Source organism: Ochlerotatus camptorhynchus, unplaced genomic scaffold (genome assembly GCF_037179485.1).
Source record: "Ochlerotatus camptorhynchus isolate MF236.1 unplaced genomic scaffold, CSIRO-AGI_Acam_v1.1 ptg000361l, whole genome shotgun sequence".
Classification (NCBI taxonomy): Eukaryota; Metazoa; Arthropoda; class Insecta; order Diptera; family Culicidae; genus Ochlerotatus; species Ochlerotatus camptorhynchus.
In genome coordinates, this window is record NW_027040849.1 from 12,766,330 (window position 1) to 13,035,091 (window position 268,762).

The window sequence follows — 268,762 nt, forward strand, 5'->3', positions numbered from 1 at the left end:
TTGAGCTGCTGAATGGCATCCCGTGCCTACGTTCTCCTCGCCATTCAGGTGCGCCTCGAAGTGCTGCTTCCACCTTTCAATCACCTCACGTCCGTCCGTCAAGAGGCTCCCGTCCTTATCCTTGCACATTACGGCTCGCGGCACGAAGCCGTTGCGGGATGCGTTGAGCTTCTGGTAGAACTTCCGTGTTTCTTGAGAACGGCACAGCAGTTCCATTTCCTCGCACTCCGCTTCTTCCAGGCGGCGTTTTTTTTCTCCCGAAAGATGCGGGTCTGCTGTTTCCGCTTCTGTTTATACCGTTCCACGCTGCAGCATTACCGCCTGCGCTGCGTTCTTCTCCTCCAAAATCGCTCTGCACTCCTCGTCGAACCATTCATTCCGTCGACTTCTTTCCACGTACCCGGTGGTGCTCTCGGCTGCATCGGTGATGGCTGCTTTTACTGTACTCCAGCAGAGGGGGCACATGGAGCTCGCCCTCCTCTGGCAACGTTGCCTCGAGATTCTGCTTCAGTCGCTCTAGGTTGTACCGTGGCGGGCATCGGTACCGTACATTGTTGATGACGGAAAGTTTTGGGCGCAGTTTGACCATCACCAGGTAGTGGTCAGAGTCGATGTTAGCGCCACGATAGGTCCTGACGTCGATAATGTCGGAGACGTGCCGTCCATCAATCAGAACGTGGTCGATTTGCGATTCCGTCTGCTGTGGTGCTCTCCAGGTGTAACGATGAGGGAGGCTGTGTTGGAAAAAGGTGCTACGTATGGCCATGTTCTTGGAGGCGGCGAAATCGATGAGTCGTAGGCCGTTCCCGTTCGTCAGCTTGGGGGCGCTGAACTTTCCAATCGTCGGTCTGAATTCCTCCTCCTGGCCTACCTGAGCGTTTAGGTCTCCTATGATGATCTTGGAGCGATCGTACTCGCGGTCGAGTTGCGCGTAAAATGCGTTCTTGTCATCATCAGTGCTTCCGGAGTGAGGGCTGTGCACGTTGATTATGCTAAAGTTGAAAAATCGGCCCTGGATCCTCAACCTGCACATTCTTTCGTCGATCGGCCACCAACCGATCACGCGCTTCTGCATTTCGCCCATCACGATGAAAGCTGTGCCCAGCTCGCGTGTGTTGCCGCAACTCTGGTAGATGGTATGATTACCTCTAAACGTTCGCACCATGGATCCTGTCCAACACACCTCCTGCAGCGCTACGATGCCGAATCCACGGTCCTTCAGTAGATTGGCGAGTATTCGGGTGCTCCCGATGAAATTGAGAGATCGACAGTTCCACGTGCCGAGTTTCCGATCGCAAGTCCTATTTCGTCGCTGGGGTCGTTGCCGTTGGTCTCGGTTCGTATTCCTTTGTTGCTGATTTTCCGTTGCAATGCTTCAGATCATCATGGAAACCGAAATTTCTGGAGAAGGCTGGTCTGTTTTTATTCAAAACACGACGAAATATTTTAAGAGTCTAATTTGACGACTTTCAGTGCTCCATGGGCCGCAGTCACTTCATTCGTCTCAGTTGGCTGCTCTCTTGTTGTTTATCGGTTCAGTCGGAGCTGCTGTTCCTCCCTGGAAGTTTTGGAATTGGATTCATATTCCCTTCCGTCGTCGGAATTGCTAGAATTATTCCTCCTAGTCTGACCATCCTTCGGCATTTACTTATGGTCCCTTGACAGCCAAACCCGATAAAAAATTTCACTGTTTGTCTCTATGCGGATTCATCTTATTAGTTTATTTTGTAAACAGTAGAAGTTTTGTTGATACCTTTTATTGTCATTAAAAGTCAACAATGCATGCTTTTTGTTCTCGTTTGAAAATGAATGGTGTCATAATTGCTTTTGTCATGATAAGATCCCTTTATGGAGTATTTTGTCGGGACATTTTTCAACAAATACGAAGGAGGTTTATTGATTGATTTACAGAACAGTTTTATGAAGGGATAGAGTGCTGGATTTATTTCGTTTTAAAAGCCAGGCACGTTTTGACTTTATCGTCAGAAATTTTTTAGTTTTTTTTAGAACAGAGAAATGCTGAACTACTAACCAAGAATGCTTCGCATTAGTAAATGCTGCATTTAAACTAAAAATATTGTTTATTGCCGTTATAAAACCACGATAAATCAGAGTGAAAGCCAAAAGGCCGTTGCATTGTTACACCTCCAGGGCTGGGTTCGATTCCCGGTCCGGTCTAGGAATTTATTGTTTTGGAAAATTTCTCGACTTCGCGGGGAATAGATTATGATTGTACTTGCCACATAATTATACTGATGCAAAAATGGGACAAGCATCAAAAGCTCTCAAATAATAACTGTGGAAGTGCATCTAGAACACTAAGTTGAGAGCACGCAATAAGCTAATATGCGACAACCAATAAGCTTGAAATGCAAATAAGAAGAAGGAAGATGAATCTCCAAGAAATTTAAGCTGAACATCTTTAAACTGATGTTCGTGTACTGGTTCATTTTATCGATTCTATTCTGAACCACGCTACATGTAATGTATTCATTATTCAAAATCAATTTGCTGCTATGTTATCACTTCACAACCAAATTTCTTGAAACTGGAAATTTCATAACAGCAGGTGGTCCGCCCGCAACCCGGAACCATTCTGAAGATATTCCGACATTCAAACAGCAAGATTTTGATGAAAGATATTTTAACATAACTAAATATAGCCAGGTAAGTCATGCTTCGATCAAGGGACCACTTCGGAATACCGAAACAGGTTCCACCAGGGTATCTTTGGGGACAATTCTTTTTTATCACCAATAAATAGATTGATTTTAGGTACAAACTGATGTGGCAACTCCGAACCGTCTGATAAAAGTGATATCAGTTCTATTCGACTTCACAGATATACTTTACAATATAGCTCAATAAAGTGACACACTGCTTAATTTCTTGAGGATATTTTTTTTCGAAAAAGGGTAAAATCGGGCAAAATGGTCCTAAAGTCAGCCTTGAATGGGACCACCACCATTCGATTCTTCACATTTTTTCGCATTATATGAGCTATTTTTCAGAAACTTCTACTCTACGCCGTCTAATTAAGTAGAATGTTGGGTCCTCAGTGTGCATTACATTGATCACAATCTGCAAGTTATCTTCGACCTAGGTATTCCAAACAATAATTTTCTCAGCAGTGGAGCAAAATAGATGACATTACGCAGCTAATGCCCGGTCACACGCTGTGCCAATTGCAGTGACATGCCAGAAAGACTGCATCCAATATCTCTACTACGTTCATCAAACGTGCAGAACCCATCCTGTGCAGGGGAAGGGTACGAACTCACAAATCAACTCTCCATCTCATCAACGTCCAATCACCATTCCATGCATCGTGTGCTCGGACGCATGCATATTTAGATGGACACTGGACGTCCGTTCGTCGGAGTGAGGAGGCTGACGGAACGAGCGCTGTCAGCTTTTAACAGGCTAAACATCACCCCGTCGTCGTCGTCGTCGTCGTCCTCGTTATTCGTATGATCTCCGTGAATTGAATCAAAAGCAATCTGGTCTCGTCATCGTCATCGTCGTCGTCCATCAACCAGCATAGTTCCGATTGGCACTTCTGCTCACGCTCACCCGATGATTATAATTATCATACTGATGCTACTGCCGTTTTTGCCTATTAATATGCCGACGCGACGGTTTGTTTATTGTTGCCATTTTTATTTTTAGCTGCGCTGCACGACCGCATCCGTTTTGTCTATGCAATGGGTTTACTTTAGTGTGGTCCTAGCAAACCGGAGAAGTATGCAGCTCGGTTGAAGATTTCAATGTTGGTTCTGGTGGGTCACAAATCAAGACCAGCAATTGAAATGGCCTCAACTCCATTTTGTAAACAAACATTGTAAGGCCATTTTCTCACGAACCAACGTCCGCCAACGCAAACTAACAACATGAACAGGTAGGGGAAATTCTCCTCTACCCGTTTGTGTGTTAGGATTGCGAATGTAGGTTTCGGTTCACTAGAAAATGGCCTTAAAAGGTTTGGTTACAAAATGGAGTTGAGGCCTTTTCAATTGTTGGTCTTGAAATATTGACTTGACATTTTATTTTATTTTTGTATTGAGGGCCCCTACAACTGTGCGAAATATGAAGGAATTTGAATGCTTTCTGGATTTGGACCAGCATTGATCGCAGTGTGCCTTGGTCGCGATTAAATAGACGTGTTTGTTTTCTATTGTCGGCATTTTTCGCGATCCTCTTCTGTCAACGTTTTGGCTGGTAGCGCTTCGCCATCCGGCAGAATTTTTGTATGATTTATTTCCAAATTAATAATGCGGTTAAAAAGATAATTTCGAATAAGGCTACGGTTGTTTCGGTAGGAGGTTAAGGTTTTAATTTAAAATGAAAATTCTGTATAAATTTAACCTGTACAGTTGAGTGTTAAAATACACGTATGTGCCTTGATATTAAATTTTATATTTTGAATAGTTTACCGATTAATATGAAACATTTGAAATTTGATTTCTGGAATGAAATATTTAACATAACTCACACTCACTACACTCAAATTTTTGACGTAGGACTACGTCTTTGATTTCTATATGGGGATACACTTTGTGAAAACCGAAAATGGAACATGTAACAAATTAAGAATGATTTTGAACGTTAATAACTCAGCTGCCCCTGGTCCAATTTAAATAATTTCATCACCAATCGATCAGAAATATGGCTACGCATCGATAACAATGCTTCCAAATGTTGATTTTCAACAAGAAACTATTGAAAAACTAGTAAATGTCCAGCATTGTCCAAAAGCGTCGGATTAACTAACAAATCCACCAATTACCTACATGCATATGGTGCTTCCCCAGCACAGTCGTCAGAGAGTAGTAAGTAGACAAACAAGTCGAAGTGGCATTCGCCTCCGATCCTCGGGCGCGTGCGAATAGGGAGGATGGAATTGCGTAATATGTTGCACACTCATCGCCATACTCAGAACCACACGCTCGCAACGACCACACCACTGTGTGGTGGTGTTCGGTCGTCAAAATTAGTAGCAGCAGTAGCAGTGCTTTCGGCGTGTGGCGTTGAAAATGGTTCTCCAGTAACAATGAAAGGCTGCCTGCAAGCAGCGAGCTGCAGAGCCCACATAAGCAACCATCAAAGGAGGAAGAAGCTGCACCGCTATGCTATGGATCGGAATCAGTAGCTCTTCGTGAGTCGCTGCGAGTCGGTCATATATGCCAAGCGTGTCACTCTCGCTCCAAACGACATACAGCTCGACAGCCTCATTTGTGTTGAACATAAAACTCAGAATTACTCAACCATCACTACAAAACGGTCCTTTTCAGGGCCACCAAAAATTTGTTAAAGAGTATTATTTGGACATTGGTCATGGTCATCAGTTCCCGCAAGCAGCTAGCTATCAAGGCTCAACCTGTCTATAGAAGGTGTGGAATTGTAGGCCTGAATATATTGGTGCAATTAGTTTTTCCTCGGCTTTCATTCCGCACTATTCGTTTCTTTTGTTTAATCAATCACCCTTATAGTGACGTCGAAAAGATTGCTTCAATCGGCACTTACATATGAAATTTAATGTGGATTATAGAATGTTTTGTATGTTACCAATGGTTTGCCACTAAATGTTGAGATAATTTATTGATTATTGAATTATCACACTGTATACCATGAAAAAGCAGCCTGTTTGTGAGTTTGTGCCTGTTTTCAAGTAAGGAGTAATCATAAAAAAAAAACAAATCGCCAGCTGGTATTTCCCGGCGAATTTACAAATAAATAAAATCAAACAAAATCATCATGCAGAACTAGCTAGGATTTGTTTTATTTCATATTTCACAAAATTGCTTTCGAGTATTAAGACATCGTCTCCCGCAAAGTTTAAATTTTTCCCTCTACCAACACATACATCAGGGCTAGATAGATCTCCACAGGATCTATAGAATCCACGCAATTTCAAAAAACCAAAATGCACAGCATTACGAAAAGAGGTCAGGTTTCGACCAATAGCAGAGCAATTTTAATTCTAAACAAACCAAACGATTGAAAATTTATCTACCAATCTGCTAAAATGAACACTTAGTTAATTTTCAATGGTTCACTATTGAAAAATACTAAATGTCCAACTGTTGCAATGGTGATCAAAATTATCACCGAATGTCTGAAAACAGCGCATTCCCTAACACAGACTTAAAAATCGAATTTGATGCGGTCCAACTGAACGATGCTCATTCAATCACCGTAAGTGGTGGTGTCCAGTCCAGCAGCAGCAGCAGTAGCAGCAGCAGCAGGGGTGCTTTCAACAACAATCACAACGAAAGGTTGCCTGCAAGTAGCGATCTGCAGAGCTCATATGAGCAACCATAGAGAAGGAGGAAGAAGTCCCACCGCTAGGCTAGGATCGGAATCAGTAGCTCGTCGTGCTCAGCTCAGCATTACTCAACCATCACTACAAAACGGTCCTTTTCAGGACCACCATAAATTTGTTAAGAGTATTATTTGGACATTTGTCAAGGTCATCAGTTCCCGCAAGCAGCTAGTTATCAAGGCTCAACCTGGTCTGTATAGAAGGTGTGGAATTGTAGGCCCCAATCTATTGGTGAGATTAATCATCGTCCGACCATTTTCCAGAACACGCTGGTAGGAAATGCAAAAAATCCATATAGAATTTGAGAGAAGTGGGAATAATTAGCTTTGGGTGTATATTCAGTCTCCAGAAAAATCAAATTTGTGAGAAAATTAGCTCTCACGAGTTCAATCACTCGAAGTCCCTCCTTTTTTACATATTCTGCACAAACGATACTTTCCGCCCGCCCCATTCATATAATTCGGAAGGAAATCCTGTGAATACACTTTAATACCAAAATGCACAAAACTTAAAAATTCATAAGTAACAAAAAATTCAAAATGCACCTTTTAAAGTCGGGTAGATGAATCGAAAATACTCAAGTTGACAGTCCCTTGGATTCTCTTCATCAACTTTCTCTTTGAAATAAATACTACAAATTTGATACGCTTCAAAACAAAAAAACGGAAAGAGTTAAGATAATTGATGATTGATCAATTGAAAGAACTAAATGTTCACATTTGTTCCGTCCACTAGCGGTCCTACGTCAAGCTTCCGTTCGTGCCCCTAGGCACAGACCCTTCTACTTTTTTTTACATGGAGGATACCTTTTTTTTCCTTTGGTTTGTTTTTTTCGTCGATCTTGTTTTCCGTGCTGAGCACCAATGCTACCGACGTGCCAGGAAGGCAGCTCCCACACCTGGACCCTACCTATCGACCTATCAACTCATGAACCGGGGACCAACGGCTTTACTTCCCATCCGAAGGAAGGCGTGATCAGAGATGTTATGCCTCAGAACATCCCAGCGGCGCCGACTGGGATTGAACCCAGGCCTGCTGGGGTGAGAGGTAATCACGCTTACCACTACACCACCGGCGCCGTTGCATGAAGGATACATTCCGTGTAAAAAAAAAGTGAAAGGTTGTATCCACGACACGACCGTAGATTTGACGTAGGATCACCAAAGGTAGTTTAGCAAAAGTATAGTTAATATTAAAGTGATTTTTTAACTCGTTTTCAGTGAAAAGTTCGATAGGTTGAAATTCGGAAGCAGTTTGAGAGTTCTGTTTTTGAGCTGCTCTGTCGGTGTTCATGTAGCCAATCCTGGACGATATGTCTTGGATACAAGCTCTTACTCTTTAGCTAACTCTTTTATCAGTCATTTGTGGTCCTGAAAAAGACCAGGATAGGTTGAAAGCTTGGAATCCAGTTTAGAACAATGCTGGTGACACACTGGAAATGGTATTTAGAAATGAAATCTGTGTTAGGGAAAACACATCAATCACAGAATCTGAGCATACCGGACGGTACCTACGTTTATGCTTTTTATGCAAATTTTACCCCTCTTATTAAGAAAATTTGGGAAGAAAAGGTATTAGGAACTAAAATCCATCATCTCTGGATCAAAATCAGACCACTTTTATGTCGCGACAGACTTTGGTTTTTGAAATTTCACCCCCAATGTTGCCTTAAATATACAATATCATGGTATGTTAATTTTATACTTATGGGAACTGAAATCCGATCGCGTCACTTTTCAAATAGACCAATCTACTACCTAGAGCAATTCTCTACATCGACTCTGTCTTTCGTTGATAACTTGGCTGCGATCATACTTCGGGCTAATTATTCTACATAGTCTATTAAATGAAACTATTATTAAGCGTATTAGATGGTAATAACAGCTGAACATGTTTTTGGAGCCAAGTTATTCACAAAAGAGGGAGAGTCGGTGAAGAGAATCAATCAATGTAGATTGGTTTATTTGAAAAGTAACGCGAGAAGTGTCCAGAAAATACTCTTTAACAAATTTATGGTGGTCCTGAAAAGGACCGCTTTGTCGTGATGGTGGAGTAATGCTGAGCTATTAAAGTTGTCTAGACAGATAACCCACAGTGGCTCATGACGAGCAACTGAAACCCGATCAGTAGCGGTATAACTTCTTCCTCCTTCTTCAGCAAATGGACCGCTCAGTGGGCTGCAGCTCGCGCTTGCGAGCAGTCTATCGTCGTGTACTGGAGAACAATCTACAACTACGCACCGAAAGCACTGCTGCTGCTCCTGATCATGACCACTGGACATCACCACTCACCACACGCGGTGATTGAATAAACACCGTTCGGTGAGACCGGAGTGAACTCGATTTTTAAATCTGTGTTAGGGAAAGCGCTTTACGCAGGTGATTTTTTCGGTGATCATTTTCATTTTTATAGCAGCAGTTGCACATTCGTGCAATTTTCAAATGTGACCTTTTGAAAATTGGCAAAATGTTCATTTTAGCAGATTCGTAGATGACATTCCAATCGATTGGCTTGTTTAGAATTAATATTCATCCGCTATTGACAGAGTTATAAGTGGTCAAAACCTGACCACTTTTTGTAACGCGGCCGATTTTGGTTTTTTTAAATTGCACATATTGAAGGGTATTCGAAATTTCATAATAAACCTTAAGTTGCCATCTTGAATGGTGTCAATAAATGATTTCCATCCTCTACACGACGTCCCCGTTTAAAAAAAACCCCATATTGTAGGTTATTCGAATGTATTTAACAAACTGAAAGTCACCATCTTTGGATTCAAAAATGACGTAATCCATAATTTAACGTTTAACGTTTATCATCTTTTCACATTTACACTTAAAATTTAAATTTTACTATTCAATATTTATCAATTCATATTAAAAATTAATAAGAAATATTAAACTTTTTATATAAAATATTACATTTGAGTTTAATATAAATATTTTACATTAATAATTTGAAAAAAAAATTAATTAATATTGAACATTTATACTATCAAGTTTAAAAATATTTATTTAAAATTTAAATTTTTGAAACATTTTTTAATTAATATTCTAATTTAAAACAACATTTAAAATCTACATGTAACACCCTGCGCTTCGGCCAGAGAGCGTATAGGGCGTCGTTGTGCCAATTTGGTCGTGGCACATTTCGAGTATGAGAAAGTAATTGCAGTTAAATCAAAAGTGCCTGAGAAAAATGCAAATACTTTCGCAGATTACCCGAAGTTGCGATAGTGAAGGTATGATCACAGACAAGCAGACATAACATTCTTAAAACCTTCATCGAAATCGTTTTTAACGGTCAATTTAAATGTTTATTAGTTGGTAGTACCGCAACCTGTGGTGCACATAATCAATTCCCTAGCGTTTGACGTTTACACATTACAACCATCTGTTGATTGTATTGCCCATCAAAGTATATACGACAGATGGCAGTAGGGTTTACAATGATAAATGTTCAATGTGTTGTGTCTGCTTGTCTGTGATATAACATGGAGGTAACGTTAGGATAAAATCAAAACATTGAGAAATATAACGTGAAATATTCACTTCGCAACCGATGAACCATTCTGACGGCCATATGAGTACCCAAGTAACCATATAGTCGCAATATAGCTTGTATATTCTTACTTTGCTTGACTATGGTTAGTTGGGGAATCTGATGAAACTGTCACTTCTTGAAACTGATCCCTTTCGTATTTCTTTCATTCTTTTTTTCGCACACGGAGCGCTTGGTGGAACAGCGACTTTGGACGTGAGCCTCGTCCCAGATCACCATATGGCAATTCAATTCAATTCAATGAAGCCGACCAAAAAAGGCGGAATCATTTAAGAACCAACCAAGGACGATCTACGGAAGGAAATTGCCGGTGAAGCACGGAATGAAATACGAAGCGTTAGAGAAAAAGTCCAAGGGATTCCAAAAGAAGTAATCAACGACGGTGGAAGAGCAGAATATGGTGAGAGCTTTCCAATTATTAAAAAATAAATAAATATCAAAAATAAACTAAATACATGCCAGGTTTGAAAAAATATATTTTCAAACCTGGAAGCGTGTATGTAATACCAATATCCATTTGATAACGGTGATGCATACATGCGGGGTTTATTGTAAGTGAAAGTAACCTCGGAATGGGCGTGACTCTCCAGACATTCTGAAATGGGTTGCTGGATTTGCAATAGAGCTATCACCTTCTAACTCCCGGACCAAATCTGTCTACAATGACCATAAATGCGACATTGTAGAGAGAGTTCTTCCATAATAACACTGCCGGCCAGTGGGGGTTAGATTGAATACACACACACACACACACACACATTTAAAATCTACATGTAACATTAATTGAAATTTGTGTTCGATTTTACGTTAAAATTTTTTTTTTATTGTCCGCAGTATTGAAACGCGAGAATTTTAACAACAGGGAATCTATTTTCTTGTATTTTGACAGTCGACTGCGTCGCCCATAATGAAATTGTTTTTGCACGGTCGTTTCCGCGAGAGAAGAACAACACGTCAAAGACAAAAAAAAAGCCAGCTGTCTCCTCTTCCTCTTAGGTTTTGACGTATTTAGTAACCGTGTTGTGACAGTATTTGTGAATAAGACTGCTAAATAAAAAAAAAAAAAACGAGTCCCATGGACTTCTCTGACGTTAGTGCATTTCACAAGTATAAGTACTTTGGGTAAATTCAAAGGTTTTCTTGCATTAATACTATTATAATTTACCTTAAGTTCTGCACTTACACTTGTGTATTTAACAAACGTCAGAGAAGTCTATTTATTTATTAATTTATTTATTTTTTGTTTAGTAAATCATTTGACAAACAGTCTTGTTTAATATCAAAATTATGTTCAATCTTCTTACTACGTTATTCCGAGAGTCGAAGTGACTTTTGTCACTAGTGAAGTGAGAAAGGTCACGTCGTGGTGACATGACTCTCTGTGCAAATCAAATGGAGAGTCACGTCATCACGACGTGACTTTTCTCACTTCACTAGTGACAATAGTCACTTCGACTCTCGGAATAACCCACGTAATATTCTACCTGAAGCACGGAAGTCAAGGAGCGATAGAAGATAGGAGCAATCGACGTTACCGACAAACGTAGCTTGTTGAAATTTCCGTCTTCGATCAAGCGTTTCAAGACCAAGCAGACGGCATCTAGCGGGATACGCTGGAAGGTTAGACGGATCACGCCATGGTAGATACCTGAGGGCAAGCCGTAAGAACCTTTTTTGGACTCGCTCGATTCTTGGGTTTCATGTAACGTCGTTTGGAGCCCATATGAGTAAAGTGTTTTCAAGAATCGGTCGCACGATGTAACAATATAGCGCTTTTGGACAGTGTGGATCCGAGAAGTCCTTGGCAATTTTGTAGATAAAGCCAAGTTGACGGTTTGCCTTGGAAATAATCGATGCGTAATGGGAATGGAAGGAGAGCTTCGAATCCAACACAACACCAAGATCGGTCTCATGGTCCACCCTATCATGCACAGTATCATCGATGTGGTATTCATTAATTATCGGGTCTTTGGAACCATGGAAGGTCATCACGTGGCATTTTGCGATGCTGATCACAAGTTTATTCAAGCGGCACCAGTGAACAAACATGTTGAGCAACATGTGCAGGTGAAGACAATCCTCGATGCAGCGTACCACCACATATATCTTTAAATCATCAGCATATATGAGTTTGCATCTATAGCCAAGTGAAGATGCAACGTCATTGAAAAATATGACAAATAGTAACGGCCCCAAATTACTTCCTTGTGGGACGCCGGACGTGCTAGCAAATGGTGATGAAACGCAAGATCCGCGCTTAGTATGCAGCACTCTGCCAGCCAGATACGATGAAAACCATGACACTAGTCTATTCAAGGCTCCCAATCGTGATAATTTCCTGAGTAACATTTTGTGAACGATTTTGTGAAAGCCGCCTTCAGATCCGTATAGATTACGTTTACCTGCGCTTTTTCTTCTATAGCCGTAAAACAGGTGGTAGTTAGATCCAACAAATTAGTAGCTACAGATCTGTCGGGAATGAATCCGTGTTGATCGGTCGAGATGTGCGTCTTTGTAGCACGCAGAATATGATCGCTGACGATGATCTCGAATAGCTTCGAAGCGGCAGAAAGGATGACTATCCCATGGTAGTTTCGCAGGTCACCGCTTTTGTGCACAGGAAACATCAGCTCATGGGAAATTCTCCTTGTTCGAACGAGTGGTTAAAAATGAAGGCTAACGGCTCAGCTACTGTGTTTGCACAGCGACGGAGAACAACAGCAGGAATTCCATCCGGGCCAAGAGCAAATGAACTCTTCAACTTTTTTGAAGCACGGATAATCATTGCAGGCAATATTTCGAACGTGTCCAGATCAACTGCGTCCAGCGATATAGTTGACGCAGCCAGTTCGGCCTCGGCGTCAGACGATGACTCTGAGTGGAAGACGGTTGCAAAAAGAGTCGCGAAGAAATCGCACGCTTCTGCTTCACTCTTGGACTTCCTGCCGTCATAGACCACATTGGGTGGAATTGACGGATTTTTCCTCTTGCTATTTACGAGGCCCCAAAAGGATTTTGGATCCCGGCGTGAACCAAACTAAACCAACAGACCGTGTGATTTGTAGAGTGCTGCACTCAACTTTCGGTAGTCATCACTCGCTCGTTTGAAGTTAGCTTTTGAAAATGAGGATTTATGGGCCCGCAAACGACGCTTCCATCAATTGCGTTCAAGTTTTGATTTTCGAAGCAGAAGCGTACTCCAAGAAGGCGAGACAGATTTTCTTTTTATAGGTCTATTGGTTAAGCCACCAAATTGAATACAGTTTGTTTCATAATATCACAAAAAATAGGTGGTATTAAAAATGCCGTACTCATCTTGCTTGAGGCAAATCTAAAAAATTAAAATGGCGTGAAACAGAAATGATTTGTCGTCTTTAACCTAATAAGCGGTTCACTGAAGCATCAGGAGCAGCCAATTTTCACTTCAACATAAACCGGCTATGTTCTACACCATTTGTTGTTCACATTGATTTTCTGCTATACTTAGTTAAGACCGCAACTTGGGTTCCATAGATCATAGCAAGGGCTCGACTCTACTGCCTACTGGATTCTATCTAAGTAGGAAATCCATTAATGCTCTAGAATGTGCTCTGCATTCCGGCATCGGGTCCTCACAGTCGTAGAACGCTCTGACTTGGGTGTTAGGTATTCGCCCAAATAACGCATTGGTTCAGTTGTCTTTTAACAACGCCCACCAAAACCTTGCACTTTTCCTCATTCAGGTTGAGGCCGACGTACGCCAAGTATTTCTTAAGTTCAGCTAGAATTAGCTATAAATCTTCCCTTCTAGTATTAGGAAAGACGTATTGATCGGAAATGTATAACAAATCCCTCTCAAAAGTACTTGTTATCGTCGTTGGTGACGTCGACACCCTTGATTTGTTTTCTATCGATCTTGTTTTCCGTGCTGAGCACCAATGCTACCAACGCCAGGGAGGCAGCTCCCACACCTGGACCCTACCTATCGATCCATCAACTCATGAACCGAAGACCAACAGCTTTACTTCCCTTCCGAAGGAAGGCGTGATCAGAGATGTTATACCTCAGAAAATCCCGGTGGCAACGACTTTGGAAAGCAACCGTTTCGTCGACTTAGGAAAGCAACCGTTTCATGATGAGTGTGCTGACAACGTTTTGCGCCCATTGCTGCAATGCAAGCGCTTTGCCCCCCGTTGGCGAAACTGCCGTACAATGAAACCACTGGAGGCCTATTGGATAGTGTAAGATAAAGTGTTTATTGTGTTGTACCTTTTGACTATAGTTTTAAGATATATTGTATAGTGAACAAGATTCCTCGACTCTGTAAAGTTAATTCGATTGAGGCTTATCAAATAAGTTTTTAAAAAAGTTGTTATCGTTGTCGGTGAGGTCACCACTTGAATCGATATCTAGTAACAGCAAGCTGAACGGGAACTTGGTCGTTATTGTTTTGTGATATAAGGAGCTCGGTGGCCTAGTAGCAACCAACTTTGCTTACTGAGCAAAAGACCGTGGGTTCAAACCCAATCTCTTTCGCACTATTGAATCGTTAGGAAATCACTTCAGCATATCGTTTAGCAAAACGAATCCTGGCGCCGGTGGTGTAGTGGTAAGCGTGATTACCTCTCACCCCAGCAGGCCTGGGTTCAATCCCAGTCGGTGCCGCCGGGATGTTCTGAAGCATAACATCTCTGATCACGATCACGATCTTCCTTCGGGAAGTAAAGCCGTTGGTCCCCGGTTCATGAGTTGATGAGTCGATAGGTAGGGTCCAGGTGTGGGAGCTGCCTCCCTGACGCCGGTAGCATTGGTGCTCACCACGGAAAACAAGATTGGCAGAAAACAAATCAAGGAAACAAAAAACAAAGAATCCTGCTGCAGTCCCAACTCTTTTATCCAAAATCCCAGTGATTTCTCGTAGAAGTGCAGAGGTGTTCTCGGTTTTCATTAAAGCGAGTATGACGTCAAAATATTCCTACCCATTCCTTTTTTGAGCTGCAATTGGACGTGGCCGGCGCTGGTATTGCCTAGGCTTAGATCATCAATATTTACACATTGAGGATGATTGCTAGTCTCAAGCAACGTCTATTGTTTCTCTGTGTGATTACAGCTGATCTGTCAATAGCGGAGTTGAATCCGCCAGCGGTCAATCATGCTCATTTGAATTTTGGATTCTACACGCAATCTAAAAATGTATTACATTGAATGTTAGTTGCATTTCCTATCATTCTTCGCAGCGAATACCGCACAGATTGATATAAGTTGACCTTGCAGACGATGCAATGATTTTTTTCTCTTTTTTATTTCGTGTTCTGTCTACGGTTTCGAGTATTCAAGCAAGCATTTGCCATGCGTTTTATTTATAACATTGTAGAACGATGCACACAATAGCCACGATTCTCTCCAATTCCCGTTCAGACGAAAAAAAAGCACACAAAATAGAGTATGAGAGGAAATAGGCGCCAATCCATATTCCGAAGCAGTGTAGAAAGCACAGGTATGATAATCGCATCGTTTGTGGTTCCAGTCTCAGTCGGCAACCTTTTTTTCTATTTTTTTTTCTGCATGACTGGTTTCACTCACTAATATACAAAAAAATTCTTGCATTCGACCTTAGCTTGGTATGTCTCGTCTTCCGTTCATGCGGTCTCCACTAGCATCCTGCACTGCTAAATCCCTCATAATTGTTAGCAAATCTTACATCCTTCGGTTGGATGTAGCTTAATTATTGATTCCTTTTTCATTTTCTGTTTTTTATGGTCTTCATTTACATTTTGAATTTAACATCTGATTTCCCTAGCAGTAATTGATTTAATTTTTCATTTTCATTAAACCTTTGACTTGTTTTAAGTTTTGTTTTGTTAATTTTAAAATGTTTTGATGTCTTTCTTAAACATTAACTTTCATCCGAAAAAGTAGGATTTATTCTGAGCAAAGTTGTTACACTTGTGCTGAGTGATTTGCTCCCCCTTCGCTTCCAAAACCATCGACGAAGCACTCTCTAGGGGTCGACCAGTATATTACGATGAAATTTACGATGACGCCACGTTGATGCTGCTGCTAGAGGACGACAGACGATGGGATGCTGCGAAGCCAAACTAACTCATTCATTGCTTGATGTACAGAGTCACGGGGAAGAGACCTCATCCCACAGAGTGTCATCCCTCGCCATTCTTCTGTTCACTAGGCCGACTTATTCATACACAAGCCAACATGGGGGAAAACAAATCTTGCCAACCATATGTAGGGGAGGACAGCCCAAAATGCACCCGGAGCAAAACGCCCGGTGAAGTTTTTCATAGCATTCCCGTTTTCAATTGCCAGTTCAGTTCTCAAACTAAAAATCCTTGAATTAGTAATGGAAAAGCTTTGAAAACCCACATCAGGCGTTTTTCCACGGGGTGCATTTTGGCCTGTTATACCCTACCCACCCAGGCCCAACCATCAATGAGCAAATCCCAACGACAGGCGGCACTGGAATAGGGAGAATGGAGCGATAAGTAGCGACGAAACGCGGTCGGTGGTTGATAAGTGGATTATTAAATTATTTGTTATTATTGCTATTACTTCGTCTTTCATTCTCCCTCTCCATCCCTGTTCCTGGCTGCTATGATTACTTCGTGAATCGGATTGTTTTGGCTGTGCACAGAGTCTTGTTCCTCATTTCGGTCCGATAATTTACGGAGCATCATCCTCATCTCGTTTTCCTGACACTTGAGATGGCTTCACGTCGAGTCAAGCACCCAGCGCGCGCGGTCTGATGAGGTTATCGAGACGAGGTTTCTTTTCTTTTTGTATTGTTTCGAGGAGAATGAAGGAGTCTGAAGGGGGAACCGATATTGATTTCACATTGGCGAATTATAGTGTTGGGAAAATATTCATTTATGGCTGCGCGATTGAGGGTACCGATAGAGCTGCCGGTGGTTGTTTTTTATTCGATTATGGAAAATTGAACGGTACGGCTTTCTTGTTCTTTAATGATAGGCATTTGAAGGGCCTACAAAGTTGCGCGGCAATCATCGATCGAACGAGGTTGGTGAGTGCAGTTTTGAGATCAAAACAGGGTTCCGCTTGGTGTAAACATGGTTATCATTTTTCTCGAGCATTTTAATGTCTACTATTCTTCTTCCTTTTTGGCTTTATTACATTCCCACCGGAACTTCACGCCGGCTCTCAACTTAGTGTTCTTTGAGCACTTTCACAGTTGATTATTGGAATCTGTCTCGGTCTGTTCCATTTTTGCATTAGAGCAGATTCAGGCAAAATAGCGACCAAATGAATTTTTGGATGAACCTTACCAGGTAACAATTTGATGCTTAACAAGTGTTGTTCAATCGATTTTAATTTAGCCTTAGTTTGAATAATTGTTGTACATAGACCACTTTAACCTTTGTTCAGCTTTTAAACATCTAAATCTGGTGATTTTAATCATCCAAAAGCTTAACAGATAAAAAAGTTATAAGCTTTTTTAGGCATTAAATAACAGTATTTTCCAATCTTCCTTTTATTTTGAAAGAAATAATCGAAGACCGCTTCATATCTTATATATTTTTATGGGACTGCTACAAGGTGCTGACTAGCTAATTGGATTTACATATTTATATTGTTATTATATGTCTAAATATTACCTTTGCATTTCGGGATTCGAACCGGCAGTCGCTGATTCACATTCATCAATCATACCTACTGGACCACTTAAGCATATGTGTGGCAAAAGGTATGATCATTGACTTGAAACACGTCAAATTTAAGTTGAATAACAGCAACCGGAAGAGTATTATTTGTTTTCTTCGCTTTGTGCTTTGGGTCATTATCTTGTTGGAAAATGTAATTGGATTCCAGGCCAGTTTTCAGCAGCGAAACTTCCAGATTTTCACTTAACAAGTCAATGTACACATCTGCAGTCATTATTCCCTTTATATGAGCCAAGCTTCTAACACCAGATCACGCAAATGCTCCCCATAACATGTTTAACCGTGTTTTGAATGTATGGTTCCTTAAGGGGGTATTCCCGATCTTTTTTTTTTTCAAAAAATCAAATTTTTTTTTTCACGTTTTTTTGTACTTTAGACTATATACTTTCATCCCCGCAAGCCGTTTTCCGATCAGCGAATTCGGTGTCCAGGCATAGCTGACTAATGGTAAGAACCCCCAAATGGTTTTAACTAAAGTCAAAACTTTAAACGCGTTTTCCTCGAAACCACATTTTTTTTATCGGGCGAAGATTTTTCTCAGAAACTATAAGAGATATTGACTTGAATCTTTGCGCATTTTATTCCTTATTAAATTCTTTGGAGCTTCTTCCACTTTCAGCCAAAAATATTAACATTTAAAATTGTTTGAATCACCTTAAAGTTGCAAAAAAGCGGGCTAAAAATCGCCTGTTTTTTTCATATGGCCGCCATTTTGTTAATTTGCAAGATTTTTTGCTGCCAACGGGAGAAGCTCCAGAGAATCTTATGCAGATTATTAATTTCATCACGAAATCTGTTTCAGATGAAGCCGTTCCAGAGAAAAGTCTTCGCCCGTCCAGGCGTTTGCGGCGAACAGGGGTCTGTTTGTCGCCATTTTGTGACGTCAATAATGTCTTTTTTTATGTCGAAAAAATTTTATTTGTAAACTTTAATGTTCAATAAACAAGAATCCCAAAGAGTTAGGCGCATTACTATTCATTTTCCTTGAAAAAAAATTAATTGAAAAACAGGCCGAAAAAAGGCAAAAGATTGGGAATACCCCCTTAAGAGCGTCACCGGAAACTCGCCAAACCCTTGATCGCCTTTTCTGTCCAAATAACTCAAATTTGCTCTCATCCGTCCACAGAACTCGTTTCCAGAAGTCCACAGTCATTCCGGCGTACTTTTTAGCAAATTCCAGTCGCTTCCGTTGGTTCCGCTTGTTGATAAAAGGACGCTTCGATGCCAAACAGCTTTTCAAACCGCTCTCATTAAGTCGCCGGTGAACAGTACGTCGACTTACATTGAGATCCATCGATTCCTCGACGAATACTTCGGATTCTGCTTAGCCATTCAAACAATTCTGATGTCATCACGATTACTTGTCGCACGACGACGTCCTTGTCCGGATAAATTCCTCACAATTCCTCGTGTTTCGTACTTTTTCCATATGTGCTGAACAGCTCCAACTGAGATCGAGTACTTTTCGGCAATTTTCCGAAAAGAAATTCTTTTCCACGATCGTGAATCACCAAATTTCTAACATCGAGCGAATTCTGCTTTCCCGACATTTTTCACTTTTCAAATGACGCAAACAAAACACAATGGTGCGATGCGCACGCTTCCCGGAACAAGAACTGTCAAATATTACGCCGTGATGCCAAATCTTCAGATTTTGTTTTTATTCGATGGCTAAAAAATAAAATCTTAGGAGTGCATGATTTATTCTTTCCAAGCAAAAAAGTTAGCAAATATTTATTTAAAATTGTAACAAAAATAGCAGAATATGATAACAATTTTCACTCAGCTAATTGAATGCATCATGAGAAATACTTGAACTTTTCTGAATATACTGCTGAAATTGTGTGCAAAATAGCAAAAATATGATGTAATGTCCTTTTTTGGGTTGAGCGTATGATTTATTTTGTCCAGTACTGTATATATTCTGTTTATCTTGCATACAATATTGTTTGCGACTTTATGACGAAGTTTGTTTTCCACGAGAAGCCCAAAAGATGTCATTGCTGAGGTCCCATGTTTTGAGGTACTATGTTTTCAAGAAAAACTTATTCAAAGAGTTACGTCTGTTTGTCTGTGATTAAAGATTCCAGCTCTCTGAACATCTCTGATGTTCTGCAAATGTCAGTAATTTCGGCAAAGATAACTAATAGGAGACCCCTCAAGCAGAGTGTAGATTGAAATAAGCAGACACGTAACTTCGATATAAACCAATTTGATAACGCTAATGGTGGTTTCGACTGAGAAATCCATTCCCCATAATGGTGGAAAACACTGAGAAGGCCACCCCATAAAGGAATTCCAATTTGATAACAGTATGTAAAACGCTTGCAACCGAAAGCGGTGCTTACAACTTTCAACTGGTCCTAAAATGGTGATTGCCATGGAATAAAAATGGAAAATTCCAGCAAGATTACCAAAGCAACCATTTCAGTAACATTAGTCACCTGCGGTGACTTGCAGCTGTTCCGATCGAGCGGCGATGCCTGTCTGAAGTTCATCGACGAACTGACGGCAGCGTTTACCGAGCCGGAAGAAACTCACGGCAGGATCAAGGTTACGAAACGTGACGAAGGCATCACCAAGGTGAACATCAAGCACGAAAGCACCGAGGTCGTCTTCATCTACCGAAATCGAGATTTGAACGTTATTGGATTCGTCACTGGATTGATGTTCTACATCGATGAGGAAGTGTACAAGGAATTGAGCGAAGAGATCCCAGCTACGTGGACGAATGTGATCGATACCAACAACGTTAACACTTTCGAAACACTAATCTACAAGAACGTTTTGCCGGAGGCCGTGAATACTGAGCTAAAGATTGGCCAACTCGGTGAGTCGTTGATCGAAAAGACGCTAGTAAAGAGCGCTTTGTCATCATAAGGGAGCTATACGATTTTCCGTTCTTGCTTGGGAGGTTCAGAGTGTGATAGGGGAAATACCCGGTTTGATCATACTAGCGACGAATGTTGTTACAAAACTCAGCTTGGATCATCCAGACGCGAGAGACGATCCATTCACCATTTATTCGATGCTGCAAAACTGGGGAAATCTCTCGAAACGAGTCGGTTTCCTCTACTATGATGGAAAACATGCTCCTCCCATTCAGAGCAACCAACACACTCTCCACTTTGATAAGACCCAGCTCGACGCGCTGCTGGGAGTAACCAATTCCTCGAAAATACCAGCCCCAAAGAAGGGTGACGAATGTGCTTGATAACGCGATTGCAAGGGCAATTTGCAGCAATCACCACTTCCAAAGTTGCCATCGTCTGAAATAAAAAATCGCTTGGGAAGTGTGAAACGAAGAAAATGTAATCATGCATCATAAAAAGGTAAATCAAAAACAGACCATTACTTCATCTTCTTCGATAGTCCCTGTTCGATTGAGGCCATTCGGTCGATGAAACAACGTAGACACTCATATTATTTCTTTTCAAAGGTAAGGGAGCAGATGAGTGTGCTGGTCGAAAGATCATATATGAGGGAGTTAGAAGGAAAGGGGTGTAAGTGACTTTGATCGATTCTCCTCATCGACTTTCTCTTTTGAAAGCCACAACTCTATAAAAAGATTTCGCGCTGTTTCTGCCACATAGTGTGATAAAGGAGGTTCTCATCTAGCATCCAGAATGGCACACAAATCAAGGAATGTGTTTGAAGCTGAATTATTAACGAAAGAGAAAGTCGATGCAGAGAACCGATCAAAGTCACTTACACCCCTTTCCTTCTAGCCCCCTCATATGATTACCTTTTTATGGGTCCCCTCACATTGCTCAATCCTAGGTAATGAGAAGGCAGACTCTCTCGCAAAGGTGGGTGCACAACAAGGTGAGATTTATGATAGAAGAATTTCACATGATGAATTTTTCCCATTAGTACGTCAGAGTTCTCTTCTCAGTTGGCAAACGATTGGACAAGTCATTCTCTTGGGCGGTGGTTACATTCCATTACTCCAAATGTTTCTTCTAGAGGGTGGTTCAAATGTCTGGATTTCACTGCTGCCCGCCCTTCCCTCTCAGTCACTTTAATTAGCATTAATTTACTTTTCAGAGCCAATGATTCTTGTTCACCATACAAAACATCTTAAAGCTATAGTCAAAAGATACAACACAATGAACATTTTATTATTCCACTATCCAAAAACCCTCCTTCATCAGGCCGCTTCCAGTGGTTTGATTGTATGGCAGTGCCGCCAACCCCCCGTTTTTGGAAAGCAACCGTTTCGTGATGAGTGTGTGAGTGCTGACCACGTTTTGCGTCCATTGCTGCAATAGAAATCGCTTTCCAAAATCGACGACGCATCGACCGAAAGAACTGCTGATGAAGAACAATGCGAAGAACCACACAATGGCTGCTGCCGAGTTAACAGACGATCGCGTGACACACCTCGAGAGCGGCCTGCTTCTGTCGACAGCCGAATGAACACTATAATTATTTTGAAGTTTGTATGGCAATTTTAAAGATTATTTTACCAAAATATGATCTCTTATTCATTGCAGAATAAATTTTAGGAAAAGTTGTTTAAATTATGTAAATAAAAGTATGTATTTTTGTGGAAAACTTCACAACTGGATTTATACTATGCCTGTAGACAACTATGCTTGGAGAGTTGAACTCATCCAGCGATTTTAAGAGCTGATATTAATTTTAGGATGTCAGATATTGCAGGGTGACCAGTGAATCGAGAAATCGGAATTAACCGGAAAATGGCCAGAAATTCGGAATCACCCCTAAAATCCCGAGAATTTTGGATTTTGGACCTTGAAATAATATTAAGATCATTTAAATGAAGATATCACATTGAATTCAAGAGGTAGTCAGAAGATAATTTCCAAGGGAGTTTTTGGAAGAACTTAAAGAGAGTTGTTTAAACTAGAACTGCTGCTGAGAGTAGCTGAGAGTAGAATTGTTAAGAAATCTCTGGAAAATTTCATAGCGATTGTGAAGAGGATTTCAGGGTCATCAAAAATTAGTTTTTAGATAATTTATTACGTAGTCGAGCTGTCTTGGAACATCGTGCTACCGGATATTATATTAAAATTAGGCAACTCAAAGCTGATATTTTAGGGACAGCTGAAGTAAGACCATAATTGCTTGAGATTTTCGAAGACAACATCTGAAAACATCATTTAAAACTGCTCGAACGATGTGATTCATTCCAAGGGCATCTCGAGAATAATTTCAAGATTGTTCTAAGGAGAAACTCTTACCTCTCACCCCAGCCGGCCTCGGTTCAATCCCAGTCGGTGCCGCCGGAATGTTCTGAGGCATAACATCTCTGATCACGCCTTCCTTTGGAAGGGAAGTAAAGCCGTTGGTCCCCGGTTCATGAGTTGATGAGTCGATAGGTAGGGTCCAGGTGTGGAAGCTGCCTTCCTGGCGTCGGAAGAATTGGTGCTCAGCACGGAAAACAAGATCGACGGAAAACAAATCAAGGAAGAAAAAACGAAGGATCCTTTGTGAATTTTCTGAAGAATTAAGAGGAAAGATACTTCTGAGACAAATTTCAATAAAATTCGGAGGTGAACTGCTTGAGAATTCTAAGGTGAGTTTAAGTGGATTTTAAATATAATTATTAAATGAAGTTTCAGTGAACTTCTGGTATAGTCTTAAAAAACTCGAATAGAATCTTAGGAGGAATTCTAGGTACCCGGTTCAAGCTTCAGTTGGATGATGTGGTTCTTCTTTTCCTTCTACCCGTGAATAGAAAGTGCAAATAAGGGCCTGTTGACAATCATCCACGGCCCATACAATTTAAAAAAATTTTAATGGACAATTGTCTACGCAGGAGAGGGGGAGGGTCCAGAACCCTAAAAAAAACGTCTTCGTAGTTAATGAACAGCCCCTAAGGGAATTTACGAGGGATATTTTGACAAAATGATCGGGACAGGCAAAATTTTGTAAAAATTCAAATGGCATTAACTTTTTGAAAAATAAACCAATTTTGATGTAGCCGGATGCATTTGAAGGGAAATTAAAAGCATTCTCAATAATTTTTTTGAAAATATGCGGTGGCTAGCGGTCAACGGAGACGTTCCGGATTTTCAGGAGGAATGTCAAAAACTTATTTGTTTTCCATCGCTTGTATTTTTTGTTGATACTAGAATCATCTTGGAATTCAATGCTGGCCACAGATACAAGATCTGTTGAGAAACAACCGAGATCTAGCCATGTCCTTGAAATCAGTTCCACTATTGTAAATCTTTTGAATCACGTCAACGTGGGTGTCAATCCTCATGATTTTTCAGCGCGATGTCTCCAGAATCGATTTTAGCATCACAAGTTGCAATGGCCATCCTGGAGCAGGTTCTGGGTTTCCCATAGGAAGTGGCCAATTTGGGACATAACCGAGACCATATCAGCATGGAAGTCAAACTTCAAGATTTTTCAAGCCTTTAGTAGCTTTTTCAGGTCCACAGCTTGCCCCGGTTTCCTTATAGTAGGTTCTGGAGTTTTTCAATGAAAGTATTACCTAATCAGCCATAGTTTCAGAAAACTGAATAAACTCATCAACTTTGTTCTTGAAAAGTTTGGAAAAACAGCCAAACGGGTTGTACCATTGCATAAGAAGCAATGCTACGAAGCTAACGCGTTTTTCTCGGCTTGCTGATTTGCGCTATGGGACGGACTTGCCATGAGCGGCAGTATAGGGCACTTTCCTCGGTACATCTAAAACTTGCTACGGGTTACCATAGCAAGCTTTGGACACGGAAAATCTACCAATGACAATGGTTTGAACAATCCTGAAGTGCGACACCCAGATTGATATGTTTAATCCCAAATTGGCCACTTCCGCCAGGGTACACAAAACCTGCTCCAAGGAAACCGGGGCAAGTTGTGGACTTGAAAAACATACCATTAGAATTGGCATACAAAATCTTGAAGTTTGGCACCCATATTAATATGGTTCCGGACATGTCTCAAATTGGTCACTTCTCCCGGGGAACCCAAAACTTGGTACAGGATGGCCATATTGCGCTGAAAAATCACGAGGATTGATAACCATACTGACATGATTCAAAAGATTAACATTACTGGTCACTTTATCGGAACCGATTTCAAGGAAACTACCAAATCAAGAATTGTTTCTCAACTATCTATCTTGGATCTATGGCCAGCATTAAATTCAAAATTCTTCTTGTATCAGGAAAAAAATATGAATTCAAATGAATTTTCATACCAGAAATATAAAATCGATGAAAAAAAATCAGTTTTTGACATACCCCCAAAAAAATTCAGAACATCTGGTTACTGGCCACAAACAAATTTCAAATGATTTATTAAAACTGGTATACATTTCTCGTCAAATGCATCCAGTTATATCAAAATTGGTTTATTTTTCGTTAATGCTGTTTGAATTTTAACAAAATTTTGTGTGTCCCGATCATTTTGTCTATCCCCTGTATGTTTTGCATTTCTGTACCTGTTGTGGGCATTAGAACATCCTTTTCTTTAATCTTGCTGAAAGCGCTTTGTCTTACCTCAAAACTTATCCTTTTTAAAGTACTGATCTTCACAACATAAAGAACACCACTACGAATATTTGATCGAATTATTCGCAGTTCTATTTAAGCAACGCTTCCAACTGAGTGAGGGCTATAGGATGACATACACACACTTCAGTGAACTCCTGGAATAATCATAAATGAATCGGAGATAATCTTAGGATTAATTCCATGATTTTTTGGAGGGTAGTGAAGATAATTTCTGGACTATTATAACGGGTGATAACTAAAAAATTAGAATAGCTTCAACTCTCTCATAACAAACAACAAATGCCGGCTCATAACAAACAACAAATTTCAGTACGGCTTTCGGGAAGGCTGTGGAACAATTACTGCTATTACCGAGCTTATTGATGCGTTGATCTGTGATGTTGACCGAAAAAAGATTGTTGGGGGCTTATTCATCGATCTGAAAAAAGCATTTGATACCATTAACCACGAAATTCTTCTGAAGAAACTTGATCGATACGGGATTAGAGGAGTTGCCAACGATTTGATAAAAAGCTATCTCTCGGATCTAAAACAATTTGTAGCAATAAATGGTGTTTGTAGTAGCTTACGCCCGGTTAATATTGGTGTTCCTCAAGGAAGTAACATAGGTCGTTTGCTGTTTTTGATATATATCAACTATTTGGGAAATTTAAAACTTCTTGGAACACCAAGACTTTTTGCAGACGACACGGCTTTTTTTCTATCCTCGTTCTTGTATACAATCCATTGTTAATGACATCGAATCAGATCTGGTGAGTCTTATAGAATATTTTAACGGCAATCGTCTTTCTCTGAATCTGACGAAAACAAAGTACATGGTTTTCCACTCGTCACGGAAAAAAATCTCGCAATACCCCGATCCATGAGTCGGAAATTTGTGCATTGAAAAAGTTGAATCATTTAAATACTTAGGGTTGCACTTAGATTCTTGTCTTTTATGGGACACTCACTTATAGCATGTATCTAGCAAAGTTTCATCTTTATGTGGCCTCATGAAAAGAGTACGCTGTTTAGTGCCCAATGAATCATTGCTGCGATTTTATTACGCGTGTATTCATTCCATACTTCAATACCTAATCAGCGTTTGAGGTCATGCTGCTAAATCAAAACTTAAAAAAAAATTCAAACGTTGCAGAATAGATGTGTGAAAGTAATCTTTAATTTACCTCCCTTATTCTCAACAGTTTTGCTTTATACTAGTTCATGCCACAGAATTATCCCCATTCAAGGCTTACGCGATTCTCAAACAATTTTGTATGTGCACAATACGTTACATAACCGTAATTTCTATCACAACATTGTTTTTTTCGACTAGAGTTAACCTTCAGAGAACTAGACATGCAAATGAGTTACTGAGAAGTAGAGCATGCACGAACTTGGGTCTAGGTCGCATCACAAACTACGGTCCATTAAAGTTCAATATACTTCCCATCGACTTGAAAGCAATGATGAACAAAATTCTCTTTAAAAGCAAGCTGAAGCAGTATATAATTATGAACGTAAATGAATATATTCTCTAAAAGTGTCTACCATTTGCATATGTAGGTTTTTTCTAGCTCCTGCTATTTTTTTTTTCTGCATCAGTAATTATAGTATAGTTTAATAAGTTCAATTTTTTATGTTAAGCCACAAACGTTATCACTCTTTAAATTATTTAGAATTTTCTGTTGAGTAAGTGAATCCCTTCAAAGGAACTATGTTCCACTGGGATTTACAGTGTTTTTAATTGTAGTTTTTTCTCCGCGTTCTCTTTGTTTTTTTTTTTTAGTAAGTGTCCATTACCAGGGGGCTCTGTGCGAGCTCCTTGGTGTGGGGGTTAGTGGATGGTATTAAAAAAAAAAGAAAATGCCCTTAAAAAAGAGACAGCTTATGGAAATCAATGCTCTCTCTCTCTTTCTCTCTCTCTCTCTCTCCACATAACTAATATTTTTCCTCTGTTCTGGACCTAACACCACTGCGACCAGTATTTTGATGTATTGTAGTATATCCCGTGTCCTTAGTTTACTGCATGTCGTATTACTCCATCACTATTGTGAAATGATGAAGTATTCGATTTTTTTTACAGTTGTCATTTTTCCCTTTATCGCAAAGATCCGACTCTAATTGAAAGGCCCCACTATTTATACCCTTCGGAGTGTTGAAACACCCTCCAAAGGCGCGCCCCTTGGTCAGTCAAAATTGGATTCCTTAGCAACCAAATTAAGGAATGACACCGATAATGACCATGCAACAGAACCTTAGTCTTAACCACTTCAAACTAGGAAACAAAGAATAGAAGATTAGGAATCACATAGATGAAAACTAACTAACTCATTTTTTCCTTGTTTCAAGATCATCCTCGGTGGACAAAGCCGAGTCTTGTCACTATCAACAAGACATAAAAGGTAACAATGACTAAGATGTGTTCCTTGGATTACTGAAAAATCTTGTTCCCCTAGTTTGAAGTAGTCAGGACTAGGAATCGGCGGTAGATCTTACATAACTATAGAATTTTTGATTTTGTTTTTACTGCTGGTCCGATACCAATTACATTTGCCAATCCTCCCAATCAAACGACAAACCTGTTGAACTCCACTTCAATTGCACCTCAACAACAAACTACAAACTACAGGTTAACCTGGACCATTATCAGTTGATACGGTTTTGATTCACTCAAGGTTGCTCGAAAAGAACATCAGCTGAAAATGGATGAACACCAAGTAGCATACTACGTGACACCTTTTGCACCAGTTCAAACTGAAGTGGCTATTCGGAATCAAATCTGTCTTATTACCAGCATCGACCCATCCTGGGTGAAAGTAATAAAACCTGAAAAACACAGTCGCCAAATTGAAAAAAAAAACCATCATCCAAAATGGCCGATGTTTAGTAAAAATGTGAATGATTGCCCATAACACACAAAGTTTTATGAAAATCGGCGAAGGTCGAGTATTTCCGATTTATCATTTGGCGTGAAACTGCTCATGTAGTACTTCCGATGAAGCATTTGCTCAAATCATCATATTAAATGTCACCGGCAATTAACCCAGTCGAGGATTTCCATTAAGTTAATGTCTCTCCCGAAAAAAAATAATCCCACTCAAATCAACCAGCTCAGCAGCACCAGCTCCAACCAAACAACAAAGACGTCGGATAATTTATTACCCACTGCACGTACCGAACCTCCATCTGCCAAAGGTCAGCCTTTCCTAAACAATCGACGAGAAGGGGAAAATCAATTATCAGCCATCGCGTCATCGAGAGCTCGCTTGTCGGTCCCATATTTATATCGAAACAAATGTGTTTCATCATACGTACGTAAACGTGCGTGTGTGTGTGTGAATCGCTGGAACCACCCATTTGCCCATCAACAACGTTCGATTATAACTGAGTCATAAATTTGTAATTGCTAGATCAGCTGTCGATTTATAATAGGAACGAAACGAAACGACATTTCCACCCTGCGTCGCTTCCTCCTCCTCACGGATTCGGTCGTTGCATTATTATCGAACCGATTCGTTGATTAAAACGTATAAAAATTTATGATGGGGCATAACACGGGCTCTCCAACCCAGCGTCGTTTGATTGGGCCGGGGGTCAATCGAAGCGAAACGAAGCAAGCTCAAATTGAACCCGAAACGAACCAAATTGGAAACTGCACGGAGTTTCTCTATTATTCCACGGGAGATGGTTTCCATCAATAAACGGCCTACTCGACCGACGCCTATGACGATTACGACGTCGTAGTGGTAGGTAGTTATGGTTACCGAGTAGCAAAGTGCTTCACGCGGAGTGATTCAATGGCTATTAACTTTATGACTACTGAGTTGAGAGAGTTACGATCTCCACGAGACGCTAGAGTGGTTCGAAAATAGTTTCAAGTTCCAAACTGGAATTAGACGATGAGTTTCATCCGTGTCAAGGTTTGCAAAGGAAATAAACTGACTGGATCGAGCAAACGAACCGGACCAGTTCAGTGCTCATTTACGCTTGTTTTCCACCTCGTTTCGCGAGAAATGCACAGTTTAGGCGCGCTTTTCCTGAACCGCATGATCTTTTTTTTCGGTCCAATTACAAAGGCCCAAACACTCACACGACCACTGGCTGTGTGCTGTCCATACGTACAAATCGGTTGAAATTCATCAAAGCAAAAAACCTCATTAATTTCATCAGAAAAACGCCCCTTTCACCCCGCTCCAGTTTCCGATTGGGCACCGGTTGCCACCACCATCCATCGTTTGAGCACATTGCGGCGTGCCACCGCTCTCCACAGCTATTTCCCGTTCCGAAAATCGTTTCACCTGAAGAAAATATAACGACTTGATTGTCATTAATCACGCGAAAGGCAATTTTTCCCCCGCCTCACTTTCCCACCCAAATCCCAAACACAATGGGCGCAGAAAAACCCCTTACACAGCCAACCGAGCAGCTTCAATCTGGCCGGCACTCTGCGGCGGCTCCGAGCTGATTGAGACCCCACAGAAGAAAGAAAGCAACTCAACAACGGCAAAAAAAACTCAATTTGCGGCATGGTCCCTCTAACCTTTCTTCGTAAGCCCAACAACCACTGCGAGCTCGCCAGACTCAACGGAGGAGGGTATGATGAAGCGGCCAAACTGAATCGAACCAAACACCAGCATACACCTATCTACCGGAATGAGAGCGCACCAGTTGGTGGGGGTGGGGTGGAGGCGGGGGCCAGCGCCGCGGCAGTCAGTGTGTGCCGGAGCGCGCGAATGCGCATAATTTTCCATTTCGTTTCGCGTGATTATCATAATTTCACAATTATCATGTTGTTTGATTGCGCTTAATGAATGCGCGAAGAATCGCGAACGTGTGGCGGCAACGGTTGTTGATGGAGCGAGGCCGCCTGCCTGCCTTGCGATCATCGAGGTGTACGGCCAGTACAGTACGGGAATAGCTCCACTCGTATAGGTTCAGTCCGTCATGATGTTCGCTCTTGCTGGCTTTCTTCGGTGCAATATATGGATGATGCCTCCGCCGACATTGCTCCTCGTTGATTGGGATGATGGCGGGTCATTCGGTGCACCATCCGTTGTATATGGAATGAGTCGTGGAGAAATGTTGAACGCACGGATGGCTTTAGAATGTCGGGTGCTCACAATCAAATTTAGGAATTCCCTCGATAATTCGAACAGATTTTTCTGTTACTTACCTTTAGGTTTAAGGATGAGAAAAAATTCATGCATTGTAACTAACCAAAAATCCTAGATCATTGGAAGTACCACACGTTTATGTGAATATGTGTTATGGTCATAGAAATGAATGTAACTGCAATTTCTTCTAGAATTCAATATATGTAGTCCAAGATGCTCATTGAATATATTAGAGTGTTATTGGAAATTTACACGATCCAAGACTTGTTTTACAAAATGGTGAGTCGACAACCTAGCTCCTAACAAGTTCTTGATTCACGTCCGCTCTAATCATATGATAACAATGGTTGAGCAATATTGTCAATCTTACCATAGCTAATGTGAGGAGGTGCAAAACGAACCATGGGACGCTACTAACATAACATGACGATAGAAGAAACACTCGTCAACCCGAAAGTTCGTTATCAATGTTAGGGGTGGTTTAAATTGCCATCTGTTCTCTATATTGGGAGTGGCTGATCATTATACGGGTGCCAGAGAGGAACTCTAAACAGTGATGTACTCGTTAGTGCTCCAGCGAGCAGTGATGCCACGTGTTCAGATTTAGCTGTAATCATTCAGATTTTTCCTAAATATTTTGATACAGAATTTAAGAAAAACATAAAGATTTTACACTCTTTGCTCGACTGTTGAGCTGTTCAGTTCGTTTTCTTTTTCGCTTGAGTTCTCGCTTCGATTCGGTTTGTGCTGTCGCGTTGCGCCGTGGAAGCGTCGCCACCTTCGCGCGTTCTGGCAAGTTTACTGCAACTTGCCAACACGAAACAAATGGTGCGTAAACGTACCAATGATTCAGCAGCGGGCCCTTCAAAGAAGGTGGTAATCCAGCACAGCGCGTTGCAGGATGACGCCGGGAAACGGGTATTGCAAGCCAACCAGTTTGCGGTGCTCCCCGAAGAAAATGGCGATGGTGACGTCGTTCCCATCGCTGCAAGAGAGCGGATTCCCCCCGGCGGATTCACGCCGGAGAAGGATGTTGCCAAGCTGCGTGCCGAACTGGCAAAACACAAGCTACTGCCTTGCTTCAAGCTTTGCAGCATCGGCACCAAAATCATGTGCTCCAGCCTGGAGGAGTACAATCAAACAGGATGTTTCCTAAAGGAAAACAACGTTGACTTCTTCACGCACGATCTGCCATCGAGCAAGCCACTGAAGCTGGTATTGAGTGGATTACCGTCGTTCGAGGCGGCTGTGGTTAAATCCGAGCTGGAGCGGCTTGGGCTCAAACCTGAGGCGGTGTTCCCAATAAACCGGCGTTCCAACCACAACACCAGCTTCCGTGACCAGTTTTTCCTGGTGCACTTCACGAAGGGATCCACCAGTCTAGCGGCTCTGAGATCCAAAATCCGGGACCTGTTTCAGGTCATCATCAGTTGGGAGCATTACAAATCCCAACATCGTGATGTTACGCAGTGTATGAACGGCCTCTCCTACGGCCATGGCACCAAAAACTGCCATATGAAGACTATCTGCGGCAAGTGTGCTGGAACTCACTCGACTGCGTCCTGTGAGCAAGATGATGACATCGAGCCAACGTGTGTCAACTGCGGTGGAAACCACCAAGCCTCCAATCGCGGATGTCCCAAGCGAGTGGAGTTCATCAATATCCGTCGGAAGGCTACGATCAATAATCAGCCCGGTCGCCTCCGTAATCATCGTTCGCCTCCTGCACGCACGGAAGTCCAGTACCCAGCTCTCCAGCCCCGTCGACATGTTCCGAACTTAGAACCACTTCCGCTCAACAACCAACAAGTCAAGCATGTGAGTATTCCTAACAATCGAACAGTCCAGCATCGTCTCGCTGCTGCTGCTGCCCAGCCAATGCCAGGTCCCTCCACCGCCCCTGGTTTATCATACGCTGGTGCTGTCTCAGGTGAGCCTGTCGACGATTCTCCGTTCACCTCGGAGGAACTTGTGACGCTCGTGGCCGAGGTCATCATCATCTTGCGCACCTGCAAGACTCGATCTGAACAGCTACATGCTGCCCTGTCCCTTGTTACTAACTATGGACCGTGAAGCCATCAAGATCGTAAATTGGAACGCTTGCTCCTTGAAGAGCAAAAACATCGAGTTTGTTGAGTTTCTCAATGAACGAAACATCGACATTGCCATCATAACTGAAACCCACCTAAAGCCTGAAACAAACGTCTACCTTCCCAATTTTCGGCTCGTGAGGCTAGATCGAACCAACTCAGGAGGAGGAGGAGTGGCTATTGCGATAAGGAGAAACATCTGCTATCGACTGATGCCCAGCTTTCAGCTGAAGATCATCGAAGCCGTAGGGGTGGAAGTTTCTAACACGACGACGGGAAAACTTTATCATCGCTGGCGACCTGAACGCCAAACATCAAGCTTGGGGCAACAATCGGCGCAATCAAAACGGCACCATCCTGAACAACGACCTGCAGGAAGCGCAGTACAACATATTGAGTCCGGAAACTCCCACCCGGTTGAGTCGGTCCGGTGTTCACGCTACCATCGATATCTTCATCAGCAACATGGGCAACAACATCGCTCAACCTATCACCTATCAGGAACTCAGCTCGGACCACTACCCGGTGGTGACTGAGGTGGGATCCTCCGTAAATCGATTTGAAGCTTTCCGGCGCAACTATCATCGTGTTGACTGGGGTCAGTTCCAACATTGCGTCGGCACCGCTGTAGACTACGATGTCCAACCGGAATCGTCCGAAGATGTTGACCGGTGTCTGCGCTCCATCGATCAAGCAATTTCCCGGGCCAGGGAGCTACATGTGCCAGTATCCAGACAGGTGCGTAATACTCTGAACCTTGACAGGACTACTAAAGACCTCATTAGACTCCGCAACACGATTCGTAGGCAGTACCAGCGTACTGGGCTGCCTAACCTAAAGACCAATTGCAATCATCCAAGCCAGGATGGTGGATCTCAGATCTATCGATTTTGCAAACAAGATTCGCTCTCTCTCAGATTGTGCTAAGCCATTCTGGAAAATGGCAAAGATTTTGAAAAATAAGCCGAGGCCCATTCCTCCCCTTTCCTCTCCTAACCAAAATTCGGACCCATCTTTACTAATAACCCCATTTGAAAAGGCCAATGCTCTTGGACAACACTTTGTAAATTCACATAACCTTGGCCACGCCATGGTGAATCCCCACGAGCCTGCAGTATCACAGGCAATGGCTAGAGTCGCTGCCACCCCCGTAGTTGTCCCTGACGAAAGTAGAATATCGGCTGATGAGGTGATAGCAGCGATTAAATCAACAAAGAACATGAAGGCCGCTGGTGTCGAAAGAGTGGTCAACCTCGAGCTGAAAAACTTAAGTGTTGACTTCTTCAAGCACCTTGCAGTGGTCTTCAACAAGTGTTTAATGCTTGGCTACTTCCCTGCATGCTGGAAGTTAGCCAAAGTTATTCCAATTCACAAACCTGGCAAAGACCCTACCAGTGCCAAAAGCTATCGCCCCATCAGCCTCTTGTCCTCCATCTCGGAGCTATTCGAACAATTGATACTCAGTCGTCTGCTGGTGTTTTCAAATGATAATAACATCTTTCTCAAAGAGCAATTCGGGTTTAGGAAACGCCACTCTACCATCCACCAACTCGCACGGGTTAGTAACATCATCAAGCGGAACAAGTCCGTTTCCAATACATCTGCCATGGCATTGTTGGACGTCGAGAAGGCATTCGACAATGTCTGGCATGATGGCCTAGTGTACAAGCTGCATCGATACAACTTTCCGATCTACCTCGTGAAGATCATCAAAAACTACTTGTCGGGCAGATCATTCCAGGTCTACTTGAACAATGTCTCCTCTGATACGTTCAACGTTGATGCAGGGGTCCCTCAAGGTAGCCTGCTTGGGCCTATCCTATTCAACATTTTCACGTCAGACGTTCCTCCCCTGCCGGGTGGTGGTATCCTGTCAATGTTCGCAGATGACACCTCCATCATCTATAAGGGTCGAGTGATCCGTGCTCTGGCGAATAAACTACAATCAGGCCTGGATGTTTTGTCCGACTATTTTAAGAGCTGGAAGATTTGTATCAATGCAGCTAAAACACAAACCATTCTGTTTCCACATTCGTATTCACCTCGGCTTGTTCCGCCTGCTAACGTCAAGATCCATCTTGATAGCACTCCCATTGAATGGTCGAGTGAAGTAGTCTACCTTGGTCTCACCCTCGATAGCAAATTGCTATTCCGATCCCATGTGGACAAGACATCCACCAAGTGTAACATCTTGATCAGGACGCTCTACCCTCTGATAAACAGGAAGTCCACCCTGTCACTCAAAAACAAGCTTGCTGTCCACAAGCAAATCATTCTGCCGGCTATTGAGTATGGTATGCCAATCTGGGAGAGTTGTGCGAAGTGCCACCACCTAAAGCTTCAGAGGATCCAAAACAAGATCCTCAAAATGATCCTTAACAGTCCACCACGAACTCGTAATTCTTAGATTCATCACCTGGCCGGTCTTCAAACACTCGAGGAGCGAAAGACTCCCACGCTGGAAAGGTTCAGAGTCGCCTGTCTGCGATCAAACCACCAGATCATTCGTGATTTGGAAACCTAGTTTAAGGTGCTCAAGTAGGCAGGTTATCAAATTTTTAAATTCAAACCAAAACAATCCCACAAAGGGGATTGCGGTAAACGCAATCATCACATTAGAATAACCAATTAACTAGAACAAAGATGAAGAGCCAAAGGCTAACCAATTGAAATGTTAAATCAAATGTTGAAACATAAAAACCCAGAAAATAAACGTAAATTTTACTACTACTAAAGATTTTACAGATTCTACAGATCTACAGATTATCTTCAGTAATTATGAACGGACTTCTGATGTTCTGATGTTCTGAATCCTCGTTGGAAGGGATATTAGTTTCCCTTTCGTAATGTGTAATTCATCATATCGCATTCTGATAGGAACGATGGTTAATTCGAATCGGTAAACAAGCCGTTTTAGTTCAGTCCGCATCGTGTTCTCTTGCAGTGCGGATCTATTTGCTTTTTGCTGAAGGAAGTGTTACTGCTATCTGAAACTACAACAAATTTAAACAGCACTTTTCAGTGTTCAACCTTGTTTGAATCTTATTCCTCTTCGATCCTTGTTTGGACCCTACCTGAGGTAATCCTGCTTGGCCATCGACGTGGGAAATTTATCTTTGATCCTTCGGATTCTTATAGTAATCTGCTTGGAAGTCGATTTATAGAAACTTCGTTCTGTCGCGATGGTGCCTCAGCTATTGCTCTGCATACCTTAGTTAAAGAAATTGAAAAATCTCTTTCAGTTAAAGAAATTGCACTCTGCTCTTTCTTGGATATTGAAGGAGCTTTTGATAACGCATCCTATTCCTCTATGGTTTACGCCATGAAGGCAAGGAACTTCGATAGGCGCATCGTCAACTGGATTCAGACTATGCTTGCAAAAAGGGAAATCACTTCTGGGCTGGGTAGCTCATCTATAACAGTAAAGGTTGTCCTCAAGGAAGAGTTCTCTCACCACTTCTGTGGTCTTTAGTTGTAAATGATCTTCTAGGAAGCCTGGAAGCAAAAGGTTTCGAATTTGTGGGCTTTGCGGATGACATAGTCATTATAGTAAGAGGAAAGATTGACGTTATCATTTCTGAAAGAATGCAAGAGGCCCTAAAGTTTATCCAGTTTTGGAGCATTAAAGAGGGCTTAAGTATTAATCCATCAAAAGTCGTAATCATCCCCTTTACTAGAAAAAAATTAAAGGGTTGTATCCTAGACACGACCGCAGTATGACGTAGAACTACGCAAAATTGATGTATGTCATGCAGTTTTGACTATTATACTTCATCTTAAATTTTTCAAGTATTTCAATGTTTCGATTATGGTTCAATACTGGTCCAAGTATTTTTCCTAGAATGTGATGAATTATGAAAATTTAAATGTGGGGTCCTAAACAAGCCGTCTTATATTTTGAAGTAGCACCCCAGTATAATCAACATTTTAAAATCTCTCTAATAAAGCAAAAAAATGTATAGTCCACAAAGACGCCATGCATGTTGTAAGATAAAACAATTGCCAAAAAATACGTTAATTTTTTTCAGTAGCTCCATTATTAGTTTTAAATAATAGGCAGTTTTGTTTTCCTTATCAGAAGACGGAGTTTTCAATATTGAACAAAATATTAGTTCATATGTCAGCGAAGTAGGGGAGGAAGGGATATAACGATCATACGGGACTTAAGCACCTCTTTGTTCTCTTATTTGGAGGACAACCTTAACATAACATTATCATGTATCATCATTATGTAGTGTACAGTGTGTTCGTAGAATGATGCAAAATAGAATACTGTGACTTTTATTCTCAAATCCAATGTCTGGTTTCCAATTAGAAGGTGCTTAGTACAAGATTAATTGAAAATTAGATTAACATCCGAAGTCCAACCTGTTTTACATATTCTGCTCAAAAAATACTTTCTAAGCTCCGCCTCTGACAGGATTTCAGGCGTTTTTTTTATGAATGGGGTGGGGCAGAAAGTATCTTTTGTGCAGAATATGTAAAAAAGGATGAACTTCGGATGTTAATAGAATTAGACTCTAGAGTAGACTCTGATGCCTTGCTTACATTATGCTGGCTACTTTTTTACATAGTGTTAATACACTAGCGCTAGCAAATCTGCAAAGATGTAAACACCACATTAACCGTTGACTTTCTCCTGTTTGCTACAGGACCCAATGCCACGCCATCCGAAGCGGTAATGAGCAGAGGCACGACAGCAGCATTGTTTTATATCTTTTTAGGCTCAAACAGAACGATGTGCAGCCAAATGGTACTCGATTATGATGACTGGGTTTGGGGAAAACGTTTATTTCAGAAAGCATTGATAAAATTATCATTTGTACATTTTTCAAAAGTTTTTTATGGAAAATTTTAAAACTATTTATTGCAGTAGATTCGTAAAGTAATATCCTATCGATTGGCGTTTTTGAATTTTTATTTCATCTATAAACGACAAGGTTATAAACATTCAAAACCTAACACTATACCACCATACATATTTTTTGATTTGCACCCCAGTATAGTCGACAAAGACGTAGTTCTACGTCAAAAAGGAAGATTAACCTAAAATAATTCAATCTTCGAGGAGAGCAGATCCATCTTAGTGAACAGGTCAAATACCTAGGAGTTATTTTGGACGTCAAGTTGAATTGGAATGCTCAGCTTGATTCTGTGATTAACAAAGCAACCAGTGCCCTGGGAGCATGCTACAAAACTATTGGAAGAAAGTGGGGTTTGAAACCAAAAATGACAATGTGGATTTACACACTAATAATCCGTCCGAAAGTAGCGTATGCTTCGTTAGTGTGGTGGCCACTGCACAGAGGAAACTAGCAAAACTTCAACGTCTATTTATTTAATTAAATCTTCAACATAATACAGTAATGCCCCGTTTTTGTCAGCCCCGTTTTTGTCAGCCCCTTGATGAATTTAGGGCTGACAAAAACGGGACACTGACAAAATCGGGACATTTTTTTTTCGCTTAATTTTTTTAACATAATATCTTTAAATGCTGTTTGATAATGCAAGATTTATGTTTTAGGAATCATTCAATATATACGAGCCCATTTAGGGGGGCGGGGAGAGCTGGAATTTCAAACCTTTCGTAAGTATCATATAAGGAAAGACATTCTTACAATGATGGTGTGGAGGGGGGGGGGTGGCTAAATGGACTTAGGTAAGAATGGAATGGCCACTCAATGCATATGTGGTTAAGCATTTTCTGTAAGAACAACAATAATAATACATAGTGCATAATAAAGACTTGCACTAGGGGTATCCCACTCTAAACTTTTTATATCTCGCGTTATACTTAGAAAGTTCTTACAAATACCTAAGATACCTGGAAATACTTAAAAATACGTAACCTTTATTTTGCATTAGGTTGCTACCATCGTTGCTAAACACATTTTAGTTGTTTATTTATCGGATGTCGTCAAGGATTTTGTGTGAATATTTGAAAACTGCAGTGTTAATATTTTAAGCTATTTTAAATGTTTCGTTTTGTTTTTTAGGCATCAAGATATAGTCTTCGAATAAGAGAAGATCATTGCAAAAATGATTCACCTATAAATTAAAGGGCGGAAGAATCGTCAACATTGGAAAAAACAGCCGCTGATTATTTCTCCAATTTAGAAACGAATTGCATCATTTTCACATTATACCTCACTATTAAATATGTCACACTTTGAGGCGCATTTAGCATGATCCGCTCGACATGTTACAGGAAGAAGTCAGGTTTTATATACTTTTTTAAAGTTATGATCCGGCCATGTATCACTATGTAAGTCTTAAATTAAGGGCCACCCACATTAGATCCGTTTGCGTTGCGTTGACGCAAATTTGACAGTTAGACAATAGATTTAGCTGTCACTTCGCCGCAACGCGTCCGATCCGGATCTAATGTGCGTGGGCCTTTAGGACTATCGAATCTGAATAAGAAGTTGAGGAGGTTTTCCACACCATTCGCCTTCTACTTGTTGCCGAGCTTGTGGTATCTGGACAGTCGCATCTTGTAGCTTCCCAGCGAACGTGTTTATTCTGCCGTAAAGTACCATAATTCTGCGCAGGCTTAATTCCGGGCTCTTTTGAAAATTTCTAAAATAATTGGAAATTGCATATAATTTGAATTGAATTGAACATGATGGTAGGTTGGTTAGTTGTCTTTATTAAGGAGATTTTCAGCCAGACGCTGGTTAATCTCCGGCGATGATTTTTTTTTTTTTTTTTTATAATGCGTTTATTTTTCCAGGCTCATTTGCCGTAGCTTTGCGGAGCCGATATTCATCGTTTGGGTACAAAATTACTTAAAACTAACGTTAGTAAAGCGGGGGCCGATTACTCGCGGCTATCTCGAGGTTAGGGGTAACAAATTGTAACAAACGGGTGGCAGGGTAGGGATTGAGAACACAAGGTTTTTTAGAGCAATGTGCTCTTGATCTAGAACTAAGCGACATACTGGAGAAAAAGACAAACATGGGGGTACACCGATGGAGACCTAGCAACTTGAGAGAACACAAGATGACACTAACTACTAAATCCTCAGATCGATCCGTTTTAAAAACACATAAATTAAATTAAAATAATCGAGATCTCGGCTCGCCAAGATGTCTCTAACGGGCCGCATAGGTTGTTTTCCTCGGGCCCTGAGGGATGCGGATAACTCGGATCTAGCAACACAATGTAGGGTGCATGACCAAAGCACGTGGTCGATATCGTGATAGCCACTACCACAAGCGCACAAATTGCTGCCTGCGAGCCCGATTCGGAAGAAATGCGAGTCTAACGAGTAGTGATTGGACATGAGCCTTGATATGACACGTATAAAGTCACGGCTCATGTCCAATCCTTTGAACCATGGCTTGTTCGATACCTGTGGGAGAATAGAATGTAACCATCTTCCCAGATCACTCTCATTCCATTTTTGTTGCCAGTTGGTGAGGACGTGCTGACGGGTAATTGAGAAAAATTCCGCAAAGGCGATTTGTCGATCAAAAATATCGCCTTCCATAGCGCCCACCTTAGCTAGCGAGTCCGCTTTCTCATTGCCCGGAATTGAGCAATGAGATGGGACCCAAACTAAGGTGATAGTATAGGAGCAGTTAGATAAAGTACTCAATTTAGCTCGGATTTCGGTCAGGAAATACGAGGAGTGCTTCATTGGCCTCATTGATCGAATAGCCTCCAACGAGCTAAGGCTATCAGTAAAAATAAAATAGTGATCAGATGGTAGTGAGGCAATTTGCTCTACTGCGTAAAATATGGCTGCTAGTTCCGCAACGTATACGGAACAGGGTTTTTGCAGTTGATATGAGGCGCTATGAAATTCGTTGAATACTCCAAATCCAGTGGAAGCGTTTATAGTTGACCCATCTGTGAAAAAACTCTTATTGTTACTAACATGGTGGTACTTGTTTGCAAAGATTAAGGGAACAACCATCGACCGATGGTGATCTGGTATTCCACGGATTTCTTGCAACATGGTCAGATCAAAATTTACAGAGGAACTATAAAAGTCTTGGAGGCAAACACGAGAGGAATTGAATGAAGAAGGGCCAATCTCCAGCGTCATGTAATCGTAATAGAGACTCATGAATCTTGTTTGAGGATTTCTGTCGAGCAGCTTCTCAAAGTTTTCTATTACCAATGGGTTCATTACTTCACAACGGATAAGAAACCGAAAGGACAGCTCCGCGAAACGATCTGTCAGTGGAAGAACACCCGCGAGTACTTCGAGGCTCATCGTATGCGTCGAGTGCATACAGCCAAGCGCGATTCGGAGGCAACGGTATTGAACTCGTTGCAGCTTCAAGATATGTGTTTTCGCCGCGGATTGAAAGCAGAAGCTACCGTACTCTAGAACCGACAAGATGGTTGTTCGATACAACCTGATCAGATCTTCCGGGTGTGCTCCCCACCAAGTTCCGGTAATTGTACGAAGAAAATTGATTCTTTGTTGGCATTTTTGTTTCACATACGCAATATGTTTTCCCCATGTGCTTTTGGAATCGAACCAGACACCTAAATACTTGAAAGATATACTTTGAGTGATTGTTCTACCCTTTAGTTGAAGCTGTAACTGTGCAGGATGATGCTTCCTAGAAAAAACAACCAACTCAGTTTTCTCCGGAGAGAACTCGATACCCAGCTTCATAGCCCAAGTAGACAAATTGTCTAAGGTATCTTGCAATGGTCCTTGCAGGTCCGGTGCACTTGGCCCTATAACGGACACAACGCCGTCATCTGCAAGCTGCCTTAGCGAGCAATTTTCATCAAGACAACCATCAATGTCTTTTACGTAAAAATTATAAAGAAGAGGGCTTAAACATGAGCCCTGGGGGAGACCCATATAACTAATTCGTGAAGTTGTCGAGTTTCCATGAGAAAAGCTCATATATTTCTCAGACAACAAGTTGCTCAAATAGTTGTTCATAATTGGTGAAAGCCCACAATCGTGGAGTTTATCCGAAAGGACATCGATACAAACAGAATCAAAAGCCCCCTTAATGTCCAAGAAAACTGAACCCATTTGCTGTTTTTGCGCATAGGCCAGTTGAATTTCAGTTGAAAGCAACGCAAGACAGTCGCTCGTTCCTTTGCCTCTCCGAAATCCAAATTGCGTATCTGAAAGTAAACCATTCGACTCGACCCATTTGTCTAGACGAAAAAGAATCATTTTCTCCAACAATTTCCGTATACAGGACAGCATCGCGATGGGACGGTACGAGTTATAATCCGACGCGGGTTTACCGGGTTTTCGAATGGCGATAACTCTTACTTCCCTCCAATCATCCGGAACAATGTTGTGCTCCAGAAATTGATTGAATAAGTTCAACAAGCGTCTCTTCGTGACGTCTGGGAGATTTTTGAGCAAGTTGAACTTGATTCTATCCATTCCTGGAGCTGAGTTGTTACATGAAAGGAGAGCAAGTGAGAATTCCACCATCGAAAACGGGGAATCTATTTCGTTATTACCCGACGGACGATCACGAACGTTGGTTTGAACCGGTACCGAATCCGGGCAAACTTTCCGCGCGAAGCTGAAAATCCATCTGTCCGAGTACTCCTTGTCTTCATTAATCGGTGATGACGCGTTTCGCATTCTCCTGCCGACATTCCAGAGTGTTCTCATGGAAGTCTCTCGCGACAAACCATCGACGAACCGACGCCAGTATCCGCGTTTTTTTGCTTTAATTAAGTCTTTAAAGGTTTTCTCGAGGTCGGTGTACCGCTCGAAATCCCCGACCTTACCGTGTTTGCGGAAGCGTTTAAACGCGGCGGACTTCTCGCTGTTCGCGTCGGTGCAATCCTTATCCCACCACGGGGTGGGAGGTCGCTTGCGGACGGAAACACCCGGAACACGTTTCGTCTGTGCTCGCAGCGCAGAATCGATGATGACACGCGCGAGAAAGGAGTACTCGTCCAGCGGAGGAAGTACGTCAACCGATTGACTGGCATCAAGAACCGCGGACGCGAATTTTCGCCAGTCAATGTTTTTCGTAAGATCGTACGCGATGTCGACCGAGCGAGTAGAAGATGAACCATTGGTAATAGAAATTTTGATTGGCAAATGGTCACTACCGTAGGGATCTTGAATTACTTTCCACGAGCAATCCAACGATAGTGAACTCGAACAAAGTGAGAGGTCTAATCTGCTTATTTTTGCTGGAGGTTTGGCTACTCGTGTTGCTTCCCCGGTGTTTAGAATTGTCATTTTGAAGAAGTCGCACATGTCGTATATCAAGGTTGAGCGGTTGTCGTCGTACAGTTCCCCCCAGCCTGTACCGTGAGAGTTAAAATCTCCCAAGATCAACCGTGGCTCCGGCATAGCCGTGCAGATATCCGCGAAACTTTGACGAGAGATCGCGGTTTTCGGTGGAAGATATACTGAGGCAATACTGAGGCATTTACCTCGAATATTAACCTGACATGCAACTACTTCAATGCCTGTCACTGAAGGCAGATCGATTCTATAGAAGGAATGGAGCTTGTTGATCCCCAGAAGCACCCCTCCATACGAATCTGCGCGGTCAAGGCGTATAATGTTGAAATCGTGGAAAGCAAGATCGTTGTCTGAAGAGAGCCATGTTTCACAAAGGGCAAATGCATCAGAAAGTGAGTTGTTAACTAAAAATTTAAATGTGTCAAGTTTTGGCATAAGACTTCTACAGTTCCACTGAAGAACAGAGATCATATCCCCGACCTCATTCGGAGAATTATCCATCAAAGGATATGATCGATGCAAGGAAGGACCACCTAGAAGCTAGTTGCTTCAAAAGAGTTTTCACCATTGGCAGCACTAAATTAATAATGCTCCTCGTTGAGTCAGAGACATTGAATATACTGAAGAAGCTATCCACAATACCAGAAAACGTGAACATGGGAGCATGTTCTTGCTGATTATTCAGCTGATTTTCTGGCCGAAAAACTGGAACATCTGGGGTTTTAGATGATCCTGGAAGTGACGGAAAGTTCTTGTCATAATTACAAGGTTTATAACCCGGTGGAATGGGTTTCGGTGAATTTCCGTTACTTCTTGATTTTTCCAAGGTGGAAGGGTGGTCCGTACGAGTGGCCTTACGAGGCTTTTCGGTGGTGTGTTTTTTTGCTCGTTTTCTCGTATTGCCTTTAAAGACAAACGGACTATCCTCACCGACCTCTGAGTCAGAGTCTAGATCATCAACTGGCAAAATGGAGAACGTGTTACTGCTTTTTGGTGTGGTCTGAGAAGATGAAGCGGTATTCTTTAAGAGTTCTGCTAGAGTTCTCTTGGAGCGAGCTTGCAGAGACCGCTTAAGTTTTTCTCCCTGCTGTTTATACCTCGGGCAGTCAGTCAGGGTATGTAGGCTTTCCTTGCAGTACACGCATTTTGGAGGAGCACCGCAAGGGCCCTCTTGATGTTGCTCGCCACACTGATCGCAGCGTGGTTTGTTCGAGCAGTAGTCCGATGTATGACCAAGTTGTTTACATTTCGAGCAGTTCATTACCCGAGGTACAAACAGACGTACAGGCAGCCGAACCTTGCCAATAGCGACGTAGTGAGGTAACGCTGAACCCGAAAAGGTCACACGAAACGAGTTTGACAAGGAATACGTTTTTTTGGAGCCTACTACGGATACTGACTGCATTTGAAGGCAGTCCAATATCTTCACCTTCGGCAGGGCACGGTTTTTAAAGATTCCGAAGGAATCGGGACCCAAGAAATCATCACTAGTCAAACTCGCTTCGGTGACCACTCCTTCAATTTCTACCTCACTACTGGGTATGTAGACTCGGTATTCCAATGAAAAAAGCTCGCACGCAACAATTTGGTTAGCCTGCTTCCGGTCATCAACGGTAACGCGCAGTTTTATTGGTGTTACCTTGAAAATATCGGTAACGGCCGAAAAATGTGTTGTTAGATCCTTAGAGATCCTCGGAATGTTCAAAGGTTTTTGTTTGGGCCGGAAAAAAACAACCCATGGGCCTTTCGAGGCTTCTGGGTAAGCCTTTAGGCGGGGGAGCGCAGAGGTTTTCGGGGGCAATGGTGTGGGGGGTGCAGGTGGACGAGGAGGAGATGGTGGGGGAGAGGGTTGTGGGCGATATCTTTTCTTGGGATATGCTCCAGTATTTTTGCTGGAGATCGAGTCAACTGGAACGTCAAGGGTTTCCATTTCCACAACTTCCTCGAGACTTTCGTGTGAGGTGGAATTAAGAGTTTCGTCGTCTGAGATGGCAAGCGACCATCCCCCGCCTTTATCATTTTCATCCATTGCGGTTAAATATCGCCGCAATGGTGTTTTTGGTAAATATTTTACAAATAATTACAGTAATTTCAAATAATATCAAAAATAGAAAAACAAAAATGCAAAAATAAAAAAAAAATGATATAGTTTTACTCTACTCTTTAGTATGAGTAATATGAAAGAAACAAAAAAAAAAACCAAGAAAAAAAAATAGAAAAAAAAAAAATATATATATATACTGAAAAAAAAAATTTGGATCACCCTAACTATACTCTACTTAAAAATAGTACGAGAAAAAAAAATCAAGAAAAAAAAAAAATTATAGATATATACTATTTACAAGATTTTGGATCACCCTAATTATGACCCAGCCTAATCTAATACTGGACCATGCGGGAAGATGCGATACTGGTGAAAACAAAGCGACACGGTATACCTATTGCACTGAGGCGGCAGATGACTGGTGCGATGCTATTGTATTCCCCAACGGCTGTTGGGTCGATAGCCTTGCAGCTGGTATGCCTCTTTCGCCTCGGTAGGCAATTTAACGTGCTTTCGTTGTTGCTATCAATGGGCCGATAGTGGTGATGATTTTACAGATGTTGATGTTAAAGCTGGACCGTAATCAAAGCGCTCGGCGTATGATTAACGGCTTCCTCACTCGCGCACTAGTTGTCTTAACACTATGCCAACTAACTTTGGCGAGAAAAAACCCTCGCGTGGGGAAAAACTCAAAAACTCAAAAACTAGTGTCGTACAACGAGACCGATGCGACTTGACCGGCTCAGCGTGCGAGACGGAAATGTATCTCCGGCGATGATGGTAGGTATTAACTACTTGTGCATGGTAAAAATATAAATTTAGATAAAACTGTAAAATACTGCAAAATTTTAGCGAAATGCACGGAATTAAGTGCTGCGCAGAATTATGCCACTTTGCCATAAATATTAAAAATGTTGTAAATATGAACTACGTTTCCTCGGATTTGGAACCGTCAATTCTCATCTGTTAAACCATTATTAGAGCTGGACATGATTGATAAGTCATATCTACTGTGTTGATGTCGAATGCCTTTTTTAATTGACTCTATCAGCTAACAGCAAAGATTGTAAAACTTAAATTTAATAAATTTATTGTAACACATGACATGCGAATAAATAAGTATCGATTGTTCAAACTTTTAAATAAAAACAACCAACCTATCAACTTCTTTTACGTGTCGCGTTCTGGAACGATCGAGCTGTATAAGTCTCGCATGAAACGCTTCGATTAAACCGGGATAATCTATTTGCCACTACGGATTAGAATGATAACGATGCTAGTGTTTTTGAAATCCTCAATCACCAGCACCTTGTCGTTGGTAGTTACAATTAATAAAACTGGAAAATTTATTTTCAAATGAAAACATCGACTTCTAGCAAAATTCTAATTAAACTACTTTACCAGATGTATGTATGTTCTCCGAAAAGCGTATTGCAATCAGTACAATTTCCTTTTCCTACTGTAAAAGGTTCGTTTCATCGTCGTAGTTCGACAGGCAAATGCGCAGCGTAACCCTGGTATCCTTGACCTGTATAAGCATAGCCAAGAACTTATACTTCTCCATACTTGCACAGCTTGTGCTAACACTTTTGGTTACATTCTTGGGTCTCCCATGTCAATCAAGGGTTCCTTATTTTCTTAAGAATCTGGAACAGCTCTGTAAAGGAGTCCAAATTCATGATAGCGCACTGGAAAGTCGGCTCAAAACTAAAGAGGTTCTAGAACCTCTCTACTCTAAATCATCAGTAATTCGAATAACACACGATTTTTTACACTATTAGATAAGCATAATTGAAATACATAAACCAATTATCATGATTTTATGGCAATTATAAGAATTAATTTCATTTCATAAGTGACAAAAACTATAAAAATGACGGGGCTTATAACAACAAACATTTGATAACGGTGTCTGTCTGGTCATGGCTGCTTCAGGAAGTACCTGCATCGCTTTGGACACACAACGTCACCCCTCTGTCCGGAGTGTGGCAACGTAGACGAAACGCCGGAGCACGTGGTTTGAGGCAGTGCGAGTGGAGATGCCGGCCCTTAGCGCGAGAAATGTCGTCAGTGAAATGTGCCGGGATGAGAGGACGTGGAGCGTCGTCAGCAGGGCAGTGACGCAAATTTTTGTCGGAGCTGCAGCGAAAATGGAGAGATGATCAGCGAGTTAGCAACGCCGGCTAGCTGAGCTGAAGAGAAGTGCTTGAGCACAAGACCCCCCCCCCCCCCCCGACGAAATACTCTTGGGGAGTTCCGGGGGGATAGTGGCTAGAGGCGAGTAAGGTTTTAGTGGTTAAGAGTCCCACACTGCTCCAGAAGGAGAACAAACACGCAACACAGTGACAGGCCGGGCTTTTGAAGCTTTCCTTACTATAAAAAAAAAAACATACATAACGTACATAATTTTCAACTAGCCCCTCAACCCCCCTCCCCCCTGCTTTGATCTTGCCACCACTGCACATTTAATTCTCGAAAAATGTCATTATTGAGCTCGACAATCAATAAAATACGAATACGACTGTACAAAACAGTCCACCTCAACCAAAACTAATTGAATCATATAGGCTGAAAAAATCGGGTCAAAAAGCTGACAAAATCGGGGGTAGACAAAATCGGGGGTAGACAAAATCGGGGGTAGACAAAATCGGGGGCTGACAAAATCGGGTCACCACTGTAATATTTTCTAGGCTAGGTTTCGAATTCTATGTCTCCCAAGCAACAATTTTTGTTTTATTTAAGTTTTATAGCAGTTGATATAACCAAATTAGCCTTCACTGACGACCACATTGCTTTAACAATCTCCTGAGAACCGCAATACAGCCATGTCATGGCCAATTGGCCCAGTTTTAATGCAGTCATTAAAACTTGATATGCGAACTTCTTTAGGAGCATAGGATTTATGTCAGTTTTATCACACTCTAGACGTGATTGTTAAAAATGAAAACATAAAACCTCCTCCAGGTCAGAAAGTTTTAACAGCCTTCTAATGACTACCATAAAACTATATTACAACCGCATAAATCGCTCCTGAAGAAGTTGATAAAACATGATACGCAAAACATTTTGACAACCTTGAAGGTTTTAAGTTGGGGTTTTTGGATGATAGTTAATATTGAGAAATATTTTATTGTGGTTTTATTCTTTCGATGTTTGATGTGAAATCATGATCCTTGTCAGTTGGTAATAATGGCTGATATTATTGTACATTGAAAATAAGACGACTTTATTATAATTTTAAACCAATCTGTATATGCTTCACAGCATGCCGTGCAATATTTATGGTGATTATTATACCAAATAGGAGCATAAATTTAGTGCGCCATATGAATACTAAAATATAGGGATATTTTTAATTTGTCTGCATTAGCACCATGCATTAAAGAGTCATTCAAAGATTATCTATTAAGTACAAAACTGTTACTACTGTTGAGCAATAACCAGTCACATATTATTTAATTATACATAGATGTATGAAAGTGTTTTATTGCCTATCAATTAAAGCGTAATTATTCATACTGTGTGAAATTTGTTCATACGGCGACATTTTTTTTTTCGTTATAACTTGCTACTCCTTAAAAATACCTCAATATAACATATTCTCCTAGATTGGAATTCTATAGCATAACATAAACCTAATGGTTGTATCTTAGCATTTCGTAGTCCAAATTGAGAGCGTTAAGTTATATTTAAGCTACATAACTAGTTTGCTGGTTTTATTCGGTACAGCGAATCAAAACAAAACAAAAACCATGACCACCTGTCAAAAAGTCAACATTCCAAGCGATCCTCCTATTTTCACTTGTAATCAAGATGTAAGAAATGCTTATTGGATCCACTAAAAGCTTTTTCAATACAAGGTTTAAAGCCGTGATGTCAATACTGGCCATCTCCAAACGGATTTAGTGAAACTGTCGGTGTTGCTTTAAGAAGGGTTCGTGGATCTTTCGGAAGTGTATCGGAAAGCCGCTTGTTCAATATTTTTAAGAGCTCCTTCACCGCACTGTGCCTTATGTAGGGATCGTATAACTGTAGTTCCTCCAGGAGTTTCATATTGTCGATCGTCTCATCTTCATCGTGTTCAGAAGCACTGAAGGTGTTTTCATTTCATATATCTGAATAGATTTGTTTTTTTATAATGACAAAAAATTTCAGAGTATTTTTTGTTGTAGCAGTATATTTCTTATCTGTGAATCTTAGGCCTCTGATAAAGATGATAGTTGTAATGAAGCTTTAATGAAGGTCTAAGACTGCTTCAAGTTTTATATCGGTCATAAAAAGTGTACCATAAAACATAATTGTATGTTTTGTTTTGGTTTTATTCTTCAGTTATAAGTAGTGATGCAGAACCACCTTACAGCTACCGTTAAAACTATGAAGTCTGAGTTTTAATTTAGTAGTCATAAAACAGTTTTATAGACGACTTGACGGCCTGATTTTATGACAAGCACACAAAACCGTAATACAACCACAGGCTGGAAGGGATGCTATGATAAAACAATGATAAAATAAGAATAAATCTTCCAAGCATTTAGATTGTTACTTGGGCTGTAAGTAGACTTACTAATGGTAAAATCATATGCATCAAATGTTTCATTAAACACACGACAGCACAAAGTCCACGGTTCGTTGAATCCATAGTTGGTCCGTTGGGTAGGTTGCTACAGAAGCGTGTAACTACGTAGAACTCTTTGAGGGGCATTGATGTAGATTTGGCTCACCAGATAGTTGCAATCCTCGTCTTTGTTAAGCAATCCAAACACGAAGAGTCGCTGAAGTAGTTTCCTCCTTGCTGCCAACGTGTCCAGGTCAATCAGCCTGCACCGTTCTTCGTAAGGCGGCAAATTTACCGAATCGTTCCAGGGCAGAACACGTAAAGCGTATCTTACGAAGTTTCGCTGAATGGCTTCGATTCTGTATGCTTGAATAGCGTGAAAGGGTGCCCACACAACAACAGCATACTCTAGAAGACTGCGGACGAGAGCACAGTATAGTGATTTCAGCGCGTAGATGTCCTGGAATGCGTTTGTGTTTCGTTTCAAGAAACCTAATGTGGCGAATGCTTTAGCAGTTATCATGGAGATGTGCTCATTGAATCTGACTTTAGAGTCGATGATAACACCCAAATCCTTAACTGAAGAAACGAAGAGCAAACAACTGAGTCCTATCCTATAGTCATGTCGTAAAGGCTCGCGTGAACGGCTAAAAGATATTGCGCAGATATCACGACGATCATCCGGAGGATGAGCGGGAGGGGTAGTCGAAAAAACATCCTTGAAGAATTTTGCGAAGAGATCAGAAGCTTCTTCCGCGGAGTCAGCACGAGCTTCTTTATAGGACACATCCAGTGGTATACCGCCATTCCGCCTAAGTTTCTTCACGTAGGTCCAAAAAGACGATGGATCCCGCTTTGCCTCCGACTCAATGCGCAATACATATTCATGGAAAACTGTTTTCCTCAGTCCGTTGTTTGAAAAGACGTTTCCTTGCTTTCCGTAACCTGTTTCGGAGGTTCTAGCATGCATTGCAATAACGGGTGCGGTGCGTAGCACCCCATCAAAGGCAAAAAGGAAAAGCAATCCTCAATCTGCTGCCCTTGCATGAACATGTGCAACTAGAAGGGGAAAGAAGTGCTCTAAGGCCCAAAAGATCTAAAAAAAAGTCATGCCAGGTGATATTGTTGGCCGTCTAAGCATCTTACAATACTTCCAAAGAGGACCAGTGATGAGTGTGAATGAAGACTGGATGAAACCAGAGGATAACTATGAAATTCCCTTCAACGTATGTGAAACGGCACGTTCGGATTGGGAAACTGGTGGTCCTAACGTTCTTCAAGGCTCAATCATATTTTTCACAGATGGCTCAAAAATTAGAATACGAACAGGTGCAGGAATCTTTGGCCCCGGGACAAATATTTCAGTTGCGATGGGACATTCTCCAACAGTGATTCTTATATTTGGTACCAGTACACTGTGGCATTGAAGGGAATCCCTCCCTTGGCTAGTTTTTTAACCTGGACGTTGGTGGGCGGGCCTAATCTTATGCTTCATAGTGGAGCGTTGGAGACGGTTGGTTTAGGTCCGGCATCGTTGGCTCATGCCGTGACAGAATAGCGTCAGGAGCATGCGATGAGGATTACTGAGCTTCCCCTCTCTGATGAACCATTGCATAAGAGAACCAAAGTTCTAGCCTGAAGTGATAGTATCACACTTGTAACTCCTTTATTTGAAAGCCGCATTGTAGTACGCTTACGTATAGGCACTGACGTTGGGTGCGATACTGGCTGGTTTGGCCGCAAATCACTCTTATTTTATTTATTTTTACGCAGATAGATTTATTTGGATTTGCAAGGGAATTATACTATTGAAATATTTCAGAAAGTGCTCAACAGTGCTCCTTCTACTTGCGTGACAAGCTTTCGTTGTTGTTTTCATTGAGGTATTACTCAGGGAACAATGTTAAACACCATTTTTGTACATGGTATTGCAATTAATCTTATATGTGCTTCATTTTGATTTGGGATAAGTGTTTGAACTATGGCTCGGGATTTCCACTGTGGCGTGCTTCTATTTTGACATAATCATACGTATTTTTGTGGTGCGACATAGAGGAAACGTGTGAGCGTAGTTGAAGCATATACCCTATATAATTTAAAAATCAGCTAGGAAACTAACTTCAAAGTGAAGCATTTTAGTCACTTGAAGGTGTCACCTGGGACGAACTAATATATATTAAATATAGGTCAAAGTCAAAAACAACTTGAAACACGTTAAATTTTAGATTACATTCACAAGTGCAGGGTTGCTTCCACACACTTGCTATAGAGGGGTGATTTTCGGAATTGTGCAGTCATTATTTGATATAGTGATTTGTTGGACTTGTGGGTAGCGGGAGGAGGGTGTAGATTATGGGTTTGATTCATGGAATCTGTCAATTTTGCTTTCGGGGCGTCACGGTCGGCGATCTTATGATTCGTCAGCGTTCACTCAGAGTGAGCGCTCACGAGTCGTAGAAGCGCTGGTTGTGGCGTGCTGGGGGCGATGTTGACGGATTTGGTGTGTGGGACGCATGCTTCTCGACCACTTCTTGTGGCTTACAAGTTCTAATTATTTTTGTTCCATCTCATGATTTCATGGTTCCGAGAAGCATTTTTTTTGTGGCGAGTGAGTGGAGGTAACCCTGCTTAATATGGCATGGTAGGTAGATTAGAGATTTCAATTATTTATTAAATTAGACTAGAGATATCATAATCATCAAACGAACTTAAATAAGAAAATTTAGATAGCCTAGTAGCATTAAGTGGATTAACAGAAGAGTTATGATGCGGAGGGTCCACTTAGGGAGGCAACTAGCCTTTAAAGCAATTGGCAACTAGCCTTTTCATTAATTGTATCTTTATTTTGATGGTTGCTTTAAAATATCAATTTGGTATATATGTAAAAGGATGAATCAGTGGGAGATGGATTTTCGGTTTCTTTACATTTAGCATCAATATGTGTCATTTCCTCAAAACCCCCCAATAACCGGCCTCTTCAATCCCTTCCTTTTCCCATGGCGTTCAAGTGGTCCGCATAGACTATTCAGCCATTACCCGTCCTTTATCCTCGGCTTTGGATTGACTTGCGCTCCCATTGCCCCACCAAACGCTGCAAAATGAAAATGAAATACACTGTGGCATTGAAGGGAATAAAAGGGCAGACGACCTAGCAAAGTTAGGTTCCGATACACAGTTTTTTTGGCCCAGAACTGTGGTATATCATACTGTACGGTAAAAATGGAACTCAAATTTATAACTCCTAATATAACATACACCAAAAAGCTCTTAAAGCTCTTAGTATATACACTGGCGTAGTAACTGGGCACTGTCCTAGTAGATATCACATGAAGAACACTGGTCGGGTTCAGAGTGATATCTGTCGTTTCTGTAATTTGGAACGTGAAACCTCGGAACATCTGCTTTGCAGTTGCGGTGCATTACACAGGCGTAGATCTAAATTTCTTGGAAGTATCAGCTTACATCCTAGTGAAATTTGGTCTGCAAATCCAGGAAAGGTAATTGGTTTCATAAACCATATTATACCGGACTGGGAAAAGATGTTTCCAGGCAATTAGCCGTCTACTCGTTACATAGTGGTCGGTTTGCATGATACAAACTGCAAACAGGGGTACCGTAAAACGGGGTATTTTTATGATCGTGTGATATGGCGAACAAAGTAGTGTTTTTGTTGAGTTGTGCTGTGGAAATAAATACATAATTTCGTGTGAAATAGTGCCGTGTGCCGCGAAAGGATCATCCCAACGCGTGCCCGTTGTGTTGTTTTTAACAGGATAAGTAGAGAACGGTTGCCTAGCAACTCGTTTTGGATTTAATTTTGATTTTCCCCCCAGCGCGCTATTGATTTTGTATAGTGAGCTGCGGCGGTAAAATTTTATTTTGTGTTCTCTTCCCCTGTATATGTCTACTGCTAACAGTGTGCGCGTTTAATTTGGCGTGGTAATATGGATGTGTGTAATGTCTGCAAGGAGTCTATTACTATTAGTGGGCTCCCAGTCACATGTGTAGGTCCGTGCAATGGAATGTTCCACTTCAATTGTGCGGCACTCACTAAGACTGCGGCGCGCCTAATAGCAGATAATGCAAATGTTGTTTTCAAATGTGGTAACTGTCTATCAGGTCAGTGTTGTGGCGAGCAGAATGATCTGATCTCGCGCGTCAATAGGATAGAAGAAGAGATGAAGAAAGTTTTTCAACTCTCGGACTCTATCACTGGCATACGAGATCACATTGCTGCTCAGATAGACATCGCGGTTAAAAGCGGGATGGCAGATATAAGCCGAAATGTAAATGGTGTTGAAAATTTAATTTGTGAGAAATTGGATAATATGAAAAGTTCATTTTTTAAAATTGATGCGAAAAACAAATTAGCGGTAATGAATGATCAGTGCAGTGTATCTAGGACGATTCAGTCGGAATCGGACCAAAATACCAGACGCAAAAAACGTAAATTAGTAATCAGTAATAGTGATAATGATGATGTTTTTCAAGAAAATGCGAGTTTTGCGGATGTTGTAAAAAGAGACAGTCGTGCTAGTAAAAGTAAACATGTTAGTAACAGTAACAGTAAAAATAACAGTAACAGTAACAAACAAGATAATCGTAAGACTCGTCCGGTCATTGTGATTAAACCGAAAGAGTCCAAACAAGCTTGCGAAGACACTCGTAAGTTTTTGAAAACTCAGTTGGATCCAAAAACACACAAAATCAGTAATTTTAGAAATGGTAAAGATGGCTCCATTATTGTTGAGTGTGCAACAGGAGCAAATGTAAGTGATGTCAAAAATGGTATTGAAAGCAATCTGGGTGAAAACTATAGTGCTGTTGTTCCCACTTCGGTGCCGAGATTGAAAATAGTGGGCATGAGCGATCAGTATTCCTCCGATGTCTTCATTGACTATTTAAAAAGTCAAAATGAAGACATCGCTATAAATGATGTAAAAGTAGTTAACATGTTTGAAAATCCACGCTTCACGTACAACAAGTTCAGTGTTGTGATTGAAGTCGATTTCGATACGTATAAATGTTTGTTATGCGCGAAAAAAGTAAATGTAGGGTTTGATCGGTGCTCTATAGTTCCCGCGATTAATGTATTGAGGTGTTTCAAATGTGGAGAATTTGGGCACAAGAGCATGGATTGCAAAAATTGTGATGGACTGGCGGCACTGGCGCATCAAGTGGTAGTGGAAAAAATAGCCGACCCAGTTATATCATAATTCCAATGTTTTTTGGTGGAATTTATTAAATAAGATATGAGTAAGGCTTAAATAAGTACGGTGGAAAGTGATTTGATGCAAAACATTAGTGTTAGAAGTCTCAGAAAGGTCTAAAAGTGTGAAAAAGAGTTCGCGCAGATTGTGAAAATAAAAATAAAAATAAAAAGGAAAATGGCGAGAAGCAGAATGAACCGGATGGCTGAACGACGGTGCAATACGAGAAAAAAAAACAAACGGTTGCGTCCTCTGCGTAAGATGGCCGAAAGACGAAAAAGAAGGAATGGATGGTTTGTCCTTCAAAAAAAGCTAAGTACAATAGTTTTGTGTTGCGTTAAATGTAGAGGGTGGGTTTACTCGGGAATGGGATGCAGTTTTCCCGGAAAAGCTGCAGCAATGTGGGTGACGTTTCCTCGAATTTGGGTGGAATTTTGCTCATTTGTATGTGGATACACTTTTTGCGCTTTTTGAGTGAACTGATATGAGCACACTGATAAAATTTCAAAGATTATTTTTATGTGTCCCACACATGAATTTTTGAAATGTGATCAACGAATTATATCTATTTGTCAGACGCATACTTACTATGTGTACACATAAAATCCATGTGTAACCAAACATACAATTCTTTTGACAAATAAATTTTATGTGTGCTTCTGGGTGGATTCTGTTTATGTGTGGTCACATAAAAAAATCATGTGGAAATTCGTCAATAAAAATGTGTGGAATTGTATTAGTGTAGCATTTTTTGTCCGAGTATAGAATGGTAGAGATAGGCGAGACAACAACCAATTGAAGCGTTTGTTGTAATGCCATCTAGTGTCAATTTAAAAAAAAAAGTATAGATGTAATGATAGTACACGACTAGAAAATGGTTCCCAGCGACCAGTTCACTTTTCCTTACTTTTGATAGTTTGTCTCCTTTTCTCCTTCTAATGTTGCCAAAAACAATGAAAATTAATGAGATAAGATTAAATTTGTTCGTTTGTGGTTGTGTATGAAAAAACTTGCTTGTTCCAGTTATGCCGCTTTCGTTATTGCGGTGTAGCACCTGTGTAGTGTAAACAGGAATAAGCGCGAGTCTTTGACAGCTTAACATCATTAGTTTTTAAACAAAGGTGCATCCTATATCAACACCCTAAATTATTTCGGTGTACGGCAGTGTAGCACCGCAAAAACGAAAACGAAATAAATTTCGTATAATTTGAGTGCATCACATGAATTTAAGTTTACTTTAATTGATTATAATTCAAATTGAAAAGACATAGAGGTTTTGGGCCTACGGGAGAAGAGGTAGTAAAATTATTTTCACTCCCGCGAGTTTTCCTCTCAATCAATAGAAGAAAAAAAAGATAAAACACAACATATTTCCTTCCTTTTAATTAGCTACGGGTGTGACAACGATGGCGAGTTCACTATGTTATATTTTCATTTTATTTCAGCAACCTTATCTTCCAGCAGATGATGCGGGCAGCAATTTCAACATTAATTAAAAAAAACTACATATGCCAGCAACACTGACTGGGTGTATCCTATGGCTTACCTTCCCTACTAACATAATTCCTAAATTCCCGAGACATTTATGAGGGGTCGTAGAGTTCTCTGCATCTCTCTTAAGTAAATGTTGGACTAACATACCTTTCCTATCCCTACCAGTTGTAAGGACGTGGCCAGGACAATCCTTAACTGTTGGAGCGGGATGTCTTTATCTGGGAGATAGTAATTACTTCCTACTTACTATCTGTCCAGTAATAGATATCCGTCTTGCTCTTAATAGTTTTGAATTCGTACCACCTACGATATTGTGCAACTTGTTCGATGCTAATGCTAATGCTAAAAGAGCATGGATTGCAAAAATTGTGAGAGATGCTCTAGGTGCAGCCAACAACACAAAACATCGGAGTGTACGTCAACTGTATTGAAATGTGTTAATTGTTTGAAAATGAATAAAGAACGTAAAATGAACTTGGACGTCAACCATGCCGCATTTAGTCCTGAATGTTTGCTCTATAAAAGACTTTTTGAACAGAAGAAAAGCAGCTTGCGTTTCAATAAATAGCAGCCAAGTTCCAGGAATGTGAATCAATTTGATTTTTTATATTTGAATATTGCGGGGTTGTCAACAAACTACGTAGCATTACGTCAGATTGTTGAGGAAAAACGTCCTCTTTTAGTTTTATTATCTGAAACTCATATTGTAGAAACTGAAGCTTTTGATCAGTATAGTATTCCGGGATATATTGTTGCTGCTTGTTTATCACATTCTAGACACACTGGCGGTGTTGCTATTTATGTCAAAGAATCAATTCAATTCGACCTTCGAATCAACGAAGTTATCGATGGTAACTGGTTCTTGGGCATTACAGTTGTGCGTGGCATGAAGATGGGTAATTATGGTGTTTTGTATCATTCTCCCAGTTCTAGTGACCAGCGTTTTGTTGATGTTTTAGAGAACTGGCTAGAGACATTCCTTGATTCAAGTAAATTAAATATATTAGCTGGTGATTTTAATATTAATTGGCGTGACAACCATAATTCGAATCATTTGAAGCGTTTAGCTGATTTTTTCAATTTAAAACAAACGGTAGATGAGTATACGCGTATTTCCAGGCACAGTAGAACTTTAATTGACCACGTTTATTCCAATTTTGATTCCATTTGTTCAGTTCCGGATGCTGATTTGAAAATAACCGATCATGAGACCTTAGTGATTAATGTATTAGATAATATCAATAATAACGATGACTTAGTCAAATTGAAGTGCTGGAGGAAATATTCGAAACAGGCTGTTTCAAATCTTGTTGAGAGAAGCGTGGATTTTCCATTCGCGGCCGGTAATTTAGATGAATCTGCAGCTGTTCTAACTAACACTTTGAAAACGTGTACCAATCAATTAGTTGAGCAAAAGTTTGTTTCTTTGAAAAACTCGAACAGCTGGTACAATTTGGAACTTTTGCGTCTTAAACGTAAGAGGGACAAATGGTACAAAAAGTTTTGCAGATCAAATAATGATAATCATTGGAATAGGTACACAATCGCGCGTAATAAATATTCACAATCGATAAAACAAACTCGTTGTGAATATGTCCAGAGGAAGATTGATCAGCATCAAAACAACAGCAAAGAGTTATGGAAAATTTTGAAATCTTTATTAAAACCTAGTAATTGCAAACCGCGGTCCATAACTTTTAATGGCACATTAGAACAGTCAGAACCAGTAATTGCATCTATGTTTAATGATTATTTTGTCGAAAGTGTTTCATTGATTAATCAATCCATTGAATTGGTCGATGAACCTGACGAAATAAAACAGCCAGTTAATAGTAGTTGTAGATTTGAAGGTTTTCACCAAATTACTTTAGATGAACTTAGAGTTATTTGCTTTTCATTAGGAAAATCGGCTGGAGTAGATAATGTTAATTCTAGAGTTATTCAAGATTGCTTTCATGTCATTGGCCACATCTTGCTGGACCTTATTAATGAATCTTTGCAGACTGGACATGTGCCACAAATTTGGAAGGAATCCTTAGTGGTTCCTATTCAAAAAGTTGCTGGAACGATTAAAGCCGAAGAGTTTCGTCCCATCAACATGTTGCACACATTAGAGAAAATTTTAGAACTTGTTGTTAAAGGCCAGCTGTTGGAGTATTTGAATAGCAACTCTTTGTTGATACCAGAACAATCAGGATATCGGGAAGGTCATTCCTGTGAAACTGCGTTGAATTTGGTGTTAGCAAAGTGGAAAGACAACTTGGAGCGTAAAGATACGACTGTTGCTGTTTTTTTTGGATCTGAAACGCGCTTTTGAAACAATTTCTAGGCCCTTACTGTTAAGTACAATCAAGCGCTTTGGAATTACGAGTACTGCTTATAAATGGTTTGAAAGCTATTTATCTGACAGAACTCAACGGACTGTTTTTAATGATTCTGTTTCCAGTCCCGTGGGGAATAACCTTGGAGTGCCCCAGGGAAGTGTATTAGGGCCTCTTTTATTTATTATGTATATTAATGATTTGCGACGCGTTTTACGATTTTGCGACATTAATCTTTTTGCAGATGATACTGTGTTATTCATTGCAGCTAAGGATTTAGAAGTTGCCGTCTCACATTTGAATGAAGATTTGCGTTCTCTAAGTAGATGGTTGAAGTGTAAGCAGTTGAAATTAAATACAAGTAAAACTAAATTCATGGTAATTTCGCGGAACCGAGTAAATGATAATGTCTCTGTTGTAATTGATGATGAGACTATTGATCGCGTTCGGGAGATTAAATATCTTGGCGTGATTATTGATGACAAACTTAAGTTCAACTCTCACATTGACAATGTCATCAAGAAAATTGCCAAGAAGTATGGAATTCTATGTCGACTGAAAAACGATTTAACTATTGCCAGTAAAATACAGCTATACAAATCAATCATCTCTCCTCATCTAGACTTTTGCCCATCCATTTTATTTCTAGCCAATGAAACACAAATATCGAGATTACAGCGTTTGCAGAATAAAATAATGCGTTTGATTTTGCGATGTAATAGATTCACTTCCTCAACTTTGATGCTGGACGCTTTAAAATGGCTGCCAGTGAAGCAAAGAATAGTTTATTTGACTATGGTGTTCATTTTTAAAGTAGTAAATGGTTTGCTGCCTCGATATTTGTGTGATCGAATTGAAAGAGGAAGTGATTTTCATAGATATAATACTAGAAACGCGGATGAAATAAGAACACCACATTTCTTGACTTGCGCTTCACAGAATTCATTGTATTTTAAAGGAGTAAATGTTTTCAATTCGATGCCTAGACATATTAAACGTGCAACAACATTAGCAGAATTCAAGAGACATTGTATTTCACACGTTAAAACTGTCTTTTGAACAGTTATCCAGTGATTTTAATTTTTTTTTTATGAATGGACGAAGTATGTATCTTGACGAAGTTATTTATAACGGATTATTTTGTATGGATAGCTGTCATAACGACTTTTTAATAATTATTGTAGCACTGCAAAAACTATTTTGTTCGCCACGATGGTGATGATGGATTTTTTTTTATATTTGAATTAAAGTAGTAGTTAAAAAAAAAAAGTAGTAGTCTACAAAGGTTTGAGCCTCGCGCGCGTATTACGGATATAGAGGACTGAATTTAACATTTGATAAAAAAAATGCAACTTTGAAGCTTATTTGGAAGATACTTTGAGTTAGTATTAAGTTTTCTGGCTGAATGTCGGGGGTTCGTGAGCATTCCTGACATTGCTGAAAATTATAATAGCATCATTGCGGGGTTGCTAGTGTATAGGATGCTTTTTTGATTGTTCATTAACTCTTGATTGCTTGTAATACTTATGAATATTCTAGGTGGACAAAAAGGCGAACTAAGAGGTGGACGCCTAAGCTTTTTCACATTTATGTATATTGCTGTGAAGCAACTGTAAAGTCTAGAGGGAATTTATATCTGTAACTGTAACCAGCTCGTTTTTGTTTGCTAACCTGGTTAAAATGTTTATATTTAATTATCTTAAAGATAAATCGTCCAGCTCAAACCTTTGTAGGGGTAAGAGGTGGGACCATCATCATCATCATAATGCGGGTAACTATGATAGTATAACATAAAGATTAAATTTACTCGCTGCGCTTTTTATAAATTAGAAATATTGGTTCCATATTGTAGCTTAGAGTGTTTCCGTTGAAATCGTATGTAATAGTATGTGTTACATATTTTACAAACATATTAAAAAACAATTTTTGTATTTTTCGCCTGATTGAAAAAGCACTCAAATCATCACTTATGAAATAAATTTCCGATATAGCCATCACAAATTCAATGTTGTAATCTTATTGCCTATGATGTTTTCTGATTATATACTCATTCAAAGTTTCATATTTAAAGAACTAAAATGTTTGAGTTTCACGAATTTTTTTCTACATTCATTGGGCATTATCAAAGTAACCCCAAATCAAACTACTGATGTTCGGTAAAAAAAACTAAAAAATAGTGCAAATGCTTTAATTTCCGTTAAACAAATTACTAACGAATTAACTCTTGGATCCTCTGTACTTGATTTAATATATAAAATTTAAAAAATATTCATTGCTGCAAAAAGTATTTAGAATATTCGTTATAAAATTAACAATGTTGCCCCGTTTTATGGTACCACAATAGTTTAAATAATGAACGCAGTTGCTTTACTCCCCTCTACAAAAAAGGTGCCTAAGCCCAAAAGAAAAGGGCAATCTCTTGATCTCCCTTCTGATGAAATTTATCTGATAATGAGAATGATCCATCACCCAGGCAAAATTCCACTCAACCCCTATTGTAATAACTACTTCCGATGTCCATGCTCTTCGCACGAAACTTTTGAACTTCGTGAAATTCAAGTTTTCACTGCAAATTGGCCATTGGGGTGAATGCCGTGTATTGGCTGAAACCTTGGACGGATTCAAATGTCTTCTCAAGTATCTTACTGAGAAGCAGCACAATTTTTTTACTTACGACACCAACACTGAAAGTCTGTTCAAGTTTGTCTTGAAAGGTCTGCCCAGTGGTGAATCCCTGGAACAGATCAAAGAAGAATTGAACAAAAATACTTGGAGTTGTGCCACTCGAAGTAATCAAAATGAAAATGAAATCCCGTCCCGGCGATTCGCGCAACGGGATTTCTAGTGATTTTTATTTAGTTCACTTCAAGTTAGTGAACTAAACACTCTTAAGGCCTTATAACAAGCTAGCCTTATGCTCCATGTCCAAGTGACGTGGGAACACTGCCAAGTCCAAGTGCCAGGAATGGGGTCACGGAACAAAAAAATCCACAAATCCAATTTTTGGGAATGTAAGACTCGCAAAGCGATCCTACAATCTCGGTCTAAGCGACAGGTAGGAATCGCTCCACGTTCCCGACCAGGTACTTATTTATCTGCTGTTAACAACGGTCAGTGAGGAAAAAATTCTACATTCGTACCCGTTGGTACAAACAGCTCCCTTGCTTCAAATTCTTCATCTATACCCGCTGCTAACAATGTTCAGCAAGTAAATAGAGAAATCAAAATTCTAGCCAATATAATTCTATAGGAAATTTTGATAACTTTGGCTGAGGTAGTATTACTGCTTCTAAAATGGAATTTTTACACAAATCATTAATCGACATGATTACTGATATACTAAAAACTAACTTCATGTTAGATGCTATTCAAACTGGAGTAAAATTTGGGAACAATGTCGTCATGACTTTGAAATTCAGTAATAGATATTAAATCATTCAATATTTTGGATTGGAAATGCTCGATAGTGAAGACGAGCACTTTTTAAGAGTTCATAACGTACATATTGCCATTATAATTGAAACGTTCCATAAACCTGACCATAAGGTTGATCAAAATGATCATCTTAATGGAGCCTGTGGTGGCGTTGCCATCATTGCTCATAGACGAATCAAACATAAAATTCTTTCTTCATTTGATACCAAAGTTTTTGAACCTTTGGGATTTTCTGTTGAAACAAAATTTGGACAACTTACGTTTATAGCTGCCTATTTGCCAATCCAATGCGTATGCCAGTAAAAGAATTTTATCAAGGGTGACCTTCAGAAACTTACCCGTCGTAGGTCTAAGTTCTTCATCATTGGTGATTTTATTGCAAAACATCGCTCATGGAATAATGCTCACAGCAATTCCAATGGCAATGTTCTGTTTGATGATTGTTCTACAGGTTATTACACTATTTAATATCCAAACAGCCCAACATGGTTTTCTTCAGCAAGAAATCGCTCAACTATTGATTCGGTCTTAACTGATTCATGCCAACTTTGTAGCCAATTGGATACCCATGCTTACTTCAGTTCTGATCACCTTCCAGTAAATATCCCAAGAAATAATTTCTAATCCCAAAAGCTCTACTTTCAATTACCATAGAACTGATTGAAAGCAATATCGAGCATTTATGGAACATAACTTCGATCCAAATATTCCTTTGCAAACCAAATATGAAATTAATTATGGAAAGCTGGCCAATTGAAACATTGAAATGATTGCTAACCTGGGCACTATGAATCAGGATTTTATGCACCGAAGCTGACATGTAATACCACGGGTATAAGTGAACCAGATTCCTCACTGTTTCAGAACAATAATCGGAAAATCGTTCTGTGTTGATTTTTGATCCACATGCTAAGACCTAATAACATATTAATAATAAATCGCTCTAGTGCTGTTACATCCAGTCCAATTATTGCAGATATTTTATTAGCATTAGAAAAGAAACGAAAATTTAAATTAGATTAAACCCTATTGCACTTAAGTCAAACAAATCTCACCGAATTCAGGCATGCAATGTAGAAAAGATTCACTTTTCTCCTCCGTTGCTTCACATAATCAAGATCATTCATTTGCTTCGGTGTTGCCTTGCAAATGTAGCAGATCTTTGATGATTTATTACCCAAGACAGAATTGCAAACTTCCATCTACCATCGTCAAAACCATTTTATAACATACAATAATGGTTCTGTCATCTACCGTGATCTCTGTTGGAGTGAGCTGGTCAATTTGATTCGCTATATATTTCTTCTCGTTTATCGACACTTCCGTTGTTTCACTGACAAACTGAATCCTCACAGGCCTACAGAATCGTGTTGATGATGGTGCCGGATTTTGGAACAGAGATTTTCTGTTGGCTTCTCCGTCATCGTTTTCAAATTTTTGTTTGTACTCCGAGCGTCCACTGCTACCATCAAATCCCCATTTTATCAAAAGTTCAACCTGAAGAAGATAAATCTTATTTTTAAGTCGCTTCAACGAAAAAAAAGTACAACCTTCTCAAACAAAATCATCAAGACGCTCTTTGTTCACTAAGACAATCCTACTGAAGGTATGGTCCAAAGCTTTTTGAAGATTTACTTCGGCTTTTTTTTTTGTCGTAAGATTACGTGTTTCGGTAACATATTGAGGGTGCAATTTCAAAAACTCAAATTGACGGCATTACGAAAAGTGGTAAGATTTTGATCACATATAATTCTGTCAATAGCGGATGGACCTATATTTATGTCAAGTAGGATGGACAACTTTTGGAAATTTAAGCACTAAGAACTTTTTTGTTGTAAATTCAATGTGTTTTAATATTAACACTATTTCAAAGATATTCGATCGATAACTGTAGGTAGTATTTTGGAAAATAGTATTTTTTTCAATAATTCACTTTTTTGTTTTTGGATTGCACAGCAAATACACATTGTCAGTGAGTAGCACTTTATCTAAACTACAATATAAATATAAAAATATAATTAAAAATATAAAAATACAGTTTGAGTAATTTTATTTTCTTTTTTATAATTTTGATTTTTTTTTTGTAAACAATAAAATAATTTTAAACAGTGTATGTTTTTTTTTAAAGGCACAATACTTGTCCGTAACTTCGCCGGTAACACCATCTCGATCAAACAAATCGTTCGCGAGATATATGTTTTTTTTTTTTTTTTTTTCTATTGAGGCGTATCATTTTTTCATAAACCCTTTTCAAGTGTTAATCGTATACAAAACTAGGGAACCAAATATTTAAAATGGCATGTTGGACAATAACAAACAACTGTGCAAAGTTTCAACATAATCGTAGAAGGTGGATCAAAAAATAAAAAAAATAAATCGTCATTTGAAATGGAACTGCTGTGTACTGAATTTCTTTGAATGTTCTCAAGGATTAAATCAGCAGAACAGATCTTAATAAGTTAAATAACAGTTAAAAGTGTTAAACTCTGTCCTACATATGTATTCTAGTTTCAAACTCTCTCAAAGTAATATTATTTTCGCACACATCATCAAAATTTATTCATTTTTACGTGTCTATTACTTGCTTCGCCTTCAAGAAGGCGCTCCCTTCCAGAAAAAAACTAAACATATAATTACGGGCAGTGCTGTTCGCCGCCTTCCAGAATCTGCCTTTTCACAAGCCTTGAATCCGAACGACGAAGCTGGTAGGGTGTGTTATGTTGATGATGTTGATGAGACGGAACCCGGAATCTTTTGATGTTGAGGCGCCATCTCTCGTCTTTGCCATCGTCGTGGCCCGACCGGTTCCTGTTTTGCCCCATGGGCCCATTCTCTGACGAAAGATGATGATACATATAATTTCCTGTTCTCAGAGGTCCTTTAATGGACCCAGAAAAGCAGCTAAAAAATACTCCAATTTTTTGAGTAGATAATCACGAAGAAAGTCGATTTTACAATTCGTTACCCGATGGAGAATGCAAAAAAAAATGTTTAGCGATAAAATAACCGTACGGCCAGGAGCAAAGTGGAGCAAAAAACTCATAAACTAAAGATCGAAAAATTGCAACCAGTGATACATCGAACGGCAATGCTCAAAAGAGACCGGTTAGAGTAGACGCATTCAGGAGCGAGCGGCTCCCGATCTGATTACATATGCATTAAATATCAATATGCACATGCATTCGTGCCGTGTAGAGGAATGCTACTGCAGTCACCAGTGAACTGGGTGGGGCTGACGGTGTGGGCAGAGGGAGTGGGCTTACTCACATGCATCACTGATGTTGCTTCTGCCGGCCGTCGCCGTAAAATTGCAACAGCGCGAAAAATACGCGAACAGCATAAATAAATGTTTTTATTATGTGCATCAGGCTGCATCATCAAGTCGGGCATTGTGAGCGAGTGCACGCCGCCGGCCTGTGGGATCCGTTATGGTAGGATGCAGATTGCACAATTTGGGGTTCTCGCGAGGACTTCGACACGGTATATTTTTTTTTTACCGGCAGGTTCTACTTAGGTGATGGATTTCCTGTACGGCTAGACTAGATTGTGATTTGATGATGGTTATGTGGTGCTGAGGCGACTTCCCGAACAAAAACCGATAACTAACCGATAACATATGATTATCTTAATGAGGAATAGTACCTTATTTTTGAATGCTTTCTGGTTGGGTATCAAGCTGGAGCTGCGTGACAGCTTAGTTTTCAAGACTTGACCCATTTGAATCAATTTTGCTTCTATCTTTGACAATACAGCAGAAGGACTAGCCTATGTTGGCCGCTTGAACACTGGATTCCGTGTGTATTGTTTCAAGATAGTTATAGAAAAAATGCTGTGGCGTGTGCGCGTAGATACTTCCGCGTAGTAAACCGATTGAATAAGTAAATCTATGTCAAACGATATATCTAAATTATGTAAGTTACGAAAACCGCGGGAATTCCAAAAGCCGTGCGAGACAACTGAAGCGAGAAACAAGGCTTATTATCATTTAAAGAGTGCCACCAAAATAAATGTGATAGCCTATGTTGGCAAGTTGATGAATTTTGGTTTCCTCCCTAGATATTCTACTTATTTACTACTGAGCTTTGTATCAAATTAATTAATTTAAAGAACGTATCAATCATTTCAAGATTTCGCGACCGCACCGAACCAATTCTATACTGCATAAGCTCAAAAGCGTTTGACAAGCTCTACCGAATTGCGTATCACTTCTGCGTAAGCTCCGTAGACGTAGGCGCGTTGGATCCGACAGTCGGCAAAGGTTTAACCTGTACCAACACCGCTTAAGGAACGACCTCGAGTCAGTAAAACAGTTTCGAGCTAAACATCTAAATTACGTAAGATACGAAAATCGCGCAAATTGTGAACGCCTCGCGAAACAACTGTAAAGAAAAAAAACAGCTTATTATCACTTAAAGAGTGCCACCAATATAAATGTGATAGCCTATGTTGACAAGTTGATTCATTTTGGTTTCCTCCCTAAATATTCTACTTATTTTACTGTTGAGCTTTGTTTCAATTTAGTTATTTTACCGCACGTATAAATCATTTCAAGATTTCGCGATCGTACCGCTCAAATTCTGTACTACAGAAGCTCAAAAAAACTATTGGTGAGCTCTACCGCATTGCGAATCACTCCTGCGTAAGCTCCGTAGACTTAGGCGCGTTGATTCCGATAGCCGCGAAAAGTTAAACATGCATCAATACCACATAAGGAAAGATCGATTTTACGTAGGGTTTAGTTCATAGATTAACATTGATCGCTATTTACAAATGTAAGTACTTGAACACTAAGAAATAAGTTAACTCAAATGCTTTAACCGCATATATCAGAAATTTATTGAAATCGCGTATTGATAGAATAATATAGTTATCGAGTACAACAAACTCAGGGGAATACAAAACCTCCAAAAGTTTAAAAGTTATTAATTGTCACATACCTCTACTTTTACCTTTTTTTTTAACTCTTTATTTGTTCCAATAAATTACATTTCATTTTAACCTAGGTGCTCCAGTTACTACAGTAACTTACCAGCCTTAATTGCTATGATATATATCTAAGTATTTTTACATTGTTCCTGTCTTGGCAATTCAGTATTTTAAACAGGTTTTTTAAACCTGCATGTCAGTATAACAATTGATATCTTAAAACTAAAAACTAAAACTAAATCTTATCTAAGTATAAAGGGAATTAATCGTTGCAATTGAGGATTGCAATGATTTTTGCCTGAAATTATTAATTGTTTTGTTGGACATTTGCTCTAAAGTCTCGACATTCGAAATGATATGTACCTCAGCAATACTGTACCAGGGAGGCAACTTCAGAATCATCTTCAGAACTTTGTTCTGAATCCTTTGAAGTGCTTTTTTCCTGGTAGTGCAACAACAAGACCATATTGGCACAGCGTAAAGCATGGCCCGTCTAAAAACTTGTTTAAATATTAGAAGTTTATTCGTCAGGCAAAGTTTGGATTTTCTGTTTATAAGAGGATACAAACATTTTATATATTTGTTACATTTGGCTTGAATGCCCTCAATGTGATCTTTAAAAGTTTATTTTTGGTCTAGTATTAATCCAAGATATTTCACTTGGTTTGACCAGGAAATTGGAACTCCGTTCATAGTGACTATGTGACTATTACTAGGTTTCAAAAAGGAAGCTCTAGGCTTGTGTGGAAATATTATAAGTTGAGTTTTGGAAGCGTTGGGAGAAATCTTCAATTTTTGTAAATAAGAAGAGAAAATATCTAAACTTTTCTGCAGTCTGCTGCAAATAACACGAAGACTTCTTCCTTTAGCGGAAATGCCTGTGTCATCAGCGAACAAAGATTTGTGGCAACCCTGAGGCAAATCAGGGAGGTCCGAAGTGAAAATGTTATACAATATAGGCCCAAGAATGCTACCCTGAGGAACTCCTGCTCTAACAGGTAGTCGATTAGATTTGGAATTTTGATAATTTACCTGCAGAGTTCTGTCAGTTAAATAATTTTGAACTAATTTCATAATATAAAGTGGAAAATTAACCTTTTTCAATTAAGCAATCAAACCATCATGCCAAACACTGTCGAATGCTTTTTCTATGTCTAGAAGAGCAACTCCAGTTGAGTGGCCTTCCGATTTGTTTGAACGAATTAAATTGGTAATTCTTAAGAGTTGATGAGTAGTTGAATGCCCATGGCGAAATCCAAACTGCTCATCTGCAAAAATTGAGTTCGTATTGATGTGAAGCATCATTCCATTCAAAATTATCTTTTCAAAAAGTTTACTTATTGAAGAAAGCAAACTTATTGGGCGGTAGCTAGAAGCTTCAGCTGGATTTTTGTCCGGCTTCAAAATTGGAACAACTTTTGCATTTTTCCATTTATCAGGAAAGTATGCCAAATGGAAACATCTGTTAAATAATTTTTACCAAGAAAGACAAGGTACTCTCTGGGAGTTTTTTGATGAGGATATAGAAAATTCCATCATCACCTGGAGCTTTCATATTATGAAACTTTTTAGTTATAGACCTTACTTCGTCCAAATCAGTCCCCCAGGAATCATCAAAAATATTTTCCCGAGAGAAAATATTCAGATAATCCCGAGCAACCTGATTCTCAATAGGACTAGTAAGACCCAAACTAAAATTATGGGAACTCTCGAATTGCTTAGCAAGTTTCTGAGCTTTTTCCAAATTTGTGATAAAAATTTTACCACCTTCTTTAAGCGCTGGAATTGGCTTTTGAGGTTTTTTCAAAATTTTTGTGAGTTTCCAAAAGGGTTTGGAACTCGGGTCTAATTTAGAAACATTATTTTCAAAAGTTTTGTTCCTCAGGGCAGAGAATCGTTTTTTAATTTGTTTTTGTAAATCCCGCCAGATAACTTTCATGGCAGGATCACGTGTTCTTTGATATTGTCTCCTACGGACATTTTTAAGACGGATCAAGAGCTGAAGATCGTCGTCTTTTATAATTGAATCGAATTGAATTCGCATTTTGGTACTGAGGCAGCTCTTGCTTCAACAAAGAGATTCAAGAGCATAATTAATTTCATCTTTGGTTTGCAAAGGAATGTTTGGATCGAAGTTATATTCCATAAATGTTCGATACTGCTCCCAATCAGCTCTATGGTAATTGAAAGTAGAGCTGTTGGGATTACAAATTATTTCTTGGGATATTTCAAAAGTTACTGGAAGGTGATCAGAACCGAAGTCAGCATGGGTAACCAATTGGCTACAAAGTTGACATGAATCAGTTAAGACCAAATCAATAGTGGAGGGATTTCTTGCAGAAGAAATGCATGTTGGGCTGTTTGGATATTGAATAGTGTAATAACCTGCAGAACAATCATCAAACAGAATATTACCATTGGAATTGCTTTGAGCATTATTCCATGAGCGGTGTTTTGCATTAAAATCACCAATAATGAAGAATTTAGACCTATGACGGGTAAGTTTCTGGAGGTCACCCTTGAGAAAATTCTTTTGCTGGCCTACGCATTGGAATGGCAAATAGGCAGCTATAAACGTAAGTTGTCCAAATTTTGTTTCAACAGAAACTCCCAAAGTTTCAAAAACTTTGGTTTCAAATGAAGAAAGAATTTTATGTTTTATTCGTCTATGAACAATGATGGCAACGCCACCACAGGGTCCATCAAGACGATCATTTCTATAAATCAAGTAATTTGCGTCCTTCTTAACCTTATGGTCAGGTTTAAGGAACGTTTCAGTTATAACGGCAATATGCACGTTTTGAACTCTCAAAAAGTTAAATAGCTCGTCTTCATTATCTTTAAGAGATCGAGCATTCCAATTTACAATATTTAATGCTTTAAAATCCATTACTGAATTTTAAAGTCATGACAATATTATTTGCAAATTTTAGTCCAGTTTGAATAGCTTAAAACATGGAGTTAGATTTAAGCATATCAGAAATCATGTCAATTAATGAATTCTGTAAATGCTTCCTAAGTCAAAATTGTCAAAATTTTCGTTAGAACGTTGGTTAGTATTTTGATTTCTACCCGCTGCAATAGCAGCATAGGTAGCTCCATTAACTCGCTGAACATTGTTAGCAGCGAAGGGAGTAGGTACAGATGAAACATATGAAGCAGGGGGGATATTTGTACCTACGGGTACGAATGTAGAATTTGTTCCTCGCTGACCGTTGTTAACAGCAGAGGAATTTGTACCTGTTCGGAAACGTGGAGCGTTTCCTACCTGTCGCTTAGAACGAGATTGTAGGATCTCTTTGCGAGTCTTACATTCCCAAAAATTGGATTTGTGGTTTTCACCACAATTGGAACATTTAAATTTCTTAGGATCTTCCTTCACAGGACAGTCGTCCTTTGCGTGAGAGGAATCACCACAATTCATGCATTTAGCTGGCATGTAGCAATTTTTAGTTCCGTGACCCCATCCCTGGCACTTACGGCACTGGGTGAGGTTTTGGAAATTTCCTCCAGTCTTCCTGAAGTGTTCCCACTTCACTCGGACATGGAGCATAAGGCTAGCTTTTTCTAAGGCCTTAAGGTTGTTTAGTTCACTAGACTTGAAGTGAACTAAATAAAAAATCATTAGAAATCCCGTTGCGCGAATCGCCAGGACGGGATTTCATTTTCATTTTGATTACTTGGAGTGGCACAACTCCAAGTAATTTTGCCAGTTCATCTTTGATCTGATCCAGGGATTCACCACTGGGCAGTCCTTTCATGACAACCTTGAACACACGTTCAGTTTTGGTGTCGTAAGTAAAAAAATTGTGCTTCTTCTCAGTAAGATACTTGAGAAGACATTTAAATCCGTCCAAGGTTTCAGCCAATACACGGCATTCACCCCGACGTCCAATTTGTAGTGAAAACTTAACTTTCACGAAATTCAAAAGTTCCATGCGAAGAGCATGGAAATCGGAAGTGGTTATCACAATAGGGGGAATCTTTTCCTTCTTGGCATTAATCCGGGAAAGTTTACTAGAATATTTCTTGGATGATGGATCATTCTCATCATCCGTGAGCAAATCAAATTGATTACTCAAATTAATTTCATCAGAAGGGGGGTCAAGAGTTTGCCCCTTTCTTTTGCGTTTAGTCGCCATGACGGCAGTAAATTTTTATCCAAATTGACTTCCAAGCAGATTACTATAAGAATCTGAAGGATCGAAGAGGAATCTTCCAAATCGATATCCAAGAAGGATTACCTCGGGTAGGGTCCAAACAAGGATCGAAGAGGAATAAGAGTTGAACAAGGTAGAAAAATTTTTATAGACTGAGCACTGAAAAGTGCTGTTTAAATTTGTTGTAGCTTTAGGTAGTAGTAACACTTCCTTAACCGAAAAGCAAATAGATTCGCACGGCAAGAGAGCACGATGCGGACTGCTCTCTACTTTTACTTATTTCCTAAACTATTCCTCTCCTTGTTAATCTGCTTAATGCTATTGGTCTGCTTGCATTTTCTTATTAAAGTTCAAGACTAAATAAGAAGATTTATTCTATAACTTTAAAGGTAACTTGCCTCCCTAAGCGGACCCCCCTAGCCCAATTCTTTTGTTAATCTACTTAATGTCATTACACTTTCTGAAGTTTCTTATTTAAGTTCATTTGATGATTATGATATCTCATTAGTCTAATTTAATAAATTATTAAACGCTCTAATTCACCTAATCAATCATAACCCATGTTTTATTAAGTACCTGCACTTGTGCTTGTAATCTAAAATTAAACGTGTTTCAAGTACTTTTGATTTTTACCTATAACTATTTATTATATCTTAGTTTGACCCAGGTAACACCTTCATGTTACTAAACTGATTCATTTTGAAGTTAGTTTCTTAGCTGATTTTTAAATTATATAGGGTATTTGCTCCAAATATGCTCGCACGCTTCCACTATGTCGCACCACAAAAATACGTATGGGTATGTCACAATTAGGGTGGCCAGTGAATTTTCATTTTGAAATTCCCGGTTTTTTTCCCGGTTTTCCCGGTTTGAATCTTAAAAAATTCCCGGTTGTTAATATTCAACAAAAAAAAAAACGAAATTGAACGCATTTTTAAGAACGTGCTGTAAGGAATTTACTGAAGGGATAAATGCGATTTAAGAAGATTCCCAAGATTGTGGGACTTTTAAATTTGTGTAGAGTCTGAAACTAGAACTTTTTTTCAAAATCTGTGATTAATAATAACTTTCGTGATGCAAGATTTGGAGAAAAATAATGAAAATGTGAGACTTTGAAAAAAATTCAAGATCACAGATTTGAAGGGGCATTTTAAGGGTTATAAAAAATTACAGAACAATCTATAGAATCTAGTGGACAAAACCTGGAGTTTTTAGTAAAATTTGAAAGAATTCAAAGTGTTGATTTCAAGCAAATATTGAGAAGGATTCCCACACAGCTTTCGAATGAGAATACCAGAATTATTCTGACATGAAGTCCTTAGAAACTTTTAGATGAATTTGGAGGGATTTCTGTGGAGAAGAATGTATGTGCTAAATTAAATTGTTAGGTAATTTTAGAAGATTTAAAAAGGAGTTTAGAAAAAAAAAATGGAGGGGGGGTAGCTCATCGATTCTTCCGGTTCGCCTCCCAGCATCGTGCTATAAGGTACCAGGCGATAACCAGGGTAGTTGATCGATAGCTCGATGACGTCATTTCGTTGGCGTCTGCAATGGGAAATTCTCATAGCAGGCGTTGACGATGGGACGTTGTCGAGTTGTTGAATAGCAACTATCGTGGTAACTCACCGATTACCTGTCGATCTGCCAAATTTGGAAATACGTCTGCATTGAATTGTCTCATATAATAATATTCCGCCCACTATATCACAAGAAATTGCGAGTAGCTGAGCGGAATGGACCAAGTTTCCCTGGGTGGTGCCAAAATATGAGCGCAATAGAATCATCAAGTTGCCATAAGGCACGGAATGAGACTATTGCATGGCTGGGTGGTCAAAGTCTTCCATTCGTTAGTCATTTCAGGTGGATTAGAACAGGTTTAGGTTTAGGGTGGGCGTTGGCCAGATTTGGATTTTTTAGATATAATCCTAAATAGGACCTAGATTATTTAATACACTAGTAACCTCAACTTCTGTCACAATGTTTCATTGTGACTAATCAACACTCAATGGGTAAAATATCAAATTTGCGGTAAATTTGAAAAAAAGGTACCTTGGAGTGTACAGCGCACTGCCCACTGGACGATTATGAAGCCTGACCAAGTGAGTGGGTTACGGGTTTATTTGATTGTACGTCATTTCCAAATTATATATAGATACATTCATACCATTGGCATTTTGTATTTGAGATGAGACAGAGACAGGATGCGGAGGGCCCGTTTAGGGGGAGCGTAACCCATGTTATGGCTTCCATTTATTAAATAGCTCAGATAGGCTGGAAATGATAAGTTTATGGTGAGAAAATGTCACTGATCAAAATTAGATTCAAATCGTCAGGCCCTGCCCTGGAATAAGGGGATTGACGATGATTTGTCAAGTTTCATTTTGCATTTGCAGATAATTGTAAGTTTAGGTTTGCTTTTGTAATTGTAAGATAGATAGTTTGCCTCAATTGAAACATTGAGTTGTATAAACTTGACGAATCATACCTCTAAAATAGTAGTAGTTACAGTGCCGCATTATCTAACAACCACTGCCTGCAACTAATGTTGGAGGGGCCGGCAGGGCTGATTACGGATCAAAACTAACATAACTCTAACACTGAAATGATACCGAAACTAACGCTCATTCATTGCACTTTGAGTCATAAACTGGTTTAATTTATTTTCCTACTAATCTATCTACACACTTAGTTTTTTCTACCGAGCTCGGTTGTGCGGGTCTCGGCGGGGAGGGTTTCGCTGAAATCTCGGCGGGAGTGACATTTGATTACTGAGTCTCGGATAATGCCTTTTCTAATAATCTGCCTACGTTTCTTTTCTTTGTTATCTACTTTATCCCCTTTTTATTTTTCTGCTCTTCTTTTGTTTTGTTTGTTTACATGTAACTAATACTAATACCTCCTTGTTTTCTCTCTAATTTGTCTACTATGTCCCACCATCATGATGAGAGATGAGCTACCGTACATGGTACACGCTCATATACACTCCCAAAATAGTATGCCGCAACAGGTGTAATTTCGTATAGTTCTGTTTCTCTCTTTTCAGCAAAACAACAACAAAAAAACCTCTATAACTCTTCTCCATTATTTTAATCTCCTACTATCCCCTATAAATGTATCGGAAACTAGTGGGACTGTCTGTGCAAACAGAAACAGGCCTGCTAGTGGAAGAAGGTCGTTATGCTATACGGTCTAGCATAGGCCTACGGCCAGGTTTCAGTAGGTGCTTATGTCTTTGTTGTCGTTTGGAACCAGTTTTGCGAGGTAGGCGACGATTGTGCGTATTTCTCGCGTAACTTTTGAAAAGGGCCTATTTATAGTCTGAACAATACGTAAAGAGCAAATTGAAACATTGAACGTCGCGTGAAAGTGGAACTTAATGAAGGCCCAAGTACTTTTTCGTAGTTTTTAGTTTTCGGATTTGAAAGATTGTCGGTTACAGTGGCCTGCTTACTGAGCAGAAAAACGCGGTTCCAGGTCCTTTTTTTTCCTTGTCGGGTATTTTCATCACTGCGACCATTTTTCTGATCTATTGTGATATATTCCCCATGTTTTTTTCTTTAGCTATATCAAGATGCCGTATCACTATTATTAGGAGTGATCGCCATCGTTTGACTAATAGCATTATCCCAGCACGGCATTATACTTCGAATAAAGTGCACTGCCGTACTGGGAGTTGTTCTCCAAATGTCAAAGGGTTCTATCAGCCCCTTGTCGAAGAACTTACGCCTTTTATTGAAAATTGTTGGACAGTGGCATAGCAAATGTTCCGAGTTTTCTTTTTCTATGCCACAGAAGCGACATACGTCATCTTGAAGTTTTCCAATCAGCTTCAAGTGATAACGGCTCGGACAATGACCTGTTATAAGACCTGCATATATACTAAGATCTTTCTTAGAAAATTCCAGGATTTTGTGGGTCACAGAAATGTTTGGATTAATAAATCGCTTCGACTGCCTAGCAATGGAAGTGTTCTTCCAGTTTTCCTCCACTTTTGAAGATTCCCACGCTTTTAGCTCCATTCTAAGAGATGCACCCGATAAGCCACTTATGAGAAGATCCGAGTCTTGCTAGTGCATCAGCTCTTTCATTTCCCTTATCCCGCAATGACCAGGAACCCAATATAAGTTGACTTCAGTATGACAAGACATTCCAGGTCCTTACATATCAAAGAGATTTATGGTAAAATCGCTCGTGTATCGTGTATTTTGCGAAACTCGTTGTTGTCGTTGGTTCCGGGTTTAAATGGATACAAAAATTTGAGCAACTGTATTATGTGATATGAGGGGCTCGGTGGCCTTAGAGCAACCGTTTTTGCTTACTGAGTAGAACATCATGAGTCTAATCTCAGGCCCATCCACATTCAAGATTCGTCAATCGTTTTATTTGTTAATATGACTACATGGTAATAACAGAAACTCGGTGATTAAAAAGGTGCTCGTCTGCCTAGTGGCAAACGTTTTTGCTTACTGATCAGAAGACCATGGGTTTAGTCCCAAGCTCCTTCGCGTTATATGATCGTTAGGACATCAATTCAGCTTATCGTTTACCAAAAAGAACCCTGCTGCAAACCCAACCCTCTTATCCAACATCCCAGGGATTCCTCGTGGAAGTGCAGAGGTGTTCTCGGCTTCCATCAAAGCGAGTGTCATATCAACACAATCCTTCCCATTCCTTTCTTGACCTGTGTTCGGGCGCGGCCGGCGCTGGTATTGCCTAATTTAAGATCACCAGTTTTTACACATTGAGGATGATTGCTAGTCCCAAGCATCGTCTATTGGTTCTCTGTGTAATTACAGCTGATCTGGCAATAACAGAGTAGCAACCGTGGGCGGTCAATCAAGCTCAAGCTCAAGCTTTAAAAAGGAGTTTAGAAAAACAAAACTTTGCGGAAAATTCCTACGTGATTCTGAGGAGATTTGTATGGGGATCGTGAGGAAAATGACAGATGAATTTTAAGAAGTATTCCAAGAGAATTATGATCAGAATTCAACAAGAAACAGAGTTCTAAGAGTGTTCTGGCACTAATTTCAACCCTAGTGTGAAAGATTCGTCACAGAACTCCAACAAAATTGATTGCAAAAATTTTGCTGATAGTTAGAAATAAATTCTTTAAAATACTCCCAAGGGTTTGATTTCAAAATAAAATTTAGAAAGATTTCCGCTGTTTTGAATGAAGTTAAAAGATTTGCAAAGGAATCGAAATCTCCAGATAGGCTCAAGAGAATAGGCCTTTTTAATGCACTACCAATGTAGAGTGCGCCAAGCGAATTCGAGAGGAAACGTCAGACAAACCATTTGTTTACATCATAATGAGGATTTTTCACAACGCCAATTAGAGCTTTTTTCATTCAACATCTTGCCAATTTCCATCAGTAATTGCCATATTTTACGATTTTTCACAGATCTGAACTGATTTGCACTGAACTATTCAAATACAAGTAATCCAGAAAATAATAACCACTAAGGCACTTTTATAATTTTCCATTTTTCTCACCAAAAATATTCCTGGACACTAGCAGGATTCATGCAAAAACGATACAGAATTAAATTTTTCAACTGTAAATCAAGTTTTGGAGCATCTCAGATGAATCAATTTATCTGGAAAAATAAAAAAGTGTTCTGCTTCCTATGTCTCACGACAAACATTTCTGCTCACAACACTCTTTTTGACGTTCTCCTATTTACCACTAGAGGTTGAATCGATCGTTTAGTTTCTATTAAAAAGGCGTATTTTAAGAAGGATTCCAATTAAATTATTAGAAGGAGTTGTAAGGAAATTCAAAAAAGAAATCACTGGTAATTATTACGCGGGGTGTTTTCTGGCTTATTTCAGAACAATTCTGGATTTCAAATCGTGAGAATTTAGAACAACGAAAAATTAAAATATTTTCTTTTAAGAACCAAGCACTTTACATCTGAAATTGAAACGACAAAAATCAATTTACAATATTGCTGAGTGATTAAATTATACAAACAATAAGACGGGAAACTGAAGAAAATTATTCAGCAAATAGAGCAAAAAATTTATTTGGTAAAGGATTACTCTGTTTTAATGGTATATTCTGAAATTCTGGTGTAAAAATTTGTTCCTATGGTATGGTTAATTATTTTTTCCCAGTTATCTCACCGAATTCCCGGGTTTTTTTCCCGGTTTTCCCGGTTACTTTTCAAATTCCCGGATATTTTCCGGTATTCCCGGTTTTCCCAGTTTGCTGGCCACCCTGCACAATAGAAGCACGCTACAGTGGAAATCTCGAGCAATAGTTCAAACACTTATCGCAAATCAAAATCAAGCACATATAAGATTAGTTACAATACCATGTTCAAAAATGATGTTTTACATTGTTTCCTGAGTAATACTTCAATGAAAACAACAATGAAAGCTTGTCACGCAAATAGAAGGAGCACCGTTGGGGACTTTCTGAAATATTTCAATAGTATAATTCCCTTGCAAACCCAAAAAATCTATCTGCGTGAAAATAAATTAAATAAGAGTGATTTGTGGTAAAACCCGCAAGTATCGCACCCAACCTCAGTGGCTATACGTAAGCATTAGAGTGATGCAAATTTTGAAATTTTCGCTCCACAATACTTAAACGATTTCAAATCGGATCCTGACTAACCTCTCAAAATTTGAACCCATTTGGTGAGAAACTGAGATGGCACAAACCATTTGAAGTTTGTATGGGAATTACTATGGTAAAACCAAGATTTTTGTTCATGTCCATCTAATAATTCACCATATCTGTCTGCTTCAAAAACTTTCAACTGTACTTGTAGGAAATTCCAGCTACATTTTTGCTGAATACCACATTTTGATTAAATGCAAGGATCGAAAGTTATCAATGGTTCAATACGCTGATGTCTTATGATCATGCTCAATCAACTGCTCAGCAGGCAACATTGGTGTTTCTGGGGCGTTGAATAGGACACCAAAATCATGGCTACTATGTCACACTGCAAAATACAGTGTTGCCTACAGAGCAGCTGCTTGATCATATCATAAGTTTACCAAACTCTTAAATAATTAATAACTTTTTCCTGTCTCGTTTTACATAGAAACGAATATATAGAATATGGAAAAAGACTAGAAGGCAATGAACAAAAAGTTGAGATTTCCCATAGTAATTTACAAGTAAACTTCAAATGGCTTGTGCGAAGTCTGTTTCTAACCAAATGAGTTGTAACTTTGGGAGGCTAATCAGGACCCGATTTGAAACCATTTTAGCACTGTGGAGCGAAAAAGACAAATTTTGCATCAGTCTAGTAAGCATACTACGACGCAGCTCTCAATTAAAGGAGTAACAAGTGTGATATTATCAACGCCGACCATGAACCTACTGTCTCCAACACTCCACTATAAAGCATAAAATTAAGCCCGCCCACCAACAGCAAGGTGCAAAAACTAGCCAAGGGGAGGGTTTCTGGTACTAACCCTTGTTATGATATTATTCAGTTATCGAAATATTTTGTAAAATAACAGATAAATACCAAAATAACAGAACACGGTGCGTCAAATTTTAGATAATAACACCTTAAAGAGTTATTGGATAGGTATCAAATGACCTTTTCAATAACAAATTATGGTATCCTGCCATCAAAAATTAATTATTAAATTATATATTAGACGTGACCAGAGATTTTTATAGCTCAGAAAAATCCCACCGACCTCGGCTTGGATTGAACCCAGACTTATTGAATAAATCGTAGTATTAAAACGTCACTTCTAATCGAAATGACGTCTGAGACAAGGTAGTAAGCAAAAATAAATGTCTTGAAGTTATAGTTACTCGACTTTTTAATGGATTTGGAAGGTAAAATTGGTCATGAGCTAATTGTTGACAGGTACAGTCCTTATATGTGACAAGATACAAGGCTAAATAAAAGTTACCTTTCGGAGCTTACTGTTTACTAAGGTTGAGTGAGTTTACCAAGCCCTGGCCATCCACCCCAATTCCAAAAGATCTTTCTCTATGCACAATCTCTTTTTTTTCATCAACGAATACTAACAGTTTACTTACCTCTTTGTTTACCTTCTTTTGAACTTCCTGACTGCATTCGACTCGTCTGTGAAAGCAAATCGTCATTACGTTCGGCTTGGGCAAGTCCACAGCCAAGCAACCATTGAGGAAGACTCCATGTTCAAACCGTAACGTACCTACCTAGGCCGGTGCCGAGATGATGACGATGAGGAAAGGTTGCATCTTTTTCCCAAACGGTAAAGTCATCCTATGAAGCAATCCAGACAGCTCAGAATGCGTGTATTTCTTCCCCCCGCTGAGGATAGAATCTGCTCTGTGGGGCTGGATGATGATGTGATTTCTTTTGAAAAGGGAATTGTACACGGATTACGTAACAATTTAAGATTCTACTGTTTAAATTAAATTAATTTACATCAAGGGATTTTCTTAATTCCACAACTAGCAATTTCTGTAACCGACACGTGAGACATTTTATTAAACACTGTCAATTAGTGATGAAAAAAGGTGTTTCAAACAATCAGGTGCTTTCTTTGAAATTTCCACTGATTTGTTTAAACATAACGTAATTCGTGCAAGCCCCTCCTTCCGGGCCACGCCGGATCATCCAGACCGTGAATGTAGCTAGTATGATTATTGTTGTACCGAGCTCTCTGTTTGGCTTGTGTATACACACATGCGATGACTTAAATATTTATGTTAATATTTAACTTACATAAAGTTATTTACCATTCTGTTTAATCAATGAAATCTGTTCAAACAGGCAGAGAAACGACGACTACGGTCGACAGTGATGACGACGATGGCTACACGCTGGTTTGGGTGCTTGCTTGCTGAAGGAATCCAAGCGAAGACGATGGCAATGAAAAACGACCACGATTCATGAGTTGATGGTCCTAGGCAGGGGGGATGGGGAGAAGAGACTGCACTGCCATTCCATACATGTCAGTATATTAGACGAACATTTGTATTACGCGAAATGGCATGTGTATATTTTTTTAACGTTCTTCTTTCTCGCTGAGTTGGATTTGTTTGCAGAAACTGAAGTTGGTCCGTGTGTGGGATGGAAAAGGAGCGCTCTTTCTGGAAGAAACGACCCATCGCATCACTGCCGACTGGTGCTCCATCAAGCCTCAAAGGGGTGGTCTGCTGAAATAAACAAATCGGAAAACAGTTCCGGATGAAATAGGACCGTTCGGCTGGGTTGGCGGTGAATGCAAATCAAATCCATCTCCGGGAATACCGTTACAATGTCAACTGTCGCCGTTGAAGGTGACGATGTGTCAACTGCGTTGTTGTTGACACATCTGTCAGGCGGTTATGCCTCGAACGACGGGAAGGGAAAGGCGATTCTACTTAGCCTCCAGTATAAAAATAAACAGAACCTAGTTTTAGCTCGATGACGGATACTCATGTACCTTCTTAGGTATGAAGAAAGGTGATGAGTGATTAATGTATTCGATTAAAATGGCACACCGAAAATCTTCTGTAACTTTTGAGTAAATCTTATGCATAGTGTATTGTTTACATCTGTCATGTTTCATAGTTATTCATACAGTAGTTCCAGTCATGTCGTCGAAACAAGAAATTGTCTATGAAAAAATAAAAAATCTTAAAATCCAGAGGCGTTCCACCGATGAATCGCTGAAAAGCTTGGAATTGCAAACACAACTGTGTCTCGTGCGATAAAAACCTTCAAGAAGCGTCATAAAAGTGAAGTAATGAAATTGGGTTGTTAGCGGAATGCTTAAATGAAACAGCAAAAAAGGTTATCTTCCATTTAATTCCTATGACTGTGATCTTGACTTTTTTACCTAGGGATGAGTACTTAAGGGGGGTAGATTTTGATAAGTTCTTTAGTGGAAATGACACTGATGAAGACTGCACATTGTAGTTGAAATACGTATCTGTTATGGATACCAAATTAATTAAGTGGAATTAAATTGAAGATAACCTTTTTTGCTGTTTTATTGTCATAAAAGTGGTCCAATGGACAGTAAAATGGCCAGGAAAGTGGTGCAACAGTTCAAGAACCGTCCGAACATGTCAATTCAAGATGTCGCTAAAAAGTCCAAGGTGTAAGTCGGTTTTATGCAGACAACTGTGAAACGTGCTGGGTTACATGTTTACAAGGTGTAAAAAGCCCCAAACCAGAATAAAAAAGCAAAACATCACTGCGAAAACCCGCACCCGGATACACGAAGTTGCTCACCAAATCGTGTTGCATCATGATGGATGACGAAACTTACGTCAAGGCCGACTTCCGTCAACTTCCTGGGCAAGCATATTTAGTTGCCAAGTCTAAATTCGATGTTACAGAGATCGAGAGAAGAAATTATCGAAATTTGCAAAGAAGTTCCTGATCAGGCAGGCCATTTGCGGATGTGGTAAAATAAGCGCTCTCTTCATCACTTCCGGAACAATCAATTTACACGCAATTCATAAGAAATCACAAAGGATCAACCCTGTTTTGGTCTGATACAGCATCCTGCCGCTACGCTCGAAACGTGTTGGAGTGGTACCGAGCCAACGGAGTCAATGTTGTGCCAAAATATATGAACCCTCCAAATTCACCGGAACTTCGCCCAATTGAAAAATTCTGAGCAATCATGAAGACGAAACTTCGCAAAAATCCCAAAATTATTAAAACAGAGCTGGTGCTGAAGAAAATTTGCGTAAAAACAACAAAAAACAGTGGAAAAATCGGTTGCACAAAATTTGATGGGTGGAGTGAAAAGGAAGGTGCGAGCATTCGGGATGGGAGACGAAATTGAATAAAACAAATTTTGTTAGTCATAACTCATTAGTAGTTTTTCATTTACTGAAAATTTCAAGAAAATCCGATAATCGGTTTAATTTTGGTGAGTAAATATGGTGCCATTTTTATCGAATACACCCTTTACATTGGTAGTTATAACAATGGCGCATATTGAGATGAAAAGTATATGAAATAGGTGAAATGGTGTCGTGACCGGACCAATGTTTCCAGCCTCGGCCACGGCTACACGAATTAATGATGCAGCTCCCACGGCTGCGGCTGCTTCCAATCATGATGCTGTTCCTTCTCAACGTCTGCCTTCTCCAAAATTCGTTAGAAGAATGCCGTCAACGAGTTTTTTTTAGTTTAAATAAAATGATTTAATTGCTTTCTTCATCTTTAGGTATGGGCAAAATTCAAAATTTGTTGTACAGAATTAGTCCTAGACTTAGTACACGGTCGACCACCTTGGTGGGATTGGTTTGTTTTGTTTTTAGAATTTGAAGAGAAACTACTTAATACTACTATTTACAGCTTAAAACTAACCTACTCTACTATATAAACTTAACCTACTATGTACAAATTGCTTATTAAAGCATGTTCAGAAAGATTGCATTTTTGGATAAATTTGGTTGTCATATCCTCAATTTTGGAATCTACTTTGGGAATTTCTGCCTCTTGATGGAGGTCTGCTATTCTTGTGTCGAATGGACGATCTAGGATCATCCTCAACACTCTATTCTGTGCAACCTGGATTTTGTTCCTGTGGGTCTGAGCGCACGATTCCCACACCGGTGCGGCATAGAAGATCGCGGGGGCTATGATCTGTTTGTAGACAGCCAGTTTGTTTTGCCTTGAGAGGCGGGATCTGCGGCAAATGAGCGGATACAAACACCTAACCAAGGCGGAGCACTTAACTAGGGTTTTCTCTATGTGCGAGCGGAACAGGAGCATCTCATCGAACAACATCCCGAGATAAGTAACATCAGCGGACCACTCGACCCTTGTACCATCCATTATTACGGTACAGGAGGGAGACGGTTTAAGTTTTGGCGATTGTCTGTGAAGGAACATGATCGCTTGGGTTTTCGAGGCGTTGATTTTGATTTTCCACGTGGTGGCATAATCAGTAAAGGTGTCAAGGCATCGTTGGAGCTTGTTCGTAATTTCACGAGGCATCCTACCCTTGACGGCTATCGCGGTGTCATCTGCAAACAGAAAGAACACGCAACCGTCTCCTAGAGGAGGGATGTCCGACGTGTAGATGCTGTAAAGCAGTGGTCCCAGCAGACTCCCTTGCGGAACACCTGCTGGGATCGGAAATTGTCCCGAAAGGGAACTATTCAACGACACCCTGAACGACCTTTGCTGGAGATAGTTACGGGTGATTTTCATATGGTGGAACGTTGGAGTTACAAAGCTTGTATATAAGTCCGTCGTGCCAGACATTGTCAAACGCCTTTTCGACGTCTAACAAGGCTATGGCTGTGGACTTGGATACAGCTTTGTTACTTCGGATGTTATTCATCACCCGCACTAGCTGATGATTGGTGGAATGCCCCTTACGAAACCCGAACTGTTCCGGAAGAAGAATGTCATGTTCCTCCACAAACTTGTTCAGTCGGCTGAGGATCAATTTTTCGAACAGCTTGCTCAGCGCTGAGAGCAGGCTAATCGGTCTGTAGCTTGACGGTAGTGAAGGGTCTTTCCAAGGTTTGCGGATCGGGATGATTTTTGCCACCTTCCAGATGCTTGGAAAATAGTGCAGCTCCAAGCATCTGTGGAGGATGGCAGCCAGCAGCGAGTGGACCCTCGGGCTGAGATTTTTCAACGCTAGGTTGAATATTCCGTCAAACCCGGGAGCCTTCATGTTTTTACTATATTTCAGCGCTGAGCAAATTTGTTCCTCTGTAATCCGTTCTTCTGGAGGGACGGCACAAGGGGAGGTATCTAACGTCTGGACGCACTGCGCAACCTGGTTCTCGAGTGGACTTGGGATTGTAGAGCCAAGCAAATGCGACTGGGCAATGTGCTCCCCAATCGCATTGGCCTTCTCTTCGTTGGTGATAAGCCGTTCGTCATTGACTCTAAGTGGTGGAATGGGCTTGGGGTGAGACTTCAGCACCTTGGCAACCTTCCAGAATGGTCTGGAACGGTCGTCCAGGTTCTGAACGAGCCGCCCGCAACTCTCGTTCCGGATTGAGACCATTCTGGAAGCGATCTGCCGATTCAGATCGACCATTTCGTATATACGCTGCAGATCCCCAGTCCGCTGAAACTGACGTCTACGAACATTTCTGAGCCGAATCAAGAGTTTGGTGTGGGAATCAATTGCTTGAAACTTACCCCTCACAGGAACTCGTCGAACGCACTCTTCGTCAGCCACGGATATGGCTTGATGGAGACCCTCCAGGGCCCGGTCGATGTCCTCCACTGTGTCGAGCGGTGGGTTGTCGCCGATGTGGCGGTCGACCACGCGTCGAAACTGGACCCAGTTGACTCGATGGTAGTCCTTCCGCAGGCACGCTGCAGGGGCCACGTTGCAGCCCAGCTCGGTCAGCACCGGTTGGTGGTCCGAACTCAGGTCGTTGACGGCAACAACCGGCTTGGCTAATCCGGTGTTTTCTAAAAACAGGTCCAGCGTCGATGGGTTGCCCGTCGGTGATGTGAAGGTTGGTTCGTCCGGAAACCAGACGGAATAGAGACCATGCTGGGAATGGTCGAATAGTAGGCGGCCGTTCTGGTTCTGCTGGTAGTTTTGCCAGGCCTCGTGCCGGGCGTTCAGGTCCCCTCCGATTACGAAGCGAGCATTGGTGCGGATTATGATGGCAAGGTCGTTCTTGAACTGATGTGCTGTACCATTGCTAATGGTACATTGCCGGGGGCAGTAGGCGGCGATGAACCGGATGTTTCCGGTCGATGTTTCCACCTCTACGCCGACGGCCTCGATGATGGAAGTGCGGTAGTGGGGTAGGGTGCGGTACTTGATGCCTTTCTTGATGATGACCGCGACACCCCCCGCCCCTCCCCTGGAGCTGGTGCGATCAAGCCGGACAATGCTGTGGTCGGGCAGCCAGAAGCTGTCACCGGTCTTGAGGTGGGTCTCGGTGAGAAGGCCCACGTCGATGTCGTGCTTGCGGAGGAAGTCTGCAAGCTCAATGTTTTTCGCCCCTACGGAGCGAGCGTTCCAGTTTGCGATCTTTATGGCTTCACGGTCCATAATTACCGACGAAGGAGATGATAGCTTGGAGCTGTTTTGTTCTTGTTGCGCAGGTGCGCTTGATGATGATGGCCTGGGCCAACAGTGTGACGATCTCATCCGTTGACAGCGGAGAATCGTCTGTAGCTTCGCCGGTTGTACCAGCCAATCCCGGAGCAGGGGGATCCGTCGATGGCCCGGAGGCTTGACCGGGTACTGCAGCGGCAGCCGACTGGGCAGCAGCCAACTGTATGCCGTCAACGAGCTTAGGTACCTCACATTTATACCTGCTAACTTATCAAAATTCTCGAACCAATGATACTTATTCAGTTTACATACGGTCTATCACGCTTCACGCTCATTCAATTACAATGGGTGAGTGCTTCCGCTTCCAGGCTTCCTGGCGGTCGACAGACGCTCCTCGAACACTTTTAAAACGTTTGTCATGGTCGATTTGGCCACATCCAGCAATTTTGCCAACTTGGCGTGTGAGAACGTCGGATTCTCTTGCTGCGTTGAGTTTTGACACGCTGCCCCTCTTGTTTGGACGTCATTTTGAAAACTGGAGAGCAAACGGTGAAAACTCATCATAGCAACCAGGTTTGCATTTCGGGCTTTTTATGCATTTTTAACAGAAATTCACGAATTTGAAGTTGACCAATTTTTGCGCGTTCCAGACTTTACCCTATTGCGCCATATTTTCGCATTTGTATCATTTCTTGAATTACTACCAAACTGACCGTAGCCAAGTAATCGAAAGATCTAATAAAAGGATATTTGAAACTTACGCAGCTTGGTTGAAGGTGGTCTATAGAATTATAAGCAGTCTCATTTTTAAGTCGTTATAAGAACTTGAAAGTACCGGTATTTTAATTGAAGAGCTTCTGGCGGCATTTTTAGAAAAAAAAGTTTAAAAAATGTTTTTGTCCTCGACACCAATTTTATTTATTTTATTTTATTAAAAACATATTGCGCCCTCTGTCTACAAAACATGATAACAAAAAAAAATCAATCAAATCAATCAATCAATATAGTTATTACCTTTCATTTGGTATTTTGATCTTTGATATTGGCTCAGTGGTTCAAATGATATGAATTTTTGCAAAAAGTCTGTTTATAAAAATATGTTTGGACCACCCTAACATGGAAATGGTCCCCCTAATGACTACATAAAAATACGGGTCTAATATTTTGCGATAAGGAACAAAATTATCATTTTTTTTTACGAAATTCTGAGAACCACTATATCGTTTTGCTGTATAGAGTTTATTCTGGAGAACCTGGAATAATAAAGGGTGTCCCGCATCAAATTGCATCACGGAAAAAACACGCTGTAGAAAATTAACTAGTTGACCGATCCTTTTCAAAGTTTTAGACAATAAAATACAACTCAATAGTAAGCTTTTGGCATATTTATTTCATTCAACTTCAATACCATAACCGTACGCTTGCACCTTACGCTTAACTCATTAGGTTCTGTACAACATCTGGCTGCAGCTTCTTCTTTACGAAAACTCACTTTTTCTTCATATCTTCGTCAGATTTGACCTTCTTGGGATGTTTCCGTAGTGCCTGCTTTATAATAGCCCAGTATTTTTCCGATGGGCCTTATTTCCGGTGGGGGGGGGGGGTGGTTCATGTCCTTGGGTACGAAAGTGACCCCGTTGGCTTCGTACCACGCCAGGACAACATTTTAATAGTGGCACGAAGCTAGATCCGGCCAGAAGATCGTAGGGCCCTCGTGTTGCTTCAAGAGAGGAATCAGACGCTTCTGTAGACACTCCTTGGGGTAGATCTCCCTGTTTACAGTCCCGGTAGTCACAAACGGCGCACTCCGTTTACCACATTAGCAGATCGCTTGCCAAATTATGTATTTCTTGGCAAACTTTGAAAGTTTCTGCTTTCTTACTTCGTTCGGAAAATCAAACTTGTGCTGGGCGGTGAAGAACAGTAGCTCCGGAAGCTGCCGATAGTCCCTTTTGACGTAAGTCTCATCATCCATCATGAGTCAATAAGGCTGTGTCAGCATCTGGGTTTACAGTTTCCGGGCCCGTGACTTTCCCGTTCGTCACGATTTGGAACCTTCTGCCACATAACATATGTGGAACTTCATGCTAATTAACTGACTAAAGAAAACCCCTTTTGTGTTGTTGTTGTTGTGGTATAACTGGTATATTTGGCCATCGATCTGTCAAAATACAATTTTCATGATAACGACACTGAGCGTTCATAAGGACCAATGTCGAAAACGTAAACAACTGCTTTTTTCGTGAATTTCTCGTAGTTCAAACCCAATCAATGTAAGCCACCAATTCTATCGGGAAGGGGGAATCTCCCTCTACACAATCATCGTGGTGGTTGTAACCAGTTGGTTACAATCCGTGGATTTTCGTTTGTATGAGTTGTTGTTATTTGAAAAATTCAGGTATTTTAATATCAAAGACAGAAGGCAACGCACAGCAGCGAGAGGGTAAGTACCGCTGCAAAAACACTCGAACTATACTAAAGGGAGGAAAACGAAGCCATTAGCTAAAAATGGATGCGCATATGCTGAAAAGAGTATTGGCAAAATGGATTGAGGAGAGCCATCTTAGATATGGAAAATTAGGCATACCCAGTAAAATGCCGGCACTGCGACACAGTTCAGGGGTCTCATGCTACTGAGTTAGTTACCCGGGAGTGTCTGGTCATGCCACAGTCACATGGTTTAACTGACTGGTTTGTCATTCTCGAGAAATTCGTGGAGAAAGTAATTGTTAAACGTTTGTGACATTGGCTCTTATGAAAGAAAAGCAGATATATGGTTGCATACTCAGTAAGCATTGACCACCATTACTCCTATGCAGTGATGCAAAATATCATGACACACACGTGACACTCGTCTTCGCATCAACCGACTATCGCTAACATATCGTTTTGTCACGCAGTGAGAGTTAGAGCCATGACAAACAACAATCACCAGTAATGGTCGCTGCTCACAAGCAAAACGATACACTCGCTGCTGATAATGAAAAGCACAACGAAAACAGTAAAGACGTCTGTAGTACGATCATGAGATAAAGCGAAACGACAGAAGAAAATGAAAACAATGCCTACGCATTCCAAGTTCGTCTCGGCAGGCGCGAGTGTGTGAGTTAAAAACAAAGCAGGCAACATGAAACGGAAGCTGCTGGGCTCACTCACCAACACACTCAAATAAGCAAGCAAAGCAGTCACTGCTTCAAAACGAGCACAGATGAGTGTCGTGATTGTCAGGAATGACCAGATCGGTGATGGATCACAACAGAAGACGACATTCACCAGTTGCTTTTTACTTCTTTCGTAAACTTGATGGATGGTCATGGAGAGAGCTTCGACGAGCACATTGATAGGAATGTACAAAGCGTTACTACCATCAGCTGCTTGGCGATCGTGATTGTGATAGGTCGCAACTCTGCTCCTATGGTAAAATCCCATAAGCATCGGACAATCTGTAGATGAAGTCTAGCGGACTTTGTCTTATCTTTTAACTCCACCATGTGACCGGCGAGCCGCCGTCTTTTCACGCATAGATTGACAGTATCTTATGGGATTTTCATAGGAGTGGAAGGGTAAGGAAATGTCCACCATGTTTCACGCATAGACTGACGTTTATGGGATTTTACCATAGGAGTAAAGAGTTACAGAGTGGCGGCAAAGGTGAATTATAAATTGTTATGGTAATGCGGCCATTCTTTTTTCGACTAGCTCTACGGGGGGCTTATCAAAGGATTTTTTTTTAACTAGTATTTTCAAGTTGGCCAAAAGCCAATCAAGAGAGCTATTGACCAGTAATATCAACAATCAAGACGAAACTAACGATTTTAAATTGGCTCACTACTTGACTAGCCTATTGGTCCCAAGCAAACGATTAACGTACTCCATTCTAGTCGAAATTCTAGTACTACACAATGTTTGTTTAGATTCGCTATGAAAGTTTGACAGATAAAATGAGGGGTTAGTCGATTTTCCAATGTTTCGAGGGGTGCATCGATTAGCTTGGGACCGAAGATAGTACCAGAGCTGAGCCAAAAAATTGAGCTTGTTTCTTCGGGACCTTCTGGTCTTAGAGTTACCTCTATGGTAATATTGCCTATTTACAGATGTAATATTTCTTTGTCTCTTCGACCTGGTTGAATTGCATTGCATTACGGAAATTACGTTAATTGAATGTAACTTACTGCAACCAATTTGAAGATTCAATGATTATTCCCTCCCCATGGACATGGAGGTTGACAGTACTGAAGCAAAGGGTTATGTTTAATTTCTTTATATTTGCAACGATGATGATGATGATGTTGATTGTGACTGCAAGTGGATTTGGCGGATTTTGTGTGTCAGGCGCTTGTTTTTTGGCCTCTTCTTGTGTCTAACATGTGCAGAGTATCATTAGAGCGTCTAATGGTTTTGAGATTCCTGGTTGCGTGAAATTTATAATTGAGAATATCTTTTTGAGATTTTAGTAGTCACGTTTTGTTTATAGTTTATATTTTATTTATTTCATGTAATTATCGTCAATAATAGTTATTCAATAATAGATAGTTCATCCATATATTCGTACTTTGACGCGAAGCGCTGTGGATTATGAGATGCTCGATGACCTTGGAGGGATCGATTTTGCTTACAGAGCAGAAAATCATGGATTTAACCCCAAGCTCTTCCACAGCACAATAAATTGCCATCATCATTTGTATATTTGATATTGAACATTAACCTTGGAAACTATTTGCATATCAAGCGAAAACGTAGTCCTGTATTGTCGCGAAGCGTTATGGCTCTGAGATGCTCGATGACCCTGGAGGGATCGTTTTTGCTTACCGAGAAGAAAATCATGGGTTTAATCCCAAGCTCTCCATCATGAATCTTAAAATTCATGATCACTAAACAAAATGAATGTGTTCTTTCGATAGTCGGCTATCGAGAGATTAAATAAACAACACATAAACTATACATACTTTTGGTTGCATTGCCAACTTGAGGCGAATCCTAACCGAATACCCTACCCAACCCTCCAACTCCGTTGCACTTATGAGGGTGTCGTTAAGTAAGTACTACATCGAAATTTCCTTCCCTATCCCTAGCTATGGTAAAGATGGGCGTGGCCGGGAATAGCGACAGTCATGCTTCTGTTACTCTTGTTTAGATTAGATCCAATGTTTACTCCGCAGCATTATTCCTGAAAGTAGTCTAACTGAGAATTTCAGAAGAGACGTGAGTGTCGCTAGTATCCAATCTACGAAGTATATCATAACAACGCTAACGCTAACGCTAACGCTAACGCTAACGCCAATTTGAAGATTCAATGATTATTGTATGTTGGAAAATTGTTCACTGTTCTTTTAGTAAGTTAACTTGTGAATGTTATGATTTCATTAGGAAATATTTAGTTGATGGATGTTAACGTTTGTATTAAAAAAAGATGATTTTTTTTCTAAAAAGGCTAGAAATAAAACTAGGTTAAATCTTCCAGTTGATGGTCCTTTAGCCGTTCCTGGTATCTTGGAGACTGCTAGCTGGAAGTCCCAGACTGGAACCTTACACATAGTGGTCGAAAAAAGGTTGTTAGGATAGCCTTTTGGCTTTCGATCAATTTTTCCACGTTTTTTAGTACAAAGTAATTGAAGTAGATCTTTGTGTTAGGATTTGAACAAAAAAATTCATTTGGGCGCAGTTGAGAAACATATCGAGGGTTGGATCCTTGGGTATAACAGGTCAAAATTCTTGTGAATGGAACGATGGTCAGCATATGTTCCGCATAAACCGCAAAATTTTGCTGCTTTTTGTGCAGTCAACTCCTAATTTGTGCGGTCGATTTTTCTCCCCTACGAATACAAATTAGATTAAAGGTTGATGCAATTGGTAGCAAACAATGAGAAAAGTTTAGGAAAAAAAAAATACATACATTTTTCTTCTAAGTTTACCGAAAGAAAATTGAAAAATATACCCACTCAAACTTAGAACTAGAAGACTGTATACAGTTAACATATGGTAACTTACAATGACATTTCAGGATTAATCGTTGGGTGGCAGGTCATTGCATAAAAAATCGGCAAAAATTGTCTACTTTTGTATGCAAACGTTAATTTTTTTTGCTGTGCAGCAACGTGATGTTAAAGCTAATTATATAGTTAAAAATAAAGTACATAAATAGTTAAGGAAAAATAAGTTCAGAAGTGCTAAGAAAAATTAAAATTATAAGCCAAGTTTATTATAATTTAAATAGAATCGGCTACCCCCTTGATCCCCTTCTCGTTTTACAGCTTTTGTTGATCGAGTTCCACATATGTTATATGCTTCTGCACATTGTACGTATGCAATCCGTCCCGGTCCTTGGCTCTCTGAACGAAAGACTTGGACAGATTCGACTTTTTGCCACATTCCTAACCGAAGCATTGGGATTCCGCCTAAACGCTTTCACGACACGCTTGTGATTCTGATCACTAATAGAACATCCATTCTGACCGCATTTCTCCTTCCGTTCGGTGCTCAGAGTTTCGTAGTAACGTTTAATCATACGACTCCTCACCGTTGACTGCACGATTCCAAGTTGTTTTCCGATGTCTCGATGAGAGAGTTGAGGACTTTCCAGCTGCTTGCGCAAAATCAATTCGTGCCGTTGCTTTTCGGGTGACGCCATTTTTTCAACTTTCGAAAAAAATGACAGTGATAAAAATACAGTGTAAACAATACACTCTAAACTACTTCTACCCAAATTTTCTAGAGAAAATACCCAATGGGTAATTTTCTACAGCATTTTTTTTCTGTGATGCAATTTGATGTGGGACACCCTTTATCAGTGCAATGCAAAAATTGATTGATCGACGAGGCTTGGTAGCTCAGTGGTTACCGTTTCTGCTTACTGAGCAGAAGGTCGGGAGTTCAATCCCAGGCCCGTCCCCTTCCTTGCAGTTTCTCACTTTGCCTTATTCTATACCCACTAGATTTTAATGAAAACAAATTCTTCTTTAACACCGATCGCATCACTTACCACAGTGTGGGTCCTGATCTAAAAATAGAAATTGGATGAGTGCACGCGCGTGTGTGTGTGTGTGTGTGTGTTTGTGTATTATAATCGCTCTACCAAAAACGATCCCTGCGTGTGCGTGCAACCTTTCCCCACATCCAACATCCCAGTGATTTCTCGTGGAAGCGCAGAGGATTTCTCGGTTTCCTTCACAGGGAGAGTACCACGTCAACACATTCCTTCCCATTCCCTAGTTGACCTGCATTCGGACACGGCCGGCGCTGGTATTGCTAAATATTAGATCTCCAGTTCTTACACATTGAGGATGAATGTTAGTCCCAAACATCATCTGTTGGTTCTCTGTGTAATTGCAGCTGATCTGGTAATAACAGAGCAGCAACCGTGGGCGGTCAATCATGCTCATGCTCATGCTCATGCAATGCAAAAATTGATTGATCCCATTCTTATTTCTGTTATGCTCTGGGGGGGGGGGGGTTAACCCTAGGTCTGGAGGGGAGCAGCCCTTCCCCCTCTCTCAGCCAACTCGTTTTTACACCAATGTGTATTGCAGATTTCACATCTCATTTGACTCCTGCGCTAAAAATAAGCATACAGTCATATTTACGCACTGGTCATAAAACTTAAATATTTAACTTCTTAAAGTATTCTAAAGCTTCAATTTATAAGTATATCTTGCTAATGCCAATGTAACTGCTTTAAAAAAAGTCGTTTTAAATCTTCTGGCCTGTGCAGCTACATAGCAAGACCATGCTGGAGGTGACTGGGTTCGATTCCCGATCCGGTTTGTGAATTGTTCTGTTGGAAAATTTCTTGACTTAGGGTTGATGCATATATTATGTTTAGCTTTAGGGGGGGTCTAAGATTTTGTGACAAGCAATGCATTAGGAATAGGAAAAACGTCAAGATAGGGGGCGGGGTAAATTTCTCCTCGATTTAGCGTGACATAATTAATGCATGGGCCCTTACCTGGGCATCGAGTATATGATTGTACTTGCCACACAATTATACTAATGCAAAAATGGTAAAGGCACCGAAAGCTCTCAATCAATAACTGTGGAAGAACACTAAGTTGAGAGCACGCAATAAGCTATTATGCGATAAACAATAAGCTTGAAATGCGAAGAAAAATAAAGAAGACCACGTGGAGGGCAAGAATCGTAATAATCCATAGATAAAGGGACAAAGAAGAAGACCATTTTTCAATGTACTGGTCATTGAAATGAATTGAAAAGTTGTGAAATTCTGCATTAGTCAGCTTCGGAAGGCAAACACAGGGTAAGGTTCACTAGAACAAACAACACTTGGGTGTGAATGAGTCAACTTCCAAAAAGTTAACACTTCTTTCAAACACATCCAGTTTATTTTTTTCAATCTCCTGACACTCTAAACGGAAATTACACAAACAACATCGAGCGGATTGTTGTAGAGTAGAGGAAGAAGATATACGAGGGGTAGAACAACAACAGCGCTCTGTCGAGTAAACACCGAGAACAAGTTCAGTTCGCTGCACCACCAACAACAGCCAAGTCAGGGCCAATGATGGAAAGGGGCGGACGACGGCGCGCGAGGAGAGACAACATTCGTAAAAATAAAACAAACAAATTAGTCGATGGATAAAGTAAATAAATCAATGTTAAATATAAAGACAAATAAAGCGCACCGTGTACTCTCACTCACAAAATTGATGGCCATGTGTTTGTGTAGGTATGTGTATTGATGAGCGAATGAGTGCACGAGAAAGTGTTTACTATTGCTCCGGAAACTATAGTATAGTGTATCATAATTTGAAAATGCTTTGAAACAACGATGACAAATAGGTTCCGTACGCTGGATTTCGCAAATGGGCACAGGAGATTCGATCAACCGAAGTGGGTGATAATTTGCAGGACAAATGCTTATTTAAATGTTTGCGGAAAATTTATAATTACCGAATATGTTTAAATCGATGATATTAGTTTGGGCGGACTCATAGCCAAACATGGCTGATTGAAGGGGCAAACATTGATTCAATCAAAATAGAGAACCTTCAGCTATTTTCGAATACAGTTTGCTGCTGCGTGTTTGCTCGCACAATAGGATCTGTGTACCGTATTAACATTTTGTTCAACTCTAGTAGAATTCCACTACCTTAGCCACAACTTCCATCACCGACAGATCGAATTCACCTTCCATGGCTTTAACTCCTCGCAAACAGACACGGAAAAGTAAAGAAGAAAACAAAAAAACTACCCAAAGATGATGTTTACCTACAACAACAGCAAGTTGGATTGTTTACACTGGAATTAACATTTGAACATTATATGAAGTGCAGAAATGCCCGACGACCGACTCTCCTGCCTACATCCATCTGCGCCTTTGTATCCAACCGTATAGAGATGATTCGTTTTGTCTGACTCGCTTCACCGGATTGCGGTAGGCCCCAACGAACTGATTGTCCGGCAGGGGTAGGGCAGAGAGGAGAATTCGAGCGAAGCTGAAAAGTTCCAACCGGCGCGGCACGACTGGCGGTTGGTGGCGTGAATAGCAATAATAGCTCTAATAACATAACACCATCGTGTCGAGTTTTTTTTTCCTCCGGTTGTATTATTCTTGAAAACCATGGCACGCATTGGCTCACATCCCGTCCCGTCCCCCCGCAGCACTCTCCGTTAGCTCGGATTTTGTTTGAAAACATGGATGCTCGAATCATTCTTCGACGTTTTCTTACTTAATTTGCAATGTTTTGTGCACTCAAAAGCAGCCAATGTTGCAGTAATTATCGGTATAATACTAGAGTGAACTGCTAAAGGTAAGGATTGTAAAATATCGAGTTGAATAAACATGAAGAACGTGCAAACAAGTGCAGTCCTTAATTTGAAAAAAAAAGTCTACAAAAGGTTCCAAAACAGACGCTCCGAAAATGTAAATAGTAATTATTATTCTGTTTAGCGCTTGGGCGATGCATTCAATTTGTAGAAAGAAGCCATTATTGTTTCGCTTCTCCGTGACTGGATCGTGGACCGGGCTTACTGAAACGATTCTGTTATTAATATTTCCGCACACACCAACTAGAAAGACATTCATTGTTCTCCGGAGCTATTCAAATACTTCTCTTCCTTTTCTTTTGCCAGCCCCAGCCATTTGTTCCAACAATCGGTATAGATAGTTCGTACAACTCGATAATCCGAAGCCACGTTCCGCCACCTACTACTTCATTTATTTTGTATCTATGTTTCCCTCAAACTGTTTTCATTCACCTTGTTTTACGACCACCACCAACCGCTGCTGATGCTACTGCTACAATGTTGTTTTGTTTTTATGACCGTCCGTTTTTTGCCTACTTTTCTTCAACTCCACCCATCACATCACGCGGTTTTGATTTGATTGTCTTTAAAACTGTTTTCGTTTTTTTTTTTCTATCGTTCCGACATTCCTTCCGCTTTGTTTCACAACTTCTTCGACTTCTTTTTGTTTTGTTTTTCTGTAACTTTTTCTTTATCATTTCCCATTTGCTTATTGTTGTAATTATAGACGCAAGTGTATTTTTATGTTCCTTTCAGCTTCAAATCAGTCACTCTTCTCTCTTATTACCTACCTTCTGTTTGCAGCGCACAAACACTTTTATCGCGCTATTCCGGCCGTGACTGACTGGGTGCCGTTTTGTGTGCATTATTTAAATCACGGCAGGATTTTTTTTTATTTGTATTTTAATGTCTTTGTTTCTTCATTTCAATTCTGCTTTTTTATATATATTGGCGTTCATTGCCACCGAGCGAGCGCCGATGGTTAGTAAGCAGTAGCGGATCGTAGCACCTTTGTTTAGATTGAAAAGCGTTGATACGATTGAGCATTTGTAATGGAATAATAGCTGTCTCTTGGGTGCGTTAGCCTTTTCCAAGTGGATTGAGCATCTTGCAGAGTGTGTACAGAGCGCATGGTTTTTGAAAGCATGATCCTATATATATTTAGAGTAAATGAGCCAGTTTTGGCACCAATTAGTCGATGGAAGCTCGTTATTGAATGTATGGACCCCACGACGTATTTGATAGAATAACATTAAAACAAACAAGCGGAGGGGACTTTTACCGCCATTTTGGCATTATTACTTAAATATTTCATCTGGAGCAAACACATTTTCTCGATATTTTCCGCCCAAAAACACTGCGTGAAAAGAGCAGTTCAATGCCAAATGATGAACCGATTATATTAGATCTCCGATTTGTATGACTTTTTTCATAATTGATTGTTATGGACAATCACTTACATTTGAGCTAAAATGCAGTGAATTTGAATCTAGCAAAATAATATTAAAAATTGTGTAATCGATATTTTTTAACAAATTATAATCTAAATAAGTTAAATCAAAAACGTAAAAATGACGCCTGAAACAAAGATGTCGGAAATTAAAATGTGTTTTTTCCTTGATTGGTTTTCCGTCAATCTTGTTTTCCATGCTGAGCAAAGATGCCAGATTTACAGACATGTCTGTGAATTTACAGACCTTTTTTTTCACAGACATTTTTTTCGTTACAGACATTTACAGACTTAATGCTTTTTTCACAGATATTTACAGAGGTAGAGGTCCTCGCGAACTATTGCCAGCAGCACAACAAATGCCGACAGGAGCTCTGGACGGCGAAGCAAAATTGCTGGTCGGACTTCCTGGAGACTATCAACGCCGAACAATCGTCAGCGGAGCTATGGAGTCGCATTAACGCCCTTAGGCGCAAGTGACGATCATCTCCGCTCCAGATTTGAACAGACACCGTCACCATCACTGATCCAACCGACGTAGCAGACGAACTGGGCAAATAAGGTAAAGTGCTACTTCGTCGTAATCTCCCATTTCCGTTCTATCGATCAGAAAAGACCAATAATATCAATGGTTTTACCACGTACAAATCAATAATAGGTTTGTTCCGATGCGTTACTTCATTAGCTACAACATAAATCCTGTTATAATCCTGTATGAATATTTACGCTCATTTTTCTCAAAACAAAAGAAGCGCTTCTAACGAATCCCCTTTTTCTACGTATATCCGTAGGACGAAAAAAAAATCCAATGGCATTTCAATGCGTTAGGACGGAATTGAAACTCGTTGAACGAATTTAGAATCAAGAAGTAGTATTAGATTTAAACAATATCTCAACAATTTGTGACTTTTGACGTAGGACTACGTCTGTGGTTTCTATATGGGGGTATCTTTTGTGAAAACCCGAAAATGGAACATGTAACAAAATTCTGAAAGATTTTGAACATCAATAACTCAGCTTCCCCTGATTCAATTTCAACAATTTTATCACCAATCGATCAAATATATGTCTACGCATCTGTTAAATCATTTGATAATTTTAGAAAATTTCATTATAAAAAATTGCACGCATATGCAACTGTTGCTATGATAATTAAAATTATCACCGATTGCCTGCGAAAAGCGATTTCCCCAACACAGATTTCAAAGTTGAATTCCATCCGGTGTCACCAAACGATGTTTATTCAATCACCGCGTGGTGAGTATAGTCGCTATATTCATTGTCTGGCGGATAGAATTTCGATCTATCAAAAAGCGGAACCAATTCAATATATTGTAGACCAACAATTGAAAAGGCACTACCAATTGTTATAAACAAAACGTTGATTATTCTTTCCTCACCAATCGAACGCAAATTACCGGCATCATCGGATAGGGGAAACTTTCCTCAACCCAAAGATGGCGTTAGTTTGCGTAGGCAAGCCTTGAGTCACGAGAAAAGGGTTTCCGAAGTTTTGTTCGCAATAGCTGATGTGCTCTTTTCAGTTGTTGGTCATGATTTGCTCGATTGGTTCCGCTTTTTGACAGCTCAATTGGTTCCCGAGATTCTATCCGCCAGACTATGAATATAGCGACTATAGTGGTGAGTGGTGATGTTCTCCAGTACACAACGAAAGGCTCCCCGCAAGCAGCTAGCTACCAAGGCTGGCCTCAACCACTGATCGGGTTCAGTTCCAATCACCGTGTGTGGTGGTGTCCGGTCGTCAGCATCAGGGCGTCACAATATCAGCTTCAATCGACCAAATCGATGCGACGAAGAGACTGCTGGCTTTCTTTTTCTGTTAAAGTCGAACAGCTTCGCAGCATTCTAGAACCTTAGTCGGCGTGCACAAACAAATGTTCAATCGCTTGTCTCTCTTTCTCCCGTCGCTCCATTGGTCTTCCTTTCAAGCTTCGTCGAAATGGATGAGCGAAAGAGCGCTCGACTTTGATAGTTTTCTCTTTCATGAAACACATCAACAGAGGTTTCATGACGTATATGGCGGAAAATGAAATAACACATTTAAAGCATTTCTCACGTCAAAACACTTGAAGATTACACGTCATATTTCTAATTTATCTTCCATCCATATATTTATTTAAAAAAATGATCGAAAACGGGACATAACGCATTTTAAACAAATTGAAAGAGCGGCGATAGAGTGTTCGTGAAAGGCGATTGAAAGCCATAATGAAGTTCGTTTAACTAGAAAATCGACGTTATTTACATTGAAAGCGATGAGCAAAGCAACGACGAGAAGTTCCACAGCCAGCCTTTCCTTCCAAGCGTCCTTCTTTTTTATTTTCGTTTCTTGCTGATAGTCTAGCTAGGCGTTATAGAAATGAAGCGTCGAACACGTATGTATGAGAGAAACAAAACACGAGTTCATTTTAGAGCTTCGAAATTGTAGAGCCCTGGTCAGCATCAACAGCAACGCACTGCTGGCGCGTGGCGTTAAATATTGTTCTCCAGTACACAACGTACACAACGAAAGACAAGCAGCGAGCTGCAGCCCACATGAGCATCCATCGAAGGAAGAAGAAGCCACACCGCTATTGATCGGAATCAGTAGCTCTTCGTGAGTCGCTGTGGGCCATCTATGCCAAGCGCGTCATCCTCATTCCAAGCAACATACAGCTCACCAGCCTCATCTGTGTTTAACACCCTAATAGCTCAGCATTACTCAACCATCACGACACAACGGTCCTTTTCAGGACCACAATTCATTTGTAAAAGAGTATTTTTTGGACATTTGTTAAGGCCATCAATCGGATGTCAGTTCTCATATCAAGATAGAGCTGGAATTAGGGCGTAACAACTATTGTAAACAATGACTTCTTTTGATGATGTTTTGAAAGTCAAGCCTCGCCCACGCAAATCAACATCACTATCAAGTAGGGTAAGACTTCCTCTACCCGACGGTAATGTTGATGCGGGCCTTGAATTCCTGAACATCATCCAGAGAAGCCATGGTGTACAAAAGCTGGCGGTCTGATTTTGATCCAGAGATGATGGATTTTAATTCTTAATACGACAATCGATAGGAATTTTTTCAACGACTCTGTTAAAATTAAGACTTTATCATTTTTCAAAATGTCACTATTGCAAATTGCACGACTGTGCAACTGTTGCTATGATTATTAAAATTATCACCGATTGCCTGCGAAAAGCATTTTCCCTAACACAGATTTCAATGTTGAATTCTATCCGGTTTCACCATACGGTGTTTATTCAATCACCGCGTGGAGGTGGTGGTGTTCTCCAGTACACAACGAAAGGCTGCCTGCAAGCAGCGAGCTGCAGCCCTAATGAGCATCCATATAAGGAGAATCAGCAGCTCTTCGTGAGTTGATGTGGGCCATCTCTGTCATGCACGTCTCACTAAACCCCGCTCAAATTCCTATTCCTACACAAAACACAAGCTCCTGCTGCAGTTTACAAATAAGACCACGTAGTCCTACGTCACCATTGCATACAACTCCATAGGGCTGAACCTTGTAGTTTTTATCAAATCCAACGTACGTATGGAAAGGTGAATAGATTTAGAAGCCATTTTTGACAGAAATATTCTATTTTTTTTTTCAAACCCGTTCAAAAAAGAGAGGTAAAGTGCTGGTTGTGCTTAGTAGGACGGAAATTAGATCAAAAACCCTAGGTACTTCGCCAAACTATACGGCATCTCGGAGTACAGTGAATGCTTCCCTCTCTTTCCTCTGTGTCTGCCTTCGGAATTCCTCTCGAAAACGATGACCTACCGATCAACAGCCCACTCTTCTGGGAAGAACTTGTGTTTGCTCTCAGTCGGAGCAACGGGAACTCGGCCGGACCGGACGAAATCGGCTACCCGCTGCTAAAGCACCTTCCACCCGAAGGCAAAACGAAACTTCTCGACCTTTACAACCAACTCTGCACCGCTGAAGGATACCCGGAAAACTGAAGAGAAAGCCTCGTTATACCGTTACCGAAAACCAATGTCAGGACCAAGGACATCACTGGGTTCCATCCCATGGCACTGGTCAACAGGAGGCTGAAGCAATATCTTGAGGCCAAACGGCTGCTTGACCATCGGCAGCACGCCTTCAGGCAAGGGTATGGCACCTCTACCTACTTCGCCACTCTTGGGGAAGTCCTGAAGGAGGCACAGGACCAAGGTCATCACGCGGAGATCGTCCCGCTGGACATCTCCAAAGCGTTCAACCGAACATGGACACCAGCTGTATTGAAGAAGCTTGCTGATTGGGGCCTGAAAGGACACATCTTTCACTTCGTCCGGAACTTTCTGACCGATCGATCTTTTCGGGTTTCGGTCGGAAACGTGCAGTCCGGAAGTTTCAGTGAGGAAACCGGAGTGCCACAGAGTTCGGTGATCGCGGTCACCCTCTTCCTGGTGGCCATTGACCATCTACCCAAGAACGTTTACATTTTCGTCTACGCGGATGACGTCCTCATTGTAACGGTGGTTCCCACCCTGCAGGGGACGAAACTGTGAGCGCAAGCGGACAGCCCATCATGCTTAACAACAAGCAATACCGACCAAAAACACCGTGAGGGTCTTGCTCCTCGATCGGAATTTATCCTTTGAGCCGCACTTCCAAGAAGTAAAGAAGGACTGTCGCAGTCGGTCCAACCTGATTAAGACCATCTCCCGCCCCCACCGATCCAACAATCGCGAAATCCGCTTCCGCGTAGCTCGAGCCATCATCGACAGTCGCCTACTGTACGGTCAGAGTTACATTTTCCTCGTGCGTGCAAAAATGTGCTGCCGAGACTCTCAACAAACTGTCTCCCGTCGCAACGAAAACAATATGTGACGAGAGAGAAAGAGACACGCGAGAATAAGATATGAGCGAGAAACAAATGCGACACCGAAAAATCCTGGCGTGCGCGAGGCTCGCGCTGATCTCATGTGCCTCATCTCATGTGCTACGATTAATGCTAGAACAGCAGAGCTCTAAGTTCTGGAAGGTATAGTTAACGAAATACAGGCTGATTTAACTTGGTTGCTTTGACCGACATTTCATATGCGTTACCGCAAACCATTCCTATTTTAGAGGAAAGGTAGCATATATTTGCAGTGCTGGAATTCTTGAAATCCTCTAGCAGCCAAAGCCATTAATTTGCCGGTCAATTAGAATATTCTTTGTTTATTTTTTCCGATTCAACACTTAAATGCACTTGCATGACTAACATCTTTTGACACGTTATTTTCAAAATATGTAATGGACAAAAATTCTACAAAAAGTGTATCGGTATTGTTTAGTACGGAGATTTACCCGTTGCAAGACGTTCACACATTTTCAACGTAATTTAACCATTCATCGGCAACACAACTGGTATATATTGTTAGATGGGATGTTACGTATTTTGAATAGATTAAATCGGAATGCTACGAATGCAGCAATGTTATGATAAGTCAATGCATGGGTCGAAGAATTTTATGCAGAACATTTTTTTTCTTGGCGTATTACCTTTACGCTTTCACTTTTACTTTGTTATCATTACGTTAATTTTTTTTAAACGTGCCTCATGTGATCGAGTATTCAGATAGTTATATTACCTTCGCATACCAACAGTGAGTATCGGTACCAATTCCACAAAGCGACCATAAAGCGCTACCATCTACAACAAACGGTTGACCCGAAAGTCGTACAGCCATCGCTACAACCTGCATCAGATAAACCAATCAAATCCAAGGGGGGGGGGAGAGGTGGCTGTCAAATACGAACAATCGTCGCTTACCTTGCATAACTGATTCTAAACGTAAACAAGCCATAAGAAACCTACAGGGTTTATTTACGTTTGGAATCAATTTCATACAAGAATGATCAGTAAGTTGATTTGACAGCACGTCTCCCCCCAAATCAAATCATCATGTTTCCACCAGCATCGGCGCAGCACCGGAATATGATTCAAAATCTCGTCGCATCCGCTCGCTGGATTTCCAGATTGTATAGTTTAAATTTGGAAAATACCGTGTTGAAAGTTGATCTATCCATTTGAAACAATATGATATTCAAAAACTTAAGCACATTCTTAAGTCATCCTTTTTTTTTTAGCAACTCTCTAATTCAGATCAGAAGAACATCAGCCAATGCTGGTATGTTTATACTTCCTGGCTGTCTAGGGAGCATATCTGAAAGAATATCTTGTTACTTATGCATCAATAAATCAGCAAAAAAAGGTTATCTTCCATTTAATTCCACTTTATTAATTTTAGTATCGATGACAGATACGTATTTTGACTACAATGTGCAGTCTTCATCAGTGTCATTCCCACTAAAGAACTTGTCAAAATCTAAACCCTTAAGTACTCATCCCATAGGTAAAAAAGTTATACCTGTGATCTTGACTTTTTTACCTATGGGATGAGTACTTAGGGGTTAGATTTTGAAAAGTTTTTTAGTGGGAATGAAACCGATGAAGACTGCACATTGTAGTCGAAATACGTATCTGTCATGGATACTAAAATTAATAAAGTGGAATTTAATGGAAGATAACCTTTTTTTGCTGTTTTATTTAAGCATTCCGCTAACAACCCAATTTCATTACATCATTACTTATGCATAATTTCCTGAACATCTACAAAATTTCCATAGGTTTTAGAAAATTTACTCAAATTTGAAAGTTCCTTGAAATAAAACGATGGTCCAAAATCTTCATCTTCAGGAAAACTTCATCAAAGTTTGCTGCACGCAGTGATGGAAAAGTTCATCAAAGTTCCCTATGACTCGTGAACTTTTCCCTTGGTGAACTTCGTGAAATATCGCGAACTTTTCCAACACTGGCTGCACGTCTACGTTTTTCGTTGATTTTTCGCAAAGTTCGACGCACGAAATTTCCTGAATTTGTGCGGAATTCTCTGAACTATTTCAAGTCCATGAGATTTCATCAAAGTGCTCCGAAGTTATAAAAAAGGTCCCTGAAAAATAAAGAGGTTCTCTGACATTAAACAATTAACTTCAACGGAGATCCATAAACTTGTATAAAGTTCCCACTTCTACGAAGTTTTCGGAACTTTTCCATACATCAATCTTGGTATTAATGCATAAAACAAAATATAATAATAATACCAAAGAAACATTCGAAATCAGGACAGTGTTCTAGTGAAAACAGTTAACGAAACATTAGTGTCAAACGAAGCATAAGAGTTATTAATCACATTAGCGACAGTATGACAGTATTCAGCCCATACTGTCAATTACGAGCTGCGAGGTGTATGAGATGTAGTTGTCATATAACTTTTTCAGGTGCGTAGAAAAAAAGTTACCGAAGTAGTTCGATGAAACTCTACACGGGAAAAAATCCGATTCTATTTTCATGAATAAAAAATCATGAAATCTAAAAATTTGCTATCCCATGAAATCATAACAATGATTCATGATTTTGTTATGGAAATTCATGATTTCATAATGCAGCGGAATCATGACCGCTTTAAGTGTTACCTAGAAAACCGTGTTCACCGCACTACATAGATATCTCTTATACGCCTTTTGCCTTCCATTTTATACTGATAGTCTAGTGATCAAAGTGTGAGTTTAATGATGGTAAGGTTCTTGGTTTGAATCCAGTCTAATGCTTTATTTTATTTTTATATGTTTCGGTTTAAAAACTATAAGTTAAAATCATGAATTTAGTTCATGATTTTAACTCGGTTAATTCTTGATTTCGGGAATCTTGGTTGCGTTACGCAAAAATAGCTCATGATATCATAAATATTATTCATGGTGTATGTTCATAACATGAAAATACGCTATCTTCATGAAATCATGAGATTTTTTTTTTTCATTTCGGATTTTTGATTTGTTCACTGAAGTTCGGTGAGCTTCTACAAAGTTTGGTGAACTTAAAAAAAAAATCTGCACTTCAAGAAAGCTTCCTGAACTTTAAAAAAGTTCCCTTGAGTCCCGCGAAGTTTCTTGAAGAACTACAAAATTCCTTGCAACTAGGACAGCACTTCGTACCCTGCACAGCAAAAAATTATTTTTGGTTTCACATCAAAGTGGATGCACTTCAATTGTGTTAAAGGTATGGTGTAATATTACTTGCCAGAACGAAAAAAAAATCATTCATGCAGTGCACTGCATTACTGCATTTGTCTATTTTTGTGGCCATAAAAATTACATGAGATTTTTGACAAGATTGAAGTGCATCCTCTGTGGATGTAATATGAAAATTTATTTTTTGCTGTGTGGTGTAGTGGCTGTAGATGCATTGGCAGACAGCACCAGTAAATCAACAGAGAAAGTGGTAGAGGTCCAGCATGAAGAGGTGGTGATAATGGACGTGCACTCAGGAGGCCGATAAAGCGAAAACGAAGCCCAGCATCCTCGACAGAAACGGTTTGCGGATCTGTCGAGATTCGATGCGTGGTGAACAAAAAAAGAAGGAAATTGATTTAGATCTCCATTTAAATATTTGTTTAGTCCTTCGGCTCCGCAGAGCTTCCAAAGATATTGAGCCTATTAAAAAAACATTTTGGAAAGCATGGTTTTCAATTCAGAGTGTGACAAATATGTTGGATTCATCCTAAAATTTACAATCCAGTTTTCTTATTTCTCATCATATTTTCAGGTTGACTACTACTTGGGATGAACACACCATGCTTTTTTCTAAATATATTAGAAATATTATTAGATATATATTAGATAAATATTAGATTAGACATATATTTGAACAGTTATCAAATTTAAGTACATGTTGAAATAACTAGTGATGTTATCGGCTACAGCTTGAAAGGCTGAAATTACAGCTGGATGAAGTCACACGAATCAATTTCAACAGTGAAGACATTTTTTAAAGGGCTTTCTGAACTATTGGTTCTCTGCCAGCTGGAAAATACCTATTATATTATGATGGTTTCAATTTCATCAACCAAGCTCAATTGGTTCCAAATCAGGCTGATCAATCTCCCAAAAATTGAGCTAATTTGATGGCGAACTCATTCTGCACTGGCTCTTTGAAGTTTATATGAGAATTGCTATAAGAAGTGTACTTTTTGTCCTCATCGTTCTAGCCCTATACTATAATGATTTATGTAACAAGTTGTTCATCGAAGCCCCCTCCCATACGTGAAATTTTCCCAGCAACAACTTTGTTGAAAACCACGTTTTAATTGAATGTCTAGAAAATTAGTTATTAATTTATTTCTAAGTTGATAACTTTCTGGTAGGATTAATAGGCTGATTTCAGGGCAACACTGCATCTTGCCCTTATGACATAATAGCCTGGATTGTTTTTCCTATTATTCCAACGTTGTCTGCTGAGTAGTAAATGGAGCATGTCAGAAGAGCATCATCTTCCTAATCAATTAATAACTAATTATCCTAACGTTCAATTTTTCAATTCCCACATAAACTTCAAAGGGCCAAGTGTAGTATGAGCTCACATCTTATTGAGATCAAATTTTGTGAGAATGACCAGGATTTTGAATCGTTTGAACTTGGTCGAGCAAAATCATGAACCATGAAAATTCCATGCGCATGGATCGGTAACAAATAACCCCGCCGGTAATTGATTTGTAATCGATTAACCCATCTACCGCTTGAAATACTTCTATAAAACCACAATCTCTCAACCCTCAAAAACTGAATACCATCTGGTTCAAATAAATCAGCTGTACAAGCAACACTATAGTGTGACAGCACTACTCGATCAACAGTTCTCCTGTTTTCTTTATCACCAACCAGCCACTTTTAGCATGCACGCAGGACGTAGGTACCCTGCCGATCTCCCTGGAGCTCGCCGAGCTTAGCTCATGAGACACAGCACATGTGACACGAATGAGGCACGTAGGAATAAAAAAGAGACGCGAAATAATTCGTCTCGAAATGTACCAGGCACCTACGATCTGATTGAAAGCGTGTCTCTATCACGCGGGGTGGTTGCACGTGTACATTAACTCTGTGTACGGTGTAGAGATTACATGCTTTGCCGCTGAGAAAGCCGTCCAGATTCTGGAACCGGTGTACAACAGCTACGTTTGAACAGTCTCCGGTATCCTGCCCTCTACCCCGGCCGACGCTGCATGCGTTGTTGCCGGTATCCTACCTTTTCGGCTCGTTTTCACCGCAACTACTGCTACCAAAGCCGCCGCCTTTCTCGCTAAAACGTCGGATCGTTCTCCTCGACGAGGCGAACCGACTCCTCCACACGGCCGCCGATGTAGATCTCCCTCCAGTGGGCAGGGTCCACTGGCACGGAGACAAAAGTTGGCAATCGCACAAGAACAAAATTGACAGCCGAATCAAGGACCGCTTCGCTGGGCAGGAGACAACTCGCTGGCTTTACGCTGGACAGTTATCGAAACTCTCGGGGCGCACTACCAAGGTTATGAAGTTAGGTACATCGACGGCTCTCCCTCCAGAAGCGGAGTGGGAATGGGGGTCTCCGGAGATGGTCTGCTTGTGAGCAGATCGCTTCGGACCCAATGCTCGGTGTTCTCAGCTGAGGCAGCGGCCATTCTCCACGCGGTTAAGTTACCGGCCAACCGGCCGATATTAGTCGTAACTGACTCACACAGCGTGATATTGGTCCTAACAACAGAAACACCGAAGCACCGTGGATCCAAGGGACGGAAAGGCGTGCGCCACCCAACACTGCATTCATGTGGGTACCCGGTCACTGCGGGATCCAAGGGAACGGAACACTGGACCCAAGTCCACCGGCAATGTAGCGCTCCAAGATGTCAAAAAAATAGATCAAGTGGACGGTTTGGAGAGCCTGGGACACCGAGTGGAGGAACAACAGGACACACCACCTTCGGAAAATTAAGGCGACCACCGGAACCTGGAAGGATCGACCTAAGAGAACAACGGGTACCATAACCACCAACTCCGATACACCGACGGATCGAAGGCTAGGGGTCGAGTAGGTTTTGGAGTAACTGATGGCCGAACATCCCATTTCTGGAAACTCCCGGACCAATGCTCGGTCTTCTCAGCAGAAGCAGCAGCCCTACATTACGCGGCCTCCCTACCATCCTCCTCCCCTCTATGCATACTCACGGACTCCGCCAGCCCTCTGGCTGCATTGGAATCTTCCACTGCACGCCACCCGTGGATTCAGGCCATCCAGAAGCACACACAACCCGGCACCACCTTCATGTGGATACCGGGCCACTGCGGAATCGCCGGTAACATTGAAGCCGACCACCTCGCGGCCACCGGACGAAGCGGCCGTCTTGCCCACAAGTCGGTCCCCAGACAAGACCTGAAAGTCTGGATAAAATCTACCATCAGGTCAGCATGGGGCAACGAATGGAACAGCAACCAAGAGCTTTTCATTAGAAAGGTCAAAGGGGAAACGGCCCCATGGACGGACACCAAAAGTTACGCGGAACAGAGAATACTCTGCAGACTTCGAACCGGTCACACCCGGATTACTCACAACATGGGAAGCAGCAGCGGTGGAGGCTTCCGGAGGAGATGCGACGCGTGCCGAACAACGATGACGGTTGAGCACATCCTTATCAACTGCCCGTGTTTCCACGGATCACGGGAGTTGTACGGTCTGGCCGACAACATTCGGGACGTCCTCCAAAACGACCCGGTAGCGGAAATCCAACTCATCTGCTTTACGAAGGAAGCAGGAATCTACAAAAATATTTAAAATACGATATTGATAGCAGGCCCGGCAACCCTGCCGGCAGCGGCTGCCAGGGTCACCTGGCAGTTTCTGCCGGTGGGGCTCTACCGGGGTCCTGAATTTAGTCACTATAACACGAAAAATACTATTTTGATAGCAGGCCCGGCAACCCCTGCCGGTAGCAGCTGCCAGGTTCACCTGGCAGCCTCTGCCGGTGGGGCTCTACCGGGGTCCTTTAGACAGCCTTTGAAATGAAAATTTGACAGCTAGCTGAGACAGGAAACATAAGTTTCAAAAACCAAAACTCTGTACATTCTAAAAACTCTGTAAACCCCCTTTTCCCCTAGGAATACCCCCCTCTTTATTTAAGAGATTTTTAACCATAGGCTAGTTTCTCTCTTAGAGATCAGAAGAGTGACCGAACAGCTAATCAGTGAGTGCTAATGGTGGGTGGATGGAATCCACTGAACCTGAATGAAGTTGGGGCGGAAACTCTCTCAGGGGAGAGCCAGTGAGCGCATGATCGGGAGCAGAGAACGACAATGGTGCGAAGGCAGTCGGGATCGAGCCACAGAAAGGAGATCACGGAGTGAACCTTGTTCGTGTAGTTTACGGACGAAGAGTCTAAGTGACCAGTTTCTGCCACCTCGACGTCGTGGCTTCGCCTTACCGCGAACGGTCTTGGAAAAAGCCGTGTTGGATGACCTTCCGTGCCTGCTCCGCCAAGCGACATCTATCGCGTCGGTCACGCAAACGAGCACCTACGCTGCCGGGGATCCGACCCAATTCTGGCCTCAGGCGACCAGTCATCCGCGTACACGTCAGCCTCCATCGCCGCCGCCATTGTCTTAGCACACCTTGATCGGAGCTACCGCCTTTGTGTGGGTTGCTACCGAGCTACGGACGAGAAATACCACTGGTCACTGCGTCACCGAGTACCCCGCGAAGTCCTACTAGCTTCGCCGGCACCAAGAGATCACCCTGGTCGTGGTCATTGGCTCGGCCCATGTAGTGGCCGCCATCACGTTCATCTCCACTTCCGAAGCCACTACCAGCAGGGACAGCGTCCTCTAGACCACCGTCAACCCCAAAGTCTCACCTGCACCGTTGCCATCGGCGCCCACCGCCCGCACTGTACCGGCGTCCTCTGGACCAGCGCCACCTCCGAACTATCGCCATCGCCGCCCACCGCCCGCAATGTACCGTAAAATCTAATAAACAGGTATTTAACCGTTTACATAGTGTTGGTTAGGTTCTCCCGTGTCCGAAAAGTCTCCCGTCTATACGCCCTGAGACCCGGAACCTACAGAGGTCTTGAGTGCCAACCCTGGAAGCTGCCGTTGGTCAAGACCAGCAGCTTGGGGTTTAAGGGGTTCCCTTCAGAACTCAGTGGCTCCGGGGCATATAAAGTAGTCTTAAATTTGTGTTTGCATATGTTTAGTACATGGGATATAGCTATATTTATATTAGGGAGATTATTTAACCGGCAACGGTCAATTTGAATTCGTTGTCGGGTGGCATAAGTGGTCAGACGATCGAACAGCTAAACAATGAGTGCAGGTGGGAGGTGGTGATATCCACTGAACTCGAAGAGAGTGTGGGCGGAAACTTTCCTTGGAGAGAGTGACGGAGCCCACGATGGAGGAGAGTGAGCAGATAACGGAGGCTGGAGAAGTATAGAGCCAACCACAAAAGTCGCAAGACGTGCGCTCGTGTGTCGTTCCGCGGGCAGACTGCTAGTGCTTGAGAGAAATCGCGAACTGTGGGAAAGTGACGATCACCCGGCTATCAGTGACCACGTGCATAGTGATAAGCCGTACCATTGCGGGATCTCCACACCTACCGTACGTTCGAACCCCGGTCATAATCCGTCCACCGACGGGATGCAACTCAGCCACCACCCGACCACCGCCCGGACGCCTTCCAGCTGCTCTAAGTAACCGCCAATCCGGCCGCAACTAGGTCTTCATCTGGCCGCACTCAGCCGCCCCCTCCGACCGTACTCGCCTTCATCCGGCCGTCGTACGAGCGCCATCCGGCTGCTACCAGCGACCATCCGGTCACTACCCGGACACCACCCGGCCACCACCTGGTCGCCTACCGGACGCCATCCTGCTGCCACCCGACAATCACCCGATCGCTACCCGTCACCACCAAAGCCCAGTCAGGTTTGTTTGCCATCAATTAATAAACCGTTGACCGTAGCGTTTGATAGGATCGCTTGTCCGAAAACTCTCCCACGCCCGTATGCCTTGAGACCCGGAACTATCAGAGGCCGTGAGTGCCCACCCCGGGGAGCTGTCGTAGGCTTAGACTGGCAGCTTGGGGCTTTGCAGGTCCTTCTCCAGATCCTAGCGGTTCCGGGGCCTAAAAGTGTCTTATACCGTTTCGGAGGACCTGCGAAACCTGCGAAGTGCCAGCCATCGTGGCGCACATCCTCGAGAACTGCGCGGAGCTGGAGGACCTTCGAGCTGCCTTCGGATTGGAGTCAAATCAGCATTCGGAACCTGTTGGGCGACGAGTCCCCGGCAGCAGCCACCTTCCTAAAGGAGGCGGACCTTTACAACAATATCTGAGTGTTCCTTGTTTGTATTTCCAGTTTGTTGGCCCTTTTGGCAGTTTTCTACACCTTTTAATTCTGGCAAAATAAATGTTCCACAGTCAAGATTGGAAATCTCCTTCGGAGAACCCTTTTTTCTCTTTATTTTACTTTTTTGTACTATCTTAAGAGATGAACTAGCCGACTAAAAATCTCTATAATAAAGAAAAAAAAAAACACATATATTTACAGACTTTTGTGACCAAGGGAAAATTTTAAAATTTATTTGGTGACACTGTTGTTTGATGATGTCTTGAACCTTAAAATCCTTTTCATGCAAAAAAAAAAAGCGCAACATCTTTATAATTATACGGCTATTGAACCTTTTATTAAATTAGGGATACTAAAGATGTTTGATCATTTTGATTTGCTCAGTCACAAAATATTGTAATTTTTTTAAATGCTAATCGTTTAAAGTTGATTATGTGGGCAACATTGAAAGAACTATTATTGCAAGGCTTACTTTTTTTTTTAACCAGTATGTTTATTTGGAAGGCTCAATCGCGTTAGCTTTACGGAGCCGATAGTTCATTGTTCTTTGTTTGTAACAAAATTCACTTAATTCTATGTCTAGTAGGAGTTGGGCCGAATACTCGCGGCTTACTCGAGGTTAGAGAGGTACATTTTCGAAGGATAGGATCAGGGGAGGAGCTTGGGGGTAAGGTTTCGTTGTCTCATCAGAGCGTTGTCGCCAGTATGAATGGTAGTGTGGTTCTAGTTTCGTCTGGAGTTCGACCGGCTATGGTGGGTGACCAGTGGGCGACGATGAGACTCATCGAGACGGGGGGACAAGACAAACAAAAACGCAGACAACTACAGAGTTACTTACTTGATACTTGATGGGCTACGAATCGCCAGGTTGATTCAACGCCGAACGAAGTACTCTTCTCCATTGGACTCGGTCCTGAGCCAATCGCTTCCAGTCGCCATGAACGTTTAGCGACCTGATGTCCTCCTCAACTGCAAATAGCCAACGTGTCCGAGGTCTACCCCGGAGTTGACGACCTCTACCGGGTTCTCTGCTGAATATAATATTTGCTTGTCGTTCTTCCGGCATCCGCACTACATGCCCAGCCCACCGTAGTCTGCCGTGTTTTATAAGCTTCACTATATCCGTACCGTTATACACTTGGTACAACTCGTGATTCATGCGACGCCGCCAGATGCCATTCTCCTGTTTACCGCCGAGTATTGTTCGCAGCACCTTACGCTCGAAGACACCAAATGCTCTCCGGTCAGACTCTTTTAACGTCCACGATTCGTGGCCGTAGAGGGCTACCGGAAGTATCAGCGTCTTATACAGAGCGAATTTCGTTTTCGTTTGCAGGCTACGGGACTTCAGCTGGCTACGTAATCCGTAAAAGGCCCTGTTTGCAGCTGCAATACGTCTCTTCACCTCGCGGATAACATCATTATCGCATGTCACTAGTGTTCCAAGGTACACAAATTCTTCCACTACCTCACATTGTTCACCATCTAACAACACTACACTACCAACACCACTATTGCTCCCACGCTGTCTACCGGCTACCATGTACTTCGTTTTGGTAGAACTTATCGTGAGCCCAATCCTCGCCGTCTCCCTCTTAAAAGGCACAAACGCCTCTTCCACTGCTCTACGGTCAATTCCAATGATATCGATGTCGTCCGCAAAGGCAAGGAGCATGTACCATCGTGTGATGATGGTACCGTTCCTCTGCACACCAGCTCTCCTAATCGCTCCTTCAAGAGCAATGTTGAACAGTAAGTTTGAAAGTGCATCACCCTGCTTCAATCCATCTAAGGTCACGAACGAGGTCGAAATCTCATCTGCAACCCTTACACTTGATTTCGATCCATCTAGCGTTGCGCGAATCAGTCTAATTAGTTTCGCCGGAAAACCATGTTCTAGCATAATCTGCCAAAGCTCATTTCTCTTCACTGAATCGTATGCTGCTTTGAAATCAATAAACAGATGGTGAGTCTGCAAGTTGTACTCCCGGAATTTATCAAGGATTTGACGCAGGGTAAACATTTGATCCGTCGTTGATCGGCCCTCACGAAAACCAGCCTGGTATTCACCGACGAAGGACTCCTCAAACGGTCTCAATCTGTTAAACAGAACGCGTGACAGTATTTTGTACGCCGAATTCAGAAGAGTTATTCCTCGATAATTGGCGCACTCGAGTCTGTGCCCTTTTTTGAATAATGGGCAAATGAGGCCATCCAACCAGCTAGCAGGCAGTTCTTCGTCCTCCCATATCTTCGTTAGAATACGGTGGATTGCTTGATGCAGCTGCTCACTTCCGTGTTTGAAAAGTTCGGCCGGGAGCTCGTCCTTCCCAGCAGCCTTATTGTTTTTCAGCTCACGTATTGCCTTTTTAACCTCGTCTAGCGTTGGAGGCTCCACAGCTTGATCGTCGTCTGCGATGTTTACTCTGTTCCTCGATACTCCCTCACTCTCTCCATTCAACAATGTCTCAAAATGTTCTTTCCACCTGGCAGCCACCATTGTTTTATCTGTCAGCAAATTCCCCTCAAGGTCATTGCACATGGCGGGAGATGGCGCTGTTTTACTCCGCACACCATTGACAGTCGCGTAGAACCTTCGCATATCGTTCTGTTCCATACTTTCTTGCGCCTCAGCAATCACGCGTTCTTCGTATTGCCTTTTCTTTCTGCGGTGGGTTCGTTTCTCAGCTGCCCTTGCTACCTTGTACCGCTCTCTGTTCAGCCGGGTACCAGACACTAACATCCGGCTTCTGGCAACGTTCTTCTCATCCGTCAACCTCTGGCACTCCTCATCAAACCAGCCATTACGTGGTCGTCTTTGAGCTGTACCTATCACTTCTTGTGCTGTTGTGTTCACCGCTCCGTGGATTGTGTTCCACAGATTGTTGAGGTCCTCGTTCACGTTGATTTCGCTAATCCACTCATCAAGCTTCTGGCGGTACTCTGCAGCAACACCTTCTACTGACAAGCGATGGATATTGAAACGCATCGATCTCCGGTTCGTTGAATTCGTAACGGTCGATAGACGCGCCCGAATTTTGCAGACAACAAGATAATGATCTGAGTCAATGTTAGGCCCCCTAAAAGTCCTTACATCAATGACATCTGAGAAGTGCCGGCCATCCACCAACATGTGATCGATCTGGGTGCAAGTTTCGCCATTTGGGTGTCTCCAGGTGTGCTTTCGGATATTCTTGCGTGCAAAGTAGGTGCTACTGATGGCCATACCTCTAGCAGCGGCGAAGTTTATCAGTTTCAGGCCGTTATCATTGGTTACTGTATGTAGGCTCTCTGTACCAATGATTGGACGAAAGAAATCTTCCCTCCCGACCTGCCCATTTGCATCTCCGATTACAATCTTCACGTCGTGTTTTGGGCACTCATCATAAGTTTTATCGAGACTGTCATAAAACGCGTCCTTCACGTCATCGGATTTATCGTTGGTTGGCGCATAGCTGTTGATCAGGCTGTAGTTGAAGAATTTGCCCCAAATCCTTAATACACAGATGCGGTCGCTTACCGGTCTCCACCGCATAACACGCTTCATCTGCTTCCAGATCACTATGAACCCTACTCCATGTTCTGCCCTATCGCCACCGCTGTGATAGATATGATACTTGAAGGAAGTGTTGGCGATGGGATCCACAGCCCGGAATTCACGTTCTCCGGATCTAGGCCACCGTACTTCCTGAATAGCAGCTACGCTCACATTCACTTTTTGCAGTTCACGAGCCAAAAGGCCCGCTCGTCCAGGTTCATTTAAGGTTCTGACATTCCAAGTACCGAGTTTCCATTCATTGTCCTTATTTCGTTGCCGGGTCGGTTGCCGAAAATTCCGTTCGTTGTTTTCTCTTTCTTCGTTTTTCTGAGTAATGTTGGGGGTTTCAGTATGCTACCTTACCGGGGTCGCGATACCTACATCATGTTGGTGGGGCTGCCACCTTAGGTGTAGCTGACGTGATACAGCATTTCTTATTCAGCCGCTCGCTCCGAGACAGACGCTGTTTGAGCCGCACCTCCATGGTGAACAGACGCTCGAGGGTCGCACCTCCTCACTTTGCTATCACCACGATCCGGATCCATGTTTTTATCGTGGTGACATTGCCCAGGTTACGCTACCAGCATCTTTTGCTGGCGGTCTTTGTCATCGGCTGACCCGTGGAAGCGTGAGGTAGGAACTTGTGAGGACCAGAGCTGTTGGGACAACACTCCTTCCAGTTTGTCGACTCACCATTTGTAGCCCATTGCAAGGCTATGACTCTTTTATAAAACATGGATTATTTTAAAAATCTGTGACTGTCTGGTGAAAATAAAATTCAAATATCGAGCAAAACATGAGTTCGTAGCCTTAAAAAATTGTTAATGTTATTGAGCATGATTCCCGTCAATTTGTCAATACACCCCTCAATAGCGCCTAAGGTATGAGACAGCCCATATTGGTTGGCTGGCCCCCCTAATAAGGAGGTCTGCGCATGCCTATCTAAGTGATCAAAGTTCTCGAATGATAAAATCGATTCTATTTTTATAGATCGATAGATTAGTAATCGATTATTTAGTATTAGGAATGCTACAACTTCTTAGGTCAGAATGTATCTAAAGACTATCGGCACCGTAAAGTTTTTTTTTTATTATGTTGAGCCTTGCAAAAGAAAATCGTGAATAGTTAAAAAATTTGCATGTTTGCATGAAAACTATTGGCAACCCTGGCTGCATGCATGGAAGAACGTACATTTTAGCAACGGCAGGCGTCAAACTGGTCGACGGCAACGGAACTTCACACATTTCGAATTCAATTGCAATCAAAGCTTCACCAACTTACCTCCGTAGTTCATCAAAGCTCCTCCGTCATCAGTCGGCCCACCCGTAGGAAATCTTCCATGTTTCTTCAATGAAAATCCATTCGCTTTCCCACAACAGTAGCAAGGCCCGGTGAGCAGGCAGCATGGTCGCCGTCGCCATCGTCGCACCAACACCCCAAACGGTACCTCTTGCACGTGTATTGGTGCCATCGATGCCAACAAACTACCGTTTGTTCGGCCATCGCCACAGCCAGCAGCAACCATGCCACCATGCGCTCACCCAGTCAGTAGTAGTGCAGCGTTGGTCTCGGTTAGATCGTTCTATCATATCGTCGTCGACGTCGTCGTTTTCAAAACCCGCGCGCCGTATATTCGTTGATTTACCGCGCTCATTGCCGGATACCAACCAACAACAACAACAACCGTCGTCGGTTCGGGGGCATTCATTCGAGCGTGTGAGCGAGAGAGAGAAAGTGAAACCGCGTTGTTCCGCCGCCTGGTCGCGTATTCTGGTTTTGTGTGTTGAATCCGTTGAGCGGGACGCGCGCCGCCACCGCCGCCGTACCCTTGTGTGTGTATTGGTACCTCTGAGCGGGGCTTCTGCGGTGTGTAACCGCACACTGCCACCCACCAACCGCCCGTGCCAAAGAGCTGGGTCTAGAAGAGAGTGGTGGAGCAGCGGAGGAGATCTTCCGTTTCACCACAGCTTTTAATTCATTCAAACCGGCAAACCGCCACCGCCGTCGTCGTTTTCGTCTTCGTCGCCGCCACCGTTGTCGTTTGAGCCGCCGAAAATCCCACATGGTGCGCTGTGCTATAGAGCGCGAGTGGGATTATAAATAGTTTGACTAATCAAGTTGTAGGAGACGGTGGAAAGCAGGAGGAGGAGGAGGAAGAAGAAAAAGAAGGCAAACGTCGAACAGAGAAAGCGTGCGTTGGTGTGCTTTAATTTTTCCTAAACGATTCGACGCGTGTTTGACATTTTGGGTCACCGTTGTCGTCGTCGTCGTCGGCTCCGTCGGCTCATGTGCGCTCTCAGTGATTGTGTGAGCAGCAGTGCCCGGGAATTAAACGTTGATTAATGCTTGAAAGTTGAGTGAACCGTTTGACGGGGAAGCAATTGTGGATGCTAGAAGAAGCAGTAATCAAGTGCTTCAGATTGGCGACGAGTTGAGCAGCTGAACGTGTTCGATGATTGCTGAGCAGAGTCGGCTTACATTGGATTACCTGTAGCTGTTTAGAAGTGAAACGTGAGTTTTGTTTTTGGTCCGTTTTGTTCTTAGGTAAAGATTATGGGTTTAACATTCTGGGAAATGATAATGAGTTACAACACGCTTACCAAAGCATTTCTTTTAAATAGTGCTTCGTTTACTCTTCACTTTTTGAAGCGTAATTTATGTGGTATTGACAGCATTATATAAAAAAAAAGATGCTAAGCTAAGAAGTATTTGCTTCAACGTGTTTATCAACTAATTCTGTAACCTTTTCGTACAGAAGATGTTGAATTTCCTCAATGGAAAACCTCTGGCAATTGGATTGAAATTATTACCTTTCAATGCTTGATTATTTTTTGAATAGGTCCTATATCCATCTGTGGATAAAGAAATTGATTAACTTGATTCGCTTTCTACCACGACCACTGCGGTATTTGAGTAATGATGATACGTGTAGTATTTAATGTAATCTTTGAACTTTTGATTGTATGCAGAAATATTGCAAATCCTTATCAAATTAAAGGACTCCAGAAAGCAGACCGGATTATATAAGGTGTTCAAAAAGGACTCTGGAAAGCGAATGTATTGTATTTTGATACTTTTATGCACTTTGCTTATCCTTGACAGATACGCGTATTTCGTCTACAATGTGAAGACGTCTTCAGTGTCTTGTGCTAATACTCGAGTATCAGTACAAGACACTGAACAAGTCTGTTAATTGTAGACGAAATACGCGTATCTGTCAAGGATAAGCAAATATGTTAGTGAAATTATATGGAAGTTACTAATCCTTTTCTCTTTCTTTATACTTTAATGAATTTCATGCAGAAGAATGTTATTAATTCTAGCCGAACAATGGATCCTAAGTAACATTGAACGATTATCTTCATCGACTTTTTCTTTCATTCATAACTTGTCGTGTTTGCCGTAATAATTGCTAGATAATAGCTTCTTTTACTGACCACTGTGTGTTGAGGAAAAATTTAAGAAGAGAATCTGTCAATAATACTTAAGTTCTAATCCATCATTCAGCTTGAATAGACAACAATTCTAGATGAACATTTCAAAAGCTCCTATCTGCATTGTTCGATTCTTGTTGAATTATTCTTGTGTCATTCGATTAGTTCATAAAACATTTTCCAAATAGCTTAATTCATCGCACGAAGTACCAATTTTAAATTGGAAAACCGTCAATCCAATCGATAAACAATAGACCCATTCTGCCCAGCAGAATTTAATATCAACTCATATCTTTCAAATACATAGTCAAAATCCTGCTACAATAATGTACGACTGGCTGGTATTTGCATTGTTTGTCATTTCCAAGAGCCGAATCTCTTGTGTTCTTTTTTGTTGCTCCAGCCATGTTTAGACAAATCTGCTTCTGCTACTAGAGCTTGGCCGGTGTGACACGGTTGAGTGATAAATAAACAGAAGCTGACGCCGGTATGCCGTCGTCCTCGTTGTTTTTGTTGTCGTCGTCGTCGACGGTACAAAAAGCCGTCGGCTCAGTTTCACAAACTGAGTGCTTTTGTTATTTTTCTCCGTCGCTACTCTACTGTTTGGGCTGCCTGCACAGAGCAACCATCAGCGTAGCAAATTTGAATAAGACTGAACAAATAGAACCCAATTTTTCGATCGGTCCGTCGGCATGCATATGTGTGTAAGCGCGCGCAAAAACACATTCTTCGGAGGCAAGCAAATGTAGGAAAATACGATTGGATAAGTATTTTTTGGTTGGTGTTTAAAAGTAGAAAAAAGGGAATACCTTTGGACCAGGCCGACGGCACCGGCGATAGAGTAGCGGATGCGATCTTAAACAAGCAGTCAATTACCGGATTTTAATTTATTTATTACTGCTTCTCTTTACAGATTTTCCGTGGAGAAAAATCAATTCCCTCGTTGATTTGGATGAGGAACAAGCGGAGATCAGCGCCGGAGGATAATAAACCTAGCGGAAGTGTTTGGTTGAGTTGAGAAACAAGAAAAGCAGTTTTCTTTTCGTTCAGTGTAATAAATTTTAAAGAGAAGAAAAAAGTGGAAATAATTTGTGGCTCTTTGTTGCTCGTTCATCAGTAGCGCGAAGAAATAGAAAAATTGTTCCAATAGTCGAAGCTGTTCATTACCGGGCGGTAATTTCGTTCCGTACAAAAGGAGGGGAAAAAATCAAAGGAAAAAAAGGAATGAGAGTGTGGAAAAGTGTGGATAATTAAACGTGTGGAAGTTTTCGGGAAATTATTGGCCTCCATCTCTTCCATCAGCATCACCATCATCGGAGCAGGCGCTACTTCGTGGTGCGTGGTTAAACATAATTGTAAAGTGTGGTGAGAAAAAGCACGGAAAAACCGAATCTAATTCGATTAAATATGCCGTTCTCGGCGCTGGGAGCCGTCAATCAGAAACCAAGCCGAAATCTGTTTGCCGCCGCCGTCGGTAGCCGTCGCCGCAGCCTCCTCTGTCAGCGCTAGCGCCAAGCGGCTTTCGCTACACTTGCTTGTGGATTACCAGTGCGCTCTATTGTGAAGTTGTGTGCCGTTTGTTATTGTTGTGATTGAAACAGTGAAATCAGTGCAAACAAACCCCCGTTCGGTTGAGTAACCGAAAACAAGAAACAAGTACCTTCGTCGGAAATTGCCAAGTGAAAATCCTCCGCCACAATGTATCCCAATGCAGGAATCAACGCAGCGGCCGTCGCCGCCCGGCATCCGGTAAGTGGCTTTCTAATCAAGAACTTTTATAAACCGACGACTTCTATTGACTGAGTGAGACAGACCGCTCCCACAACGACGCCATTGGCATTCCGTTTCGAGAGGCGACTGCTGATAGAAAAGTGTTTGTTTTAACCTCTTAAGTCACCGAAGACTTGTTTGACTGCGGGCCATGTTATTTGCTGATATTTTCAATTAGCGCAATCAAGTGAGGTGGACTCAAGCAGTTCGGGCTGTGAATGTGATTAGAGATTGACTGTCTCTTTTGCGTCATGCTGTCTGAAGAGGCTTTACGAGGTGCTTCAGGTTAGGAAATGAACCCACTTGAACCGGGCGACCGGGAGCACTTGGCGCATCTTGGTATTACGAATTCAGTACTTATTCGCTAACTGGGTGTTCGTTAACTGGGCTGCAGCCCTGTTTTAATAAACGTCACATTTAGTTTGACATTTCGTTGTCATAATGAATCATATCGTCAGGCCATTTTCCACAAAGATGGCGTTGTTCCCCTTATAAAAATTGATAGAAGTGGGATTAATTCGCTTTCAATTCATATTCAGGTCAAATAAAGTGAACGAGAACCTAAATAAATTAGATAGGGACTTTGTCGTTCAGTTTTTTCCCGGGCATTATGGTTAAACTAGCTACAATCAAATAATAACAGAATTTTCCCATACATTTTTATCCGCTTTACTACCAGTCCTAAGAGAGCCAAAAATTCATATCCAATGACGAAAATTGTCTCCCACGAGCTCAATCTCTCAACATGCCATATGTATTGATGCAACAAAATATGTGATTTCGCTTTCACAGACTACAAAATATAGTACCTACCCCTGAAAAGTAGAAGGGTCTGTGCCTAGGGGCACGAACGGAAGCTTGACGTAGGACCGCTAGTGGACGGAATAAATATGTTGAGCCTTTAGTTCTTTTAATTGATCGATACTCTATTATCTTAACTCTTCGCGTTTTAGAATTGGTGGGCCAGTTATTTTTTGAATGGTGGCCCTGAGAAGGGCCGTTATTTGTTTTTTTGTCCTTTTGATCGTTTGGAACGGCTGACCTTGTAGCTAATGAAAAAAAGCCTGAAATGATACCTGCAATTTTGAAAGTTTGTTTGTGACATTAAATTCTGAATGATGATATTACTACTAACCTATATCAGTAAGTATAGACTGATGGTAAGAGAAATAGATGATGAATACTTTACTTTAAAGATCTGGGATATGTAGCGCAAAGACCGTGAGTGGTCGGAGCAAAATTGTTTGCTCTTGGTTCTTTTAATTATTTGAAAATCTATTATTTTAACTCCTTCTGTACACCGTTCGAAAAATTCATGTAAATTTCTGCGATGTATAGCGCACATAAAATTAACGCTAGATTTGGCATAAATTTACGCGATATTTCGTGTAAATTTAAGCGAAAAATCGCATAAATTAGCAATATTATATGCAAGCTTGTAAACGATTTCGCTGTTTATGCCAAGTATAGCTCAAAATTAAACGAAGGGATTGAATTGGTGGCCCTGAGAAAAGGGACGTTTGTTTGTTGGTTGTTGGCCCTGAAAAGGGCCTTTTGTTGTTCCTGGTGTCCATCGAAAGGGTTGTTGGAGTTGGAGGGTACGGAACGAATAGTCACTAATCGCTGTTGCCTTTCGGCGCTATTTGTTGATATTGCTGTTGTATTTGCTTCATAGTTGATGGAAAACTAACACGAAATGTATAAACGTGCTACTAATTGACGTCTGCGGGAAGGCTTAGAGCTGGATGATTTACGCAAGTTTATTCTGTCACAGAGACTCAATGACCCAAAGATGATAGTGATTTTCCGAACACTGCTATTGGCACTGATTGATGATTTTTTGCTGTTATTATCTTATCTTTTATCTTTCTTATGCTGATGTTATTTCTCTCCATGGTTCAAGAACGTTCCAATTTTGTGAACCTGTTTTAGCCACCATCTAGAGATCTTAAAATAAAGTGATTTTCATGCTGGTATTTTCATGCTGATACAGTGATTTTCATGCTGGTACTTTCGGGATGGCGTGCTTACACATTCATCGACACTCGATTGAGGTCCCTAGGACCGGTGTCATTGGCCACGAGTAAGATGAATAAGGCCTAGAACTTGAAAAAAAAATAGTATGGAATGTTTTCGGCACCATGGACATTATTCGAGATTTTAGAGGAGACGAACCAACCCACGGCTTGAAGTCTTCTTAACAAAGATATATAAAAAAGATTTTAGAACTTAAGAAAACCTCAGACTTAGGTATTTTTTCAAGACTCAAGACAAAACAAAACGAAATTCTGGGAATTTGCGAGATCTCTGATTTAGATATTTGTACACAAGACACTAAGAACGTTTTTAAATAATCTGGCATTTGAAATATTTCACTATGGCACTTAGATTTTGTTTCTCATTGACACAGAAAGATGGTCAAGATTATCAAAGAATTACTCGAGGTATGTATTGAATTTCAAAAACGAACTACGATATCAGACATGAGAAGAAAAAAACTGCTCGTGGGTATAAATTGTTTTCATTATTCTGGAACTTTGGAAAGTATTCGAATGCTATATTCATTTCATGGTTTTTAAATTAAAAGAACAGCTTAAGATGGTGGAGCCGGGAAAAACCGGGAATTCGGATTTGCCGGTGAAAAAACCCGGGAGAAATGCGGGAAAACCCAAATCCAGTGCTGTTACAACAGGCACGGATTTCGCGATTTTCGCGGATTTGAACTTTCAGTCGCGAAAATCGCGGAAACGTTAAATGATGTCGTGAAAAACGCGAAGGGACTGATGTGCTGTCACAAAAATGTAGGGATTCATTGTAACCTTTCCATCCCGGATTATTTTGCTGTCATCAATTTTGTTGTTAATTTGTGTCTCAATTTTTTACCGGTTCAAACCAAACACCCTGCAAATAATCGAGAAATGATCTCAATTCCATAAGCCACACCGGATTTACACGGAAATTCCCTGAGGTCTGTTCAATGTGAGAAATTTTCCTTGTTTTTTCAATATGAATCTGGCATTTTTCGTTGTCAAATCATAAACGAATCGTATATATGCGAGTAATTGCCATGTATATCAGATATTCTAGGCTCTCCAAATCGTCCTAGAGTTCAGTTGACTTGTTTTACTATATCAACCAAGACTCCAATAATATCTGTAGTATCGAAATATGTCCAAACAGATTCAAACTGTCTATGTGGATTGCACCCGACCTACTGCTACGTATACCAGATGTTATAGGTTCTGAAATCATTCTGGAGATCAGATTATTTTTCTCCTAGATCACCCAAGATTTATTCAATATCTGTAGTATCGACATTTGCCCAAACAAATTTGCAGTGTCTATGTGGATCATGCCAACCTATTTTTGCGTATGCCAAATGTTCTAGGATTTCCAAATCGATATTTCGATACTATAGATATTATCCCAGTCTTTGTTGATCTAGTAAAACAAATCATCTGAACTGCAGGATGATTTGAAGAACCTACCGGAAACGAAGAAGCAGACAACCGTGCAATACAAGGAAGAAATGAAGCTGAACTCGACATCCCAATACCATCTCAAGACGTCATACATGCTATCAAAAGGAACATTTGGGCTGCCTGGGAATCCGAATGGCACCACAGCCAAGCTCAACTGAGGCAAATCAAACCTACATCAGGGAAGTATCCGGATCGCAAATATGCTTCCGAACAATGCATTTTAACACGGATTCGAATAGGACACACTCGACTCACCCACTCGCATTTGCTGCACAACAACCCTCCACCAATATGCAGATGTTGCGGAGTGCAACTATCAATACCGCATATATTAGTCGACTGCAGGGAAAAGGCTCAAACACGAATCGCTTGAGGGATCAATGGATGATTAGCTGAAATATTGCCGTACAACCCAAGGAAAGAGGCAGCAGTTCTACAATTTTTCAAAGATAGCAACCTATATAATGAAATCTAATCTTAATAATTACCATGAGGAATTTGTTATGTAATATCTTTTTACCCGACACGAATGCCACGATGATGGTAAAGTGCCGTTAATAAATAATAATAATAATAATAATAATAGATCATCCGGTATACGTGGAAATAATTAAACATTATCCATATAGACACTATGAATCTGTTTGGACATATTTCGATACTAAAGGAATTGTCCCAATCTCGGTTGATCTGGTAGATCAAATTATCTGAACTCCAGGACGATTTAAAGAACCTAAAACATCTGGGTTACTCGGAAATAGATCATGCATGATCCACATAGACACTTAGAATCTGATTGGACATTTTTCGATACTACAGACATTATTGCAGTCTTGGTTGATCTAGTAGAACAACTAAACTTATGTCCTGGACGATTTGGAAACCCTATAATACATAGTAATAAGTCGTACATGATCCACAAAGTCACATATATACGATTCGGTTATGATTTGACAACGAATAGTGCTAGGTTCATATTAGAAATTAAAAAAAAATAAAGAAAATTGTTCACCATTGGACAGAACCCAAGGAATATCCGTGTAAATACACAACCGTGACGTGACCAAAAAGTGTGACTTATAAAACTATGGTAATTTCTCGATTATGTGCAGGGTGTTTGGTTTGAATCGGTAAAAAATTGAGAAAACTAGAGCCAAATTAACTACAACATTAAGGACAGCAAAATACGTCAGACACGCAAAGGTAATTTTCAAGAAAATTTGCATTTCAAATGAAAATGCATATATTTTTTAAAATTATGTTTCATCAAATCTAGGCCGGTATTATTCAGTAGAATCTCATAATGTAAGGGTGTTTTATTATGTTCACTAATTACTCAGAATTTATACTATACATAAATAGGTGAAGATGATACATTGTTATTTTTAATTTTTTTTTGTTCAAAGGCTACAAACGATACTCCTTTAGTTCAGTCGGTAAAGGCGCAGCTACAAAGCAAGTTCATGCTGGAGGCGACTGAGTTCAATTCCCGTCCAGTCTATTAATTGTTCGGGTTGGAACATTTCTCTACTTCCTTGGGCTTAGGATGGTACAGGCATAGAAAGCTCTCAATTAAAATGTGAAGGTACTTCAAAGAACACTAAGTTGAGAGGAGGCAAAAATCTAATAAGCAATAAGCTTGAAATGCCATGTAGTAGTATACAAATGGTATTTTTAGGCAATGAAAACAGTTTTTTTTTTGTCGCGGATTAGTATTTGAAGTCGCGCATTTCTTTTGAGAAATCGTGGATTTCGTGGATCAAATTTAGAAAATCTAGTAACAGCCCTGGAACTGAGATCCTCAGGGTTGATAAAAATCCACTTTCGTAGACGCTAGATGTTGTTAGTCGTTGCTAAATTTAACCTCAAAATAGGTATGTGCGTCTCTTAATAGATGGTACACCTAATTGCGTCTGACAAAATGAAACCTTCGAGTAGATTGGAGCGTCTGCTCAAGTCAGCTTTGTTCAACAAAAATCAATCCTTTGAGCGCATTGGAGTGACTTTGAATAAATGCAAGAATGGTTAAGAGATAGGAGAAGAAGATTATCTATTTTCTGAATACTTGTAGTTCCTGTCCCTTACTGTGTTCTTAACAGTCTGATTAGCTCAGATAATTAACTAAATGAGAATTTTGGATGATGGATGGATATTTTTTGATTGCTTGGAGTAGCACTTTTAGAATTTAATAATGATTCAAATATGCGCAGGAGCATTGCCTTGACAGCATAGAGTGGCTTGAGGTTTTCTAGGTCTTCATTGTAAACCTAGTTAGCTCGGAAAATTAGGTTCCCAGTGAACTTTTAATGTTGTGATGTTGCGGATCAACGTACAGAATTTTAGAGGGAATGCTCAACTAACAGTTTTGGTTTTATCATGGTTTTGAAGAGGGTTTTTTTCTTAATTTGTTTTCCGTCGATGGTGTTTTCCGTGCTGAGCACCTGCTACATACGCCAGCGAGACTGCTACCAAACCTGGATTCTACCAACGTCTTTGCTTCCCTTCCGAAGAAAGGCGTGATCAAAGATGTTATGCCTCAGAACATCCCGGTGGCGCCGACTGGGATTGAACCCAGGCCTGCTGGGTGTTTTGAAGAGGTTTATAAAGCTTAGTATAGACTTGAAGGCCATAACAAAACCGGAAATGCTGCTTTGGTGTGTTGTTTTTACGATTCCCCACCAGAGGAATCCGGTCGCGAATTAGCGTTTGGTTAAGCGTATTATTTGGAATAATTTTCCTGTGGAGCTGGGTAGCAAACGCAAAAAAATATATGATGACATTAAAGACAAGTGTTTCATATGTAAGATGTAAGGTAATTTATCCCTTGCATTGAGTTTGGAAACAGTCAAAAAAGAACTTCCAAGGGTGAGAAAATTTCCATACCAACGACCTCTTCTCGTATCATGAATTTTTTAACTAGTTCGTTTATTTGGAAGGCTCAATCGCGTTAGCTTTACGGAGCCGATAGTTCATTGTTCTGTATTTGTAACAAAATTCACTTAATTCTATGTCTAGTAGGAGTTGGGCCGAATACTCACGGTTTACTCGAGGTTAGGAAGGAACACTGTCGTCGTTTCATGAATTAAATCGAGGTAAGGAACGGATCATGAACTTGCTGATATCATTATGTGGTTAAACAAGCCGTTTTGAAGATTTATATCGAAATGGCTGCAGTTTCCTTCACATAAATCTATCAATCACAGTAAATGCCTTGTTTGAAATTACTTCCAGTTTTTGGAAACACGTGATTTCTGTCTCTTTTGCATTCTATAAAATGTACTGTACCACTCTTCAGTAGACTGGCCCACATTTATATGGTAGACATTTAGAATCATTTTTTTCAACGGGCATTGGATTGCACATTTTATCTTACTCTCAATATGTTCTTGCACGGGACAGTTGGTGATTTTCCCGTTATTCCTACCACGATAGCATACAGAGTATTTTTTTAGAATTTCGTTTGGTGTGACTATAAAAAAAAAAATAAGGATCTAAACTCTAGGCATTATGGAAAACCTAATAAACATAATCAATGATATTAAGGGGTTTCACGAAGGTTTAACCATTCTATAATCTAGTCGAATCATCGTAGACCTTATTGAGTCTGCAGCACTTCAAGATGAGATATCCGGCAAGGTGTCGACTACCTGAAACAAATTTGTAATTTCTGTGCATTCCATTTCAGTCCTAGAAAACCAGGAAATCATAGTTCTTAAAAAAATCATTGAAATATTTCTTAATCCTCTTTGAACAGTATTACTGATCTCGCTAGTCTCATACAATTTAATTACTCGGTGTAGTTTTAGGATGTTTGTAAATTAATAAAATCTAAATAAAGAATTGTCAGTTTGTGGGTGCTTGAATGAATTATTTTAACTGGTTAAATAAGGAACATAGTCTTCTCCAGCAGCATTTGTATAGTATCAAAGAGATGCATTACTGTAAGAACTGTTAAATCTTATGATTTTTCACGCTAGTGTTCGTGAAATTCTGCTTGGTGAATAGAATTGTGACGCATTTTGGGCCATCCCTGAGTTGAAGCGGGATTTAGAGGGTCGGTAAAAATCTATTTACATCTTTGAGTAGAGCTATACATTATTGGCTGTGACAAAATTCATGCTCCAAGTTGATTAGCGCGCTTCTGGGTGGCGCTGTTTAGTTCGATCCAACATTTTGTTTTCTAATGTGTTTATTTTTCCAGGCTCATATGGTGTAGCTTTGCGGAGCCGATATTCATTGTTTAGATAACAAAATTACTTAAAACTAACGTTAGTAAGGCGGGGGCCGATTACTCGTGGCTATCTCGAGGTTAGGGATAACAAATTGTAACAAATGGATGGCAAATTAGGGATTGAGAACACAAGGTTTCGAGAGCAATGTGCTCTTGATCTTGAACTATGCGACATACTGATGAAAAAGACAAACATGGGGGTACACCGATAAGCAGCTGACAACTAGGGAGATCATAAGATGACGTTTTAGAAATACATAAATTAAATTCAAATAGTCGCGATCTCGGCTAGTCAAGACATCTCTAACACATATCGCGGGTTGTTTTCTTCGGGCCTTGAGGGATGTGGATAGCTCAGATCTGACAACACGGTGTAGGGTACATGACCAAACAACATGCTCGATATCATGATAACCACTGCCACGCGCACATAATTTGCTGCCTGAGAGCCCAATTCGATAGAAGTGCGAGTCTAACGAGCAGTGATTGGACAAAGCCTTGATATAACACGTATAAAGTCACGGCTCATGTCCAACCTTTTGAACCATGGTTTGTTCGACACCTGTGGGAGAACAAAATGTAACCATCTTCCTAAATCACCATCATTCCATTTGTTGCCAGACAATTTGTCGCTCAAAAATATCGCCTTCCATAGCGCCCACCTTATCTAATGAGTCCACTTTCTCATTACCCGGAGCAGTTGGATAAAGCACTCAGTTTAGATCGTATTTCAGGCAGGAAATACGAGGGATGCTTCATCAGCCTCATTGAACGAATAGCCTCCAATGAGCTAAGAGTGCAACAAAAAGTAAACCTCCGAAAATGGGTTGGAGCGTCTTTTCGGAAATGCAAGAATGGAAAAAAAGTTAAGAGATATATTTCTGAATTTAGAGATGAACTAGCCTAAGGCTAAAAATCTCTTTAATAAAGAATTAAAAACAAAATATTTCTGAATACTTGTAGTTCTAGTTCCTCATTGAAGAGCCGGTTAAATTCAGACATTAAGCTATTCAATGAAATTTTAGAATTATGATCCTTCTTGGATGGACGGATGTTTTGATTACTTGAAGTAGCAGATTATGATTAAATATTGAGCTCAGGGTAACGTGGAACAAAATTTCAAATTTTGTGAAAGCACAACTCTGAATATCAAATTTTCGATTATGTTGATGGAAAAAAGGTGGGGGGGCAATCCCAAGTAATTAACAAGCCTAGATAATAATAATGCGACTAATAATTTGCCGAAGCCCTTTATTAGACGTATGCAAGGTTGCAAATACTCATTTCAGCTAAAGTAATGTTTTTCGGAATAATAAAACCAAAAGATGGTATGATGACATGTTTTACTTGTAACTTACAAGAAGAGGTTACACAGTATGCGTTTGAAACATAAAACCTGTAAATTTTGCTTTCTATGAGTCACAATCAGCGATTTGCTGATCGCTGAGTGAGTGAGTGAGTGAGTGAGTGAGTGAGTGAGTGAGTGAGTGAGTGAGTGAGTGAGTGAGTGAGTGAGTGAGTGAGTGAGTGTGTGAAAAATCGCTGTTGTGAATCTCATGAAGTGAAATAAACAGGTTTAATATGTCAAACACATTCTTTGCAACCGCTTATTGTATCTTTCCAATTCAAGATATGATCATAGCATATAATTATGTCATAATTAAAAAAAAAAACATTGTTTTAGCTCGAATGAGTATTTGCAACCAAAGTCGTTTGTTAGCTTTACATAGCAAAATTAATCTAAATTAGCGGAATTATTGGTTGCCTCCAAAGTAATAATTTGGATTTTACGAGGATTCTGTAAACCATGACTTATACTTGTAGAGTGCTTTAAAGCCTCAACAAAATTTGCAATGTTACTTGGGCTGGGATGTGTAATACATGCTTGTGAACGATTTCCCACCGGAGGTATCCGGCTGCCATCAAGCGTTTGATAAAAAGTGTTAACCATATGTTACCATGGAGATAAGATGGGCATTGAATTGTACACGAGGAATATATTTTATAACGGGGGATTAAAGACAAGTGTTTCATATGCAGAGCAACATTCCTAACGGAAAGTCAAGAAACAGTCAAAAAATAGCTAATAAGGTTGAGGAAATTGACATCTCAAGGAGAGGGAATGGAGCAAATTGAGGAAATAAGGGGAGCATGAACTTGTTGAACACATTCTGGCAATCAAGCTAGTGATGATAACTTTATCTTTAATTTCTTGTAGATTGAAAGATAGCAAGCTGATTGATATAAAAATGATTGCAGTGTCATTCACACATCATTATCAGTCAAAGTAACGCCACGGTTACTGCTTAAATTCATTTCCTGGCTCATAACATGTCTTAAATCTGCAAATTTAGAAAAATGTGACTGATTTTGTACACCCGGTTTATTTTCTAAAAATAAGGAATATCAAAGAATTTAGTTTTCTTCGTTGAGTCAACGCCCTGTCCGGAATGATTTGTATAATTCAATAATGTTATTTTTGAACACAATTAATAATTTTAAATGATGCTATGAGACTCTGTTTGGCTATGTTTATCTCTAATCGGTTATTTTTGGACGCCTTTTTTGCAAAGCAGGAGTGATGTTTGAGTTGGGTTTATTATTAAATAACCCTAACCCATCCTGGATTGATTACTTCGTATGTTTCTCCGAACAACGTTGCTCAAATATCATAAGAATACTCAGCGGTTATTAACATATAACACACTGAAATCTTTAACGAAGCTTGAGAATAACATCAAAGAATATCAAATCTCCCCGTTTCTGGCTTTAGCTACGAGAACCTCAATGAGCAAGTCTATTAAACCCAGAACCAGAAAAAAATCTACCATTTCATACCGGAAGTCGGTGCAGTTCCAACCAGCCGACCGTTGTTTATAAATTCAGTGGTTGCAAACTTTTCCGCCCTGATGAGGACGATAATGATGCCGACGACGACGACGACGACGACGACGGCAGCTCCGGGTCTTCTCCTCCCCACGGTACCAAAATCAACAGGAACGAGAAACGATCTCACCAAGTTGAGATTATGCATATTTGAAATTCCGCCCTCCGCCCCGGGGCCCCGGGGCCCCAGGCCTGCCAACCGAGACCAACAACAACAACAACGACGACGACGACGAGGACGAAGGCACTCTAGAGTACACAAAACGCGTGTGTGAGTAAATATTGAGGCTATATAAACAAACTCCGTCCTCGCCTCTCTGTGTGTGCCTTTCATCACGATTTCTGCTTCCTGTGTGCCGTGGAAAACCAAGCTGTCTGACGGTTTTCGAAGAAAATGCGGTCCCCTGCCTTCTAATCTTTTCTTTATTGCCTCCTACGCTCAGCCCAACACCGCACCGCCCCCACCGTCACACTGCAGCCGCCTGGGCATGTTTGTTTATAAAATTTCAACTTTTCATCCCAACTTTTATAGCTCCACTGTCGTCGTCGTCGTACTCTGTAGTCGTCATGGAGGAGAACTCGCAAATACTCATTCCGGCAGGGCCGCAATGGAGGTGGTTGAAAGAGGGTTAGGAACCACCTCCGAGCACACATCGTCTTGGTGCGAGTTTTCGAACACGACGAGGAAAAGGAGGAGGAGGGCGGGCAACATCCGAGACGGGAGGACTTTGTGTAGCCAAAAGTGCTACAGTTTTTCAAACAATCTTCTCCGGTCGGAACGGAAGCGAAGCAAATGGCTCTAGGGGGTGCCGACAGAGAACCGAAGAAGCCACAACCGGAGATTGTGCCGGTGTTTCTGTGTGTGTGCGTATATTTGTATGAGCACGTGAGTGAGTGGAAAGTTTTGCACGAGTTTGCAAAAAGAAAAATTCTCAATTGGCATTTCTCTTTTCGGAAGAAATTGTTTCTGGAAGAAAGATCCTGCGGTGTGCGTGTTGACAGTATGTTTCAAGGGATTTGCTGAACGATTCGACGAATTGTTTGACTGGAAACTTGAATTCTATCACGTTTTACATGTTCTTTAGAAGCCATCAAACCGATTTCTGCCAAGTCAACGGTAAATTTTCCCGACGGCCACCACTCAATTCCAACATACTTCATCACCAATAAATCTTCCACAGCATCCCTCATCCAACGAAAAAAATAACATCACTCTTGCCATTCCGGTCGGGTTCGCCCTTCAATCCGTTCCACCACTTCAACCCGTCCGAAACTCACTTTATCGAATTAAATTATTCCAATTTAACGAGCCCAGACGTCAGTCGTAGCACAAACGATCCGACAACAGCCTACGGCCGTCGACGCCGCAATCCCGTTCCCCATCATCTCCCTGAGTCGATCGATTTGATTTTTATCGCTGACTGCTATGCGAATGGAAATATAAAAAAAATATTAATATATGTGCAAATCGAGATTCCATCGATCCGATTCGAGCTCACGGGTGGCGCGGTATTAATTTCTTCTATTTACCATGAGCCTCGTTCAGGATGAAAGTACATAGTGCTCCTGTCCCACTGTTGAACATCCGGTACTTCAATTTCCGTTCCTTTTGCCATCTTCGAAGCGACGACGACGAAGGGCAGAACTAGGAATGTCAAGAATGACGACAACGACGTCCCTTCAAGTCAATCAAAAGCACAAGATTGCTCTTACCACCGGGAATGTCTTTCAATTTCCGACGAAGACGTAAGTACTTATGTAAGACGAACGAGATGCTTTCGATTGTGTGTGTACGTTTGTATGTACGTATCGAGTGAGTGAAGTGCGTATAGCCATTATCGTCTCTTCCTGTTGCCTCATCTGTTGGTCCCTGCGCTTCATGGTTGAATGAGGATGAGAAGATACTTACCGACAGGGGGACTCCTCTCTTGATGGCACCGAGAAGAAGGACTCACTTGTAAATGAGCTTGTTCTAGAGGGGTGCTAGTTTCTCCCTCGAAGATTTGTCGTGAATCATTTCGACGGTGGCGAGGGAACGCGATAATCAAGGTCTTGATTGTGTGAGAATAATTTATTAGTTTTTAAATTGGTGCTGGGAAACAGTTACCCGAGGGGAAGTCAGGGCTGATGGTTTGGTTTTTTGTCGGTTAGGGAGAATTTGAGGAATGTTTGGAAGTAAGAAATGACGGTGAATTGTAAGGCATTTGACAACTCAAATTCTTTCAGTTTCGTTTGATCAATTTAAAAAAAACTACATCTTCTGCTAAAAGTATTTGAGAAGTTACGCATAAGTTGCTAAAGTAGAAATTTTCATATGCATTTATTTGTTTACTTCAGTGGCGTCGCCTTAACATCAACCTACCTGTGCATCAACTCTGAAAACATAAACAATTATCAAAATATTGCTTGCAATGGATAGGTATCGAGTAAACAAGAAGAGATTAAGTGTATTTTTCAACCGATTCTAGTATAAATATGGCATTATACCTGGTTTTGAAAGTTGGAACACAGGTGAAAAATAAGTAAACTTATACATACAAAAAAAATCTTATAATCTAAGTGACGATATTTTAAGGATTATTGATTATCTTCTTATAAAATTCCCGGTTATTTCCCGATTTTCCCGCATCGATGGCCACCCTGTTTCCATGTGAATTTTGGAAGATTACTTAGGAGGGTTCTTAGGGAGTTTACAGGAGCATTATGGGAAGGAAAGCTCTGAGGATAAATCTCTGGATATTCTTAGAAGAATTCTTTGTTTTGCGTTGCATTGCGTTTGTAAAGAAGTAATTCGTAGATTGCACACTGGCAACTATCATGTATCTACTTTTACGTTCCTATTCTAATTGCTTAAGGAAAACTATTTGGGAGTGAATAGTTCTCCAATCAAAATACAGAAGGGAGTTGCATAGTTGGGTAGGAGAAGGGTCAAGATTCGCTGAAGCAGGCTATGCGACCATTTTTTGACGTAGGACTACGTCTTTAATTTCTATACTGGGGGTCACATTAAAAAAAAAAAAAATCAGACATGTAACGAAAAATCCCAAACACGGACGTAACGATAGAGCGCAAATCGAACAAACGAAACATTGCGCATGCTCACATGCTCGGTTGATCGCTCACCATTTCATCAATGAAAGGAAGGGAGGAGAAAAAAATTCAAACGGTATTTTCACCGTAAAAAATCTTTTAAAATATGTTTCTGGCTGACAAAAATCTGTATAAATTCTATTTCATGATCTTATTGCGGATCGCCGTAAATATACTTTGAGTTCATTTGAAGTTCAGAAATAGTTTGTTCATAGTTTAGAATCTTGAAGAATGACTTAAGCTTGCTTTTTAAAGAATTAATCTATTTAAAAGACATCGTAATCCTGAATGGACGAGGCTCGGTAGCTCAGTGGTTACCGTTTCTGCTTACTGAACCGGGAGTTCAATCCCAGGCCCGTCCCCTTCCTTGCAATTTTTCACTTTGCCTTATTCTATACCCACTAGATTTTAATGAAAACAAATTCTTCTTTAACACCGATCGCATCACTTACCACAGTGTGGGTCCTGATCTAAAAATAGAAATTGGATGAGTGCGCGCGCGTGTGTGTGTGTGTGTGTGTGTGTGTGTTTGTGTATTATAATCGCTATACCAAAAAACGATCCCTGCGTGTGCGTGCAACCTTTCCCCACATCCAACATCCCAGTGATTTCTCGTGGAAGCGCAGAGGATTTCTCGGTTTCCTTCACAGCGAGTACCACGTCAACACATTCCTTCCCATTCCCTAGTTTACCTGCATTCGGACACAGCCGGCGCTGGTATTGCTAAATATTAGATCTCCAGTTCTTACACATTGAGGATGAATGTTAGTCCCAAACATCATCTGTTGGTTCTCTGTGTAATTGCAGCTGATCTGGTAATAACAGAGCAGCAACCGTGGGCGGTCAATCTGATTTGATTTGATTTGATTTGATAAAAGACCTCGTAATTCTGAATGTTGATTTTTTTTGTGTGATTTTTATCTGTTCTAAAAGTCTAAAAATACAAAAAATCAAGTCCCAGTAATGAGATAAATCTGTATATGTGGCATCACTGAGTCGACGACGAAAGCACCCACATCCAGTGATGCCACGTATACAGATTCATCTGTTATCATACCGATTTTTCTGAAAAATTTTGATACATATATCTGTATACACAGATTACAGATTTTAAAAGAAATATACAGATTTTACAGATTTTTGAAATAAGTGGAATATGTTCATTCTTTATTATAATTATGAATTCCGATAAATAATCGTTTCTTCCTTTTGAGCAGCTTTAATTAACTCTCCATATCGAATTTTTCACTGAATAAATTATGATTATATTAGCTATCTTCGATAATGTTGATGTTCAGATGTTGTTGTTGTTGTTGTTGAAACCCAAAAACTAATTGATAACAATATATGTAATTCGACTAGCTTCCATCCACAAACTTTGTGTTGTGACGAACTGCAAGACAATTGACAACAGATAGCTCACATTGAGGAATACACATGGAACTCTCCCAACGTGTTTACAGGTATTTTATGACAACAAATACTGAGTAGAATAAGTATATTGGATCGAGCAACAACAAGCTATCTCGATATCCTTTTAATCTGCTAAATTCTTAAATAAAATTTCAATCTGGTTTGATTAGAAGAGAGATTGAGAAAATTAAAAGTTAATGAAGAATCACGGGTTTAAAAAAACATACTTAGATAAAGATTTTTATAATCTCGGTCAAAACAAATTTTAGGGAAATTGTGATATTGAAACTTCATTGAAGAAATTTTTAACCGAAAGCAGGATTGTCTCTCGCTAGAATTAAATTTGTTATATTTTTAGACATCAAATCAAGCACTTTTAAAATCATGATTCTAGTAATTCGAGATCTTTTAAATCAATTAATTTATTAGAAAGTAAACTTCATTTTTGAAAATTCTAAACTTTTAACAAACTCTTTATGAACTTTGAATAAACTCAAGCAGGATTAACAGAAATCCGTGCAAAGACCATAATAAAGAAATTATAAAGATTTTTTTTTACAGATTTCTGACAGCCAGATACAGATTAAAAAGATTTTTTTATGATGGAAATGCACATTGAAATTAGAAAAAAAAATGTGGCAACACTGCCCACAGCGACCGGAGGAAAGGTTTTCCGCAATAGAAAGCATGAATAGGCCGCCGTCATCTGTTCGGCATCGACTTGCACTGGTGTGGCCATCATTTGAAAAACAACCGGCCCTTTTCAGGGCCACCAATTCGGAAAGAGTTAAGAACTAAATGATCAACATAGTTGTTCCGTCCACTAGCGGTCCTACGTCAAGCTTCCGTTCGTGCCCCTAGGCATAGACCCTTCTACTTTTTTTCCGTGTTGGGTATTTTGATCACTGCGACCAGTACTTACATCTATTGTGATATATTCCCCGTTTTAATATGGCTTTATCAGCATGTCGTATCACCATTTTATGGAGCGACCGGCATAGACTAACCGAAAGCATTTTCCAGGGTGTCCATCCAACCGGGAAAACAGGGAAATCCGGGAAAAAACCGGGAATTCGGATTTGCCGGGAAAAAAACGGGAAAAAATCGGGAAAACCCAAATCGCACCGGAAAAATAATGTATACTTATCCTAAGTAACAATTATGGTTTTATCATAGTCTTGTAGGTCTTCAACAATCATTTAAACCCTTATTAAACTTGCAATTTCACATGGAATCAATCAATTTTATATCATATACATAATTATATTCATTTGTTTACACTTCTGTTTACAATTTTCATATTATGCTTTCTCTAGAGATGAACTAGCCTAAGGCTAAAAATCTCTTTAATAAAGCTTTAAAAAAAATATGCTTTCTATGCTTTCACTGTGTATCGAATTCCTCAAAATTACAAATCAAATTTATTCTTTTCTATCACTCTTTGCTCTTACCAAGATAGCTAACAGCGTAGTTTTTTAGAATTTCTTTTGGTTGTCATTGGATGAACATTTTTTGAATTATTTTGCTACAGTTTTCCGATTAAAGTAGTGTTAACATAAAGCTTAACCGAGACATATCTTGTCACGAAGCTACTTGAAGATAGAGAAGCAAATTCATGCCAATTAAAAAAAAAATGTCTGATCTCACACTCCTTGTATACCTGATCATGCTTGGCCTGCAAATGTTTGACACCGTACACAATCAACGAACTTAAAAAAAATCATGAGATGATTGGTCCAGAGATAAATTAAAAATAATTTCTGCCCTTTGTGCTAATCAGATACACAAGATTAGTCAGGATATCGTAGAATACCTTGGTTGGCCTGTAAAATATAAAGATCTGAATCCATACCTCTCACGCTGAAGCTTGATTATCTTAAAGATAAACCATCCAGCTCAAACCTAGGGGTAATCATCATTATCATGAACTTCATGATCATGCATCTAACTGGGATAAGTCACGAATGATCCATTAGTGCTAAAGTTGCTTGCTATTATATATAGTATGATATATTATTATATTATATATAATAATATAATATATAAAAAAATAAAAAAGAATAAAGATCTGAACTCCTGGAATTTTGGAAAACCTAATATTCCAAACCACACAAGCAACATTTCCGATTTTAATTTGGTCTTTAAGTCCATTCTAAGCCTATAAGGCCTCTTCAAAACCATGATAAAACCAAAATTGTTACTTGGGCAATTATATTATGGGATTTCCCGAAGGTTGAGGTGGAAATCGAATAAGATATGTATTAACCTGTAAAATATCTCCAATACAATTTAAATATTTTGGTAACACATCATTGTATCCCACAAAATGTTTTAAGGCATATAGAACTTCAAGATCTGAACTTCTGGAAGATTTAAAAAAGTTTTAATGCTGCGTATTGATTTATGCTTTTTTCAACATACCAAAACAACATTTCGGCTAAATTTTTGCAGAGACCCTTTGATTTTATACGAATTCATGCTTCCATGAGATTTTGGAGATCTAGATCAAGAACATATTAATGCAATACTTAGCTCATGTTTTTCTGCAAAATTGACGTATTGCAGAGCAATTTTGCTGAAAAAATATGATTATCTATAAACATTTATTTTTGAATGCCTTTTTAGTTTAAGGCAGCGGTAATTTGTTGGTTGTTTTTTTTTTTCAATAACCGGGAAAAAACCGGGAATTGGGAAATTGGAGTTGAATGGACACCCTGATTTTCCCAGTCAGGTATTACATTTTGAATGAATTGCACTACTTGGCTGGGAACTGAATTCCAAATATCAAAGGGTTCTGACAGCCCCTTATCCAGAAAAATACGCCTCTTATTGAAGATTGCTGTACAAGAGCATGGCAGGCGTTCAGAGTCTTCTTTTTCTATGCCACATAATCGATGCATGTCCTCTTGAAGTTTTCCTATTAGCTTCAAGTGATATTTACATAGACTGTGTCCTGTTATTAAACCAGTGTACATACTTAAAAACCTTTCTTTGATAGTTCAAGAATTTTGCTAGTCATTGAAATGCTCGGATTAATAAACCGTTTCGACTGCCTAGCAATGAGAGTGTTGTTCCAATTGGTCTCCACTTTCATTTTTTCCCCAGTTCTTGAACGCCGTTCTAAGAGAGCAAGTAGAAATTCCACAGAATGGTTCTGGTCCTATCAATTGTTGAGATGATCCAAGCCTAGCTAGTGTGTCGGCTTTCTCATTCCCTTGTGTTCCGCAGTGACCAGGAACCCACAATAAGTTCACTTGTTTTTGGCAGGCCAATTTTTGGAGCAACATTGCACATTCCCATACGAGTTTAGAATTACGTGTTGCTGATTTCAAAGCATTTAGTGCTGCTTGGCTATCAGACATAATGCAGCTATTCGAATGTCTTTCAAGAATTTCTCGGACTTCTGCTTGGAACACGGTAGGCCAGTAGCCCATAGATATTGAGATATTTATTCCTGGACAAGTTACCCCTGCTCCTACACGATTATACAAAACGTCATTTCCAATCAAAATGACGTCTGAGGCAAAGTTGAAGCAACTGAGCGATTTTCGTAGAAGTTCACGGAAGTTCGTAGAAGCTAAGGGAGTATCGTAAAAGTTCTGCAAACATCTTAGAACTATGTACAGAGTTTGATATAGGAACTTACTGGAAGTTTTGGGAACTATGCTTCGCTCGCTTCGTAGAAAAGTTTCAGGGTTTTTCCTGAAGTTTAGAGAACGTCATGAATATTCAAATGAGAGCACTTGTAAAACAAATAGTTATGGAACTTGGAAGAAATTCATGAAGCTTCGTAGAAGTTGAGGAAAATTTCTAGAAGTAAACGTTTGGGAACTTCGTAGATGCTCATTGAACATGGTATGAGTTATTGGAAATTCATACTGGTTTAGCAAACTTGGTTGAAATTCAAATCTTATGTACTCAGGGATCAATAGAAAACTTTGTAGTAACACAGGATCCTTCGTAAAATATCAAGAAACTTCGTAGATTTTTAGAGAACTACGTTCATATTTACGGATTTTTTACTCTCAAACCCCCAACGTAAAAAAAAACTACCTCAACTGGAGCTCCTCAAATTCCAAATATTTTCAGATTAAAAAGATTTTTCGAAATCATTTAGAGCTCATCAAAACTTGAGGAGATTGTAGTTTTTCTTAGATGGAAGATACATAATCTATTCAGAAATGAAGGATTTGTGATAGTTTAAGCATTTTTCAGTATCAAACTTTGGGGGTTTGAGAGTTAAATAAGATATCATTGAAATCTTGTGCATATCTTTTTGGTTCATCAAGTATTATTGTGAAGACTTTCAACTGTTCAAACATTCAAATGTTGTCCCGCAAGCATTCTCCCAAAACGGCTCGCTGATGAACAAGTATTCTACAGATCTCCAGTTCTCAAGCTCCAGAGGTTTCAGTTAAGTCCTGTGGATATTCAGCTTGACAAAGTATTGTACTGTAAATAACTTATGTTATTTAACTAATTATGTTTGTTTTAGTTCATGCGTGAAGTTAACGAGGGGAGATACCCCTCACCATCCCTATCCAACAATTTTCACACTGCCGTACTCTAACGGTACTATCATCCCTATACTTTCATATCCTCATCTATCGTACAAAATGACCACTTCAAGTCTGATATTTGACGTAAAGCATCTCCAACTATGTAACTTATGTTAGTTATATTATTCATAATCAAAAATTTCAAGAAGGAGCCTAAACCACAGGGTGGCCATACCTACCGATTTATCGGTAGTCCTACCGATTTATCGGTAGTTCTACCGATTCACATACGAAAGGTTCAAAACTACCGATTTTTCACTTTTTCTATCGAGAATCACAGATTTTAAGTAGTCTTTAAAAATGTTCAATACCTATGTTTTGTTTTCCGTGTAGTCAGTCAATTTGATCGAACGCGATGCGTTTTGCAACTTCAATCCAAACGAATGAGTTGTTTTTTTAACGTTTAATCAACTTTCTCTGTCTGTCTGTATTCCGTTCGTCCTACTCACACTTACTTGTTATGATTAGACTAGAGTCGGTGTTTAATGAGTCACGTCAAGTGAAAAAAAAAGTTGGACTCGCATCACGGTTTTCGAAACATTCTCTTTATTTTCACTTGGCAACACTACATCAACTTAAAATGACTTCTAGCGAGAAAAAAAAATAGTAGCTGTAGTAAAAAAGTGGGGGGGGGGGGGGGAAGGAGGTGACTGTCAAATACGAACAATCGTCGCCTACCTAGCCTAACTGGTTCCAAACGACAACAAGCCATAAGCAACGACGGTTTGTTGATTTTTTAAAATTAATTTAATTTATTTGATAAGGCTCAAACGAATTAACTTTACAGAGCCGAGGATTCTTGGTAACTATACAATACATCTTTTTTTTTTCCTCTGTTCGGGACCTAACACTACTGCGACCAGTAAATTGATCTATTGTAGTATATCCCGTGTCCTTAGTTTAGTGCATGTCGTATTACTCCATCACTATTGAGAAATGATGAAGTATTCGATTTTTTTTACAGTTGCCACTCTTGCATTTATCGCAAGGATCCGACTCTAATTGAAAGGTCCCGCTATTTATACCCTTCGGAGTGTTGAAACACCTTCCAAAGGCGCGCCCCTTTGTCAGTCAAAATTGGATTCCTTAGCAACAAAATTAAGGTATGACACCGATAATGACCATGCATCAGAACCCTAGTCTTAACCACTTCAAACTAGGGAACAATGATTAAAAGATTAGGAATCACATAGATGAAGACAACTAACTCACTTTTTCTTGTTTCAAGATCATCCTCGGTAGACAAAGCCGAGTCTTGTCACTATCAACAAGGCATAAAAAGTAACAAGGACTAAGATGTGTTCCTTGGATTACTGGAAAATCCTGTTCCCTTAGTTTGAAGTAGTCAGGACTAGGAATCGGTGGTAGATCTTACATCCCGTAACGTACCACGAAAAGGTGATCTACCCACGTTACGGGGAATACAATACATCTTAAAAATATAGTCAAAAGATACAACACAATAAACACTTCGCCTCGTTCATCAGAACTGGAGTCGCTTCCAGTGGTTTCATTGTATGGCAGTTACGCCATCGAGGGGCAAAGCGCTTCCATTGCAGCAATGGACGCAAAACGTGGTCAGCGCTCACACACTCATCACGAAACGGTTGCTTTCCAAATTCGACGACGCATCGACCGAAAGAACTGCTGACGAAGAACAATGAGGAGGACCACACAATGGTTGCTGCCGAGAAAACAGACGATCGCGTGGCACACATCGAGAGTGGCCTGCTTTTGTCGACAGCCGAGTGAACACTGACGGTTTGTTGGTGTTTGGAACCAAATTCACATATGGAAAATCAATGAGCGTACACAGGTGAGGCGCAGTGAATTTGTCGTCTTTTTCGTTCTTGGGCTGCTTAAATGAATGGCGGTGTTGCACGTCACACTCGTATAACCATTTTACAAACGGGAGAATGAAAGAGATTGCAAATTCACTGCGCGTTACCTTTTTACGTGGATGGATAATCAGTAGGCAGATTTCACAGCGCATCCCGCCCCTGGTAGTAAATCATTATATCAGTGATTTTGTAAAGAGGTAGGTCACTCCGCACACCAATCTTGGGTCATCTTTTTTGACAGTGTACCGCATGTGTGCCAATTATGCCGGTCATGACACCTGGAGTTTTTTGGTTTGAAATCGCAAGGATAAATCGGATTGAGGATGACGCGGGAAGTGGCGGGTATGCGAAATTTGTTTTTGTTGTGTTCATAGGATAATAAAAGTCCTGTGTTTTAGGGTATTATAATGTCCTCACAGGTACACCAGAAACCTAGCCTGTCGTGATGTGAAAAGCAACGGTCTATCAGCGGCTGGAACAAGTGGGGAACATTGTTGGAGACCGTCTATAGAGGATGATGAATAGACTTCTGTAGTTTGCTTTGTGTGAGTTGCAGCATTATTAACTGCCCCTTCCTCTTGAGCTCACTCTAGAACCTACATTTTGTATTTAGATCTATAAGTGAGCTGCTGGTCTGAGTTCCTCTGGTATATTAAATGTTCCTGAATATGCAGTCAAACAGCACGTAATGTTGTGAACAACTTCAATGATAGTTGTCCAGCAGTGCTCCTATTTTATTTACAACAATCCAAATGCGAAAAAGAATGTGCCCAAGCTGTGCCGAATATAATTTCGGCACAATGTGCTGAGTGACTTACCCCTTGGATTTTGTCAAATTATCTTAACAAATTCTCATTACTGATCGTTACCAAACGTATCCCATGACAATTTGATGCTCACTGCGTGTTAGTGATCATTTTTTCGATTATAGTTTGTATTTTATTGCAATACTTTAACAGCAAAAAAAGTAAGAGGTTGTATGCAAGACACGACCGTAGATTTGGCGTAGGATTACGTGCTCGGTATCGATATTCGGCGAATGTGTTAGGGAAACCACTTTTCCCCATCACGTAAACGCCTCGTTTTCTGATGACAAAATTTCGCATTTTCGTGCCCAAAACGCATGGAATTTTTGGTTTATTCAATAGATAATAAAACCAGCGAAAATTTAATGGTTTAAATTAATTCATCAACAACAAGAATTTATGGAGGTCCTGAAAAGAACCGTGTTGTCGTGATGGTTAAGTAATGCTGAGCTATTAAGGTGTTCAACACGGATGAGATTGGCGACCTGTATGTTGTTTGAAACGAAGGTGACGCGCTTGGCCTGGATTATCCACAGCGACTCACGAAGAGCTACTGAATCCGATCAGTAGCTTCCTCCGTCTTCGGTGAATCGAGGGCTCTTGAGGGCAGTCTTTCGTTGTGTACTGCAGAACAATGTACAATACCACGCATCGAAAGCACTACTGCTGCTGCTGTTGATGACGACCGACCAGACACCAACACACAAGATGATTGAATAAGCATTGTTCGGCGAGACCGGATGGAATTCGATTTTGAAATCTGTGTTAGGGAAAGCGCTTTTTGCATGTATTCGGTGATTATTTGGATCATCATTGCAACAGTTGATCATTTGTGTCATTTTTAATAGTGACCTATTGAAAATTGATAGAGTGTTTGTTTTAGCAGATTCGTAGGAAAATTTCCAATCGATTGATTTGTTTAGAATTAAAATCCATCCGCTATTGACAGAGTTATAAGTGATCAAAACCTGACGACTTTTCGTAACGTGGTCGCTCAGTATGTTGCCGAAAGACGTAATCCTACGTCAAAATAAATTTCAATATTACATCCAAGAGGATGCACTTCAATCATGTCAAAAATCTCATGTAATTTTTAAACAAAAATAAACAAATGCAGTAAAAGCAGCGTAATGTCAGTTCATGCATTGTGCTAATGATAATTTTAGCCTTTTTGGCAAGTAATAATACACCATATTTTTGACACGATTGAAGTTCATCCACTTCGATGTGATATAAAAATTAATTTTTTGCTGTTTTTCGTGGACTTTTCATAGCATCGTAATGTTTGTTTACTTTGCACGATTGGTAGCCGGTTTGACAGTTTAATAGGTAGACTTGACTTCTCTCTTGGCGTGACTCAGTATACACCGGCTCTAGATTAGACAATCCAATGTGTGAAGTTGAAGGTCTGATAGCTCGGTTCGAAAGTTCAAAATTGCGCGTATTTTGTTTTCATCCTTCCCCCACTCACAAAGGTTTTAAGTTTCGGGACGTCTTCTTAAGACGGCCTACCGATAACTACCTAAAAAAGTTTTGTGAAGCTATCTATAGTGAAAAAAAATAATTTGGCCATCCTGCTAAACATGTCTGCTTACAATTTAAAAAAAAAACTCTCAGAAGACTTCTTCAAGATCCACATTTCATCAAACATCTTCACAAAGCATAAAATCTCTTCAAAATGCCTGCGGAAAAAAAAAACAATTCTCTAAGGGGCTGTTCATTAACTACGTAGACAGTTTTTTTTTGGGATTCTTGAACCCCACCCCTCCTTCCCCTGCGTAGACAAAGTTTAAATTGAAATTCGAACATTGGCTTCAAAATTTAGTTTCGGTCATGCTGTTAGATAAGACAAAACTTTATTTAGCTTAGCAATTTTTCCGCCCCTCAGGATTTTTTTACTGGAATAGCTGATGATAATGTATCCTCTGGCTACGCCCATGTAATTTGAGATGGAAACAACCGGCTGGATCACGAGTTAACCATTTCTTGGGTTTTCGAATACCCGATAATCAGAAGATTTTCCAACTCCCAACATGTGCCGATGGATTAGTAGGGTAGGTTCAAAATTTCGTTGTAGATGCGCGATTTAAGGCTTGTAGAATGCTATAGAACCTCGATAAAACTTGCAATGCTACTTGAGTGTTATACTCATTTGTCAGTGGTCCAACTTGAACACCCCTTAACAATATTCCGCAGTCCAAAAACAATGCATTCTGCTTGAATTTTGGCATGGATCCATACCTCAATTCCCAAACTCATCAACCCACACACCGATCAGAACACGACGAGTAGGGCATTTGCATGCGCCGTGTGCCATCGTCGGCGACTGGTGCGCCATGAGCACACGTCACAGGTCACACCGGGTGCAAATTTTTGCATCCATTCCTGAACAACAACAACAACCACCACCGGATCCGTACCGACACAAATAACCACATTCATCCTCACATTGACACACACACACACTCACACTTGTGCACACTGATAATGGTGGCGGCGTGATGGTTTTTACAACGCTCGTCCCTCTGCTTCAGCCAAGAGGAAAATATGATGGGAGGAAAACCAGTTGGTTTTTGCTCCGGTTTAATGCTCTGGCAAACAATTCTGGCTTCGATCCGGGCCCGTGCCATTTCCACTATGGTGTGTGTGTGTGTGTATGTGAATAGGGTTTATGTATTTATTATGATGCCTATTATATTGTGCTTCGATTTGCCTCCCTATGGTCGTCGCTTGGGACATCCGAGCAAAGGGTAAACATTGCCTACATTCACACACACACACCGCGCCTTCCTTCCCTTTCGGATCAGTTTAGGCGACCATCGCCAACGACGTCGACGACGTCGGACGGTCCGAGCAAACAGAGCCGTTTATTTATATAGTGTTATTGTTTACATTATCAGTAACAATAATAATATTGATTTAAGCCCGCTGCTGCCGCGAGCTGCATTCGCGCGACCACTTCAACACCCCTCCCCATTGGGCGGTTTCGAAACCGTTTCAACAAAATAAATATAAATCATATTTGCTTCTGGCTAGCCTCTGACACACAGATCGACAATGTTGGAGCCGTCACGTTTGCCAGTTGATTTGATTCCATTTTCTTTTTTCTGCAAGCCTTGGATGAATGGGCGTTGGAGGCGGTTAGACAGCGCTCGCCCTTTTGCCGCCAGCGATTAATGGAGTTCGAAGCCGCCGGTGGTTGCGGGGCGCGGTGCCAGCGGCTAATTCGATGGCAACCGCCGGTTAGTCGGTTTGGGGTGGATGCGGTTTTGGCGGTTTGGGATTTTGCGATATTTTAACCGCTACCGATACTCGCTTGTAGATTTGTCCGGCTGGGATCGGCCGCGCCTGGTACTATGGATTTAAATTGAAATGACCGCAGCTCGTTAATGTTCGGATCGAATCGAACATGCGGTTTTCGGTGAAGCGGTTCGGGCGTAATTTTCGATGAAGTTTTGACGTCTGAGTACCATCTTAAAGCGTAAATAAATATTCTCCACTGAAGTGCCCCTAGCTCTTTTCAGGTTCTTTTTCAATGTATTTCAAGCTCTTCCGTCCCGCCGAATGTTCTTTATACAGCCTTTCCCGATTCAACCAAAGTGGTATAGCATGTGTACGGATTCGAGAGGTACTTGTACACACGAGGGGAGCCTGCCCCTTGAACATACGAACCTGTAACGAAGCACCCACTTGAAGAAACGCAGTTGGATGGGATCTTTTGTTCCAACTGGGACGAGAAAAACTCGACTGGAGAGCCACACGAGCAAGGGGCGCCCTCTTCCTGCCAGACACCGACGGCGAAGTCGGAAAGACCATTTAACACATTTTTCATTAGAAAACCTAGAAACCACTCAGACATTTGCTGTGTCTCGCTCCCACACTCGCTCTCACTCGCGCAAGGATCCAAGAGCTTTATCGCACTTACTCTCACTCTCGGCTCCGAAACTGGCAACCAGACGGAACCCGACCCGAGAGACCGAAACTGAAACGAGGTCTTCTGTGGCAAAATCCTCAAGCCATTAACAGGAAGGCAAGCAAGACGGAAGTGGAAATTGAAACCGCACTTTTGGCCGTGTGGTTTTATAATTTACGTGCCACCTCGTCCGGTCACATATCCCTTACGATTGGCGGTGGCGGCGGCGACGGCAGCAGCAGCAGCAGTGTTCCTTCCTTCCGGAGTTAAATATCATCCTGGGACCACTTGGACCAAACTGCTGTGCCAGCGGAATTGAATTTTTTGTGTGTGCATGTCCTCCGCTTCCTTGGCGGTGTGGTTTTGTTCAGCAAACGAACCGAAGAGGGTGGCCATTTAGCGAAGGGGTTGCTTGAAATTGTTCGCAAGAGCAAGTGCGCCCGATGGTGGGTTGCTATTCAGACTGATGACTGTTTTCTAAGGTTGTTAATTAACGTTTTTGACATTCACAATGGCAGTTGTATAGAATATTGTATACGCATGGTTCATATGTATATTTTTGACGTAGGATTATGTCTTTCGGCAACATACTGAGAGTGCAATTTCAAAAAACAAAAATCGACCGCGTTACGAAAAGTCGCCAGGCTTTGACCACTTATAACTCTGTCAATAACGGATGGATTTTAATTCTAAACAAGTCAATCGATTGAAAATTTTCATACGAATCTGCTAAAACGAACACTCCATTAATTTTCAATAGATCACCAACTATTGCAATGGTGATCCAAATTATCCCCGATTGCATACAAAAAGCGCTTTCCCTAACCCATATTTCAAAATCGAATTCCATCCGGTCTCACCGAACGGTGCTTATTCAATCATCTTGTGTGTTCGTGTCCGGTCGGTCGTCATCAACAGCAGCAGCAGTAGTGCTTTCGATGCGTGGCATTGAACATTGTTCTCGAGTACACAACGAAAGACTGCCCTCAAGAGCCCTCGATTCACCGAAGACAGAGGAAGCTACTGATCGGATTCAGTAGCTCTTCGTAAGTCGCTGTGGGTCATCTATGCCAAGTGCAACATACAGCTCGCCAGCCTCATCCGTGTTGAACACCTTAATAGCTCAGCATTACTTAACCATCAGAACAACTCGGCTATTTTCAGAGCAACCATAAATTATTGTTGTTTATGACTTAATTTTCATTGAACGTTCGCTTGCGTTGCTACCAGCTTCATCACCCCCAAAACTCTTTGATAATGTACCCAGCAACCAAACGTTTGTGGTCAAATGCGTAACAGTATTGAAAAGTTCATAAAAATTCTCGCGATGACCCAATACCACATGACCTTGTCAATTAACCAGAAACACTTCGAATTAAAATTAGGTTTTCTCCGGGACACTTAAAAAAAATCGAATTTACTTAATTGATCGCGAATATCTCAGGATTAAAAAATTTTAGCAAAGAAATTTCACCATTAAATTTTTGCTTGTTTTTCTATTGAATAAACCAAAAATTTCATGCGTTTTGTGCACGAACATACAAAATTTTGTCATCAGAAAACGAGGCGCTTCCGTGCTGGGAAAAAGTGGTTTCCCTAACACAGTCGCCGAATATTCCTACCGAGCACGTAATCCTACGCCAAATCTACGGTCGTGTTTTACATACAACATCTTACTTTTTTTTTAAATTTGTAAGGGGACACAGGGGGACGGAGGTGTCTAAAACCCCTAAAAAAATGTGGAATGTGAATATCTTAAAAAAAAAATACTTCATAGGGTCTTCAGAAGAAGTTCAAACGTGCTTAAGGTGCATGCGGACACGCAAAATTTATCAGAAAATTCAACAGCAGTTTTTTCAATCAAATCCGCAATTCTGTTCATGGAAACGTATTCACAAGTATCCACTTGCCATACGAAACAAGGTGAATACAATTTTATTAACAGAATTTTTGGTTTGAAAAAACTGCTTCCAAGGTTTTAAAAATGCCCCCTTTTTCCTTAAAGCCCATGTTAAAAGAACTATACATAAAGGATATACTCTAGACCCAAAACAACACCTATAATTTGTTAAGGCTGTGTCATGAGGATAACTTGATTCAAGTTTTGAAAATCAAATCATACTTAAATTCTAAAGCGACATCGGAAGCTTTCAAAGGTCTTGCAGGGTAAGTTCAATGTATCTGTAACACTCCTAAGGATGCTCAGTACAGATCTACACGGCCTTCACAGTAAGTTTTTATGACTTACAGGGATACGCAAAAAGGTCGCCAGGGCTAATTCTAACTTCCTGATTGCTCAAATTTAGATTAGTAAGTTCTGAACAGTCCTATGAACTAATAAGCATTGTTGTTAAAGAGCTTCATGTTAAGTTCATGTAACCTTGAGGGCAAGTCCTCCAAGCATCCTATAAAAGTTTACGGGATCTCCCTAGCAAGGCAGGTGTTTCCTAGATAAGCTTTCAAGGCTTCCAGAATAAAAAAAAAACAGAAGTTTTACAAAGTAACTTCAAAGAGTTTTCTAAGAATGTCTACTGGGTAAGTCATGAGGACTCTCAAGGCTGCACAAAAAAGCCTTCAAAGCAAATCTTAACAGTTGATTCAGAAATTTGAGATTAAGAGACTAGAAATATCTGAAAAGTGTAATAGTGAGATGTGTGAAATATGAAAAAAGACTTAATCTTAGACATGGATACATTTTCAAAATTCTGTGACATGATAAGTTTTTAAGGTTTTAAAACTAATAGCGCATTTTTGTACTATCCGGGTTGGAACCAGTGCGAAACCGAACTGTTTGTTAGTGCGAATCTCAAACTGAGATAGGTTTTAAAAACAAACGAGCAGGGATAGGGATAGTTGGATAGTGTAGCAACATTGAATTCTATTCATTTGCTAACGCTATAAACAAACACAAAACAAACTTTGTTTTTGAGCAGTACTAAGCTCAACACCACCAATTTCTTCTGAACCTTTAATCAACTTCATGAACCTCTCACGTTTCCGCTCGCAATTCCTCACCCCACCGCAAAACAAGGCTCACATAAAAAAAGCATCACCATTTAGACAGGACGAGGTATTCCCCGGAACACACGATGCCATTGTTTGCCTAATGGCCCTGGCTGGCCTAATGGCACCAGAGCTCTGCGGGAAAACAAATGGCCCTTCGGTCGGCTTTTGACGTGGAATAAGTATCCCTCATTCTTCGTTGTCGTCGTCGTCGTCGTCATCCTCTTGAACCGCGATCCGGACAGCAACAGCAGCAAAGTGATTAAAATTGAATTTAAGTAATTTGAAGACCCTTCTCGACGCACCGCGGTCAAATCGGCAACCGAGGGTGAGGGTGCAAAGTAAATGAAAATATTCCAATAAAAACCTTTTCTATTTTCGTTTTGTTCAGGGCCCTCGAGGGTATTCCTTTCAATTTCTGCCATCCGGTGCGTGTGTGTGTGCATATGATAGAGCATATGGCGTGAAAAAAGTGTCAATTTCTCGAATTCCGTTCCGTTGTCGTCTGCCCGAAGCGCCGACGGCATAGGGGAGGAAAGCGATCGTAAATCATAAATACGGAGGAAGGGGCCCGCGGAATGGCATCGAGGGTGATTCGGTACCAGCATTAAATCAGGCAAAACATTTCACAGATAATAATTTCCGGATTAATTTAAGTCTCTTCAGACCAGCGGAGCGATACGTGAGCCGGGAACGGAAGCGCTGGGATGAGGCAGTTGGGTGTGGAATACTGATGAATCTACTAAGAGGGGGATAACATATTTGTGATGGCAGAAGGATGGGGTGCACAAGCTATTAATATTTACTCGAGGGGAGAAAAGTGTAACGGTTTGTACGATGCGTGCAACCTTCTTAATTAACAATTACTGCTTCTTGTCGAGGGGTTCGCGTTCCGGAGAGATGATTTATACGGACGGACACGTTTCGTTGGTTGAATTTGTCGTTACGTTGATTTCGGGGGTACGCGGAGATGATGAGTGAGTGTGTAGATAATGGTACTCCCATGTATAAATTTCCACGATTTTCACCGAATTCGCTACCAATTAGTCCCGCTCGGTAAGTATTTCGCAAATATTTACCAAATGATTTATTTATTTGACCAATCAATTGAGGATCCACTCATTTCGTTTTCCAAGCCCCCACCAACCCACACTCGAAAATCCTCAACCGACCACAGCGCGAAAAAATATACGTGCAAAATACAAACGAGGCTTTTACACTTAATTATCTTATAAATGTTTATAAATAAATTTGTTTCCCCCCTCTTCTTGCTCACCCACCTTACAGCTCGGTTCGGATTGTGCACGGCAAAAGTGATATATCCGGCCACCGCCGCCGCCACCAACAGCACCCCAGTCCGCGGGGATCCCCAACCGACGATGCGCGTTGGATGATGATGATGAGCCAAGCATTTCGATTTCGAAGTCTGCGGCACGAAGCGTGAAACGAAAACGAGCGAAGCGCGCAAAGATAGCAAAAACCCACACCTCATTACGATTGGCAATTATTCAGTTTATGATTTGCGCGCAATTTGTTGGTTTAATGGGGTTTTCGGCAATTTCCCATAGCTTACCTTCCCCCACGATCCTCTCTCTCTCAATCGCTGGCCTCCTGAGCTGCTGCAATCGGATCGTAGCGAAATGATACATACAAGCCGCAAACCAATAATGTACGACGATGAGGTAAACCGTAGTAGGCGTAAATGTTTTCGGATCGGAGGATTCGAAAGTAAAGTTAATCGCAAAATGAGTCGAAACCATTACGCGAGTGAATTTACGCGAGTCGAGCGTTAATGGTCCGGATGTTTACGTCTCTGGGCTACCGCAAACGGCTGGCAACGCGGCGGAAAATTAGTTTCGTATGCTAAGGCTGGTTTTCGGTCGGACCTGGTGAGATCAGCAGCGTCACAGACTTGAAGGAAATCATTAACAAATGCCTGTCGATTCCAGCTTTTCTAATGTTTAGCAGAAAACCTTCCAGAACCTTCATGAATTTGTAAAACCGATTCTTCAGAACTTATCTTACGATATCTTTGGATCTTTCTCAAGGATTTCTTAGGATCATCTCAAAATGTGTTTACAGTTACTTTCAAGATGCGCCTCAATAATCTTATGATTCTTCCCGGTATTCCCTTGACATTTTCTGAATTTCAATCTCGATATTTTGTGTAGAAACTTCAGGATATCCTCAAGAAAATAATCAAAGTCCACTTTAAATTAATCTGTGTTTAAAAAAAAAATCTCGTTCAAATTTGCTGAAATTTCTCCCCATATAGGGTAGAGCGCTACTTCGTCGTAATCGCCCATTTCCGTTCTATCGATCAGAAAAGATCAATAATATCAATGATTTCACCGTGCACAAATCAATAATAGTTTTGTTCCGGTACGTTAGTTCATTAGCTTCAACATAAATCCTGTTAGAGCGCTTTGTATGAATATTTACGTTCATTGTTCTCAAAACAAAAGAAGCGCTCCTAGCGAATCCCCTTTTTCTACGTTTATCCGTAGGACGAAGAAAATCTAATGGCGTTTCAATGCGTTTGAACGGAATTGAAACTCGTATAACGAATTTAGAATAAAGAAGCAGTATTAGTTTTTAAACAATATCTCAACAATTTGTGGCTCTTTATCAAATCCAAGGGCACGTATGGAAAGGTGAATACATTTAGAAGTTATCTTTGACAGAAATATTTCATTTTTAGTTTAAACTCGTTCAGAAAAGAGAGGTAAAGCGTGCGTTGTGCTTAGTAGGACGGAAATTAGATCGAAAACCCTATGTTTTTTAATTTCCATGGAATGTTCCTCAGAAATCTCTTGGTATGCCCTTTGCAATTTTGAAACTCTTGAATTCTCCTCAGAATTCACATAAAAAGTTTACCTCACAATTTTCTTGAAATTATTATCAGCATTCTCAAAACTCTCCTGCCCTTGGAATTCAATCCAGGTTTTTCCCAAAATGTTGTCACAAAATAAACTTGGAACTCACATCAAAATTTCATACGACTGCTTCTCAGAATTCCATGAACTTGTTTTAAAAATGCCCTTGAGAGAATTTCATGAAATTCTTGAGAAACTTGCCTTAGAATTCCCTGAAAACTTTTCACTTGTATTCTTTTGAAAATTCTCTTGGAGCTTTCTTCTGAATCTGCCTCAATTTCTCTCCAAAATCCCCATAAAAATCTCTTCAGAACCATCTTAGAATTCACCTTTAGTTCTCCTTACAATTTTCTTGACATACTTCTCAATCGTTTTTGAAACTTCTAGTGGAATTATATACCTAGGAATGCTCCCCAAAATTCATTAAGAATTATATTTAGAATTCTTCTACAATTCTCCAAAACACTGGTGGATTTGAGGAAAAACCTCAAGTCCCCTCATCCATTAATGTATGAGCTAGGTAAATGAGTGTGCGTTTGACTAGTGCAAAGCTTCATCCGAATCGGAAAAGGTCGAGTCATTTTTTTTTAAACTTCTATCCTATTTGGCTTGGAACTGGTCCTTTGAAACATTAATGTTCTGGCAACACGAACCGTTCCGCCTCGCGATCGGCCGATGAGGCGAAAAGCTGTTTGGCCGATGAGGCGTGACAAGGTGACAGGTGAAGTAGAAGTGACAGGTGAGAAAGAGAGAGAAATGATAGTTAGCATAGTCTGGCGGATAGAATCTCGGGAACCAATTGAGCTGTCAAATAGCGGAACCAATCGAGCAAATCACGACCAACAACAGAAAAGAGCACATTAGCTATTGCGAACAAAACTTCAGAAACGCTTTTCTCGTGACTCAAGGCTCGTCTACGCAAACTAACACCAAACTTAGGTTGAGGAAAGTTTCCCCTATCCGATGATGCCGATAATTTGCGTTCGAAAGAATAATCAATGTTTTGTTTATTAAAGTTGATAGTACCTTTTCAATTGTTGATCTAAAATATATTGAATTGGTTCCACTTTTTGATAGATCGGAATTCTATCTGCCAGACTATGAATATAGTGACTATAATAGTTAGAGGTTGCTCTGACAGAAGTCGTGCAGAGGAGAAATAAACAAATTGAAAATAAAGGCTGAAGTTTAGTTCTTTGTCGATTGAGATTTAGAGCGCGTTTTGTTGGAAAAGGTGAAATTTCGATGCGTTTTTTTTTGAAGTTAGAATAATTAAACGACCGCAGTTTAATACACCAGGTTAGTTCAACATACAAAGATTGAAACACGTTTAGAACGAAATAAATAAATTACAGTTTTTCACGACACAAAGAGGAGGTTTGTCGATGATATACGGATCGACAAGATAGATTGGTGGACAGGTAAAACATGCAGAAAACGTTGAAAATAAATAAAATTGATGCACTTAATTGTGTCAGGCATAGTATTGGAAGCGAGATTGGAAAGACAAGAAAAGTTTAGAGGAGAAAAACAAACTAAAATTGTGAGTAATCTTCTTCTTATTCTTCTTCTTCTTCTTCTTCTTCGCATTTCAAGCTTATTGCATATCGAATATTAGCTTATTGCGTGATCTCAACTTAGTGTTCTAGATGCACTTCCACAGTTATTAATTGAGAGCTTGAGAGAGCGTATTGGTATAATGTGGCAAGTCCAATCATACTTCTATACCCAGGGAAGTCGAGAAATTTTCCATTCCGAAAAATTCCTAGACCGGACCGGGAATTAAACCCAGCCACCTACAGCATGGTCTTGCTTTGTAGCTGCGCCTTTACCGACTGAGCTAAGGGAGGCCCCATCTGCAATTGTGAGAAATACTTATACTAAAACTAATGAAAACACTGTACTAATTTCAATGACTTTCTCATAAAAATTGCAGTTTGATCTACCTACAAGAAAAGGTTGATTCAAGAACGGTTTGTTTTATTCGATCCGAACAATGACTTAATCCAAGATCCCACCGTGGATCTAATTGTTTTCTATATAAATTTCGATGTTCAATATACCATAATGCACTGCATACCGGTTCATTCATTCGGTCGTTTATTTTTCAATATTTAATCAAGCTGATCATTCCATGATGTGCTGTAATAAAATCGAGAACCCTTAAGATGTTCCGAGCGATTCAGTACAGAGACCTTCAGAATATTTATGAAAACTTCAGAAATATTTCAGGAACTCACAGAAATCCAGAGAGTTCCAGGGAAGTTTAAAGATGTTTACGATCATTCTTTTGACGTTGGATAACGTCTTTCGGCAACATACGGGGGTACAAAATTGAAAACAGTCATTTTGGATGCGTTACGAAAAATTAAAAGATTTTGAACGATAATAACTCAACTGTCTCTCGATAGATTTACGAGATAATGGCATCAATCGATTGGAAATATTTCTAGCAATTTGCTGAATGTTTCAAAACTATTGATTTCATTCTGTAAACTATTGAAAAATGGTTAAAAGTAAACCATTGTCTAAAGATGGTGAAAATCGATTGATTTTTTTATATTCTTATACTTTCTCGAACCGAGACATCAGATGCGAGTATCTGACACCTCTAATATTTTCTGTTCTACTATATAAGCGTCCAACAAGGTCGCCCGTTCCATCATTGTCAACAACATCAGCTCAACAAAACGACCCTTTTCAGGGCCACCAAACTTTCGCAAAAGAGTAATTAAGGAATATTCCTAAAATATAATATACACAATTAAGTACAACACATAACAGACGTTATCCAACGCCAACCCTGCGGTCGTATCTAGTATACAACCCTTCCAACTTTTTTTTAAAGCAGAACTGAGATCTTCTTGAGGGAAGCTCCGAGAACATCAAGACATATCATAACATTAACGGGCAGTTTAAAAAATTTCAAGGAAATTGCAGAAACCTTAAAAAAGTTTCAAGAAAATTTAAGGGAATTTCCGGAAACTTCGGTTTAATATTATTTTTTTCTGGAACACAATAAAAATTATATGGACATCCGGATAATGTGAGAGTATTTCAAGGGTGTTATATCATGGAAATTTCAAGATCTAAAATCTAAGTTAATTAGACAATATCAACGAAGTTAAATTTATTAAGAAAATGCGAGAACTTTGAGCGAGCACTGATATTTTCAAGAAATTCAAGAGAACTTCTAAGAAATTTAGATATATTTGGATTGATTCGTTGTATTTAGTTGCAGCTCCGAGTACTTCAAAGACGATCAGATAACATCACAAAAATCCCAATAACTTGAAGAAATTTGAAGCGACGAACAAGGAGTTCCTTGGAATTATGGGATATTCCAAGAATTTTATGATTGATCTGAAAACATGAGAAGATTCAGGGAATTATAAATATACATCAGAAAATTTACTGGAACATTTGATTAATTTAGAGAAATTAAGGTAAGCATAGAAAACTTCAGAGTTGGACTTTTCAGGGAACATTACTGATTTTTAAGGCAAAGTTTGGTGAGCGTTTATAAACTTTTTAAATCTTAGGAAAAGTTGTAGAACTTAAAGGCAATCCAAAAAATTCCTGTAAAATTGTGGGTTCTTTTAAAAAAATACTAAGATATTCAGGGCAGTCTAGAGAATTTTAAGGAAATTCAAAAATATTTTTGGGCAGACTATTGAAGAAGCTACGAATTAGTTTCGAAAATTGACAAATCTTGAGAACTTCAGTGAAAATCATAAACCTATATTAATTATTTCATTGCGGGAGCTTAAAGAAGTTAATGAAATTTAAGAACAACTTCGAAATCGTCAAAGAAGTACAGAGATCTTCTGAAACATTTTGAGAACTTCATAAAAGTCTATGGTGGAACTTAAAGGAAGATCCGAGAACTTCATGAACTTATATGGACATTTCGGGAACATTTCAAATAAGTTTAGTAAAGCTCCAAAAACAAGGGGAATTTCAGGGGAGTTCCCAGATTTCCAGAAAACTTTAGAGATGTTAAGAAAATTATGGAGGTGGTGACATAAGTCCAGAAGTTCACGGAAGCATAAACATTTTTAGAATTAAGTTCAATTAAATTCAGGGTAGTACATCAAGCTTCATGAGAACTGCAAACACTTTAGAGAAGTTTCGAGAACTTCAAGAAAGATATTGATCTCGCAAAAAAACCTCAACAAAAAAAAATCACTTTTTCAGAATTCAGAATCACTTTTTATGACAGCGTTGATCGCTACCGGCCCTGATGCTCATTTTATAAAATATCAAATTTTGTTTGAAATTTATTTTTTTTAGAAATATAAAATAATAAAAAAATATGAATTCAAACGAAATTAAAAAAAAATTGCATATCAAAATACGTTATCAACATGATTTCAAAAACATAATTTGATATCATTTTGATAGTATTTTGATATCCGATTTTGCTCGGGAAACTCTTTTTTTATGCTAGAATACCATAATTTGTGATTTAACAGGTCTTTTAATACCAATCCAATAACTTTTTTAGGTGTTATCCCAGGTAACATTGCAAGCTTTATAGAGGTTTAATAGCATTCTACAAGTCTAAATCATGGTCTACAGAACCCAGATAAAACCAGAGTTGTTACTTGGGATTGTCTCAAAAATGAAAGATCACGTTTTGTTATATTGGTATTTATTTGATATTTAAAAAAAATATTTCGATAAGTGACTAATAGCAAAAGATGCCTGTGCATTTTGCAATCGATTTGAATATCATTATTGCAAGATATCGCGTTAACGTAGGTACGTATGTAGAAAGTGAGGTTACGAGATGGCACAGAGTATTGTGTCTTATCTAGATGTGGGAATATAGTAGTTTTATATAAGACAGATGAGATACACTGATAGGCAAAATAAAGTGCCCACCCCATCATTTTTTGAATTTCTCTCATTTATTTGGTTCAAATTAAAGTAAATACACTGTAGTATTTTTTATATCTTATTCTTTATATTCTTTTTAAGTTTCACTTATAGAATACCAGATAAAAAGAAGAGACTGACTCGAAGAAAAAAAAATCAAAATGGGTGTAAAAAAGAACAGTGACAAAAAAAAGTGCCCACTGCATTTTAACTCCAGAAAACATAAAATAAAGTAAAAGAATACCAGCCTAATAGTTAATGTGTCCTCCTTTGGCCTTCAGGACCAGCTGCAGGCGCTTCGGCATGCTCTCCACTAGATTCTTCAGGTGCTGTGGATCTAGTTCTTCCCAGGCGCGCTCCAGGGCTTCAAAATAGTTATTTTTATTGGTAACACCAGTTTTGTCAACCCTGGCATCGAGAATCGCCCACAAATTCTCGATGGGGTTGAGGTCCGGGCTTTGTGGAGGCCATTCCAGTGGTTTAATTCGACATGACCGGAAGAAAGACTTAGTCTTCTTGGCAGTATGCTTCGGATCGTTGTCCTGCTGGAATACGAATTTCTCCTCAAGGCCCGTCTGGATCAGCGAAACTTCCAGATTTTCCCGCAGGATGTCGATGTAGGAATCTGCCGTCATTATCCCGTCGATTTTCACCAGGCTTCCCACTCCACCCCACGAAAAGCACCCCCAGACCATCACATTTCCTCCTCCATGCTTCACCGTGCCTTGTATGTGGCGCTCCTGAAGCTCCTCACCCGATCTACACCACACACGAACCCGTCGCTTCCGATTGAACAGTTCGAATTTTGATTCGTCCGTCCAGAGAACCGTTTTCCAGAACTCTAGGGGCTTATCAGCATGCTCCTTAGCAAACTTAAGCCGTTTGACTTTGTTTGCCTTGCTGATAAATGGGCGCTTCCGAGCAACTTTGCTGTTCAACCCCTGTGCTACGAGACGGCGACGAACAGTTCGACTGGAAACTGTTAGCTGAAGAGCCTCCTGGATCTCGCGGACAGTTACCTTCGGGTTCTTCTTCACTTCACGCATGATCTTGGTGTCCGTTCTCGCATCCGTTTTGCGCATCCTGCCTCTGCCAGGGCGATCCACCACTGATCCGAACGATTTCATTTTCTGCAGAATTTTCCCGACCGCTGTTTTGCTGATATTGTACTTCCTAGCGACAGACCGGTGCGATTCACCGTTTTGCACATCACGAACAACCAATTTTCGGATACACACGGGAATTGCTTTCGAAATCACTACGTCCTCCATTTTTTTCAACTGATTCAAATGCGATCACGTGTACAAATGCACCAGTTCCACCCGTTTGCTTCAATACATGTCAAACTTTCAAAACAAAAACAATCGAGGGGTTTTCCGATGGAAACTTATCGAAAACATACCGATTTTTGAAGTGGGCACTTTTTTTTGTCACTGTTTTCTTTTTCAATCCAAATTGATTTTCTTTTACTTCAAGTAAAACTTTATATTTTCAGTATTCCATAGGTGTAACTTTAAAAGAATAATAAAGGTAAGACATCGAAACAGACTACGGTGTGTTTATTTGAATTTGAACCAAATAAATGAGAGAAATTTCAAAAATGATGGGGTGGGCACTTTATTTTGCCTATCAGTGTACATGTTGTATGTGTAGACTAGACAGATGAGATACATGTAAGCAATTAGATACATCAAAAACCGGAGATCTTTTGGTTTTTAATGATGTCAGTTTTTTTAAATAAAGAATTAAAAAAAAAAATCTACTATCCTACATTGACTCCTTTTCAGTGCCGCTGCAAACAAAATTTAGTAAAATTTTAAAAACAGAGCTGGTAGCAGGTCACTTTTTAGTGACTTGGTCTTTATTTTGAAGCCAGTCACTAAAAAGTCACTTTTTACACCAAAACGTCACTAAAGTCACTATTTTCCTAAAAATAGTCACCAAAGTCACTTTTTCACTACTAAAATAGATTGAAAATAAAAAAATGGGTACTTGGAAAGTCTACAGTAGTTTTAACAATGTATACATATATGTTAGAACACCAGGAAAACTATTGGGAAATGCCTTCATTTTCGATTAAAAATCGGGGAAAATATACCTCCTTTCCCAGAAAATAAATGGTAAACCTTGGAAACTTTCCACAGGTGTCTGTGGTCTGTGGTTCCACAATTTTTCTGTGATAGATTTTCAAAAGTCTTTCGAGGATGATTAAGTACTTTAAAAAAATCCAGAGTAAATTTAAAAGAATTTTGAAGGATTCTAGGGATGCCACCAAGACATATCAGAGAAGAATACCAAAGCACAGACTACAAAAGTCTCATGTAAAATTAAGCGCTCTGAGGATCGATTTCTTCATCTCTGGTTAAATCTTAAGCCAGGTTTACCTACATAGCTACACATACAAGCGTCGCTTTTGATTATTGTTTAAATTATAAGAGACGCAAGATTCAACTCCGAAACAATTTTGAAAATAATTCCAATATAATTGAGAGTGAATTTTAACGAGAGTTCTGAGAAGAATGATTGGATGAGGATTCTAGGTCCAATTGTAATAAGAACAAAAATGGTCTCTGCGGATTGTTTTAAAATACTGGGTGATTTCTGAAGATACTTCCAAGAGAATTCTTAAGAGTTTGAAATAAATTCCGAGAAGAATTCCAATGGAATCGAATTCTGAGGGGTAACGGTGCCGGTGGTGTAGTGGTAAGCGTGATTACCTCTCACCCCAGCAGGCCTGGGTTCAGTCCCAGTCGGCGCTGCCGGGATGTTCTGAGGCATAACATCTCTGATCACGCCTTCCTTCGGATGGGAAGTAAAGCCGTTGGTCCCCGGTTCATGAGTTGATGGGTCGATAGGTAAGGTCCAGGTGTGGAAGCTGCCTTCCTGGCACGTCGGTAGCATTGGTGCTCAGCACGGAAAACAAGATCGACGGAAAAAAACAAACCAAAAGGAATTCTGAGGGTTCAATTTCAAAGGAATTCTGAGAAGATTTTCATAGTTATTCAGTGATGAATTTTTGTTTTGAGAATTCTGCATTCTATGGGAATTCTAAGAAGAATACGAACTGAATTTCCAATTAAATGCAGGGTAGAAGTCCAAGATTATTCTAAGCAGAAATTTATGAAATTTCTGAAGTCAATTGCATGGAAATTCTAAAGAGAATTCAAATAAATTTAAAATGGATTTATGGGAGGAGCCTTCAGGGAGTTCCTAGAAGAATCAATAAAAAACGAAAATATTCTATAATCATGTGTTATTACTTCATGCGTGAATTTAACGATTTACATAGTCGGAGATGCTTAACGTCAAATATAAGACTTAAAGTGGAGATTTTATACCATAGACAGGGTGGCAAGTGAACATGAAAAACCAGGAAAACCGGGAAAAAGTCAGGAATTTATTTTCACCAGGAAAAAGCGGGAAAAAACCAGGAATTTCTTTCGTCCACTAGCAAAATAATCTTGTTTTTATTATTAAAATAGGTTTTAAATTTGATGTATGTCAAAGTATCTTTTTATTATCAGGTCAAAACTAACCATTTTATGATGAACAAAATTTACCCTGAGAATTTAGTAAATATATTGTGTATTTATTATTAATTTTATTTTTTTTCTCGAATAAATTGCATGTATGATTTGTGCTTAATTGATAGCAGACTTAAGCAGTGCTGACGCGTAACTACTTTGAAGTACCTGTTCAACATGTTCAATAAAAAAGATCTATTTCTAAAAACTTCAGATAAGGCCTTCGAACTTCATGCAAGTTCTACAAAATACGGGAAAGTTTTAGGGGCTGTTCTTTAACTACGTAGAAAGTTTTTTTTTGATTCCCCACTCCCTGCGTAGAAAATTGTCCATACCAAAATAATTAAATTTGTATGGGCCTTGGATGAATGCCTAACCCCTCTCCCCCTAAACTGTGTACGTAGTTTTTGAACAGCCCCTTACAAGTTTCAAAAAAATCCTGTGAACTACTGTGATGACCTACGACGGTCAGGAAATCTCTCCGAACCTTCAGAGAAGTTCTACAAATTTCAGAGAAGTCTTACGAACTTCAGGGAAGTCCTTTAATCTTTGGGGAATAACTAAGAATTTTACAGAATTTTCTACAGATTTAATGTAACTTTTACGACATTTAGGCATTGCTTAAAACTTAAGGATAATCCTATGACACTTGTGGATTTTTACCGAGCTTCAGAGAAGTCTTCAATACTCTTGGGAAGTCCTCTGAACATAACATTGTTCTCTAAACTCAAAAAAGATCCTACAACTTCCGAGAAGTCGATTGAACTACAGGTAGTCCTATGAAATTCATGGGAGCTCTCCAAACTGCAGGGAATTTCCAAGAAATTAAGGAAACACCCACAAACTTTTGGAAAACCCTTCGATATTCAAAACCTTATGAACTTCAGGGAAGCTCTTTTAGAAAGTTCTTCGAACTTGAAGGAAGTCTTACGAACTTCGTGGTACTTCTACGATATTAAAGAAATTCTTATGAATTTCAAAAAACTCCGAACTTCAGGGAAGTCCTAAGATGTTAAAAAAAAAGTCCTTCGAACTTCGGGAAAGTCCCATGAAATTCAGGCAATACAAACTTCAATGAGAACCCTTCATGAAAGACCTTAACGCTTCAGGGCAGTTCTACGAACTTTAGGGAGTTTCTATGAACTTCAGCAGTCAGTCTTTCTAATAATAAGAGTTATTCAACCAGCGTTTTTTTATGAAATCTTTTAATCATATGATTTTGAAATCATGTTGTAATCAAAATTTCGCTAAATAAGATCCTTGATCGTTGACCATTTGTGGAAAATTTAAACAAAGTGGAAATCCGTTTAATTGTTAGAAGCATAGGTTTGTTTAAAGAGTCCTCATTCATATCACATTTCGCAATTTCACCTTGAGATAAACCCGTTGGCTAAAAATCTCAATAATAAAGTTAAAAAAAATCGCAGTTTCAAAAACAGAAATCTTAAGATTTAGGGGTTTATAGATCTCTAAATTTCAGACATAAGATAGGGCTCCGCGCTAGTCCGTCGTATCTCAGCTTTTCTTCGTCATACACCCCTAAAATCGCTCATTTTACGGGTTATCGCAGATGTTTCAGTGTCAATCGTAATTAATCTAGTAAGCAGAGATGTTTTTTCAAAACCATGAGTGAAAATGCTTTGCTATTTAAGTTTTAGCACATAGAACGGAAATAGGCGCCATGATACGACGAAGTAGCGTGGCTCCCTACTAGCTTCTTTACAGCAAACAATCAGATAAAGATTTCACGAGCATTCACAAGAACCTTAATACCTATTTTGGTTTGTAAAATTTCGCATTGCGCGAAGAATGATGGTACAAGGATTCACATGGTTTTTAAAAACAGGAAATTTTTAAATTATTGACCAGGAAAACCAGGAAAAAACCAGGAATTTCAAAATGGGAATTCATTTATATATACAAAGTAGAAAGCGAGCAAAGGATAATTTTGAGGAAGGTACGAATCGGGTAAATAGTTGTTTACGTTAGATGGCGAGTTGAATGTGAAAGAATCGAAAGAACTGTTTCCACACAACGGAGGTACGTGAGCCAATCGGCGATCATCCCTTTTGTCAGTGGTGGCAGGGGGAAATACCTCTCACCATCCGTCATTAATGGATGAGCTTGGTAAAGGAGATGCTCTACCCGTTTCGTACCTTCCTCGAAATTGTCTTTTGTTCGCTTTCTACTTTCTGTATACAAATTTCACACTGTCGTACTATAACGGAACTATCAACTTTTTACTTTCATCTGCTCATCTATCGTATAAAATGTCCACGTTAATTCTGATATTTGATTTTAAGCATTTCCAACTACGAAAATAATCTATTTTCAAGAATTTGGTTGATTGTTCTGCAAAAAATTTCAAGAATGCAATATTATTTTTGTAAAATCTTTTTTGCCTCTTAGTTTAAGAGAAGGAGAGTTATTCTAAAAAAGTTCTTGAGATCGTTCTGAAGAAATTCAGTGAAAAGTTTTTAGCGAATTATCAAAGTTATCTACCTAGATATTTCAAAATTTTAAAGACTTCGAACGCAGAATCAAATTCAAGATCATAAAAAAAATTAGAATTACTATTTGCTAGTTATCATGTATAACATAAGCAAAAGTAAATTATTCAAATCACTTCAAATGCTCTTCACAGGAGATTCCGTTGTGAGATTCGATTAAATTAGAGGAATTTATGAAATTTGATTTTAAGTTCCAGGACATAAAAAGTTTACTTCAATATCAAACCGTATTTGAATTTCAAAGTTACCATATACCCCTGGTCACTTATTTAGTATTTACAAGTCACTGTTTGGTCACTATTTCCGTAATTTTAGTCACTGCTATTATATCGCATCAGCACTACTAGCCCTGTAAATATGAAAGCCGCATTGGTACTTGACTTAGAATAATAAAAAAAGAGGTGCTCAGCTGTTCAGGGATTTCCTGCAACATCTCTCATAGTTCTATGTATCAGAAACCATCCAGCCAATTTTAATAGTAGCATTGTTTTCTGCTACACAATAAAACCTTCCAGCCAGTTTTTTTGCTTTTCTGTGCACAGTTTGGTCTAGGGATAAATCAGACAATAAATAGAGGGTAAACTTCCTGCTTGCATGCACCGTATCCTGCAAATCAAGCGTCCCATAAAAAAAAAGCTGAAGGCACCTACCCTTCCCTAGAATTATAAAATTAAAACGCAGAGTGGAATAACACAAATTCAGATTATGCTGTTTTTCCTCATGCACAAGGGAGGTTTTTTTTTTCGGCTCTATTATTGTTTGAGCAGTGCGAGTGTGACTCCGAAATGACGCTCGAGGGGATGGAATGAAAAATCCTTCGCGTTTTCTCCCCCTCCAGTGGGTTGCTGTAGTGACAGGATTTTTTTTTTCGAGTGCAGGCACAGGACAAGTACAAAAAGCGGTAAACAGTTGCCGTCGATTGTCCTGTTTTGCTCGTCTGCACGTATGTGTGCCAGGCAGGGGAATTTGGCTGAACGCGAGGGGTGGTTTTGTTTATTTGGATATTCATGGCTGATGGATTTTTGTTGGAACGGGGTTGATCAGCCGAAAAAGGGGGTGCACTTGAAAATATATCGCTTTCGTTTGCTGCCTAACCATACCGCCGAGGGTGATTGGTTTCGGTGTAAAATTCGATCGGTGATGGCAACGTGATGGGATGTGGTTCGATTAGTCAACGAGGGTAATAATTTTCGATCCGACGACGGTCGGTTGCTACATGTGCAGTTGATTTGGGAATCAGAATTGGGGGAGCGATGGATTGATGGATTAAAACACATTCTGACTGAATTATGAATGACGTAGCAAAAGTATTATTTGATATTTCTTTCCTGTCATAGTGAAAAATTTATTATGCGTCAAAACATGATAATCTGAGTTTTGGATTTAAGAGTTTGTTTACAGTGGCATGGCACGTGGTATTCAATTTGGTTACAGCGGCACCATTATTGGTTATAAGATACCTTTAGAAAACCACTACCAAAAACGAGTAAACGAGGACAACCTAATGATTTAAACATTTTCCCCCGCACTTCTAAAGATCGTAAAGCCATATCCGTGCTGGAATTCGGTTGTGGGTTACCGAAAAGGAGGATCCAAAAAATATCAATTTCACACCACTTGAAGCTGCCTACCACTCTTCATCAACCCTCTCCGAATCGATTATAATTACGCCTGCTGCTGCTGCTGCTAGCTACTGTCATCCAACCATGTTGAGTACATAAACATCGCACTCATACGGGAGGGACGAGTGAGTGGGCCGTTTGATGGCCACCGGAATCTGTACAGTTATGGTGGTATTAATGAACAGTTTTTTTTTTCTGGTGGAGTTTCATCCGGGTCAAGCGAAGCGAGGGGGAACGAGTGGATGAGGCTGTAATTGAAAATTGAAACCAAATTGGTTTTCATGAGAGGAGGTAGGGGATGGGGATCGAATATCGGACGGCCAAATTGACTGCCACCGGTGCAGGTTGATGTTAATTCGTTTGTGTGTGGGATGGAGTTTGGTCCCATGCTACATTGTAGGATACCAATTTGGGTTTTGTTTGAACATTTCGCTTAATTTGTACAGCTGGGGAAAAAGTTCGATTCGAGCTAACTCAATTTACTGCAATCGTCGATGTGATCATTTGGTAATTTGGTTTACTTAAAGCGGCACCAATAATAGGCAGCGAATTGGAGTGTGCCATTTTGGATTTGTATGACTGATTTATATTGAATCAAAATGATTCATGGTTTTTGGTATGGTTTAGTAGAAAATGATGCAAATCCAGTGGCGTCGCCCAAACCTAGAACTGGTTCAATAACTCTGAAAATGTAAGCAAATAAATCAATATTGGTCAAATGAATACAAATCAGTGAAACTAGAAGACACTGTGCCTTTTGAAACTGATTTGAATGTAAAAATGACCCTAAATCACGTTTTCAAAGTTGTTAATCAGCTAAAAACTACAAGGGACAGCCCTATGGAGTTGTACGTAATGGTGACGTGGGACCACGTGATCTTATATAATAAATCTTATTTGTTAACTGCAGCAGGAGCTTGTGTTTTATGAAGGAATAGGAATTTTAGCAGGGTATGACTAGGATTGCCCTGAAAAGAATCTTTTGATATGAATTTTAGTTGGGGCATGTTAAGAAATTTAACTGTTTTGGAAAATCTTGGTGGGGCTTAAACTGCCGTTCTACGCATCTAGGGTAGCTGGATCAGCAAATCGGACCGGACAATCCCATATTCTTCGGTTCACTCGCAAGAGTCTTGGCCCGTCTGCTGCTGGACAGGGGTTGAACTGGTGTCTGCGACAGGTTGGAAGGCCACGGAATATCAGTATCCACCGAGCTAAAGCTCCTCCCCTTTTTAGTTTTCTCGTTAAACTCCTTCTCCCAACAAGTTGGTAGTCTTAGCCTTTATCAGAAAGACGCTTAACACTTTTTTCGGTGAATTTATGATCCTGTTTCACGTAATGGGTATTCAGATAAATGAATACTTTTATTTATTTTCTCTACTACGCTTAATCAAATTAGTAGAAATAAGAAGAGATGTCGTTTAGGCGCTCGAATAATTGAAAATTCGATAAATATTTAATCGAATAGCGGGCAAAATCTTAACGATTAATCGTTAATCGAACAATTGAACTTTTAGGCATCCCTAGAAAATAGTGCAATTTCATGTTTTTTGGTGGTCCTTCGAAAATGTCGAACAGCAGAATTGCAACCAGCATGTGTAACCCAAGAACCCAAAGCGGTTCGATGCTAGTTTTCATTGCTATGACGACGACTGAATCAAGAGGCTTAGGAGCAAAGGGATGAAAGTCAATTCTCTTCATCGATTTCCTCTTTTGATGACCATAGTTTCACTAACCTATTCCGCACTATTTCTGCTATGCTCTTCTATCATCTAGAACAACAAACGTATCAATAAATGTGTTTGCCGTCGAATTATCAACGAAACAGAAAGTCGATCGATGAGAATCGATCAAAATCACGCCCTCCAAGATTGGTTACACGATTACAACTCTGGAGAGCATTTTGTGTGGTCGTTGGGGGCGTGTGGTCCTGAATATGGCAATGAGTGCGCAAAATGTTTCCTGTTCGCACCCACCCGAAGATCGACTTGTTTCGTCTACTAACGACTCACTGATGACAGTGTTGGGGAAGCAGCATATCTTCTTCTTCTTATTCGCATTTCAAGCTTATTGCTTAGTGCATATTAGCTTATTGTGTGCTCTCAACTAAGTGTTCTAAATGCACTTCCACAGTTATTAATTGAGAGCTTTCGATGCCAATACCAATGCATGAATTTGTATATTGTGTGGCAAGCGCAATGATACTCTATGCCCAGGGAAGTCGAGAAAATTTCCAACCCGAAAGATTCCCTTGACCGGACCGGGAATCGAACCCGCCACCTCCGGCTTGGTAATACCGTGCTTTTACTGACTAGGCTATGAGGCCCCTAGCAGCATATGCATGTACGTAATTGGTGGATTTGTTAGTTATTTCGACGCTTTTGGACAATGCTTGACATTTACCACTTTTTCAATAGTTTCTTGTTAAAAAATCACCAGTCGAAAGCATTGCGTAGAAATATTTCCGATCGATTGGTGATAACATTATTAAAATTGATCCAGGGGCAGCTGAGTTACTAACGTTTAAAATCTTTCATAATTTCGTTACATGTTCCATTTTCGGTTTTCACAAAGTGTACCCCCATATATAAATCACAGACGTTTTCCTACGTCAAAAGTGAGGCTACTCACCGCTGTTGTGCAAATCTGAAAGTATTTTACCGCTTCCGATTGGTTTAGGGTGCTTTGCGATAAAAGCTAAACGGGAATTTCAATACCATTTCACGAAAACTTCTTTCATATAACTTCTACAAAAAATTGATGGAATCAGGGAGACTTTCAAATGAAACATTAGGTAACTTTTCTTGCAAGTTCTGAGAATGGATATTTGGAGGAATTTGGTGAATTTCAAGAAGTATGTAAGTAAATTCAACGATTTTGAGAGAAAGTTGGAAAATCTAGACGAGAAGTTCAAGGAGCTAATTTCTTAAAGAACAGTCTTGTAAGCGGTCACCGTAGTCGACACATTTTCTGTGATAATCGACTGCCTTTGCTTCAGACACTTGCCAAACAAGCTATTAAACTACAGTACCAAACTAAAATGTCATATGCATGCTCTTTCATACGAAGACACTGTCTCCGAAGACCGTTACAAATGTATGTTATTTAGTTTTTCTCATAATAACAGCTGCTGATGTTGTGCTTGTGTGAATTCTGAAAATATTAAGCAACGATGTCCTAGTAATAACATTTCTGATCAGAAATGGCTTAATTTACACCAAATTGAGGAATTAGATCGAAATCACTCATGTCATATGATAGTTATTTGATAATTTTCTTTTTGCTCGATTTTTTTTTTTTTTTTTTTTTTCCTTTGGTTCGTTTTTTTCGTCGATCTTGTTTTCCGTGCTGAGCACCAATGCTACCGACGTGCCAGGAAGGCAGCTCCCACACCTGGACCCTACCTATCGACCCATCAACTCATGAACCGGGGACCAACGGCTTTACTTCCCATCCGAAGGAAGGCGTGATCAGAGATGTTATGCCTCAGAACATCCCGGCGGCGCCGACTGGGATTGAACCCAGGCCTGCTGGGGTGAGAGGTAATCACGCTTACCACTACACCACCGGCGCCGTTTTTTTTTGCTCGAATGTTGTTCTACTGTTTGCGTTGAGTAAGAGAAACGACGGTAGAGCATGAGAGTACGAATACGAACAGACTGTCGCGCACGCAACGAAGCGAGTGTAGTAAGAAACGTCAACAGTTTTAACCCCTGGTCCTGAACCACGATGTAGCAAACCTTAAGCGTCTACGTTAGCTCATCAGCTGACCGCAGCTTCCTCGATGGTCGTCCCAATCTGCCTCAATTGTAACTTTTTTCATCAGTCATCCCGATCCTCTTTTAAGCAATATCATTCTGCTAATTGTTTATCAACAGCAAGTCTTAGTAGTCATTCCAATCCTACTTAACCAAAGTTTGTTCCAACCGTCGCGCCGGCTCAATTTCACGTTACGCAACGCACAAAAAATTGCAATGAATTTAATTTAATCCCTAATCAAATTACTGCAGTCTTTCTTCCACTATCACCTTTCAGCGATCAAAACAAAAAAAAAAGCTTAAACAAGCCAACACAAATCGAGCAATCACCAGACAAATTCGCTACAGCAAAATCCTCAACGCCGTTCATATTTTCCACCGTTCATGCCTGAATGCTCCCACCTCCCCATGCCTGTCCGTCCGTCCCGCCAGGGCAGTGCGTGAATTCCACCAATTGGACACGTCTGATTCCACCGCAGCACCGGTCTATGCTGCCGCACCTTACTGCCAACTGCCGCTCAAAAAAAAAAAAAAAAAAAAACAAGGTGTAAGGAAATTAAATTACTACTGCACCACCACCGTTAGCGAGCAATTCGCTGCATTTGCTCCGTCTCGCCGCGCGCTTTTTGTCGGTTTTAATTTTCCTACACGCCAGGTCCTTAACTTAACGATGCACTAACCACTCTCTTGGGTCGGGGTTTTTTTTGTCTCAACTCGCCGCAAGCTTCTCTGTGTGCGGTTACATTTTCGCTGGTTGCAATCTCTTCGAGGCAGGGCAATTGGCGGCAGCAGGTGCACCTACTTCTACCGAGCGCGAACGGGTTCAAATTATGTAATGAAGGTTTATGGAAGTCTGTGTGTCTCGGGGGGATGGGGAAGGTTGCTTGGGTGTCGGACGGGAGCCAAGTGGGCAGCAGGTTTTAACCTTTCGGCTTGCAGAAATTAGAGTGTCATTAGCGAAGAACTGCTTATTGGGATTGTTTTGCATTTCGAGCTACTCTTATTCAGAATAAAATTGACAGATAACAAAATTGCATTCCTATCACAACTCATTTCACATACAAAGCAGGGTTCGACTGAACGAAAGTTTTTTTTTTTAAAGAAGAATGCCCGAATAAAAATGTTTATAAATTATTGAAATTTATTACTCTTACGCTTTTGTTGATCCAAAATTCGCATAAATTGTTTTTGAATAATTTGACCCACTCGTTAAACAATGTAGCGAAAAGTAAGATTTGCAGTTGAGTTTGATTATTTTCTTGTCGGGCATACCCCCGTGAAACGACGCCGACCGAGCTGCCACAAAAGTCAAACAGTCCCATCATCAGTGACGCCAACGCGGATTGTCGCCTTTGGGTTCCAACCGTGTCGTTGATGTTGGCTGATGGTGATGGTGGGCCGTCGAAAATATGTGCCGCGTCGCAGTGTCTGAATTAATTAAGCGTGGGTCGCTGCGATGGCAAGTATTTCAAGTGTGCTAAGCTACTTCTCTCTTTGCCTGCCGCTGAACCTTCTCGGAATCAGAGCAAATCTGAAGGCGTTGACATGATAAATTTACCTTTCCACCATACCGACGCCATTCCACCATCGCGTTGTGTGACGACTGTGAACCAAAACGACCGACGATGACGGACCCCCATTTGAAATTAATCAACTCTGAACGGCCGTCGTCGGTTGTGCCGCAGGGTATGCGATTGAATTTGACGGAATCTATCTGCGATTGACGTTCTGAAAATTGCTGAATGCATGGATTTTTTCAACCGTACTAACTCACTTTTTTCTGTTTTCTCTTTACAGGGCCCACCGCAATCGGCACAGCCGTTCAAATTCACCATAACCGAAAACTGTGATAGGATAAAGGAGGAGTTCAACTTTCTACAGGCACAATATCACAAGTAATGATCGGATTGTTTTCGTCGTTTTCTATATCTGTGTATTCCCTTCCGAGTCCCGTTCCTCATTTCCTCGAAAATGGATAAAGTGGTTTATTGGAGATCTAGCAATTTTAGGTTTCTTTTTGAGCATTAGAGCAACTATGAAAAATGTCATAGCAGTGTTTAAAAAAATGTGTAGATTTTGCCGAAAGCTAATTGGCCAAACCGGTCATTAGACCCTTTTTTGAAGAAAGAAAGATTCAACTTTGTGCATTCTTTAAAACAATTATCAACACCTAGCGACATTGGATAACACATCTGAGTAGAGAAATTGGAAAAATACAAAGTTTTTTTTTCAAATTCACATAGTTTTGTGCCTTTAAAAAAAATTAAAGGGTTGTGTTGTAGAACTACGCAAAATTGATGTATGTCATGCATTTTTGATTATTATACTTTATCTTAAATTTTTCAAGAATTTCCATGTTTCGACTAGCGACAATTCATGTTAGCATAATCAGACCACGGTTCATCTTACGCATGAGATAATGTATTTAAATTTAATGTAATGGTTAAGAATTGACCCTCTTGGGTTGATCAATGTTGAGTTATTTATCAATGTGCACTAAATTTGACATCGACATCGACTACAATAGGAACTGACACTATTTCGTCACACATGTTTTGTTGATTTGCACCTCAGTATAGTACACAAAAACGCCATGCATATTGTGGGATAAAACAATTGCCAAAAAATACATTAATTTTTTTCAGTAGCTCCATCATAAGTTTTAAGTTAGGTTTCTGAAGCAGAGAAGAAAGTGAAGATTGCATTTTATGATAACGCAACAGGCAGTTGTTTTACCTGTCAGGAGACTGTACTTTAAATATTGAACAAAATGATGGTTCATATGTCAACGAAGTAGGGGAGGAAGGGGAATAACGATCATACGGGGTTTAAGCACCTCTTTGTTCTCCAATTTGGAGGACAATCCTAACATAAAATTACCATGCATCATCATTATGTACTTTACAGCTCGTTCGTAGAATGATTGCAAAATAGAATACTGTGACTTAAACGTTTGGTTGCCAATAAGTATGTGCTTAGTACAACATTAATTGAACATTAGGGGATTCAGCTATTGAATTTCAAAGTAAGAGCAAAAGCTCGTATACAGGTTCTCCACCTGTTTAATGTTTTGATAGTAAACATCATAGTTAAGGTACACCGGTGCAAGTTGAAACAGTACGTGTTTCTCTTAGTGGAAGTGAATATTCACTGTAATTATTTTTGAGAGGCATTGTGTACTACCGCAAACTATTTTAGAAATAATCTCAGTGATTATTCACTTCCGCTAAGAGTTTCAACTTCCCCACGCGTTTCTACTTGCCCCGGTGTAGGGTAATGGATTTTGGTTGGACCTATTCATGTTATTTTTGCACTGCTTCTAAATGTATGCCGTGTTTATTCTACGAATATTAGATATGGACATGAAAAATGTCTAACTTTCTAACTTTCTAGTTTCTAATAATACTAAAGAATGAACAATGTTTTCAAAATAGAATTTCACTGAAACGCGGGTTCGTAATCACACAAGCATTCCTGAGTAATTGCGCTGATTGGAAACAGTAGTTAGAGCTTTTTTCTCTATGATGCATGGTATATGCATTTGGGTTAACATCCGACGTCCCTCCTTCATTACATATTCTGGGCAAAAAATACTTTCTAAGCCCCGCCTCTGGCAGGATTTCCCACCGTTTTTTTTATGAATCGGGCGGGGCAGAAAGTATCTTTTGTGCAGAATATGTAAAAAAGGATGAACTTCAGATGTTTATCTAATTGCATATATAGAGGTACCAGATATGTTTTACAGTCAGTGGGTTGGTAAATCACCCACAGAATAACATAAAAATATTTTCTCAAATTTGAAGCAATCTGGGTAAAAAAATAACGGAATTAAACTTTTTTTTTACTACATTGTAGTTAGCTTAGCAATTATTTATTTTCAAATAATTTCAAGGAAATATTAGAAACCTTAAAGAAGTTTCGAGGAACTCAGTGAATTTCCGAAAACTTCGGAAAACGTGTGAATATTTTAAGGGTGTTATATTATGGAGATTTAGAGAACTTAAAAAATACGAAAATTTAGCTAAGTTGATTAGAGAACATCAACGAAGTTTCATTAATAAAAAGTGAGAACTTTAAGCAAGCAGCGATATCTTCAAGAAATTCCGGAGATCTAAATTTAGATATGTTTAGATAGTTTAATGATATTCAGCGAACTTCCGAGTACTTCGAGGACGTTCAGATAGCTTCAGAATAATCCCATTAACTTAAGCAAATTAGCAGCACAGAGTTCCGTGGAAATATAGGGTATTCCAAGAATTCTATGATTGATCCTAAAACGTCAGAAGCGTCAGGGAATTATGAATATATATCAGAAAATTTGCTTTATAATTAAACAAATTTAGAGAACTTCAGGTAAGCATTGATAAGTTCAGGGAAAAGCGAGTATTAATAATGGTTATAATACTCAAGGAACATTTTCGAAACTTCAAGGCAAATTAATCAATTTCAGTAAAGTTGCGGGTTCTTAAAAATTCTGATAAATTCAGGGCAGTCTAGAGAACTTTAAAGAAATTTAGTAATCGTTTAGGCACCAGGAAAGTCTGGACTATTGAAAAAGTTTTAAACTATTGTCGACAATTTAAGAGAAGTTTTATGAACTTCAGAAAAATCTTGAGAACTTCAGTAAAAATCGTTAAACTATATTAATTATTTCACAACAATTCACATCAAGCAACTGAAAAGTGTTCGTCCTAGCAAGAAGTACGGTCGACTTGTTTCGCGCTCCGTTGTTTTGGAAGTTTTTTCGGTATTCGCTTGATATAATTTATCAGTTTTTTTCTCACTAAGTGACTCCTGGCATAGTTCCCGGTAATTTGATCGAAAAGTGAGTTTTTTTTAGTAGAAAGTGTCATTTTCGGAAAGATTAATCCGTGCTATTGGAAATTCGCAAACAAATTTGGGCATCATCGTTGCGTGGTCACGCATACGCGCTTACGCATACCCGCTCACGTATCATCATCATCGAGTGTGAGCACCCGTTTCTACATCTACATCGTTCATCAATCATCGTGCGCCTGTGTGCGCTGAGTGCCGTGCCTCGATCAAGTGCACCACAACGAAGGTCATCCACGCAGCGCGTCTCTTCCAGCCATCTGTGTAAACGCCTACACATATAACGCTCGGTGGTAGTAGTATAGAATTATCAGATAAGTTTTTGTTTTTTTTTTTGTTTCTTTTCCTCCCCCATTAGTCAAATTTTCATTTTGTATTTCTGTGTTTGTAGTGTTTTCTGTGTATTGTGTCTGTGCGTTCAGTGGCAGAGCGTTTTGCGCTCCCACTAGTTGAACAAAATGGATGTTTTGTCAGAAGACGACATGGATGACCATTCATCTCAGAAGAATGATGATGTCATCCCTGGTTCGTCGTCTCAGTCTGTCGATGGGCAGGCTGAGAAAAGCTCCAGATTGCGGGCCTACCCGAATGACTCGACTGGCCCATGGGTTGTCTATTTTCAGCCCAAAAACAAACCCTTGAATGTTGTTCAGATATCTGATGATCTGACAAAGCGATTCTCTGCCGTGACCGAAATAACGAAGGTTAGGCACAACAAACTTCGTGTGACCGTCGCTAACCTGAAACAGGCCAATGAAATTGCTGTTTCCCAATTTTTCACACTGGAATATAGGGTGTACATTCCAGCCTCTGATGTGGAGATCGAAGGCGTGGTCACTGAGGCGAGTCTGAACCCCGAGATACTGGAGAAGCAAGCGGTTGGCCGATTCAAGAACCCCTTGCTTCCTCCGGTAAAGATACTGGCCGTTCATAGAATGAAGTCAGTATCGCTCAGCGAGGGTAAAAAGAGTTTTACCCCCACAGACTCGTTTCGGGTGACCTTTTCTGGATCTGCCCTTCCTCAATACATCGAGCTGGGAAAACTTCGTCTTCCTGTGCGGTTGTTTGTACCTCGGGTCATGAACTGCCAGCATTGTAAGCGGTTGGGACATACGGCCTCCCACTGCGGCAACAAGGCACGCTGCTCCAAATGCGGGGAGAAGCATGAGGATGGCGCCTGCGCAGCTACTGCACCAAAATGCGTGTACTGCAACGGAACTCCTCCTCATGCTCTCTCGTCGTGTCCGGCGTACAAACAGCTCGGGGACAAAATGAAACGCTCCCTTAAGGAACGTTCCAGGCGGTCTTTTGCAGAAATGCTTAAGATAGCCACGCCATCGACCAATGACAAAAATCCCTTTTCTCTTTTGTCAGATGACGAGACTGACTCTGACTTGGCTGAGGAGGGAACTTCTTTCAGTTTTCCGGAAGGTTCTGCACGGAAACGAAAGCGCATCCGTTCGCGGATTGTTGCAAATAAAGAACCCCAAATCAGCTTGCCTAAATCAAGGAGTGGTGGAAAAAAGGAGACTTCTACTCCTCCTGGATTCCGCAGAACTGACTATACCCAGGATTTTCCACCACTTCCGGGGACATCCAAAACCCCTGATGCCCCAATTTTAAGAACAAAAACCCCTTCTTCATCTGGGTTGTTCTCATTTGATGACATTGTGGACGGTATTCTCAAATACCTCAACATTTCTGATCATCTGAAAAGCATTGTCCTCACATTGCTTCCCACTGTGAAATCCTTCTTGAAGCAATTGACTTCAAAATGGCCCCTTCTTGCAGCTATCATCTCCTTCGATGGATAATTTTCCAAACGAGGTCGGGGATTTGATCACTGTTCTACAGTGGAATTGTCGAAGTCTTATTCCGAAATTAGATTCGTTCAAGTATTTAGTCCATAACAATAATTGCGATGCATTTGCCCTCTGTGAAACATGGCTCTCTTTAGAAATTGATCTCCCTTTTTACGATTTTAACATTATTCGATTGGATCGTGAGGATTCACGTGGAGGAGGGGTACTTTTGGGGATCAAAAAGTGCCATTCCTTCTATAGAGTGAATCTTCCCGAATTCCCCGGTATTGAAGTTGTCGCATGTCAGGCTACCATTAAAGATAAGAGCCTTTGTATTGCTTCTGTATATATTGCTCCTAGAGTCTCTGTTAATCGCAAACAACTTTTCGACATATGTGCGGTACTTCCCGCTCCATGGTTGATCATGGGAGATTTTAACTCCCACGGTACAGGCTGGGGGGAACTGTACGATGATAACCGTTCTACTTTGATTTATGATCTCTGCGACAACTTCAACATGACAATACTTAACAATGGAGAAGTAACACGTTTGGCTGGTCCATCCTCGAATGGTAGCAGATTAGACCTCACCTTTTGCTCCAATTCACTATCGTTGGATTGCACTTGGCATGTAATCCAGGATCCGCACGGTAGTGATCATTTGCCGATCAAAATTTCGATTGCCAGTGGGTTCAACTCGTCAGAATCCGTTAACGTCGCGTATGATCTAACCCGTAACATCGATTGGACTAAGTTCCAATCCGCGATAGACGATACAGTATCGTCAGTGGAAGAGCTTCCGCCGTTGGAGGAATATAATTTCCTCTCTAATCTCATCGTCGACAGCGCACTTCAAGCTCAAACACGACCGGTGCCGCGATCGTCAATCCGTAAGAAAACACCATCGCTCTGGTGGGATCAACAATGCACGGAGGTTTACCGTAAAAAGTCCGACGCGTTTAAACTTTTTCGGAAACGCGGAACACGCGAGCATTTCGACGCATACACATCTCTTGAACGCGAACTCAAGAGCCTCATCAAGGCCAAAAAACGGGGTTACTGGCGGCAGTTTGTAGACGGATTGTCGCGCGAAACGTCTATGAATACGCTTTGGAGTACGGCGCGAAGAATGCGTAACCGGTCTACTAACAACGAAAGCGAGGAATGCTCGGATCAATGGATTCTTAAATTCGCGCGAAAAGTGTGTCCAGATTCCGTGCCGTCGCAGTTGATTCCTCACGAAACCGCGAATTCGGTAGACGAAATCAGTCAGCCTTTTTCAATGGTCGAACTTTCACTCGCTCTCCTTTCGTGTGGCAATTCTGCCCCGGGATCTCATAGAATCAAGTTCAACTTGCTGAAAAACCTCCCAGACGTCGCTAAGAGGCGCATGTTGAACTTGTACAATCAGTTCTTGGAGCTCAATATTGTTCCCGACGATTGGAGACGAGTAAGGGTGATAGCCATTAAAAAGCCTGATAAACCCGCGTCGGATCACAATTCGTATCGGCCCATCGCGATGCTGTCGTGTATTCGGAAATTGATGGAGAAAATGATCCTTTTTCGCCTCGACAAATGGGTTGAGACGAACCACCTTCTTTCAGATACTCAATTTGGTTTCCGTAGGGGTAAGGGAACGAACGACTGTCTCGCGTTGCTTTCCTCGGAAATTCAGTTAGCTTTTGCTAAGAAAGAGCAAATGGCTTCTGTGTTCTTGGATATCAAGGGGGCTTTTGATTCAGTATCCGTTGAAGTTCTTTCAGAGAAACTCCACATTTGTGGATTGTCTCCATTAATTAATAATTTTTTGTACAATTTGCTGTCAGAAAAACATATGAGCTTTTCTCATGGAAACTCTACAGCTTTTCGATTTAGCTACATGGGTCTCCCCCAAGGCTCATGTTTAAGCCCCCTTTTGTACAATTTCTACGTTAGAGAAATTGACAATTGTCTTAATGACAATTGCACGTTGAGACAACTTGCAGATGACGGCGTAGTGTCTATCACAGGGCCAAAAGAGGTTGACCTGCAAGGACCCTTACAGGATACCTTGGACAATTTGTCTACTTGGGCTATTCAGCTAGGTATCGAATTCTCCACGGAGAAAACTGAGTTGGTCGTTTTTTCTAGGAAGCATAGCCCAGCACAACCGAAGCTTCAACTTTTGGGTAAACCGATCACTCATTCCATGTCTTTTAAATATCTCGGGGTCTGGTTCGATTCCAAATGCACCTGGAGATCCCACATTGAGTATCTGAGAAGAAAATGCCAACTAAGGATCAATTTCCTTCGATCAATTACCGGAACGTGGTGGGGAGCCCATCCACAAGATCTTCTGACGTTGTACCGGACAACGATTTTATCGGTTTTAGAGTACGGCAGTTTTTGCTTCCAGTCGGCAGCTAAAACGCACATCATCAAGCTGGAACGGATCCAGTATCGTTGTCTTCGTATCGCGTTAGGATGCATGCACTCGACTCATACTATGAGTCTCGAAGTGCTGGCGGGCATGTTGCCACTATCCGTCCGTTTTTCAGAGTTATCTCTGAGGCTCCTCACCCGTTGCGAAGTAATGAACCCACTGGTGATCGAAAATTTTGAGAAGCTTCTGGAGCTAAATCCTCAAACATGTTTTATGACTTTGTACTACCTATATTTAACACAGGATGTCAGCCCTTCAAGAAATATTCCCAATCGTGTAATATTCTCCGATTTCGGCAATTCAGTGAATTTTGATTTATCAATGACGCAGGAAATCCGCGGAATTCCAGAGCATCATCGTCCTATGATTGCTCCGTCATTATACGCTGCAAAGTTTGGCCATGTTGATTCTGCAAGAACGTTTTTCACAGATGGATCTCTAATAGAGGAGTCCGCTGGTTTTGGTGTATTTAATGAATTTCATAGCGCCTCTCGAAAACTTGAAGCTCCTTGTTCTGTGTATGTGGCTGAACTGGCAGCAATTCACTACACCTTGGAAACAATTGCTTCACTTCTTCCAGACCACTACTTTATTTTTACGGATAGTCTCAGTTCTGTCGAGGCTATCCGTTCCATTAGGCCGGTAAAGCACTTCTCGTATTTTCTCTTGAAAATACGAGAACTGCTTAGTGCTTTATCCGTGCGCTCTTTCATCATCACCTTCGCGTGGGTCCCTTCGCATTGCTCAATTTTGGGCAATGAGAAGGCGGATTCACTTGCGAAGGTGGGCGCTATGGAAGGCGACATTTATGATCGACAGATCGCCTATAGTGAATTTTTCTCTATTTATCGTCAGCAGTCGCTCGTTAGCTGGCAACATCAATGGAGTGAAGGGAGCTTGGGACGATGGCTACATTCAATTATCCCTAAGGTGTCGAAGTTTGCATGGTTCAAAGGGTTGGACTTGAGTCGAGACTTCATACGCGTGATGTCTCGTCTCATGTCCAATCACTATTGTCTAAACGCTCACTTGTTCCGTGTGGGGTTGGGAGACAGCAATCTCTGTGAATGTGGACAAGGTTACCAGGACGCTGATCACATCCTTTGGTCTTGTGTGGAGTATCGTGGAGTCAGATCACATTTTTATGATTCCCTTCGGGCTCGAGGTAGACAACCTAATGTTCCAGTTCGGGATATTTTGGCTAGACGCGATCTGGAGTTTATGAAACTCATATATGTTTACTTTAAGGATATTAACCTTAGATTGTAAGTTTGATTAACCTTGTGTTTAGTTTGTGTTTTGTACGTCTGGGGGGTTTTTTTTTCAATGTTTGTTTTCAAGATGAATAGAAATAATTTCATGCTTTAGGATTAATTAAATAGTTATATCGTAAACCCCATTTAAAACCTCCTTCTTCCCTTTTCCCATCCAAAAAATTGTAAATCTCCACTAACCTCGAGACGACCGCGAGTACTCGGTCCAGTTCCTTTAACTTTAAATATAAGACATTAACAATGTATAACGCAAAGAATAACTCGGCTCTGTAAAGTTTATTCAATTGAGCCTGTACAAATAAAGTAATTAAAAAAAAAAAAAAATAAATTAATTATTTCGTTCTTATTCCATGAAAACTGCGGGAGCACAAAAGTTCCATAAATTAAGTAAAACTTCGGAAACTTCACAGAAGGACAGTTATTTTTTTTAAATTTATTTCTTACTTAAGATTAATCCACTGTGAATCTTTAAAGTTCAAAGTGTGAATGAAAATAACGAGAAAAAAATAAATGGCTATATTTTAAAATTCATTATTTTTATTAAATATTCCTTATTAAGAAATTTTTAAATTCTTGGAGACTTTCAGGTACTTTAATAAGCAAAAAAAATTCTAAAGATTCCCGGTTTTCCAGATTTTTTGAAGTTAGTAGACACCGTGACTAATACCGTGGGATTGGTTATAAACTTTCTATTGAATCTTTCGCTTTAAAGGTTAATATCGTACATAAGTGTTTATGAGATGATAATTGAAAAAAGTCTAAATCATCAAACATTTATTTGATGCGCCTTCTCTTAGGTCACTTTGTACTACTTTGTACTTCACTATTTTCATAACTATAAGTCACTATTTGGTCACTAATTTATTCAACATGGTCACTAAAATAACTATTTCTGACAGCAGTGATCGCTACCAGCCCTGGTTTCTTAAAAATAGAGTTAGTACAAGAGGTGTCCGAATACTCGCGGGTTACGGACTACAATCTATTAACATGTAGGAAAGGGATCAAGGAAAAGGTACACAAGGATGTGAGTGATATATTTATCTCCACCGCCGTTTACTGGCTGCTTTTCGACGGTTGACCATGGGAGATGCATTGAAGTGACGGAAAAGTGCTCTTGATCTCTCTCGAGATGACTGGTGATTGTTTACAACTGCAACGAAACATAAAAGAGGGGCTTGGGAAGGGACAACGATGAGAGGACAGAAACTAAAATTGATACACGAACAGACAAAACTCTACCACACTCTCAAACGTTAGTAATTTTAAACGTTGAAGTTGATGATCGACGGAAGGATTGGCCATTTAGACATTCAAAAGAGTATTCAACATTGGAATCATCAATACAATAATGTTCCTCATGGAGTCAGACACATTCAATATTTCGAGAATGCCATCTACAATTCCAGAAGACGTGAACATGGCTGTGGAACTGGAATATCCGGAGCCTTGGAAGAAGCTGGAAGCCACGGAAAGTCCCTATTAGCATCCAATGGTTTGAAACCCGGTGGAGCGGCTTTCGGAACATTACCGCTACTTCCTGGTTTCATCAAGACGACTCGAGGTTCAATGCGAGAGGCCTCCTGAGGCTGTTGTGTGATAATTTTGGATCGCTTCCTAGGTGGGGCTTTGAAAACGAAATGACTTCCCCCGTCAACATTAGGGCCCTGGTCATCAACTGAGAGAAGGTCGAAGGGGTTACTACACGGGGGAACTCGGGAAGATGGAGTAACTGATCACGAGCTTTCAAAGACCGCTGAAGTTTTTCTCCCTGCTGTTTGTATCTTGGACAATCAGTGAAAGCATGCGGAATTTCCAAACAATAAGGACATTTTGGGAAGGCACGACAAGAAACCTCCTTATGTTTCTTCCCACATTGATCACAGCATAGCTTGTTACCACAGAAAGCCGCAGTGTGCCCTAGTCGCTTTCATTTTGTGCAGTTCATTACCTTTGGTCAGTGCTGATAAAAATCATTCCTTCTACACTCAACTTAGCTGAAAATGAAGACAACCTTAACAGATAGACCAACTACCTACATGAATTTGAATTTTGACATAAAAATATTCTCTTGACCAAGGCAACCTCTGAGTATCGAAGTCAACATTTGTTTTTGTTCATTCGTGACTGTATCTTCATGATCGCCTGTGTTATTGTCAATATTAATATTCGTCTTCAGCTTGGTGTAGTGTAGTGGTGATTTTGAGGATCAAATGCAAAATGAATATTTTCGTTTTCACAAATAAAGCGATGTAAAACATGTTGTATTGGTTTGTACACACAAATCGATGCAAAATTATTGCCTCATGCTGAATTGATGATAATATCGAGGTTTTAGGCTCTAGGGTCGACAATATCCAAAATAATCATTTTGCCCAAAATAAATTTGATTATTTTGCTATTGAAGATCGTTTCTGATTTTGACAATTTTGAGTTGGATGGATAATCAAGCACTGGTGAATATCAACAAACGCGTATTCGTTGATGTATTTTGAACTCATTTGTTCGTTTCGCTCGTACGTGACAGCAAAGATATTCAAAAGCAGCACAATTCATCTACAATTCAGTGCCAGCATTTCAAAGGGGCGTAATTGCTTTTGTAAACAATGACTTTACCCGTAAATTTCTCGCGAATGAAATCTTACCTCTCCAAAATAACAATGCTAGCTGGTAAAGGAAACATTCCTCTACCTGCTGGTGTCATTATTTTTCATGAGTGAGCTTTTATTCGCGAGAAATCGACGGCTAAAGCCATTGTTTACAAATACAATTACGCCCCTTTGAAATGTTGGCACTGAATTGGTTGAAGCGCTACTCCTTGCGTGTGATGGTAAATGATAAAAACAGACACTGCCTTTGGTACAAACAAGCGCACAGGTAATCGGATCATCCCAATCGCGACGTAATCTGGTAGTACTGACCCGGCGAAGGTCACACGACACGAGTCCGAAAGCGTGTAAGTTTTCTTCGTTTTAACGAGGGACACTGAATGCATTTGTTTGCAGTCTAGTATTTTAATTTTCGGGAGGTGAGTGTTCTTGAAGACACCAACCTCGCCTTTCAGGAAATTATTGCGAGTTATACTCGCTTCGGTAACAACTCCCTCGGTTTCAACTTCTTTACTTGGAATATATACTCGATATTCCAAAAAAAAAGCTCAAATATAACCATCTTGTTTGCCTGCACACGATTGCTAACGGTAACACGTAGTTTATTTGGTCTTACTTTCAAAATCTCGGTCACGGTTGAAAAATGGTCAATCAGATCTTTTGAAATCTGATGAACCTTCAAAACCTTTTGTTTTCGTTGAAAGAAGAAACCACACCCCCCCCCCCCCCATCCCTTTTCGAGTCTTATGTGGATGCCTTAGAGCGGGGGGCAGGTGATGTTCTCGGGGGAACGGATGGAGCAAGGGGCAATGGAGGTGCTTGTGGAGAAGATGGCTGTGGAGATCGTTTAATCTTTGGATACTCTCCGGTGTACTTATTGGTGGCTAACCCATCACCACCAGAGGTATTCATCGCCTCAGAAGAAGGAAAATCCAGCAGAGAATCATCGTCGGAGAGTGAGATCCCCCCGCCATCATCGATGAACTTTCGACGATTCGGAAAAACACAGCCTTCTCCGATTTGCATTAAACTTTGCATATTTGTTTGTTATGGGCAATGATTCACATTTTTGATTAAATTCGACTATTTTGGATTTTGATTTTTCTTCTTAAAATTGAGCTTTTCATAAATTTTTTTAACTTTTTGCGAAACATTTTTTTTTAAATAAAAAAAATCAAGCGAAGAAAAAATTATATAGGGGAATTTACGTATTCTCGTCAATCTAAGCAGCGTCCGCACTTCTATTAGCATTTTCACAGCGTCACGCACATATATGACGTGCCTGTTTGTTTCAATTCATCTGCTGCTTGCTTCTCTATCCATTCCAATCGACAGAATTCTTCAAAACTGTTTGAAAGCGTTTTTACAACGCTCTAAACTTCTCAGGTGAGTGTGACTATTGTCGGCAGCCTCTTTTTCTTCGGCAACCTTCCCATTAGAACTGCGTGTTAACCAGCTGTTCTATTATCGGCAACTCGAAATCAGCCCCATTTTGTATTACGTATGCTTCATTTGAAGAAAAATCTGGCATAAAAGGATTGCTCGGTCCTACAAATATAATCAGATTGAAGCTGAAAGACTAAAGAATCATTTGGATACATTCAGGGAAGTGTGTTGATGGTAAAACATAGTGAAATTAACGTTTAAATTTTGATTGCCGAAAACAGTCAATGGGTGCCGAAGCCGACATTTACCCTATGAGTTTTCATTTTTTTTAAATATTTAATTTAAAAATTAAAAATTTAACATATTTCTGTTTATTTTTGCCACATGGAAATTATTTCTCTACAACTTCGTCTTGGCTGTCATTTTGATCAGAAATGGCGTTTCCGTGCTACATATTTTGAAACAATTAACACTGATTTGAAAATTTTACCAGATCTAAAATGGCCGCTTTTCAACAGAAATGTCTATCATTTCCCGTAACAAACAATTAGGCAAAGTTTCATATAATTCGGAAAAGGTCGATTCAGAGATTCAATTTTTCTTTTCCCGTTTTCCATGCTCCAAGCAATCACAAATAATGTAGAAAAAGTCATTAAATTTAAAACGGTTGTTGAATCGTATCCATCGATTGCGTGATTGCAATATAATTAGGAGACAAATGCTCAGCTACTGTGAACGAACAATAAAAGCGGCACCACTGCAGACACATCCAGTGCAGCCATACTGCAGGATATAAATACGTCCTAATGTCATCCTGACTCAAGTCGTCCATAAGAATGTAAATCATTGCATGATGTTCAAGATAAATGTTATTAGCGGTGTCGGCGGTGGTGTTAAGCGTGATTGCCTCTCACCCCAAAGGGCCTAGGTTCAATCCCAGTCGGCGTTGCTGGGATTTTGGGAGGCATACAATCTCTGATCACGCCTTCCTTCGAAAAGAAAGTAGGGTCCAGGTGTGGAACCTGCTTTCCTGGCGTCGGTAGCGTTGGTCCTCAGTACGGAAAACAAATTAAGGAAAAAAATTAAACAAAACTCTGATACAGTGAGATTTAGAGCTCGGTAACACGGCACTAAAGCCTTTAATCCAAAAATAAACAACACTGTCTAAACAACGCTTTAAACTAAAATGCTGTTTCTAATTTTTGTAAGCATTTGGAATTTCTAAGTAATAGTTTGCAGAAAACGAAATTATGAAAAGTGCCTTTTTTTGCTGAATTCAAGGTGCCTACGAGATTCCTAAATCCATAAAATCCAATGATATTTAAATATTTCCATTCTGGTCATAGCTTCTTACCACATCCAATTTCGACCTCTTTGAACTGGTCTACCTCCTTTAACCTATCCAACATCAACTTAAACAAAATCGAATCGAAAGGAATGGAACGGGAGGGCAGAGCCAGGCTACCATGTGCCACGTCAACTCATCATTATTTTTTTCCATTTTCTAAAATTTCCTTTCACTCCCTGTTTCCTGTTTCTATCCGAACTCACCCCGCTCCCTTTTTTTCACTCGTTGGCAGCCGTCAAATTCACTTTACTGTAATTGATTTCACAAAAAAAGTTTGTTTCCTTCGATTCGATTTTCCTATCCCCCTGCCCCAATGTAATCACTTTTTCACAGTTGGTTCTCCCCTAATACTCTATCCCTATCGCCCCACTGTTCCTTTTTCTTTTTTTTTCAGCTAAGAACTCGAGAAAATGAAACATTTGCTAACATTCTTTTTTCTTCTTTTTCGCTCCTTCCACCATATTTGCGCGTGGACCCGCATCGTAATTTTCCCGCCGGAACCCAGTTTAAAAATGGAATGTGAAAAATTAGCTCAGGAAAAAACGGAAATGCAGCGGCACTATGTGATGGTAAGTTTGGCTTCATTTATGCTCGTCGTTAGTAACTGCTATTTGTTTCGAAACATTTCATTTCACAGGAGCGGTGGTGGGGTTTCGGAAAAAGCGGGCACAAATCGATTGATTTTTTTTTCGTGACTGATGACAATTAATATGAGCTAGTGGCATTGCGGCATGCAACCGAAATGCACAGGAAATGGAATTCGAAACCATTTCAAATATTTCAAACACGTGCTTCGCGTGGATGAACCCCCCGGATGGGGGGTTCGATTGAAAAATAACAACGAAACATACATTTATAGGCAGGCCTTCTGGTGGGCTGAATAAATTGCAACAAAATCGTGATAATGTAAAAAATAAAACACTTCGGTATGACAAAAGGTGTCGCGAAATGGTGCATTGGTGGCATTGTTGGGAATTTGTTTTCCCCCTGCGACCGAAATGATGGTACCTTCCTACATAGTATTATATTACACGCTGATAAAGTGATTCCGATTGTTTGTCAATGTCGCGCGTGCTGTCTGATGTGTCGCAGAAAGAGATAGTCCGATAGTAGTAAACACGGCTGATGGGAAAATAATTTCCTGTTTTTAATTAGCTGCAGGACGGCAGCGATGTTTGATTCGTTGTTGGAATGATTTTCAGCACTGGTTGGTTGGTTGGTTGGAGTGCGCTGATAGGGGGAGGGAATCGAACGTGATTTGAGTGCGCTGAAAAGTGTGTTTTAAAGCTGATATGTCGTTCACGCATCTGGCTGAAAATATTTTTAATGAAGACGACCAACCAACCAAGTGGAATAAGGGCGAGCTGTTTCTCATGATAAAAATCTCACCGTTCTGTAAACCGCTTAGGCAGTGAATGTTTCGAAACAAATCAGTTTAGTTCAATATTAAGTTATTAACAATCTCAAATTCGATCCTATCGCTTTCAGTACTACGAGATGTCCTACGGTCTCAATGTGGAAATGCACAAACAGGTATGTAAACTAGTCCTAATATTCCCATTTCAATAATGCTATCTTATTTGCTCAAGTTCGTTCGTTGGTCGTTGTTCGTCATCAACGCTTCCACCCAGATAACGAAGCCTTGCATTGCCACTCCATTCACGGACATTAGCAAACAATAGAACTTATGTATGAATTCAGGCGAAATCGAGTACCACTTTTGACAACAGTTGACGATAATCTCCCATCGATGCGTGAAAATCCGAATCCGGTTGCAGCGTCCCATTAGGGCTGCGCTCGCGTGTTTCAACACCTGGATTTCCGTCCGCTCCATTGTAGACAGACAAGCAGACAGACAGTGCAACAAACTTTCCATTTCCCCCTTTTCTTCGAAGAAGTAGATGACGATGATGATGATCTCCATCCAACTCACAAACACATACACAGGAACCACTAGATAAGTACCGGCTTGAGAATGGAGCACCGTGGTAGCTAAAATCCGATTCCGCTTCAACGGATGTTCAATAGCGAGATATCATCTCATCGTCTAGCTGTGTCTCTGTCTTGAAGCTTCAGTGTTCTCCGCATCCGTCCGTACACCTCAGTGAACTCCGTGAAGAGCTGCTGGTTTCACGATTTCAACACCTCTCCTGCTCTCCCTGCATAACAGCGCAAAGGTAGCTGAGGGTTGTCGAAGCAAAGCACACCGACCGAGCTCCGATCTGAATTATAACATAATAATCATTATGTTAAATCGCATTAAACTAACATAATAGGCTATTTTAATGTAGCATCCCATTATAGTGCCTCCCGTTGCCGGACGACCTGATGGTGGTGGCGGTGGTGCTATTAGGTTGTAGTGCTGGAAACAGGTCTGCTCCGGTGCGGCGCGGCTTTCACGGCACAAATAGACACTGGCACTGTTCTACGCTGTTAAGTGAAGAGCCAGAGAGAGAGAGATAGCGGATGAGGTGGGATGAAGGCTCTTTGCAATGATTGCATGCATAGAAACATTGTGGGGTATGAACTTCTTGGCGTGTCTATTGGGTGTTGGCTGAAGGTGAGAGTGTAGAGGAAGATGGCTTGCTTCGCTCATGTTCAATTGTGTTACCTGACTAGAGTGTAGAAAATTCCATGCATGAGATATTTGTAAACTGGCAATTCATACGTCGAAATTTTGATTCATGAGGTGAGTAAATCCCTTCCAGATTATTATATGTATAGATGGTGTTCTTAAGAACTGGTCAATCGGTTTTGGAGCATGAGACACACTGCAGGTACCTCACCTTACATGTAGTCAACTACATTTTGGAACACAAAGCCCATGGTGTTGTGTTTGATAGTGTTTCATCAATTTGACAATGAATCAAATAGTCAGGCCATTTTCCACAGAGATGGCGCTCCGCTGGTAGGAAGTAATAAAAATCTCCATATAGAAATTGAGAGCAGTGGGAATCATTCGCTTTCGATGCATATTCAGGCCATCAAAAGTGAACGACAGCCTAAAATAATCTTTCATGGACTTTGTCGTTCTCTTATTTCCCTTTTATTATTAAATAAAAATTGTTTTCCCCATACAGTTTTACTCGCTTTACTACCAGTCCCCAGAGAGCCAACAAATTCAAATTTGAGAGAGAAAATTCTTTTGAAATTTGAGCCCAATCTCAATACATGCCATGTATTTTGAAGACACTCTATTTGTGATTTCCCTCTCACAGACTACAAAATAGAGTACCTGGCACTGCAAAGCATGTCTGCTACTTCTATATATGTTCTAGATTAACATCCGAAGCCCCTCTTTTTTTACATATTCTGCGCGCCCCTTTGGAGGGTGACACCGATAATGACCATGCATCAGAACCCTAGTCTTAAGCACTTCAACCTAGGGAACAACGAATAGAAGATTAGAAATCACATAGATGAAGACTAACTAACTCATTTTTTCGTTGTTTCAAGATCATTCTCGGTGGACAAAGCCGAGTCTTGTCACTATCAACAAGGTATAAAAAGTAACAAAGGCTAGGAGGTGGAAAATATTAAATCCCGTAACGTACCATGACACAGTGATCTACCCACGTTACGGGGCCCACTTATGGCTTTGTTTAATTTTACATGAAAGTTGGAACGATTTCCTTGTAAATTCCATCGGAATTCATCTTTTACAATTCATTTGCTCTCAATTCATGGAAAACATTGGTCTAATTCTATTCGAAAAAAAGGGGAAAATACATTTCCGTATAAAGTTTGTTAGAAGGTGTCAATTAAATGAGGGTCCATATTAGGTCACGTAATTCCTTTTGTGATTGCTTTTGTTTTGAGTGACAATTTACCAAAACATGAAACATTTTCATCTGTTTTGATCATGATGGTCCCACCGCTTACCCCTACAAAGGTTTGAGCTGGGCGATTTATCTTTAAGATAATTAAGTATAACATCTTAACCAGTTTATCAACGAACTGGATATAGGAGAATTTACGTATTCTCGGCAACCTAAGCAGCGACCTTCTTTCTATAGACTTTTTCTCTATGGAACGCACACATATGCAGTATTGGTTTGTTTACAATATTTTGCTGCCAGCTGCTTTAACAATTTCAGTCGAAAGAATTGTTAAAAACTGTTTTGAAACGCTTTTACAAAGCTCCAATTTTCTCTAGTGAGAGTGAGTATTGTCGGCAACCAGTTTTTCTTCGGCAACCGTTCCATTTGAACTGCATGTAAATCTGCTGTTCTATTATCGGCAACTCGAAATCAGCTACAATTTGTAGTGCGTGTGTTTCATTTCAAGAAAACTCTGCTAGATTGCTTTTTCTCAGTGGTAAAAATATAGTCAAATTGAAGCTGAAAGCTTAAAGAATCGTTTGCATGCATTGTGTTTCAATTTGGGTTGTCGAAAATAGTCTGTCATGCCGAAGCCGTCATTTCCCCTAGTTACAGATATAAATTCCCTCAACACTTCTTCATAGCGATATGAATGTGAAAAAGCTTAGGCGTTCACCTTTTTGTTCACCCTTGTGTCCACCTCAAATATTCACAAGCATTTCTGATGCGTGTCGTAAATTTAAGCAACGTCAGGAATGCTCACGAATCTCCGACATTCAGCCAGAAAACTTACAAGGCAATCTTCCAAATAAGCAGTGAATATACGCTGTCCGGAGGCTGCCATATTGGATTTTGGTCTGGTATCTTGAATTCCAAAATGGCGGCGGATGTCAATTTTCCACTTCTACTCATCGAGTCCATTCCGTAGATACCTATATTGCATGGATTTAGATGCATATACGCTGTTTAGACACCGCCATATTGGATTTTGATCTGCCATGTTGAATTCCAAAATGGCGTTGGATGTCAATTTTCTACTTCTACTCATCGAACCCATCGCGTAGATACCCATATTGCATGGGTTTAGGTTCATATTAGCTCTTCGGAAGCCGCCATATTGGATTTCGGTCCGCCATCTTGAATTCCAAAATGGTGGTGGATGTCAATTGTCCACTTCTACTCATCGAGTCCATTTCGTAGATACCCATATTGCATGAGTTTAGATGCGCTCTCCGGAAGCCGCCATATTGGATTTCGGTTCGCCATCTTGAATTAAAAAATGTTGGCGGATGTCAATTTTACACTTCCACTCATCGAGCTCATTCCGTTGATACCCATATTGCATGGTTTTAGATGCATATTCGCTATCCGGAAGCCGCTATATTGGATTTTTGTCCTCCATTTTGAATTCCAAAATGGCGATGGATATTGATTTTACACTTCTACTCATCAAGCCCATTACGTAGATATCCATATTGCATGGATTTCGATGCATTTACGCTGTTTAGAGGCCATATTGGATTTTGATCCACCATGTTGAATTCCAAAATGGCGTTGGATGTAAATTTTCCACTTCTTCTCATCGAGCCCATTCCGTAGATACCCATATTGCATGGGTTTAGCTCTTCGGAAGCCGCCATATTGGATTTCGGTCCACCATCTTGAATTCCAAAATGGTGGTGGATGTCAATTGTACACTTCTACTCATCGAGTCCATTTCGTAGATACCCATATTGCATGAGTTTAGATGCGCTCTCCGGAAGCCGCCATATTGGATTTCGGTTCGCCATCTTGAATTAAAAAATGTTGGCGGATGTCAATTTTACACTTCCACTCATCGAGCTCATTCCGTTGATACCCATATTGCATGGGTTTAGATGCATATTCGCTATCCGGAAGCCGCTATATTGGATCTTTGTCCTCCATTTTGAATTCCAAAATGGCGATGGATATTGATTTTACACTTCTACTCATCAAGCCCATTCCGTAGATATCCATATTGCATGGATTTAGATGCATATATGCTGTTTAGAGGCCGCCATATTGGATTTTGGTCCGCCGCTTGATTGCCAAAATGGCGGCGGATGTCAATTTTCCACTTCTTCTCATCGAGCCTATTCCGTTGATACCCATATTGCATGGGTTTAGATGCGCTCTCTGGAAGCCGCTAAATTGGATTTTTGTCCACCATCTTGAATCCCAAAATGGCGGTGGATGTTGATTTTACGCTTCAACTCATCAAGCCCATTCCGTAGATATCCATATTGCATGGGTTTAGATGCATATACGCTGTTTAGAGGCCGCCATATTGGATTTTGGTCCGCCATCTTGAATGCCAAAATGACGGCGGATGTCAATTTTCCACTTTTACTCATTGAGCCTATTCCATAGATACCCATATTGCATGGGTTTAGATGCGCTCTCCGGAAGCCGCCATATTGGATTTCGGTTCGCCAACTTGAATTCCAAAATGGCGGTGGATGTTGATTTTACGCTTCAACTCATCAAGCCCATTCCGTAGATATCCATATTGCATGAGTTTATATGCATATACACTGGAGTCGCTTTTTACGCGGGTGATACGTCCCGCGTAAAAAAAAACCGCGTAAAAAAAAACCGCGTAAATTCCGGAATCCGCGTAAAAAAAAACCGCGTAAATTCCGAAATCCGCGTAAAAAAAAACCGAGTAAAAAAGACCGTGTAAGAAAAAACCGCGTAAAAAGCGATATACCGCGTAAATTCTGAAATCCGCGTAAAAAAAAACCAAAATCCGCGTAAAAAAAAACCGCGTAAATTCCGGAATCCGCGTAAAAAAAAACCGCGTAAATTCCGAAATCCGCGTAAAAAAAAACCGCGTAAAAAAAACCGTGTAAAAAAAAAACCGCGTAAAAAGCGACTCCAGTGTACGCTGTTTAGAGGCCGCCATATTGGATTTTGGTCCGCGATATTGAATGTTAAAATAGCGGCGGATGTTGATTTTCCGCTTCTACTCCGTAAATACTCCGCTGTCTGGATGACGCCATTTTGGATTTTGGTTCGCCATATTGGATTTGTGGAAGCCATCTTAGGTTGAAATCCACCATTTTAATTTCATCCGGAATGCTGACATGAATTTCGGAATGTTACAGACTCTAGAATGGATGCTGATTGATTTTTGGAATCGAAAATCACAGCTGATATTGGTCGAAAAAAACGAAAAAAACAACAATTTTTTAACTTTAATATCTCCCAAAGCGCAAAAAATCGCAACCTGAAATTTTCAGCAAAAATTAAGTAATACTCGATAAAGAAAATATCTAAATTTGTGAGAGGTTTATTTTGGTGTTTTTGAGATTTTATAATTTTAAGTGAAAATGTTTTTTTTTTTATCAATAACTTTTTTTAACGCATTGAAATGACAAAATTGTTTTTATGGAATTACAGAAAAAATGTGAAAATAAGTGTTTTAATTTTAAATATATTATTTGAATGCATATAACTCGAAAACAGTAGGCTATGGAATTCTGACTGACTGACTCAAGATAAACAACTCTGCCTAAGTTGTCAAATCTTCAAAACACCATTTCAATGCATTAAAAAAAAGTCATAGAAAATAAAAACATTTTCCACTAAAATGATGAAATCTCATAAACACCAAAGTATACCTCTCTCAAATTTTGATATTTTGTTTATCGAGTATTGATTATTTTTTGCTGAAAATTTTGGGTTAAGATTTTTTGCGCTTTGGGAGATATTAAAGTTTAAAAATTAGAAACTTAAACCAGTATGTTTCTTCAGAAAAAAATATTTATTTTATACATTTGCATAAGAGAAAAATATAACATTATATGGTTGTAGGCAAAATAACCGAAACAAAAAGAAACAACCATATTTTCGACATTTTTTCTTTAACTACATATAACTCGGAACCAAGAGGCGGTGGAAATTTTACATCTTCAAAAGAGTTGTTTATTTTGTCAAGATAAACAACTTTGCCAAAGACATCAAATCTCCAAAACGTCAGAGAAAGAAGTTAGATTGTGGCGCCATCTTTGCGGAAGAGCTTTGAACTATTTGTTTATTTCAATAGATGGTCCTTATTATGATGAGAAACTCTGCCGAAGACATCAAGTTACGGAAATGCTTTGTTTCGGAGTTATTAATTTTGCTCCGCTAGATTGCATTCCTGGCCCAGTGTGCAATGGATCGGTGATCGGCACCAGATTGCGGAACAGAGACCGACGTTAAATAAAGAAATGATAGCAATGAACATAATTTTTACTATGGAACTTTATATTGATTTCGCAAACATCGAATTGTGGAAAGTCGACTGCATTTTGAAATGTGAGCCATTTTAATCCTAGCAAATAATGAAAATAAATAGGTTGCTATTGTAATTTAGTTTGGATTATGCTAAAATATTGTTAATTCAAATATATTTCTCATGAAATTTTAAAAACACGACCAAGTTGGCTGAACTTCTGCGACCCACCAGTGGGTCGCGACCTAAAGATTAAAAAACGCTGTTCTAGACTCATTAGAATTTACTTCGGGTTCTTTTGGACATATCCCAAGATTCTTCAAAATTTAACAGGGAGTGCTCTGAAAGTGTTTCTCTAGAAGACTTAGTTTTTGCCTAATTTTCGTGCTTTCGCTTCTTTGCGTTCAATGCTCTTCTCTTCTGGAACCTTCTGCGGCCACAAGCTGTTGTAGCCACCCTCCAAACCAAGTGCATTGCAGCAACAACGATCCACCACACGTCGGTACGGATCGGATCTCCTTTGAGGGGAAATAATCCGCTTACTACAACACGGTGCCTTTTGTCTCTACTGACATTGCGAACCTGAGTGCTGCTCACCAAAACACAACAACCTACAACCTAAGCACATTCGACCTGGGTCGTCGCGTGTCACCTGTGTAGCACCGACCACGCACCTTTGCAGTTGTCGTAAAAATAGTTCTAATTTGTAAACTAATCCCCGGCCGCCGCGTTGCCGTCGCTGTCAGTCGCCGTAGTCCAAGCTGAATGCATGCGAGTCGGTCTGAAATGGAAACCAGTTCCGCGCCGACGGATTTGCTTGTTCATGGAATCGTCTAGCGATGTACAAATGGTGCCGATTTCGCTACAAAAGCGGTGCCAACGAGAGGGGGGGTGTATAGAAGTAATTTAATATTTCCGATTCAATCGTATTTATCTAATTAGTTTCGGAGCGCAGCGCGTCGGATCGGATTTGTGTAGACAGTGGATGTGCGGGGTTGTACATTTCGATTGCAAACAAGGCGCAACATAATAGGAATAACAAGAAACCGATCGCTGCCTGCGGCTTAAAATGTGATACTTTTTCTGAGCAACGAACGGCTGGAGGGGGGTTTAGATAATGGTCAATAAATTGACCATGGTACGTCGACGCGGCAGGCAGGCAGGCAGGCAGGTTATGCGTGTTGGTAATCCATTTTTTTGAATGCAGCTCGAGCACGGAATGAAAAATGTTTTAATTAGAGTACCGGAGCTTTCAACGCCGGTTCACACTTTCGATGCAGTGGCAATCGCAGCTGCAGCAACATCGAGCCAATTACCGCGTACCCGCAAGAAGATAAATGGCAAAATAATCTGTTTCACATGCAATTTAATGCCATGCTCCCACCAGGGAGGCCTCCAAAGGTGCCCGATGTCTGCCACCATCATCCATCGAGTGCGCGCAGTGGGAGAGTACATCAATCAGGCGAACTAGTACATGCGAAAGTTGGTCGTTCTTCCCCCCCGGCTAGCCAAGAACTTCGGTACGTCCCTCGGCACTTGCAACAATGTTTCAACTCCGTCTGACGAAAGGCACACACACACACTCACTCATTAGCTCCGTTCGCTCGTCGTATAGCCTCTTCCGTGTGAGGAGCTGTGAGATGTTAATAATTAGCTTAACCAGCTACCTCGACACTCTCCGCATCACACACTCGCTGTTTCCGAACCAGTGAGCTCATCAGCCATGCTTATCGTCGTACAGCAGAGCTGGAATGTGGAACAGTCGGCGTCGGCTTGGAGGAGGAGGAGGAGGAGGAGGATGACGAGCAGAGACTGTTGAGGTAACACCACTTAATGGCTGAGTCATGACTTCAACCGTGCGTGAATATTCGCCGGTCTCGGTCGGGTACCACCATCGCATCGACTGTGTTTATCGCGATTGTACTCCGGGGCGTTACTCCCCCTCCCCTCCGGCCGTCCTCAGTCTTGCGGTCTTCTTCTTGTTGTTGTTGAGAAGAACGTGCATAATTCAAGACCGACCATCCGACCGTCGTCGTCGTTTCATACTCGGTGGTTGAAAGGTGCATGGGGGAAATCAACCTACCAATTCTGGGTAGCAGATTCAGAACACGGGAGTTGCTATCCCTGCACAGAAGTTGCTGGAAGAGGTTTAGAGTGAATTAGTATCTTCCAAAGACGACTCTAAGCGTTGGCTGCAGCAAGCACCTAAGATTGATGGGGCAGATTAATGTCAGTGGTAGGGTTTTCTGGACGAAATACGCGAATCAGGGTGGTCGTATTTGGACCGAATGGATGTTTGGCATATTTAACGTTTAACCAACAAATGCGTATCAACATGTAAATAACGTAATTCCATTAAAAAAAAATTAGAGTAGGGGAAATGGATGTAATGTCGGCCTAAATGCTCCTAATTTGGGCCCATACCTAAATTCAGCATCGACTAAATTTTCAATAGCAACCAAAAATATCCATTAGTTCGCGTTCGTCTAGATACAATTGATAAATAGCAGATTTTCATCGATGGGCCCAATCTTAGATCCATAAGCCAACATTAGAGCCATTTCCCCTATGTATTAGAATTTTGTAACAATTGTACCATCGCCATTAGGGTGGTCCTTTCCGTGTTCCGTTTTTTTAGATCATAACGTTTAAACCACTAGACCGATTTTTTAGATCAAAAGGTCAAATGAAAGATTATTAAATTTAGTTTTTAGAAAAAAAATAAGAATAGGCCTTTAATCTTGGTTTTACAATGGTAAACATTGATTAGTACCGATTTTCATGATTTTCATGGTCTTGGGGCCAACAGCACTAGGGTATGTGAGCCAGTTTTAGCACTAGTTAGTGAGTATTTTTAGTTTTAACATTTTGTAACATACGTGCCTCCTTGCTCTGTTTGTGGCATCTGATACTATTAAATTCATACTTTAACTAATCATGTTTGCAACGGCGCCGGTGGTGTAGTGGTAAGCGTGATTACCTCTCACCCCAACAGGCCTGGGTTCAATCCCAGTCGGCGCCGCCGGGATGTTCTGAGGCATAACATCTCTGATCACGCCTTCCTTCGGATGGGAAGTAAAGCCGTTGGTATCCGGTTCATGAGTTGATGGGTCGATAGGTAGGGTCTAGGTGTGGGAGCTGCCTTCCTGGCACGTCGGTAGCATTGGTGCTCAGCACGGAAAACAAGATCGACGGAAAAAACAAACCATAGAAAAAAAAATAATCATGTTTGCATTACTCCATGCGTGAAGTTAACGATTTATATAGTTGGAGAAGCTTCACGTCAAATATCAAGCTTAAATGACAGTATAGAGTGAATAGTTCTGTTAGAGTAAGGCAGGGGAGTTTGGTAAAGGAGATGATCAACCCGATTCGTGCCTTCCTCAAAATTGACCTCTGCTCGCTTTCTACTCTCTATATGAGCTCAAGTGAGTACACCACCGATTTGAGCCAAACTTGAGCAATACGCTTATTTTGGCATTCTGAACAAATGCTTTTTTTTTTATTTTGCTCTAAACTGCCTAGATCCTTCTGGGCTACAACCCTGGATTTTCGAGATTTTGAAAAAAATTCAACTTTCAGAAGAGATTACTCTACAACAAAATAAACTATTCGTTATCTTAGAACGTCAATTCGAAGGTTTTTTTTAAATGTAGATTCTTATAGATGTACCAAATTTTGATTTTGTTATATTAAGTACAGTAAACAGGCTGATTACCGGCAGGTATGCAAATTGTAAAAAGTGGCATATTTTCACTATGGGCGGGATTGTAATTTTCACCACACTTTGGAAAACTCTTCTACTTGATGTGTGCCGCTCATTTTTCTGGAAAAAATTACCTGAGTTTTCCAAGTAAGTAAGTCAAAGATCTAAAAATATTCAATGGCTTGAAGTTTCGTATCCCATGTACAAGTTCAAGATATTGAAAATATTCAAAGTGCCAGAATTAAGTAAAAAATAAATGATTTATTTCAAGTTCGTAGTTAAATTTATGAAAGAATAGAAATCTTCATTGCAGTCCCATTAATTTTACAACCATTGTAGGAACTTAGGAGAAGTTCTGAGCAGTGTTGGAAAAGTTCACGATATTTCACAAAGTTCACAAAGGGAAAAGTTCGCGAGTCATAGAGAGTTTTTGTGAACTTTTCCATCACTGATTCTGAGGAATGAAAGGAAATGCTGAGAATTTCAGTGAAGCTCTATAAACAAACTGCAGGAACATAAGGGAAGTTAACACGCTGAAACTATGGGAAACTTACTGGAAGCTGTAAGAACCTCAAAACAGTGTTCACTCGGCTGTCGACAGAAGCAGACCACTCTCAATGTGTGTCACGCAATCGTCTGTTTACTCGGCAGCAACCATTGTGTGGTCCTCCTCATTGTTCTGCATCAGCAGTTATTTCAGTCGATGCGTTGTCGACTTTGGAAAGCAACCGTTTTGTGATGAATGTTTGAGTACTGACCACGTTTTGCGTCCATTGCTGCAATGGAAGCGCTCTGACCCTCGTTGGCGAATTTGCCATAGAATGAAAACATTGGAAGCGGCTCCCGTTCTGGTGGAGGAGGCTTATTGGACATCGGAAGATAAAATGTTTATTGTGTTGTACCTTTTGACTATAGTTTTAAGATGTATTGTATAGTGAACAAGAATCCTCGGCTCTGTAAAGTTAATTCGGTTGAGCATTTCAAATAAATTAATTAAAAACAAAAAAAAACTCAAAACGGTTCTTTTAGCATCCGAGACTTTTCAGAAACTTTTATGAAGTTCCTAGAATTTCAGAGAACTTCTCAGGTGTCAAGCGAACTTGAAAAATTTAAGAAAACTTGAGGGGTATTTTGCTAATTTTTAAGAAGTTCTAAGCACCTCAGAAAAGCTAGGTTTAGAAATCTTTGGGGAATTTCATATCTTAACAGCAGTTCCTGTAGCTATAGTCCAGACTTCTGGAACAAGGGGGAGTTTGGTAAAGAGAGATGATAAAACCGATTTGTACCTTCCTAAAAGTTGTCCTAGCTCGCTGTCTACTCTCTATATGCAATTTTTACACTACCGTACTCTAAACGGAACTATCAATTCTATACTTTCATCTCCTCCTCATTTATCGTATAAAAATAACCACTTCAGTCTGTTATTTAAAATTAGCATCTTCAACTATGTAAATCGTTGACTTCACGCAGAAGTAATACTAAACATATAGTCAAAGTAATCTATAATCGTAAATTTAGATACATTCAAGATAGTTCCATGATGTGCTGAAAAACAAATCGAGAACCCTTGATATGTTCCGGGAATTTCAGGGAAACACGGAAACCTTCAGAGAATAATTAAAACTTCAGAAATATTTCAGAAACTTCTCAGTAGTCTAGAGAATTTCAGGGAAATTTAAAGGTTTTTACGGGAACTCTATTTATTTCCGAGCAGAACCGAGATCCTAAATAGAACTAAGAGCTTTATGGAAGCTTCGAGAACATCAAGACAGGTCAGAGAATCAAAAGGCCATTCCAAATAATTTCAAGGAAATATTTGAAATCTCTAAGAAGTTTCGAGAAACTCAGTAAATTTCCGAAAACTTCAGCAAAAATCCGAGGGTATTCCTTGAACGTGACACAAATTTTATGGACATCCGGAAAGCGTGAAAGTGTTTTAAGGGTGTTATATCATGGAGATTTCAAGAAATTAAAAAAAAATGCAAAAATTTAGCTAAGTTGACGTCAACGAAGTTCCATTAAAAAAAAGGGAGAACTTTTAGCAAGCATCGATATCTTCAAGAAATTCCAGAGATCTAAATTTAGATATTTTAGATAGGTTAATTGAATTCCGCGAAGTTCCGAGTACTTCGAGGACGATCAGATAGCTTCAGAATAATCCCATTAACTTAAGCATATTTGAAGCGACTTACAAGGAGTTCCGTGGAATTATAGGGTATTCCAAGAATTCTATGATTGATCCGAAAACGTCAGAAGCGTCAGGAAATTATGAATATAGGAGAAATGGATGTAATGTCGGCCCAAATGTTCCTAATTTGGGCCCATACATAAATTCAGCAATCCACTAAATTTTCAATAGAAATATCCATTATTACCGTCCCAATGACGCGTTCATCTAGATAAAATTGATAAATAGCTGATTTTTAGCGATGGGCCCAATCTTAGATCCATAGGCCAACACTAGAGCCATTTCCCCTGTATACATCATATACATCAGACAATTTGCTGCATTATCAAACAAATCTAGAGAACTTCAGGTAAGCATTGATAAGTTCAGGGACAATTAGCGAGTGTTAATAATGGTTATAATACTTAAGGAAATTTTTTGAAACTTCAAGGCAAATTAATTGATTTTAGTAAAGTTGTGGGTTCTTAAAAAATACTGATAAATTCAGGGCAGTCTAGAGAACTTTAAAGACATTCAGCAATCGTTTAGGCACCAGGAAAGTCTAGACTATTGAAGAAGTTTTAAATTAGTGTCGATAATTTAAGGGAAGCTTTATGAACTTCAGAAAAATCTTGAGAACTTCAGTGAAAATCATAGAACTGTATTAATTATTTCGTTCTTATTCCATGAAAATTGCGGAATCACAAAAGTTCCAGAAATTAAAAATAAATTTCTTAAACTTCACAGAATGACAGTGGTCTTCTGAAACATTACATCATAGAAATCTATGGAGCTTAATATGAGATCCACGAACTTCAGGAAATTTGATGAACATTAGAAAAATGCGGGAGCATTTGAAAGAAGTATAGTAAGCTCCGAAAATTGGAGACATTTCAGGAGGAGGTCAGTACCATTAGTTTAAGAAAATTAGTGCGGAATTTTAAGCTGTTACCAGATTTCCAGCTGACTTCATAGACGTTAGAAAGTTATTTGAGGTCTTCGCATAAGTTCAAAAGTTTGCTGAAGCTTAAACATTTTTAGAACAATATAATTAAATTCACAGCAGTACAACAAGCTTCATGAGAACTGCAAAAACTTAATAGAAGTTTTGAGAATTTCAGAAAAAAAAAACAGAGAACCTCAGAGTAGTTCCGTCAGCATTAGAGAAGTCACATAAATTTTAAAGAAGTCGACACAATTTCAGTGACTTTTTAAACCTTTAAAGGAGATCCATAGGAAGTTCTATAAAGTTCAGAATTTGAGGAGAAGTATTGTGAGCATCAGGCTAGTTTATCAAACTGCTAAAGAACTTCAAGGCGGTTTCATTAACTTCACGAAAAATTTGAGAACTTTCAAGTAGTTCTGAAGACCTCAAAATAGTCCATACCATATTCAACGGAGATTTCCTCATAATCTCGATGAAGTTATCTTCCGAATCAAATTTTCTTTTAGTTTTCCTCGGAATTACCTTGAAATTCTCCAGAAATCCTTTGGAAAGATTCTCCGAGTATTCATTGAATTCATTTCATATTTCCTTTTCAATCACACTCATTCCCTTGGAATTCTACTCACATTGAAAGTCTCCTAACAATTCATTGGCATTTCTCCTCAGAAATTCCTTAGGTTTCTTTTCATAATTTGTTTGGCAAACTCTCCTGAACTTGTTTTCCGAATTCCTTTGAAGATGTTCTGGAGTTTTTCTCACATTTAATTGTAATCCTCCTTTAAGTATTTTCAAAAAAAAAATCCGAGTGCTTGTGCTCTGTATTATTTTTTCCCACAAACTTTATGAAATTATCCTCAGAATGCCCTTGAAATTTTCCGGTGAAGTTCACAAGAGTTGTGCTCCTCAGAAATTCCTAAAAAATTTCATTAAAATTTACTCTTAACTCAATTCAGGGTTTCTTGCAATTCTACTTAAAACTAAGGCTTTACATGAAATCTATAATTCCTCAGAACTACCTCGAAAGTAGATTACATTTGATGTTTTTCTGAATGATTTTTTCCCAGAAATCCCGTGGAATGAGGTCCTCAGTAAATTTATTTGTTACTGAAGATTAAACCAGTGTGATTCTTTAAAGTTCAAAGTAATGAAAATAACGAGAAAAATTAATTGGTAGTATTTTTTTATTTTTCTGTAAAATATCTTTAGCAAGAATTTTTTAAATTCTTCGAGACTTCGAGCTATTGTAAGGAAACAAAAAAAAATCCTGATGATTCCCGATTTTCCAGATTTTTAAAGTTAGCAGACACCGTTACTAATACCGTGGGTTTGGTTATAAACTTTATATTGAAGCATATCGTACATAAGTGTTTATGAGATAATAATTGAACAAGTCTAAAAAATCAAAAATTTATTTGATGTGCCTTCTCTTAGGTCACTTTTAAGTCACTATTTTTACAACTATAAGTCACAAGTTGGTCACTTATTTATTCAACATGGTCACTAAAATCACTATTTCTGACAGCAGTGATCGCTACCAGCCCTGCCCATATACAATTTTCACATTGCCATACTCTAACGGAACTATCCACTCTATACTCATATATCGTATAAAATGGCCACTATCTGATATTTGACGTTAAGCATCTCCAACTAATTAAATTGATGTTTAATGTATTCAGAATTATAAAACGGTTTAAAATCTGTTTATTTTGCATCACAAATATAATAATAATTGATTTTAAACTTCAAGCTCGAGTGCCAGTTTTGGCACCAGTTGTACCTTTATTAGCCTTAGAGGTGCTCCAGTTTTTGACCGTAGTCGGAGCATTCTTCCATTGCTAATACGTGCAATGAACAGGACTGGTAGAAGGCTACTTTTTTCAAGTCAGTAAGTCGATTTTCATCAAAAATTCACTAAAGTCATTATTTCTTAAAATTTAGTCACTAAAGTCACTTGGTTAAGACCAATATTGAGAGTTAAGAATTTCCCTTTAAAAACTCATCAAATCACAGCTTGATTTGGTTACAAATTTTTGTTGGAAAGATTAATTAAAATCAGTGTTTGAAGTCTGAGCAGAAGAGTTGCGAACAGTTGGAAACGTTAATTGTCCAATTGACATTGACGGAATCACTAATATTTTGATTTTTTCTCCGTTATAAAGACATTCAAGTTCATTTTCTTCAAAATTTGACCAGATTATAAAATTTAAACTTTTCCATTTCCTGAGATCTCGAAATTGTTACAGTCATAGAGATATTAACTTTAATTAAAAAAGACGTATTTATAAAATGAAAATAACTCTTGATCAGCAAAATATATCGACGAGTTCTGCGCGGTTAAAGTTGCGTCTTCAAAAGCTGTAAAAGTTATTTGAAGACAACTTTTTATTAGAAACACCCTAAGCCAATTAAGAAAAAATCCTCTAAATTGGTCAATTCGAGAGATATGAAAAAGATTTTTTTTACAGGGTTGCTTGAAATTAGTTCGGCTATAGCTTTTCCCAAGAATGTGTTCTTAAATTCTGCAAATAAAAAGTTTTTTTTTTAATTAAAATGATAATATGAACCTAGGGTGGTTCATATTATCATTTAAATAAAAAAAAACTTTTTTATTTGCAGAATTTAGGGAACACATTCATTGACACCAAAATGAGGGCCTAACAAGAAGCAGGGTTTCGGCTACCTGGAAAATCAGGGAATATCAGGGAATTCCTTTTTGAATTCAGGGAATTTCATTCAGGGAAATATTTCTTTATAACAGAAACATACTAATAAGTATGGCTGACTTCGCTAGTTTCACACTACTAAATTACTCGTTGTATTTTGAGGATGGTTTTCAATTTCAAATCTTAAATAGAGTTGCGAAGTTGTGGTTGTTCAGTGCTTGATGTTGCATTTTTGCAAGTGGAGCAAAAGTTACTCAAATAAAAGGGTATTTCGATTATAAATTCAGCTCCTGAGTTGAACCGAGATGAAAATTCAGTTCCTGGGGTGACGCTAGACGTTGTTAGTTGTTGCAAAATTTAGCTGCTTATGGGAATGGGCGTTTCTTAATAGATGTTATTCCTAATTGCGTCTGACAAAATTTAACCTTCAAGTAGATTCTGCGTCTCTCGATCCAGCTGTGTCCAACAAAAAGCAATCCCTTGAGCACATTGGAGCGCTTTTGAGTAAATGCATGACTGATTAAGAGTTAAGTTGAGCTTAGACACGGCAAGTCATTGATCAACTCAGTTGAATTCAATTGGCTTGAAAAATTGAGCCTGGTTCAAATTTTTTCAATTCAAGTCAGTTAAATGGCATAGTTTCAACTGAGTTGATCAATTGACTTGCCTTGTCTAAGCCCAGCTTTAAGAGAAGGTAATGTTTGTTTTCTGAATATTTCTAATTCTTGTTCCTTATTGTGTTATTAACAGCTAGATTAGCTGAGAGAACTAACATAATAAGAATTAAGGATAATGGTCTTGCTTGGGAGTTTTTTTTTTGTTTGCTTGAAGTAGCACTTTTATGATTGAATAATGATTCCAAGATACGAAGACAAGCATTGCTTTGACAGCATAGAGTGGCTTTATTAAGTATTTTAGTTCTTCTGGGGCCTCCTTTAGCTCAGTCGGTGAAGGCGCAGCTACAAAGCAAGACCATGCTGGAGGTGCCTGAGTTCGATTCCCGGTCCGGTCTAGGAATTTTTCGGGTTGGAAAATTTCTCGACTTCCCTGGGCATAGAAGTATGATTGGACTTGCCACACAATTATACCAATGCAAAAATGGTACAGGCATCGAAAGCTCTCAATTAATAACTGTGGATGTGCATCTAGAACACTAAGTTGAGAGCACGCAATAAGCTAATATGCGATATGCAATAAGCTTGAAATGCGAAGAAGAAGAAGAAGAAGAAGAAGAAGAAGAAGAAGAAGTTCTTCATTGTAAACCTGGTTAGCTCGTAACATTAGCTCCATTCTAAAGTTTTAGTATGGTAATGATGCTGCTATTGCAATTTAGATGGAATTAACTTACTTAATTTTGGAGATGAAAGTGTTGTTTTTACTATTTTCCACCGAAGCAATCCGCCCGCGAATTAGCTTTTGGTTAAGTATATTATTCGGAATAATTTTCATACGGAGCTGAGTCTCAAAATGTACTCAAGGCAAAACAAATATAATGGGATTAAAAACAAGTGTTTCATATGTGAAAAAAGCTAGATCACTGGGAAAATCCCATGAATTTAGTTGAAAAATCAGGAAAAATATACTTCGACCTCTCTTCGAAAACAATAAGATTTCAAGACCCTTGGACTGGTCTAGATTTTCAGAATAACTACAGTCACTTTGAAGAACTATTAAGAGAATTTTCTAATTTGTTTCCATAGCTAATTTGAGCAGATTTTAGAATGAATTCTAGAGATAACACCAAAGTATTTCAAAGAATATTTTTGAGGGAGCTTTAGGAAAACCTCTAGGAGAGTTTTTACTAGATCTCCCAAGAGTGAAGAGGATTCCAGGATTCTTGAAAAATACCAAGGAACGCGAACGGGTACAGTTCCAAAATAATGATGCGAAGATCTATAAGGATATTCCGAGTATAATTTCAAGCGCATTTCGAGAGGAATTTTTAGAGAATATTTATGAGTATTCTATGCAATATTCAGAAGAATTTAGAGGAGATCTGAGGTGAATTCCTAGAAAGAGTTTAAAATTCGAAGGAAGGATAAATTTTATATTTAGGGAATTTTGAGTTATGTATCAGAAAATTTTCCGGATTATTAAACAAATTAAGAGAACTTCAGGTAAGCATAGATAAGTTCAGGGAAAATAACTGAGCATTCATAATGGTTAGAATAGTGAAGGAAAATTGTTGAAACTTTAAGGCAAATCAATAAATTTCAGTAAAGTTGCGGGTTCTTAAAATATACTGATCAATTCAGGGCTGTCTAGAGAACTTTAAAGAAATTCAATAATCGTTTAGGTAGTTTTCATAACACCAGGAAAATCTAGACTATTGAAGAAGTTTTAAATTAGTGTCGATAATTGAATGGAAGTTTCATGAACTTCAGAAAAATCATGAGAACTTGAGCTAAAATCATAAAACTATTAATTCGCTCTAATTTCATGAAGAAGGATAAATTTTATGAATTTTTGGAGTGTTCTACAGAGAATTTATGTGTTATTATAAAAAAAATCAAGCTATTTCCAGAGAGAAATTCAAATTTATTTTAGAAGCATTCTGGAAAGAGCTCTGTGAAAGGAAATTAATCTAAGGGAAAGGCTTGAGAACAATCAAATAAAAGCCTGTAAAGTTTTGAGCAAAATGTTCATATACAAATTGAGAAAACTTCGAAGCTGTCGCAGATCCAAATTCAAGTCTTATAAATTGCCCATTTAACCTTCAGCTTAATTGCATTCAGTTTTGTGCTCAATAAAAACACCTAAACCGCGATCATTTCCAAAATTCCGGGAGGAAAACGGGAAAATTGCTAATCGGGATTTGCTGGTCACCATGAAGATGGAGGAGATTTGGATGAATTTTTGCCCCTAGGGTAGAATGCGGATCCTTCCCGTTTTTGGCAACACGAGATTTCTGTCTTCTATAAAATGTATGGAACGCTTTATTTAATTTTAAATTGTACTGGACCACCCTTCCTGGGTTAGAGGTCCGTGTGGTATTCCATGAAAAAATCGACAATGAGCATGCATAAGGGCGTATACGCGATGATCGATTCTCTGCTTCGATTTTCTCTTTTGTTAATAACTCGCTAAATTTAACGTTTATCGGTGCGTTTGCTGTTGCTTTTGATAGCCAATACAACATGTTACTACTCGGCATTGAACAAATTCTGGAAAATTGTTCCGCTGCAAAGAGAAAATCGATAAAGAGAATCGATCATCGCGTATTCACCCTTATGCATGCTCACTGTCGAAATGTCCATAAAGCACTAATATATTCTGAGGCAAGTAATAGCTGATGGGGTTGTGGTGCCAAAACCGGGTAGGCACTGCAAATGGATTTTTTTTTAAATTACTGGAAAATCAGGGAATATCAGGGAATTTTGTTTTCTTCGTCGAGTCAACACCCTGTATAAGGAACAACTTTGTCCAATACACTTTTTCTCTAAAGCTTCAATTTATGGCTCCTGCTAAATTCCCCTTCTGGGCCCCTTTGTCCTGGGATCAACCAATGCACCTTCCTTGGTGAGCTCCTCCGGACTTCTGCATCCATAAGCAGATCATCACCATTCCTAACCATTTTCCAAAGATTATCTAAATCTACATGCCCCCGGAACCGCATTAGCACACGTCCTGTTGTGAGCCATCATCATGCAGAGCTATGCATCAATCTCGACTCGATACAACCCAAAACCACAATAGGAAAAGCATCCAACTGCTGCTCCTGCTGCTGCAGTATGTATCTCCATCGAACATCTCCGATAGTCCAAACAGGAGGCTGACATCCTCAAGTGTTAGCATGATGCATCATCTGATGGTAAATATTCGTACGGATGGACCCCCGTTTGCAAACCGCAACATCAATGAGGATCCCGGCTCGTCGAGGAAGTGGGTTTCGAGTTTGATAAGAACCTCACCTCTTACGACCGACCTGAAGCCTGAAGCCGGTCCTCACATGTATCTGAAAAACCACACGACTTTTGTTGTTGCAACACACTCGTTCTCACCCCCCTTTCCCCACCAACCCACCAAAGCCAAGCAGGGACTCCAACCAAAACATTTATTATGTATGTGTATGTGCCATCGCTAGCGGCAGGTCGGGTCGAAGGTTGCAGAAACGCTCTGCTGTTTCATCAACTCCACTTCCCTTCCGACACTCCATCGGGAGAGGACCACACTTGCCACAATCCCCAGAGACCACACCAGCCTTCTCCGGGTAGTAGTCTAGTGTAGCAGCAGCAGTAGCATTTTGTGCACACATAAAGTGGTTTTCGGTATTTTCCTTCCTTCAATCCCCCCCCTATGAAGCCACAGAAGCACACAGCTGCTGCTGGCTGGCTGCTACTTCCGACCGTTCGTCGCTGCTGGAAAATATAAAATAGTTGAATCATTGGTTTCACTGGTCTGAGTAACTATGTAGAACACCACAATTCTGCGGTTTCCTCAGCCGCATCATATAGGATACAAATACACCACGAGACCATTGCTGTGGCTAAAACTACTACCGAGCTCGTCCCATATCCCTCAACCCATCCCAGCTCGAGTCGAGCCAGACTATCAACAGGACTCTCGCACAAACTCTGTCCTTTGGTTCTGCTTGCTAGCTAGGGATAGTGAGCTCGGGTATCAAATGACTCATCTCATTTGCTTGGCTCTTCGCCCTGCCCGGTCCCCTTTGCCATCGCCATCGAGATGAACTTTCCTTCATCGTACTCGTGGGCAAATTGCGCTTGGCTTCATCGTCCGTCGAGTGGAGCACTGTGTATACGCTTTCACAATGGCTCTATCTCCTCTAGCCGGTTGCTCTCCGGTTCCAGTCGATGATGGTATCAGAAAGTTACACTCTCAAGAGCACTTGCAAGCTGCACACACATATCCGTGCCCAAATGGTTTCTCCAACCCCTTTCTCTTTGCAGGTCCTTTTCTTACCTGATGGGACTTTTGAACTCTGGTTCAGAAGGTTCGTCAGGCTCATTTCCTCCGATGCTTGGTAACGCTGGAAATACGTACCGATCTGCAAGTTTGAATTGCATTTTTCAGAAGATTTGACTTCTGACAATGGCATACTTTGAGGTGGGGTGGTTCCTTTATTTTTTTGCAAAGTAATGAAATCTGTAGGAGGGGACCAATTATTTATAATAGTGAGATCACACGGTATTTCCATTTCGAAACTCCATGGAGTAAAGTAGCACAATGTTGCAGTCATCCATCAAATTATCCAGCATGACTCGATGCACATTCCAACGATTTGAACCTAAGGCATGAACTCAACAACAACAACAATGTAACGAGTCATGCCAAATCAATTTCCATATTACTCAACGCAACCACCGTTCACCTCCAACTATAGCTCTGCTGGCCCCCGTAGCTAGCAAACGAGCACACACAGAGAGAGAGAGAGAGGGCGATCTCGCGCAGAAAATCACTGCCCGGCCTGACGTAATAAATTTGTACCTATTTAAGACTCAATCAGCGGGATCTCTTATTACCGCCAACCATAGGGGCTCCCTCATAGCTCTATAGACGACCGTGCAGCCAACCGCAGCTACCTACATCGTACTCGTAAGGGTCATAAAACTCCAAAGTTTAATGCAAAGTAGTCGACTTCTGGGGAAGCTGTGCGCTGGTTGCGGTGGCAGCGATCGCGAAAAAACGATCTTTAAAGGCCTCCCGGCCCACCCTTCTTCGGCCCACAGATCGCGAGACTTTACGGCTGTTATTACCGTAAATGAGGTTTAAGCCACCAAGTCGTTGACTCGCCTCTGCCGGTCGGTCGGTCGGTCGTGGCTTGATGTCTGATTATGGTGTGCCAATGCGGAGAAAGAGTCCGACCCCGCTGCTGACCACTTTGAGAGTGTGTGCAAACATGGGCTCTACCCCTTAGAGTCAAACCGAAAGTAGATTTTATTGCCCTACGCTGTTGTGCTACATTAGAAGTGGAAAACGCGCGCGGCGGGTGTGATTAGATGGAATTACTGGCCCCAAGTACGGACAGACAGGCCTGTCCTGGATGCTTTGCGAGCAATTAATACTAGGTATCTCTCTAAGGCCTCGGGTTCTGGTGAATAGGTGCCTTGTTAAGGTTGGTACATGAGACATGGGGCTTATGTGCGGCTAATTGGATCTTACAGATGTGTGTGTGTGTGTCGTGCCAAGAGAAATGATGTTTGCCACTGATTTCATATATTAAATAGACAAATTGACAGCTCTATATGTAGCGCAGCGTTTCTCAATCTATGGGTCGCGACCCACTGGTGGGCTGCCATCAGATGGGTCGCAGAAGTTCGGGCAACTTGGTCATATGCTTTATCTGATTTTGAAATTATGTTGGGATAGTGCAAGTTAAGCTATCAATCTATTGCTTTTTATTTTCATGCCTATTTTGACTTATTTAACGTTTCAAGACTATTTTAAAACTTGCCAACCCTAGAAACAATTTTAGTTTTATGAGGGCTCTGTATACTATCATCTACAGGGCTATTATAACTGGTGCGGATTTCGTGATTTTCGAGGAATTCGTGAATTTCGCGGATTACGCGATTTTTGCGGATTTGTCGCGGATTTGACCTATCAGTCGTGAAAATCTCGGTAATAATTAACCCTGAGGGCCTGATGTGATTGAAAGAAATTGAAAAAAAAATCATTTTAATGATGCGAATTGTTCAGGATAATTTTTAGGAAACATTATCACGATTTTCTTTTTGTGTATTTCGTGTATTATCATGTAGAGAGCAATGTTTTCAGGGCTAGTAGTGAGTCACTTTTTAGTGGCTTGGTCACTTTTTTCAAGCCAGTCACTAAAAAGTCTCCTTTTTTAATGTTAAGTCACTAAAGTCACTTGTTCTTGGAATCAGTCACTATTTTCAATTTGTTTAGCGTGAATTTATTCCAGATTGATCATTCTTTGCCTTGTGACGTTAAATCGTTTTTCTCTATCTACAGGGTGTCTACTCATTTTTCTAAATAATATTTCCTGAGTTTTCCAGGTTTTTCCAGAACTTTAACGGATAAATTCCACGCTTATAAGGAGAAAGAATTTTTAAAATGCGTTCAAAATAAGCTTTTTTCTGGAAGATCAAAAACAACAGTAAAACAGTTTTAAAGAAACAACTTTATAATCAAATCCATTGAATGTTGAAGTTTAGCACTTATTTAATTTCTCACTTTAATAAAGTTAAAAAAAAAACATACTTAACTTGAGAAAGTCCAAGATCTAAAAATATTCAATGCCTTGAAGTTTCGTGTTCCATGTCTTGTACAAGGCGCAAGATATTGAAAAATTTTCAAAGTGCCTGAATTAAAGAAAACATCAAATGATTTATTTCAAGTTCGTAATTAACGTAATTTATGAAAGATTAGAGATCTTCATTACAGCCCCATTTACTTCACAACAATTGGAGGAACTTTGAAGAAGTTCTCAGGAATGAAAGGAAATGCTAAGAATTTCAGTGAAGCTGCTCCATAAACAAACTGCGGGATCCTCAGATCGGTTCTTTTAACATCCGCACATTTTCAGGAACTTTTATGAAGTTCCTCGAATCTCAGACCAAATCACAAGTGTTAAGCGAACTTGAGAAATATAGAAACATTGCGCAAATTTTTAAGAAGTTTTAAGCACCTCAGAAAAGCTAAATCCCAAGTAACATTGCCGGTTTTATCGCGGTTTAATAGCATTCTACAAGTCTAAATCATGCTCTACAGAACCCTCATAAAACCAAAATTGATACTTGGGATCTTGAGATCTTTGGGGAATTTCAGATCTTAAGATCTTAAGAGTGACTTCAGACTTTTTGGAGCAGTTTAAATATGTTTAATCGTAAATTTAGAAAAATTTAGAACCCTTAAGATGTTCCGAGAAAAGGGAAGTACAATGACCATCAAATAATTTATGAAAACTTCAGAAATATTTCAGGAACTTCACAGAAGTCCAAAGAAGTTCAGGGAAATTTTAATTGAGAGCTTTAGGGAAGCTTCGAGAACATCAAGACAGATCAGAGAATCAAAGGGCAGTTCCAATAATTTCAAGGAAATTGTAGAAACCTTAAAGAAGTTCCGGAAGCTTCAGCAAAGCTCCGATAGAATTTCTGGAACGTGATAAAAATTATATGAACATCCGGAAAACGTGAGAGTATTTTTAGGGTGTTATATCATGAAGTTTTCAAGAACTTTCAAAAATCAACGAAGTTCATTAATTAAATTAAATGCTAGAACTTTTAGCAAGCAGCGATAAATATCTTCAAGAAATTCCGGAGAACTTAGAATTTAAATAGTTTCATGATATTTTGCGAAGTTCCGAGTACTTCGAGGACGATCAGATAGCTTCAGAATAATCCCATTAACTTAAGCAAATTTGCAGCGACTTACAAGGAATTCCGTGGGGTATTCCAAGAATTCTATGATTGATTCAAAAACGTCAGGGAATTTTGAATAGTTATGTATCAGAAAATTGTCCGGATTATTAAACAAATTAAGAGAACTTCAGGTAAGCATAGATAAGTTCAGGGAAAATAACTGAGCGTTCATAATGGTTAGAATAGTCAAGGAAAGTTGTTGAAACTTCAAGGCAAATCAATTAATTTCAGTAAAGTTGCGGGTTCTTAAAATAAACTGATCTATTCAGGACTGTCTAGAGAGCTTTAAAGAAATTCAATAATCGTTTAAGTTGGTTTAAATAACATCAGGAAAGTCTAGACTAATGAAGAAGTTTTAAATTAGTGTTGATGATTTAATGGAAGTTTTAGAACAATCATGAGAACTTCAGTGAAAATCAGAGAACTTTATTAATCATTTCGTTCTAATTCCATGAAAATTGTGGGAGCACAAAAGTGCCAGAAATTTTGAAAAACTTCGAAAACTTCACAGAAGGACAGTGGTCTTCAGAAACATTTCGAGAAATTCATACAAATCTTTGGAGCTTAAGGGGAGATCCACGAACTTCAGGAATTTTTAAGAACATTAGCAAAATGCGGGAGCATTTGAAAAAAAAAAGTTTAGTAAGCTCCGAAAATTGGAGGAATTTCAGGGAGAGGTCAGTTCCATTAGTTTCAGAAAATTAGTGGGGAATTTAAAGCAGTTCCTTGATTTACAGATAACTTCAGAGACGTTAAAAATTTAATTGAGGTCTTCACATGAGTTCAGAAGTTCACTGAAGCTTAAATATTTTAAGGACTGTACAATTAAATTCAGCGCAGTACAACAAGCTTCATGAGAACTGTAAACACGTTAGAGCAGTTTTGAGAATTTATGAACAGAACAAAGAACCTCAGAGCAGTTCCGTTAACATTAGAGAAGTCATATAAAGATTAAAGAAGTTTAGAGAACTTCAGCGAATTGTTAAACCTTTAGAAGAGATTCATGATCGTTAGAGGAAACTTTAGGAAGTCCTATAAAGTTCAGGGAAGTTTAAGAATTTGATGAGTAGTATTGTGAGCATTCTCAAACTACAAAAGAACTTCAAGGCAAATTAATTAACTTCAGGAAAAATTTGGAAAGTTCTCATTGAAAGATTGTCAGAATTTTCATTGAAAATTCATATGAATCTCTCTCCTTCCCTTGGAATTCTACTCACATTGGAAGTCTCCTAAGAAATCATTGGAATTTCTACTCAAAAATTCCTTCGATTTCTTCTCATATTTTTTTTTGGCAAACTCTCCTGAATTTATTTTCCGAATTCCTTTGAAGATGTCCTGGAGTTATTCTCAGATTTAATTGTAATCCTTTAAAATACTAAAATAAAAAAAAATCCAATGACTTATGCTCCGAATTTGTTTTCTCCCACAAACTGTATGAAATTATCCTCAGAGTGCCCTTCGAATTTTCCTTTGAAGTTCACAGGAGTTATGCTCCTCAGAAATTTCTAAGAGTTATACAAATTTATTTAATTTCAATTCAGGGTCACTTATTTCTTCAACATGGTCACTAAAATCACTATTTTTGACAGCAGTGATGGCTACTAGTCGATATTTGGCTCGTAGATCAAAACCCGGTTCTGGAAGTAGTGTCGGCCTCCCAGCTGGAGCTGTTGAATGCATTCTTGACGTCGATCGTTATCACGGCGTAATATCGATCTCCTCTCCACTTCTGTTTCGACGCCTTCTCGGCTCTCTCGACAACTGTCCGAATTCCATACACTTTTGCTCTTCCTTTTCGAAATCCAAACTGCCTCTCTGACAATCCTTCCCAAGTAACATTGCAGGTTTTATCGCGGTTTTAATAGCATTCTACAAGTCTAAATCATGGTCTACAGAACCCTCATAAAACCAACATTGTTACTTGGGTTGCTCACTCTCCGTGCATTTCGTCAACCTGTTTAGGATGATCCTCTCCAAGAGTTTTCCGAGTGTATCCAGTAGGCACTGCTACGGGTTGCTCGTTGGTGACATCGTCGTTATCTCCCTCTCTGTCTCCGTACGATGTAGGTGGCACGATGACTTTCAGACACATTTCAGCGGGCATGATTTTACATCTGATCTTCGTCATCACGACACGGTGTGGGTCGTTGGCAGCAGCGTCTCGACCCAGCTCCAGTTGACAGTTTGACTTACTCTGCTTTATCTCTCGTTTATGTGCTCGGAATATTTCTCTACGTTCCGCTCTGTCTGCTTCTGTTCTTGCTCTCTGAGCACGTCTTCTGGCTCTGACACAACTAGCGCGGAGGGTGCTTATTGCCTCAGGGATCAGGGAATTCCTTTTTCGGCCTTGAATATCCGAGAATCTTAGGGAGTTTCATTCCAATTCTGCAAAATATTTCTTAGTCACAGAAATTTATTAAAAAGTATAATTGACTTCGCTAGTTTCAAACAACTTGATGACTCGGTGCAGTATGAGGCAGATTATTCATTTCAAATTTTAAATATAGTTGCGAACTTGTGGTCTCTCAATGCTTGATGTTACATGTTTGCAAGTTAAGCAAAACCTACTCAAATAAAAGGATGTATCGATGATTTTGTGCGACTCCCACTGGGTGTTGGCACATTCCAGAGTTGAACTGAAATCCTGAGGGTTGTTAAAAATCTATTTCCGTAGAGACACACCTAATTGTGCCTGACAAAATTCAACTTTCCAGTAGGTTGGTTCGTCTGCTCGATCCAGCTGTGTCCAACAAAAATCAATCCTTTGAGCGCATTGGAGCGCCTTTGAGTAAATGCAAGAATTGCAAAGTTTAAGTATTCTAGGTCTACATTGTAAACCTGTTTGCTCGGAAAAGTTGCATCTCAGTGAAGATTTAATATTGTGATGTTGCTGCTATTGCGATTGGGATTGAATTAACTTACAGCATTTTGGAGGTAAAAGCGCTGTTTTTACGATTTCCCACCGTAGGAATCCATCCGCGAATTAGCGTTTGGTTAATCGTACTATCCGGAATAATTTTCTTGTGGAGCTGGGTCTCAAAATGTGCTCAAGGGAGAAAAAATATAATGGGATTAAAGACAAGTGTTTCATATGTAAGATATCGGAAAATTGCATGAATTTCTGCTCCTAGCGTTGAGTTCGGAAACAGTTAGAAAAGAACTTATAAGGGTGTGAAAATTGCCTCTTAGCGTATCATGGAGCAAATCGAGGTAAGAAACGGATCGTGAACATGCTGAAAACCTTAAGCGATTAAGCAGTAGAATTATATCGAGATGCTTGCAATTTATTTTGCACATCGTTATCAATCATATTAACATCCCTGGCGCTTGCCACGTTTATAATTTGTGAATTTAGAAAAATGCGGTGCCTTCCCGTTTTTGGCAACACGCTATTTCTGTCTTTTTGGAAATTTATCAAATCTATCGAATTAAATTTGAGATGGCACTTGACCACTCTTTATGTGTGGGTCCATGGGATATTTCATGAAAAATGTCCAGAAAGCATTAGTACATATCTGATGAAAGTAATAACTGAAGTGAACTAATCAGGGATCAAGGAATTTGGTTTTCATAATTGAGTCGACACCCTGATTTTGCTTAATAAAATTTCCCAAACTCTCCAGGTTTTTCCAGTACTTCTTGGGTAATTTCCACGATTATAAGAAAGCAGTTTTCAAAAAATATGTCATTTTTGGTAAAACAACAACATATTTTTTTATTTTATCAATTTAAAGCGAACAATTTTCAATCAAAACCATTATAAATTGTTTAAGATCTCATACAATATTAAAGCCTTAAAGTTTCGAACTCCAAGTCCAAGATCAAGATTCAAAGTGCCAAAATCCCAGAATTAAGAGAATGACATTTGATTGATTTCAAGTTAGCAATATTTCAAATATGTTTGCTAGTTTTGGAACATGTAAACTTCTCACGTTCCCCGAATTCCTCCCTAATTCTCTCTCCATGTCCGGAATATTTAATTTTAAATGAAACACTCTGAATCTTGAAGGTTTTTTTTTTCTAAATCCAGGATCATATAATTTTCTAAACATGAAACCTTAATAAATATAAGCCTCAGAATTTCCATTTTTTCCTCAAACCTTGAGTCTGGATCCCTTTTCTGTGTCCAGGATCTCGAAATTGTGTATGGAATAATGGAATTCTCTTATAATTCCCTCCATAATTCTTTGAAAATCTTCTTCAGAATACTCTCTGAATTCACTCTGCATTGCTCTTCATGTTATTAATAATTATAGCAATTCCCCAACAAATATTCCTGAAAAGATCCCTTGGAGCTCATCCATTTTAGTTCTACTCAGAATTCTTTGAAATGCTCCTCGAAATTTCCTTGGAGTTCTCTTTTGAATTTCCTAAAAAATATCAATGTATTCCGTATTCGCCCAATTTTTGCAATGTGGACGATGTTTGGTTCTCTCAGCAGGTGGTGCAATTCGTGGTTCATTCGCCTCCTCCACGTTCTGTCATCCATATGAACTCCACCGTAGATGGTACGCAACACCTTCCGTTCGAAAACATCAAGTTGGTCCTCCACGAGCATAGTTCAGGTCTCGTGGCCGTAGAGAAGCACCGGTCTAGTCAGCGTCTTGTAGATAGTCAACTTCGTGCGGCGGTGCATTTTATTCGACCGGACCGTCCTCCGGAGTCCAAAGTAGGCACGATTCCCTGCCATAATGCGTCTTTGAATTTCTCTGCTAGTATAACCTCCATCATTTTTCATGTATACTTGATATATTTTTCACATCGAAGATGCGTCACACAAACCAAAACGGCCAGACCTACTGTACAGCATTTAAGGGGCAAAATGATTCCGAAATGGATAAATGGATGAAACGTGGACATCTCGTACCGTATGTTCCGTTTTTTTTTTTTAATTATATGATTGATTTGTCGTTGGAAGCATGTGTTGATGTCCAAATTGTAGACGGTCCGCTTGACGAAGACCAACATGAACTCGTCTGGTTTCTGGTAGAGCTTGCACGGAATGTCTTCCCTAGATTTAAGTTAAAAGATGTTCGGATGCAGTGTAGATTTTTGATGTGCATTGGAAAGTCTTTTTATGGCCAGTAGTCAGGTTCAGCGCTGCGACTCAACGATGAGACGAATAATGGGACGTCGAGATCCCATGTTGGTTTTACTTGGCTTCGGAACAGCTTGTCAGCGGCATATATTAGGGACGTAGAAACAGATAGTTTGAGATGCAGCTCTCACAGGACTTCTTCTGTCTTAGTGAAATCGCTAAGGAACTAGAAATCGTATCCTGGGCATGGTTTTGAACAGATCAGCAACTGATTATAGAAAGAAAAAACTCCTCGAAAAAAGAACAAACAAACGTCACGTTCGATCACATGCACAGCCTACTCTCGCATTGTGACTCCAATTTATATGTATTTTAAAACTTCAAATTTGCTTATACAAACTGGAATTTAAGGAACATTTCCAGGGTTTATCAACTCTGCACACTGTGCCGAAACATAACATGGCACACTATAAGGCACTTTAGGTCAAACGTTGATAAGTAGAATACAATCAACATAACATAAAACGGCATTACTGTCGAGAGTTGACGTTTTGCCAATCGTTGCTAAGGTTGACTTCTTTGTTTACTGAATTGTGCTTCACGTTGGGTTTGGGATTCACAGTAAAAATGCGTGAGTATTGCCTGCACCTGTCTACACAATGAAACTAAGTTTATCTCATCCGATTCGTAGCGAAAATTCCAGCGGCTCGTGGTTTCCTCCAGAATAGCTTCTCGCCAAGATGGCCAAAATGGGTTCCCTCCAGCAACGGTTGGTGAATGGACAACAATCCTCTGAATGACGGCAATATTGTGCCAGCTGTGGAGGATTTTTGTTTTGTGTTACAAGGTTGTAATGCATAACGAACGATAAAGAAAAAAAAAACTCATCATGGGTGTGGGTGATGGGTTTTGTATTTCGGCCAGGTTTGAATCCCGGTCTTGTCAAGGGTCTGGGAATGAACATTTTATCGTTTTCCCCTACGTTTTTCCTTAGGTATCCTTGCCAGTCATTAGTTTCAATTAGTATGGACTTCGATGGGCAATCCACAGGACTGTCTATACAAGTCCCAGTACTTATTGGGAGATGTCGATACGTATTATCCCAGAATATTAGCGCCTTAAGCCTTAGCGAAACAGATTTAATAGGAACAGATCAATGCAATCAACAATGCTATTACATTATATTCCGTGAGTATACCACATCATCAACGATCCAATCTCTACTCTTCTGTTGCACTAGTTCGTCTCAAAAGGACCCGGTGCGATGGGTGGCCTAGCAATCAATCAATTATAAGGCCTTGCTCAATCTCGAAAGTACATGACGCATGACGACACTAAGTAATTTGCTGATGGGCAAGATCCCATGGGCGTGCAGATGAACAACAACAACCACAGGGTACAGTTGAACTGCAGATGCGAAGTTAATGATGGTTTTCACTGGTGCTACATTGGCCATTGGTTTTGATTGGTGGTACCTTGTAGAAGGTATCACATATGCAAAGGATCGTGAACTTGATAGGCTTGAACGTTTGTAATTGGGAGACATCATAATCTGCGATACGATAGGCTTGGTGATGTCTTCGATGTTGCGTAGTTCTGAGTCGATCAGAACTGTTTCGAGGATGTTGTTTCTAGGGTGGGAGTGAATTTTCGTCAGTTTGAGTTCTGGGTTTGATTTTGACGTAGGACTACGTCTGTGATTTCTATATGGGGGTACACTTTGTGAAAACCGAAAATGAAACATGTAACAGAATTATGAAATATTTTGAACGTCAATAACTCAGCTGCCCCTGGACTAATTTCAATAATTTTATCACCAATCGATCAGAAATATTCCTACGCATCGGTTGAATTTAAGACTTTATCATTTTTAAATATGTCACTATTGAAAATTGCACGAGTGTGAAACTGTTGGTATGATAGTTAAAATTATCACCGATTGCCTGCGAAAAACGATTTCCCTAACACAGATTTCAAAGTTGAATTCTATCCGGTCTCACCAAATGGTGTTTATTCAATCACCGCGTGGTCCAGTACACAACGAAAGGCTGCCTGCAAGCAGTGAGTGGCAGCCCACATGAGCATCCATAGAAGGAGGAAGAAGCCGCTCCGTTATTGATCAGAATCAGTAGCTCTTCGTGAGTTGCTGTGGGCTATCTATGTCAAGCGCGTCATACTAAAGAGTATAAACAGAGAGAACCCTGCTCAAACTCCTACCCCTACACAAAACACTAGCTCATGCTGCAGTTAGCAAATAAGATTTATTATATAAGACCACGTAGTCCTACGTCACCATTGCGTACAACCCCATAGGGCTGTCCCTTGTAGTTTTTTCGGGGAGCATTTTACTGGCAGCTGGTGAAAATTTCGTTCACCGTCCGTTTCTTGTGGATGGGTCGTATAGGTTATACTGCTTCCAGTTCCTCTTCCACTGACCAATCCGCTCTCAGTCTAATGAGAATGAAGCTTAATATTTGCCATGAACCATGGTCACGAATTAGAGAAATTGCCAAACTCATGGGATATTGACGCCTTGATTTATACACTTTGGCCTACTTTGGAATGATCGGCACAACGCTTGGCACAGCTTAAGGCACGGTCAAAACTCTTCCCTTTAGTTTGTTTTTTCCGTCGATCTTGTTTTCCGTGCTGAGCACCAATGCTACCGACGTGCCAGGAAGGCAGTTCCCACACCTGGACCCTACCTATCGACCCATCAACTCATGAACCGGGGACCAACGGCTTTACTTCCCATCCGAAGGAAGGCGTGATCAGAGATGTTATGCCTCAGAACATCCCGGCGACGCCGACTGGGATTGAACCCAACCTGCTGGGGTGAGAGGTAATCACGCTTACCACTACACCACCGGCGCCGTTGGCCAAAAGTCTTAGCACAGTTTAAAGTGTGCAGAGTTGAATACCCCTTGGAGCTTTTAAATGTGTGTACAGAAATCTGAATAATAGACCAGCGTGGTTTTTAGAATCGTATAAATATATTTGAATTTATAATCCTGTTCTGATCAAAATTTTACCGTAAAACGATGTAGCTTTAAGAGTTTTTTGAAGCATATTCTATATATTTTTTACAACAATTAATGTTTTTCAAATATATTTTTTTTAAACAAGGATCCTAGAGTAAGTTTGTTAGTCATTTGTTTAACGAAAATTATTGCATTTGCTTGTACTATGTTTTTGTCTTATGGTCATCATCAATTTTTTATTTGTTTTGAGGATCACTTTGATAATATTCGATGAATGTAAAAACATGCCTGAATCTCATACAATTTAGTTCAAGAAATATGAAACTTTGAATGAGTATATAATCAAAAACATCATTAGCAACAAGAAGACCACATTTTAATCAGGCGAAAATCATGAAAATTGTTCTTTTTAGATTTTTGAAAAATATATAAAACATACTTTATAACAACTCCACACGACACCAACTCCCTAAGGTACAAAATGGATCCAATGTTGCCAATTTGGACATTTCAGAGAGTAAATTTAATCATTTTATTCTCAAAGTTACCCGCTTTATCGAAGATACCCTGTTTTACGGTACTTAAATAAGATCCTTTTGGATGTAATTGCAATTCAAATTGGATAGAGTTTGTAAATATTGATGAAATTTTCGGAAAAATTTAACAAATTTCCTATTAAATTTATAGAAGCATTAAAATTCAATTGTTGGTTTTCAATTATTAACCAGGGAAACCGAGATAGAACCCGGAATTTTAAACTGGAAATGGAAATAGAAATGCACTAAAATTTGATTGCAATCTGAGTTCACACGAACAAAACTACGATCGAAAAAAATCGCCTAAAAACAGAATTGAGTGTAACTGAAATAGCAACTATGGGCGGTCAAACGATCTGAGATGTTATCTCGTGTTGAGCTTCCACTTAGTTTACCACAATACATACACCGTAAATATTTAATCTCGCTCAGTTAAACTATTCAAAAGGACCTTCGATTCTTCTAATCGACTTGCTCTTTGGATCGCCCCAACCGTTTAAAAGCATTTCCCGATATTTCCGGACTGTTTTGAGATTTGGACGTAACTGTTGTTGTATACAATGAGGTCAATAACCGATTTCTCGTGAATAAAAGGTCAATCTTGCAAATCTCGCAGTGATTTCTCTAGCAGTTGGTAGGTTTTTGTTTGAGAATTGGAGCTTTTATTTGCTAGAAATCGATGACACCAAAATATCAGTTAATGTAATACAATCTTTCCTCATCATCACCGAAGCTAGATTTTAATAGATTCTAAATACGTGGCTCTTCAAAAACTTTCAATTTGCTAGTCACTTCTACTCATTCGTAAAATTTCTAAAAGCGTAGGTTACTCACCTACGCTTTTAGAAAAATTACTCACAACTGAGTAAAAGTGACTCACTCTCTGACCTAGTTTCGTTTTCAGTGAGTCCATTTTCTTGCTCAGTTTTTTTCCTGCTATGTTAAACATTTTATTACCATGTTCTTGTCATATTCACATTACCCTGCGGGAGTTCTCCTCTTCCTTCTCTTCCCATCTCATGAACTCAACAAACTGCATTGCATGCAGTCAGCAGCAGCAGTTCATGTTCTTTAGCCAACAAACAACTTCGGATACATCCCTTGCTTCAACTGCTACTTCTTCAGCAAACCCCCCCCCCCCCCCTGTCACCCCTCTGATGGTGTCCGACGATTCCCGAAGCCAGTATCGACGAGCAAAGCATGTAACACATTTGTGGTACAAGCGCTTACACGGACCACATCCCTTTCCGGTCGTCCGGATCTGAGGCTGCTCTTCTTGTGTAACCCACTAGCGTACATGACTGCTGTAACAAGTTTCGGAAAACCTTCCAAACAGAACTCGAATGGATACCAACAAAAAAAAAAAAGAAAAGGTTGCTACATAATCAAAGTCCCTCCCCGCCTGCCTGTATGTGCTTTCCATCCGGTCTAGGTTCCGGAGCATCATCATAGCTCAGGACCACCCTCAGATGCCGACCTTTTCAAACTAACCAACAACAGTCGGTGTGTGTGTGTGTGTGTGTGTGTGTGTGTGTGTGTGTGTGTGTGTGTGTGTGTGTGTGTGTGTGTGTGTGTGTGCGATGTATCCCCATTTAAAATACATGACTGTAATTAAATCCGTGTCAAAAGTTGTAATTGCATTTGCCAAAACATGCTAGGAGCTGCTAGGTTAACCAATGACCAGATGCCGCTGTTCGTTGCATCCGGGGTCTCGTTTTTACAAGCTGTGTGTTGGGCATCTAAACGCGGTCAACGGTGGTTTCGGTGATGGTCACAGACCAGGGTGCAACCACAACACCATGATAAACCGATCGGGTTGCAGTTTACATTTGTTAGTTTTGGTCTGATCTGAAATTAGTAACGTGGTTAAATTCATTGGCTTTGCTTTGGTCTACAAAACTGGAAAGTGCACCCCTTCGTTCCAGTAGTTCACCTTTAAAAGCGAACCTAATCCGGTTCGTTTCACACTTTACCTCCGAGATTAAATTCACCTATACCCGGAGAAGCATATCGGACGACGACATGCCAAAGTTCCCATTTTCACACGCCATTTATCACATTGCATTTAGAGCGTGACCAGCAGTTTTTAGTAGCAGCAGAAGCAGCGCCAGCACGAGAAGAAGAGCGAAAAAATGCAAACACTCCTCGGAATTTCTCCCCGCAGTAAACCTAAGCGCCAGAGATCTATCGACTGGCCAAACCGACAGTGACTGGATGAGGAAGGAAATAGCAGCGTAAATAGTTGAAGCATTCCATCCACCCAAGCTCGCACACACACACAAAAAAGTCTCAATGTGACCAACCGTACGAACGAACGAACGAACGAGCGAACGACTGGCTGGAGATCCCGCATGTCCGATGCCCGGACCCAATTCAATTATACTCAATTTTCATTCTTTTTTTTTCATCTCTCTTCCTGCAGACGGAGATCTCGAAAAGGTTAAATGCAATAATCACCCAGATCGTACCGTTCCTGTCCCAGGAGCACCAGCAGCAGGTCCTGACAGCGGTCGAACGGGCGAAACAGATCACCATGTCCGAGCTAAACGCTGTGATAGGGGTAAGTCTGCCCCAGTTGCGAGTAAATTTATGCAGATTCAAACAGATTCCCCCTTTCTTCCTCTCTTGCGTAGCAACAGCGACCGGATCTGCCCCGGCTTCTACAGCAGATGCACGCCCAGCAGATCCCCGGTGCGCACGGAGCGCCCCCGATGCCGGTAGGCATGCCCCACCCTAGTCTCGGCCCGGGAGCCCTGGGAGGACCTCTGGGAGCCCTCGGAAGCACCCCGCCCCAGCACCCGCTGGCCATCCTCAACAAGCAGGAACTGCACCGGCCCGAGGAGTCCAAGAGCAGCAATAGCAACATTATGCCGCTGGACGATCGGCATGTAAGATTGAGCTTCTGCTTCTGCGGAAAATATCTATTTTAGCTCTAATGGTGTGTCGTTTTTACGAATTGCAGCGAAGTTCCATTTCACCCACCGATCGTGACAAGTACCGACCGCGGACGCCCGAGTCTTCCCACGAGCTGAAGAAGGTCAAAAAGGAGGAGAAGGACATGGGCCATGTAAGTTTGCGGTAGATTCCGAGTTCGGCCCTCTTGAATACTAACTGGGAATTTCTGTTCCGTTTTTTATTTTTCATGACGAAAGCAGTCTGACGGGGAGAAGTCTGACCAGGATCTCGTAGTAGACGATGCCTCGGAAATCAACCCGATGAGCCCGATGCCCAATCAGCACCATAATGGTAAGCAGAAGCACCCAACTTCATTAAATTATAAGAGGCTATTGGGATGGCAGGAGTTAGTTAGCCTGACGGAACTGATCATGCCATTGATGTTGTTTCTTACTATGCAATGCTTAGGTTTGACTGTATTAGTGATATATTTAGTGTGTGGGGCCTCCCTTAGGTCTATCGGTAAACACACAGCTACAAAGCTGGGTTCGATTTCCGGTCCAGTCTAGGAATGTTTCGGGTTGGAAAATTGCTCGATTTCATGGACATATAACAAATGAAGAAATCGTGACATCAGAAAATTATCGAGTTCTCCATAAACTCTGGACTTCAAATCATGTTCATGTTCAAGATCTTATACCATTTTTTGAACAATTTTCAAAATTATGGGACTAAGGATTTCTTTTCCAAGGTCTTGGATTTCATGCAATAAAATAAATGGTGTTTGGTCCCGAATCTAGACTTGAATAGCAAATCCAGGATTAAAGCGCTGAACGCACACGGGGCGCAGTGTTCACACGTGATGATCTCGGAAGTTCCATAAACATCTCAGAAGTTCTATGAGAGTTTTAGAGGTTCTATAAACATCTCGGAAGTTCTATGAACTGCTCGGAAATTATAAGATCATCTCGGAAGGTCTATGAATACCTCGGAAGATCTATGAACTGTTCAGAAGCTCTATGTACTGTTTGAAAGTTCTATTAAATTCTCGGAAGTTCTATGAACTGATAGAAAGTTCTATGATGATTTCGGAAGTTCCATGTACATCTCGGAAATTCTATAAACTGATCAGAAGTTCATTGAACTGCTCGGAAATTCTATGATCATCTCGGAACTTCTATGAATACTTCTGAAGTTCCATGAATATCTCGGATGTACTAACTAATACTACTAAGTTCTATGGATATCTCGGGAGTTCCACAAACATCTCGAATATTTTATGATTTTCCTGAAAGTCCTGTAATCTTCAAGGAAGTTCTATGAACTCGTCGGATGTTTGAGGGACATTTCGGAAGTTCTATGAACATCTCGAAAGTTCTATTAACTGCTCGAAAATTCAGTAATAAGTTCTATGAACTGTTCAAAAAATTTATGATCATCTCGGAAGCTCTATGAATACCACGAAAGTTCTATGAACTGTTCAAAAGCTCTATATACTGCTTGGAAGTTCTATTAAATTCTCGGAAGTTCTATGAATTGCTGGGAACATCTATGAACTACTCGGAAATTCTATGATGATCTCAGAAAATTCATGAACATCTTGGATGTTCTATGAACTGCATGAAAATTTCATGATCATCTTGGAAGCTCTGTGAATACCTCGGAAATTTTATGAACTGTTCAGAAGCTGTATGTACTGCTTTTAAGCTCTTTTAAATTCCCGGAAGTTCTATGAACTGCTCGGAAATTCTATGATGATCTCGGAAGTTCCATGAACTTCTCAGAAGTTCTAAGAGACTTTTAGAAGTTCTATAAACATCTCGGAAGTTGTATGAGTTGCTCGGTAATTCTATGAACTGCTCGGAAATTCAATAATCTTCTAGGAAGGTCTATGAATATCTCGGAACTTATATGAACTGTTCAGAAGCTCTATGTACTGATTGGAGGTTCTATTATATTCTCGGAAGTTCTATGAACTGATAGAAAGTTCTACGATGATCTCGGAAGTTCGATGAACATCTCAGAAGTTCTGTAAACTTCTCGGAAGTTCTATAAACTGCTCGGAAGTTCTTTGAACTGCTCGAAAATTCTATGATCACCTCGAAACTTCTATGAATACTTCGGAAGCTCAGTGAGCTACTCGGAAGTTCTGTCAACTCCTCGTAATTTCTATGGATATCTCGGGAGTTCCAAATATTTTATTTTATGATTTTATTGGAAGTCCTGTAAACTTCAAGGAAGTTCTATGAACTGGCCGAAAGTTTTTGGGACATTTCGGAAGTTCTATAGACATCTCGAAAGTTCTATTAATTGCTCGAAAGTTGAGTGAGCGATGTTTCTTAAATAAAGTCAAAAATAATAATAATACATCTTGGAAGTTCTAGCAACATGTAGGAACTTCAATGAACTGGTGGGAAATTCTAGAACATCTCGGAAGTACGATGAACATCTTGGAAGCTCTATGAACATCTCGGAAGTTCTATGAATTGTTCATAAGTTCTATGAACTGCTCGGAAGTTCTATGAATTGTTGGGAAGTTCTATGGACTGCTCGGAAGTTCTATGATAATTTTAGAAGTTTCACGAACATCTCGGCAGTCATATGAACTGCTTGGATGATCTATGGACTGCTCGGAAGTTCTATTAATTGCTCGGAAATTCTATAATCATCTCGGAAGGTCTATAAATACTTCGGAAGTTCTATGACCTGTTCAGAAGCTCTATGTGCTGCTTGGAAGTTCTATGAATTGCTCGGAAGTTCTATTATCAGCTCAGAAGTTTCATGAACATCTAGGAAGTTTTATGAACTGCTTGAAAATTGCATGATCATCTTGGAAGTTCTATGAATACCTCTGAAATTCTATGAACTATTCAAAAGCTCTATGTACTGCTTGGAAGTTCTATTAAATTCTCGGAAGTTCTATGAATTTCTGGGAGTTCTATGGACTGCTCGGAAGTTCTATGATAATCTCAGAAGTTTCATGAGCATCTCGTCAGTCATATGAACTGCTTGGATGATCTATGAACTGCTCGGAAGTTCTATGAACTACTCGGAAATTCTATGATCATCTCGGAAGGTCTATGAATACCTCGGAAGTTCTATGACCTGTTCAGAAGCTCTGTTTACTGCTTGGAAGTTCTATTAAACTCTCGGAAGTTCTATGAATTTCTGGGAAGTTCTATGAACTGCTCGGAAGTTCTATGATAATCTCAGAAGTTTCATGAACATCTCGGTTCAATGAACTGCTTGAAAATTTCATCATCATCTTGAAAGGTCTATGAAAACCTTGGAAATTCTATGAACTGTTCAGAAGTTGTATGTATTGCTTGGAAATTCTATTCAATTCTCAAAAGTTCTGTGAACTGCTGGGTAGTTATATGAACTGCTCAGAAGTTCTCTGATGATCTCGGAAGTTTCATTACTATCTCAGAAGTTCTATGAGAGTTTTAGAAGCTCTATAAACATCTCGGAAGTTTTATGAACTGCTCGGAAATTCTATGATTATCTCGGAAGGTCTATGAATACCTCGGAAGTTCTATGAACTGTTCAGAAGCTCTATGAACTGCTCGGAAGATCGTTAAAATTCTCTGAACTTCTATGAGAGTTTTGGAACTTTTATGAACATCTCAGAAGTCATATGAACTACTTGGATGATCTATGGACTGCTCAGAAGTTCCATCAACATCTCAGAAGTTTTATAAGAGTTTTAGAACTTCCATAAACATCTCGAAAGTTTTATGAACTGCTCGGAAATTCTATGATTATCTCGGAAGGTCTATGAATACCTCGGAAGTTCTATGAACTGTTCAGAAGCTCATTGCACTGTTCGGAAGATCGTTAAAATTCTCGGAACTTCTTTGAACATCTCGGAAGTCCTATGAACTGCTTTGATGATCTATGAACTGCTCGAAACTTCTATGAACATCTCCAAAGTTCCATGCACATTTTGGAAGTTCTATGAACATATCGGAAGTTCAGTGAATTACTCGGAAGATCTATGATCATCTCTAGAGTTCCATGATCATCTAGAAAATCCTATGAATATCTCGTAAGTCCTGTGGACTGCACGAAAGCTTATGAACTGGTGAAGAGGATGCTGGGGGGCATCTCTTAGCTCAGTCGGTAAAGGCGCAGCTACGAAGCAAGACCATGCTGGAGGTGGCTGGGTTCAATTCGTGGTCGGGTCTAGGAAGTTTTCGGGTTGGAAAATTTCTTGACTTCCCTGGGCATAGAAGTATGATTGGACTTGTCACACAATTATACAAATGCAAAAAATGTACAGGCATCGAAAGCTCTCAATTAATAACTGTGAAGTGCATCTTGAACACTAAGTTGAGAGCACGCAATAAGCTAATATGCGATATGTAATAAGCTTGAAATACGAAGAAGAAGAAGAAGAAGAGGATACGAAAAAGAAAAGAGCGATTCGTAATGATGTTGAAGTGCCGTACTTGTTGGAAGTTCTTTTAATACATCGGAAGTTCAGTAAACCTGTCAAAAATTCTGTGAACTTGCTTGAAGTTCAGTGAAATTGAGGGAAGATAGCTCAAGTAACAATTTTGAGCTTATGACATGACCATGATTTTGACTTGTAGTATGCTTTAAAACCATAAAACTTAAAATGTTACTTGGGAAGTGAACTTGGCATAACTTTTATGAACTTGTCGCAAGATCTATGAACTGCTGGGAAGTTTTATGAACTGCTCGGAAGTTCGCTGATGATCTCGGAAGTTCCATGAACATCTCGGAAGTTCCATAAACTTCTCAGAAGTTCTATGAGCTGGTCGTAAATAATATGATCATCTCGAAATTTCTATGAGAATCTCTGATGCTCTATGAATACCTCGGAAGTTCTATGAGCATATCAGAAGTTCTGTGAACTACTTGGAAGTTCGGTCAACTGCTCGTAAGTTCTATGGATATTTCGGGGGTTCTACAAACATCTGGAATAGTTTATGATTTTCTTGAAAGTCCTGTAAACTGCACTTAAGTTCTAAGAACTGGTCGGAAGTTCTAGGGTCATTTCGGAAGTTCTATGAGCATCTTGCAAGTTCTATTAACTGCTCGGAAGTTAAATAAAGACAATTATAATAATCATCTTGGAAGTTCTATCAATATCTCGGAACTACTATGAACTGCTTGAAAATTCTAGAACAGCTCGGAAGTTCTTTGAATCTCGGAAGCTCTATGAATTGTTCAGAGGTTCTATGAACTGCTCGGAAGTTCTATGAAATTGTGAAAAGTTTTATGAGTGTTTTGGAAGTTCTATGAACACCTCGAAAGTCCTATGAACTGCTTGGATGATTTATGGACTGCTTGGAAGCTCTATGAACATCTCGGAGGTTCTATGAACTGCTAGGAAATTCAATGAGAGATGCGTCTTAAATAAAGACAATAATAATAATACATCTTGGAAGTTTAACAACATCCTGGAACTTCTATGAACTGCTCAAAACTTCTAGAACATCTCGGAAGCTCTATGAATTGTTCCGAGGTTCTATTAACTGCTCGGAAGTCCTATAAAATTGTCGGAAGTTTTATGAGTGTTTTAGAAGTTCTATGAACATCTCCGAAGTCCTCCCTAGCAGCACACTTGTCTCTGAAAAGTCGTATTAACTTGTTTGCAACTTATTCCAGTCAAAATCAAGTTGCAGCAACCTATTTTGATGGAAGTGTGTTGCTTGGGGAACTGCTTGGATGCTCGGAAGCTCTATGCACATCTCTGAAGTTCTATGAAAATGTTGAATGTTCTATGAACACCCCGAAAGTTATAGGAACTGTTCAGATGCTCTTTGAGCTGCTCGGAAGTTCTATAAAATTCTCGAAAGTTCGCTGAGAGTTTTGAAAGTTCTATGGATATCTCGGAAGTCCTATGAACTGCTTGGATGGTCTAAAGACTACTCGGAAGATCTATGAACATATCTGGAGTTCCATGAACATCTATGAATTTCTCTAAATTCCTGTGAACTGCACGAAAGTTTAGGAACTGCTGAAGGGGATGCTGAAACGGGATTAATACAAAGAAATGGAACATAAATGAGAGATTGTTAATGGTGTTGGAGTTTTGTAAACTTCTAGATAGAGCTGGAATTAGGGCCTACAGCTTTTGTAAATAATGACTTCTCTCGATTATTTCTAGAAATTCAAGGCGTGTCCACGCAAACCTACATAACCATCGGTTAGGGGAAGACTTCTCCTACCTGTTTGTGTTATTGATTTGCTTGGGCGAGCCTTGAGTTTCTAGAAATCATCGAGAGAAGTCATTGTTTACAAAAGCTGTTACGCCCTAATTCCAGCTCTATCTAGACTTGTCATAAGCTCTATGAATATGTCGGAAGTTCAAAAAAAATTGTGGAAAGGTAAGTGAACTTGACGTATAGTTTATGAACTTGTCGGAAGGGATGTGAACTGGTCAGAATTTTAGTGAACCTGTTGGAAGTTCTGAGAACTTCTCGAAAAATCCATGAATATGTTGGAAGATCAGTGAAACTGTTCAAGTCACGTCCATGACCAGGAATTACTTAAAAGACCTTCAGTTGATCAAAAATCTCCATAAAATTCATTGGATATGTTTTGACGTATTATTCTGAAACTTCAACTGTCCATCAATTCAAGCTACGGCTCTCAGATATTCTCTCAAGATATCAGGTCGACCAGGAATTATTCCATAGACCTTCAGTTGATCGAAGATCTCCATAAAGTCCATTGGATATTTTTTCAAGATTTCATTTTTAACAGATATTGTTCTGAAGATCTTCAAAGGTCCGAAAATTTTAGTCACGTAGATATCAGATATTTTTTAAAGATATCAGGTCGACCAGGAATTATTCCAAAGACCTTCAATTGATCAAAAATCGCCATAAATTCTTTGGATTTTTTCGAAGACTTCAAGTTGATGACGTATTATTCTGAAGCTTCAACTGTCCATGAATTCAAATAACGGCTCTCCGATATTCTCTCAAGATATCAGGTCGATCAGGAATTATTCTAAAGACCTTCAGTTGATCAAAGATCTCCATAAAGTCCTTTGGATATTTTTTCAAGATTTCAGGTTGAACATATATTGTTCTTAAGATCTTCAACTGTCCGAAAATTTAAGTCACGTATCAGATATTTTTTAAAGCTATCAAGTCGACCAGGAATTATTAGAAAGACCTTCAATTGATCAAAAATCGCCATAAATTCTTTGGATATTTTTTGAAGTTTCAACTGTTCATCAATTCAAGTTACGGCTCTCAGATATTTTTTTAAAGATATCAGGTCGACCAGGATCAAAAGATCCAAAGACCTTTAGTTGATCAAAGATCTCCTTTGGATATTTTTTCAACACTTCAGGTTGAACAGATATTATTCTTAAGATCTTCAACTGTCCAAAAATTTAAGTCACGTCTCTCAGATATTTTTTAAAGATATCGGAACGACCAGGAATTATTCCAAAGACCTTCAGTTGATCAAAAATCTCCATAAAGTCCTTGTGATATTTTTTCAAGATTTCAGGTTGAACAGATATTGTTGTGAAGATCTTCAACTGTCCACAAATTTAAGCCACGTCTCCCAAATGTTTTTAAAGATATTAGGTCGACCAGGAACTATTTCAACGACCTTCAGTTGATCAAAGATCTCCATAAAGTCCTTGGGATATTTTTTCAAAAGTTCAAGTTGGTCAGATATTATTCTGAAGATCTTCAAGGGAACAACAATTTCAGTTACGTCTCTCAGATATTTTTTAAAGTTATTAGGTCAACCAGGAATTATTTCAAATACTTTCAGTTGATTAAAAATCACCATTAAGTTCTCTGGATATTTTTTTTTTTCAAAACTTCACGTTGGTTAGATATTGTTCTGAAGATCTTCGACAGGCAATAATTCAAGTCACGTCTGTCTGATATTTTCAAAAAGGGATTAGGTTGGCAAAGACAACGGTCCAGAAAAAGATGATTTTTGTCCAACTTATCCTGGAGTTATTTCATATTCCCTTGAAAGTTCCATCCATCTGTGATTGATTTCCTCCTCCTAATTTTCCCGGAAATGTTTTCCCATTTGGTGTGAATTAAACTGTTTTAGAAATGTATACTCAGCATGTCTTTTGTGATAAGTAATAGCTATTTTCCCCGGAAATCGAAATCCTCTGTGCTACTTTTCCAATTAGTTTATTATTAAATTAATCAATTTGAAATTGAAAATTGGTTTGTTTTTTTTTTTTTGATTAACTGTCGGTGATTATAATGCTGTTTTTAAACTAGGAGTTGTAACGTGTTATATTATGGGATTTATTACGGATGTCACTTCACGGTGAAACTTGTCACTTGTCGTCACGGTGAAGTGATTCCTATTTGATTTGTACGGCAATCACGGCCCTTATTCTGAGTATCACTTCCTTATCACCGTGTAGTGACACCCGTAATAAGGCCCTATAAGTAGTTTATAAGGTACCAGAACAATCGTAATAGAGATTATTCTTGAATTTACAGCTCTCCAGTCTAAACGTGGCATAAATGTAACCCACTATTCATCATAAATGTTAAGGCTTATGTTTATTAGTATTCTGTTCTTCAACAGTGCAAAAAGAAACTGTTTTTCACAGGGCATGTAAAAAATATCATTATATCATATTCAAAATTACCATAAAATTCTCCTCCAACTTTCCAATAAATTCCATAGGTACTCTACTCGTAATTACCCTGGGATTTTCTTTGGAATTCCCTAGAAATTCTCTTGAGGTTTACCATGGAATTCTTCTTAAAATTTCTTTGCAACCAAATATTTCAATAATTAAATTTCTTTGGAAGTCTTCTCAATTTTTTTTAACTCGTAATGCTCATCAGAAATCCTTTGAAAATCTCCTCAAAAGTCTCTTTGGAATTTCCTTCTGAATTTTCTCGAAACTTTCCAACGAAATTGATTTAAATTATGCACTATTTTTTATTCGAATGAAAGCAATCCAACTGTTTCTTTGAAAAGTGTTTCCTTTTAAATTTCATCAACAACATCATTTCTATGAGGCTACCGCAAATTTGCGATCAAATCAGCCCACAATAGAATATCCAACACTTTTTACAACCTGCAATCTTCCTTTCCTTTTAGGAACCGCCTCCCCCCGTGAGAATGGCATGATGCCGAAAAAACTAGACGTTCAGGACCGCGAACGCATCGGAACCCACTCGCCTCGATCAGGTATGTCATCCTTCTCTCAAATAAAAAAAAAACAAAAACACCAACCAATTATGTAAATATTCCACATGTTTGCCCCTTATCGCATCAAAAATATATATATTTTTAAAATATTCACTCCTCAACATTTGCACCCCGTCGTCGTTGGCTTGGCAGTGGTCTTCTTCCCACACAACTCACCCAGTTTTCGCTTCTTCTCTTTGTCGGAATTCTCGTCAATCCACCCGATATCGTTCAACTGACCCAGTTGAATTCTTTCCTCCGGATCCGGATTCAGCAGTTCGAAAACCGTTATCTTCGCCTCCAAACTCAGCTGCTTGTCGACGGCTTCGTCGAACCCAAAGTTCCGATTCCGGTGGTCTTCAACCAGTTTCTTCAGGTTCCGATCGTCAAACGGCATCGCCGCATTCAGCATCACGTACAGAATAATACCCAGCGACCAAACGTCGGCCCACATCGGATTGTACGGTTTGCCCAGGATGACCTCCGGAGCGGCGTAAGCCGCTGAACCGCAGTACGTGCAGGAGAAGTTCCCATTCTCCTCGCCACAGACGCGTGCAAAGCCAAAGTCCGCCAGCAGGATGGTTCCCTTCTTCGAAATTAGGATGTTCTCGCACTTGAGATCCCGGTGGGCAATGTCGATCGAATGGAGGTACTTCAAAGCACTGACCAGCTGGGCGAACCACCGCTTGGCTTGACTCTCCTTGACGATCCCGTTCTTGTTGATGTACTTGAGCAGGTCTCCTCCCTCCGCGTAGTCCATGAAGATAAACACCATCCGTTCCCGTTTGAGAATGCTGTGGATCCGGACGATGTGCCGATGGCGGATCTTCATCAGAACATTCAACTCTCGCGGGAAAAACTTCTTGACAAACTCCTCCGTTCCCTTGCGAACGTCGATCACCTTGCAGGCCAGTGTTTGGACGTTCTGATTTTTGCTGATATACTTGGCCAACCGGACGGAGGAAAATGATCCCTTTCCGATCTTGATTCCCATGTGGTATCCGTGCAGGTTGAGCGCTCGCGTGATGGATGAACTGGAGTCCGACGCCTTGGTTTCCACAGTGCTAGTGCTGCTCTTGCCGTCAGCCTTGGTGGACATTGTTTTAGAATTTGGGAATGAAATTTGTTCCGGCAGTTATTTAGAATTTGCTGCGCAAAATTTAGACCCGATTCGACGTCTCCCCGTGAAGCGAGATAACTGAAAAGGAAAAGTTAAAGGTTGCTGCGATTTGCGATAAGGTGGCGGAAGCATTTTGACTCGGCTTTTGCTAATTCATTTTTTTCTGCTCTCTCTACTTTCACACAGGAACTTCCTCAAACGCTTCCACCCCGTCCAACAAGAAAATGGACGATAAACCAACGACACCCATTGCCAAACCTGCCACACCGACCAACTCGGCCGCCAGTAATGGCGTGCCGAAGGTCGTGAACAAACCGCCCGTATTGAACCCAGGCTATCCGCCGTACCTGGGTGGACCCCTCAACGGTGAGTGCCCGAGCGATGGTCTCAAATAGAGTAGCTAACAATCTTTTGACTTTCCGGTTTTTAGGAGCACCTCACGAACTGCAAGCCGCCTACGGTGGCCCGGGAGTGCACAACAATCTTCCTCACTCGTTGAACAACTATGCCCGCGCGCCGCTGGCGTTCGATCCACACCCGCAGATGCGAGCCCCGCTGGGGCCGATTGCCATTCCCGGAGGAAAACCGTGAGTATTTGTTTGGATAAGTAGAAGTTTAGTTAAGTTGAAGCGGTTGCATTGGGTAGGTTAGTTGGGTAAGTCTGACATCTGATCAAATTAGGCCGTTCGCAATGCTGAGTTTCAAAATTGTTTCAAACTATTCGACAGTTCTAAAATTTGGTGAATAATTTATTTGATGAGGCTCAATCGAATTAACTTTTCAGAGCCGAGGATTCTTGTTCACTATACAATACAGTTTAAAACTATAATCAAAAGGTACATCACAATAAATACATTATCTTCCGCTATCGAATAAGCCTCCAGTGGTTTCATTGTATGACAGTACCGCCAACGGAGGGCAGAGCGCATCCATTGCAGCAATGGACGCAAAATGTGGTCAGCACTCACACCCTCCTCACGAAACGGTTGCTTTCCAAAGTCGACGACGCATCGACCGAAAGAACAATGAAGAGGATCACACAATGGTTGCTGCCGAATAAACAGACAATCGCGAGACACATATCGAGAGTGGGCTGTTTCTGTCGACAACAATGAGTTCTAAAATTTTAAACTGTCAAAAATGAAACTGCAACACGATCAGTGCAACGCACAGTTTTAAAAGGTGTATCCATCTCTACATAGGTATGCGTGTTCAAAGTTTGTTGGCTGATGGCTTTGGGAATACTTTCGGAGCAACATGGTATCATAAGAGAATATATGTATTATTGGACAGTACAAGATCTTCAGAAGTATTTGAAAATATATCCAGAGAAGTTTTTGGAGATCTATGATCGCCAGAAGATTTTTTGTAAAAATTAGGAATCATCTGGTTTCCTGCGAGACATGATTTAAATTGTTCGACAGTTTGGGATTTTCAGAATAGTACCTGATCAACCAGCTGTCTTCAGTATAGTACCTGAAAAGGCTTGACTTGAATAAATATCCTGAGTACCTTATGGAGATCTCGAATTACCTGAAGGTTTATGAAATAATTTCTGAGTTGCTTGGTATTATATGAGAAAATATCTTAGGAATGTGATTTGGATTGTTGTGATAATTATTTATGGAGATCGCTGGTATCCTGATGGTCTTTAAAACAGACGACGTGATTTTAGTTGTTGTACAGTTGAAGATCTTCAGAATAATATCTCTGATCACCTGAAGGTCTTTGGAAAATATTGTGAGTCACTTGGTATCATGAAAGTTTGAAAGAATAGAATCTGATCAAACTGAAGTCTTAAAAAAGTATCCAGAGGACTTTCTGCAATTGAAAAGGCCTCAATTCCATTTTGTAAACAAACTATGTAAGACCATTTTGTCGCGAACCGAAGTTCGTGAACAAATCCTCTACCCGATTTTTTTTTAGGTTTGCGAATGTAGGTTTCGGTTCGCGAGAAAATGGCCTTACAATGTTTGTTTACAAAATGCAAATGTCAATTGTTGGTCTTGATATGACAGAATATCTGAGACATGCGATTTGGATAGTTAGATATTTTTAGAATGATCGGAAAAATTACGACATTTGAAAAAACTTGGAAATTTCAAAATGAAAATTCAAAAGTCGCTTGGGATTTTAGACAGAACTCTTTGAAATTTTAAAATTACTAAAATCAATTATTCCAATGATTAAAACTCTACAACTTTCTCAAGTCTTCAAAATTTTCCAGTTCCAATATGCTGTTTCCAAAATCCTACATTTTAAGTATTTTTCTCAGTCCAAGATTGTTGAAGAAAAATCCAATTCTGTTTATTTTTGTCTAATTCTAGGATCACGAAAATATTTAAAACTCACAAATCCCGAAAAAATCATAGTCTAAGGCTTTAAACGTCTAAACAAAATGTCGAAGCCTTCAGAATCTTGGAAATTTTCTAATTTGTTTTAGAAGATTTCTGTTAATAGGTGTGTTAAAACATGTTCATGTTCGGAGATCTGAAGTTGAAGATTTATAAAATAATTTCTTAATTTAATCTCTCACTCTAAAATTCCCATTCAACCCGATAGATTTCAGGTAATGACCTATTAACAAATCCACGACTACACGACTGTTACTTTGTTAATTCTGGTGATTTGAAATCAAAAGAAGACTCAAGCTTTAAAAACTATCAAATTCTCTTAATTGACCACTTTGTCAAGCAGTTTTAACGTGACTTTCTACCAGCGATTTCACAAAACCGGACCAACTAATTTCTATTTTTTTATGAAACGCACAAATGTTGGCTATTTCTCTCGAGGTCCTAGAAGAAAAAATCTCAAAATAATGTTTTATTTCAAAGTTCGAGTGGTAGTAAACGTCATTTTAAGTGCTCGATGAAGTGGTTAATTGATTTTCTCTTTAAAGTGAAAGTTAATGCTTTTCCCTTGATACTGAATCCACACCCGTTCAAACCACACCCAAATTCGAAATACACCAATACCAACAAGCATTGCAAATTAGAAAAATGAGAAGTATTGAAATTTTGAACATATTCGTAAACATAATATCATTGTATAATTATAATAATTCTACTACTGAAATGACAACTTCAATTCCAAGATTCCAAGTTCAGGGTAGTCCTACTAATGCTCAGGGTAGTCTTCCTGTAGTTCAGGGAAGGCCTGCCGAACTTCAGCGAAGTCCTGATGAAGTTCGGGGAAGCCCTGCCGATAGTCCTGCCGAAGTTCAGGGAAGTCTTGCTGAAGTTCAGGGAAGTTCTGCGGAAATTCAGAAAAGTTCTGTTGAAGTTCAGGGAAGTTCTGCCGATGTTCAGGGAAGTTTTTTTCGAACTATAGGGAAGTCGTGCCAATGTTCAGAGAACTCCTGCCGAAGTTCAGGGAAGTCCTGCTGAAGTTCAGAGAAGTTCTGCCGAAGTTCAGGGAAGTCCTGCTGAAGTTCAGAGAAGTTCTGCCGAAGTTCAGGGAAGGGCTGCTGAAGTTCAGGGAAGGGTTGCTGAAGTTCAGGGAAGTCCTGCTGAAGTTCAGAGAAGCCTTGCCAAAAGTTCTGCTGAAGTTCAGGAAAGTCTTGCTGAAGTTCAGGGAAGTCTTGCTGAAGTTCAGGGAAGTTCTACGGAAATTCAGAGAAGTTCTGTTGAAGTTCAGGGAAGTTCTGCCGATGTTCAGGGAAGTTTTTTTGAACTATAGGGAAGTCGTACCAATGTTCAGAGAACTCCTGGCGAAGTTCAGGGAAGTCCTGCTGAAGTTCAGAGATGTTCTGCCGAAGTTCAGGGATGTTCTGCCGAAGTTCAGGGAAGGGCTGCTGAAGTTCAGGGAAGGGCTGCTGAAGTTCAGGGAAGTCCTGCTGAAGTTCAGAGAAGCCTTGCCAAAAGTTCTGCCGAAGTTCAGGAAAGTCTTGCTGAAGTTCAGGGAAGTTCTGCGGAAATTCAGAGAAGTTCTGTTGAAGTTCAGGGAAGTTCTGTCGATGTTCAGGAAAGTTTTTTCGAACTATAGGGAAGTCATACCAATGTTCAGAGAACTCCTGCCAAAGTTCAGAGAAGTTCTTCAAATGTTCAGGGAAGTCCTATTGAAGTTCAGGGAAGTCCTGCCGAAGTTCAGAGAAGTCCTGCCGAAGTTCAGAGAAGTTCTGCCGAAGTTCAGGGAAGGGCTGCTGAAGTTCAGGGAAGTCCTTTCATTTCAATTCTCGAAAATCAGGGCATGATGAAGTTCAGGGAACTCATGCCGAAGCTCAGGGAAGGCCTGCCGAACCTCAGAGAAGTCCTACCGTAGTTCAGGGAAGGCCTGTCAAAGTTCAGGGAACTCCTGCTGAAGTTCAGCGATGTCCTGCCGAAGCTCAGAGAAGTTCTGCCGAAATTCAGGGAAGTTATGCCAAAGTTCGTGGAATTATCTAATTATCTTTAAAAATACCAAGATAAATCAGAATACCTTCATCATAAAGACTGAAATGTTTACAAAATATACTCAAATACTTGTGACACAACTTGATAAATTTGAAGATCAAATTGGTTTAAAAAATATTTTGTTGATCAATGGCAAAGGTGGATGATTTCTACAACATTTGAAGATATAGTTCAATTTATCTAATTATCTTTAAAAATACCTAGATATAACAGCATACCGTCATCAAACAGGCTGAAATTTTCGCAGAATATCCTCAAATACTTGTGAAACAACATGTGAAAAATGAGGAACCTTTTGATTAGAAAAATATTTCATTTAGCAATGGCACAGGCTGGGATTGAACCCAGACCCATTGGGGTGTTAGAAAGCAGTCACGTTTATCATTACACCACCGGCACCAGCCATCGGGGCATTGGACAAGTAGAACTGCGAATAATTTGATCAAATCTCATGCTCCTTAATGGTGCCCTTTATGTTGTGAAGACTAGTACTTCAAAAAGGGTAACTTTTGAGGCAAGACAGGGTGACCTCAACAAGTTAAGGGAACAAGATGCACTAGATGTCCACAACAGGTACAGCAAAGCATCACATAGACGCCCTTATGCACACTAACTACTCAGGGGGTAGAAGGTCAAGAAGAGCCAACGCCGCCAACTAAAGCTTGAACCGGTCAGCAGACGATGCCCTTGGAGCATTCTTACGCACAGATACATGCAAAAGCCAGTTGATTGCTTAGGAAAACGAAATCTAATGCTTGGAATTGCGTTACATAAAAAAATGGTTTGCATTGCAAAAATGCATTTTACAGGTATGTTGTCTTGGGAGGAAATGTACCTGACAATATTTTGAAACGATCTACGGGAGTGAAATATGACCTTTCATACGAAATACTTGTTTAATTGATGAGCAAAGTTAGCGACCACTATGATTGCGGTCTTAAATTTGAACTTAGAAAATCGTTTTCAGAAAATTTAAACAATAAATCAATCTTGTAAAAATTGCTAGAGATAGCCATTTTAGCTCTTTAATTTTGCACGGAAGAGTTTTTTTCGATTGAGCGCTGCGTTATTTTGAAAAAATCGATGAAGTGAGTCATTCTAAACCAATCCACTTTCACCTTAAATTGCTACAGTTTAGGGAAGCTATTTTCTGAAATTTGTCCAATACAGTACTGTAACAGGTTGTCTTGACTATCAAAAGCAACAGCAAAACACCCAGAAATGTTAATCCAAGCGAGTTATTAGCAAAAGAAAAAATCGATGGTGAGAATCGATCATTGTAATTAGGCCCTTATGAACGCTCTCTATTGAATTTATTCATTGCCATAATTTCAACACTTTCATTTTTTTGCTAGTTATTAACAACCGGTAAATTTTTAACCGAGACAACCCGAAAAACCCAGCGGCGTCGGTGTGTAAGCGTAACTGCCTCTCACTCCAAAGGGCCTGGGTTCAATCCCAGTCGGTGCCGTAGGTATTTTCTGAGGCATAAAATCTCTGATCACGTCTTGCTTCGGAAGGGAAGTAAAGCCGTTGGTCCCCGGTCGATGGGTCGATAGGTAGGGTTCAAGCAGTGCTGATAAAAATCGTTCCTTCTACACTCAACTTAGCTGAAAATGAAGACAACCTTAACAGATAGACCAACTACCTGCATGAATTCGAATTTTGACATAAACACATTCTCTTGATCAAGGCAAGCTCTGAGTATCATTCATTCGTGGCTGGATGTTCATCTTGGTGGGGATAATTTTGAGGATCAAAAGCAAAAGGATTATTTATTTTCATACTACACTAATACGCTGTAGAACGTGTTCTGTTGGTTTTTATACACAGATTGATGGAAAATTATTTCCTCATGCTGAATTGATGATAATGACGAGGTTTTAGGCTCTGGAATCGACAATATTCAAGATAATCATTTTGCCCAGCATGAATTTGATTATTCTGCTTTTGAGGATCGTTTCCGATTTTGACAATTTTGGGTTGGATAATCAAGCAGTGGTTCGCGTATCCGTTGATGAAAAATGAACTCATTTCGACAGTTAGCATGCATAAGGGCGAAGCCAGGGAGGCAGCTTCCACACTTGAACCCAGTGTCTATTTTTATCATTTACCATCACACGCAAGGAGTAGCGCTTCAACGCAGTGTAGATGAATTGCGTTCGTTTTGAATATCTTTGCTATGAAGTACGAGCGAAACGAACAAATCGACAGTGAGCATGCATAAGGGCGTAAACGCGATAATCGATTCGCTTCGTCGATTTTTTCTTTTGTAATTCGCTTGGATTAACGTTTCTCGGCAAAACGAACGCAATTCATCTACACTGGGTTGAAGCGCTACTCCTTGCGTGTGATGGTAAATGATAAAAACAGACACTGGGTTCAAGCATAGAGGTAACTCTAAGACCAAAAGGTCCTGACGAAAAGTGCTCCACTTTTTGGCTCAGCTCTGGTACTATCTTCGGTCCCAAGCTAATCGATGCACCCCTCGAAACATAGGAAAATTCACGAACCCCTCATTTTATCTTTCAAATTTTCATAGTGAATCAAAACAAACATAGTGTAGTACTAGAATTTCGACTGGAATGGGGTACGTTAATCGAGTTGCTTGGGATCAATAGGCTAGTCAAGTAGTGAGTAATTTTAAAATCGATAGTTTCGTATTGATTGTTGGTTCAAGTGTGGGAGCTGCCTTCCTTAAGTCGGTACCATTGGTACTCAAACAAACAACGGTAGCATTGTAAAACAAGACCGACGAAAAAATTCTGGAAAACCCCTGGCATTTTAAAATGAAAATTCACTTCAACTTAAACATTGCTTTAAATGAGCGGAAATTTTAACACTGATGGTATCGAGTGGTATCGAGGTTGATTGGTTTTTGTTTTCAAATCCAATAACCTTAAATTATTTTTTCAGTCCAGGATCTGACTGGCTTAGGTCTGTAATTTTCTTAATTCAATCTTTTACAACAAGCCTCTTCAAGCAACGCAAAACAGTCGTGAAGATCTTTGCTCCGAGATTGCCCTGTTGGATAAGGCTCAACGACGGTGGCTCAAATTTCATCATCCAAAAGCTGTGCACATCCGCAAATTTAACTCGATGCTTTCCCGCCTGCAGAAACCAACTGATGAGCATTTTCAACTTTGTACATTAAGATGTTTAATTCCATTCTCGATAAAATAGGTAGTATAATAAAAGGCTATGGAACCATACCCTAAACAACATAAATCCAATGCAACTCTCCGACTGAAATTGCTTTCCTCCAAAGATTGTTTAAACTAAACTCACCTTCTCTCTCCCACTCTCTCTCTCTCTCTTTTCATTCCAGCGCCTATTCTTTTCACGTGAACGCCGAAGGTCAAATGCAGCCAGTCCCTTTTCCCCAGGACGCCCTGGTTGGACCGGGGATCCCCAGGCACGCCCGTCAAATCAGCTCCCTTAACCACGGCGAAGTCGTGTGCGCCGTCACGATCTCGAACCCCACCAAGTACGTGTACACCGGTGGTAAGGGTTGCGTCAAAGCGTGGGACATCTCCCAGCCCGGTAACAAGAATCCCGTCTCGCAGTTGGACTGTCTGGTGCGTTTAGCGATCTTGTTCCGAAACCCGACGGTGAAGCATACTAATTCTCGATTTTATTTCCCAATCTTCAGCAACGGGACAACTACATCCGCTCAGTGAAGCTGCTGCCCGATGGTCGGACGCTGATCGTTGGTGGTGAAGCGTCCAACCTGTCCATCTGGGATCTCGCTAGTCCAACACCTCGCATCAAGGCCGAACTGACCTCGAATGCGCCGGCCTGCTACGCGCTGGCCATCTCGCCCGACTCGAAAGTGTGCTTCTCCTGCTGCTCCGACGGAAACATTGCCGTCTGGGACCTGCAGAACCAGACCCTGGTGCGGCAGTTTCAAGGTATTTCCCTACCCTCTATCCCCCACACGGGACGAGTTTATTAATTTCAAGTTCTATTCTTAGGTCACACCGACGGAGCTTCCTGCATTGATATTAGCGCCGATGGTACAAAACTGTGGACCGGTGGGTTGGACAACACCGTCCGATCGTGGGATCTCCGGGAAGGTCGACAGCTACAACAGCATGACTTCACCTCGCAGATATTCTCGCTCGGCTACTGTCCGACTGGTAAGTCCTAGGCTGCTCGATTCTTTCCTAAGTCGTAAATTAATCCCAATTTCTTCCCAACAGGTGAATGGCTCGCCGTCGGCATGGAGAACTCCAACGTCGAGGTGCTGCACGCCAACAAACCGGACAAGTATCAGCTTCACCTGCACGAGAGCTGTGTGCTAAGCTTGAAGTTCGCCGCCTGCGGCAAGTGGTTCGTGTCCACCGGCAAGGACAACCTGCTAAACGCGTGGAAGACACCGTACGGTGCTTCGATCTTCCAGGTAATTTTCTCCGTATCTACATCGCAGGTCAGCATTTCTAACACTCCCATTTCTCCCCACCAGTCAAAGGAATCATCCTCCGTATTAAGCTGTGATATCTCGGCCGACGATAAGTACATCGTGACCGGCTCGGGCGACAAGAAGGCCACCGTCTACGAGGTCATCTACTAGTGTGGTGCTGGAACTAACCGCATCAGAGAGAAAACAAAAAAAAAAGAGAACCCACCACCCCGCAAAATTCACGGAGTATGCAAACAACACACTGAAACAAATATTAACACCACTTCCGTTGACGTCTCAGTCCAAAGTCGGTGCACCAAAAGTGTCATATATAGTTTGTTAGAAAAGAAAAACAAAAAGAAAGCAAACAAACAATTTGAACAGTAGTAGTTTAAAGCAACAAATAACAAAGGATAAAAAAGGAAAGTAACCTGTAAAGCCTGATTACACTCATTAAGCTACACTTTAAGCTAAAAAGAAGAAGAAGAAGAAGTAAACAAACGATTAACTGTGTATAAAGTAGTGTACGTATTGTGTCTAGAGGAAAACAAAAAAGCATAACTTTTTGGTTGAAAGTACAGAAATCCTAATGTAAAAAGCCTAAGTTTTCGTTTTTGATCGTAAGAATATTACAAACTAGTAGAAACCAGAAAAGAAAAAAGTGCTCTCACCTATAAAATAAAATGCTACATCTCTGACAGGTGTCCAATTGCAGCTTGTATTATATATACAGATAAAAGAAGAAAAAAAATATGAATGAAGTTAACTTCAAAACAAAGGCAACTGTAGTTTGATTTGATTTCTGGAAAAAGGCTTTCTAGGAGAAACGTAAGATTCCCGTTCCCGTTCTCGGGGAGCGAGTAGGATTTATTTGTTTCTAGTGGTAGATATTTGTTTAGTCGTCTCCTAGTTTTTTTTTTTTTTTTTGTTTAAACCGGATCATTAGAAGATTGAGAAAAGAAGCTTTACTTTTTGTTGATAAGCTCTCCCGAGAGAACCGAGATGAACTAATTTCGCGAAGTATGTATGTAAGGATAGGTAGCTTTTAGGCGGTAGCGTAGCGATTTAGGATGCTTTTGTTTATAATATTGTTTAGGGTCACGTGTGCTAGGAAAGCACGGAAATGTATGATCTTTTTTTTTTTAAGTAGAGAGAATGAGAGAGTGAAGGTTAAGAAGAACAATAGTAAATGTTAGTGAAACAACAGGAATAAGAAGCAGCATAGCTAGAGTTGCGTAATTACACAAAACGGACAACGGCTGCTCGTTGCGTAGTCGCTGCGAAGTATGTAAAGATAACAATATGTAACTATTGTTTTTTTATGAAAAAAAATACTGAAAATTGTTCTTATTTTTCAATCAAACAGCTTTTTTTTGTATTATGTCGTCCGAACGTCCGTTAAGACATGCTTTTTTTAATTATTTGTAGCAGCTGGAATATACCTGTCTCTGAACAGCTGCAGATTGTTCGTCTTGCGAATTTTTCAAAATTTTGCCATTTAAAACAACATCAAAACTGATTCTTAACTCTCAGAGGCGTCACATAGTGTGATTTTTCCGGATTTGCATTAGTTTCCCGGAGTTCCAAAAGCTCTCGAATTTGGCAACTGCACTTACAAATCTTAAACCCTCCCCCTTATTCTGCGAGTCACGTGACTCCCTGTCACCGGTGAGGTGACAATTGTCACCGGTGAGGTGACAATTGTCACCTCGTGTGAGGTGACTCTCCATGTAAATCAAATGGAGAGTCACCTCACACGAGGTGACTATTGTCACCTCACCGGTGAGAGAGAGTCACGTGACTCGCAGAATAGGGGGGCCTATTTCATACTTCAATTATTAAAATGTGTGGATCGCTAAAATGTAAATTTTGTTGTATGTTGCTAAAGATGTTCCCTTGTACCGCCATGGTCTCCATCCAGTGGATTTTTCCCAGCAAAATTGGCGCGGAAAAGTTATGGAACGCCTCTGTATCGCGTTGACAAAATCGTAGGTCACTCATAGGTTGAGTAAAATGTTCCTTACTTTTCCTGAAAAGCGTTCAAGTCCAATGAGAATAACTCAGAGTGAGAGTCACTACTTCTTACAGGTATGGAGAAATTTCTAAAATTGCAGGAGCTCAACGCTGAGTAGGTACCTGCAGTTTTTTTTATAAATTTCTCATACAACTATGTGTAGTGTTCATTATCCGTTAAACGTGCAATCGATACGAATGCGATGATACGAACAAGTACCGAATGTGGATCATTTGACGAATGAAATATATAGTCGTTGTATAGCCATCAAGTGAAACACTAGCCTTTTATTTTATTTCCCTATCACGAAATACAATAGTGTCAACGAGGATAGTTTAAAAACCCAGTGCGTGCAAGTGCAATAAATCGGTGTGAAACACCGTGTGCAAAGTTTATTTCTATTAATAATTAAAACAAGTTTTGCGTCATATTTTTGAAGCTGTAAATCGTAGGATTCGTGCGTTTCTGACCGGCAGCAAATTGAAATAATAGTGTCTAGGGTGTTTCAATAAGTCGGTTAAAAAATTAAACTTGAAATAACGAAGGATTGTAGTAAAAGCGTCTTTGTAAAGCCAAAACTGTAGTGTTGCTAGTGCTAAAATTGATCGCGTGTGATATACAGTAACGTACGGCGTTGCTAAGACGTCCACCGTCATTAGCCATCTCCGCCATCATTTTCTACCGTCATTGTCAATCATCAGAAGCCACCTCCCGATGCCATCATCAGCACCATCTTCTCCGCCATTGTAGTCCACTATAAGGTTTTCGTGATACACTGCTGCGACTAAATTAAAGAACAATGTCGACGTTCATTGGGTCAGTGGAACCTTACGTGGTAGGAACATCGTTCAGCGATTATGCAGAGCGTTTACAACATGTGTTCAATTACAACCGAGTGCCCGAAGGTAATCGCAAATCTCTGTTCATCACAGTGAGTGGCGCTGTTGTTTTATCTGAGCTGAAAAAGTTGTACCCCGGTACGGATCTGGACACGCTACAATATAACGACATCATAACACGGCTGAAAAGCAGGTTTGATAAGAAGGATGGGCGAATGGTACAAAAATCGCTGTTTTACGAACGGTGTCAGCGCAAGGATGAGCCCGCTGAAGATTTTATTCTGGATGTCAAATTGTTAGCGGAAACCTGTGGTTTTGGAATAATGAAAGATTCCATTATACGTGATAGGTTGGTTTTTGGCGCGTATGATAAGAAAGCGCGAGAACGTTTGATCGAAGAGGAAGAACCTTCACTTGAAGAAACCGAGCGGGTCCTTATTACCAGGGAGCAGATGGCACGTCGTTCCTTGTTGATGGAACAACCCAGTGATCGAGTGAGTACTATTGAGAGACCAAGTACACGTTTTCGTCGCGATGATTTCTACAATCGAAACCGTGATCAGAGAAGTGGAAGAAGAGAAGCATATCCGCATAGAAGTCGTAGTGATCAAGATCGTTCCAACTATCGCAGCAGAAGCCGGTCAAGGTCTGGTCAGAAATGGAAATATAACGGCAACAAGAACGTGTGCAGTTTTTGTAAGATTCGAGGACACGTGCGAAAAAATTGCTTTAAACTTCAACGGTCTCGTCAGTCGGTGCGATTTGTAGAAGATGAAAACCCTTCAAATGATTCTACTGGATTTGATTTTAAGCGTCTGGGACATTCGAACAACGTCAATGAGTCAGAAGAGGATTTGGATTGCATGTCCATTATAGCTGGAGTGCAGGTAAATGAACCAGTTTTTATTCAAACTAAAATAAATGGAATAAGGGGATCGTAGTGTGCTGTGCTCGAAGAAAGACATGGAACATTTTCAGCCGTCAATTTTTGCTCCGTTTTTTCTCGAATTTTGTGAAGTTGTAATTAGATTTCGCTTATGCTCCCGCTCCAGAAATTTGTGGCATCGCAAGTGATAGTTTTTAAGTTCAGTTTATTTATGCGTTGTATGATTTTATGAGCGGTCGCTTCGTGTTTGCGTCAAGGAGCAATTGACTATATTAAACCTGAGGATTGATCGGAACTACTACACCAAACGTGACAGAGCTGCTTGCAAAGGATTCACTTGGACTGATTTGGTGAGATTGTTCCTTTTTTTACTTTTATCTATTTAAACTTAATTTCTATGAATCCGTAGCATTTGGAATCATTTGATTCGGATGAGACTTAACTTTCATCCTATGGATTTTAGACATCCTATTTTTTTAGGAGACATCCTACTAAATACGTGCCATCTACAAAGCAGGAATTGCTTTGATGATGGAAGTGTACACGCAGTACCAATATACATTTTATATCGGTACTACGTGTATGCGGGGCGTCTTGTAAGTTCATGCATTGTTTCTTCTCATTGTAGACAACGAATAACGAATAGCGAGCAAGGGCGCTATAACCTAGGCGAATACAGCATTCCCTCCGTATAGGTTACGTCCGCACACCGCTCTCTGTTGTCCTTCGACTGAGGTCGGCTGGATCAATTGAGGGATGGCAGTGGGTGGGCGGTGCCGTCCACGCTTGTACGGAGGGAGGACTGTACGCTCGAACACAAGGGGTAAATACCTGTGTTCCATCCCAGGAGATCGGACAACCAAGGAGTGTACATTAACTTTCTTAGCTCTGTCACTCCCAACGATTTATATAGCCTATTTTCAAATCCTGCATACGGAGCGGTTGGTACGGTATGTCCCCGCTCTTTGATTACCTGTGGATTAAATGTTAACCACTGTCTATACTTATTAAGTAGACATGGTAAACATTCACTTCCACAAAAATTAACTAAACGCTACACAGTAGGCCTGGCCGCTTTATTGTTTGTTTCACATCCTTGATGTGCAGCAGGCATTAATAATGACAAGAAAAATGATAGATGTATCATTTTCCAGGATTCTTTCAAGTACTGGCTGTGCATGTGTTAGACTAGACTAGACTAGACTAGATTAGACTAGACTAAACTAAAATAAATGGAATAAGGTTTAATATGGAGATTGACAGCGGATCTTCCGTCTCCGTAGTAAGCGAACAAATTTACAATGAAACTTTTAAAAATCTGCCTCTTAAAACGTGTCAGCGAAAGTTGTCTGTCGTTGACGGAGCCAGGTTAGAAATTTTGGGTGTTTTAAACGTGACAGTGTCTATGAGGAACTTGATTGCAAATGTTAACTTGATAGTTCTTAAAGGTTGTACCAATTTCATGCCACTTATTGGACGAGACTGGCTTGACGTGTTTTTCAAAGGGTGGAGAACTAATTTTTTGCAACCTACAAATATTAACAACGTAGCTGAAAGTGAAGATAAAGCAGGAGTGGTTGATGCTATAAAACAAAAATATAACGCTGTTTTTAGCAAAGATTTTTCTACACCTATTGAAGGTTTTGAAGGAGAGCTTGTAATGCGGGAAGGTGCGCCTATTTTCAAAAAGGCGTACACTGTACCTTTGCGTCTAAAAGAAAAAGTAATACAGCATTTGGTCTCACTAGAGGATAGTGGAATTATAACGCCAATTGAAGCCAGTGAGTGGGCTTCACCAGTTGTGGCAATAGTGAAAAAAGACAATGATATTCGTTTAGTCATAGATTGTAAGGTATCTATTAATAGATTGATTGTGCCTAATACATACCCGCTTCCTTTAGCCCAAGATATTTTTGCAACTCTCGCGGGGTGTAAAGTATTCTGCTCGCTTGACTTAGCGGGAGCTTACACTCAGTTGCAGCTATCAGAGAGGTCCAGAAAATTCATGACCATCAACACGATTAAAGGGTTATACACGTATAACCGGCTCCCACAAGGGGCCGCCTCTTCTGCAGCGATTTTTCAAAAAGTCATGGACCAAGTCTTACAAGGTATAGATGGAGTGTCATGCTACCTTGACGATGTGCTAATCGCAGGAAAAGATTTCAATGAGTGTAAAACTAAACTTTTTATGGTACTTGACCGCTTGGAAAAAGCAAAAATAAAAGTAAAATTAAATAAATGTAAATTTTTTGTTGAAGAACTTTCATTTCTAGGACATGTCATAACCGGAAATGGACTTTTGCCATGTCCTGACAAAATAGAAACTATTTCTAATGCTAAACATCCTAATAATCCAACTGAACTTAAAGCATTTCTTGGACTTATAAATTTTTACGGTAAATTTATACCAAATCTATCGTCCAAATTGAGCTGTTTCTATAAATTACTTAAAAAGGATTCCAAGTTCGTTTGGGATTTGAAATGCAATGAAAATTTTGAAAACTGCAAAAAATATTTGTTGAAACCGAACGTTTTACATTTTTTCGATCCCAAGAAACCACTTATTGTAGTCACCGATGCATGTGGCTACGGATTGGGTGGCGTTTTAGCGCATGAAATCGACGGTCAAGAAAAACCAATATCGTTCACATCGTTCACCCTGAATGACTCTCAACGGAAATATCCGATTTTACATCTTGAGGCGTTAGCCGTGGTAAGTTGCGTCAAGAAATTTCATCGTTATTTGTACGGCCAGCATTTTGTGATCTACACCGATCATAAACCTCTTCTTGGAGTATTTGGAAAGGAGGGGAAAAATGCGATTTTTGTCACACGCTTACAGCGATACATTATGGAGCTCTCTATTTATAGTTTTGAAATCCGTTACCGACCATCTAAGAAAATGGGTAATGCAGATTTCTGCTCCAGATTTCCCCTTCCTTGTACAGTATCTCGGAGTTTAGACAGGGAATACGTAAATATTTTGAATTTTACAAACGAACTTCCAATTGATTTTAAAACTATTGCTACTGAAACTAAAAAAGATGTTTTACTTTCACAAATAATTAAGTATCTTCAGTATGGGTGGCCGGAAAGAGTCGAGCGAGAATTGAAGGACGTTAAGGCTCAAGCTAACGATCTCGAGTTTATCGAGGATTGCCTTCTGTTCCGTAATCGAGTAGTTGTGCCGAAATGTTTACAACAAAGTATTATGAAACTGTTGCATGCAAACCATGCGGGAATCGTAAAGATCAAACAGCTTGCTCGTCGAACAGTTTTTTGGTTTGGCATTAATGCTGACCTGGAGTATTATGTTAAGAGTTGTGATGTTTGCAACCGTACTCTAGTCGTTCCCAAGAAAAAATCTGAAACGTCATGGACACCCACCAGTCGACCGTTTAGTCGGGTTCACGCAGATTTTTTTCATCTTGGAGAAAAAGTTTTTCTGCTAATCGTAGACAGCTACTCGAAGTGGGTGGAATTAGATTACATGCGTTATGGAACAGATTGTAAAAAAAGTTCTAAAAAAGTTTCTTAATGTTTTTGCTCGATTTGGTCTCCCTGATGTTCTTGTAACGGATGGAGGACCTCCTTTCAATTCCGACCATTTTACTGAATTCATGCGCAAACAGGGTATCGTAGTTCTAAAAAGTCCTCCTTATCACCCTGCCAGCAACGGTCAGGCCGAAAGAACTGTGCGCACCGTTAAAGACGTATTAAAAAAGTTTCTTTTTGAACCACAGATCAAACATCTTGAGGTGGAGGAACAGGTTAGCTATTTCCTACTGAACTACAGGAACAGTTGCCTGACTAGAAGTGGTATCTTTCCCTCTGAAAATGTGCTTTCATACAAGCCCAAGGTTTTATTGGACCTTGTTCATCCTAAAAAACCACTATAAACATAATTTGGTTCACCGTCGCCAGGATTCATCGCTCAATGAGAATCCTAAGGCAGATCGGGTAGACAAGTTGAACAACCTATCTCCAGGAGATACACTGTGGCATGCTTGGCATACACAGTTGTACACACCAACTGCTCATTTGTTAAAAACTTTTCACTCAGTTGTTGAAATTTGTTTTTCTTTAAAGTAATTGATAGATTAGGATCATAGTTTACTATAGATATGCAAAGAGTAGGTAAATTTTAACATTTGAATCAACGCCAATGATGTTTTACACTTGAAGTCCGAGATGTGCAGCGAGCATTTCTCACTTAATTATTACAACGCAAAAACAAATACAGTTTATTACTAGAATTAAAATCTACTTGTTTTTACGTAACTATAACAAGCTTAAACTCTATTCTATCTACTGCTTCAAAAAGAACTATGTTACGTCAACTGTGTGCGAAGTTATTAGCAAATGAGCAGTTAGTGAGTACAACTGTGTATGCCAAGCATGCACTGTGGTATAAAAATTATCGTCTCAAACATGTCGAACGTTGGTTAGAAGCGACATTTGTTAAGAGATTGTCATTGAACGTATTTGAAATCTCTGTAAATGGTCACGTTCTATCTGCACATCGCGATCAAATTAGGCTGCGTAAAAGTGGAAGATCAACTGGATTTTCTCAAATCAAACCAAATTACAAGAGAGGTCGGGAAGAAGATGATGATGACGAACCAGATTTTCTAGGATTTCCAGAAGCAGATCTAACTAATAGTTCGTCTTCAAGATCGAATAACCAGTTTTACCATCCTATCGTTACAGGAGTTAGAAGATCAGAACGTTTGAAGAAGCGGCGTGTAGAAAACAGAGATACTTGAATCTCATCGAACATCGAAGTTACATACGTTGTTTTGCATAATGAATTATAGAAGAAATTACGTTTCGAAGTGTTAGATTTCCTTTAGAATTGAGTTGCATGTAAATTTAGGATTTCTGAATTTCTAAGTATTTGAAGTATTAATGAAAATAAAACTAATGTTTTAACTATTAGAAATGGAGGATTGTAGTGTTCATTATCCGTTAAACGTGCAATCGATACGAATGCGATGATACGAACAAGTACCGAATGTGGATCATTTGACGAATGAAATATATAGTCGTTGTATAGCCATCAAGTGAAACACTAGCCTTTTATTTTATCTCCCTATCACGAAAAACAATACTATGTAGAAGTGTAAGAGTCACTGAGTTATTCTCATTGCCATTGGAAATCGATGAAAATTTTACTCAGTCTAGGAGTTTATAGATTTTGTTTTTCCTTGATTTTATCAGATTACATTTTACCCTAAGAGAAGAGGTGACAATACGGGGGCAAAAATGAACCACTTTTCTGTCAAACGTGAACCAGCTCCTGATTGGCCGATTTCATGTGCGTAAGATAGAGATAGAAATAGATAAAGATAGAGATAGAGATAGAAATAAAAGAGGAAGAAGCCAATTGTCACCTCTTCCTCTTAGATTTTACCATTCGTTAAACACAACTACCGATTAGGCCGGGAGCGAAGACAACAAATCTAGAAGACTGGCAACTTTGCCAGAATCCAAGCGACAGATACAATGGCGCTGCGCTTAAATGAAGGTGGAAGCAACGCATAGAAAAATGAGCAAATACACAAACCCTACTTCTGAGGATGTAATCTTTGCTATCAAATTCGTTCGAAGCATTTACCTTTGAGCGGCAGATGACGCGATTGTTCGTGTCTCATAGCGTTCGTATGAAAAAATGGAAAAGTTGCCAGTCTTCTTGATTTGTTGTCTTCGCCGGGAGACATTTACTCTCCAAGTTAGCGGTGTTCACCAGTCGCAAGGACCTGGAATCGCTTTTGGATCAGGGGACTTTCTTCAGTGAGCGATGTCCTCGAATGAGGATCGCTTTGAGAAGCTTCTCGTAAAAAGACTGCCGTTTATTTCGAAATCCTTGGGTTTTTATAGCATGATGTTACATTGGCTTACATTTGGGTTTTGCTATTAACTAATGTATAGGAAAGAGATAGAAACAGACGCCTGGGACAGAAGTGTTGACAAATATTGGAATTTGGTGTTTTACCCTTGCGCGCCCATCGATGCAGTTGTTTGGTGTTTTGTTTCTACTGTTTGGCCCTGCAGCGCCAGTAGTAATTTTAGTCAGCAAAAACATGTACATGTTTTACTGTCCGTTGAAAATGTGTGTCAAGTTTGCTATCTTGAAATGGAAATGCTCTTTCTAGCTCATGATTTATTGCGTGGGAAGATGCCTAGCACATTTTTTTTCCATGCTGAGCACCAATGCTACCGACGCCAGGGAGGCAGCTCCCACACCTGGACCCTACTTATCGACCCATCAACTCATTAACCGGGGACCAACGGCTTTACTTCCCATCCGAAGGAAGGCGTGATCAGAGATGTTATGCCTCAGAACATCCCAGCGGCGCCGACTGGGATTGAACCAAGGCCTGCTGGGGTGAGAGGTAATCACGCTTACTGTTGAGGAGAATGGACATCGCTACTCACTGCCGCTGAGCTCACTGGTGGCAGTCGTAACTGTCGTAACCCGTTGACGCATGATAGCCGAGCAGCATAAACGTCAGAATATTTCAGAAGTTTGTGATGCGCACCGCGATCAACGCGATTATTTTTGTATTTTAATCGTTACAATAAAGTTTTAATTCGTTATATGTTTACGTAGCGTGATTATTTTCACCAGAAGAAATGTTCTCGGCCATATGCGAACGTAAAAATAGTGAGAAATAGCGAAAACCAGCTAAGAAAAGTGTCTCCGAAAAGGAAGAGGAGAAGAATGGATGAGAGCAGGGATGGAAAATCATTTACATTCATTTCGTGCATTCATTTTCATTCATTTGCTTTTAACTTTTTTCATAAACATAATTCCGTAAAATATTGTTTCAAGCTTTTGTAGGCTTTGATATTAGCTAGGGGAAATGACGGCTTCGGCATGACAGACTATTTTCGGCAACCCTAATTGAAACCCTATTTTCACTGGATTTTCTTACGAAAACACTTCGCTGAATTCATACAAACGATTCTTTATGCTTTCAGCTTCAATTTGACTATATTTTTTCCACTGAGAAAAAGCAATCTAGCAAGGTTTTCTTGAAATGCAACACACCCACTTCAAATTGTAGCTGATTTCGAGTTGCCGATAATAGAACAGCAGATTTACATGCAGTTCAAATGGAACGGTTGCCGAAGAAAAACTGGTTGCCGACAATACTCGCTCTCACTAGAGAAGATTGGAGCTTTGTAAAAGCGTTTCAAAACAGTTTTTGACAATTCTTTCGACTGAAATTGTTAGAGCAGCTGGCAGCAAAAGATTGTAAACAAACCATATGTGTGCGTTCCTTAGAGAAAAAGGCTATAGAAAGAAGGTCGCTGCTTAGGTTGCCGAGAATACGTAAATTCCCCTACATGTATTGTAAACAACTTAAATCAGTATCTCTTATACATGATGAATCAGAGCGATAAGAGCCCACCATTGTTTTTCAGTGAATGTAAATTGTATTCAATGAAAAACAATAACATGTTCTGCCAGCTCTAGTTCGTCATGCATAAGAGATTCAGATTTGAGTTGTTAACAAAATTTGTAGTTAATATTAAAAGCTACAAAAGTTTTATGCGACATTTTACGGTATTCTGTTGATGAAAAAAGTTAGAGGTAAATTAATGTATATGAATGCACGAAATGAATGTAAATGATTTTCCATCCCTGGATGAGAGGATGAATTCATCAACCGGGAGCAACCAGTCGCAAACACCATCAATTGCGGAAAATGGGCAGCAGCAAGGGCATCACGGCATACCTGCCAGTTCAACAGCAGCAGCAGCTTCCGCTGAATCCAACACTTCGTCCTCCGGTATTTCATCAGGCGCCACCTCGCTTTCCACCAAACCCGCAACCACCAAGACAACAACAACAGCAGCAGCAATCTCAGCAACAGTAAAATGCTAACTCGAACGAATTTGTGGTGGAGTGTTTCGAGTTTTTCTAGCATCTTCAGTAGTAGCAAGTCTTTTTCCAAACGATGCTGTCAACGATGAACCAGCAACCAGCACCGAATCCGGAGCTGATCCTTGACTCCCTAGCAAGTAATATAAAGGACTTTCGATATGAGCCGGATGTGAACGTCACTTTTGCTAACTGGTTTGTTCGCTATGAAGATTTGTTTGCTAAAAACGCTGCTCGCCTTGATGATGAGGCAAAGGTGCGATTACTGCTCAGCAAACTAGGACCGACGGAACACGAACGCTACACTAGCTACATTCTTCCTATATATCCGAAGGATGTCAGCTTTGAAGCCACCGTGATCAAGTTGAAAAGTTTGTTTGGGACACCAGGGTCTGTGCTTAGCCGGCGCTATCGGTGCTTGCAAGTCACCAAGCAAGCCACCGAGGACTGCAAATCGTACGCTTGCAGAGTCAACAAACTGTGTGTGGAGTTTGAGCTTGGTAATCTAACCGAGGACCAATTTAAGTGTCTGGTGTTCGTGTGCGGATTAAAAGCGGAGAATGATGCAGATGTTCGGTCGAGATTGTTGAGCAGGATCGAAGAAAGGGCTGATATAACTTTAGAGCATATTTCGGCCAACGGCTTCTCAACATAAAACACGACACAGCGATAATTGAGTCAGGGCCGTCCTCAGCAGTAGTCAAAGCACTCAAAAGCAGGCAGTTTGCTGGGAAGCGTACATCGTGATACGAAAAGCGATCCCCTGGACCTGGATAACCGGCTGGAGCAAGCATGGCCAACGCAATTGCTCCGGGTTCACCATGTTGGAACTGCGGTTCCATGCATTATACCAAGGATTACCCTTTCAAGAAGCATCAATGTCGTGAGTGCAAGCAATATGGTCACAAGGACGGGTATTGCTCCAGTGCGATGAAAGCAAGAAGTCCAAACAGGGGTTACTCGGCGAAGAAGATGACGACCAAAAGTGTTGTGGTGAAAACCGTGAAGAAAGAAGAAGATTTGTACAAGCACTAGTGAACGGCCGACAACTCAGCCTCCAATTAGACACGGCATCAGGGAAGCCATTGAAGTTGGAGTTTGAATGTACATGTGAAATTTTCATCAACAGGACGAAGCAGTAAGGTCGTTTCTACGACGAATTAAATTTCTGGTCGATACCGATTAATCGTTTTTGCAACCAGATGAGCAGTTCTGCAACGACGATCAGTTCTCTCAATAAAACCTTCCCAACCGTGTTCAACGATGCTCCTGGTTTGTGTAGGAAAGCAAAGGCGAATATCACGCTGAAGGAAGGGGCACAACCCGTGTTCCGTCCAAAGCGACCAGTGGCGTATGCGATGTACAAAACCGTCGACGATGAGTTGGACCCTTTGGAGAACGCTGGAATCATCACACCATTCGGATTGGGTAGCACCGATCGTTGTGGTCAGGAAGGCAAGCAGAGCAATAAGGATATGCGGCGACTACTCTACAGGGTTGAATAATGCATTTCAGCCGCACCAGTACCCACTTCCGCTGCCGCAAGATATCTTCGTGAAGCTGGTCAACTTGTAACCGTCCGTCGAATTCGCTTGAAGAGAAGGTTTTTAAAATGCAGTAGCTGCCACTCTCGAGATCGAGAGACTACTGATCGTGTTGAATTGCCGACTATGCTCTAAAGAGCAAATATTGAGTCCTCAGGGGAGTCTTAGAACGGTTGATTCTTACGCCGACAGAGCTTTCTAAAATTTAACAAAAAAGTCTCGTTTCCAGTCGGTCATACGCCGCTAAAGGTGTGAACGTACTAGGAGAACGAAAAACGAGGTGAACGTAAACGAAAGTGAATCGAAGTGAACGGAAAGCTTTTACCTAGGGAATGGTCATCAATGGGAATCAGAGCAAAAGGTAATTTCATTTGAATGAACTTTAATTCATTTTAATTCATCTTTTCTAATTCGGGTTGAACTTTGTGTGTGTGGCGTGTAAATGTTTTAGTGTAATGGCCATATTGATGACGTACCTGCGCAGGGTTTATGCTGGCGTTGACTTCTCGGCAGGTACGGGAACGGTCGAGGGGTCCATGGTATTTAGCCAAATAGGTCTTTCTGACGCATTTTTGCAGGTCGAGGTACAAGAAGAGTCTCGAGAGATGCCAACCATCAACACGCATCGAGGATTCTATCGTTATAATCGACTTCCACCCGGTGTTAAGGCAGCGCCCGGGGCATTTCAGCAGCTGGTGGACACCATGCTGGCTGGACTCAAACGTACATCAGGGTACCTCGACGATGTTCTAGTGGGTGGGGTGGACGAAGGAGATCATCAACGCAACCTTCAAGCCGTCGAATCCAGGATTACGGGTTAACCATCAAAGCACAGCAGTGCTCGTTCGGCCAGCGCCAGATCAAATAGCTGTGGCACCTTATCGACGGGCTGGGGATGCGAACGCTGAGATATCCACTCGATGAGCCGCTCAAAACCAGACATGTCAAGAAGCTTTCGAATGTCAAGAAGCTTTCGCAAACTTCAAGAAGATTCTGGCCTCCGATTTGCTGTTGACGCACTGCAATCCGGCTCTTGAAATCATCGTGTCGGCGGAGGCATCTTCTATAGAAGTCGGAGCAACACATTTCCGGACGGATCGATCAAGGTTGTGCATCATGCATCGAGGTCGTTGACATCAGCGGAACAAGCCTACAGCCAGCCAGATCTCGAGGGTCTTGCGATCATTTTCGCCGTAGCCAAATTCCATAAAATGGTTTTCGGGCGAAGCTTTACGCTGCAGACGGATCACGCTCCGTTACTTCGGATCTTCGGATCAAAGAAAGGTATCCCGGTCTACACTGCAAACCGCTTACAACGTTGGGCGCTACAGTTGCTGATGTATGATTTCAAGATCGTCTATGTCAACACGGAGAAATTCGGCAACGCAGATGTTCTGTCTCGGCTAATTGAACACCATGTCAAGTCAGAAGAGGATTTTGTAGTATCTGGCGTTATTTTGGAGAAGGATGTCAAGGCAATTGCGGCAAATTCAGTGGACGCACTTCCACTCAGCTTCAAAATGGTTCAGGAAGCAACCCGTTCCGATACAGATCTTCGAAAACTCTACCGGTTTATCCAAGAAGGTTGGCCGCAATCAAAGTCAGCCATCGCAAGCCGGGATATGAATCCACGATAGGAGAGAGTCGCTTTCGACAGTTCAAGGCTGCATCATGTTCGTTGAACGGCTTGTAGTTCCAACGAGTTTCCGGAAGCGCTGCTTGCATCATCTTCACCGAGGTCATCCAGGAATGCAGCGCATGAATGCAATAGCGCGCAGCAATGTTTACTGGCCCTCGATGGACGAAGACATTGTAAGACATTGTAGCCAAAAGCTCACCAAAGTCCGTGCCATTGTCGTGGCCAAAATCAACGCATCCATGGCAGCGAGTGCACGTAGACTACGCTGGACCGATCGAAGGCGAGTATTTCCTGCTGTGCATCGACTCGTATTCCAAGTCGTCAGGACAAAATCCATCACTTCCTCTGCTACTATTAGCATCCTCCTAAGTCTATTCTCTCGTCTAGGCACGCTGGTCAGCGATAACGGACACCAGAGAATGGTGTCAATCACATCACAACAGCACCGTACCACCCATAATCCAACGGGCAAGCAGAAAGGCTCGTGGACACCTTCAAGAGGTCAGTGAAGAAAATCCGAGAGGGGAAAGGAGCCATTCAGGAAGCTTTGGACGGGTTCCTGATGACTTTTAGATCAACACCAAACCCTTCCGCACCTGATGGAACATCACCCTCCGAAGTAATGTTTGGACGCAAGATTCGTACTAGCCTGGACTTGCTGCGTCCACCAACCGTTCCAGTAGTGGAACATAGTGAGGAACAAATGACTAAACGGCGATCCTTTCAGAATGTCGATGGAGTATACGCGAAGGAGTACTCAAACAACCAATGGAGATGGGCACCCGGTGTAGTTCTGGAACCTATTGGGCGTGTTATGTTCAACGTATGGGTTGAAGATAAGCGTATGCTTCGATCGCATCTCAATCAATTGCGCAGTCGAGCATCTGGTGACGAGTTGTCAACGAAACCGGTAAAGTCAGACAAAATGTTTGGGGTACCGACACCCGTGGCATCTGCGCAGGTGTGGGAATCGCTTGAAGCTTCTTCCTCTTCTTCTTCTTCTACATCGTCATCACCCCTATCTGGGTTTACATCTACCTCCACATCAAGCTCTGTGCCATCATCATCGTCAGAGTTTCTATCAGCCAACGAAAACCCAACAGCTGTCCAGGTACCTCTTCGCTCTTCACGTATGAGAAGACCGCCGATTCGGTTCGATCCCTACCAGCTGTATTAAGGGGGGAGATGTTGGGGCAAATGGACATTTCTACCAAACGACCCTACCAACACTGCCGCTGAGCTCACTGGTGGCAGTCGTAACTGTCACCCGTTGACGCATGATAGCCGAGCAGCATAAACGTCAGAATATTCCAGAAGTTTGTGATGCGCACCGCAATCAACGCGATTAGTTTTTGTATTTTAAACGTTACAATAAAGGTTTAATTCGTTATAAGTTTACGTAGCGTGTTTATTCTCACAAGAAGAAATGTTCTCGGCCACCGGCACATGCGAACGTAAAACTTACTACTATCCCAGAGTTTATAGATATTTGAATAGTTTTGTCCTGAAAAATCGACGAAAAATTTACTCAGTCTAGGAATGATCTACGTTTTTGTGAATTTGAGAGAACGGGACCCTTTATTACAGTTCTCACGTCCACGTTCACTTTCACTTTACGTATATCACTTCCTTTTTTATCTATTACCGTTGTGACGTACAGTGTAGTGATGAAATTGAACTCTGTGAAGCGACAGTTGAGGTAATGTGTGGAATAGGATGCTGCACGCCAACGTCACAAATGTACGCAATGAACCCGCAATCCTCAGTTTGACATCCAGTGGCGTGGTAAGCTTACTTCACAGCTGGCATACGTAGAACGCCCGAAGGTGTCCGAACCAACGCTTGCCGCACTCTGTCATCCCGTCCTGGGAAAACCTGCTCGATCTTTCTCCGTATCCACTGGTTCCGTCAACCATCAACACCAAGTCGCTTACCGCCAAATCCTTCACGTCCTAACCTACTTGCTTCTCCGCGTGATCACCTGCGTCAAAAATCCTCGGTGATGTACCTTGCCAACTTCCAGCTGCTTCAAAGCGTTGAGCTGCTCGGTGGATAGGAACTTTCTCCCTGATGAGTTGCCCAGCAAAAAATGGTTGGGTGTCAAGGCTTGCTGATCCGCAGACTCCAATGGGATGAAGGTAAGTGATCTGGAGTTGATCATTCGCCTCTAATGTCTCGTCGTCTGGTTCTCGCGGACTGCTCCAATCGCCACCTTCATCGAACGGACGAGTCTCTCCCACGCACTTACCATCCCAAGTAACATTTCAAGTTTTATCGAGGTTTTAAAGCATGCTACAAGGCTAAATCATGGTCTGCAGAACCCTAATAAAACCAAAATTGTTATTCGGGATGTGTGGTGCCGCTGGTGGGATGAATTTCCAAGTGGTTTCCGCGGATTTTTGGGAGCGAGTTGCAGTCTGGCGCTTTTTAGACACTAATGCGCGGCATATAGAGATTCGCGGAAGCGCCCATTTTGAGCCAATCAAGCGGCGAGAACTGTCAAAATACGAGTCAAACGAGCATTCTGATAAAAAAAAAACATTTAGAGGATTTCTTATTGAGTTGAAAAGTATTGTAATCGGAGTAAAATAAATTCAAACGAACCGTTTATAAAAAAACAAAATAAAGCAGTAAAATGCGTATGTTAACATAAGAGAGTTTGAAGCATAATTAACAATTATATAATAAATAATGAATGGATATTTTTTATAGATTTTTCAGTTCGGTTAATATTGCTGATTGCATCTGCAACTGGACAGCCCCAAAAATGCAAAAAGTTTGATAAAAGTACATGATTCTTTCAAATCGTTTTGGTGTCTTCGGAGCACTTATTGTACTTTTATAATAAGGAGTGAGTGCACCGAAGACACCAAGACGATTAGAAGAAAACTCGCATTTTTATCACCCTTTTAGTAAATGAAAACGCGCTTATTTGTCCAGTTTGATGTGAATCCCGCAATAAAACGATAAAACTGTACACTGTTTTTTTTTCAGAAATATACCACAATTATTTAGTAAAATACACTGGGTGTGCTCGAAGTGGTAATGGAATGACCACTGCAGAAATGCATAGAATCCACTAGGGAAAAATCCGACGGTATTTAGCAAAACTCTAGCCATTTTTTGCAAAGTTCAGCGTTTTTTGGAAACCGGAAAAACAAAACTCACATTGTTGCGCTTCGTTGCATTTCCATAACCGCGGTTAGGGCAAAACTTGTTCATCAGTTCACTGAGAATTCAAACAACGTAAACAAACAAACTCGTAGCGCAGACAACGATGAAGTCACGCACAAAGCTGGAACATTGTGCTCCACGGCAAGTGTTGGCAGCTTTTGTAAGCAAAACAGATCACGTTGCCAAATCGTCTCATAATAGTCCCGCGAATGTCTATGTATAGGATTATTAATTTGACCTTCTCTCTTGCTATGGTTTGACGTTCCCATGGGCTTTGCCGTTTCGCGACATCGTTGTCACTGTATTGACAACTGACGCAGCGCCACAGTGTCAAGCGTCGCCGCGATGAGGGGTCCCGTCGTGACACGTACTTTGGAAAATCGATTTCCGAAGGACTGCGAGCAACATTCCCTATAAAGTCCTTGAGATTTCCCCAAAGTTCTGGACTTTCTTGTAGTCATTAGAAATTATCTGAAGTTTTTAAAGTTCTCTGAATATTTAGGTTATTTTCTAAAATTCTTGCAACATCCTGAAGTTTAAGAATCTTCTTGTAGTTTTCTAAATTGCTCTAATAAGCTGTGAATATCCCGGATAAACTCCTATGTATACCTTTATTTTTTAAATTGGAAGAATTTCATTCAAACGTTTGTTTGTAGCACTAGGAACAGAGCTTAAACCTATTGGACCTACTAAGCACAACCCGCTCTTTTCCTCTATTTATATGAAAATAAATTAATTAAAAGCTAACATATACATTGGTTGAAAGTCCTGTGCATTGAATTCATTGATATTTGAATTAATAAATGCTTAAAATCGTCAAATGTTTATTTAAACCCGTGTGCCTATTTTACCACACTTCCCCTAACATTCACATTTCAGCGAAGAGTAAGAATAAACATCATTCAGATAAACTGAAAAATTTAGTTTAAAACTGAAAAATTTAGTGAAATCTGCAGGCTGACAAAATTGTGGATAGACATCATCGGGGGTGGGCTACAAAATGGTGAGTTGACAACCTGGAAGGAGCGGAATACCTAGCTCTGGTCTTCACAAGTTCTTACTTCACGCCTCCTCGAGTCATATGATAACAAAAGACTACCAGCTGAAACATGGACACAGCTGGGTGGCGTAGCCTTGGCAATGTTGCCAGTCCGGCAATAGCAATGCTTCACCAAACCCGAGCGTCTGTTAACCATGGAGGTGCGGCTCAAAACATCGTCTGTTCTCCATGTTAGTGCCAGCGTGAGTCTCTAAATTGAGCTGTCTAAGCAGATCTGTGGTCCCCCGGCGAGCCAGGAGGTTGGGGCAGGTCCAACAAGCCGCCCTGGAAAAACATAAAGTTGCAAATACTGAAGAAAGATATACGGATCGGAACAATCGGCACAGACCTACGTGACGAAATAAGGACTACGATTGGAAACTCGGAACATGGAACTGCAAATCGCTTGGCTTCCCGGACTGCGATAGGTTAATCTATGACGAATTTCAACCACGCAACTTCGAAGTTATAGCACTGCAGGAACTTTGCTGGACGGGACAAAAGGTATGGAAAGGCTGGTATCGAGCGGCTACTTTATACTAGAGCTGTGCCACCACCAACGAGCTGGGAACCGGCTTTGTAGTGCTGGGTAAGATGCGTCAACGCGTGATTGGTTGGCAGCCGATCAATGCGATGATGTGAAAGTTGAGGATTAAAGGCCGTTTCTTCAACTACAGCATCATCAACGTGCACTTCCCGCACGTAGGAAGACCCGACGAAGAGAAAGGAGCGTTCTATGCGCAGCTGGAATAGGTGTACGACGGCTGTTCAAAATCGTCATCGGCGACATGAACGCTTTGGTAGGATGGGAGGCAATGTATATACCGGCAATCGGGCCAAACAGCCTGCGAACGCCTACGGCCAACGTTCCGTGAACTTTGAACCGTCTCGGGGTATGGTAGTTCGAAGTACCTTTTTCCCCCGCAAGGATATCCTCAAAACCACCTGGAGATCACCTGACCAACACACAGAAAACCAAATCGATCACATTCTAATCGACGTCCGCACGTACCGCAGTGCGAACATAGATTCGGACCATTACCTAGTTGCACTATGCATGCGCTCAAAACTCAAAACGGACGCCGGAGTTGCCCAGCAGCTGGAAGCTGCACTACCCACGGAAGAGCAGCTTCTCTTGAAGATGGCTGGAGGGACATCCGTTCAGCCATAGGTAGTACTGCTGCAGCGGCACTAGGTACTGCAATCCCGGACCGAAGAAATGACTGGTTTGACGGCGAATGCAAACTGTTAGTAGAGGAGAAGAATGCAGTGTCGTGACCTGACCAAGGTTTCCAGCCTCAGCCATATGTCTGAATAAACAGCAAGTTGTTAATCAGGTACAACAGCTTCACAAATCAGTGATGCTGCTCCGCTTCCATTACTGATGTTGTTACTGCTGCTGCTTCTGCTGCTGCTACTGCTGCTGCTACTGCTGCTGCTACTGCTGCTGCTGCTGATGTCCTTCGCTGCCAAAGTTAGTTACAAGAATGTCGTCAACGAGCTTAGATAGCTCATATTTATACCCTCCGTATTTTCTCCTCGTTTATCCAGCACTGCTTGCTTTGCCAGTATTTCACCTCACATCTGTCATGCTTCACGTTAATTTAGTTCAACTCAAATGGAGTGTATCATTACTTGACACAACTCTCAAGTTTTTATATATTTATTTTAATATTATTATTTCACACCAACTATATCCACCACATGCAGCACGGGCGAGAATGCTGCAACACCGCACGAGATTGAATGTGGAGCGATACAAACAAGCGCGGAACAGACAAAACTCGGTTTTCCGAAGAAAGAAGCGTCAGCAGGAAGATCGAGATCGCGAGTCGATGGAAAATCTGTACCGCGTAAACGACACACGGAAGTTCCACGAGAGGCTAAATAGTTCGCGCAAAGGCTACATGCCGCAAGCCGATATGTGCAAGGACTTGGACGGTAACCTTCTCACGGTGAGGTGGAAGCAGTACTATGACGAGCACCTCAACGGTGATGCCGCAGAAAACGAAGGTAACACGACAACAGACCTTGGAGTACGCGCAGAAGACGACAGGCTACCGGCCCCTGATCTCCAAGAAGTTGAGGAAGAGATCGCTTGGATGAAGAATCACAAGGCAAATGGTGTAGATCAATTACCAAGTGAGCTATTAAAATACGGTGGTGAAGCACTGGCTAGAGCACTGCACTGGGTAATTGCCAAGATTTAGGAGGAGGAGATAATACCGGAGGAGTGGATGGAAGGTGTCGTATGCCCAATCTACAAAAAGGGCGACAAGTTGGATTGCTGCAACTAACGCGCGATCACACTGCTGAGCGCCGCCTACAAGGTACTCTCCCAAATATGCCACCGCCAGTCACCATTTGCGAGAGAGTTCGTGGGGCAATACCAGGCGGGATTCATGGGTGCCTGCGCTACCACGGAACAAATTTTCGCGATTCGGCAGGTTCTGCAGAAATGTTGCGAAGACAATGTGTTGGCCCACTGCCAACATTGATGGAGACGGATGGCCACCAACACGTTAGCTCACTGCTAACCACTACTTTCACAATTTGCACAATATGGATGGCCATCCACGTATCAGCCCACTGCTGATCGATGTCGTGGCGATTGTGTTCACACACTGTGAAAACCACAATGATTCTATCGGCTTACTGCCGATGTCGATGATGGTGATGACTCACTGCCACCGCACGCACACTCACGCTAATGTCGACAATGCAATCAGCCTGCTACCGACGTTGGATATCAATGAAGATAATTGGCGATAATGGTCCACTACCACTACACGCACGCTAAAGAACGATGGCGACGATGCAATCCAGCAAGATAGCTTCCAAATCACCCAGCGATAAGCTACGACTACCGAAAATTCTTGCTGAGCTCTGAAAAGAGCTCAACGCGCAACTCTTTTGTAGGATGTAGTGAGCTATGTGCATCGGGTGAAAAGGAAACCACGCTATCTCCGAAGGTCGGGCTCAAGCTGTTTCGAGGCGACGCTGAAATTAATCGGCGAATCCAGTCAGGTCAGTTCAAGCAGGGGAATTTCTTCTTGCTTGGAAAAACGGCTACTTTGGGTTTGATAAGAACAATGTTTATTCCTCTGCTTCTGGTATAAAACTGAATTATGGTTCGAAAATGGCTATTGCTTTTATAATATACAAAAACTACGAAAAGGTTACATTTATGATACATTCTGCTCTGTGATTGGTCGATGGAAGCTCACTGTTGATTCGGCCAAGCCAGCGACGGTCGGCTGTACTTTTCCCTCTCTCTCTCTACGACGGCTCGATTCGTAACGCATACACACACAAAAGGACCGCGAGTGTTGTAAACGCTTCTTGCCGGAGAGTGGCGCGTTGACACGGCTGACGGTGGTGAACGTTAGGAAGTTTCGCTATTGCGAACATCCTCCCCCGGGCGATTATCGTCTGCATCCAAAGGCCTTCCTTTGTAACTGTTATCCTCTATTGGGAGAATCGAAAGTTTGGTTAATGGTCGTCTATAAATAACATTTCCAACCTTGACATCAACTACTCTAACAAGACTATCTTCCCCGGGATATACATGAGTAATTACACCCAATTTCCATTGTTGAGGAGGAAGAGTTTTGTCTTCCAGAAGGACGACTGTACCAGGACGAATGTTTGGATAGCGAATGTAGTTTTTCCCTCTGGGTTGAAGACTGACGAGGTAATCATGTACCCAAGACCTCCAGAAGTGTTCCCGCATTTGCTGCAAATGCTGCCATCTTGACAAGCGATTTTTGTGAAGGCCTTCGTAAGAAGGTTCAGGGACGGCAGTCATTGGACGCCCGATAAGGAAATGAGCTGGAGTGATAACCTCACCCTCAGCAGGGTCATCCGAGTGCGAAAAGAGAGGTCGTGAGTTAAGAATCGCTTCTACCTGTGTGAGCAATGTATATAATTCTTCAAATGTCAACAATGACCCCTTGAGAATACGCTTTAGATGGTATTTGACGCTCTTCACAGAAGCTTCCCAAATCCCACCAAATTCAGGAGCGTCCGGCGGTATAAAGTGCCAGGTGAATTCCTTTGTCTGACAAAATGACTCGATTTTATTTACTTCGGCATTCTCACGGAACATCAGATACAACTCATGAAGCTCAGTCTTAGCACCGCGAAAATTGCTACCGTTGTCAGAGTGCAGTTCACGTATTAGTCCTCTGCGACTAATGAATCTCTGCAAAGCAGCAATAAAGGCGGCAGTTGTCATATCTGAGACAAGTTCCAAGTGAATGGATTTGGTTGTTAGACAAACAAAAACACATAAATATGCTTTGACTACCACAGGCTTTCGACCACCTTGTTTTATTTGAAAAGGTCCTGCGTAGTCAACCCCCGTGACTTCAAACGGTGCAGAAGGAGTAACGCGGCATTTCGGCAAATTACCCATGTACTGGGTAACGCCTCGTGGGTTTACCCGGAAACATTCAACACATCCTCTTGTAATTTTTCTCACGGCGGATCGAGAACCCAATAACCAGAATCGTTGGCGAAGTGCTGACAGCAGAAGGACCAATGTGCAAATGTTCCACGTGATATTGACGGATAATTAGATCCGTGAGGGGATGTTTGGGCAAGATATATTGATGTTTGGTATCGAATGGTATCTGAGATTTCTGAATACGACCGCCTACTCGCAATGCTCCATCTTGCAAAAACGGACCTAGCATTCCTAACCTTTTGAATGGATCGCCGTTTTCGGCTCTTTGAATTTCATCAGACAAGGATTCACGTTGAATAACAAGTACGATCGTATGAAGTGCAGATCTAAGTTCTGGAATAGAGAGATATCTACTTTTCACACGATCGTTTGGATTTTTGGCACAACAGTTTTTGAGGAACCGCTGAACATAAGCTAGAACCCGTTGTAGTTTACGTAAGGAACTAAATTTTTTGAAAAGCGGAAGATCATCGCCATTTATTAGGGGCATCGCTGTAACTGAAACAGCTTTCATTTCTGGCATAGAATCATCAGGAATTTCATCAGGGACTACGGACTCGTAGAGTCTTGATTGTAGGAACGGTGGTCCATTCCACCACAACTCGTTATTCTTCAAAATATTTGGCAGTTGACCACGTGAAACTATATCCGCAGGGTTATCTTTTGATCGGACGTAGGACCATTGATATTGAATACTATCCTTTGTTATTTCTACTACACGGTTTTGAACGAAAGGCTGCAGCCTTGCGGGGGACTTCTTCAACCACGAGAGGACAATCTGACTGTCTGACCAAAGAAAAACAGAAGAAAACTGGATTTGCAACGTCTCATTGATTTTCTTTACCAGCCTGGACAGCAATACGGCAGCGCAAAGTTCCTTTCGAGGGATTGTTAGTTCTTGAAGGGGGGCAATCTTAGATTTGCTACATAAGAGTCTGACTAAACAACTTCCGTTTGAATGAATGCTGCGTATATAAAGGCAAGCTCCGTATGCTGTACCAGAGGCGTCTGCAAATCCATGCAGTTCCAAGGATTCGGGTTCAACACTGATAACTGGTCTGGGGATTCGTATTTCACTAACGTGCTCGAGAGATTTGCGAAATTGCAACCAATCAGTCAAGAGATCTTCAGTCAGGGATTCATCCCAATCTATCTTAGCAGCCCATGTCTGCTGCATCAGTCGCTTCGCAAGAACAGTAATGGGTGAGAGAAGTCCTAATGGATCGAAAATCTTTGCAACCTCTGAAAATAGCTGACGCTTTGTCACAGCTGTATCCACGGACGACGAAGACGGACAGAATAAAAATTCATCGCTTTTGGGATTCCACATTATTCCGAGTGTCTTAATAACTTCATTTGCGGACAGATCATCAAGGGTTACCAGTTTTTCACGCTCAGACTCAGGGACATCAGACAAGATCGCTTCGTGATTGGCGCACCATTTATGGACAGGGAAACCACCCCTTTCTAGCAACGTTTGGAGCTGCCGGCGACATTCAATTGCCTCTTCAATTGTTCTTGCACCCGATAATACATCATCAACGTAACAGTCTTCTAGTATTACTCGAGCTGCAAGAGGAAAATCGACTCCTTCGTCGATACTAAACTGAACCAGCGCTCTAGTTTCTAAAAACGGGGCAGCGGAGGTAGCATACGTAACAGTCAGTAACTCGAGGATTTTTATGCGATCAGTTGGGTTGAAGCGCCAGAATATTCTTTGGAGGGAAGCCAGTTCAGGGTCAATGAGAATCTGCCGATACATCTTCAAAATATCGGCTGTGAAAACGAAAGGGTGTTTGCGAAACCTCAACAAAATTGACAATATGTCGCTCTGAACAACGGGACCAATCTTTAACACGTCATTAAGAGAAACTCCGGAGGGGGGCTTTGCCGATGCATCAAACACAACTCTTAGTTTAGTACTTGAGCTGGTTGGCCGGTAAACGGCATGATGTGGCATGTAATACTTGAGCCTTTCAAGGGGGTCATTTGCTTCATTAATTTCTCTACAGTGTCCAAGGGATATGTACTCCTCAATGAATTTTGAATACTGGAGATGGAGATCAGGGTCTTTCAGTAAACGTCTCTCGAGAAGGAAAAACCGACGGAGGGCCGCCAAGGATCGATTGTCAGAAAGTTGGGGCAAGTTCTCGCGAGTAGGAAGTTTCACTATATATCTGCCAGCTGAATCACGCAGATATGTGCTCCGAAATAACTCCTCACATTCTTCCGATTCTCCAGTGTGAATAGGACTGGGTTCAACTTCTTCAATTTCCCAAAACTGCTTAATTGTCTGATTGAGCGACTCAATGGAAACACAATTTACCTGTCGGACGTTTTCGATACCGGGAATCTCATTACGAATTTCTCCCGCAATTACCCATCCCAGTTTAGTTTCACGCAATTCAGGATAACCCTCAGCAAGGACGATGTGTCCAACCTTCAACAAGTCGAAGAAGTGACTTAACCCGATAAGCAAATCTACAGCCGCAGGGACATGGAATTGGGGATCGGCTAGAGTTATGTTGGAAGGAATGTTCCATTGAGTAATGTTGATTGCCTTACATGGCAACGGACTTGTAATCGTTTCGGTAACCAAGCACTTGAGAGTCGTTTCATAATCACTGCATAGGGAGCGAAGATTTATATCAACAAGACGATTAGATTTGCTGCGGGTAGAATTGACACCAACGATGTCAACGCTAATAGGAACTCCATCAAACCCTAGTTTATTGTACATTGCGGTGGAGAGCAGGTTTGTTTGAGCACCACAATCTAGGAAGGCTCTACAGGGTACAAAACGGCCAGACTTGTTGAGCAGATTCACCTTAGCAGTCAACAACAATACATTGGGAAGTGTAACACTATGTGAACACGAGGAGGAAACAGTAGTTGATTGAACTGAATCGACATTAGTGGACTGGAGGGAACCCGTGACAGGTTTGGGAATAGCTTCGTTAGGTTTCTGATTGGGGGCAGGTGCAACGCTTTCTTCAGACTTCTTTCCTTCTTCATGTAGCAGGGAATGATGGCGTTTGCCACATTTTGTGCATCGATTTTTGGACAAACAATCAATGGAGTTGTGGCCACGACGGAGACAATTGAAACACAAGCGAAATTCCTTTACTTTACCAACACGGGCAGACACTGTTAGCTTACGGAAATCAGGGCATTGGTAGCAAAAATGAGTCTTACTACAAAAATGACATGACTCGTTACTAGCATCCGGTGATGCTGCATGAACCTTAACACTGGGAGGTCTGGTATTAGGGTGGGAAAATTTGCCTGGTTGTGACTTAGGAGCAGCGGTCGGGTGATCGGCTTCACACCGCTCCAAAACGCGACATTGATCTTTCAAAAACAAGAGAGTATCATCCAACACAGGTAAGTCACCATGATTAATAGTTCGTTCCCACTGTTTTCGTGTAGCAGAGTCAAGACAAGATATTATTAATTTGTTAATAATCAATCCCGCAGTTGCTTCCACTGGTTGTTTCATGAATTTAAGTCCCTCAATGTTTCGAGTACAAGTATCAACCAAATCCCTTAATTCCTTGTGAGATTCCCTAGTCATTTTCTTCATACTCAAAAGTTCGGAAATGTGTGTGTCTATGATGATACGAGGATTCTCGTATCGCTCAGTCAATATTTCCCAAGCATGTTTGTAATTGTTATCTGCTAAAGTTTTGGAATCAATATTTCCGGCTGCGGCACCAATCAATGATTTTTCCAAATGATGTAGTTTAATAGAATCAGAATCCGAGTCCTTACCGACGATGTCCTCGAACAACGCCTTAAATCGAGGCCAATTTTCATATTTCCCATCAAAAACTGGGATAGGAGCTTTAAGCGGCGCTTGCTGAATTATCACTCTGGAAGATTCAGACTGTTGTGGCGCAACATTTAATGCAGCAAGTTTAATTTGCAAAGATTGCACTAAAAATTCCAACCGCACGAGAGCTTCCGTATGAAGCTTGTCAAACTCGTTCAATTTTTCGTCTTGCTCCAAAATTTTTGCTGGAGCAATAAGATTAAGCACTTCTTTATGCAAAGCGGTATATTCCGCATAATGTGTTTCCAACTTTTTAGAATAAACTTTGAGTAATGGGAGACTCACCTGAGAAGGGTCGTGCTCCGCGTTCTCCAGAGCGCTGGAGATTGCAGTGACCTTACCCTTTACCTGTCCTCGTTGATGAATGATGGATTTAACTTCCTCCATGTTTGGCTGCACACCGGGCTTTTACTGGAGTACGCTTAACGGACATCAGAAAAATCGCTGCTGGTAGAGCGATAACCAAGCTGCTTGTTCACTTCACTTCACTTCAAATCTTCAGTTCAAGTTGTTCTCAGGGCTTCACTTTTTAGTTCATTGGTGTCTTTTTGGATCAATCACTTTTGTTCATCACTAGACTGTCTTTTCTCACTGGTTCAATCCGGTTCGAAGGACCATAATATGTTGGCCCACTGCCAACATTGATGGAGACGGATGGCCACCAACACGTTAGCTCACTGCTAACCACTACTTTCACAATTTGCACAATATGGATGGCCATCCACGTATCAGCCCACTGCTGATCGATGTCGTGGCGATTGTGTTCACACACTGTGAAAACCACAATGATTCTATCGGCTTACTGCCGATGTCGATGATGGTGATGACTCACTGCCACCGCACGCACACTCACGCTAATGTCGACAATGCAATCAGCCTGCTACCGACGTTGGATATCAATGAAGATAATTGGCGATAATGGTCCACTACCACTACACGCACGCTAAAGAACGATGGCGACGATGCAATCCAGCAAGATAGCTTCCAAATCACCCAGCGATAAGCTACGACTACCGAAAATTCTTGCTGAGCTCTGAAAAGAGCTCAACGCGCAACTCTTTTGTAGGATGTAGTGAGCTATGTGCATCGGGTGAAAAGGAAACCACGCTATCTCCGAAGGTCGGGCTCAAGCTGTTTCGAGGCGACGCTGAAATTAATCGGCGAATCCAGTCAGGTCAGTTCAAGCAGGGGAATTTCTTCTTGCTTGGAAAAACGGCTACTTTGGGTTTGATAAGAACAATGTTTATTCCTCTGCTTCTGGTATAAAACTGAATTATGGTTCGAAAATGGCTATTGCTTTTATAATATACAAAAACTACGAAAAGGTTACATTTATGATACATTCTGCTCTGTGATTGGTCGATGGAAGCTCACTGTTGATTCGGCCAAGCCAGCGACGGTCGGCTGTACTTTTCCCTCTCTCTCTCTACGACGGCTCGATTCGTAACGCATACACACACAAAAGGACCGCGAGTGTTGTAAACGCTTCTTGCCGGAGAGTGGCGCGTTGACACGGCTGACGGTGGTGAACGTTAGGAAGTTTCGCTATTGCGAACACAATGTGCGCACACATATTTTTTTTGTCGATTTCAAATCCGCATACGACACAATCGATCGAGATCAGCTATGGCAGATTATGCACGAGTACGGATTTCCGGAAAAACTGACGCGATTGGTCAAGGCGACGATGGATCGAGTGATGTGCGTTGTTCAAGTATCGGGGACACTCTCGAGTCCCTTTGAATCTCGAAGGGGGTTACGGCAAGGTGATGGACTTTCGTGTCTGCTGTTCAACATCGCGTTAGAAGGTGTGATCAGAAGAGCAGGTATGGACACGAGTGGCACGATCTTCAGGAAGTCCATCCAGCTTATCGGCTCCACCGATGACATCGACATCATGGCACGGAACTTTGAGACGATGGTGGAAACGTACATCAGACTTAAGGCTGAAGCTAGGCGGTTTGACCTGCCATCAACGCATCAAAGACAAAATACATGAAAGGAAGAGGTTCTAGGGAAGACAATGTTAGTCTCCCACCCCGAGTTCAGATTGACGGGGACGAAATCGAGGTGGTCGATGAGTTCGTGTGTTTGGACTCACTGGTTACCGCCGAAAATGATACCAGCAGAGAAATTCAAAGACGCATTATGGCAGGGAATCGTGCCTACTTTGGAATCCGGAGGACGCTCCGGTCGTATAAAATTCGCCGCCGCTCGAAGTTGACT

General features: G+C 40.5%; 2 protein-coding genes across 4 annotated transcripts; one reads left to right on the forward strand and one right to left on the reverse strand.

Annotated features, from left to right (window-relative positions):
* Positions 1-115,066: 115,066 nt before the first annotated feature.
* Positions 115,067-240,573, forward strand: LOC135709462 (protein groucho-like). 3 transcript variants are annotated; one of them, XM_065231814.1, is made up of 17 exons: positions 115,067-116,017; positions 117,854-118,689; positions 168,903-169,000; positions 183,285-183,348; positions 184,268-184,312; positions 219,648-219,785; positions 219,859-220,113; positions 220,188-220,292; positions 220,378-220,471; positions 229,205-229,294; positions 230,601-230,780; positions 230,845-231,001; positions 238,134-238,383; positions 238,458-238,716; positions 238,780-238,944; positions 239,008-239,207; positions 239,271-240,573. In XM_065231814.1, exons 2-17 carry the CDS (start codon positions 118,639-118,641, stop codon positions 239,376-239,378), a joined length of 2,259 nt encoding a protein of 752 aa, XP_065087886.1. In that variant the 5' UTR covers positions 115,067-116,017; positions 117,854-118,638; the 3' UTR covers positions 239,379-240,573. The 3 variants fall into 3 exon arrangements, with proteins under 3 accessions (XP_065087886.1, XP_065087887.1, XP_065087889.1); XM_065231815.1 differs by having other exon boundaries at positions 220,381-220,471; XM_065231817.1 differs by having other exon boundaries at positions 219,865-220,113; positions 220,381-220,471.
* On the reverse strand, positions 229,413-230,426 carry LOC135709547 (testis-specific serine/threonine-protein kinase 6-like). Its single transcript, XM_065231941.1, has one exon. It carries the CDS (start codon positions 230,391-230,393, stop codon positions 229,413-229,415), a length of 981 nt encoding a protein of 326 aa, XP_065088013.1. The 5' UTR covers positions 230,394-230,426.
* Positions 240,574-268,762: the final 28,189 nt, after the last annotated feature.

Excerpts from the sequence above, each read along its gene's own strand:
- LOC135709462 (XM_065231814.1), top strand. The coding sequence starts at position 118,639 with ATGTATCCCAATGCAGGAATCAACGCAGCGGCCGTCGCCGCCCGGCAT. Across the intron at positions 219,786-219,858 it reads AGCTAAACGCTGTGATAGGG|CAACAGCGACCGGATCTGCC; the intron begins GTAAGTCTGCCC and ends TCTCTTGCGTAG. Across the intron at positions 220,472-229,204 it reads GCCCAATCAGCACCATAATG|GAACCGCCTCCCCCCGTGAG; the intron begins GTAAGCAGAAGC and ends CTTTCCTTTTAG.
- LOC135709547 (XM_065231941.1), bottom strand. The coding sequence starts at position 230,393 with ATGTCCACCAAGGCTGACGGCAAGAGCAGCACTAGCACTGTGGAAACC.